General features: G+C 38.4%; 1 protein-coding gene, 1 non-coding gene and 1 pseudogene across 4 annotated transcripts; all 3 read left to right on the plus strand.

Moving 5' to 3' along the window:
• Nucleotides 1-156,751: 156,751 nt before the first annotated feature.
• Nucleotides 156,752-160,693, plus strand: LOC149237974 (putative splicing factor 3A subunit 1). 3 transcript variants are annotated; one of them, XM_089372876.1, is made up of 3 exons: nucleotides 156,752-156,905; nucleotides 157,038-159,596; nucleotides 160,563-160,693. In XM_089372876.1, exon 2 carries the CDS (start codon nucleotides 157,106-157,108, stop codon nucleotides 159,545-159,547), a length of 2,442 nt encoding a protein of 813 aa, XP_089229002.1. In that variant the 5' UTR covers nucleotides 156,752-156,905; nucleotides 157,038-157,105; the 3' UTR covers nucleotides 159,548-159,596; nucleotides 160,563-160,693. The 3 variants fall into 3 exon arrangements, with proteins under 3 accessions (XP_089229002.1, XP_089229004.1, XP_089229001.1); XM_089372878.1 differs by having other exon boundaries at nucleotides 157,038-159,547; XM_089372875.1 differs by having other exon boundaries at nucleotides 157,038-160,596.
• LOC149237975 (polyubiquitin-like) lies at nucleotides 160,588-162,029 on the plus strand (annotated as a pseudogene).
• A 64,734-nt stretch (nucleotides 162,030-226,763) lies between these two features.
• Nucleotides 226,764-226,845, plus strand: TRNAS-CGA (transfer RNA serine (anticodon CGA)). The gene has a single exon. It is a non-coding gene; the product is annotated as a tRNA-Ser (tRNA).
• The last annotated feature ends 61,513 nt before the right edge of the window (nucleotides 226,846-288,358 follow it).

Raw genomic sequence — 288,358 nt, forward strand, 5'->3', positions numbered from 1 at the left:
AGTTGAAGATTGTAGGAGCTGTGCAGTCAATAGCATAAAGGAACTTCAACTTGTTAGTCTCATGTTCTGCCTGGGACCCTGCCACTCTGTTGATAGTCAACAAAATCACCCTTAGTGTCAAATCCCGCACACTGGAAATCTCTATCTTCCCACTCTTGGATTTCAGGGCCTCAAGGCAGTGTTCGGCAAGCAAGGAAGATATGCTTGCCCCGATCAGATGTGACCCATACAAGTTCATTGGCTCACCTCTGTGAGACAGTCCAGTGATGAAGTAGATATCTGAATTTTTCAACTCCAGCTCCTGGTCCCCAATGACAAAAATCTCTTGATTAATGTCCCAAAGGCTTATCAAGTATCGAAGCAACTTGGGCTGGGCCCGCATCCCTAGTGTAAGGAAGAATTTGAGGAGCCCACAAGCCCTCAAATCCTCCAGGCAATTTGGATCATTCATTGCCTGGGTGTCAACATCTTCATGCCCCCTTTCCTTCCAATCCATCATTTTCGGTGATTTTTCTCCTACAAAATCCATTAATTTGAGTCAATAATCATCCTTGGCAAATAAAATTCAAGTTTAAACAGTCAGTTTTTGAGAAAAAATGGTTTTTCCCTATCCACAGTGTTGGTGTGCCTATTTTAAAAATAGTTGCACTGATCGGCGTGGATGGTTGTGTAAATCACCCTCGGCCAGCATGATCCCGTGCCCGGAAATCGCGCCGATCGAGGGTGATTTTTTTTTTAAAAAGCTCCCTAAAAATCCAAAAAAATGGCTAAAAACATAAATGAATGGCATGAAAATGGAGTTCAAGGCTTTGGTTGTTACCTGGAACTGATGGGTCATCGATTGACCTCCTGGATCTCCTGTGATCTGCTCCAAAACAACTAGGGCAAAAGTGGGTAAAAAGTCTTCACTACAAAGGTAAAATGGTAAATGGTGAAAATATATTTACTTTCCTCCTTTTTATTCATTTTTTCATGAAAATATTAGGTTTTGTAAATATTTTTTGACCTATTTTGCCTCAAGGACTCGATAATACACTTTGCCTTACTTGTGCAGCAACAGGTGATGGATGTTCGACGATGATGATGAGTCACATTTCAGCTCTTTTCTTGACTCGTTAAACTCAGATGAAAAGATTGCCGAGTATTTTTCCCTTTTTGACTCGTTAAAGAGAATAAAAATGGGGGGTCTGCTTTCAGCGCTTTTCTGACCCTTTAAAAGCGAAAAGATGGCCGAGCCCTTGTCGTTTCAAACTTGTTAACGGATGTGAAATGTCATGCGTGTTATAGACATATTTGGGCATTGCAACCCCAATCACATATGTCCATAAACCAAGGGCTTCTAAACCCCTAAAAATGTTGTTTCATACCCTAAAGGAATAAGGTCAACTGATTACATCATTTCCCAGAAGTTCTCCCTGAAAAACTACTCAGAACTGGTCAAAACTGGACTATACAGACTACTCCATGTTGAGGGTACGTAAAAAGCCCTTCCATAGGGTGCGATAAGCGAGAGCAGACAAATGGCAGAGGCAGTTTTCTAGGTGGAAACCTAGAGAATCTTCTAGCAACTGCTCATTTGACACTTGCCTCTCTGAATTCGCCCAGGGATGAGTAAGAGATCATGAAATCTCCAAGTGGAACCAAGAAATATTAGTGAAATGACACTAATCAAAATCCCAGAAGCTGACTCACCCACCTACAAATATCTATATATGGATCCCTCATCCTAGAGATCCAAAGGCTAGAATTTTGTAATTTGTAAGGAGGTGTTGTTGGTTTCTCTTTGAGACATTGTATTGTTGGGTGATCTAGCTTTTCATGAGGTGAAGAGGGATTTCATGCTGGGAGGATGGCACTGGATCAGACAGCCAGGTTGTAATCTTCTCTTCTACTACTTCTATCAATAAAGCTATTTGAGTTTTCCTCCATATACTTGTATATTTCTGAATCTTGTATTTGTGTATGCATTTGTATGGTTAATGTACATCTGATTCTATATTGTTTATGGTTATAGATCTCTATGCTTTGATGGTATTTTGCTGCCTTGACTCTACAGGTGTTCTTTGAAGCGGGACAAGTGAGAAAGGAGTAGTGAAAGCTCCATCAAGGGAGAGAGGAAACAAGCAAAGAGCCAAGCGAAAGACTGAGGTTGGTACTCTCTGCTTCTCTCTCATCTATCTCTCATAAAGGAAAAGACAAGTTACTTTAAATTGTTTGTTTCTAAGATAGCTACCCATCTTAGTGGGACTAATAGACACTAGTTTTCTCGATAACAAAATGGCAACTCCGCTGGGGAGTGAATAGTTTGATTGTTAGTCACTGTTGTTTTCTTTATAAACTACAGACGGAGCCTGAAGTTAAGCCAGCTAGCCTTCGAACTGCTTTTGCTATGCAACTGCAAAGTAGATCAATGCTGCTTCAGTCAATCTCCGGGTTAGTTTATGAACTGAACATCTGACTTGCAAACATCCTAAGTGCCCTGGTGGTAGCTCAAATAACCTCATTAGATCAGCCCCTATACTTTGTGTTTACTGTCTATCATTAGCTCAGCCTAAATCCCTGAACTTAGCTGCAAACTGTGAGTGAAAACCAAGCTCAGTCTCATCCCTGGACCATCGCACTATCTCTCATTGGCAACCTAGATGCATCACACCTCTCGTGTGTTGCAGGTGAGATGCATCCCTGTTTCGCTGTGTTATAGGTGTGATGATTGAATGAGACTGTTTCTACCTCCAGATTTTGGTTTTTCCTTCATTGTTTTTAGCTCTATTTAGTAGTTTTGTTGTCTATGATCAGTATATCACTGTTGAAACTCTCTTCCTTTGCATTATTCAGCTTCCATTGATAAATAATTGTGAATGTTTTTTATGTATTTTTCATCATTTGTAGTTATCCTTTGCAAACAGTATCTTAATTGAACTATCGTCTTTTGATTTGAAAGTGTCGCAAGTGTCGTTTTCAGTCAAAGAAAAGAGTGTCATAAAGTATTCCTCTTTTAGATAGTCGATTACACTTTTGCCATTGTATTTGATTTGAATCATCAATTCTTTGAAGTGTCGAAAGCAGTTTTCAAGTCGAAATTGAAAGTGTCGTCTAAATCTTCCTTTCGTTTTTGAAAAGAAATTGCTAAAGTGTCGCTTTGAGGAAAGATAGTTCAGATCTGTACTTAGTTTTCTTTTGTCATTCTCACATTAAGGAAAAAAATAATAATAAATAATTAAAAAATTAAAAAAAAAAAAAAAAAAAAAAAAATACATGCATGTGCATTTGCATTTAGACTGCATACGGAAATTAATTTAGGACAGTGCATCTTAGTGTGTGCTCTTTGCTCTATGTTGAAAGAATTTTACTCATTTTTCCTTAGTAGCTAGGATTTTCATTGCTAAAAGAAAATAAACGACTGTTTATCATCTTAGATTGCATATTTAGGAATTGTACATCTACATCACGCGGTGAACCTTGAAAGGCAAACTTCCTAAGAAAGATAAACTGTAAAATAAACCTCAATGGACATAAAAACGCTTTGGAACCTAACACACAACTTCTAGAAGTCTAGGCTAGAGACGTATTCCGGCGTCGTAAAGCCTGGTAACTATCATTTTCATCGTAGGTTGGGTGATTCCTCCTCTTTGATATGACAAGTGCTAGTACGGACTTGTGCTCCCACGTATCGTCGAGTATATATTGGGAGGCCACAATAGGCTATATCCTTTATCCTTAGGAAGTCGTGTCTGCCACCCTATCGATCGCAATGCACTGAACACAACATTCGAGAAGATTGACTGTCGTACGTAAAAAGTATTCTGCAGTTTTGCGATTGGTTTGGTAATCCCTCTGTCTAGATTTCCAGAGTAGTCATTTTCGTTCCTTTTCATACTCCTTAAAAGAAAAGGTCCATCTGAGCACTTGTCACTTCAGGCCCATTAAAAATCGAAGGCGACTAGAGTCATCTTTAGCTTTTTCTCAACTCTTAAAAATTGAAAAAGCAGGTTGTGTCAAAGCGTCATAAAATTTATTTAATTCGAAATAACATCCCTGTTCCTTGTTGGTCTTAGGTTGAGATAATTAACTCCACTAATCATGGAAACCCTCTTGATGGGAATCCTAGTCCTTTTCCTTCTTTCGGAAATATTGGTGCTCCTCATATGGCTACATTGTCCCTTCCAGGAATTACCATTGGCCTGCGAGTATGGCTATTCTCAACCTCTGTCATTCAATATACCGTGATTCCTCCGCAATCAAATCAACCTCCAGTTGATCCTAAAGTTGACCCTTTGCCTTCTACTTCGTTTTTTTCTCCCTCCCCTTCTTCCTCTTCACTTGGTGAAAGTATTGATACTAGTAACCAGGTGGCTAAGAAGAAGAAGAAGCTAATTCAGCAAGGGGGCAACCAAGCAACCATTGCTTCAAATGCAACATCTAATGAAAATCTGTCCATTAAGCCGCACAAAGTCAAATATCCATGCATAGTCTGTGCGAAAGACCATTTCCATCGAAATTGTCCTTATTTTCCTAGGATCTTGAAAGAATGGTCTTCCCGTTCGCACCATCCAGTGTCATCAACCTCTGGTGATCATGTTGGTAACACTCCATCAACTAGTAATAGTGAAGTTCAGGGACAGAAAAGAAAGGTCAAAGTTCCATGTAGGTTATGTGAAGGTATACACCCCTTTCACCTTTGTCCCTATCTAGATGAAGCCAAAAGAGTGTTGGATAACCATCCTGCTTCACCACAGCGACTTCCATCTAAACTGTCTCTAAATCCTTCACTAGTTGATGAACTGACTGACCAAAATCAACCGTCGGTCGAAACCACTCTCTCTAAAAGTGAATCCTATGACTCTATACCCGATCAAAATCAACAGGTTGAGGTAACAGTTGACCTGATTTCACCTTCAGCTAATCGGACCTTTCCCGAAGAGGGTGAAAATGATACCACTCAAGTTCTTTTTGTTACCTTAGATTCAAATGAACTTGGGGGCAATCCGCCCATTCCTTTACAACAGGAGGAAAATTCCCCAGTTCAAGAGGTTCATTCAACCGTTTATCCGGTCACCCCTCCAAGCAGTCTAGTCACTTCCTTTGATTGGAATCGACTGACAAGATCTCGCCTTCCGTCTTCTATGCCCTTCCAGATCATAGTACAAGTTTGTAATATGATCGTATCTGGCACTATTATAGACGAAGTGCATCAATGAGTATCCTTTCCTCAACTGCTTGGCAAGCGCTTGGGTCACCACCGCTTGTGCTTATTACATAGAATCTGTTGGGATTTAACAAAGGAACCAGTCGACCATTAGGGATCCTTCCTCAGTTACCTATCACTTTGGGAGGAAAAACTGTTTACCTGAGCGTGATGGTAATCCCAGGACCTTTAGATTACAATTTACTTCTTGGGCGTGACTATGGTTATCGCATTGGAGCTATTGTTTCAACACTCTTTTGAGTGATTTGTTTCTCGCATGAAGGCAGGATTGTCACCGTTGACCAGCTTTCATTTCCTGGTCCAAATATGGCTCCTAGTCAACAATCTTCCTCAAATGGTCCTTTTGTAATGATGGTATCATCCCCGCCACAAATTAATTATGTGGCAACCAGTTCCATACCTACATCAACTGACGATCAATTCAGCGATGTTGTACACCATGTACTGGGGGCATTGGAACCAGAGTTCTCATTCATGACCTCTTATGGGTTGTGATCGGGGAACATGAGGATAGTTCTTTTACTGTGTCAACCTCATTAAAAAATGAAACAACTCCCTTTCCAAATTGAGTCTTTGATTACGATCTCGTAAAATCCAAGTCGAGTCTTTCAAAGATCTTGAAGGTAAACCTTCATTCCAACCACCGCGTTGAATGCAATGAAGCTTGGGGGGCATGCACCTCGATTTGCGTCATTATGTTAGGGGCATGCAAACTTATAACAAGCATAGTTTTTCGTTTTAAGCTTGTTTAAACATGAAACCGAATACAAGCAGGTTTACGCGAAGTTCAAGCTCGTTAAAAAATAAACCTAGCAATGAGCATATGTTCCCCCAAAGTTCAATATCATTAAAAAATGAACCCACCTTCGGTAAATAACCTTTGTGATCGCATTACTATCAGCTTTTGAGCCTTGGTTGTGTTCTTACCATCACCTCCACTTTTTAGCCGATCATACACCTCCACTTGATTGTTTACCCTTTTGAGGAACAGCTGCGACGAGTGATTCTGTTAGCCACCTTCTTTACACTGCTGTGATTGAAAAGTTCCAAACCTTACCTGGAACCAGCTGCTACCCGAAAATATCACTTGTTCCTCAAAGACAAGTCTCTTTTAAGCTCTTTTTAGACTCGTAAAATATAAAAAGATTGTCGAGCAATTGGCCTCTCCAGCTCATTAAAGTGATTGGAAGTGCCATCCCTTCTCTAGATTTTAATCTTTTTGGACCTGAGGGATCATTACACAAAAAGATCGAGCGCTTGTATTTTTCGGCTTGTTAAAGTGATCGGAAAAGTCATCCCTTTGGTATTATTTTATACTTTTTCGGACTTAAGGGATTATATTACGAAAAAGGATTACTAGAGTTTCCTTTCCATCTCTTTCTAGACTCTCTAAAACTGAAAGGACCAAGTTATCTTTGTCGTTAACCTCGTTAAAAACAATAGCGACAAACTTGTCCATTACAGACAAGAGAGAGTTTCACTGTCGCTAGGCTCGCTAAAACATAGCGACAAGTTTGCCCAAAGGGCAAATTATAGAACAAGCATATGTTATCCTCCTCAAGCTTGACAAAAATAAAGAGGTACTGGTCAACAATGACTGGGGAAAAGTTGGGAAGAAAACTTGAAGAACTTCATTGGTAGCAGGTCGCTCTTGAACATGACACTTTCACTCCATCACCATGATTGAGTTGGGTTGGGTTATTCCGTTCACCGGTCATATCACCATTGGTCCTCTGTACCATCCATTTTTTGGGTTAACGCTACCGGTCCATTTTCAGTGTCGCCGATATGTTAAAGAGAAGTCGCTCAGAGAATTCACCAACCTAGCTTACGCCTCATCCACTGCAATACCTTCACTCTCCATTTTTCATTACCGCCACCCTGAACCTTATATCATCAGATCATTTTCACCTCCACAAAATCATTTGCTCCATTCCGTGTCATAGATGTGGTATTCATTAAGGCCCTCCTATGACGGGTCACTTCTTGTCGACATCAGCTCATTATCCAAGAAGTCGACTTAGGAACAACCCTTTCAGTACTTTGAAGCTTGCATGCCTCAATGGCAAGTTTCTCACTTTTGGCAACATGTTTACATCAATGGCCTTCGACCGAAAGATTTTATGTGGTGTTCGACATCAACTCATGTATTCACACCACGTGAATTGTACCGCAGTACCTTGAGGGTCATTATCATTATCGGTGATTCCTCTCGTGCCTGTTAACAGCTTACATCATTGGCTGGTAATCAGGCGATGTTTTTCCATGTTCGACACCAGAACATCTTTTCACATGGATCAACTTGTACTCCGGGCGAAGATTGAACGAGTTTGAAGACCCCGGATCTAGTTTCATCCATCCGGGCTGTGATATATTCAGGAAAATAAAGACATAAAATGTACATCATAGTTGCACAGACAATCATCCAAGCCAAGGGATGATGGCTCTACCAGAATCATCAGTTTGCCACATAGACGGTTGTTTGTCCTATGTACATGAAAATGAATTTATAAAGCTGAGCATGGGAATGCCTGCCTCAGCTAGATCATGAAAATATTATGAAGATAATGTATTGTATTGTATCTTATTACAGGTCACCTTCCAGTTCGAAAAATCTCGGATCCTCATGATAAAGCATTTCACCCAACATCATAAGATTTATGACCTCATGCTTTAGGGGACAACTGTTATAGACATATTTGGGCACTGCAACCCTAATCACATATCTCCATAAACCAAGGGCTTCTAAACCCCTAAAAGTGTTGTTTCATACCCTAAAGGAACAAGGTCAACTGATTACATCATTTCCCAGAAGTTCTCCCTGAAAAATTGCTCATAACTGGTCAAAACTGGACCATACAGACTGCTCCATGTTGAGGGTGTGATGCATCTCACCTGTCACATGCAAAGGGTGCGATGCATACTGAAAATACCTTCTGTAGGGTGCGATGAGTGAGAGCAAACAAATGGCAGAGGCAGTTTGCTAGGTGGAAACCTAGAGAATCTTCTAGAAACTGCTCATTTGACACTTGCCTCTCTGAATTCGCCCAGGGATGACTAAGAGATCATGAAATCTCCTAGTGGAACCAAGAACTATCAGTGAAATGACACTAATCAAAATCCCAGAAGCTAACCCACCCACCTACAAATATCTATATATGGATCCCTCATCCTAGAGATCTAAAGGTTGGAATTTTGTAATTTGTAAGGAGGTGTTGTTGGTCTCTCTTTGAGACATTGTATTGTTGGGTGATATAGCTTTTCATGAGGTGAAGAGGGCTTTCATGCTGGGAGGATGGCACTGGATCAGACAGCTGGGTTGTAATCCTCTCTTCTACTACTTCTATCAATAAAGCTATTTGAGTTTTCCTCCATATACTTGTATATTTCTGAATCTTTTATTTGTGTATGCATTTGTATGGTTAATGTACATCTAATTCTATATTGTTTATGGCTATAGATCTCTATGCTTTGATGGTATTTCGCTGCCTTGACTCTACTGGTGTTCTTTGAAGCGGGACAAGTGAGAAAGGAGTAGCGAAAGCTCCATCAAGGGAGAGATGAAACAAGCAAAGAGCCAAGTGAAAGACTGAGGTTGGTACTCTTTGCTTCTCTCTCATCTATATCTCATAAAGGAAAACACAAGTTACTTTAAATTGTTTGTTTCTAAGATAGCTACCCGTCTTAGTGGGACTAGCATATCTGAATAGACACTAGTTTTCCCGATAACAATGCGCCCAGTATAAGTTTATCCCTTTTTCAGGCTAGGATGCACTATTTACGAAAAAGGTACTCCTTGACTAAAATGGTCAAGCGGTTCTCTCAAGTATTTTTTTCTACCTTTTCGGGCTTGAGAGACACAAATGTACAAAAAGGGACTATGCGGATTTTTCTTTTACATGTCTTTTTCAAACTCTCTAAACATGAAAAAGATATCGAGTTACACCTTTGTCGGACTCATTAAATTATTAAATGACATCGGATTCGTCATCATGACGAACATGAGCTTCTCCTTCCTAGGGCTCGTTAAACTTACTAGGTCGGATTCATCCAAAGGATGAACTTACAGTGGGAAAAATTTGGAAATTTATCAGTCGTCTCGGCAGCTCACTCTTGAACATGACACTCTTTGCTTTGTGTCGGGTTGGGACATCCTCCTTTGTATCGTTGACCTTCCTAGGTTTGGGCTATTCATTTTTGCCTTCCATCTGATCTCTGCCACGTCGTCATGACCACCGATCCTATGGATCCAAAAGCTGCCAAACTTCCATTTGTGTCACTGATATGTTCAAGAGTTGTCCTTCTGTAGTTACACTTACCTCTGATTCTATATATCATCCAAAATCATTTTGCATCCTCTCGTCTCGCATTGATGATGTGGGATTCATTATGGCCCTCCTTCGACACGGTTGCTTTCCATCGACTTCAATTCATTATCCGGGAAGTTGACCGAGAGACTCCCTTCCAATACCTTAAAGCTTGCATGCCCTAATGGAAAGTTCTTCGCACTCAACGACAAGTTCACATCGTTGGCTTTCGATCAAGTGATTTCACGAGTGTTCGACTTTAGTTCCTGTATTCACATTCCGTGAATTATGTTGATAGTAACTTGAGGGCCATCGTCATTATTGGTGGTTTCTCTCGCACTTGTTAACAGTTTACATCATTGACTGGTAATCAAGCAAATTTATAGCATGCTCGACGTCAACACCTGCATTCGCACGCTAGGATATGTACTTTGATCAGGTCGTGTTGGAGCACAAGACCCTGGGCTCGGATCACACAAGTCCAGGTTGCGAAGTGGTGTGACATGATTGTGATGATATGCATGTCTCTTCCAGATGGCTGGTTGCGACCAGACCATAAGTTATCATATGTGATCCTTCTTATTATTGGATGGCTACAACCATACGTTGGTTTCATTATGATCCTCTTTGATGGATGGTTGTGCCCATACCTATATCTGTTTACATGATCATTCTCTGGATGGTTGCGTCCATGCCACGATTCATGTATCATTTGACAAAGATCTCAGTTTATGTATATGTATCGGTACTTGCTTGCAGGTTTTCCGACGGCACACTGGTTCCCCACACTGATTTATAAAGCATTTAATCCCTCACTCGAGCTCGGCCTTCACGCTTTAGGGGGCATCTATTACACAGCATTTTGTCACTATCCCTTACTCCCCGTTCCTTGATCCTGGAGGACCTCTATAGTGAACCCTGCATGCTTTGACTTCATGGAGAAACTCCCATTATGTCCCTATTCATGAGCAGAACATTTCCCATTTGCACCATTTCCCCTGAAACTTCTGTTTTGCCCATTTTACAAGACCGGTGCTAATGGCCTTTGTCTCCCCCGCGCCGATGTGCAGAGATTAGCACTACTCCTCACGCTGACCGGAGCGACTGAGTTGTGTTTCAGTTGATCGGTCCTGTTATGGAATTTTTTTTAAATTAGAGCTGAAGCTTCCAGCTCTAGAAGCTCCGTAACGGAAGTCTGGTAAATGGTTTGGTCGGATGGGGTCGAGGATGACAGTTTGGGCTCCTTTCCCCTATAATGATGGAACTACCTCAAGGGATAAGTCCTTCTCCCATAAGAATAGGATCCATCTCCCATCCATATTTCCTATATAAACCTCCCTTCTTCCCAAGCACAAACTAGTGTGAATGTTATAGTCACAGTTGATAGTTTTGGCAGAGTTATTGTTGAGTGTTGATACTATTTTGGAGTAGACAAGCAAGCTATTACTAGTTGTAGCTACCTATTTGTGTGAGGGAGAAGTGTGTTTTGGTTTGGAGTGAAGCCCAAAGGGAAGAGCCTTTAAACTATTGTTGTTTGAAGCCATCATGGAATGCTAGCAGAAGTGTGTGGGAACCTGGTCTTGTCAGAGGAAGACTGCGACGTCAAGACAAATGGTTGTAATCTCTCTTTGATATTAATATATGCAACTATCGATTGATTTCCTACATGTTTTGTAATATTATATATCCATTTCTTAATGCTTCTTGACTCGTTAAGTAGGTTGAATTGCAATTTGTCTATTATTATGTTTGTGTCTTGTTGTGGTTTACGTGTTTCAGGAACTTGAAGAAGGAAGCGAGAGATTGTTGGAGAAAGTAAGCGAATACTTCATCAAACAAGATAAGCGACCAAGAGGTAGGCCCTCTTGATTTATTCTAACCTAAGGAAATTTTCCATAGAATGTATCTGTTGTGGCTAGACCCATTATCGGGCTAGAGGAATTCGTTCATGTCCGCATTTATAATTTTACTTCACCACAATGGGCCATCTTCAATTTCTATTAACATGATTGAAAATTCACATTTAGAAGATGTGCATGCTAATCAGGATGAAATCACTTCAACCATGTATGATAAATTCCTTCAACTCGTTCATACTTCCTATAATGTTGGTGAAGATTGTGATGTTCTTTCTCATGATGCAAGTCAACAATCATAAAGCTTGGAATCACTTGATGATCAACTTGAAGAAGACATGGTCAATAAAATTGAATAATCAACTATTACTTAATATGAAAATCAACATGTAATAAAATTAGAAAATGGGCAAGCATTGGAACCAATTGAAGCTTTCAACGAAGTGCAAGTTGTTACAAAAATTTATGGATTTTTCAATGTTGATCAACCACAAAATCTAAGGCAGTCAAGCATCAATCATCAAGAAAGTATGATCAGCCACAAAAATGATTATGACTATGAAATTTTCATTGGAAAGAATGTATAAGAGCATGCAGACAAAGAAATTTTCAGGTTCATTTCTTTCAATTCTCATTTCTCTCTCTGCCCTGATCTTTTTGTTGATAGAAACTCATTTCTTATTTAAATTAATACTATTCCAAAAAAATAGGGGCTTATATAAATACTGTAAATGATGAATTGTCAATTATTTTTTATCAGGGCAAAGAAACTTTCAATGATCATTCTTTCGACAATACTAAAAATGTGTTCATTCATTCTTCTTGTTTTGATACATCGTATGGAAAGGAAGGGAATACTAATAAATCATTTATGATGATTATTTATAGTTAGAGGACAGTGAATCATTTCAATCCTTATCAATTCCTCTCACTCTTGATAACACTTATATATTTCAAAATGAGGATTCTCCTTTTTCTGATATTACTAATGCAGAGTTTCATTTTGAAATCTAATTCAATCATAATGATTTTTCCTTTCTTGTTTATGATTCTGACAATATTCATGTTTTCATTCCTAATTATAATTTTGATCCTCTCTCTTACTCCCAAGTTAATGCCCGTAATTGTTCCAATTGCATTATTATGGCTAATTCTTGTAAAGAGAAAATCACTTCAAATAAGTCCTAATTGACTTGTAACATTAGTTGTAACGCTAGTGTAAATAATGATCAAATCTTGTTATTTTTGCTTAATTTCTTATGGTCATTTTTAGATTTGTTTACTTCTTTCATTTTTCAATTGTTGGATATTCTTTGTTGGCATATTGAAAAATTAATTTCTAATCACTTGCAAAATTCATTACATGAAGAGTGTAAAGATGAAATTCAAAGCCTTAATCTTGAACACCAAGAGCTATTATTTTTCCAATTTCATTTGATGTTCATGTCTTATCACCTCTCCCTTTCTTCTATAATGCATTTTCCACAGGAATCATCACATATGAGTGCATTAATACAATGTGACCAGCCATTTAATCCAATTAAATATCTTTTGATGGATTCATTAAATTTACATCCGCACTTCATTGATCCATTTGTAAGTCACTTAGAAGATTGTATTCAACAGAAGATCGTTAACAATTTGTCTTATGTACATAATACTAATGAGTGCCCATATATTCTACCATTTGACCTCTTCTAGTTTCTAATGAATACTCATCCATATTTTTATGATCTAATAGAGATTTCGTAGGAGGAAAATATTCAAGAGGAACTAATTGTGAATAAGTTTCTTTTTGTAAATAAGCTAGCAATAGATGTACATATTGCATTCAGTTTTACTCTTGTTGGCTTAATTATATTCATGTTTTTATTATTGATGTTTGATCTGTACATATGTGTAGAAAACAAAATTATCAAATGGTTACATTGAAAGCATGACTATACCTAGTCATATCTTCCCTCATGCAGTTAGGATAGGAGTAGAATCAATTTAGTTAGCTTTCTTTTCTGTTTATTTCTATTTTAATAATGCAGGTAGAAGAATAAAGTGAATAGTTAGTCCTTTCCAGGTCATAACATGTTCAAGGAATTATTTATTTTATCATCAGAATACCTACTTTTTTGGTTTATATAGGTACTTTTCTTTATACTTTCTTTTCTTTCCAGATGTGTGAGATGAGTCATGATCATTTTTCGCTTCTTATTGATTCAATTGAAATAAAATGATTGGCTCCTTCTTCATTAAAATTGTTGCGGGCTTCTAGCTCCTCAAATTTTAAATGAAAAATTTATGAAGGAACTGAAAGCGAAGGAAAATCATAAAGAATCTGGCATCAGTTGTAAAAACATTCCTCTCCATGGCTATTCCTCTGCCCTTTCTAGGATTTTGCATTTCCTAACGCTATGTTAAATCTTTTGTTCTTCCCATGTATCCTTCTTTGCTTGAGTTCTTTTACAAATCTCGGGATGACTAATTATCCATTCTACATGTTGTGTGCACATGGGTCACTATTGTTGGGCATTCATTCCTTCATCCTGAAGCCACAATTGTTCTTTGAAGCATATCTTTTATTTTCCCCTAGGTGACGAGTATAGGTATGCCCCTTTACCTTCATTCCATCCGTGCGTATTCATTATTTCTTTTCATGCTACCTGGGTACCCAAAAGCTTGGAAGTTCATAATTCCTTAAATCCTTATTCCAAAAGCTTGTTGGCACAAGGGGCTCCGAGCTCCACATCATCGTGTGTTTTGATTTACATGCATTAATGGCTTGACCTCCACTCGTGCATATTATTGCACTATCTTATGAGAAATGGCCACCACTCCAATTTAATAGCCTATGAACTTGGAAGCTCGTAACCTTTTACCAATTCATAATTTCTTCCAGGCATCTAGGATCCAGTTTCTCCTCTTTCCATTCTATGCACCCCGTGCCTCTCATGCTCATAACCGTTTTCTAATTGTATTTGGGTTCCCCTTCCGGGCTACTACTTTCACTCTCTCTTTTACTCCTAGGAAGCCCAAAATCTCTACTCATTAATAAAATTGTGGTGCAAGTTTCTTTTGGGAATTATAAGGTTATAATACATAATGGGTCTCGCCATGCACTAGTGATATGACTAGTCTTTTTGAGCCCGAAAAGATCGCTAATTCACCTTTATGAATAAGTCAGGAATGAATTCCTCTGGACCATTGTAGTTCGATCCCTCTAATAAGCTTGCTTTACCTCCTGGTCCCCAACCTTCTGAGCTATCATAACTTGTGGCTTACTTTTGTTTTTGTCCTTGCTTTATTACTATATGCCCATCCCTTTTCTCCTTTTCTCTCCATATTGGATCTCATCATCTCAATCATCTTTTTAATGTGCACCATTCATCTTTCGGAACACCCCTGAGCGGCTACTATGTTAATGTGGAAAATTAGTAAGCAAACAAGGAATATTTAAAGGTAATGGATCATGGTCAATTTTGATTATCAATTTTTTTCCTTTTGGTTTGCCATATATCGCTCCATTTTTAATGATCACATAACAAACAAGTCTTCTCTCTATATTTATATGAATCATTATATGGGTTGGATATTTAGCTTGATTTCATGCGATTTTATGAAAATTTGAGGCTTATATAAAATTAGAAAAGGCAAAGAGAAACAATTGTTGCTGCAATTCATAACCAAGCATAGTTTCATTTTCATTTTTGATGATTTTTGTTTACTTTTAATTCTTTGAACATGAGTCATTATTCTTCCAACTTAGCACTCACTCTATTTTATATTCAATAAGTGATGATTGTTGGGAAAACTTCATAGGATGCATCTTCTTCATACTTTAATCCCAATCAAAAGAAGAAGGTACCTTTTTTTTTGGAGAAAAATGGTATATTGTAGGTACAATTCAACGAAATTCTTCAATGGTAAGGCTCATATGCTCATTTTCATCTATTTCCATTTTATTTGCACTTTGTTTCAGCTTGGTTTTTAGTTTTTTCTGATCTAAAGCTCTGTTTTTGCAAGTCTTCAAGGATCACTTTGAAAACTTTGCACCCATGCTTAATCAGATTTGGAACTTTCTCTCCTCGTTTTACTTTCTTTCGAGCTTTGGAAAATCATTTATGATTTTGATCAAATTCAATGGCCCAATAAGGCATTCTTTGAATGAATTCGCAACAACAAAAGTTTCAGCCAACCAAATTTTCCAAAATAAATTTAGAAATTGGTTTTTTGGTGCAAATTGGGAGCTCTATTTTCTGCTAATTTTTAGGCATATTTAATGACCAAATTTGGTCATGTAACCACTCCCAAAATATTCTTCATTGTCTTATCTTTCAAAAGAGCCATCATGGACCTCATTTGGTCAAGTAGAACTCAAAATATAGCCCTCCAAAGTTGAAGTTTCAAAATTGCTAGTGTTTTGGAAGTTAGCATGCCTAGGAAAAATTTTGATATATTTTTATTAATATGTACAAATTAAATAAAATTATGATTATAAACCTTTTTTTTAATCATTTTTTCTATTAATTGCCAAAAAATATTACATACAGTACCAAAAAACTAGTGGTCTCACCCCGACCGACTTTGTTGACCATCGATAATTGACCATTACAAAACATCCAAAATAAACTAAGGCATGTTGCCCAAATATGATAAGGCCAGAGACACCAAAAAACTTGCAAAATACATAGCACCCCAGTCACCATGGCTAACCGTCGAAAATGATGGACTCTAGATTGTCAAGCCCTATCCCTGGGGGGGGGAGGGCGATACAAGCAGTGTACATGATACTCCAGATGAGTCATCCATGCTTCCAATTTGTCTAGCTATCTGACATTATATTCTGGCCATGCCACACCACAACCACACGCTCATGAAGGTGGCAATGGAAGTATTGCAGCCACTGAAGTGTTGCCATCACAATCTCATGTTCCTCTCAACGAGTCTTATTCTGAGCCTCCAATATTGCCTGAACAGAGTGCACTGATGTGATAGATAATAAAGTAATTTCAATTAAAAAAAACATGTACAAATTAAAATTTGAGTTATAAATTAATCAAATTAAAAATATATACAAATTAATTAAATTCAATAAAATAATTAAATTACAAAAACATATTAAATAATTTAAAATAAATTATGATAAAATATTGAATTTTGGGCATCCATTAAAGAGAGCTCGAGAGCCCGAGAGTATTCATTGAGAGGGAAGGTGGAGTTATAAGGTGAAGAGGGAGTGGAGAGGAGAGGTGGGAAATGAGTGGGTCAGCCCAAGAGTTATAAGGGGAGGAGCCCCAGAAGAGATAAGGACGACGAGAGGAAATGAAGGAGCCTAGAGCCCAGAAGTAAGGTAATTCCGTAAGTGAATTAAAAAAGGAGTCGGGAATGGTAGTAGGAGAGGAGAGGAGGGCCACGTGGGAGTGGGACCCTCTCTCCAATATTATATGCATAAGTTCAAGTTGTATCGGGGACAAAATCAGTTATAATTAAGTTCAAATTTATTTTATTTTTATTTATTTAATTGCATTTTAGTTGGAGAGTTTGTTTTCCCAAATTTTGGCACTTTGATTTTTATGTGCAAAATTAATTATTTTATTTTATTTTTGATTGGTTTTTGTAGGAGATCTATTGGAGAGGATGAAGTTAAATCATCTTGGAACATTGTTATTGCACTAGGAAAGGAAAGGAAAGGAAGAGGATTTGCAACTCCAAAATAAATGGATTCAAAACTTCTTCAACAACCCTCCGTTTTGGGGATTACTTTGGAAAATTATAAATAATGTTTTGGAAATGAGGAAAGGGTTCCTTTTCTCTACAAATTAAACCCTCCAGGCACTTTTGTAAGGGGTTTTTAGCTGTAGGGGTTAGCGAAATAATTAGATCTAAGGCTATTGGGGGTTTTCTTTACAGAACTCTCTCTGTTAATGGGGCAGAACTAACACTTTTGTATTTCTACCTTCTACTAGCAGAGTTGATCATTTTGAGGAGATTTTTGGAGATCCATTTGTGAAACAGAGCAAACGAATCTAGGTTCATCAATTTGTATTTGAATACTTTTATTTATAATGCAAATTTTATTTATGTAATGGCATATCTATGTAAATTACTTCATATTATGCACTCTTGTTAAATATGAATGTATGTCTTATCGATAAGATTTATAATCTATTGGTCTCATAGATCTGTTATTGATTTTTCGTTTTTATCATGTGCGGAAATTCAATTTCTAAATAACTATTTACTCAGAAATTCGCTATCTTAATTTGATTTAATTGTCATTGGCACTAAGTAAACTATTTCCTAGTGTTAATGGTTAATCATTCATTGTTTTAAGTCTCCAAACATAACATGTTTTGTCATCATAATATCAACTATTAGAACTATTTCATTAGCCAGATAATCATCATAAAAGAAAAATGTGAAATCCCTTATCATTTTAATTACTATGCTCTTAGTTGGATTAGATCTGTATCTTCTCAATCAAGATAGGCCTCGGATTTATTTTCTTCTACTTGCATCTTAGAGTAGATTTGTATTTAGATTGTATTAGTGCACTTTAGAAGTCTCCTTACCCAGGGGTAAAATTTATGTGTGGCTTGGCTGAGCCCTAAAGTCATCTTAAGGGTTGTCTTTCTTACAAGCGCTTTGTAAGAGGCTAAATACGATTTATTTATTTATGTTGATGATGTGATTATTGGCTAACACCTGAGGGTTTTGGCCTAACGGAAATCATGATTCGCGTCGGGATGGCCTTCCCAAATGTTGATGAGGTCATTTTTGGCCACCAACAAGTGGCCAGGCCAATCTACAGGCCACTAGAAATGGTCCACAAAATCTGGGTGCTAGCTCTGCACAAGACCCAATTTTTAGTGAACCTTTCCTTGGTATGATGCGAAGATAAACATGTTCCCCCAATTGGAACTAGTTATGCATTCTCTTCTAATATGCATAACCCTTTTTCCTATTTTTAGGTGTTTTAAATTATCCCTAATAGCAGTTATTTCCTGTTCCATTTCCTTCAACAACTCAAGTCCAAGAAACACCATGTTTACTAGGTCAATCTAGTTGATGAGTGGGTTACATTTCCTGCCATATAGAGCCATAAAAGGACTCATTTACAATGATTCTTGGTAACCATTGTTGTAGGAAAATTCTACCAAAGGAAGAGACTCTTCTTACTATTGACAGTGTTGGACCTGTCAACATTCAGGGGATCTCCCCAATATGAAGTCCTAACTGAACCTTACACCGTTCGGAGTAGGAATCCTAGCAGTGGGTGGTAATGTTATGCCTTGACTATGAAAACGCGCAGAGTGAAGTATGGTAACTTTGGGTGAGAGAAACTGTGTGACCCTACGAAGAGTCAAGTGCAATGCATGAAGGTTCCAACACGCGAAGGGAGAAGGAATTGTGCCCCTTGGAAGCATTTAATAGTACACAAATTGAAAGGAGCACATGAGCGTAATGACATCACAAGCTAAGATGCAGAATAGTCCACAACTTAAAGTGTAGTCCACAAGTTAACGTGATGAATTAACACAACAACACACATTAAACAAGATTCATACAAATGCAAACAAAATATTCCATAAGGATAAGTGTAAGTTAAATAGCATACATTGCAAATACAACATAAATAGTCCTACTATATTCACAACATATGCATGAAAGCGTGTTCGCTCTAATTTTATTTTTATAAGTGAAAGTTCCATTCATACATACACCATTAATGGACCACTAGCCCCAATAGTGAGCATTAAATTTAAGAACACCTTCTCCTCCAAATAAGTATACTCACTCTATGCTATGGAGAAGCCAAGTCTCTTCACAATACTCCCAAGCTCCTTTTAAGCCTAAGCATAGCCAAAATATTGGCTCCCAAAAGCCCATTGCATGAGTTATGAGGTTTTATTTATAAAAAGAGGGGGTGACTCTTCAACTCCCCTTTGTGACGTTTGGACTACCCGTGTGACTTTTCAACTTCTTTACAAAATGACTCATTACATTATATCATGACTCTTCATATTCCAATATTGACAATTGGAATTTCACTACAACATAATTACAAATAATATTACAATTTACACTTGTACCCATGTAAGACAAAATAGGGTAGAGACAACTTGACAACCTAACAAGACAAAACAATATGGTGCTTGAGTTTGGGGAAACTCTAGCTCAGCAACTTCCACTTGATGCTTCTTGGTCACATATTGGTGCCACGCTCGGTACTGTGTGATGACATCCCCGAATTGCATAATGGTTTTTGGAAGGAAGCAGACTCTTTCCTCCATGTCATTCGGTACAATGATTTGGAACCAATTTCAACCTCCTTTTGAATCATGAGCAACCTTGTTCTAATTTGGATAGGACCACCAATGTAGTTATGCATGTTTTGGTTGTTCACTTCTGAATCTTCCTTGGTGGAAATTTGTCTCAGCGATTCCAAGTACTCTTTGATCTCTTGCTTGACCTGGTTCCTGGGTTTAGCTTCGGTGAGTGAAGCAACTGATGGGATCTTGTGTGCATTCCCAAAGACATCCAAATTGTTGTATAACTGTACATATGAGGCTTGAATATTACTAATGAAAGAGGCGAGCTAGTTGTTATTCTGAATCAACATTCGAACCTTCACTTTCTCTAGCTTGTGGCTTCATTTTATTTACCAAGTTAAGCGGTGTTCATTTGTATCGCATTTTCCATTTGTGCACGGATGCGATGGCATCTTGTATATTCCTAAGAGTTTTTACGAATTCTTTGTACTACTGTTGCAATCCATGCAAGTGAACAATTGCCTTATGTATGGTTATGAGCTCCTCATAGAGCTCCTACATGGTCTCTCCAAGTGTTGATACTTCACCCAGTATCACTACTCTCATTTCCTCCAAGTAGACCTGTGTGGAGACTATGTTTTGTGTTGTTGTGCGAAGCTATTCTATCTCTTGTTGGGAAGCATGTAATTTCTATGCCAGTTTCTTATTCTTGGCCCAAATACTAAGTATTTGATCTTGTTTCACCTGCAACGACCAAGCTGGCTTCGGCAATGGCATTTAGATTCTTTCTAGTCTCTACCAATATCACCCTCTCTCTAGTGAATGCAGGTGATACATGATCATCAGGAAAATGGTATCTTCATGCTAGCACAATTTTCTTCTGGAATTCATCATAAGATAGAGTGTACAAGTCCATTACCAGATCATAATCAAGAGGAACAACATTCCCTTCTTTTCTAGGATCCAATTCTGCTACTGGAGGTGATGGAGACTAAATGGTGACCTCTGGTGCACTTGGCATCAAGTAAACATCCTCATTCTACGGTTCCAATTCCAACTCCATATCGGCAACTTCAATTAAGTCTTCAATTTGCTGAGCAAGCTCCCAATCCTGCATCTGTTCACCCTCCTCCTTTGTTGCTGGTTGATTTTGTTCTTGCTCTTCAACCTGTACTGGCGATGTTTCTTTTGTTATGGTGCCTTTCCTTTCATATTCTTCCTACTTATGCTTCTCCTCTTGTTCTTTCCTCCTCAGCTCTCGTTCTTCCTTCAGTTCTTGTTCTTCTTACTTCAATCTTGATTTTTCTTCCTACAAACTATTCTTTTCTCTCTTCCTTCACTCTACTCTCAGTATCCTCTGATTCCTCTTCACTTCTACTACTAAAGATTCTTTCATAAAGATTGGATTCACTTTCATCTTGCATATTTTTTCTCCCCCTGGACTATCAACAACCTTTCTCTTTCCCTTATCATGTATGAGATTGTTTCTTTCTACTAGTGTTGCTTCCGAAGTTGTCCTCTAGATTGGCCTCAAAGTTGTTTTCCAAAAGAGCTTCATTAACTTCTTTCCATGTTAGTGTTGAATCCTTTTCTATAAACAATTGAGTGTCCGCATATACTGGCAAGTATACTGGTGTCTTCTCAACTACCTCCCTAGTACTGATTTCAGTGGTCTCTTTTGAAGAAGCTCTCTATGGTGCCATGGCAACAATGACTACTTGGAGAAAGTGCTTCACAAGTGTGGTATCTGTGGGAAAAAAAAGGAAACTCATGTAAAGCAAGCATTAGCTTCAATAAATCTACCTTCAAAGCATGATCAAGCAGCAAACGAGGCAACTAGAGAGAAGGATTGTGCAATTTTTATCATTAAGGGAGACTGGCTAACTGTGGAAACTACACATTGCAAAGCCCCAACAACCAAGGAGGAAGCCTGAGGCTTGGGACTACACAATGTGCAGTCCTATCCTCGGAAGAGACTGTGCAATGTGTAGTCCCAAAATTGGCAGATATTGGGAGAGACTACGCATTGCGCATTCTCAGTGGCCAAGGTCACAGGTTGAGCCTTGTAACTGCATACTATGCAATTGGAGCTATCTTATACTACACACTCTGCAGTTACAAAGGCCAAGCTTGTGGCTTGAGCCTTAGGATTGCATAGTGCCCAACTGGGCAAGGGAATATCTGGCCAACGAAAGTACAGATCTTCCCCATGGAAGTGTGAAAAATGTGAAGAATTGAATGATGATGTGAGCTTGAGTGAAAAATTTGACTAAATATGAGTGAATCAATGCATATCAAGTGCAGAAACTAATCAAACATAAGGGAAATAAAATATGTGAGGAGAGCAACCACAATGACGACCATCAGTGCAAAAACAGGAAAAATGATGCGACACTTGTGAAAGGCAAACAAAAACTTAGAAAAATGCATCTACAAGTTAAAATAAGTTGAAACACTAGAAACCATGAAAATAAATAAGCAAAACAACGCTCACACAAGAGAAACGACAAAAAGCAATAGAAAAAGTGGCAAAAGACTGACAAAAGTGAAACTCACCCAGAAAAATGATGACGACCTCACCAAAGTTTCCTTGATCTCCTCGAGAATGTTAAAGCTCCAATATCATATGTAAAATGATCTCTGGAGGCATCGATTAACTAGATTTTAGTGAATGAGGGTTTATGACACGCATGCCTAAAATCAAGGAAAAGCGACACTTGGCGAAAGATTCTAAAAATAGAAATGTGATACCTTCAGGAAACTAATAATAGATCCCTGTTGCCTAGGGATGATTTTTTCTCTTTAGTTTTCTTGCTTTTCCAGGGAAACTTGCCTTGCATGTTGCCTAGAAAGATTACACATTTCTGGGGAACTGGGCAACTTTTTGGCTCAGCGCACTGTGCAGTTTCTGAGCTCAGTGATGGATGGCACAATTTTTGGGCTCAGTGTTGGGATTCCTTCCATGAATGTGTATTTCCTGACTGAACTGCGCAATTCCAATCATCAAGGTTGACTACCTTCAAGGATCACAATTTCTGGAAGCAAGCCCAAAAATATTGTGTGACCAAGTCAAGAGGTTAGCTTGTGACTTAGAAATATCATCTAAGTGTAAAAATGAGCAAACACAAGCACAAATGAAAAAGATAAGTCTCAGTGGAATCAAAAGTAATTGAAAACAGCATAAGATAAGTCGTTGTGGATAGTAAGAAAGGCTCCAAAATCAAAGCATATGAAAAATTTTGGAGGGTGGTTGTAGTCTCTACAACACTGGCGACACACTGGTAGACCTCCAGCTCTCTGTATGGATCTTGTCTAATTCACAATAGGTCTAACTCTTCTGGAAGTATTGTTCAATTCATTGATTGTCGCAGCTTCTTCACTTAGCTTGATTTAAAGATATAGTTCCTAAGATTCTCTTTATCAGAATCACACATACCAAGACAAGTCAAACTAAGTTGTTTCGATTGGGGATGAGGAGTATATAAATGCACAAGAAAAATAAATTGTCAAAGTCCTAGTTTTCATCTCTGGTGTTTCTTCGCTGCTAGGAGGCCTGAACAGTACCCTGACAGAGTCACTTCAAGAACACAATCATTGCTCCTCTTCCAGTGAGCCTGAACAATACCCCGACAAGGTTGCTTGCTTCACCTCCCTGTGCAGGAATCTTTTCTCTTATTTTGCCCTTTATTTCATTTTTTCAATTTTTTTTCATATTTATTTGTTCAAAGAACTGTGCATAGGCACTTGTTTATTTCATGGGGGTGGAAGAGGGATCCCGACTTATTGAAAGAATAAGAGGTTGTCCCTTTAGAGAAGGATATTTATATACACCTCTGACATACTTGTTCAGGTTTTCCTCCCCTCCTTACTCAACTCGACTTAGTTGGAAAGGATTAACCAAAAATAGAAGACTGACTAGAGTAGGTGGTACTAGTTAAAAGTGCAAGCATCGTGATTTCACTGTGACTTTGTCCGAAAGGAACATATTTTCCATTAGAGTATCATCGATTAAAATAAACGAAAGATTTTGATAAAGAGAGGGAATAGATAGATAACCAAGCATTAATAGTAGTACAACTTCCTCTTGGACTTCACCTTGCTTGTATGAGAAGCCAAACACGGTCTCATGCGGAATGTATCTTATGACTGAAAAGAAAAAGAAAAAAACAAAAGGAAAGAAGCAGAGCAAAAGTAAAATAAAGAAATTCAAAGAAACAAACAAGAAAATAAAAAAACTACTCCTACTCCTAACCTAACAGTGAATAGTCAAGACTCACGTGAAGTGATACTTCCAATGTAGCGACCATCGCATTAGCTGGCCTATGAATGCGATGGAACGCATGTGAAGAAAGATATATAAGCATAACAACAAACAGGAAAGATAAGACAATACAAATTAGAACGTTCAAAGTTTGAATGAACACGCAGAAAAGTAAAAATGAAAAGTGCATGAAAGACATTTTGCGGTCTTACCATGCCATTTAAACACAATGTGAGTCAAAGACATGTAGGAACAAACTCTCGAACTGCGAAGATGAGTGAATATAAAGAAGAAGAAAATTTCCATTTTTTGACAGTGCTCATCATGTACGAATCCTCCAATGATTGAGAAATAGGAACGTGTGATACATATGGAGGATGTGAAAATTGTAAAATAGATGGATTTTCAATGTGTACAACGGAGCGATGAGGAGTCTGGAAAGATTCAACACATTTTTAATCAGAAGTGGAACTAAACTCAAGAGTACGAGACCTGAGATAACCATCAGCTCAGGTTGAAGTTCCCTGACAACTTACAGAAGTTCCAATTCACCAGAATATTTATTATCAAAGATCGGTGGCTTAGAAATAAGTGCAAAAATTAGAATCGTGATCAATAATCAATCTAAAGATCATGACAACCAAGATAAAAAAAAATCTCAAGATTACAAACAAAGGCATCCTCATGATTTAATGAATCCTAAATAGGGGATGATGGAAAACGAGAAATGTCACCCTCTATATTTTTAGAAAGATAAGATGAGAGATTAGAAGGAATTGCACGTGTTTTGAGAATGATTGAAAGTATTAACATTAATAGAAACTAAATTTTCACAAGATTCAATAGGAATGATAGAATCATGGAAAATGTCAAGATAATGTGGAAGAGGCATGGGAAGAAGGAGGTCATCCTTCATCACAGATTCTTGTTCAAATTTAGACTCCCACACATACTCATCGAAAAGTATGTCGTAGGTTTCCTGTTCAAAACCAAATCCATCCATAAATTGATCCTCGTGAACATCACAAGAGAGATTCGAAACATGTGAACACAACACATCACAATTCAGAGGATCAAAGGGACCAAAGGATGGAGGATGAGGAGATAACACTTCGTTACAAACATGAGACTCATAGTCTAAACCTGCGCTAAAATTATGAGTATGTGAGGTAGGAGAAGATGGTGTTATATCAATGGATGAATTCTCAACTTCTCCCACTTCAACCTACGAAACTAGATTTGTTTGATGAGAAGGGGACGAAGGGTTACTTGTAACAGCAACCTCATCCATCATAGATTTAGGAGCTCTAATACCGAGGTATGTTGGGAGAGGTTCGAACGATTCAAGCTCATGTGGATTTTTCGAAATGTGAACAAGTTATTTAAATCTCCTTGACAAGAAATGCCAATCAAATTCATCTTTAAGAAATTCAAAAAAAAAAATGCATGAAACGATTTTGAAAATGATCCAGTGATTCATTAGGTGATTTCACAATTGCATAATTTTCTTGCACAAACATTTACGATCATACATATCAAAAGCACAAAACAGTTATGTGACAAGATGTTTGAAAGAGTGTATGGAGGCATCAGGCAATGTGCGACACCATTGCTTTACACGCCCTTCAAATGTGATAATGAACAATCTACAACCGATATCCTCACAGTGGATGTTGTGTTTTGTGCAGAATTCAACAAAATGAGTAGTATGCTCAAATAAGGTTGTTTCACCTTCGCCATCAAATTTTAGAGTTGACAAGTCATCAATGATACTCGCCAACACTTGCATACTTACATTTCAAGAAAAACATGTCGGGGTTATGATTGTGGAAGAATTCATTAGATGAGTGCAAAAATTAAAAATAGACTTCAAGGGCTCAGTTGTCATCTGGCCCTCCTTCTAGCACCGGAAATATTGAGGGTATTGGACCCGCCAACATTTAGGGGATCTCCTTGATATGAAGTCCCAACTAGAGCTCACACCGTTTGGAGTAGGAGTACTAACAGTGGATGATAATGTTATGCCTTGATTGTGAAAACGCACAAATTGAAGTATGGTAACTTTGTGTGATAGCAAGTGTGTGACCCTGCAGAGAGTCAAGTTTGATGCATGAAGGTTCCAACAAAAGAAGGGAGAAGGAAGTGCACCCATTAGAAGCCTGTAATATTACACAACTTGAAAGGAGAACACGAGCATAATGAAACCACAAGATAAGATGTGGAATAGTTCACAATTTAAAGTGATGAATTAACACAACAACACTCATTCAACAAAATTCATATAAATGCAAACGAAATATTTCATAAGCATAAGCGTAAGTTAAATAACATACATGGAAAATACAACAATAATATTCCTACAATATTCACAACATATGCATGAAAGCATGTTAGCTCTAATTTTATTATTATAAGTGAAAGTTCCATTTGTACATACACCATTGATGGGCCACGAGCCCCAATAGTGGAACATTAAAGTCAAGAACACCTGCTCCTCCAAAGAAGTATACTCTCTCTATAGCTTTGGAGAAGCCAAGGCTCTTCATAATACTCCCAAGATGCTTCTAAGCCTAAGCCTAGCCAAAAACTTGGATCCCAAAATATCGTTGCATGAGTTATGAGGTTCTATTTATAACAAGAGGGGGTGACTCTTCAACTCCCCTTTGTGACCTTTGGACTACCCTCATCACTCTCAACTTCTTTACAAAATGACTTATTACATTATATCATGAATCTTCATATTCTAATTTTGACACTTGGAATTTCACTTACAAAGTAATTACAAATAATATTACAATTTACACTTGTACCCATGTAAGACAAAATAGGGTAGAGACAACTTGACAACCTAACAAGACAAAACACTATGATGCTTGATTTTGGGGAAACTCTAGCTCAGCAACTTCCACTTGATGCTTCTTGGTCACATATTAGTGCCATCCTCGGTATTGTGTGATGACATCCCCAAACTGTATAATGGTTTCTGGTTGGAAGCAGACTCTTTCCTCCATGGCATCTGGGTACAATGATTTGGAACCAGTTTCAACCTCCCTATGAAGCATGAGAAACCTTGTTCTAATTTTGACAGGACCATCGATGTATTTATGCATGTTTTGTCTGTTCAACTCTAAATCTTCCTCGATGGAAATATGTCTTAGCTACTCCAAGTACTCTTCGATTTCTTTCCTAACCTAGTTCCTGGGTTTAACTTCAAAGAATAGACCAAATAATGGGATCTTGTGTGCATTCACCAAGACATCCAAACTCTTGTATTTCATACATATGAGGCCTGGATACTACCATGAAATAGGAGAGCTTCCTGTTGTTCTGAATCAACATTCAAACCTTCGCTTTCTCCATCTCTACCTATGGCTTCATTTTCTTTCCCAAGTTAAGTGGTGTCCCTTTGTATCACATTGTCCATTCATGCATGAATGTGATCGTAGCTTGTATATTCCTAAGAGTTTTGACGAATTATTTGCACTGCTATTACAAACCATGCAAGTGAAAATTTTCCTTATCTATGGTTATGATATCCTCATAGAGGTATCGCATGGTCTCTTCAAGTGTTGATACTTCACCCTGTATCGCTACTCTCATTTCCTCCAATTAGTCTTGTTTGGAGATTGCATTTTGTGCTGCTACATAGAGTTGTTCTATCTCTTGTCGAGAAGCCTGTAAGTTCTGTGCCAATTTCTTATTTTTGGTCATCAAATATTGATTGTTTTATCTTGCTGCACTTGTAATGCCCAATTTGGCTTCAGAAATGGCATTTGGATTCTTGTTGGTGTCTACCACCTTCACCCTCTCTCTAGTGAATGTAGGTGATGCATGACCATCCAAAAAATGCTTTCTCTGTGCTTGTACAATTTTCTTTTGGAATTCATCATAAGATAGATTGTACAAGTCCATTACTGGATCATCATCAAGAGGAACAACATCCCCTTCTTTGCTCAAAGCTAACTCTACTGCTGGAGGTAATGAAGAATAAACAATGACCTATGGTGTACTTGGCATTAGGTGAACATCCTCATTCCACAGCTCCAATTCCAACTCCATATTTGAAACTTCAATTAATTCTTTAATCTATTGAGCAAGATCCTTATACTGCATCTGTTCACCCTCCTCATTTGCTGTTGGTTGGTTATGTTATTACTCTTCCATCTTTATTGGCATTTTTCTTCTATTATGGTGCCTTGCATTTCTTCTTCTTCCTGCTTCTGCTTCTCTTCTTGTTCTTTCCTCCTCATCTCTTGCTCTTCCTTCAGTTCTTGTTCTCCTTACTTCAATCTTCATTCTGCTTCCGGCAAGCTCTTGTTTTCTCTCTTCCTCCACTCTGTTGTCTGTATCATCTTCTTCCTCTTCACTTCTGCTGCTAAAGCTTCTTTCATAAGGATTGGATCCACTTTCAGCTTGCAACTTTGTTCTCTCCCTGGACTATCAACAAATTTTCTCACTTCCTTATCCTATATGGGATTGTTTCTTTTTGAAGGTGTTGCTTCCGAGTTGTCCTATAGATCTCCCTCAAGGTTGTTTGCCAAAATAGCTTCATTAACTTGTTGCCATGTTAGTGTTGGCTCGTTTTCTATAAACAGTTGAGAGTCTGTATATACTGGAAATTCTACTGGTGTTTGCTCAACTTCCTCCCTTGTACTGCTTTCAGTGGTCTCTTTTGAAGAATATCTCTTTGGTGCCATGGTAACAATGACTACTGGGAAAATGTGCTTCACAAGTGTGGTACCTGTGGGACAAAAAGGACACTCATGGAAATAAAACATTAGCTTCATCAAATCTACCTTTAAAGCATGATCAAGCAACAAACCGGGCAACTGGAGAGAAGAATTGTGCATTTTTTATCAACAAGGGAGACTAGCTGACTATGGGAACTATGCATTGCACAGTCCCAGCAGCCAAGGATGAAGCCTGAGACTTGAGACTACACAATGCGCAGTCCCAACCTGGGCAGAGACTAGGAGAGACTTTGCATTGTGCAACCTTAGTGGCCAAGGTGTCAGGTTGAGTCTTGGAACTGTGCACTGCATAGTTGGAGCCATCATGTACTATGCACTATGTAGTTCCAAAGGCCAATATTTTGACTTGAGCCTTAGGATTTCACAGTGCCCTGCTGGGCAAGGCAAGATCTGGCTAAGGAAAGTGCATATGTGCCCAGTGGATGTGTGAAAAACGAGAAGAAGTGAAGGATGATGTAAACCTGAGCGGAAAACTGACTAAGTATGATTGAGTCAATGCAGATCAAGTGTAGAAACTAATCAAACAAAATGGAAATCAAATATGTGAGGAGAGTTGCCGCAACGACGACCATCGATGCAAAAACAAGAAAACTAATGTGACACTTGTGAAACGCAAATAAAAGCTTAGAAAAATGCTTCTACAAGTTAAAATAAGTTGAAATTCCAGTAACCATGAAGATAAATAAGAAAAAAAACACTCACACAAGAGAAATGACAAAAGGCGACAAAAAAAGCAACAAAAGATGACAAAAGTGAAACTCACCTGAAAAAGCGACGATGACCACACTGGAGGTTCCTTGATCTTCTCGGCAATGCTAGATCTCCAATATCATATGTGAAAATGATATCTATAGGCATTGATTAACTAGATTTGAGCGAATGAGGGTTTGTGACTCGCATGCCTAAAATCAAGGAAAAGCGACACTTGGCGTAAATTTCTTAAAATAGCAATGTTCCACCTGCAAGAAGCTAATAATAGATCCTTGTTTCCTAGGGATGCTTTTTTATCCTTAGTTTTATTGCTTTTCTGGGGAAACTTACCATGCACGCTGCCTGGAAAGATTGCACAATTCTAGGGAACTCGGCAACTTTCCGGCTCAGTACATTGCACATTTTCTAAGCTCAGTGAGGGATTGTGCAGTTTCTAGGCTCATTGTTTCAATGCCTTCCATGACTGTGAAATTTCTGAGAAAGGATGATTACTAGTATAAACTGTGTAATTCCAATCATCAAGGCTGACTGCCTTCAAGGATTGCGCAGATTCTGGAGTGAAGCCCAGAATTGATGTGAGACCAAGTCAGGAGGTTAGCTTGTGACTTATAAATATCATCTAAGTGTAAAAACGAGCAAACACAAGAACATATGAAAAAGATAAGTCTTATTGAAATCACAAGTATTTGAAAAAAGTACAACCGTAAGCTCCTGTGGATAGGAAGGAAGGCTCCAAAATTGAAGCATAGGCAAAATTTTGGAGGGTGGTTGTAGCCACTACAACATTGGCGACACACTAGTAGAACTCCAGCTCTCTTTATGGATCTTGTCTCATGCAAAATAGGTCTAACTCTTGTGGAAGTATTGTTTAGTTCATTGATTGTCGTAGATTCTTCACTTAGCTTGATTCAAAGATATAGTCCCTACCATTCTCTTTATCAACAGCACACATACCAATCCAAGTCATACTGAGTTGCTTCGATTGGGGATGAGGAGTATATAAATGCACAAGCAAAATAAATTGTCAGGGTCTTAGTTTTCATCTCTGGTCTTTCTCCGCTGCCAGCATGCCTATACATTACCCGACGGAGTCACTTTAGGAACATAAGCATTGCTCTGCTGCCAGCGAGCCTAGACAGTACCGTGGTAGAGTTGCTTTCTTCACCTCCCTATGTAGGAAGCCTTTCTCTTCTTTTGCCCTTTATTTCATTTTTTCAATTTTTTTCATTTTTATTTGTTCAAAGAACTATGCATAGGCACTTATTTATTTCATTCGGGTGGTAGCGGTATCCCGACTTATTGAGAGTGGAAGAGGTTGTCCCTTCAGAGAAGGATATTTATATACACCTCGGACATACTTGTTAAGGTTTCCCTCCCCTCCTTACTCTACTTGACTTAGTTGACAAGCATTAACCAAAACTAGAAGAACGATTAGAGTAGGAGGTACTAGTTAACAGTGCAAGCATCATTATTTCACTATGAATTTATCCAAAAGGAATGTATTTTCCATCATAGTATCATCCACTAAAAGAAATGAAATATTCTCGTAAAGAGAGGGAATAGAAATATTACCAAGCATTAATAGAAGTAGAACTTCCTCTTGGACTTCACCTTTCTTGTTTGAGAAGCCAAACATGGTCTCATGTGGAAGTTATCCTATGACTGAAAATAAAACATACAAACAAAAGGAAAGAAGCAGAGCGAAAGTAAAAGAATGAAATTCAAAGAAACAAACAAGAAAAACAAACATCTACTCCTACTCCTAACCTAACAGTGAATAGGACAAACTCATGTGAAGTGATACTTCCAATGCAGCCATCGATGCATTGGCTAGCCTATGAACACGAGGGAATGCATGTCAAGAAATATATACAAGCATAACAACAAACAAGAAAGATAAGACAATACAAACCAAAATGTTCAAAGTTTGAATGAACACACAGAAAAGTAAAATGAAAAGTGCATGAAATACATTCTATTGACGTACCATGGCATTTAAACACACTATGAGTCAAAGACATGCAGGCAAAAACTCTTGAACTACAAAGACGAGCAAACATAAAGAAAGAACAAAATTTATGTTTTGCAATAATGCTCACCACGTATGACTCCTCCAATGACTGAACGATAGGATCATGTGATACACATGGAGGATGTGAAAATTGTAAAACATATGGATTTTCAATGTGTACAACAGAGTGATGAGGAGCCTAGAAAGATTCAACACATTTCTAATTAGAAGTGGAATTGATCTCAAGACTACGAGAAACTAACATAACCATCAGCTCAGGCTGAAATGCCTCAATAGCTTGGAGAAGTTCCAATTCACCATAAGATGGATCATCAAATATGGGTGGCTTAGAAAGGTCGGCAATGGAAAAGTCATAATCATGATCAAATGAATCAATGAAAATATCATGACAACCACAATCATAAATCTCAAGACTACAAACAAAGGCATCCTCATGATTCGATGAATCGTAAAGAGTGGATGATGGAAAACGAGAAATTTTTCCCTCTATATGTTTAGAAAGATAAGATGAGAAATCGTGAAGATTAGGAAAAAAAGATTTGTCATCTTCGCATTCAGATGAAAAATTGGCATTCTACGTGTTCTGAGAATGATTGAAAGTAGTAACATCAACAAAAACTGAATTTTCACAAGATTCAACAAGAATGACAAAATCGTGGAAAATGACAGGATAATGCAGAAGAGGTGTGGGAGGAAGGAGGTCATCCTTCATCGCAAATTCTTGTTCATATTTATACTCCCACACATACTCATCGAAAATGATGTTGTAGGTTGGATTTTCAACACCAACTCCATCCAAAACTTGATCCTCATGAGCATTACAAGAGAGATTTGAAATGGGTGAAAACAACACATCACAATCTGGAGGATCAGAGGGACCAAATGATGGAGGACAAGGAGATAACACTTCGTTACAACCATTAGATTCACGGTCTAAACCTGCACTAAAATTCTGAGTATGTGAGGTAGGAGAAGATGGTGGTACATCAACGGATGAATTCTCAGCTTCTCCTACCTCAACCTGCAGAACTAGACTTGTTTTATGAGAAGGGGACAAAGGGTTACTTGGAAGAACAACCTCATTTGGCGGAAATTTAGGAGCTTTAATACCGAGGTATGTTGGGAGAGGTTTAAAAGATTCAACCTCAAGTGGATTTTCCGAAATGTGAAAAAGATATTGAAATATCCCTAACAAGAAAGGCCAATCAAATTCATCTTTAGGAAATTCAAAACAAAAATGCATGAAATGATTGTGAAAATGATGCAGTAATTCATCAGGTGATTTTCGCAATTGCAAAATTTTCTTGCACAGACGTTTATGTTGGAAATAATACTGGGGGGGGGGGGTGAATCAGTATTATCAAGTCAATAAAACTTTTTCATTTCCAAACTCTGATTCATATATTCTACTTTCACAACTTCTTATGATTAAGTTAATTGATCTTTAATGAGTGCATTAGAACATTATCAACCATATTATCAGTTAACAGGTGCAGTAACATAGAGTAGATCATCACACATAAGGCACACACATGAACACCATGATATAAGGTGGAAACCCAATGCGGGAGAAAACCACCTGCTGCAAGTCATCTCAATCTTCTTCTTAATAAGAAAATCCTTTTACAATATTTTGTACTGGTGCAGTCTTATACCAGTACGGGAGCTACAACCCCCTTTGCTCTTGTACTAGCCGATCCATTTACTAGTACGCAGGCTGCTACCTGCTACAATGCTCCAAAGATTTCCTTTAGCTCTTGTACTAGCTTAGATACTAGTACGTAGGTGCTGACCTACAATCTTCTCTCCTCCAGGTACCACATTTCATCAATTTTCAGACTGGATACACTGAAGCACAACACATAATCTGAAAGGCCACATTTCATTCAATTTTCATACTGGTCCCAACAACAACATTAAAGCTCATAATCAAACAACCTTCTGAATCACCCAATCACCAGATCAATACATATACAATGAGAGTTATCAACCAGATCTAGTCCACCAGATCATATAAGGATAAGTCATTATGAACCTGATCCATTCATCTATCAATACTGAAGCTAATCATAATCATTCAATCAATCACTGCTGTTATCAGAACATAATACCAGACATCACTTCAAAACCCAGAACACAACAATGGTAAACAGGGGCAGCTAAATAGATTTCATGAAAAGTCCGTAGCTTCACCCATAGAACACCTGCGTACATCCGCATTGTTTCCAACTACTTTCCTGCGCACCCACGCACTGTGTCTCACGGACTTCCTGCGCACCTCCGCTCTGTGTCCAATGGAATGCCTGCGCCCCTCCGCATCTTCTGCAATTCTGGGCCTGCGAACCTGCGCACCTGCAGCGCTTCTGCGCCTGCGTATCTGCGCACCTGCAACGCTTCTGCGCCTGCGTATCTCCGCACTTTTCTTTCACTACACTTGCGGTCCTGCAGGTATAGACAATTTTCAGACTTCAAGGATAACCCAGACTATCAGATCTACAGATCTGATCATGCGCCGAGGAGATATCAACCCATTAGTAGATCCGACTTGTAATTCTCATGTTTCTCCTTGATATTGATTCGACTCTCTCTCACAAACCAATTACAAGAATTTCAGATCTAGCTTCTCTTAAGATCTTCACATTTCACAAGTGTCTAGCCAAATGATCTCCTTTGCTTTATATAGGCAAGCTCTTGCTAAAACCATGAGTCAATACCATAGATAACCAATACAAGGGGCCCCAAAAACATGGGGCTCAATAATAATAATAATAATATAAAACAATACCACTGACCAAACCATAGTATCAAATACGTCGAGCTAAATACTATGGTCCACCATTGGATTCCCACGTGAGAATACTTTTTCACTGCATGAAAGTGCGTGAACTAGGGTCCGCACCTTTTACATGGTGTACCTGCGGGTATGTACGCACTTTATCTATGATATTCCTGCGGGTCTGTGCCTTTTGTACTGCGTACCTGTGTACCTCTTATTTTCTTCATTATTTGTGAGCTAATCATCAATCTCTGCTACTGACCTGTTGTACTGTGATCCATCACCTGTATGAGTTGCCATCAAGGACAACACTTTAGCCATAATGCCAACAATCTCCCCCTTTGGACTTGATGGCAACAACACCACATTACTCTCCCCCTTTGACATCAAGGGCAAAGGGTTATGCTCCCCCTAAGAACATGCTCCTCTTGATTATAAACCAGATCTGCTGAAATCTCTGAATGAGCCCCCCTTTGTATATGCCATGGTGCACCAATCTAATCATGCTCTTTCTGAGAACAAGCTGAAATGTCTGCTCTGCTATATAGTGTTGATTATGCTCAAGTTTCCCCTGACTGTAAGCAAGGTCGGCAAAAAGATGTTCTATAAGAAGAACATGACTCTATATATCATAAATGACCTTCCTATCACCAAAAGACTCAATACATACATCCATCACCCAACCAAGTGGGGATACATCAGGAACTAAATACATTACATCTTCATCCCAGGCATAGTGGGGAAACCAACATAGGTCGTTACATGACCTGAAGAGATGACTACAATAGATAGTATTACATCATGAGTCTTGATATGACCTTTACAGAGACCAATCACCTAAGATAAACATCAGCAACAACACTGTATGATCTGCTCCATAACATCTTTTATCATAAGGAGAAACACCAAAGCCATCTAGATCATCATTTGGGAATATCTGCATCAATCAACATATGTACGAAACAACCTATCATCATATAGGTAAGAGCTCATCATCATCATGTCTCCAACAATGCAACTTTGAATAATCACCCATGTATCCAGCTAATAATCCTCATATGTGCCAAGAACAATACGAATCTTGCATCATAATTCTTCTTATCCTTATGAAGATCACCATGTAAGCACCAGATATGTAGCATCAGAGAATCAACCATAAATCTGATCTGAAAATCAACTATGTAAATCCAAGAATCATATGAGATGGACAACTCATAACCACATCATAGCAAGATATATCATTTAGCCATATAATCTTCATCACCAAGGACTATTAACCATAATGCCAACAATGCATTAAAAACATATGCTCCCCCTAAACTGGTGCCATCTGTCAGATCTTATCAGTAAGAAAAGTCAGCCAATAAATGCCTCAAGACAGATCCGTGGTTTCTCATTATATGGCCTGCGTGGCTCCGCACTTCACCTTCTGCTCCTCTGCGTATCCACGCACTTGACTTTCTGTGATTCTGCGTATTCCCGCAGAGATCCTTCTACTACAGCGCGTACCCACGCACTGTTTCTTCAATCACGCCGCGTACTACTACTGTGGCCACGCACCCTCAGATGTGATCGCGCCGCGTACTTTCACTGTGCTTCCGCACCTGAACCTCTGCCACGCCGCGTACCTCCGCACTGGGACTGTGCCTTTGCTGCGTATCCTCGCACTTTCACTGTGTGTCACCTGCGTTCCTCCGCACAGGAACTTTCGCTCTGCTGCGTGCACCCGCACTTTCACTGAAAAATCATCTGCGTACCTCTAATTAGAACCCAATTAACAGTCCTCCTCTGTGCTACTGACAGTCAGATTCCCAGATCTGATCTTGTGCTCGAGAGATCATACTTCATAGATTCACTTCCAACTTCACTTTCCCTACTGCCTTTCTTCAAACAATCATATACGCGATTGTGCAGTATCCAACTCGCGTATATACGCGACTTTCCTTTATGGAGTTTGCATATGAGATTCAGGACACTGAAGTTTTGTACTTTCAGCTCCCTCTGATTCTGGTATGTCTGTACGTTGTGCTGTGCCGCCTTTTTCTGACTGTACTTCCTTTTTCCTCCATATCTTCAAGCGTGATGATGACATTTTCTCCTTTTGATATGGTGCCCACACTTTGTTCCTGCATTCCTTAGCTATATGTCCAAGCTTGTTACATGCATAACATCTTACATGTTTCATATTCCTCCTGTAACAGTTAGCAGCTTTATGACCATACATATTGCAAGCAAAGCAATATCCATTAAAGTACCTTGAATGTGATGATCTTTCTGCATAATGGTCTTGAACCCTTCTTCTTCTACATCTAGCTGCAACATGTCCAAGATTATGACATACATAACATTCAACATTATTCATAGGAGGAGTAAAGGATTTTCTTTGAGGAATCTCTTTCCTTGGTTGATGATGAGATTGATCTTTCATTTCTTCGTTGATCACTTTAGGTTTCTCTTTAGAGTTCCTTGCCTCACCTTGTGAACTAGATTCACCTTCAACAGATTCATGGAAACCAAGACCAGTCTTTATAGAAGGAGACCTTTGACTACTAAGAATATCATCCAAGACTTTAGAGCTATCTTGAAATCGTAAAAGCTTATCCTTTTCTTCTAATTTACCTTTCAAGATATTTACCTCAACCTGAAGTTGTTCTTCCTTTTCAAGAGATTGCTTTTTCAAATCTTCTTCAGCTTTCCTTCCTTCTTCCATTTGTTCCCTTAGTTTGAGAATCTCCTTTTCTTGTTCTTCATTCAGATCCTGCTGCATTTGACGAACTCGGAAGGCACATTCCAGCTGAGATTTTAAGCTGATGACTTCGTTGTCTTGTTTTTCAATTGCTTGATGTAGATCTTCATTCTGCTTCTTTGATTCTTCAAGATCTCCTTTTAGTGAGAGGATTGTAGCTTCAAGATTTTCATAGTAGTTGGATCTATCTTTGAGTTTCTTGATGGTTGTGCTTCTTTCATTGACTTCTTTTCTTAATGATGTCACTTCATGCTGCGATTTTTGACATTGGTCTTCCTTGTCCTTGAGTAGTTTTCTTACCTTGTTTCCTTCTTCTAGTTGGGCCTTTAGTTTGGTAGCTTCTTCTTTGAAGTCACGTTCCCTTTTGTTCAATAGATCTTGTTGATCTCTAATTTTGTCTGTCAGCCTTTTAAATTCTGCCTCTATTTGATATCTTTCTTGTTCACCCATAAGAGCAAATTCAGTAGTTTCGCTATCACTTTCATCTCTTCCAAAAGGAAAGATAGCTGGAACATCAGAGGATAATATATTCATACCTGATAATGATTCTGAATCTGATTTTGAATCTGAAGAGCTTCTTATACCTAATCCCCAATCGATTCTCCCACTGTCATAGTTCTTCTGAGATGACTTCTTTTTCTTAGGTGCTTTCTTCTTAAGCTTCTTTCCCATTTTTCCACGGATCTCCTTCAAGCGATCAAGCTTCTATCAAAGGACCTGCTCTGATACCAATTGTTGGAAATAATACTGAGAGGGGGGGTGAATTAGTATTATCAAGTCAATAAAACTTTTTCATTTCCAAACTCTGATTCATATATTCTACTTTCACAACTTCTTATGATTAAGTTAATTGATCTTTAATGAGTGCATTAGAACATTATCAACCATATTATCAGTTAACAGATGCAGTAACATAGAGTAGATCATCACACATAAGGCACACACATGAACACCATGATATAAGGTGGAAACCCAATGCGGGAGAAAACCACCTGCTGCAAGTCATCTCAATCTTCTTCTTAATAAGAAAATCCTTTTACAATATTTTGTATTGGTGCAGTCTTATACTAGTACGGGAGCTACAACCCCCTTTGCTCTTGTACTAGGCGATCCATTTACTAGTACGCAGGCTGCTACCTGCTACAATGCTCTAAAGATTTCCTTTAGCTCTTGTACTAGCTTAGATACTAGTACGTAGGTGCTGACCTACAATCTTCTCTCCTCCAGGTACCATGTTTCATCAATTTTCAGACTGGATACACTGAAGCACAACACATAATCTGAAAGGCCACATTTCATCCAATTTTCATACTGGTCCCAACAACAACATTGAAGCTCATAATCAAACAACCTTCTGAATCACCCAATCACCAGATCAATACATATACAATGAGAGTTATCAACCAGATCTAGTCCACCAGATCATATAAGGATAAGTCATTATGAACCTGATCCATTCATCTATCAATACTGAAGCTAATCATAATCATTCAATCAATCACTGCTGTTATCAGAACATAATACCAAACATCACTTCAAAATCCAAAACACAACAATGGTAAACAGGGGTAGCTAAATAGATTTCATGAAAAGTCCGCAGCTTCACCCATAGAACACCTGCGTACATCCGCACTGTTTCCAACTGCTTTCCTGCGCACCCACGCACTGTGTCTCACGGACTTCCTGCGCACCTCCGCTCTGTGTCCAATGGAATGCCTGCGCCCCTCCGCATCTTCTGCAATTCTGGGCCTGCGAACCTGCGCACCTGCAGTGCTTCTGCGCCTGCGTATCTGCGCACCTGCAACGCTTCTGCGCCTGCGTATCTCCGCACTTTTCTTTCACTGCACTTGCGGTCCTGCGGGTATAGACAATTTTCAGACTTCAAGGATAACCCAGACTATCAGATCTACAGATCTGATCATGCGCCGAGGAGATATCAACCCATTAGTAGATCCGACTTGTAATTCTCATGTTTCTCCTTGATATTGATTCAACTCTCTCTCACAAACCGATTACAAGAATTTCAGATCTAGCTTCTCTTAAGATCTTCTAATTTCACAAGTGTCTAGCCAAATGATCTCCTTTGCTTTATATAGGCAAGCTCTTGCTAAAACCATGAGTCAATACCATAGATAACCAATACAAGGGGCCCAAAAACATGGGGCTCAATAATAATAATAATAATATAAAACAATACCACTGACCAAACCATAGGATCAAATACGTCGGGCTAAATACTATGGTCCACCATTGGATTCCCACGTGAGAATACTTTTTCACTGCATGAAAGTGCGTGAACTAGGGTCCGCACCTTTTACATGGTGTACCTGCGGGTATGTACGCACTTTATCTATGATATTCCTGCGGGTCCGCGCCTTTTGTACTGCGTACCTCTTATTTTCTTCATTATTTGTGAGCTAATCATCAATCTCTGCTACTGACCTGTTGTACTGTGATCCATCACCTGTATGAGTTGCCATCAAGGACAACACTTTAGCCATAATGCCAACAGTTTATGATCATACATATCACAAGTGTGAAATAGTTTTGTGGAAATATGTTTGAAAGAGAATATGGAGGCATTAGGCATGTGTGACACCATTCCCTTATGTACCCTTTGAATGTGAGAATGAACAACCTACAACCAACATCCTCATAGTGGATGTTGTGTTTGTGCAGAATTCAATAAAATGAGAAATATGCTCAAATAAGGTTGTTTCACCCTCGCCATCAAATTTTAGAGTTGACAAGTCATCTATGATACTCGTCGGCACTTGCAGACTTACATTTCTAGAAAAACATGACGGGGTTATGATTGTGGAAGAAGTCATTAGATGAGTGCCGAAATTCAAAACAGACTTCAAGGGCTCAACTTGTCATCTGGTCCTCCTTCTAACACTGGAAATATTGATGGTGTTGGACCTGCCAACATTCAGGAGATCTTCCCGATATGAAGTCCCAACTAGACCTCACACCGTTTGGAGGAGGAGTCCCAATAGTGGGTGGTAATGTTAGGCCTTGACTGCGAAAATGCGCAGAGTGAAGTATGGTAACTTCAGGTGAGAGTAAGTGTGTGACCCTGCAGAGAGTCAAGCGCGATGCATGAAGGTTCCAACATACGAAGGGAGAAGGAAGTGTGCCCCTTGGAAGCTTGTAATAGTACGTAGCTTGAAAGGATCAAATGAGCATAATGATATCACAAGATAAGATGTGGAATAGTCCACAAGTTAAAGTGATGAATTAACACAACAACACGCATTCAACAAGAATCATACAAATGCAAACAAAATAGTTCATAAGCATAAGTGTAAGTTCAATAACATACATTGCAAATACAACAATAATAGTCCTACTATATTCACAACATATTCATGAAAGTGTGTTTCCTCTGATTTTATTATTATAAGTGAAAGTTCCATTCATACATACACCATTGATGGACCACTAGCCCCAATAGTGGAACATTAAAGTCAAGAACACCTTCTCCTCTAAAGAAGTATACTCACTCTATGTTACAGAGAAGCTAAGGCTTTTGACAGTACTCCCAAGCTGGTGATAGACCACTATGGTTTCTCAAACCAACCTTCTATTGATTCAGAAGAAGCTTGATCACCAGTGAGGAAAAGGGAAATTTGCACTAATTGAAATCGTGTCTACTGTAGTAAGGAAAAGCTAAGATTAAATGCTTAAACACACCATTCATCTAACTACTGCTAAGAGGCTTTGCTTCAAAAGAATGTTAAGTTAACATGTGTGTAATCCTACTGTCCTAGGTATGCAATCTGAAATAACCAAACATTCTACTGTTGTGCATGTAAATGAACACAATAACTCTTTTTTCTTCACATCTACTTGTGTATACAACACTGTCACCTCGAAGTTTGTACGAATGCTGGGTTGATAAAGTAAAGTTGGTAGCCCTAGGGGTTGCAACATTCTTGTTGCAATACTGGTGCTCATCACTTTTTGACGTCGTTGTCAGGGAGGTGCTTGAGTAAGATGTGATTTCTGCTTTCTTTCTTCCATTTCTCATCTCTGACATTTTGCTATTAGCTTCATTTCTGCAAAATTAATTGTAAGTTATTTTTCTTTAATTTCCATTCTGCAAGTGAGATTTCATTCAATCAGTTAGTTTCCATTTAGTTTGTGATTTCAATTCTGCAATTAGTCTCAAAGATTTAAAAAAAAACACAAAACAAAACAAGAACACTTCTTTCATGCCTCATAGGAATAGGGATAACTTAGGAAAATTTCTACCAAATACCCCCACCACTTCAAACGGCCAACCTTCCATCTTCTTCTGTGGGTGTGAATTGGAGGACCCCTTAGGCGATCAACTAGAGATATTTAAAGAGCCTACAAGGGGAGAAGATGAAGGAGAACCCATTCCAACTGACCTAATGGTTGAAAATAGAAATGACAGAGGAGATAGAGAAAGAATTGAGTGTGCCTTTCCCATCAGGGAGACTAATGGGGATACCAAGATGAAAAACATAAGCCCCTCTGCTCTTCCTCATTTCCATGGCCTGACCTCAGAAGATCTAGACACTTTCTTGTTTGAGTTTGATGTCATATGCAGAACTTATGATTACACCACTGATGAGCAGAAGTTGAAACTATTCCCATCCACTCTCAAGGATGCAACTCTGCACTGGTTCATGGGTTTACCTGGGGATAGCATCACAACCTGGGCTCAAATGCAGCAAGCCTTCAACAACAAGTATCGAGACTACTATAGGTCCAAAGACACTAAAGAGGAAATTTTTAGGATGACCTTGGGGCATGATGAATCCCTAGAGGATTATGAAGAAAGATTCCATCTTAGCTACAAAAGGGCCAAGTGCACACTTGATCCTGAGTCACTGAAGCTAGTCCTACTCCGAGGGGTAAGGGAAGATCTTCTGGATACCCTAAACTTGCTAGCAGGAGGGGACATCTACCAACTACCCTATGAAGATATCAAGACTATCTTTAGGAATCATTCTAGGGCATCTAGGAAAAAGGGTAGGGGTAGTCAACCAATGGCCAGCCCATCCTCTTCCAACACATCCATAAAAGGTGAAATTGGAAATATGTTGGAAGATTTCAAGAGTGAAATGTTGCAAACCCTTTCCCTACAAATGGACATTATGCACATAAAGAGAAAGCAGGAGAAGGTAGAGAGAGCGTTAGCCATTTTCTGCCCTATATGCACAAGGAGGTACCCTAGGAATGAATGTCCATTAAATCTGATCAAAATCTACTTGGTTTGTGAAGAAAACCACTCCACAGACAAGTGCCCTTCTCTACCTGGACTAAAAGTCGTGTATCATGGAACTGAATGGGTGACTGAACAACTCTGCTACATAAATCAAAGGAGACCTCATGGGCCTCGACCATACCAACAGGGCATGTAAGGGTCATCCCATGCATATTACAACCCTAACCAAAACACATCCATTCCCTCTTGGGGACCCCCTGCTCATCCCTCCTGGTCTACACCTCCTCCTTGGTCTTTTACACCTCAGTACCATTCCCAACCGACCAGCCAGTCATTTCAGCCATATACTCCACCACAGCCTCAGTGGAATGCACCACCCCAGGGGTGGAGGCCCCCATAGAACAATGCTCCAGCTTTATTGCCTTCACCTCCTACTCAACCACAACTTTTACACCCTGCTCCACCTAAACAACCTTAGATGCTTGCCCAACCAAATCTGAACCCGAACAACAGACATGCACAACATGTGTACAGGGAGAGACATCGTATCCTGCTTATGTTGTGGAGATTCAGGAAATCAACCTATCTGGGAGATTACTTCCAGACAACCAACCTCCACCTCCACCTAGGGAGAGTGAGGAGGAAAGAGAGGAAAGAATGCCTAGAGTGAATCCACCACCCTTTCCTGAGAGATTAACTCATCCAATCCAGCCTACACAAGAAGAGAATGAACTTCTGGGTGAATTGAAAAATCTATGTCAAAATTCCACTTCTCCAAGCCATCAAGGATGTACCTATTTACAACTAGTTGATTGATCCAGGAGGATTTCATTGATTCAGTTACACATTGATTAGTTCATACCAGCATCATCTTCAGTATCCAATGTGGTCAGTAAAATCATGGGTAAAGGTTCAGTTATGGTTGTGAAGTGAATGGTGTCATGAATTGGTAAGGTACCTTAAAACTAGAATTTATCTTAAACATGCTAAAAAACCTAAACTAAAGGGAAAACAAAACCTAAACCTAATCCTAAATACCAAAAATATGCTAAAACCTAAGTTTGATCGCATTCAAACCATGAGATTAAACCCTAAACCTATTACAATACCTAAGAACTATGTTCTAACACATAAAACCCTAAAACCTAAAGTCTCAGCTAATATATTAAACCACAAAATACCATACACAGTATTAAACTGTTGGCCTAACCGCATCAGAGCCTGACCGCAACGGGTGCATGTGAACAGACGAAGGTAGCGGTTATGGTGGCAGGTTGTCGGAGTTGCAATTAACTACAATGGGAACTGCGTGGAGAAGTCGATGACATGTGAACAGTGCAGTTAACTAGCAGTCACGAGTTTTCTCCGTGGTTTTGTGGACGGTCACGGTCAGGTGCGTAGCCGTTGAATGTGAGCACCGAAAAACCGCATCCACCAACCGTTAGCAAGTGAGACCCCGAAACCGTCGGAGCTCTAACCGCGTGGTTGGCATCTATTCACATCTGTTGTCTCCTTCCTCCACTCAATTAGTTGACAGCTAACGGTCGGCGGGCTATTCCAAGGTTCTAAAGTGGGTTTTGTTACATATTTTTAAATTAAATGGTGAATGTCACTATGTGACATTAAAAACTTATCCATAAACCCTAAAATCATACCTTCAAGTCAGCTGATGCATGCCAAATTGAGAAATAGTGCTTATGATGCATCTAACCACTGTATAAATGAGCATTTGCAGACTTGTGAAGAGTTGGTGAGGTTTTTGAGTGTTTTTTTGGAGCTTGTCATTCAGAGGCTAAGACAAAGAGGCGGTGGGTGTTTTTATCATATCTTGGGCATCCGAATTCGTTTTTGGAAAACGTAAGAAGAGTTGGAAATTTGGTTCAGAGAGCTTCCTGGTTATAGAGGTCAAAATTTCCTGTGTGCAAGTTCACTGTGACTAAATCACTATGTAATCAACTCCTTTCTTTTCATTCCTAATAAAAATGGTCGCCCATCTTGAAAGTGGACCTAGAGATGTAGTCCATCGGGGACGAACTCGGTCATCAATCTTGTTGTCTGGTATAATTGTGTTTTTACTATTTTCACTTCTGTTATGCATCTTTATTGTGTTTAAACAACTGTCGTAAAGTATTCTTCTCAAGCAGTTTTCCTCGATTTCTGTGCTTTGAGCTAACATTCAAATCATTAATGGCTAATAACTTCTACATCAATTTTAGTTTATGATCATTTCAAATAATATAATTTGGTATCAGAGCAGGCTGCATTTGTATAATTTGCCATTGAATGTTAACCAGGTCAAAGTCACAACGAGGAGAAGGAATCCTTGAGCAGATCGATCTAGAGATTGGAAATTGATGAGTCAATCATAAATCGACCATGTCAAGACCTAATGCAAGTGAAAACACTAAAACTAAGATGAGTGAAGAACAGTTTCAGCAAGAATTCTTGACTATGCAGTAGATGTTGGGAGAATTGTACGAAGACAAGAAGGCGAGAGATGCAACTTCTTCTTCAAAGGCATCGAAGAAGGACAAAGGTAAAGGGAATATTGATAAACCACCTTCACCTCCATCATCTCCATCACCCTCTTCTTATTCTTCTTCTTCCAATGCAAAATCTGAAACAGAAAAGAAACCTAAGAAAACATCTTTTTTGAAACTTGATGTTAAATTTGAGTTATGATGGCGAAATGAATCCTAAAAATTTAGATAAATGGATTAAGAAATTAGAAGTGTATTGTCACATTCATAACATTTCTAGCGATAAAACTAAAATTCAGTTAGCTACACATAGAATGGGGGGAACAGATTTATTCTGGTGGGAAAGTAAAACTCAGATAGATGTAAAGCATAAAGTAAAAGTCATCTCTTCATGGTCTAAGTTTTTAAAAGCTCTTAAGAAACAGTTCTATCCCTTAGGATACATGCAGCAAGTTGTTATTGATTGGTAGCATTTGAGGCAAGGTAAAGGTTAGAGTGTTCAGGAGTTTACTCAGGAGTTCAGAAAGAAAGCATTGGCGCTTGGTATTTCATTGGATACAAATGAAACTTTGTTAAAATACATCGACAGTTTACATTCATATTTGCAGCATACTTTATTGATGTTTAATCATGATGATTTTGATGAGGTGTGTGTTCAGGCCATACATATTGAATCGGGTGGAAGACTATTCAAGTTTTCATCGCAATCATCCAAAGAGTTGGAAACCAAAGATTCCAATGACAGTAAGGGGAAGAACAATTCGAAGAGAAAGACATCAGTGATCATTCAGAAGGAAAGACCTACTTGTTCTCATTGCTAGAGAATCGGTCATGATGAATCAAAGTCCTGGAAAATTCATCCAGAACTTTAGCCCAAAAAGTTCCTTAAGGCGAAGGATGAAAAGAAGGCCATTGCAGCAGTTCAGCAGGATCTAGGTTTAGATTCAGGTGATGAAAGAAGGATAACTGCCATGGTTACGACAGGTAAAACTTTTGACACTGGTTCAAGTTCGAAAACTATTGCATCTTCTTCAAACATAAATTCTTCACATGAGGATAAAAGAGTTGAACTCTTCCACATAAGGATAAATTCTAAGCATACAAAGTTTGACATAATGATTGACAGTGGATCACAAGCAAATTTAATATCTGAACATATAGTTAATCAATTGGGATTGGAGGCACAGAATCATCCAAGACCATACCCATTAGGTTGGATTAATAAATCAACTCAGATACATGTCACAAAGTAGTGTCTGTTAAAATTTGCAATTACATCTAAGTACATTGATGAAGTGGAGTCAGATGTGGTCCCAGTAGACATAAGTGGAGTTGTCTTAGGAAGTCCTTATCTTTATGATAGAGATGCAGTGTTTTACAAAAGAGAACATAAATATCACGTAAAGTAAGAAGGGGTTGAATTTATTTTTAGGGCACATAAAGTCAAATCAAACTTGGATTTAATTGTTACAAATCAAGTTAAGCAGTTAAAAAGTTCAAGTAAATATGTACTCATGTTTAGTAAGGAACAACATAAGGATGATTGTTTGGAATGTGAGATTCAGTTTATAGATCAATTGGTCAAGGTGGTTAATTCTTTTCCAAGAAATCTTATTCATAAACAAGCTAAGCAACATGAGATACATTTGATGTCCTATGAACATCTTCTTAAAGATAGAATGACTCTCAACTCATTCATTCAACTAAATTCTATAAAATATCATCATCAGCAGTGTATTGCAGGGAATGGTACATGTGAGTCTAATTAGAGACTTGTTTCAAATCGTATGTTTATTTTTAGTTTCAAGGGTGCAAGTCAATATTGGGGAAAGTCAATGTTCAATTTCTCTTGTATTGTGTTGCCATGTCATGTCTTGAACAGTTTTGAAACCTATTTTCAAGTGGAGAGGAAACCTCTTTGTTTTCATATCCAAGACTTTGCTAAAGCAATGTCAAAGTGTCTAATGGGAACTTATGCATCAGAGGAAAGTGCTAATCAAAGGAAACATCATTTAACAAATGAAGGAAAAGTGATTCAAACAAATCAACAGCTAATTCAATACTTTCATAATGAAACTAAGTTGTAGCAAATTTCACCTTACAATTGGATAGGTTCAGTGTAGCAAGTTCACTTAGTAAATAGAAAGCAGGAAAGTATGTTTAATTAAGTAGTTGGTTTGATGTCAAAAGTATCTTTGATTGTCTCTTTCATTCCGCAAAATAGATTGTTTATACATGTTGATGGTATTAAACAACATTCAGTAGAGACTGTTTTCAAAGATTGTGAATCACTATCTCATGGTTCTTCGTGGAAAGAATTCAATTGCCATGTTTATAGCAAGTTTTTTGCCCATCATCGCAAGTTGTTCATACTACAGATGGATGAAACAGGTCACCGAATCAAAAAGTGTCATGGTCAGCATCATCAGGGTCATCAATTGCAAGTGATTGATCAAATGTATTAGTGCATCGTCATGCCAAGGTGGAAAGAGAGGGAGTTCTACCGTCATCGACTAATTGTTTACTCAAAATTTTGTGGTCCAAAATCTTTCAAGTGGAGAGGAATGATCCAGGAGGATTTTGTTGATTCAAGGACACATTGATCAGTTCGTACTAGCATCATCTTCAGTATCCAATGTGGTCAGTAAAATCATGGGTAAAGGTTCAGTTATGGTTGTGAAGTGAATGGTGTCATGAATTGGTAAGGTACCTTAAAACTAGACTTTAGCTTAAACATGCTAAAAAACCTAAGCTAAAAGGAAAACAAAACCTGAACCTAATCCTAAACACCAAAACTATGCTAAAACCTAAGTTTGATCGCATTCAAACCATGAGATTAAACCCTAAACCTATTATAATAGCTAAGAACTATGTTCTAACACATAAAAACCTAAAACCTAAAGTCTCGACCAATATATTAAACCACAAAATACCATACATAGTATTAAACCGCTAGCCTGACCACATCGGAGCCTGACCGCAACGGGCGCATGTGAACAAACGAAGGTAGTGGATACAGTGGCAGGCTGTCGGAGTTGCAGTTAACCGCAATGGGAACCGCATGGAGAAGCCGATGAAATTTGAACAGTGCAATTAACTAGCAGTTGGGGGTTAGCTCCGTGGTTTGTGGATGGTCATGGTCAGGTGGGTAGCCGTTGAATGTGAGCGCCATAAAAACCGCATCCACCAACCGTTAGCAGGTGAGACCCCAGAACGCCAGATCTCTAACCATGGGGTTGGCATCTATTCACATCCACTATCTCCATCCTCCACTTGGTTAGTTGACAGCTAATGGTCAGCGGGCTATTCCAAGTTTCTAAAGTGGGTTTTGTTACAGATTTTTAAATTAAATGGTGAAAGTCATTAAGTGACATTAAAAACTTATCCATAAACCCTAAAATCATACCTTCAAGTCAACTGATGCATGTCAAATTGAGCAACAGTGGTTATGATGCATCTAACCACTGTATAAATGAGAATTTGCATACTTGTGAAGAGTTAGTAAGGTTTTTGAGTGTTTTTTTGGAGCTTGTCATTCAGAGGCTGAGATAGAGAGGTGGCCGGTGTTTTTATCATATCTTGGGCATCCGGAGTCGGTTTTGGAAACCGTAAGAAGTGTTGGAAAGTTGGTTCAAAGAGCTTCCTGCTTACAAAGGTCAAAATTTCCTGTGTGCAAGTTCAGTCTGACTAAATCACTGTGTAATCGACTCCTTTCTTTTCATTCCTAATAAAAACGGTTGCCCATCTTGAAAGCGGACACGGAGATGTAGTCCATTAGGGATGAAATCTGTCATCAATCTTGTTGTTTGGTATAATTGTGTTTTTACTATTTTTACTTCTGTTATGCATCTTTCTTGTGTTTAAACAACTTTCGTAAAGTATTCTTCTCAAGCAGTTTTCCTCGATTTTCATGCTTTGAGCTAACATTCAAATCATTAATGGCTAATCACTTCTACATTAGTTTTAGTTTATGATCATTTCAGATCATTGATTAAAGAGAAGAGTTTCAAACATCCAGGGAGGTGAAAAAGAGACACCCCTACCATTAATGTCATTGGACAACTGTCCAACTTAATGCTGGGGTAGGTAATTTGCCCAAAATATTTGGACCCTAGAAGCCCTGTAGTAGATGTGCACGTTAATGGCACAATTGTCCCACACACTTTGATTGATCTTGGGGCTTCCATTAATGTAATGACTAAGGACACCATGCTCAAGCTCAATCTCCAGGGTTCATTAAGAAATACCACAACAATTTTGCAACTTGCAAATCATTCCACAGTAACCCCTGAGGGGATTGTTGAGGATGTCATGGTCTCCATTGAGTCTTGAGAGTACCCTGCAGACTTCCTAGTTCTCTAGCCTAAGGCCAAGCTTATTAGTTATCCTCTCATACTTGAGAGGCCTTGGTTAGCCCCTGTCGATGCCTACATCAGCTGTAGGGTTGGAAATATGACTATAAAAAATGGGCCTTTGTCCAAGTAGTTAGTCTTGTACCCTCCTGCTCAACCATCTCTAGAACATGACTTACCTTTGTGGCTAGAATAGGAGGAAGAAGATGAAATCTACTCATCCCAACTCTATACCTTAGAAACAACCATGGGAGGAGGACAACTGGATGAACATGATTTGATTGAACACATACTCCAAAGTCCAACTCCCAACACCTTGTCCTTAGAGGAAGTAGTAAAGGAAACCAAGAGCAACCATCAGATTGATCTATGCTTAGTTGATTCAAACCCTACCCGTGTCAAAACAATGGAATTCATCCCTCAAAGAAAAATGGGAAGTGGAGGATTTGTGTTGATTACAGAGAGTTAAACAAAGCAACAAAGAAGGACCATCTCCCTCTACCTTTCATTGACCAAGTGATAGATGTCCTGCTAGGGAAAAAGTTTTTCTCTTTCCTAGTTGGGTTCAATAGGTACAATCAAATCTAGATTAGTCCAGAAGACCAAGATAAAACCACCTTCACTTGTCCTTGGGGTACTTTTGCTTATAGGGTCCTTCCTTTTGGCCTATGCAATGCCCCTGCCACTTTTCAGAGGGCAGTCCTGAGTATCTTTGTCGAGCTAGTCCATGATGCAGTAGAAATTTATATGGATGATTTTACACCCTATGGGTGTGATTTCCAGGAGGCTCTATCCAACTTGGGTAAGGTACTAAAAAAATGCATTGAAATGAATTTGTCTCTTAGTCACGAAAAATGTGAGTTCTTAATGACTAAAAGGACTGTTCTAGGTCATTCAATATCCTAGAAAGGACTACAGGTGGACCCAAATAAGATAGCCATCATCCAAAGGGTCCCACCTCCACAAAAGCAGAGGGATGTCAGAAGTTTTCTAGGTTTAGTTGGATACTATCAGAGATTTATAAAAGACTTCAGCAAGTTAGCTTCTCCTTTATTTGGGTTATTGGCCAAAGACTCTGAATTTTTATGGTCAAAAAGTTGTCAAGAGGCCCTAGACACCCTGAAGGACAAGTTGACCATTGCACCTATTCTTCAAGGCCCAAATTGGGCCCTTCCTTTCCATATACATGCTGATGCCTCTCACAAAGCCATAGGAGCAGCTCTAGGCTAGATGGATGACAAGTTACCTTATGCCATTTACTTCATCAGTAAGAATCTGTCAAAGGCCAAACTGAACTATACAATGACTGAAAAGGAGATCCTAGCTATTGTGCATTCATTGAACAAATTTAGGCATTACATTACAAGTTACCAAACATTTGTACATATTGACCATGCTGTAATTAAATACTTGATGAATAAACCTAATGTGAATGCTCGAATTATTAGATGGTTACTTTTACTACAATAGTTTGATCTAACTATTATTGATAAGCCTGACAAGGAGAATGTTGTTGCAGATTTTTTATCCAGGTTAACTTTTCCTGTAGGGGAGGAAGGAATGGTTGATGATCAGTTACCGGATGAACACTTATTCGCCATTTCAGTTCTCTCTCCATGGTTTGTTGACATAGAAAATTACTTGGTGTCTGCACAGTTTCCACTAAACTTGCCCTCCAAAGAGGAAAGAAACATTGTGAGGAAGAGCACCCCATTCACTTGGATTGGGGGCAACCTCTTCAAACTAGGCCCGAATCAAATTCTAAGAAGATGTGTCAGGGAGGAGGAAGTCTTTGATATCCTTCTGACTTGTCATGATGGGCCTTGTGGAGGTCACTTTGCAGCCAAGAGGACAAAATTCAAGGTGCTACAAGCTGGTTATTACTAGTCCACTCTTCACCAGGACGTGAGGAGGTCTAGTCAATGTGATTGGTGCTAAAGGATGGGAAAACCTACCCCAAGGGATGAAATGCCTCTGCAACCTCAAGTGACTTTCGAGCCATTTGAAAAGTGGGGCATGGATTTCATTGGACCCATTGACCCTCCATCCAGGAAAAAATAGTACATCATTGTGTGCACTGACTATTTAACCAAGTGGGTTGAAGCCAAAGCCATCAAAGCAGCAACAGAGGAGAAATTGGTTGAGTTCTTAAGGGAAATTGTATTTTATAAGTTTGGGTACCCTAAAGAACTAGTCATTGATCAAGGTAGCCAGTTTATGTCTCACATGATTGAAACTTTGTTAAGCTAGCACAAGATCAAGCATAGAACATCCACTCCTTACCACCCATAAGTTAATGGGCAAGTGGAGGTGACCAACAAAGGGCATTCTAACCAAAGTGATTAGCAGCAGCAGAAAGGACTAGGAAATAGATTTGTTGAAGCCACTTGGGCCTACAATACCACCTGGAAGACCACCACTGGATTCACTCCTTATGAGTTGGTCTATGGGAAGAAGGCCTTACTGTCCATTCAATTTGAATACAACACCTTAAGAAAGGTAGCACAACTAGATCTAGATCTCACCAGGGCACAACAAGAGAGATTGCTCCAGCTGAATGGGTTAGATGAGTTTAGAATACAGGCCTTCCTGCACACAGAGGTGACTTAAGTTCAAAGGAATATCTGGAATGACAAGAACATAAAATACAAACAATTTCAAGAAGGTGATTGGGCTCTATTGTATGATTCCAGATACAAGGATTTTAAAGGTAAATCAAGGACTAGATGGTTAGGGCCTTATGTCATAGAAAAATGTCATGATAATGGTTTAGTACAGGTAAGAACCATTAATGCATAGGCCATTCCTTTACTTATCAATGGGCATAGATTGAAGGTCTCCAAGAAGCCCTTGTCAAAGCAAGATAGTGTTGGTGGTGGAGCAAGTCTCAGCTTCTACCCCATCAAGTCCCTAAGAAAAAAAAACCCTATTGAGGCGGCCCAATGGTGTCAAAAAAAGAGAAAAATAAAAAAATAAAAAGATCTCTGGGTGAAAACCTCTTTTGAGGCACCCAGAGCAAGCAGCAAGGATGAAAACCTCTTGGAGGCAGACTAGTTGTTTTTAATATATATATATATAGAGAGAGAGAGAGAGAAGAAAAACTTTGAAAATATGTTTGCAGGTCAGCATGAGGAGGATCAGAGTAATAAGAGAGGAGCATAAGGACCTATAAAATTCATGTTTTCATTGCTCCATCCCATATTATTCATCATCCCATCATTCCCTCCATTTATGAACTCATCTAGATCAGTTTAAACGGGATCTGTGTTTTCTACAGGATTCCCTGTAAACCTACAAGAATCCATGAAAACCTACAGGATGATCCTGTAGGAATTACAATGGCTTGGGAATCCCAAGGAAAGTGACCCTAGAGGAAGGGGATGACCAGCCTATGTCAAAAAATAAAATTTTACTCCACCATTTCACCACCATGATTACCCCTGCATTCATCCAATAAGTCAGTTCCAAAATTATTATAGTTTTCAGAGAGAAAAAAACACACATAGAAGAAGGTGAGAACAGAGGAAAAGGGGATAATACCTTAAGACTATACCTCTCACCTACCAATCATTAGACCCCTTCTCTACCCATGACCACAATCCTCATGCTCCAGAAGTGAAGAAAATAATAAAAGTTTAAGGGAGAGGCAAGTATAGGGCATCGTGTAGGTTTCCTGTAGGAAATCTTGTAGCAGCTTATCCCACACAAAAAAAAAAAAAATCACAAGTTGTTGTCATCTTCAACATAGAGATCCTATTGTCAAGGAAGCTCTTCCAGAGCTTAGTAGCAGTAGCGGGATCATCAGCATCACCCTCCAGTACCTGCACATCAAAGGAAACAAGCATCAAAGGAGGCCAATATAAAAAAAAAAACATATGCAACAAATACACAACACAGGGGCATCATTCTCCAACAAGTTGCATCATCAAGGCATCTTACCCACATGTATGTCATCTCGCTTAAGCTCTCTCGTTAGCATAATATGATAAAAATTGTAGGATTGTGTAAGAGTTGGTTTTATAATCAAAGGTGGCCAGTTAACTTGGCCACCTTTGGCCAGTCGACAAGGAGAATACAGTTAGATCACTACACACATGGTAGCAGTCAAATCAGAAGAAGAAAGAGATGAGTCCAAAAATTGTTAAGTTACAGATGACCGAAGTGGGAGATGATTACGAGGTAAGGAGGAATGATGAAGTGGTAGTGGAACCAACGGTCCAAAAGTGGGTGCTCGCACTTCGGTAGCCAGTAAAACATCCCACACAATCACCCATATGAGGAAATAAAACATTGATTCCCATGCAAAGGAGGCATTCACAATCTCAAGGATTCATCGAAGCAAGGTTGCTGTCAACTCTTGAAGCAGTGTCTACAGGAAAGACAGTGAGCAGTTTTCAGTGCAGGAGCACCTACACGAAAACCTATAGGATCCTACACGAGGTCCTACAGGATACATAGTAGTCAGCTACTAGATTAGTAGTGGGCATTTAGACAGGAAAAAGCAAAGGTTGGATTCATCAGGAAATAACCAGGAAGTAGGAGCTATACCTTCCCACCTTTTCCAAGTTAAAAAATATAGAAAAACCTTCCATTTGGCTAAGGAAATTGCAGTCTAGGGGAATTATATACAGAGTTGTCATTTAAAATATCTTACCCATTAGAATTTGGAATTAGACCCATACAAGTCTCCATAATTATCAAAGAAAAATGACAGGGGGATTTAACAAGAGGGAACCCACAAACAGAATGAAAATTCATTAGCACCCTCCTGTAGTAGAAATATTCACAGGGCACAATTGGATGGGTTTCTTTGAAAAAATTGAGGGGATACGATGATGAGGTGGCCAAAGACTTTTCTCTCTCACTCATACCACTAACTAGGACCCATGCCACTGTTGTGGTGAAAGGTATATTAGTAGAAATCACCCCTCAAATCATAGGCAGAATCACCACACTTCCTTTAGGGTTGCCTTGGAGAAAGGAAGATAAGGGTAACAACCAACTTGCAAATAATAAATTCCTTTTGGAAGGAGAAGAGGCAATGGAGGACAAAAATGGGGTTAGAAGAGAAAGCCTTCCATACCCTTGGAATTAAATTATCTACCACCTCATTAAATATATATCATGTGAAGGGAGATACAATGTGATATACGGATCATTTCAGGCTTCTCCAAGAACTAAGATTTGGAGCAGACACACCTCCTAAAAGCAGACTAAGCATACCCTACTTTCTTCTTTAATTAGTGATAGATATGAGCATCAAAGTGCAGGAAGGAAAATATCAACAACTAGCCCATCATGGGTTAATCAAACTTATCTTAAAAGATTCCCTCCAAAACCTAAGACTCCCTATTACATGGAAAAATTTTAGAGACATGCAAGCAGAGGGGGAAATAAAAGCTCTTGAATATGACAAAAGCCCCACTACTAGTGAGAGGGATGAAGAGGAAATAGAGGAGGAAGAAGGGGAAGAAAAGGAGGAAAATGAAGAAGAGATAGAAGAAGATGCAAAAGAAGAAATTGATGAATAGAGTGAGGAAGAAGAGAAAGAGAAAGACAAGGATGAGAGAGAGAATGGAAAAGAGGAAGCAAAAGGAAAGGAATAACAGAGTTCTATAGTTCAAGGCAAAGAAGGGGAAGAATCACCAAGGGTATCTCCATAATCCACTCAGAAAGAGGTAGTAGCTGCTCTCACTGCCCTAAGTACACCTATCAAGCAAAAAGGGAATAGACAAAGACAAAGCCCATTGTACTTTAGGACAAGAAAAAGTACAAGGATAGGGCAAGGAAGACCTCAAACACCCACCAAAATTCCTATTGTCATTGAAGTCTCACCAAAGCAGCAAGAAAAGATAGCTCCTCTTATGAAAAACCAAGAAGAAGGATCATCAAGACAAGCCTCTCCCAAATCTCCCATCACTTATGTTGGGAGGCCTGTCACTAGGCCTACCTCATCAAAGGGAAAAGGTCTCCTACAGGAGACACAGAAGGACCTACAGGAAGCAGAGACCATCCTACAAGAAACTCTGATAAACCTACAGGAAACTCAAAAAATGGACTAAGAAGGTATCACTCAGCAAGAAACAAAGAAGGAAGATCCAGAATTGAGGGAACCTAGTCCTCAATCCAACCTTGACTCTTACTACAAGTTCATTGAAGGGGGTAGGGTCATTCCACAAAAATTTTCCATCCCCTTATTCTCTCAGCTTGAAAAAGAAAGGGCAAGAACACATAGGTGGATGCAAATTGCCCAATCTAAAGGAGTGGAGGATATAGGCCACATGGAGGAGAAAGTAAAGGAGATGGGTAGAGAACTAAGTAGCATAAGGGACAGAGACGCAATGATGAAAGCTCAGTTGGAGGTAGAAAATGTATGGGTAAGGAGACAATTACAAGAGAGAGAAAGTCAGTTGGCGTCCATGGCCAGTTTATCCTTAGAGGAACTCTAGTGCAGGATGCCAGCAAAGTCTTATGCATTGTATCTTAAGTAACAGTGGCTACAATTCCAAATTAAGACTTTAGAACAAAGAAGCACTATGCCCTTCTAGGACTATAGACAATTCATTGATCTCTGTGATCAAAGTGCCTTGGAGGATAGAGCTAAAATGTCTAAGTTTTACCTACACAACCTAGCCTTAACAGATCTGAATGTGTGAGACCCAAATTCAAAACTAGGGGACTTGCAATTGATGGCTTTGGCATCATGGATGAATAATGAGGAGGAAAGACTTGCAGAGATGAAGAAAGTAATGGCAAGAGAAGAGACAGAACCCCTCATGATAAGAGCTGAGCAATCAAATCCAATGGCTGTTATCAGCACCCACAACCTGATTGCAAATGAACCTAAGCTTGCACCTAGGTACCTTACTGCCCAAGAGAAAGCAATCACACACTTTGAAAACATGTTCAGGTTGTTAGGGGATGACATCATGCAAGCTTTCCAAAGGAGATGGAATACTTGCCCTACGGCCTGAAAATCAGAGAGTACCATTCTCTCCAGAGAATGAGAGAAGCACTAAATAGAAAACCCATGTACAAGCAAGCTCTACAAAGACTCAAAGTCAAATGGATTGGCTTGAGACTCAGTCCACCACTGCTCTTAGGAATTTTGGAAGGAAGGAAGGAAGAGGAAGAAAGAAAGTAGTGGGAAGATATAGAGAGGAAGGCAAGATTATATTCACAGGAGGAAGAAAATACGACAGAAACATGGGATCTCAGGGAGGCCACTAGAGCAATGAAGGACATAGATATAGATTGAGTTGCTTAGAGGATGAGCAACACTTTCAGTAGGGAGGTGATGATGAGCCTCATCATTGGGTAACTTTATGGACCTTGATACACCTCCAAGCTTATTTAAATCAAATATTCTCATAATTACTTACATATTTTGATTATATTTTGCTTAATGAGATGAGTAAAAGTGAGATGTTATGTCTAGTGGACTAATGTGCATTGATTGCATGTTTTGAGAGAAAATCATGGCAATTTTGACTAATTAAGGGCAGAAAATTGAATAAGACAAGAAGGAGAGATTATAGGAGATAGATCCTCCTCATTTAATCCTCACTCATTTGAATATTCCTCCATCAAATCACACTAGCTCGGAGTTGCAAGCAACCGAGTCATGAAGATCAAAAGGCAGTCGAGCTAGTGACAGTTAAAGAGCTAGTTCATCTTGAGTTTGGGATCCGAGCCTCCCTAAATTTAAGGAAGTCATTGGAGACTTCAGTTGTATAAATAAAGAGGCCTAGAGCCTCATTAGGATTTAGATTTTTGATGTAAAATCACTAGGCATTTTCGAGTTCAAGACTTGTGGAAGACATTGTTATGTAATTTTCTGATATGATAATAAGAATGAGCATTTCCTTGATCCAGCACTGAGTTGACTCAGAGGGTTGAAGCTCTTGGGTTAGGTCCCAACCCTAGTAACAAGGGCTCCTCTTCTTTTATTTATATGCTTAGTTGATTTCATAGATTAATGGTTGAATTGTTCTTAGCATTATTTCATTGCAAGCAGTTCTGGATTTGATTAGTTTGCTTCAATTTGTACATTGCTTCAGCAATATATTTGGAAGATAAAGGAATATCAAAAAGCTGATAGTAGGTATTTTTGGCCTCAATCCTCCCTTCAAGGGTCATGGTTTGAGGAAAGAACTCCTATGCAGCCCCAAAAAGACAGAATTCTAATTTCTCATGGAATTTAGGGTTTCCTGATACTTAGGCAAGCATTTTATCAATTTTCAAGAATAGGATTTAATTGTCATTTCTGATATCTTCAGCCTTGTATTATATCGCATAGTGTTTCACATTATTCTGCAAGTTTTTCCATGCATGAACTAGGCAACTAGGTAATGAAATTCTGTTTTCTTTGGTTGATTGAAAACCTTTCTTATTTGACATGATTTGTGGATAAATGCCAGTGATTGATGCAGTGCAGGAGTTTCAACATTGTAAGGGGAGTTCATGACCAACAACCCCATCCTAACCTCATCCATCCATGATTATCACTTTTTCCACTAAGTCCCTCACCAAATTCATCATTTCATAAGAACACTCCTCCAAGTTTGTTGAGCAAATCCAACCATCTCACAAACTCTGTTTTGAGCTCTGAAGGAGTCTTAGCCACTCCCTTGCCTCATTTCTCCCACCATTCACGTTCCCTAAGTGCTACACCACCTTCCAAATCACTCTTATTTCTCTCAGCCGAATCTTGTAGGCGCATTAGGACATCCTGTAGGACGACCTATAGTGGCCTGTTTTGAGGCCGAATTGTGGTAGAAGTACATAGGAAGATAGAAGAAGACCCTTACTTTCCCCCAAGCCATATGCTCATTCACCATCATCCCTAATCCACCTACCACATCACTAAGAGGATTTAGCATTCACATTTTCACACAAAAAAAATAAAAAAATAAAAAAGAGTTATTGTGTTCATTTACATGCGCAACAGTAGAATGTTTGGTTATTTCAAATTGCATGCCTAGGACAGTAGGATAACACATATGTTAACTTAGCATTCTTTTGAAGCAAAGCCTCTTAGCAGTAGTTAGATGAATGATGTGTTTAAGCATTTAATCTCAGCGTTCCTTACTATAGTAGACAAGATTTCAGTTAGTGTAAATTTCCCTTTTCCTCATTGGTAATCAAGCTTCTTCTGAATCAATAGAAGGTTGGTTTGAGAAACCATAGTGGTCTATCGCCAACTTAGTAGTGACAAAGAGCGGACGCATCACATCTACTTGTGTATACAACACTGTCACCTCCAAGTTTGTATGAACCCCGGGTTGATAAAGTAAAGTTAGTAGCCCTAGGAGTTGCAACATTCTTGCAACAATACTAGTGCTCATCAGTCTTCTTTTTCATATTTTCTTGTTTTTCTTTTAACTTTTTTTTTGTAGTGAAGTTTTTATTTTTTGGCATAGTTAAAAAGAAGGTCGATATTTTAAAGTTTTGATATTCTACATATTTATATATTGTTAATTAATTTTTCAATGCACATCAAATAATTGTCTCTAAAAAACAATAATTTTTAACAATTGACATAAAAATAAACATTTTGAACATTAAAAAAAAAATTACACATTTTGATAATTTTTTTCTAGAAATGACATGTTAAAATCACAATTTTTATAGAAAAAATTTTAACAAAAAATGATTAAATAATAGTTTTTTTAAAATGAATTTCATGTCAAAAAATAATAATAATCACAGTTTTTTTCAAAAAAAAAATGATTCACATAAAAATTAAAGCAAAAATCACATAATACAAATATTGAACATATAACAACATTAACTAAATACTTATTCTTCTCATAAAATGTCAAAGTCAAAACATTACAAGTATAACTAATTAATAGTTACAAAAAATGAGTTTGATTTCCAAGCATAACTTAAATTTAATCAATAATATCATGTAATCCAAACTCTTCATCATCTAGAGTTTCATCATTGTCTTCTTCCACAATATTTTCTGCTTTATTTTGCTTATTTTCCTCTTCTAATGGATCTTTGATGTATGGGAATCTCCCAATGTATGCATTTCCAAACATTCCATCTAATGGTGGTTGAGGTTCTTTTGCCTTTTTTGCCACACGTGATTCATTAAAATCTCCTTTCCTCAACTCAATTTCTTGCATTGCATCTAGAAGAAATTGAAAAGCATTAATTCTTTGTTGAATAAATTTGCACTGCACTGGGTCTTTTTCAATGACAATGCAATTTCTTCCTTTTTGTAGGCAACATGCTAGTGTTGTACCTAATTATCAAGCACAAAAGAAATAATGAAGTAAATTAGTATAATGACATATAAATTAAAAAAGAAGATATTGAAATTCAATTCTATATAATAAAACTTACCTGAGACTGAAAATAAATCCAAAACCCAATCTCCTTCATTTGAACATAAGTCTATAAGATAGGTAATCAATGACTATGGTTTTTGATAAATGTTAACTATATTTCATTTTGCTTCTTTATCTTCATATGTTAGTTTTTTCACAACAACGTCATAAACTAGTACTTGGCTATGACTCTTTCCATCTACCCAATAAATAAGCATATACTTATAGCTATCATCTTTTGACCAACTATCAATATGGATGAACTCACAGTCATTTATAATTGGTTGATCTTCACAGTTAAGAATATTTGACTTTTACCTGTAACATGAAATAGTAAAAGTTTAATTAACTTGTACATAAATGAACTATTTAACATTAATCAAACATACAATTGCAATGTCTTACCATGTAAGTTGCATCCTTGAGTTTGTTTTCCCCTTGAAGCTTGTCAATAACATTGCCAATTGTGTGTTTGAATAAAATGTCACAAATCTCCATAATGGTGATGATGTGACTTCTACAAATCCTGCAACCCCTTTACTAAGAGCTTGATAAGTATAAGGGTCACTATCATAGTCAATGTTTGGGATATTGAAACCAGGGGAATATCTGCAATAACTAGGGAATAATTCCTTTTAGGTATGAGTTTAGTAATGTCTTCATAGTCACCTTGTATTACTTGATATTGAATAGTGTCAAGCCCATTCCAAATGAAATGAGTAAGAGTTGGATCAAGTTCAACATTCTTAAGACGTTGCTTTCTCAATCTTTCGATCTTAAATTTTTCAATAAAGATTTTGAAACTATTTGGTGCTCCATTTGCATCCTTCCTCATCTTTAATAAACTAAACAAATATATGTATGAGTTATAAAATAAAAATAGTATAGAGATGAATAAAAATGATTTTATAAATCAACATGCCTTTTTAAATGCAAGATAAAAATCTTTTAGTGTTGATGTAGAACATGAATCTGGGTAGTCGCGTACAACATCATCCCAACTATCTTCATTCAACAATTTAACCATTTGCTTTTGTATTTTCATGTAAACTTTGTGACTGAATAGATAAAGTAAAAAAAGTTAATAGAATGATATGTATAACAAATACTACCAAGAAAAATAAGTTATATTTAAAAGAAAATTATAATATAAAAATAAGTAAAAATAATCCAACAAACTTACATTTGAAATTCCTCACACATTTCGTGCATTGATAATTACCCTGACTTCATATGAGATAATATTGTTTTAACAAGTTTTTCATCCTTCACTCCTTGCAATGCTCTCCAAGGTTTGATAGTCATATCTTCTGGAAGCTACTTCATTTCAAGACCTGATTTACTGTTGCTACATATCAATGGTTTGGACTTTTTGACTTTATGATTCTTAATGACAATGTTCATCAATCAACTCCCATATCTCTTGAGTTCTAACTGCCAACTAGAATATGTTATCAATACTTCTAAATATATCATAATGTACTTTGCCGCCTTTTGAATTGATTTTTTTCTCAATTTGATAGCCTATTTCCATAGAACATTCCATCCAAATTCTAGACTAACATTTATCTTATCCCCATCACATTTTTCTTCAAATTCATTATGAATAAATCTAACCCTTTGGATGGAAGTCATATACATCCTATATTCATTATCTGTATTATGATCCCATGCCAATAACTTTGCTTATGTATCTGATAAACCAACATAAATGATACATTTCATTGTTTCAAAATGTAGGTTATTAGGATATTCCTCTGTTAATTGCCTTTGAGCTTCTACAAAATGGTTCCCCCCAAGCACATAATAATTGTATTCAAAACATTTTGACTTATCAAATGCTTCTTTGTTGGGAACTTGAACTGGATCAACAAGAAGCACATAATCAACCACATGAGCATATGGATTGTACCTCATCAATGTCTTCAAGTTGTGAACATGCAGGTGGTGTGGCTTTTTGATTTGATATTTAAATTGTCCTTCACTTGGCTTATAGATTTATCTGACATTAAGCTGAAATGTATGACCACCCTCAATTAAGTTTGTCTTTGTCAAGTTATGTCGAATGGCATTTTGTTTTGTTTTAATAATGCCATCCTCTAAATCAGCTCCTGGTGTAATGATTTCCCTACTTTCTTTTGAATTTTCACTAGAATCTTCACTATTGGCCTTGACTATTTGAGAATGACCAACTTTTATTTTCTTCCTCCTCTTTTCTTCTAGTTCAGTAACATTCGCATCATCAACTAGAACAAATACATTCTTGGCATTTTTACTTTTGGTTTTTTAAGGCTCTTCTCCTTTCTAACATCAGTTCTAATCTCATCCTCAATAATGGCAACATATTCTTCAACGTCAGTTTCAACTTCCTCATCTTCAAAAGTAACATGTCTACCTTTGCTAGATTTATCCACTATAGGCAGTCTTTGCTGATCCCTTGGATGTAGTTTTGTAGAATCATGAATTACCATGTTTTGCTTGTTTTTTGTATCTTCTTGTGTCCCTGAGTAGAAACTGCTAACAACATTCATAATATCTTGCTCTATGAAATAAATGCCTCCCAACATAATTGAAAGATTTTCAATAAAATTATATCAAACAAAATATCATATGTCAATAAAAACTAAGTTATAAAAATATAATGATACAGTTACAATAACATAAAACACATAAATATAAATATAAATACTTATGATATCTTGCGCAATCTCATTTATGATTTGTTTACTCATCTTTGTATATTCATCTATTGTGTCATACATTGACAATGCAAACTGATATTTAATCTTCTCGTGTGACTTTGGCGATTTTGTAAGTACATAAACAACTTCAGTGTCTGGTATCAAACAAATGTCTAGTACTTTTCCCAGCACCTCATAACTTCCACTATCGTTAGGGATATCAACATATAGATATATCTGCAGATGTTGTTTGCCTTCTCTATCTTTCACATACCATACCTGTTCTATATGCTTCACTTCTTGTGATTTCTTCCAGTAAGAAATCATCTTCTTATCCTTTGAGGCACTTGATTGATTTGTAGTTATTATCTCAGGTTTGGTTCGTTCAGCAATATTTTTTGAGGATCCACCTTTAATTTTAGCAGTCTTTGGTCCAAAAAGATTCACATAAATCTTCCTTGATGCCATTTTCCTACAAAAAATATACACATATATATAAATCATTAAATTACAAAAAAAACGATAGCTTAATTAAACAAACAAAACAAAAAAAAATCTTAAAACGAAAAAAGACCAGAAACATGCACATCAACCCCCATGAGAAGTTGGATGTTAGGTTCATATAGGAAACAAAACAAAAAAAAAATCCTTAGAAGAAAAAAAATTATTTTTTCATTTGTCCCCGATCCCTTGGCAGGCCATGGGTCGATTCTGAGAGCGGCCCCCTTGTAGGCTAGGGAGCTTGTTCTCGAAATCGCCCCCCTGGTCTACCCAGGGGTCATTCTGCCATGGGCGGGAAAGCCCACGGCTGAGTGTGCCCACCCATAAGGACTGGGCACACCCATTGGTGGCACCCACCCTCATGCCCTGCCCGCCAAGTGTGAGGGTCGATTCTCAAAATCGAGCCTCCACCCCCACGAGCCTATTGGGATGCAAGAGTGGAGGCCGGATTTTGTGCAGCGCCCTCCCACCCCACCCTCGTGGCCCAACAGGCCCATGGGGCTGGAGGCCCGATTCTGAGAATCAACCCGTGGGGGTTGGAGGCTCGATTTTGAGAATCGACCCTCACCCTTGACAAGCTAGGCCGTGGGGGTGGGTGTTGCCATCAAGTGCACTCGAGCCCTGTGGGCGGGCCCGCTTGGTAGTGGGCTTGCCTGTCCGCAGTAGAAAGGCCCCCATGTAGGCCAGGGGGGCGATTCCGTGAATCAACTCCCTAGCCTACAAGGGGGCCGCTCTGCCCCAGGCATGACATGCTCATAACAAGGAAGCCCATGACTGAGCCCACTATGCCCACTGCTGACGTAGTGGCCTCCTGCTTGCCAAGGGGCTGTCAGGTAAGCCTAGCTCATCTAAATTTTTAATTTCTAAAAGAAATCTAAATTTCATTAATAAAAAGTTAAATATTATTTTACTGGAATATGTTTTTTTTCTGGTATTTTACATGAAGATAACAACCCAACTGACACATAACTAATAGTAAACCTATAGGAGTTTAAGACTTTCACACAAAAAAAGGGAAACTAACCTTTCAAATGCGATAATCTTCCATTGAATATGTTGTCGATAACAAGGTAGCTACTCGAAAAAATTGCTCCAAGTATTTTAACGAACCTTGAAAAGCCTTGATGTAATGTGAGGAATAGTGATAATGAAATTTATGATATAACAAAAATTACAAAATTGTTTTTCACATGGTGAATGTAGTATTAATTTGTTTTTGTAAAAACTTTAACATATAAATCTTGTTATGGGGATATAGTAATTTATGATAAAGCGAACATTATGGAATTGTTTTACCGCATGGTGAATGTGGTATTAATTTTTTATTTTTTTATAAGAAATTAACATATAAATCGTGTTATGGTGACATAGTAATTTATTTTAAATGTGTGATAGAAGATATAATAAAAATTAAAAGAAATATTCAATTGTCTAGTAAAAAATAATTTAGGTAAAAGATTTAGTTTATAATTTTTAAAGATTTAGTTTAAATATTAATTTCATAAGAAAATTTTAGTTAAAATTTTTCAATAAATTGTAGAAGAAAATTTTGGAGGGAAATACATGAAACAAAATTTTTAGAAGGAAAATTTTCGACAAAATTTTTTAGAGGGAAACTTTGGAGGGAAATTTTCATTCTTTAAGCTATATGTTATCATTATGAGAGAGTGCATTTGTATCATTCAACCTCTTTTGTTTGAAAGACATGGATTCTTCTGATAGTGAAGTTTCGCTTTGTGAAGCATTAACATCTTCGTCGTGTAACAACTCTATTCATATTGATGAATATAAAGGAAATTATTTCATATGAATAGAAAATCAAATCTTCCACTTAGTCCTAATCTTAAGGACTATGAGAACAACATTGATGAAGGGTGGGATGAAGAATTTCAAATAAATAAAGAGTCACGGTTTCCACTTAGTCCTAATCCTATGGACTATGAGAGCAGCAGTGATGAAGAATTCCAAATAAATAAAGAGTCGCAGTTTCCACTTAGTCCTAATCCTATGGACTATGAGAGCAGCAGTGATGAAGAGAATTATGAATAATTTCAAATGAATAGAGAGTAATGGTTTCCACTTAGTCTTAATCCTATGGACTATGAGAGCAGCAGTGATGAAGAGCATGATGAAGAATTTCAAGTGAATAGAGAGTCACAATTTCCATTTAGTCCTAATCCTATGGACTATGATAGCAACAGTGAAGAAGTCCAGGATGAAGAATTTCCAATAAATCGAGAGTCACAGTTTCCACTTAGTCCTAATCCTATGGACTATGAGAGTAGTACTGACGAAGGCCAGGATGAAGAATTTCCAATAAATCAAGAGTCAAATTCTCCACCTAGTCCTAATCTTAAGGACTATGAGAGCAATAGTGACAAAGGGAATGATGACGAATTTCCAGTAAATAGAGAGTCATATTTTCCACCTAGTCCTAATCCTAAGAACTATGAGAGAAGTAGTGACAAAGGGAAGGATGAAGCACTTAGTCCTAATCCTAAGGACTATGAGAGCAGCAGTGACGAAGGGTAGGATGAAGCACTTTGTCCTAATCCCAAGGACTATGAGAGTAGTAGTGACGAAGGGCAAGATGAAGCACTTAGTCCTAATCCTAAGGACTATGAGAGAAGAAGTGACGAAGGGCAGGATGAAGAATTTCCAGTAAGTAAAGAGTCACATTTTCCACCTAGTCCTAATCCTATGGACTATGAGAACAGCACTGAAAATACACATGATAAATAATATCCAATAAACATAGAGTCAAATTTTCCATTTAATATTAATTCTAAGGACTATGAGGGTAGCAATAAAGAAGGGAAAGATGAAGAATATCCTCTAAGTCAGTATTTCAAAAGCACAGATGATCATAGTGAGGATAATATTCCTCATAATGATGATGAAAATTCTTATACATATGATGATTCAATGATGGAGATGTTGCCAACAAATATTGTATCAAGGAGTAGGAGCACACCTTTTTGTATCAATCCAAGATGTTATAGTTATACAAGGGGTAGAGCAGAATATCTCACAAGAATAAGTTCTATCAGTGCTCTTATTTCAAGTGAATGTTGTCAAAATGATTGCTTGAAACATATGGATTTCAAGTTTGCATTGGAGAAAAGGAAGAGATATTTGTCAATGAATAAAAGCATGCAAAAATCATATTTAGTGGGGTGCATGAAATCTACATTGTCAGATTATGATTATCATATTGGGTCTTTATTTATCTGTAGAAAGGCTTTCAAAATGTTTCATTCAATTGGTAATTTCCATCTGTCAAGAATCCAAGAAAATGTGGAAAAGCATCCCACATTTTATTCAGAAGTACGTCATAAACAACAGTGTCGGCCATTATCAAATACTACAATGTCATGGATGAAAGACTTATTTTAAAAGCATGGAGAGTGTATGCCAAATAGAGAGACAATACATATTCCAGATAATTTCTCAAGACGAGAAATCTACAACTTATACAAAGAATATGTAGAAGGTGCTAAAGGAATTGGTTGATTTATTACATATCAATATTTTGTGAAGATATGGAAGAAAGAATTCAACAATGTTTGTATTCCTAAGAAGACAAGGATGGGGATTTGTAGTACATGTGCTTCTCTTAAATAAAAAAGGGATAAATGTGAAGGGGCAGAAAGAGGTATGCATTCATAATATTAATTTTTAAAATTTTATAGTCGTCAACTATGAAAACGTATTTATTAATGACTATCTTTAATGTTGTGTAGATTCTATTGTCAAAGCGCTTCAAGAGCATCGCAAACAATAAACAAGTGAAAGTAAAAAGTTGTACAAGCATCGAAAGAAGTGTTATGATAATCCAAATAAATATTTGGGTTTGATAATTGATGGTATGGACCAAAAGAAAACATTTGTTCGCACACCCAAAAAATTACAAGAGGAAAATTTTATTCAATATCACTTGTTCGATTGTATGGTCTTCAATGGGAAACTGTTGCCAAGGGTAAACTTCACAGCTCCAAATATTCATAATGATGCAAATCTAATAATAACCATAATTCATGATGTGCTTTCTCATTAGTCTAGTAATATTCCTGAAGTTTTGTATCTACAATTGGACAACACTTGTCGTGAAAACAAAAATCGGATTGTTTTTGGATATCTAAACATGCTTGTTGAATTGAGAATTTTTCATAAGGTAAAAGTTGGTTTCCTTCTTTTTGGGCACACTCATGACCATATTGATTAGAAGTTCAGTCATTTTTCAGTCACACTGACGAGGAAGGATGTTGGGAGCTTGGCATAATTAATTGAATGTATTAAGAAATCATACATGCCAGAGCCTATTTTTGATGTGTTGGAAGAAACTGTTGACATGCGAAAGTTTATTCTAGGATTGAATGGTGAGGAGAAACGAATTGAACAACTTAATGACATTAGCTTCCAACATCAATTTCATATCAAAAAAATTGATGGAAAAACACTAATATGGAGCAAGAAGTATTCAACCACTGTAGAATGGGTGTCATCATCAAGTTTGGAATTTTTGAAGTTCATTCCAGATCATCCAATATTTGCATCAAATATATTGTTATTACAATCCATTTTTTAAGTTCATAATGCATGCATGGGAGAATAGAGATATAAATTATTCTAATTTCCTGAAAGAAGTTAAAAAATGTATTAGATATACATATGAATACTTTCATATTGTTGATTCAGTTTGGTGGGAGTCTTTATTCAATAATCAAAGTGATATCATTTCAAGAACAACAAATGAAGATATGCCTTTGAAAACTCTAGTTATTTGGCAACAAAATGTGTCAAATGAACACGAGGAAAGAAACATTGTTGAACAACAATAATCTCAACGTATTATTAATTCTTCATAGATAGAGGAAAGAGAAATGTATATTGGTTCCAGAAGATCTCATACACAACGTGAAGCCATGGAAGACCTTTACAGGGGTTTAGTACAAGATATTAATGATGGTTGCATGATCATAGTGCTAGCAGATGGAGATCCCAATGGCAATCCAGTCATGGTTGCTAAGGTTATAAAGGTCATTACAAAAAATGAAGATGTTGCAAGTGTTTAAGTACATTGGTATGCCACAAATAAACACCCATTCAATGGTGTGTACAAGCCAGAGATGGTAGTTGATAAAAAAAATTGGGGGAAAGAGAGAAAGAAAGGGTACAAATATAAATCATCGACACACAAACCTCTTAAAATTGGAGGATGTTGACATACTTGTTATAACTTCAATTTAACAAAGAGAGGAACTCTTTAAGACGATAGAGATTTTGAAGAGGTTGTTACCAAAAGAAACAATGTTGAGATGGGAGTCTGTTGAAACCAGTTGTAGATCCATAAAAAAATTGAAACTTGAAATGGTGGCCATGCATGTGGATTCAGATGGGGCACTAGTTGATGGAAGAGAAGAATATGGAACATGTTCATCTACATCCATTCATTCATCTAAAGATGTGAATTTTGATGGTGTGCAAGAAAATATGAGTGATTTTGAATAATTTTCTAAGACAATTTATATAACTGATGTTTGCATCGTATCTTGAAATAAAAAATTTGATTTCCATATGATGTTAAATGAAGTCATGAGTCATTTTTATGTTTGTTGGATTATATGTTTTAATTATCATGAGTTTTATTGTTTAGAATGTCTACAATGCAACAACAACTTAGAGATATAATTTATGTTTCATTCAATCTACAAGTATTAACATTTTGATTAATTTAGTCATGTAATTTGTTAATAATGTCATGGTTTAAATGTGTTGAAACTTAAAGTTTTTTTTTTTTTTTTTTTTCAAAAACAATTAGAATTTCAGCGATCTTTAGTGCCATTTTATTATATGTTTAACAACATGGATGAAAATTGATGGAATTTTAATGTGTTTCGGATCTCATTATTTTATCTTTATCGTCATTACTAAAAAAATGTTGAAATTATAAACGGGAAAGAAAAATGTTATTCTACCAAAAACATTAGTGTGTTTTTTTCCTCAAAAAAATTGTTTTTTGCACAAAAAAATTGGTTTTACTCCCATTTTTTAAATATATTGAAAATTAACCCTAAAAAAAACATCGTTCCAATATACACACTTTTCGTTTTTAGCACTATTTCTCATGCTTTTTTGGTGTTTTTTGGCTAGAGTTCTCGTTTTGAGTTTATAGTTCCCATTTCAAAGTTTACATTATTTTGTATCTTAGTCCCATATGATCTCCTTTATTGGCTACTAGATTTAGGAGTGCCACTGTGAGAAATCTCAATTTTGGTTGCGTGGTCCTACTTCCTGAAACCACATATATCACACCCATATGCTCATTATGACCTATTTTCACATGTTTCCATCCAAGTCCACATTTGTCCATTGGGTCCACACGGAGTTAGAATCTGCCTCCCCTTTGTCCACAGTTTGGATGGGCTTGGAACGATGTCTCGGAGGTTGATGCAGCTAAAAAGAAAGTAAAAATGATAATTTTTCGACTCTCAACAGGAAATTTACCATGGGTTTCTAATCTGAATTTGGAGTATTAGATTTCTATGCTAAGATCCTCATCAAAATACAAAAATGTGCTTGAGGTTTGTACTCCAAAATAGCAAGTAAAAACATGAGTTTTTATGTGTGTTTTCTTAAGTAAATTTCATGAAAAACTTTAAACATGAAATCAAAACACTGAATGGAAGTATACATCAGTCAGTAATACACCAGCCATTGTTAAAAGAGTTCACCCATCTTGGGCTACATCTCCTTGGATCAGCTCTAAAGGCATGACCCCTTCTCATTATGCTCAATGTCTAGAAAATAAGAGTACATAAACTGCTGAAATGGAATGGCTAGTTTCTCCTTCAAAGAAACAACTTCTACAAGAGTTCTCACTCCATACACGTTTTAACCTACAGTCAAACATGTAAACCTTCAGCAAGCATAGGCATCTTACACCAAGACCCCATACTCCAACTTCAAAGAGCATAAACAGTACCACAATCCACTTGAAGTGCATAAACAAGTCTCTTCTCCAAAACACATATAGAGAAAAGAGGAATAAAAGCTATAGGACTAATGTAATGATTTGTTGCAGAAAGCACATGGAGGTTGGAAGACCCCTGCAAGGTTTTCTCCATCTTCAAACTGCTCCATAAACTAAATCAACACTCTAGTTGACCATGGCACCCATAGGCTTCAATTTGCAAAAAGCCTATCTGATGTACTCCTTTGATCTTGAGACCTACTCCAGTGAGTCCAGAATGTCCAAAAATGGCTATCTAACCTATTTTTTCACCCAATTTGGTCGAAAAATGGAGAAGTTGTGACCTCTCCTAGTTTCTCCACAAATTGCACAAAATCTGGCACTGATACTACAATTTGGTCCCATTTTGCGCAAACAGAGCAACAAATTCCCCAGATTTCAGGTGGATTTGTAGGAATGTTAATTTTTCCATTGAGGCCTTAGAATCAAAATCTGGGTCATATGGGGACCATGCGCCCAGGGGCTAGCCCCTGACGTTGGCCCCCTCCCTCCGACGGTCACGGTAAATGCTAGTGGATTAGCTTGGCGCGTTCACATGGGAGCCGGTGGCGGTGACTATCAGTGGTCACAACAAATAGTTAACGATTTGAGGCAAGAGTGTTCACATGGGAGCTTGGATCGACGGTTAGGCTAGCAGTCAGTGGTGCGGTTATATCAAACGATCAGGTGAGCGATTGTGTGTTCACATGGGGGGGTGATTAAGTCTACATGCCCCCTAACCTTTGCGGCATTCAATGTTAACAATAAACTGAAACCATAGTAGGTTAAGACATAACCTGTAGGAGGAGTGATAAGGCTTGGCGTTGTGTTGTGGGAGGTCGTAGGGTAGAGCCCAACCTCCAACCTGTTTTCCATACAAAATTTTACAATGCCATTAGGAGGACACGTGGCAGCCACCGGCTTAGCCATGTGTCACCTCGTGATTGGCCCAAACCCAACACACATGGACCATTAGGACAATGACATCAAAATAGAATATTTTAAGAATATTCCAAGAATATTCCCCTTGCCACCTAGGTGGTATGGATGCCTAGTCAGCATCCCTATCAGCCACCTGTAAAATTTTTTACCTATTTGATAAAGTGAACAGATTGTGTTTTTGGGAACATACGGTGTTCGTTTTGCGTGAAATGAGTTGCGTCAAATTCAGGATGACGAGATCTACACGGTCGTTCAGCTTCCACACCATTCTGACAACTTTGATTTTTAGGCAAATTTTGAGCTCCTGATCACTCTTCCCCATTGAAAAACTTTTGGTCTCCAAAAGTTCACTTTCAATTGTTCAACATTTGAAGGTACAGTTCCTTCATTTTTCCAAACTCAATCCAATCGATGTTTGTAGTGCCTTGACTTGTACTTGTCTTGGCTCTTTCTCAAGCTGAACTTGAAATATAACTTGACCAAAGAATTCAAGTTCGATGTTCTTCTCAGCTTGTCCATGTCACTATGGCCATCCATAGCAACATCCTTCCCAAGAATAATTCCAAGGTGCTCATCTGCAAAATCCTTATCGAGGATAAGATCTCAAAAGACTTTGACAAATGAACCAAAACAAGTTTCACATAGTGAATACTTATATATCTTGAGTGCTTAACACATTTGTAATGTGTTGAACTTGTTGCAACTACTCATGCAATAGTTTTAAAATGCTTTCTTAAACTACAAATAGAAATTCATTTTACAAGATGGAATAAACTTGACTCCCAAATTTTCCATTCAAATTGTCTATCAACAAGCCAAACTAGCATAATAATGGCCAAAGAAAACATTGTTGCATATAAGTGTTTTATTTATGAACATCACTTTTACAAAGTACCCAACTATGAGGATATGAAACTAGTGCAAAAAAAAAGATTTAAAAACTTCAATTGGACAAATAGTCCACCCATTTCTTACCCAACCAAGTAAATGAACCCTCTATTCAGACATTTTCTTCTTCTGAAGTTGTTTAAGGGATGGTCGCATCTTGTGCCACTTTTTCTTTTATCACTTCCTCTTCTGGTGCTTGCATTATTTGCTTGCCCTTGCGAGGATGAAGTTGTGGAAAAAATTTCCAACGCTTCTCAACCCAATGCCCATTGATATTGCAGTGAGTGAAAAAGTTATTTTGAGCTTCTTTTGGCTCACATGTATTTAACCTTGGATGAGATTTTCCCTTTTTGGTCTTAATTCCATTAGACATGAACATCTTCTTGATGATTGCTTTCCTTTTATCACACTTATCTACACAATGATTAGATGAAAGGAAAAAGGTGCATGGAAATACATTCCTCAACATGTTATTCAAATCAGCATGTTGTTTTCCATTATAAAAAACATTTGACTTAACAAGACGATTATACCTCTTTTTGTTGTCATTTGGATTACGCTTCTTGTGTGAGGAACTTGCATGGAAATAAGAACTTGGCTTCATTTCCTCTTCAACTTGTTCATCTCTCTTTGGAGATGTTTTTCACTTCAAGTCCTCCTTATTCTTGAGGAACCAAGTAGGTACCAATTCTGGATGCAAATCCCAACATCTTACCTTTTCATGTCCTCTCTTATGGCAAAAGGAACACGATACCCATGAGTTGTCGCTAGAAGACTATTCTTCTTTTGAAACATAGCCTAAGCCTTCATATTTAGGCCTCTCCTTTGCCTCAATTGTATTTTTAATGCCTTAATGGTTCACTCCAAGGCCTCCTCCCTTGTAATCCATCTTGGTCAAGAGCTTGGATCCAACGGCTTTACTATGTTTTTCAAAGGCTGCAAATGAATTTACATCAACACTTTCATGTAAAGAAGAAGCATGTAAATGCTTACAATTTGCCTCATCTTTTGATTGACATACAAATATGTTTTCAAACTCCCTTTTGATTATGGATGTGTCCTCTTGGACTCTTTGGCTCTCTTCTTTCAACTCCTTGAATTTGGGTGTTGATTGTTAGCTCTGCTACATGTTGCTGATTTTCTAAGGTCAGAGACAGGCTCGATCTCTTTGGTTGTGCGCAGCAGGATTCTTCGTCAGTCGCTATCCCCTTTCTTCCCCTATCTTGCTTATCTTCCTTCAGCTTGTTTTCCTCTTTAACCTTGCAAAAGCCCCTTTTCTTAGGCCACGGGCGCTTAAACTCCATAAGACCGCTTCCACACAACCCCGTGTTTCTGTGACCCGTCACCATCCTTCGATCACAGCCGTTGATCATCCTGATCTAATCGTCCCCGCTGCCAAAACCTTTTTCCCCGCGCATTAAACCTTGTTTATTTCCCCGCCGTCCAATCACCTCCGCCACGATCGGACGGCATTCGCACCTCTCGACCCCGCGTACTACCTGCGCATTAACTCGCGGGGAAAGCGATTTTCCACTGGTCCCATCTGCCACGCGTCGCCCACTAACTCGTATCACGAGCCCGTGTTCGATTACCGCCCACCCTTCGAAAGCGGTGCGAGGAATACCGCTTACCGCCCGTCTCACCCGTCCCCCGCTCGTTATCGTCCGCGTATCTTCCGCACCCGACGATCGTTAGATCTGCCCGTATGAGATCCGACGGCCCTCGTTCATCCCGCTCGCATGCCTCCTGATACTCCTTATCAAGCGCTCTCCACTGTTCACCTGCTAGATCCAACGGCTGATATTTTTTCCCGTCTTGCCCATGCCTCCGCCATACTATCCATGTCACCCTTGATTGTTCTGTGCTGCCGAAGAACGAAGGCGATCATCTACCAGCACTCTGAGCAGTTAATATTCAACCACCGAATTCAACAAACAGCATGGCCGGGAAGGAAAGGACATGCCTCAAGCAGATCACTGCATTAATTAGTTGTGGAGCTTGTTTCATATTACACTCCACCTGTTCAGGAAGGACTGCCGAGCAGCAGAAAGATTAAATTCATTCATTAAAGCAGTCAGATTGCAGCAGAGACTCGATCAGAGAGTTAAAAGCGGTTGGTGGTCCATTTTGACCCCTCCACGCATAGCACAGCAGCATATCTTTGTAATCAAACTCTATATATACCCAGAACACAAATGTAATCGGGTTGATGGTTGTTGCTTTGATGTAAGGTTCAACTTCTGGAGACTGTAACTACTGTGATACTTGCAGTGTCTAGTCTTCATTTTCAGCTAATACAAGCTTCTTTCAGCTAATACAAGCTTCTAGTATTCATGTGCTCTTGATATTTAGCATTAGAGGGGTTGTCACCCCACCTCTGTGTTGAAGTCTAGTATGTATCATTGAATGTGTTATGCAGGTTTCTGTTTACTTAGTGCCAGAGAGCTGTCATCATGTCTGTGCATTAGGAAATAGATTTGCAAACCTCTTTACTGGTTGCAACTGGCCATCACATGGTCTTGTGCATCTGCTGGTGTGGTCAGTATTCTCCATGTTCACTTGATCCTCAAATTGTGAGTAATTGGTGGTCTAAAGCCTTGTAGTCTGGGGGTGTTCACCCATGTCTAGAGTTAAACATAGTAGAAGTGGTTATCTGGCTTGAATATGCATCATTCCTTCCATTCATCCATTTCCAACATTTTGTTGAGTTTGTAATGTTCCCGAGCATCTCTGAAATACAACCTAGGAGAGTTTCTTGGGGTGATAACATTAATTGGCGCTATTGCCGGGGAGAGGAGATTGAAGCTCAGCTTCCCTGGGAGAATGACACAGTTCCATATTTTGATGATAGACAAAGTCTGGGCACATTTCTGGTTGTAATCATCTATCTGGCGACTCCACTAGAGGAAGACCATTCTTTGGCGACTCCACATCACAGTCCTGGCTCAGTTTGTGAGACATGCTTGAAGAAATCCTCAGAAATCACCAGCTGAACCAGTGCCTGACCCTGAGAAGATCATTAAGCAGAAGAAAACATTGCAGAAAGGAGCATCAAGATCAGGTAAGCCCAAAAAATCCCATGTATCTCTGCTAGTGAAGAAGTCACCTTTAGAGATTCACAAAGCTCCTGTTCATTCATTCCCCTTTCGGATTTCAGTCCAAAGAAAGCATCCCATGCTGTCCATCATATTCCTCTGTCTCTGCTATTCATTTCATTGATCCATATCACTCAGTCTACCAGTATCATTCCACCCACCTCAGTCATGGCAGGTCAGCAAGCTCTTACAAAGATAGAAAGAATCGTTGCTGCTAGGTATGGACCCTTGGTCTTGCCTGCCCCTTTGAATGCCATGCTTGCAGGAGATTATTGAGAATTTATGCCTAAGTTTATTGGTGTAGGAATTTTGAATAATTTAACACATATTCACAGATATTATCCTGATTATACACTTATAAGCGGAAAATGCATAATACATAACCTCCTCTACATTGATCATCAATTTACAGAAGCAGAAACATTCACAGGCGCACATAGAAGCATCAATCAAACTCATTAACACAGTATGTATCCCGGGGAAAGAATCTCACTAAAAACCCCATACTATCTGTATATTATATTGATTGAATCATGTAACATTACAAAGTAAAATGCTTATCACAAGCAATCCAGTACCAGCTCCACCTGTTACACACAATACAGCTCAGATCTGATCTCCAAATCTATTCCACTGCTTGCCTGCCTCTCCAGCTCAATACCTGCTCAAGAACTGATGAGAATGGCTTACCAAACTCGTATTTGACCTGCAAATAATCACTCACACTCTGTTGGACGTGAGCACAGGCTACAATTCTTGATATTGGCCAATTCATTGGCATACTCAATCCCTCTGATTGTGCAAATCATCATGCATAGCTATAGTCACAAGTGATAGCAATCTAATCCTCTAACACCTGTCCCTGCTGAACTGAACATGCACTGACATGCAACTGAGTTAACTGATGTATTCTATAGTTGCATTATGAGTTAATAACTTGTGAATTAATTAATAACTAATTCACCCAACTCATCTCTAGTCTATTGATCAGTTAGACTAAATACAACTAGTTTAACAAGGCTAAACTGAACACAACTCCATCAACTACACCTCCAGTCCACTAAACTCAACTCACTTGAGTTCTAACTGAAGTCCTGCATGCAAATATTATTCATCCCATAGGTAACCACATATTTCCCTCTGGGATCTGCATGTACCACATCCGTAGCTCATCCTGAAGTGCTCCAAGAGAATAAGATCAAGTTTATCGTCTAAATATTATTATGAGACAATAATATTTGACTTTTCTATTTTTGACAGCCAGTCTAAAAATAGACTTTGATCACTCACACTGTGATCACTCACACTGTGGTCACCCACACTGTGATCACTCATACTGTGATCACCCACACTGTGATCATCCACACTGTGATCAAAAATAGAACTTGCGCCATAATTTGCCTGCGGGCCCACTTAGTGAAGGCGACTCTTTTCACTAAGCTCCATCATCTTGTTGCATTCTCAACAAGCATTTCTTGTTGCACACTTTTCAACACTCCCTCTCAACAAGAAAGGCTTCCTCTCAAACCCGATCCTGAAACTCTGGAATGTTATCCATGCAACACATCTAGCCAGTCCACTTGCTCTGTCATCAAAGTCTCTGACTGCTATTGCCTCTGTCGACTGAAAACTCTGCATCTTAGTGCTCTTCAGGAATCTGACTGCTCTAGCCTCTATCACTTTGATCTCTGACTGCATCTGTGCTGCTGCTAGTTCTATCTCCCAGCATTGCATCTGCACTGCACCTCCCAACTGACGTCCCTGTTGGGCTAGAAACACCCTCTAATGCTGAAGCTCTACCTGCTGCTGACAAGTGCTCCCTCTCTGAAATCTGCACTACTGCAACATCTCCATGCATCTTGCACCATTGCACACCTCTCTGTTCCACCTAGCACTGTGCAAAACACTTGTGCCTCTCGCATTGCTGCAGCCTGCTAGCTATGCGCCGTCCTGGGATTCCCTGCACTGTCGCTCTCTCTGCCGCTCCATCCGCATCTATCTCTACCCAATCAGTCAGTTCCTGCTACTACACATTGGGGCTCCCGTAGCAAGGTCTCATCCAAGAGGTTGGGTACCTCAAGGATCCTAGCTCCTTGGGACGATCAATCCACATCACCCCACCTCCTACCTGGAGGTATGGCTGCATGCGATCCCTCAGCCCACCTGGCTCGAAGTTTCCCCCTACTGGAGGTCTCTGGATGAGTAGATGTCTCTACTCGATCTCCTCTCATCTTCCCCTGTTGTGGCTGCTCCACAACCTCCTGAAGCTGCGGCACCAATCGTGGCTCCTCCACAATCGTCTGAGACTTCTTCTAGCTCTACATGTTGAGAGGTAATATACCCTCCCTCTCAACCACCAAGTCTCCATTAGTTGCCTCGCTGCTCAAGGCTTTGCATGCATCTTGAACCTCAAGAGCATACAGGTTTCTGACCCGTAAACCAATCTCATGACAACGAAAGGATCTCACCTTCGACTTGTCAACCTTCTTCCCATCACTGGAAGAACTGGATTCGAAAAGAGAAACCTTCCCCTTCCCCTCCTTCGCCTTACTCGCTAAGGCACAGTTCTCCTCATCATGCATAGATGAAGAACTGTCTCTAGTGCTCCGTCTGATCTCCTCCTGCATCAAATCCGACCATGGTCATTCCCAATTTTGCAGTTTCTCCCTTCCATTCACCGAGTCCTGGTAGCTATGCCAACTCTTAGGAAGGTCAAGGAGTGCTAGACTCACCATATTCTCATCCGACAATCACTCCCACACTTCCCAGTTCATCCTGGCATTGGGTGAACTTCATGAGATACTAGGGCATACTGTCTCCATTCTCACACTGAATGTTTCTGAATTTTATCTCTTGCTTTGGAATTAAATTCAAATTCCACCAGCTCAAAACTCAACCGCTTCTGATCTAGAATTCGTGAGAACAAAGTATTTCTTGTACAGAGATTGACTGTCTGGGCATTCACCAGATATCTCACCTTCCAAAAGAAGGATGAATCCGGAGGCTACCTGGCTCGATTACAGACTTTGCCTGAAGAAATAGAATGTAAACACTTACTGAATAGTAGATCTGATGATCAACCAGCTTCTGATATCATGTAGAACTTCTTCTACAAATCAACCTGCTCCGATACCATGTAGAAATTTTGAATAATTTAACACATATTCATAGAGATTATCCTGATTATGCACTTATAAGCGGAACATGCATAATACATAACCTCCTCTACGTTGATCATCAATTTATAGAAGCATAAACATTCACAGGCGCACATAGAAGCATCAATCAAACTCATTAACATAGTATGTATCTCGGGGAAAGCATCTCGCTAAAAACCCCACACTATCTGTATATTATATTGATTGAATCATGTAACATTACAAAGTACAATGCTTATCACAAGCAATCCAGTACCAGCGCCACCTGTTACACACAATACAGCTCAGATTTGATCTCCAAATCTATTCCACTGCTTGCCTGCCTCTCCAGCTCAATACCTGCTCAAGAACTGACGAGAATGGCTTACCAAACTCGTATTTGACCTGCAAATAATCACTCACACTCTGTTGTACGTGAGCATAGGCTACAATTCTTGATATTGGCCAATTCATTGGCATACTCAATCCCTCTGATTGTGCAAATCATCATGCACAGCTATAGTCACAACTGATAGAAATCTGATCCTCTAACACCTGTACCTGCTGAACTGAACATGCATTGACATGCAACTGAGTTAACTGATGTATTCTATAGTTGCATTATGAGTTAAAAACTTGTGAATTAATTAATAACTAATTCACCCAACTCATCTCTAGTCTATTGATCAGTTAGACTAAATACAACTAGTTTAACAAGGCTAAACTGAACACAACTCCATCAACTGCACCTCCAGTCCACTAAACTCAACTCACTTGAGTTCTAACTGAAGTCCTGCATGCAAATATTAGTCATCCCATAGGTAACCACGTATTTCCCTCTGGGATCTGCATGTACCACATCCGTAGCTCATCCTGAAGTGCTCCAAGAGAATAAGATCAAGTTTATAGTCTAAATATTATTATGAGACAATAATATTTGACTTTTCTATTTTTGACAGCCAGTCTAAAAATAGACTTTGATCACTCACACTGTGATCACTCACACTGTGGTCACCCACACTGTGATCACTCATACTATGATCAACCACACTGTGATCATCCACACTGTGATCAAAAATAGAACTTGCTCCATAATTTGCCTGCGGGCCCACTTAGTGAAGGCGACTCTTTTCACTAAGCTCCATCATCTTGTTGCATTCTCAACAAGCATTTCTTGTTGCACACTTTTCAACAACTGGTGCAGAGGGAGTATCAGCTGAAGAGCATCTAGAGTCCTTTTACAGCTATGCTGATAATCTAGCTATTAATGAAGAGGATGTGTGGATGAGGGTTTTTGTCCAAAGCCGAGATGGGGAGGCTAGAAAATGGTTCAAAGAATTACCCCCTAGATCTATTGCAGGCATTGAGGCTTTAGATGATGTGTTCCTAAAGCATTAGGGGGATAAGAAGGATCTGCTCTATTATCATACTGAATTTGGGAACTTGCAGAGGGAGAATGGTGAGCTGTTGTCTGATTTCAACATCAGATTCAACCATATGTACAGCAGAATACCATATGAAGTGAAACCCACCCCTACTTCTGCTATGATCACTTATGCCCATGCCTTCGATTCTCAGTTCTGCCTGCTGTTAAGAGAAAGAAGATGTGCTTCCTTGGCTGATATGCAAGATGCAGCCTTTGAAGTAGAATCAAACATCATGGCTGCAGAAAGACTCGAAGGTGATGCTGAAAGGAGAAGACAGGGGGGTGAGTCCTCATCATCCTCAGATCTTAAGATCAATAAAATGGCCAGGATGATAGAGTTATTAGCCTCTGAAGTTTCCAAATTAAAAGCTGAGCAGTATTCTGAGGAAGCAGGAGCTCCTAATACCTTTACTCTTTCAATTTCAAATCCATATAAAGGAGCAAAGGAACAGTTGCAGATTTTGCAGAGAAGCAAAAATGCAAACAAAGATCAAAGGGTGAAAACCCTTTTTTAGAGTATAGTCATGGAGGAAGAGCAGTCTGAAGAAGAGGAGGAGGTCCACGGTTTGGAAGATAAGGGTAGTGCCCCTTTCTTAACAAAAGCCACATATGAAGAAGCATTATCCAAAGGCACTGCTCGTGAGTTTGTTGTACCTGCAGAACAACAAGCTTATCAGCAGAAGCAGTCAGCAACAGGTCCCACCATCCTCAAAGAATCTGAGCCTAAAGCTAGCCCATCTTCTAATGGCTATGCAGATCTGCAAATTGAGCAACCTACAGTTATCCCTAGTCCAGTGATCAAAAGGGGTGAAGTTAATTGCCCATCATCTTATGCTTCTCTGTCTGTTCAAGAGACAATCCCTCATTGTGGCCCCCTAGACACTGAGGCAGGCCATAACTCAATGCCCAAGGCTAATACTGATCATCTCAGTCTTGATATTCTGATGCTTGCCCAAGTGGCTTCCACACAGCTTGAAAGGGCAGCTTGCCAAATGACAGAGGAAGAAGGTGCACAGTTTTGGGACACCTCCTTGGATGTGGACTGCTCTAAGAAAAATGAAGGAGCAAATGATGTCTCTATGTCCCCCGCACAAGAATACATTGGTTCACCATTCATATTAATCGTGCAGGCCACAGATGACACAGACAAGTACACAACAACCGTTGTTATTCAGCAGGTGTACAAAGGCTCCCATGAAGAACATCCGAGGATGAGAGTATACAGAAAGGGGATGAAATTTGATCCATATCTACCAGATAAGGTCAAATTCCCTAAACTCTTTGAGGTAGAGGATCAAATCAACCCAATTTTGCAGATCTATGATGAACAGGCAGAGAGGCGAGGAAACAATTTTGGTGGCCCAATAGATGGCTAGTTTTGGATGATTTATGTTTAAGGATTCTGAGCCTTAACAATCATAAGCATGTTCTTTTGCAGGTTTTAGCGTATACTTAATTAGACTCCATGCCCAATGGAATACTAGGCACTGTTTTTTCAGTTGGTTTTGTATGAAGGCATTGGTCTGCAGTTCTTGAGACCTCGCAGGGAGGATCTCATACCCAAAAGGAGCCAATGTTAGCTTTGCTACATGTTGCTGATTTTATAAGGTCAGAGACAGGCTCGATCTCCTTGGTTGTGAGCAGGATTCTTCGTCAGTCGCTATCCCCTTTCTTCCCCTATCCTGCTTATCTTCCTTCAGCTTGGTTTCCTCTATTTTCCTCTTTAACCTTGCATAAGCCCCTTCTCTTAGGCCACGAGCGCTTAAACTCCATAAGACCGCTTCCAGATGACCCCGTGTTTCTGTGACCTGTCACCATCCTTCGACCGCAGCCGTTGATTGTCCTGATCCAACGATCCCCGCCGCCAAAACCTTTTTCCCCGCGCATTAAACCCTGTTTATTTCCCTGTCGTTCGATCACCTCCACCACGATCGGACAGCATTCGCACCTCCTGACCCCGCGTACTGCTCGTGCGTTAACTCACGAGGAAAGCGGTTTTCCACCAGTCCCATCTGCCATGCATTGCCCGCTGACTCGTATCGTGAGCCCGCGTACGATTACCGCCCACCCTCTGAAAGCGGTGTGGGGAATACCACTTACTGCCCGTCTCGCCTTTCCCCCGCTCGTTATCATCCACGTATCTTCCGCCCCCGACAATCGTTAGATTTGCCCGTATAAGATCCAACGACCCTCATTCATCCCGCTTGCATACCTCCCGATACTCCTTATCAAGCGCTCTTCGTCGTTCACCTGCTAGATCCAACGGCTGATATTTGTTCCCATCTTGCCCATGCCTCCACCATACTGTCTATGTCACCCTTGACTGTTCTGTGCTGCCGAAGGACGAAGGCGATCATCTACCAGCACTCTGCGCAGTTAATCTTCAACCACCGCATTCAACAAACAGCATGGCCGGGAAGGAAAGGACATGCCTCGAGCAAATCACCGCATTTATCAGTTGTGGAGCTTGTTTCATATTACACTCCACCTGTTCAGGAAGGATTGTCGAGTAGCAGAAAGATTAAATTCATTCATTAAAGCAGTCAGATTGTAGCAGAGACTCGATCAGATAGTTAAAAGCGGTTGGTGGTCCATTATGACCCCTCCACGCATAGCATAGCAACATATCTTTGTAATCAAACTCTATATATACCCAGAACACAGATGTAATCGGGTTGATGGTTGTTGCTTTGATGTAAGGTTCAACTTCTGGAGACTGTAACTACTATGATACTTGCAGCGTCTGGTCTTCATTTTCAGCTAATACAAGCTTCTTTTGTTGTTAGTTGCTCACTTTCCATTTCTGCTCTGTTCTAGGTTGTGCCTGTTATGCATGTGTTCATGTGCTCTTGATATTTAGCATTAAAGGGGCTGTCATCCCACCTCTGTGTTGAAGTCTAGTATGTATCATTGAATGTGTTATGCAGGTTTCTGTTTACTTAGTGCCAGAGAGCTGTCATCCTGTCTGTTCATTAGGAAATAGATTTGCATACCTCTTTACTGGTTGCAGCCGGCCATCACATGGTCTTGTGCATCTACTGGTGTGGTCAGTATTCTCCATGTTCACTTAATCCTCAAACTGTGAGTAATTGGTGGTCTAAAGCCTTGTAGTTTGGGGGAGTTCACCCATGTCTGGGGTTAAGCATAGTAGAAGTGGTTATCTGGCTTGAATATGCATCATTCCTTCCATTCATCCATTTCCAACATTTTTTTGAGTTTGTAATGTTCTCGAGCATCTCCGAGATACAACCTAGGAGAGTTTTGTAGAGCTATAAAAAGGGTCTCTTTCACCTCTAATTACCTCACATTAATATGTCAATCCGGGAGCATTTGGTTATTTCAAAGAGTGACCCAATCTGAGGCTATTTGTCAGAGTAATGCTAGTAGTACAGCGTTCTACAAAAATACAAGAGTAAACTGATGCTTGTCTATGACTAAGTTACTTCAAATGACTAAAGCACACACTCTTAAAGCTAGGCAACTTTATCAGTCAAGGGTTCGACAGCAATAGCCCATCCCTTTGGAAACTGATGGAAAGGAAATTAGAGCATGGACCACGGGTCTAGGAGCGAGGCAGTAAATGCCGAGGCTCACTACAGCCACAGATCGTCTCTCACACCAAATGCGAGTAAATGAAACAGTAGATAAAAATGGAACGACAAATAGGAAATTGAACAGCAAATCTAGAATGGAACAGCAATGCTTAAAATGGAACAACAATTCTGAAATGGAACAGCAATCGTATAACTAAACCTCGCGAGCAATAATCAAACTTTATCCTGTCAACTCAAATGCACTTCAATCTTTCATTCTCCAAGAAAATCACACAATCAACTAATGGAACAGCATTAATTACTAATTATGGAACATCATGTGGAAATCATACACACACAATACTCTGGAAAAGTAATCTGATTTAACACCAATCATCAACCGGAATTACAACTGTGTTTCAAAATGGAACAGCATGAATCCTAAATCATAAAGAACACATCTTTCAGATAATTTCCTTAATACAAATACATAGCATAAAAGCTCCGTAACCAAATGATAACAATGTTCAATTAAGTCTAATAATATTGAATCAACTCTGAAAGTATTGATGATATAATGTATAGTCAATATAAAGAACCTTAACGAACGAATCTTAACAGAGCATATGATATAACTTATAAAGCATATCAGATTACCAACTATTGATGATAAGTAAACCACGCAGAAATCAAATCGTAGTGATACAGAAGCAAATGTTCTCCGGGGCCGGGCCCTTAGCCTCAAGGGTACACCACTTTAAGTTAATCCAGACGCAGAGATAAGATAATCACCAAGTTTATATTAATGCATGAAACAGAAAGTACAATGAGCCAAGTTCAACGAGACTCGATGATCAAGGTTCAATCTTTAACAAAAAGTTACATAAAAACATCGTCCCCAAGACTAACAGTGTCGTCCCTTTATATAAGGGTAACGGCGGAGATGTCTAAGCGATAAGATAAATAAAGCAGCGATCCCTCAGGATCAAAGATCCTGAGGGATTCGCCAAACTGTTAATCCTTAATCACTTCTTTTCTCCTCCGCCGAGCTAGTGCCTTCTCCTCCTTTTCTGGACTGGTTTGCTTCAACCTGCTTAGCCTCGTTTGCACTCGGTCCTTCGTAAAAGGGACAGCAATTACCCTGTTCTTGTCTTTTTCTTTGGAACAGCAGCTCCTCATTTTTACCCTTTCCTGCATAGGAGAATGACAACTATCAGCGGTTAAGTCTTGCATACTAATTCCACATATTTTATCATAATTCTCTATTGTTTCCCACATTCATGATGTAAAAGATTCACAAGTCCCACTGAAAATCCATTGAAATGATCATTAAAAACATACATTTTAGTACTCCACACACCCCCCTGCTTACCCTGTTTCATGCCCTCATGAAAACGTTGTAGTTGACATGCAAAGCAGTGAGAGAATAGGCTGGAGAAGGAATCTCATGCGGAGGCCTACAGCCATGGTGAGTGACTAGGTAGTCAAAGAACTGGCCTGTTTGACCCTCAGGAATCTCATATAGGGCTTGCTATCCGGGTGTAGGGTGCCAGATAATTGGACTGCGGAATCTATATCCTAACCAGGATGGCCCTGCCCTCAAAATGCTTTCGCCATAGAGGTTCAAACGGTTAGCAGCTAATTGAAAATTCTCATACCTAAATGGCTCCCTGAGCTGGATGTTTGGATTAGAGATTCGATACCGGAATTTGGCTGCATCAATGGCGAGGTCTTTGATAGAAAGAAAATATTCTAAACTTTGTCGAATGAGTGCCTCATGCATGGGTCCTAACGTTTCGATGACACCCGGAGTTCTCATAAGGTTTCTATGTGCTTTCCATAACCGTACTGGGTCCCTAGGCTCAGCCCTTACCCACAAGTCTAGGCCATTTTCCTGTCTCTGGAAAGTGTTATAGGCTTTGAGCCATTTAATCTGATTAACCCTGAATGAGATGAATGCTTGCAATTGAATGTCCCCAAAAAAAGGGTCGGGGTTCAACTCAGTCTCCTGATCTAGCACGAGGTTATGCAAATAAAATTCACATAGCAATCTCTGGACCTTCACCCCATAATGTTTACAACAATCTATAAAATCATTGACAGTGTTAATTTGTATCGGGGCGCCTGCTTTAACAGCCTTTATTTTTAATTGTAAGTATCGTTCCAATAAAAACAGAGCATAGTTTTTGGCAGGGGCCCTACATGCTAAAACGTCATTGTATAAAGAACACAAGGTATCCATCTGTTTGATAACAGTATCTAGCCTACGGGTTACCTTTGCAACTTTCTCTTGTTCCTTTTGCCACCCTTCAAAGGCCTGGCTTTCGGATTGGTTGACGTTCCTTAGTTGCTGTTGGAGTTCTTCATACTTCTCACGAGGGACTGTTTGCTCTCTAAGCCTCTCCATTTCTTGCTGAGCCTGTTTCAATCCCTTGTGCAAGGTCCTCGTCTTTGGATCTCTTTTCCATGCATCAGTGGAGGCCGGGAGTTTTACCTGAACTTTCTTATTGCGTTGTTTCGAGTTCAGAGACCTTATCAGCCCTGAGGGTGGTGCCTCTGTTTGAATTTCCTTGTTGTCCCTTTCTTTTTTAACACGAATACCAGCTTGCAGCTATTCCTTTTCAAATGGAACAGCAGTTTGTCCCTCAGCATCATTTGGAACAACAGCTGGACCTTCAGCTTCATTTGGAACAGCAGTTGGGTCATCAGCGTCATTTGGAACAGCAGTTGGATCTTCAGCAGGTTTTGATCAGCAGGGTGATTTTTGGTCCTCCGCCTTTTTATCCTGCGGATTCTTACTGAAGTGGTCATCTTTTTCTTCCCGGCAGTCTTCCTTATCCTCTGCCTCGCTTTCAGGATCCTGATCTGCTGGTGGAGCTAGGCTATTATGCTCAATAACCTCCGCTTTTCCTTTCATAATTCTCTAATTTCCAATGTTTTATTAGAAGGAACAACAAGCTTTCCGCTGCGTTCTGGGCCGTGACTAGTCCCTGGATCTTTCTCCTGGGGTGCTTCTTCACTGTTTTGTGCTGGCTGTTCTGGGGTAGGAACCCTAACTAGTTCCGTGGCTTCGTTTTCTATCCCTACTTCCTCTGGAATTTCCTCTGGTGCCGTGGGAACAGATTGTTCCCGTTCAATGTCTCCTATCTCCGTTTCATTATGCATAAGCAGATTTCTTTCTTCTGCCTCTCCTGCATGTGGTTTTTTGGGTGTATCTTCTTCCTGGGGTTTGTCGCGAAGGTATGATGGAGTGGAAGGTTGGCCATACTCACCCATATTGGCCAAGAATGCGGCCAATTCCTCTTCTCCCACTGGGTCCTGTGGTGGGCTACCTACCTGCTGTCCCATTTCCTCCTCCTGCCTGGATTGTCCAGCTTCTGCCTCAGGATGCTCAGCTTCCATTTCAGGATGCTCAGCTTCTGTTTCAGGAGGCTCAGCTTCTGTCTCAGGAGGCTCAGCTTCTGTCTCAGGAGGCTCAGCTTCTGTTTTCGAATGCTCAGCTGCTTCATCATTTTCCTCTTCGGATTACTCAGCCTCCTTGGCCTCTCCTTCCTTTTCTCCTTCGACTTGTTCTTCTTCTACTTCTGGCCGTGAGGGTTGCTCATCCTCAATTACCACTGGTTGGTTGGTGCTTTCCTGGAGTTTTGCCAGCCTTCCTCTTATTCGGGCTAACCGGACTGATTTTCTGCATTTCTCTGGCTGTTCCGGTGTATCAGTGTCATGCTTACGCTTTGCTGATTCCTGGCGTGTTTCTGGTCGTTCATATGTGCTCGCAACATGTTTTTGTTTTCTTAATTCTCTGCATTTTTCCGAACGTTCTGGTGTGCTTGTAGTATGTTTACGTTTTGGGGAAGGTGTTGTCGCTCTCCCCTCAATTATTGCAATTAATTCTTCCCAGCTGCTTTGCTGTTGGGTGAGGCTATGACTAACTATTAGTCGGATTAATCCATGGTCGCTGACAACTGACTCTACATGCTGTGCCTTTTTCAGGCTTCATGCGACGTCATGAAGTAAAGAATTCAAAAGTGCAAGAAGATTTACAGAGCATTTCTGCTTTAGAACAGCTAAGTGTTTAAGATGTTGTGGCCTTACCATGTCTTTTCTTCCCTCGCAGGTGATGTAGCTTTGAACTGTTCTTGCTAATTATGCCCAGGGTTCTCCTAGCGTTTCCGGCAGAACTCCCTTCCCTTTAATCAGTAAGCTCTGGCCTTCGTCCTGGAAAATTTCCATGATCTTCTGGAGTCTTTCCTTCTTTAATGTCCATACAGGTCCGGTGGCTGGTAGTCCCGAGGCTTCCCCCTCACTGTGGAGTGATCCTCCTGCAGGTTCTGCAGAAATTCCATCACCACTGTTTCATTGGACTCCTGCAGGTGACTGAGATAAGTCAGCCATCCTGCTCTTTCCAGGATCTCCCGGGCAGCAGCGGAGACTGTCAACTCCTGTGGTTCACTTCGAATTGCCCTGCCTCCCATGGTTTCACTGTGGATTCTCAATGGAACAGCAACTGCTTGTGCTGTTTGAAACACAGAGAGGGTGGTAATCGTCGGATTTAGAAAAAAACACAGAGTATGCAACAAAAATGACTTATGAACAGCAACTTGTGTAGAAAAAATAGAAATAACATGTCGTTAAACCGTGCCATTTCCTGGTACACTATCTTTCCTGAATAGTGAGCTGACACATAACCCAGGGAATAATGAGGTTAACCTCCCCCCCCACAATGCGATAGGTTGCCCCAGCCGTCAAAGAAAGGAGCGGCACCCGATCTGTAACCAAGTCATAAAGGAACAGCGTATGAAAATATGCCATGTTTAGAAAAACAACGGATTGCCGAAATCGAGGCATAAAGTTGGATCGCGTATTACGTAAGAGGCTGTTGTGATATGATGCGAGGCCGGGGGATAGGACGTCTATCGTACTTGCCAAATCTCAAGTGGTCATTGTCACCTCCTTTGCCATGATTGGTGTAATAAATGTTCATGCAATATATAAGTCGGGAAATAATGTATGATTAGTGCCTAGGATATAAAAAACAAGAGAGTATTAGTATCCTACCTATTGGTGTAATTAATGTGACTTCGATACCATTAACAGTGCTCTGCTGCCGACAGGTGTCCATAACCTTGGCAGAGTTGTTTATTTCACCCCTGGAACCATGATCCTTTATGTGCATATTAAGGAATGTGATGTCAAAGTGTAGGCCATTATGCTGGCTTGGTAACCAGTTAGCCATAATGCCATTCACGAGGAGGGGGCGAAGAGTGGGCAGGCCGACTCGTGATGAGACCTCCTTTTCCAAGGTTTGTTTATTTGATATACCTTTTGGACCATATCCCTAGTGTGGTGGCCATAGTGGGAATGCCACTTCACTTCCATCCTCATGATCATGGTAGGCTGGCTCTTGATGAGACCCCCTATCCTGCATTTGACAATTTATAATTCATTTGCTTTTTTTACTTTCTTTTTTTTCATAAAGCACTTTTCCTTATATATCCACAAAGGGTGGTTCAACACTCCTTAAGAGTAGGAATGGTGGAAGAAGTCTTATCATCTCAATAGGAGGATATAAACCCTTTGCTCTTATTCCTAAACAAAAATCAAAGGGAATTAAAAAGAATGGCATGATAAAGATAACCAATCAGGGCAAAATTAGTAAGACAATGTCAACAAAAGATAAGTATGTCCTTCCTTCTGTCCTCTTACCAATACATAGCCTTATAAAGATAGCGATTTATAATTTCCTGATTTTAGTATGTTGTGATTTTGTATTCATTGCATAAGTGCATAGCTGTCTCTAAAAGACTTTGAAAGAATAGGGGCAAGAAGCATCCTCAAACTTGGACCAGCAAAAGGGATAAGCTGTTTCACAAAGAGAGAAAAAGTATGCTAGAACAATAAAGGAGCATAGGTCTCAAAAGTGCAAATGTCGTTCCTTTTGAAAAAGGAACAGCAGAACACAGCAAATGTCATTCCTTTTGAAAAAGGAACAGCAAAACACACCAATGCCATTCCTTTTGAAAAAGGAACAGCAGAACACACCAATGCCGTTCCTTTTGAAAAAGGAACAACAGAACACACCAATGTCGTTCCTTTTGAGAAAGGAACAGCAAAAATCAAAATGTTGTTCCTTTTAGAAAAAGGAACAGCGAGACAAGCGAACGTCGTTCTTTTGAAAAAGGAACAGCAAAAATCAAGAGTGTTGTTCCTTTTGAAAAGGAATAGCAGAAAAATCAAAAGTGTTGTTCCTTTTGAAAAGGAATAACAAAAAAATCAAAAGTGTTGTTCCTTTTGAAAAGGAACAGCAAAAAAATCAAAAGTGTTGTTCCCTTTTGAAAAGGAACAGCAGAAAAATCAAAAGTGCTGTTCCTTTTGAAAAGGAACAGCAGAAAAATCGAAAGTGCTGTTCCTTTTGAAAAGGAACAGCAGAAAAATCGAAAGTGTTGTTCCTTTTGAAAAGGAACAACAAAAAAATCGAGAAATCAAAAATGTTGTTCCTTTTGAAAAGGAACAGCAGAAACATGCAAATGCCATTCGTTTCAGGAACGGCAAAAATTGAAATCTTTGAGCAAAAGAACACATTTAGTTCAAACATATGTACACAAACGAGTTTGAAGAAAAGAAATTATGTACAAATTGTGAAAAGAAATGAATTCCTTAATTACTTACAAGTGAGGAAGACTTCTCTTCCTCTCCTAAAATCTCCATATCAGTGTCTCTGCGTAGCTGTTGGCAGAAGGATTCCCGAGTGAGTGGTTTACAATAGAGACGAACTCGGTGGCCATTCACTTTGAAGGTATATCCAGAACCGTCAATGGTGATTAAAGTGATGGTCCCATTGTCATGTACCTTTTGGATTTCGTATGGTCCCAACCAACGAGTCTGGAGTTTCCTAGGGAAGTCCTGAAACCAAGAGTCATATAACAGAGCCCAGTCCCCCTCGTGGAAGACTTTGTTTTTGATGAAGGCATCATGCCATTTAGCTCGCTGCTGTTGAATCAATGTTGTACTTTGTAGTGCAGAGAGCCTAATTTCGTCCAATTCATTGATCTGTTGTAGTCAATTAATCTGCGCCTTGGTTAGATCTAAGCCAACTTCCTGTGCTGTTCGTAATGTTTGGATTTCAAATTCTATAGGAAAAATGGGTTGTTTTCCAAACACTAATTGATAAGGTGAGTAACCAGTGGTGCTTCTCCATGTTGTTCTATAAACCCAGAGTGCTTCAGGTAGTCGGGCAGCCCAATCACGCCTATGTGACGCAATGGTTTTCGTTAGGATTGATTCTATTACCTTATTGCTGCTTTCTACTTGTCCATTCGCCTGTGGGTGATATGGAATAGTGATTTTGTGCTGGACATGATAATTATTAAGTGTTGCAGCTAATCTATTGCCAGCAAATTGTGGTCCTCCGTCTGTAATTATTTTCCTTGGAAGGCCATAACGTACAAATAGATGGAATAGGAACTGTATGACAGAGTCCTCTGTGGCTCTTGGCAATGCTTCTGCTTCAACCCACTTGGTGACATATTCTGTTGCCACCAAGATATATGTTCTCTGATTTGATGAGGGGTTGATGGGTCCAACGAAATCAAGAGCCCATCGCTCGAACGGTTCGATGACTAACTGTGGTTTGAGAGGCATCTCGTGAGCTTGACTAGGACGTCCTGCTCGCTGGCAGCTGTCACAAGCTTGGACAAATTTCTTTGCATCTTTGAAAATCGTGGGCCAATAATATCCTGTTTGTAATACTTTGTGTCCAGTTCTATGCTCAGCGAAGTGTCCCCCACATGGTCCATCGTGACAAGCTTTTAGGATGTCAAAGATTTCATCTTCTCGAACACATCTCCTGATATGCATGTTTGCCCCTGTGTGAAACAAATAGCCCCCAATCCAGGAGAATCGATTACTCTTTTGAACAATCTGTTTTCGCTCATTAGGGGTTAAGTGTTTTGGTAGTTTACCTACTGCAAGGTAATTGGCAACATCAGCATACCAGGGTGTTCGAATGGCAACAGCAAACAGATGTTCGTCCGGAAATTGATCTTCAACTGCTGCTGCATCAATTGGCTTTGGCATTCTCGAGAGAAAATCGGCTACAGGATTCTCTTTGCCAGGCCGGTCCTTGATTGTGATATCAAATTCCTGCAATAAGATCAACCATCTAGTTATTCTGGCATTTGTGACAGGCTTATTTGCTAAATATTTTATGGCGGAATGATCCGTATACAAAATAACAGGATAGCCTGTAATATAATGTCTAAATTTATTGACAGCATGTATTACAGCTAGGAATTCTTTTTCAGTAACAGTGTAATTTAATTCAGCAGGGGATAAATTTTTGCTGATGTAATAGATAGCATATGGTTTTTTATCCTCTTCCTGCCCAAGGACTGCGCCAATGGCTGTATCTGAGGCATCAGCTGATATCTGAAATGGCAGATCCCAGTTTGGTCCTCGCAGGACTGGGGCTGTGGATACAAGCTTCTTTAAATCCTTGAAAGCATGTTCACATTTTTCTGTCCAAAGAAAATCAACGTTACCAGTTAGTGCATATAAAGGTGCAGCAATGTGTGAATAATGTTCTATAAATCGTCTATAATATCCAGAAAATCCAAGAAAGCTGCATACCTCTGTTTGAGTAGTAGGAGTGGGAATAAGCAAAAGTATTTGGATTTTGGCTGGGTCTACCTGAATGCTAGCTGCTGAAACATAGTGTCCTAGAATAAGTCCTTCAGTCATCATCATATAACATTTTTCGTGGCTTAAGCAAAGCCTGGTAGCTATGCAACGTTGTAGGACTTTTTCTAGGGTATTTAGTGCTGGATCAAAATCATCTCCATAGGGTGTAAAGTCATCCATATATACTTCAAGTCCATCATTTATTAAATCCGCAAAAATGCTAAGGATAGCCCTTTGGAATGTGACGGGAGCATTACATAGGCCAAAAGGTAGAACTCGGTAGGCAAATGTTCCCCAAGGACAAGTGAAAGTTGTTTTGTCCTGGTCTTCAGGGGCAATCTGAATCTGATTGTATCCACTGAAGCCATCCAGGAAGGAAAAGAATTATTTTCCTACCAAAGTATCTAACACTTGGTTTATGAATGGGAGAGGAAAGTGGTCTTTTTGTGTTGCTTTATTGAGTTCCCTGTAATCCACACAAATTCTCCATTTCCCATTCTTTTTTGGTACCACCACAAGCGGAGAGACCCATTTACTGTCAGAAATAGGATAAATAAAATTGACATATAAAAGTTTCTAAAGTTCCGCTTTCACCACATCCTTTAGATGAGGATTAAGTCTTCTTTGCGGTTGACGGACAGGTCTAGCATCTTTTTCTATATAAATGTGATGTGTACAATTGTGGGTCGATTCCTTTCATATCAGGGTAATCCCATGCAAATGCTTGTTGATATTTTCTTAACAGATGGATGAGCTTAGTTTCTTGTTCAGATGTGAGGTTGGCATTGATATTTAAAGTTTTTCCCGGTTCAATTTCCACAATTTTACTATTGGCGACAGAAGTAACAGGTATTATTGATCATGTGTGTCTTTCAAAGGATCTTCTTCTAATTCATTATCAAATGTTGCTTCTATCATGTGACATTGTGTGCAGGATCCGGCTTCAATTTGACTAATGAAATTGTTAATGGCGTCATCTTCTGTTTGATCTTTAAAATCAAGTGCCTCTTGTATAGTCAATGGAGATCTAATGTTATCAGTGGGGTATGATACAGGATACTTGTTAGTTTTAATTATTGTGAGACTTGGCTGCGCTGGAGGGTATAGAACCAGATTCTTGATATCAGGTCCTTTGGTTATGGTCATATTTCCTTGCCGGCAACCAATGTAAGCATCGGCGGTGGCAAGCCAAGGCCTACCTAGGATTAGCGGGTGTCCATCAAGTCGGGTTTTTGGATTAATTATCAGAAAATCGGTCGGATATTCCAAGGAATCTATAGAGACCATGACATCGTGTAGAGTACCTTCTGGTCTAACCACAGATCGGTCAGCCAATTCTAACAAAGTAGAGGTAGGTTCAACAAATGTAATGCCGAGTTTTTGACAGGTGGTGGTTATTAAAATATTGATTGCAGCTCCTAGATCAACTAAGGCATTAGACAAGGTCTGACCGTAAATTTGAACAGTTACAATTGGATTTCCTGGGTCTTCATATTTAATGGGTGTTTCTTTCCCATATAATAGATCAGATAAAGTACCAACTACTTGGACTCTTGGATTAGTTGTTATATTCCTCCTTGGTTTCTTTATGCACAATTCTTTAATAGTTTTTGCGTATATAGGAATATCTTGAATGGCTTGGAGGAACGGGATTTTTATATACAAATTTTGTAATTCCCCCAGAATGTCAAAGTCAAGATACTGTAAAGGTCGAGGTATGACTAATCGTTCTGGGAACGGGGGAGAGGATGTGGTTGCTTGATTATGAGACTGCTACTTATTTACATCCTCTTGTTGCAACTGATGTTCTCTTACTAACTGATCTTCAATATGAACTGTTTTATCTCCCTCATTTTCAATGATACGTCCAGATCATAATTGAAGATCGTTACATTCCCACAGGTCGGGTCCTATTTCTGGTGATTCTATGATTTGAAGAGATTGGACCGGTCTGTTATTTGGATTGGGGTTGGGTTGGGCTGGGAGTTGCAGTCTCAGATTAGACTGGGGATTTTGTTGTAGAGTTGGCAGAGTAGGTTGAGGGAGCGGAATAGTTCCTACTGGCTATTGCATCGGTCTTTGCCAGTTTGTCTGCCAGGGTGAACCTTGTGAAGTAGGGGGAGTCCATTGCGGAGGATATGGGCTATTTTGCCAATATGGTGGAGTATAAGGGAAATTCGGCCAACCAGATTGGTTTGGCTGATTCAGCCACGGGTTTGAAGAAGGAAACGATGGTGGTGACCAGTTTGAAAATGGGGGTGGGGGCTGATTTTGCCACATATTATATTGTTGAGCATTATATTGTGGAGGCTGAAAAGAAGAGGTTGGGTCTGAAAACATACCAGATTGTCTTGGCTGCCACTGGCGGCGCTGGTTGATCAAGTACACCGATTCTGGTTCTTCCTCTACTTCCTTGTATATTGCTTTTAATCCAGGAAGTGAGGGGCAGCTTTCCGTAAGATGATCGTTTGTACAGATGGCACATGTTTGGACTGTATCCAGTGGACACTCCTTGTGACTATGTTTTTTCTGCATCGGGGGCAGAAGATTGCCAAATTCTGTTCTGCCTCCATCTGCTTCTGTTTGGCCTGCATAATATCAAGTTGTGTAGTTAGTGTCCCTAGAATATCAGTTTTAAAATTTTCTAATAAATTTCCAATCTCCACACGCGTTACTCCTTCTGTTGATATTTTATTGTCTCTTGCAAACCGATCATATTCTGTCGGTTTTATTCTTGTGCTGCCTCTCGAACTCCTGATGCATAAATCAATAATGTCAGCAAAATTCTCTTGATAAATATCCCCTTTTCCCATGATGTTTAATGTTTCAATCCACTGTTCCTTCATGCCCCTTATCAATGCAGTTTTTAACACATTATCAGGTAAAGGTAGTGATGCATAAGGAGATCTTTGTAAATTGTATTGAAAACATTCCACATATTCTTCTAATGTTTCGTTCGGTTTGGCTGTCATTTGGAATATTTCGTCTTTCAATTCTCTAGACCTACAATAATCCTGATATTTTTTTAAGAATGATTCTTTCATTTGATCCCAATTGTTGATGACCCCACCACCTAGTCCCATAAACCATCTTAAAGCAGCCCCCTTTAATGTAGAGGGGAATAATTTTAATTTCTGGGGATCGGTGGTGTAATCATATCCCCTGCATAACACATCAAATTCGAATAAGAATGCATCCGGATCTTCTGATGTGAGACCGTGAAATGTAGGGATATGTTGAAGAGGGATAGCTTTCATGGGCGCATTCGCTGCAGAATCTACTATAGGATATTGTAATGTAGAGGTTTGAGTATTTGGCTGGTTCTGAGCCACAGGATTGAATATATGCCAATAACCTTCTGGGATATCTAGGAGGGTATTCCTAGGTTGAGAGGGAACGATTTTAGCAGGGATAGTTTTTATGGCACTTCCTTTATCTGAGATAAGAGGAATACCTGATGTTTGAGGAGATTGGATCCCCTCAACAATGATTTTCGCAGCGCTCCCCTTATCTGGGCTATTTAATGGCTGATCTGTTCCAATGGGAGATTCTGGTTCCTCGGTTTCCCCTATTTCTCCTTCTCCTTCACAAAAGTTGCTGAAATTCCCTTCCTGCAATAGTTCTGGAGTAGAATTTTCAATTTTCTGAAAGTCCTGCTCTTCAGTTTGACTATGCACCTCAGCAAAGGCTACAGATGGTGATCCTGTGGCCTGAAGGGAACTAGTAGGTTGTTTAGAAATGATTTTCCTGGGACCTACTGATGGCTGAGATTCTGTTTTCTTATAGATTTCGTCTATGAAAGTTGTTCGGCCAAGGGTCACCGGCCCCTTAACTTTTTCGGGTTTGGATGGAAGCTCAATATTCTTTTCTATTTTTTTCTGCTTAGTCATACACTCAAATGAACTACTAAATTCTATTCAAACAAAGCAAGAGCAAATCTGTTAGGAAAGTGGAGAGTGGAGCAGGGCTTTTACATGCTCCATACGCAGGTTCTTACCTTTCGTTTTTAAGATCCAACTCTTCCCTAGCAGGTTCGTACACTACTCTTAAAAAGACAAATTGGTACAATCTTTCCCCGGCAACGGCGCCAAAATGTAGAGCTATAAAAGGGTCTCTTTCACCTCTAATTACCTCACATTAATATGTCAATCCGGGAGCATTTGGTTATTTCAAAGAGTGACTCAATCTGAGGCTATTTGTCAGAGTAATGCTAGTAGTACAACGTTATACAAAAATACAAGAGTAAACTGATGCTTGTCTATGACTAAGTTGCTTCAAATGACTAAAGCACACACTCTTAAAGCTAGGCAACTTTATCAGTCAAGGGTTCGACAGCAATAGCCCATCCCTTTGGAAACTGATGGAAAGGAAATTAGAGCATGGACCATGGGTCTGGGAGCGAGGCAGTAAATGCCGAGGCTCACTACAGCCACAGATTGTCTCTCACACCAAATGCGAGTAAATGAAACAACAGATAAAAATGGAATGGCAAATAGGAAATTGAACAGCAAATCTAGAATGGAACAACAATGCTTAAAATGGAACAGCAATTCTGAAATGAAACAGTAATCGTATAACTAAACCTCGCGAGCAATAATCAAACTTTATCCTGTCAACTCAAATGCACTCCAATCTTTCATTCTCCAAGCAAATCACGCAATCAACTAATGGAACAGCATTAATTACTAATTATGGAACAGCATGTGGAAATCATACACACACAATACTCTGGAAAAGTAATCTGATTTAACACCAATCATCAACCAGAATTACAACTGTGTTTCAAAATGGAACAGCATGAATCCTGAATCATAAAGAACACATCTTTCAGATAATTTCCTTAATACAAATACACAGCATAAAAGCTCCGTAACCAAATGATAACAATGTTCAATTAAGTCTAATAATATTGAATCAACTCTGAAAGTATTGATGATATAATGCAGAGTCAATATAAAGAACCTTAATGAACGAATATTAACAGAGCATATGATATAACTTATAAAGCATATCAGATTACCAACTATTGATGATAAGCAAACCACGCAGAAATCAAATCGTAGTGATACAGAAGCAAGTGTCCTCCGGGGCCGGGCCCTTAGCCTCAAGGGTACACCGCTTTAAGTTAATCCAGATGCAGAGATAAGATAATCACCAAGTTTATATTAATGCATGAAATAGAAAGTACAATGAGCCAAGTTCAACGAGACTCGATGATCAAAGTTCAATCTTTAACAAAAAGTTACATAAAAACATTGTCCCCAAGACTAACAGTGCCGTCCCTTTATATAAGGGTAACGGCGGAGATGTCTAAGCGATAAGATAAATAAAGCAGCGATCCCTCAGGATCGAAGATCCTGAGGGATTCGCCAAACTGTTAATCCTTAATCACTTCTTTTCTCCTCCGCCGAGCTGGTGCCTTCTCCTCCTTTTCCGGACTGGTTTGCTTCAACCTGCTTAGCCTCGTTTGCACTCGGTCCTTCGTCAAAGGGACAACAGTTACCCTGTTCTTGTCTTTTTCTTTGGAACAGCAGCTCCTTGTTTTTACCCTTTCCTGCACAGGAGAATGACAACTATCAGCGGTTAAGTCTTGCATACTAATTCCACATATTTTATCATAATTCTCTATTGTTTTCCACATTCATGATGTAAAAGATTCACAAGTCCCACTGAAAATCCATTGAAATGATCATTAAAAACATACCTTTTTAGTACTCCACAAGTTTCTTGGGGTGATAACACTGATAAAACCTCATCCTCCACATCATGTGGACAAAAGGTACAAACTTGTCCATCTTCCTTCTCTAAGGGACTTTCTACACTAGAATTTTGCATAAGAGTTGTATAGAAACATGAATATTTTGGAGAAAATGGTGGTTTATCACCATTCTTGTTACCTTCTTCCCTTTGAGAACATTGTCCTCTTAGAGCTCTAGAGCTTTCACCTTGCAATTTGGTATTCCTCTCTTCATAGAGGACTTTCACCATTTATGCCATGTCTAAGAAAGCCTTTCTAAAATCCTTCACATCCTCTAACATTCTTGCAGGCTCTCCTCCTTGGGACATGCTTTTCTTGAAGCTTCTTTTGCAACTTGAGGTAGAACTGGTGGTAGAGATTGCAACAATCTTCCTCTCCTTTCCAAACCCTTCTCCTCACTTGAGCTTTAAAAGACATTCACTTGCAAACAACAGTCAATTCCTCCTTGCACAAAGAAAATCGGTGCTCTAATACCAACTTGATATGAATTTGGAATATTAGATTTCTATGCTAAGATCCTCATCAGAATATAAAAATGTGCTTGAGGTTTGTTCTCCAAAATAGCAAGTAAAAACATGAGTTTTTATGTGTGTTTTCTTAAGTAAATTTCATGAAAAACTTTAAACATGGAATCAAAACATTGAATGGAAGCATACATCAATTAGTATACACCAACCATTGTTAAAGGAGTTTACCCATCCTGGGCTACATCTCCTTGGATTAGCTCTAAAGGCATCACCCCTTCTCATTATGCTCAATGTCTAGAAAATAAGAGTACATAAACTATTGAAATGGAATGGTTGGTTTCTCCTTCAAAGAAACAACTTATGCAAGAGTTCTCACTCCATACACATGTTAACCTATTGTAAAACATATAAATATTCAGCAAACATAGGCATCTTATACCAAGACCCCATACTCCAACTTCAAAGAGCATAAACAGTACCATAATCCACTTGAAGTACATAAACAAGTCTCTTCTCCAAAACACATATAGATAAAACAGGAATAAAAGCTACATCACTGATGTAATGGATTGTTGCAAAAATCACATGGAGGCTGGAAGACCCCTACAAGGTCATCTCCATCTTCAAACTCCTCCATAAACTAAATCATCACTCTAGTTGACCATGGCATCCATAGGCTTCAATTTGAAAAAGTCTATCCAGAAGTGCTCCTTTGATCTTAAGGCCTGCTCCAATGAGTCCATAATGTCCAAAAATGGCTACCTAGCCTCTTTTTACACCCAATTTGGTCAAAAACTGGAGAATTTATGACATTTCCTAGTATCTCCACTATTCACTCCACATATTGCACAAAATCCAGCACCGATCCTACAATTTCGCCCCATTTTTCGCTAACAGAGAAATAAATTCCCCGGATTCAGGTGGATTTTTAGGACTGATAATTTTTCCACCGAGGCCTTAGAACCAAAATTTGGGTCATATGGGGACCATGCGCCCAAGGGCTAGCCCCCAACACTGCCCCCCTCCCTCCGGCAATCACGGTAAATGCTAGCAGCTTAGCTTGGCGCGTTCACATGGGAGCCAATGGCAGTGACTGTCAGCGGTCACAACAAACAGTTAACAGTTTGAGGCAAGATTGTTCACATGGGAGCTTGGACCAGTGGTTAGGTTAGTAGTCGGCAGTGTGATTACATCAAACGGTCAGGTGAGCGATTATGTGTTCACATGGGGGGGTGGTTAAGTCCGCCCGCCCCCCAACCTTTGTAGCATTCAACGTTATAGTAGTTTAAGACATAACCTATAAGTGGAGTGGTAAGGCTTGGCGTTATGTTGTGGGAGGTCGCGGGGTCAAGCCCGACCTCTGACCTGTCTTCCATACAAAATTATACATCACCATTAGGAGGACATGTGGCAGCGTTCAGCTTAGCCACGTGTCACCCCCTGATTGGCCCAAACACAACACATATGGACCAATAGGACACTGCCACAAAAACAAAATATTCCAAGAATATTCTAGGAATATTCCAAGAGTATTCCCCTTGCCACCTAGGCGGTATGGATGCCCAGTCAACATCCCTGTCAGCCACCTACAATTTTTTTACTTGTTTGACAAAGTGAACAAATCACGTTTCTGGGAGCATATGGTGTCCGTTTTCTGTGAAACGAGTTGCGCTAGATTCAAGACCACAAGATCTACACGATTGTTCAGGTTTCACACCATTATGATAACTTTGACTTTTAGGAAAATTTTGAGCTCCTGATCAGTTTCATGCTTGGGTCATCATGGTATAGGTGAAAGTCCCCATTGATGACTTATATGTTTTATATCATTTCATTAGAGTCGTTATCCATTTAATGAGACCCTTATGGGCTTTTGAATCATGTAAAAAGAATTATTATTGAGTAAAATAATTCATTTGTCACATCCACACCAAGTCAGCCCTTACCTGATCAAGTCGGCCTACATAAGGGTAATTCGACCCATAGAAAAGGGTGTATATAGAAGTGTAGGTTGATTCATTTGGAGCATCCACTCACAAGTTCGATAAACAAGCATAAGAAGCAAAAAAAGTGCAAAATTCCAAGAGAAGAAGGAGAAATTTCAAAAAAGGATAAAAGTCGAAATTTTGGGCTATCTTTCTCTCTCATTCATCTGAAGTTATTGGGTTACTATTGGGGTTGAAGATTTGTTGCTGGAGAGGTCAAAGTTTCTGCTACTACTAGGTTGAAGATCTATTCCTGCATCTAGGTCAAAGTGTTTGCTAGAAGGTTATCATCTACAGAAGAAGGGACGGGTTGACTTGGTGGCTGGAGGAAGTTTGTGTCTAGGTCAAGGAATCTTGGATCATCTTGTGAAACTATTGAAGGAAGAGTTTTTCACTGGGTTTTCCCTTAGATAGGGGTTTTTCCCTAGCTGCCCGCCTACATCTGGTGTCTTTGATCTTCATGTTATGGTTTTGGTAATTGCTTGATGAACTAAGATAAAAAAAGAACACAAGAAAGTTAATAAGAACATAAGAATATCATAAGTAATTATCAATATAATGAAAATCTTTCAGCGTTTCAGATTTTTCAACAGTATGGGATAGAATGTGGTGGTGACAGGGGGTTTAGGGTTGGATGTTAGGAGCAAGGTGCATATGGTTTATGTGCCCGGGTTCTTAGAGATGATAGGTTGAAAGATTGCCATTAGTAGGCCTGGTGCTAATAGTAAAGATAAAAAAAAGATGTATTAACATACTCCGTGTTTATAGGGGGAACTTGTTGAAAATAACAACAAGAAATGCTAAAAATAGCATTGCTATAGATAGCATTTCGGGATACATTCCAATTTTAATTAGTCCCTAAATTAAAATTGAGAATTAAAATTCGAATTTGATCTCAGCAGTTGTTTGTAAAATAATTAATTAATTCATCTTGAGTTAATTAGTTGGAGAAAATCAAACATGAAGTCTATGTGAAGACATGCAACAGTTATCCCTTTGATTGAGGAAGTTATCCCTTAATTAAGGAGATCAGGATGAGTTGTACTTTGAGTTGTAATTAGTTAGCTTAGTTAACTAAGTTAAGTCCAGTTAGATTAGTTCCAACAGTTTGTGGAACTGATTGTGAATTCAATTAGTCAATGCATGCATGCATGCAACTAGTGTACTTCAGGTAACTAAATATTCTCTCATAAATAAGTCATGCATGTCATTTCAAACAGAGACCCAGTTGAGATCAAAGGATGGGACAATGTACTATCAGTTGCAGGAATATTCTCATGAGGATATCTCTTGCATGCAGAAGGAATTCTTTCCTTGAGGATTGCGTAATTATTTCAGAGGTTAGTGAGCAGTGTCTGAGGTAATTACACACAGGTGGCAGCTTGAGGACCCAGGAAAAATTGCGCAAGGAAATAGGAGGCTTGGAGGACTGAAGGAAGGCATATGTATTGTCTATTTTGTCTATGAGCAGCATTGAGGGATTGTACTGAGAGCTGGATAGAGTGTGAGCTAAATCTTTGTGTAATCCTAAGATATTTCCACTTGTATGATAATACAGATAGTGGGGTTTTTAGCTGAGGCTTTCTCGAGAGTATTCTTCTATGTTTCATGTGTGATTGAAACTTCTTCTTTGTTATATGTGTTCTGTTTGAGCTTGCTCAAAATCAATTAAGCTTCCGCAAGTTTGTTTGTAGAAGTAGATCATTGCATTATTAGGTGATCTACGGTGAAATTTTTACATGGTATCAGAGCAAAGGTGATCAAAACAAAGAACAATATACAAAGAAGGGAGAAGTTTGAAGTTTTGAAGTTCTTGATTGTAGGTACAGAATCGATTTCTTATCACATCTCAAAATTCACCAATGGCATTCAATGGCTTGAGACTCCAGTATGCCTTAGATGGTAGCTCAAATTACATTGCATGGAAGGATCGCATGGAAGCAGTATTAGAGGAAAATGGGTTGAATGACTTCATTGATCAAGAAGTCCCTAAGCTAGTAGCAGCTAATGCCCAAGAATTGGCGGAATGGAAGAAATGTGTGGCAAGAGCGAGGAGGATTCCTCTAGAGGGAGTTCGAGACCATATTGTCTCGAGTCTCCATGGGAAGGAGACACCATTTCCAGTGTGGAAGACATTGAAGGATCTATATCAAAACAGCAGCGATCAGAGGAAGCTGGCATTGAAAGACAAGCTTCGGAAAAAATAAAGTGTGAAAAGGGCGACACGATCTCTACATATATGAACAAGCTCACCACCTTCAGAGATGAGCTTGGAAGTATAGGGATCACGACAACCGATGATGACATGGTGAGTCTTGCTCTCCTTGGTCTTCTTAAGAGCTGACATAGCTACCAAGACTCAGTGAATGGAAGAGAGGAAATGTCAGATTGGGAATGACTGTGGTCGGATCTAATGCATGAGGAGATCAGGAGAAGCACTAGAGATGGTTCTTCATCAAAGCATGATGATGAAGAAAATCTAGCCTTAGCAAGTAAGGCGAGGAAAGGGAAAGGGAAGGCTTCCCATTCCAAATCGGGTTCTTCCATGGTGGGAAGAAGATTGACAAATCTAAAGTGTGATGCTTTAATTGTCATGAGGTGGGCCATTATGTAACAAATTGTCCACAAAAGAAATCCAAGAAGGGATCCTCGAAAGGATCAGATGGTGAGGCACTGGCCTCACAGTTCGAATTGGATTTTACCCTCATCGCATGCATGGTTGATGGTGGTTTGTGTTTGGTACCTGGATAGTGGAGCCTCATTCCACATGACCGGCGACAAGAGTTTATTCAGTACCTTGGAGGAGAAGGAGCTCCAGATGGGCATAGAGATGGGCGATGATGGAAAGTACCATGTTTCAGGTGAAGGTATGGTTGTGTTTCAGAAGGAGCATGGAGCTCCTCTCGCCCTGATTGATGTAAAGTATGTGCCTAGACTGAAGAAGAACCTGGTATTCGTCGCAATGTTGGGAGACAAAGGCTATGATGTAGTCTTAAGTAAAGGAAAGGCGTTCTTGAGACACATCGCCACAGGTCAGACCAAGAGGATTGGGATTCGAGTGAAGAATCTCTACAAGCTAGAGGTAGATGACTGTGCTGCATTGAGTTCCAAAGCCAAGTTGGTGCAAAGCCAAGATATTGGTGAGCTATGACATAGAATATTGGGCCACTTGCACCATGGGGCCTTGAAGATCATGCAAAAGATTTCTACAAAACTTCCCAAGGGTAAACTTGAGCAAGTGGATACATGCAAAGGTTGTACCTTGGGTAAGTATGCAAAATCTTCCTTTTAGGATCGAGACAGTTGAGCTGAAGCAATCTTGGAGCGAGTTCATACAGATGTGTGTGGACCATTCTCGAGAGCCTCCACCGCTAAACAAAGGTACTATGTTATTTTCATTGATGATTTTTCTCGTAGATGATGGATCTATTTCATGCAGAAGAAGGATAAAACCTTCTCAAGGTTTTGTGAGCTCAAAGCCTTGGTTGAGAAAGAATCAGGAAATAATATTAGGGCCTTGCAAAGTGAAAATGGTGGAGAGTATGTCTCTCAAGAGTTTAAGGACTTCTGTGCAGCAGAAGGAATTAAATGGGAGTTGACGACACCCCATAACCCACAGCAGAATGGAGTGGCTGAGAGGAAGAACAAAACGATTCTGGGAGCATCTCGGGTGATGCTGCATGACTAAGGCCTACCATTTCACTTATGGGTTAAGGCATGCAATACATCAGTATACTTGTAGAATAGAAGCCTGCATCGCATAATTGGGATGAAGACACTAGAGGAGGCTTTCTCCGGAGAGAGACCAGATGTGGGTCACTTCAGGATCTTTGGCTCATCGGTTTATTGTCATGTGACCAAGGATGCCCGAAAGAAGCTAGAGCCAACAACAGAGTTGGGGATACTTGTGGGGTACATTGATACTCCCCACAACTATCGGGTGTATTTTCCTACCAGTCAGAGGATAGTGGTTCACAGAGATCTTAAGTTCGATGAGCTGAAGGCCATGCGAGTTTCCCTTGAGAGGGAGCTCAAGTTGCATGCAGAGGAGGAACTTTTGGTTCCTAAGGAGGAGGAGCCTCAGACTGATGCGGAGCAGCTGCATGCATAGGATCCAGTAGTGGAGACATCCACTCATGCATAGTTTTCTAGAGATGGGCAGAAATGCTCAAGGGAAGCTGACAGATTGTTGATGGATGTGAGAGATAATGTGGGAGAGCCATCTTCTCAACACAGACAGAGGAGGTCACCTAAGCGGGACATTGGTTACATGGCCCTTGTTGGGGAATGCATAGAGACCAAACCATCTTCCTTCGAGGAAGCAGTGCAACAACCAGTTTGGGTTGATGCTATGGTGGAGGAGTATGACTCCATAGTTCAGAATAGTGTTTGGGATGTTGTTCCAAGACCAGAGAACAAGTCAGTGGTGAGTTCCTGTTGGCTTTACAAGGTAAAGCAAGCAGATGATGGTAGTGTGGAGAAACATAAGGCAAGTTTTGTTGCCCATGGTTTCTCACAAGTCAAGGGGATCGACTATGATGATACTTTTGCTCCTGTAGCAAGGTACTCATCTATCAGATCGATGTTGGCAATATCATCACAGATGTGTTGGAAGATCCATCAGATGGATGTAAAGACTACATTCCTCAATAGCAAGATTGAGGAAGAGGTGTACATAGAGTAGCTAGAAGGATTTGAGACCTTTGATCATGAGTTGCATGTGTGCTGACTCAAGAGAGCTTTGTACGAGCAGAAGCAAGCACCTCGTGCTTGGTACACCAAGATCGACAACTACTTCACTGGGTTGGGCTTCACAAAGAGTGAAGCAAATGCGAACTTATACCACATCATGGTGGAAGGTAAGAAGTTAATCATTGTTCTTTATGTTGACGATCTAATATTGACAAGTTGTTATGAAACCAGCTCAAGAAAAGATAGATCAACGCCTTAGAATTCAGCCTCTTCGAGGGGGCAACCTCCTTTACATTACATAAATGAACAATTCTTGGATGATACAAATGACAAAACCTCCTTTCTATATATAGGAGTCTAAGGAGTCACAATATAATCCAGCCGACCTAATAATAATAATATAAAGCCACAAAAATAACAATAGAGGGATTCTATGGGGCACAGAAATAACAATATGGGGTAATAGGGGCACAACAATATAAATAAGGGGTATAACTACAATAGTAATGGGGTAATCACTAGTATTATAGGGACCCAACATGCCCCTCTCCTTCAAAAAAGTGTTGTCCTCAACGCTTGAGTAGTTCTGGATACTTCTGCATAAAATTCTCATCCTCCCATGTGGAATCTTCAGCGGATAAGTTCTTCCACTTGATAAGATACTCTGAAATTGATCGATTTCGTAGCTGTCGAGTTCTTGTTTCTGTGACTGCTTCCGGTTCCAATATAATTTTTCCTTCCTCGTCAAGTTCTGGCAATATTGTTTGAATTGGGAGCTTGTCACCTATAACCTTCTTTAAACATGAAACATGGAAAACTGGGTGCAATCGAGAAGCTGCAGGAAGCTCCAATTTGTATGCCATAGTACCAATCTTTTGCAACACCTTGTACGGACCATAATACTTTGGTGATAATTTATTATCCTTCTTAGCTTGCTTTAGGGACATTTGCTTATATGGTTGTAGCCGTAGGAATACCCAATCACCTACATCAAAACTTCTTTCACTGCGATGTTGATCTGCCTGTTGTTTCATTCTATTTTGTGCCAACACGAGGTTATCCTTTAAGAGTTGGAGGACTTGTTGTTGATGTTCGATGTGATGTTCCACTGCCTGAACCTTAGAATTTTCTCTTAAATATGATGTGATGGATGGTGGTTGATACCCATAAAGTGCCATAAATGGGGTCATTTTTGTTGCTGTATGGAAGGAAGTGTTATACCACCATTCAGCCAGAGGCAACCATTTGACCCATTGTGTCTGTTTATCAGATACAAAGCAACGAAGATATCCTTCCAAACATTTGTTTACTATCTCAGTTTGCCCATCAGATTGAGGATGATAAGATGAGCTATGAGCTAACTGAGTACCAAGACAAGAAAATAATTCTGTCCAAAAATTTCCAGTGAAAATGGGATCTCTGTCACTTACAATAATCTTTGGGTTTCCATGTAGCTTTTGAACTGTTTCCATAAATGCAGTAGAAACTGTACTGGCTTTAAATGGATGTGATAATGCACAAAAGTGTGCATACTTGGTAAGTCTGTCAACTACCACCATGATGACACTCTTTCCCTCAGACTTGGGTAAACCTGTGATAAAATCCATTGAAACCTCCTCCCAACGTTGGCTTGGAATGGATAAAGGTTGTAATAGACCCGGTGTCTTAATTGTTTCAACTTTATTTTGTTGGCAAACCAAACATTCCGCCACAAACTTTTGAATATCTGATTTAAGGCCATCCCAAAAAAATTCCTTCTTAACCCTGTGGTAAGTTTTTAAAAATCCTGAGTGCCCTCCTAAGGGAGAAGTGTGCAATTCCATAAGAATCTTTTGTTTTAGCTGGGAATTCTTACAGAGGTATAAGCGATCTTTGTACCATAACGAATCATTTTGCCAGCTAAATGTATCAGAAGTACTGGAATCTTGTTGTAGCTTTCGAATAAGTGCCCACACTTCTTCGTCATTCTTCCATTCCTCCCTTGCTTCGTTTATCCAATCTGGTTGGATAATAGAAATGGCACACAACAATGCTTCCACATCCTCATCCTTTCTTGAGAGTGCATCTGCCACCACATTTTGCTTCCCTTTTTTGTAGATGATTTCAAAGTCATAACCCAACATCTTTGTGACCCACTTTTGTTGCTCTTCAGAGGATAATCTTTGTTCTAAAAAGTATTTAAGGCTATCATGATCCGTTTTTACCTTGAAGTGTCTTCCCATTAGGTAGGGTCGCCATTTCTTAAGTGCATGGAGTATTGCCAACATTTCCTTCTCATAAATAGCTTTGCTTAAAAACTTTCCCTTGATTGGACGACTTTCAAAAGCAATGGGTCTTTCATCTTGCATTAGAACAGCACCAATTCCATTTCCTGAAGCATCACATTCCACAATAAAGGTTTTTGTGAAGTCCGGTGTAGCTAAGACCGGTGCTTGGCACATTGCCTCTTTAAGATGTTCAAAGGCCTTTGTTGCTTCCGGAGTCCATGAAAATGAATCTTTCTTCAATAATGTTGTTAGAGGTGCTGCTATTCTCCCATAATTCTTAACAAACTTGCGATAATACCCTGTCAACCCAAGAAATCCTCGCAGATGCTTTATGGATGTGGGGATTTTCCATTCCTTAATGGCTTTAATTTTGCTAGGGTCTACCTTAACTCCTTCATGAGATACAATATGACCCAAATATTCCACCTCCTGGACTCCAAAGAAACATTTGGATCTTTTTGCATATAATTGTTTCTCCTCCAATAGTTGTAGCACCCTGTCAACATGTTCAACATGATCCTTCCAAGACTTGCTGTAGATTAGTATATCATCAAAAAATACTAACACAAATTTTCTAAGGAATGGTTTGAAAATTGAATTCATCAAACCTTGAAATGTTGAAGGTGCATTGGTAAGGCCAAAAGGCATGACCAAAAATTCATAATGACCCTCATGAGTTCTAAATGTTGTTTTCGGAATGTCTTCAATCTTCATTCTGATTTGATGATATCCTGAACGAAGATCCAACTTGGTGAAGTAAATTGATCCATGCAATTCATCCAGTAATTCATCAATAACAGGAATGGGGAACTTATCTTTAATAGTGAGCTTGTTGAGCTCCCTATAATCCGGACACATGCGCCATGATCCATCCTTCTTGTGCACCAATACTACTGGAGCTGAGAAAGAACTTTGACTCGGTTGAATTATACCAGCCTCTAGCATTTCTGCAACCATACGTTCAATTTCACTTTTTTGGACATAGGGATATCTGTACGGCCTGATGTTTGGAGGAACACTTCCTGGAATCAGATGAATAGCATGATCATGATCACGCATAGGTGGGAGACCTTTTGGAGTCTCAAATACCTTGGAATGATTGTCCAGGACTTTTTGGAGATCTGGAGAAATAGATGATTCCAATGTGGAAACATCTAGCGAACATAATTGTGCAATTACACCTCTTTGCTCCTTTTTTAGAAGCTTTGTCATGCCATTAGAGCTGATTATCTTTCCTGGTTTCCCTGCAATACCCCTTAATTCAACTTCCTTTCCTTCCGTAGAAAATTTGATGAAAAGTTCTTGAAAATTAAAAGCTATTGTACCCAAGGATTGTAGCCATTGGACTCCTAGTACAACATCAACACCTCCCATTGGAATGGAAAGCATTGGGCTAGTCAATACATATTCTCCCATGGATAGCTTGATATTATGGCACTTTCCAGAGCAATTTATTGTTCCTCCATTTGCAATCATCACTTGACACTCTGGTGCTGGATATAGGAAGCAATTCAATTCTTTTGCTACCCTACAATGAATAAAATTGTGGGTGCTTCCTGAATCAATCAACACTATTACCTTTTTCTTCTTGATTTGTCCTTCTATCTTGATGGTTTGAGGAGTGGTAATTCCTGCCAATGCATTACAAGATATGGTCGGATTTATTTGTTCTTCATCTAGGCTTTGTTCCTGGAGTATATCTTCTTCTTTTGACCTTTCTTGCTCCTTTTCTTCTTCCTCTTCACAATCTATGTAGAATAATTTCTTCTCAGCACACTTATGACCTTTAGTGTATTTGCTATCACAACTGTAACAAAGCCCTTTTGCTCTTTTTTCTTCCAATTGTTGTGGTGTCAACCTTATAGGTTGTGGAAGACTAGGGGCAACAACACTTCCGTCTTTATAGTTGTGAGTGGTATGCTTCCTGGTTGCCATAATTTTGCTTTCCATTTTTCTTGCTAACCTGAATGCCTTCTCTAATGAATCAGGTTCCCAAAGGCGAACATCATGTTGGATATTATCCTTTAAAGACCCTATGAACACATCAATCCTATGCTCCTCTGGAATATCTTTTACCCTTATGTTCAATTTTTGGAACTCCTCAATGTGCTCCATTACTGAACCCTTTTGTTTGAGACTTATCAATTGGCTAAAAAAAGTGTTGCTTTTTGTATCTTCATAATGTGCTATCAATTCTTCCGTAAAAATTGCCCAAGTGATAAATTGTTTACGAGAGCAAAGCCATTGATACCATACAAACTGATTTGGTTCCAAATATACAGTTGCCATACGTACCTTTTGTGCGTTTTGCACATTATTGAGATCGAAGAATTGCTCCATCTGTAATATCCATGTGGCGGGATCCTTGCCATCAAACTTCCTCATATCGATTTTTGGAATATGGTGATTCTTCGATCCAACATTAGCGTCTATGGAATCATGATTAACATTTCTTTTGTTCTCATCATGAGTTTCCTTTACTACCTTTTCACCATTAGTGACCCTTTCTTGTAGCAACTTCTTCAATTCTTCCATGTCTGTCTTCAAATCTATCTTCAAATTTGCCATGTCTCTCTTCAAATCTATCTTCGAATCATCCATCTTAGCTTCCATGCCCTTTATCTTAGATTCCACGCCACTTATCTTAGCTTCTGTTAGCTTTTGTGAGCGTGACATTTGTTGCACTTGTTCTTGTAATTTTGATATATCATGTAGCATTTCTTCCTCTTCTTCATGAGTCATGCTAGAGCTTTCAGGTTCCTTACTAGGTGTTTGCATTTTCTTTCCTCGGGGCATCAGTTACCGATAATAATGCTTTACTATGCCCTTTGAATTCCATTAAACCAAGCTTACACAAAAATTTAAAAAAAAACTACACACCTTTTTTCACTTTATAGAAGCCTGATATTGAATCTGATGTATCTCTATAATTTCAGATCATCTAGTTCTGAAATTGCTACCTATAGTAGCCTTCTGCGTCCTCTTTCCAATGCCACAAGTCTGAGCCAAATTGGATTCTCCAAGGAAGAGTTATGTGAAATCTCCCACAGTGACTTGCTTTTAGACTGGTTAAGTAGAGTGAACTTGTACGACGTGCCACGAGTCACTGTTTCAACCTTTGAATCTGAAACACAGACACAAGAAACTAAAGTCTGTCCTCTTTCTGTACCTTCTTACGAAATTTCAATCCGATCCCCAGAGAGAAAGTTATGACGATTTTCCCCAGGTCACCTGTTTTGAATGTAATTCAGGAGTCTGCAAAAAGACCAACTTCCTCAGATCATATCTCCGCAAATATCGCGCGAAAAGCTCTGAAATTCGAACCCAAGGTTCAGCTCGATTTCTTCTCAAATGGGTTTTTTTTGTGACTTCTGAAACGTCACAGAAAAAAAAGTTATAGCGAAAATGCCACGATGACCTGTTTGGAGCAGCGAAACCCTAGAATCCAAAGCTCTGATACCAAATGTTATGAAACCAACTCAAGAAAAGATAGATCAACGCCTTAGAATTCAGCCTCTTCGAGGGGGCAACCTCCTTTACATTACATAAATGAACAATTCTTGGATGATACAAATGACAAAACCTCCTTTCTATATATAGGAGTCTAAGGAATCACAATATAATCCAACCGACCTAACAATAATAATATAAAGCCACAAAAATAACAATAGAGGGATTCTATGGGGCACAGAAATAACAATATGGGGGTAATAGGGGCACAACAATATAAATAAGGGGTATAACTACAATAGTAATGGGGTAATCACTAGTATTATAGGGACCCAACACAAGTGATGATTAGTTGATCATGTCTTGCAAGGAGGACCTTGCAAGAGAGTTTGAGATGAAAGACATGGGTCTCATGCACTACTTTCTGGGCATGGAAGTGTGGCAAAAGGATGGGGAAGTGTTTGTGTCTCAAGGCAAGTATGTCAATGAGATACTCAAGAGATTCCACATGGAGAAGTGCAAGCCCATGAAGACTCCTCTAGCAGGTAACTGGAGGAAGGAGGATGTTACTTCAGGTGAGGTAGTAGCTGCTACTATGTATCAACAACTTATGGGTTCATTGATATATTTAGTGAACACACAACCAGATTTGTGCTTTGCGGTGAATCAGATGAGTCAAGCTATGGTTCAGCCTACCAAGCTGTTTTGGAAGGCAGCGAAGCATGTGCTGAGATACCTCAGAGGCACATATCAGTATGGATTATGGTACAGACGGATAGAGGGAGTGAAGCTTCAGGGCTTCACAGATGCAGATTGGGAAGGGAGTCCATCAGATCGAAAGAGCACTTCAAGAGGAATTTTAAACCTTGGTTCAACTACAGTTTCTTGGTACAACAGGAAACAGATGTCAGTTGCACTTAGCTCAGCAGAGTCTGAATACATGGCTGCAAGCCAGGCAGCATGTGAGGCCATTTGGATGCGGAAAATTCTAGTTGGGTTGTTTGATCAAAGGATGGATCCAACTGTGATCTATTGTGATAATTAGAGTTGTATCAAACTCTCTAAGAATCCAGTATTTCATGATAGGTCCAAGCACATCGATATCTGGTATCATCATCTTTGAGACTGTGTGGTGAAGAGGATCATGTTGTTGCAGTATGTTTCGACCAAGGAGCAGGATGCAGACATTTTGACTAAGGCATTTTCAAAGTGAAAATTCGAGTTCCACATAGACAGGATCAGGTTGACAGATAATCCCTTTCTTGTTGAGAGGGAGTGTTGAAAATAGCAACAAGAAATGCTAAAAATAGCATTGTTATAGATAGCATTTCGGGATACATTCCAATTTTAATTAGTCCCTAAATTAAAATTGAGAATTAAAAATCGAATTTGATCTCAGCAACTATTTGTAAATAATTAATAAATTCATCTTGATTTAATTAGTTGGAGAAAATCAAACATGAAGTCTATGTGAAGACATGCAACAGTTATCCCTTTGATTGAGGAAATTATCCCTTAATTAAGGAGATCAGGATGAGTTGTACTTTGAGTTGTAATTTGTTAGCTCAATTAACTAAGTTAAGTCCAGTTAAATTAGTTCCAATAATTTGTGGAACTGATTGTGAGTTTAGTTAGTCAATGCATGCATGCATGCAACTAGTGTACTTCAAATAACTGAATATTCTCTCATAAATAACTCATGCTTGTCAATTCAGACAGAGACCCAGTTGAGATCAAAGGATGAGACAGTGTACTATCAGTTGCAGGAATATGCTCATGAGGATATCTCTTGCATGCAGAAGGAATTCTTTCCTTGAGGATTGCGTAGTTATTTTAGAGGTTAGTGAGCAGTGTGTGAGGTAATTACACACAGGTGGCAGCCTGAGGACCTAGGAAAAACTGCGCAAGGAATTAGGAGGCTTGGATGACTGAAGGAAGGCATATGTTTTGTCTATTCTGTCTATGAGCAGCAATGAGGGATTTCACTGAGAGCTGGATAGCTTGTGAGCTAAAGCTTTGTGTAATCCTGAGATATTTCCACTTGTATGGTAATACAGATAGCGGGGTTTTTAGCTGAGGCTTTCCCCAGAGTATTCTTCTGTGTTTCATGTGTGATTGAATCTTCTTCTTTGTTATATGTGTTATGTTTGATCTTGCTCAAAATCGATTAAGCTTCCGCAAGTTTGTTTGTAGAAGTAGATCAAGTATTCTGCTTTAGTATATTGCATTATTAGGTGATATACGATGAAATTTTTACAGAACTACGAGTGCTTCATTTGTAGTGTCCGTAATATACTAGATTATGAAGTCTACTTCCATTTCTGCCTCAACACCAAGAAGATTTCTGGATGGAGGAATGTCTAAGATGATGGCTAAGGTTTAGGTTGTTCAGGGTGATGAATTGCACAATATTTGGGATAAAGTGGATGTGGACAATGGGTTTTCCTCAGTGATTGGTGTGCTGATATGGGATTGTGGTTCCTCGTTGGTGAGATCAACCACTTGAGTAGAGGTAACTTTATTCATTTTCTTTGAAATTTATGGTGGTCTAGTGACAAGCAGGTGAGTGTTTCAAATGGTGGGTTTAGTATGAGAATGATGGATCGTGGAGAGAATTGAAGCAATGGTCGAGCTGCAAGTCAAGGCAATAATTGGAGTAACATGATAAATTCAAAAAATAAAGGGAAAGGAGTTAATAATGCCTCGAGATCCTCCAGAGTATTACGAAAGGAAATCATCATTTTCTCGAGCTTATTCAAGAATAGATTGAGTGTTTCCTCTGCCATTCGCTTCTGGGAGGTGGAAGGGGCTTCACTAGGCAGTGGCTTAGGTAACATCCTTTCGAAAGAGTATTTGTTCTTGCCATCCCAAAATTCTCCAACAACTCTAGGACAGGACATGACTTCAGTATGGAATGCCTCCTCTAAGAGAACAAAGGGTCGAGTGCGCATCTATAATGTGTATGGGTTGACACACTTAGGAAAAATCCAAGTGTTTCCATGGTTTACACCGAACCATATTTCCTATGAATATTCATCTAGGAGCAATAATGGGATCTTTGGCCTGGCTTTGGTGACAACTAGCATCTTTTCATACCATCCAATGAAAGAAGCCTCATTAATTTCCTTGTTGCTGGGGTCCCCTAAAGTCCACCATGGTAAGTATCTGAGTGCAAGGGGTTGATCCTCAGCAACCGGTGCTATCTCTCTACCTTCCAGTGGGCACCACTTCATCATAGCTAAGGAAACAACAAGATATCCATATATAAAATATGTTTCCCTCTTGTACACATCTTCAGAAACTTCAAAGAGCTCATGCAATAAATAATTTCACCAATTTAATAGTGCACCTCAATCACAATATTCCGCTACTAAAATGGTGTCCAAGGTGCACTCGCCCCTTGAGTAATGGCACATTAGTTTTCCAACAATTGTATAGTAGGTGAATTTGATGGTATGCTTGTTAATTGGTTCAATAAGGGCTCCCTTACCACCACGTTGAGTATCATACTTGTTGTAGTAGTTGTTGTCACTCGTCTTCTTTCCCCGCTTGGAAGTATTCTGGAATGCAGACAACATTGTGGCTTCTATAGTAGATAGTTATGTTAGTCACTAAAAGTCACTGGCATGTATGGGGTATTCCTTGTCAATCCAAAGAGAACCCCCATACATTCAACTAAAGAGGAATTTAGTACATCGCATTGTTGCTCCTAAAGTGCCGAATATTGATAAACTTTGCAAATTTAGCAGCATTGACATCTTGAGGCATATAGAATTCTCTTTGATTCTAGATGACTAGCTTCCATCTGACTTGGCTACAAATTCTGTAAAAACTTCGCACTTGAGCATGGGGAATTGGAAAGAGTCTGAGAGGTCATTCTCCACAGGCGCGGCCTTGTCATACTTGCCATAGGGAGGCTCAGTTTCAGTGACTTGAGGAGTCAGATTCAGGTGTGGGAATAAAGATTATGGCGGCCTTAGTCATGGTTTCAATTCAATGATTATACACAATAGACAGAGGGGGTTTGAATTTGGGCTGAGGACCGAAGAAATTTGACACAGAATCCGTTCTGGGAAATTCGACCACCTACGTTTTTCTATTGAAGAGATTATCATTGCCATGCAAACTAAATATAAAAACCTGACATGAAGTTTATTAGACTATTTAATAAATTAATACAACAACTTTCTATACTCAATTCAAATTGTGGCAATAATGGTGACTATTACCTGGACCTAACCCTAATGACGCGAAAATTGAAAAGGAGGGTAGGAGTGATGGTTAATTATCATGATATGATGGAAGGTTCCTAGAATTTGATGACCATATCATGCCAGGGATATTACGGGAGAGATTTAGCCCATATTTGAAATGACGTGGGGAATTATTACTAATTATTATGGATAATTCAATTGCCATGTGTGACTCCTTGACCACAAGCAGTTGCAGAGGGAGGAATTTGACTAATGCAACTAAAATTGTTGACATAGCTTTAGCGGTATCTGATGCAGCTAAAATAGTAAACGAAAATTTGTTCGTAATTGACTGTTATAGGGAAAACTAGTGTCTTTTTGATTTGCTAGTCCCACTAAGATTGGTAGTTATCTTAGAAACAAACAATCAAAGTAATTTGCAATTTCCCTTATGTATGATAGATAAGAGAGAAGCAAAGGGACCAACCTGGATCTTCTACTTGACTCCTTGCTTGATTTCTCTCTCCCTTGATAGAGCTTGCAACTCCTCTCCTACTTGTCCCACTTAGAGAATACCTGTAGAGACAAAGTAACAAAACACCATCAAAGCATCTCGATCTATAATATCATAAACAATGCAGAATCAGAAATACATTGAACATACAATTGCATTCACAAATACACGATTGTATGGAGGAAAACTCAAAGAACTTTATTAGAAGTAGAAGGGAGAATGACAACCTAGTTGTCTGATCCAGCATCATCCTCCCAGCATGAAAGCCCTCTTCACCTCATGAAAAGCAAGATCACCCAACAATACAATTCTTCTTCTCAAAGACAAACTAACAACACTTCTTTACAAATTACAAAGTTCCAGCCCCCAGATCTCTCAGATGAGGGATCCATTTATAGATGTTTGTAGAGGTGTGAGTCATCTTTGGGTTTTTGATTAGTGTCATTCCACTTGTATTTCTTAGTTCCACTTGGAGATTTCATTGATCTCTTACTCATCCCTGGGCGAATTCAGAGAGGCAAGTGTCATAGAGGAAGTTTCTAGAAGATTCCATGAGCATCCACTTAGCAAACTGCCTCAGACATTTGTCCATTCTCACTCATCGCACCCCATAGAAGGCCTTTTCAATATGCATCACACCTGGCTAGTGTAGGAGCTAGTATGCATCGCACCTTGACCAAGGAGCAGTCAGTATGGTCCAGTTTTTCCCAGTTCTGAGTGGTTTTTCAGGTGGAACTTTTGGGAAATGATGTAATCAGTTGACCATGATCCTTTAGGGTATGAAACAACACTTTTAGGGGTTAAAGAGCCCTTGGTTTATCGACATATATGATTGGGGTTGAAGTGCCCAAATATGTCTATAACAGTTTCCCCTAAAGCATGAGGTTGTAAATCTTCTAATGTCGGGTGAAATGCTTTATCATGAGGATCTGAGGTATTTGAACTAGAAAGTGACCTGTATAAGATACAATACAATAAATTACATCATCATCATATTATTTTCATGATCTAGCTGAGGCAGGCATTCCCATGCTCAGCTTTATAAATTCATTTTCATGTACATAGGACAGATAGTCGTCTGCAGTTGCAAACTGGTGATTCTTTGTATGTAGAGTCATCGTCCCTTAGCTTGGATGATCATCTGTGCAGCTTCTGTGTACATTTGATGTCTTTATATTCTTGAATATATCACAACCTGGATGTATGAAACTAGATCCAGGGTCTTCAAACTCGTTCAATCTTTGCCCGATGTACAAGTCGATCCATGTGAAAAGATGTTCTGAAGTCGAACATGGAAATACATCTCCTGATTACCAGCCAATAATGTAAGCTATTAACAAACACGAGAGGAATCACCGATAATGATAATGACCCTCAAGGTACTACAGTACAATTTACATGGTGTGAATGTATGAGTTGGTATCGAACACCATGCAAAATCTCTCGGTCGAAGGCCATTGATGTAAACCTGTCGCCAGAAGTGAGAAACTTGCCATTGAGGCATGCAAGCTTCAAAGTACTGAAAGGGTTGTTTCTAAGTCAACTTCTTAGATAATGAGCTGATGTCAACAAGAAGTGACCCATCGTAGGAGGGCCTTGATGTATCCCACATCTACGACACGAAACAAAGCAAATGATTTTCTGGAGGTGAAAACGATCTGATGATATGAGGTTCAGGAATGGCGGTCATGAAAAATGGAGGGTGAAGGTATCGCAGTGGATGAGGTGTTAGTTGGATGGTAAATTCTCTGAATGACTTCTCTTGAACATGTCGACGACACTGAGATGGATTAGTAGCGTTAAGCCCAAAATATGGATGGTACAGAGGACCAATGGTGATATGATCGGTGAACGGAATAACCCAACCCGACTTAATCATGGTGATGGAGCGAAAGTGTCATGTTCAAGAGCAAACTGCTACCAATAAAGTTCTTTAAGTTTTCTTCCCTTTTTCCCTAATCATTGCTGACCAGTACCTCTTTATTTTTGTCAAGCTTGAGGAGGATAACATATGCTTGTTCTATAATTTGCCCTTCGGGCAAACCTGTCGCTATGTTTTAGCGAGCCTAGCGACAGTGAAACTCGTTCTTGTCCGGGTGGACAAGTTTGACGCTATTGTTTTAACAAGTTTAACGACAAAGATAACTCAATCCTTTTCATGTTTAGAGAGTTTGAAAAAGGACAAAAAGGAAACTCTAGCAGTCCTTTTTCGTGGCATAATCCCTTAAGTCCGAAAAAGTATAAAATAATATGAAAGGGATGACTTTTCGATAGCTTTAGCGAGCCGAAAAAGACAAGCGCTCGATCTTTTTTGTGGGATAATCCCTCAGGTCCAAAAAGATTAAAATGTACAGGAGGGATGGCGCTTCCCTTTACTTTAACGAGCTGGAAAGGCCAGTAGCTCGGCAATCTTTTCATATTTAACGAGTCTAAAAAGAGCTTAAAAGAGACTCGTTTTTTAGGAACGAGTGATGTTTTCGGGTAGCAACTGGTTCCAGGTAAGTTTGGAACTTCTCAAAACATGGCAGTGTGAAGAGGGTGGCTAACAGAATCACTCGTCGCAGTTGTTCCTCAAAAGGGTAAACAATCAAGTGGAAGCGTATGATCGGCCAAAAGAATGGAGGTGATGGTAGGAACACAACCAAGGCTTAAAAGGCTGATAGCATGGCAATCACAGAGGTCATTTACTGAAGGCGGGTTTATTTTTTAATGAGCTTGAACCTTGCGTTAACATATGCTCAGTGGCGGGTTTATTTTTTAACGAGCTTGAACCTTGCGGAAACATTGCTCATAACGGGTTTATTTTTTAACGAGCTTGAACCTTGCGGAAACATTGCTCATACCAGTAGTCTAAATATGTCTCTCATTGGTAGGTTTATTTTTTAGTGAGCTTGAACTCTACGATAACATATGCTCATTGCCCTTTTTATGTAGGCTAGAAACGACCAAACTACAAAGCTAACTACACTAAAAGCTAAGGAACTACTGAGGTTAGGTAGGATAGTTTTGTCTTCCGTTTAGACAAGACCCTTCCTTTGGTCCGTCTGTTGTGCAGACATTTCTGGACCAACTGCCTAACCTAAGAAGTTAAAATAAAAGCTAAAAAAATCTAAAAAGCTAAGAAATGAAATTGGTCGTTTTTCGCTTGCATAAAAAGGTTTGCATGCCCCCAGGCATTGAGAAAAAGAGAGTCTTCAGGTAACCATATGGAAGTCACTGCAGTTAAGCAGGATTGTTTTTGTCTCGGGTCAAACAAAAACATTTCCTTGGCTTTATCTCCCAATTAGACAAAGGTGAGTGGTGTGTCACACCAATCACTTAACTCACAGGGAAATTCATATGGTAGGATGGCTTTGTCAGTGGTTAGATAAAGCACTTCCTTGGCTTCGTCCACAGAGTGGACAAAAGTGAATGGTGTGGGTCGGCACTTCCAATCACATAACCTACAAGGAAATGTATCTTTTCATTTGAGTTCGCCTTCCGAAGCAGACCAAGGTGCATGCCCCCTAAGCTTCGTTACATTCACTTGATTACTCGTTGTAATCAAGTGGATGGAATGAAGGTTGAAGAGACATTCTTGACGCAAAGAGACCATTTAGGGGTGATGTTTGACTTGTAGTTGTGTTTGAATCGGGAAATGAAAGCTGGTCGATAAGTTGTACCATTTTGCCTTCATACGGAAAACACATCACTCGAAAGAGTGTGGAAACAATAGCTTCCATGCTATATATACAGTCATGTCCAAGGAGTAGATTGTAATCTAATGGCCCTTGGACTACCATCACGTTCAAGTGAACGGTTTTCCTTTTCAAAGTTATCGGCAACTTCGGAAGGATCCCTAATGGTCGATTGGTTCCTTTGTTAAAGCCTAACAAATTTTGAGTCTCAAGCATAAGCGATGGCGAACCAAGCGCTTTCCAAGTAGTTGAGGAAAGGATACTCACTGAAGACCCTTCATCTATGATAGTGCCAGACACGATCATTTTGTAAACTTGTACTATGATCCGGAATGGTACATTAGACAGAAGGCGGGGTCTTGCTAGTTGATTCCAATCGAAGGAAACGACTAGACTGCTCGGATGGGGTACCGGATAAACAGTTGGATGAACCACTTGAACTGGGGAATTTTCCTCCTATTGTAAAGGAACGGGTGGATTGCCCCCAAGTTCATCAGACTTTGTATTAACAAAAAGAATTTGAATAGTATTGTTCTCATTCTCTTTGGAGATTGTATCATCTGAAGGTGGACCTTCTGAAGGCAAGACTGGGTCGACTGCCATCTCAACCTGTTGACTTTGGTCTGGTATGGACTCAGAAGGTTCACTTTCAACGATAGGTGTTTTGGCCGATGATTGAGTTACGTCAGTCGGGTTTTCAACCAGCGAAGGACTTGATGAGAGTTTCTTGTATCTAGGTGGAAGTCGCTGCGGTGAAGCAGGAAGGTTATCCAAGACACTTTTGGCTTCGTCCAAAAAAGGACAACGGTGAAGAGCATGATTATCTTCACATAACCTACATGGAAATTTGACCTTTCCTTCTGTCCATTGACTTCATTTTCACTAGTTGATGGTGTGTTGTCAACCTGATCACTAGAGGTTGATGACACCTGATGGTGATAACGGGGAGACCATTCTCTTAAGATCCGAGGGATGCACGGACATTCTCGATGGAGGTGGTCCCCTTTGCAAATTATGCATGGAGATCTGGGTTTGGAAAGTTTGGTGTGTGGATTTTCACCAGATGATTCATGGTTGCCCCCTTGCTTAGTTGACTTCTTCTTCTTCTTCTCCTTCCCTTTCTTCTTCTTCTCAGCCACTTGGTTTTTAGTATCACTAGTTTCACCAAGCGAAGAGGAAGAAGGGGAGGGAGAAACAAACGAAGTAGAAGGTGAAGGGGCAACTTCAGTATCATCTAGTTGCTGATTCGATTGCTGAGGAATCACAGTATTTTGAACGACAAAGGTTGAGAATAGCCATACTGGCAGGCCAATTGTGATTCCTAGAAGGGACAATGTAGCCATATATGGAGCACCGATATCTCCCCAAGAAGAGAAAGGACTAGGATTCCCCCCAAGAGGGATTCCTTGATTGGTGGACTTCATTACCTCAACCTAAGATCAACGAAAGAACAGGGATGTTATTCCAAATTAAATTAATTTTAACGACGCTTTGACACAACTTTGCTTTTTCAATTTTTAAGAGTCGAGAAAAACCTAAAGATGACTCTAGTTGCCTTCGATTTTTAATGAGCCTGAAGTGACAAGTGCTCAGATGGACCTTTTCTTTTAAGGAGTCGAAAAGGAACGAAAGTGACTTCTGTGGAAATCTAGACAGAGGGATTACCAAACCAATCGCAAAACTGCAATATACACCTTGGTGGTAAATTAAAGAGAAATTACCAAGGACTTTTGTACGGCAGTCAATCTTCCCGAATGTTGTGTTCAGTGCATTGCGATCGATAGGGCGGCAGACACGGCTTCCTACGGATAAAGGATTTAAGCCTATTGTGGTCTCCCAATATATACTCGACGGTGCAGGGAGCACAAGTCCGTACTAGCACTTGTCGTATGAAAGAGGAGGAATCACCCAACCTTCGATGAAAACGATAGTTACCAAGTTTTACGACGCTGGAACACGTCTCTAGCCTAGACTTCTAGATGTGTTGCGTTAGGTTCCAAAGCATTGTTAAGTTAATTGAAATTTATTTTAGAGTTGATCTTGCTTAGAATTTTGCCTTTCAAGGTTCACCGCATGATGTAGATGTAAAATTTCTAAATATGCAATCTAAAATGATAAACAATCATTGTTTTCTTTTAGCAATGAAAATCCTAGCTACTAAGGAAATAAGATAACGATTCTTTCAACAGAGAGCAAAGAGCACATAGTAAATGCACTTTTCCTAAATCATTTTCGCACACAGTCTAAATGAAAATGCAAATGCATGTATTTTTTTTTCGTTCCCTTTAATGTGAGAATGCCAAAAAAGAAAACTAAGTACAAATCTGAACTATTTTCTTCAAAGCGACATTTCGACAATTTCTTTTCAAAATGAAAGGAAGACTAAAACGACACTTTTCGCTTTCGAATAGAAAATTGCTTTCGACACTTCAAATATTAACAATTCAAATCAAATACAATGGAAAAAGTATAATCGACTATCTAGAGGAGGAAGACTTTACGACACTCTTCTTTTTTACTCAAAATGACAGTTACGACACTTTTGCATCAAAAACGACAGTTCGATTTAAGCTACTTTTGACGAAGGACTGTAAATGATGGACAAATACATAAAAACATTTACTAATCCTAATCAATGGAGGCTGAACAATGTAAAGGAAGGAGGCTTCAGCAATGAGATACTGATCATAAGCAGCAAAACAACTAAATAGAGCTGAAAATAAGGAGGAAAAACCCAAATTTCAGAGAGAGAAATAGGATTACTCAGTCATCGCACCTGTCCTTAACAAAAATAGGGATGCATCTCACCTGCTACACATGGGAGGTGTGATGCATACTGGTTTCCAGTTACAGACAGTGCGATGGGCCAGGGAGCGAAACTGAGTTGGGTTTTTGCTCAAAATTTGCAGCTAAGTTCAGTGATTTAAGTTGAGCTATGATGGACAGTAAAAACAAAGTATAGGGGTATGATCTTAGGAGGTTATTGAGCTACCACAAGGGCGTTTAGAATGCTTGTAAGTCAGATGTTCAGTTCATAAACCAACCCAGAGATTGACTGAAGCAGCATTCATCTACTTTGCAATTGCATAGCAAGAGCAGTTCGAAGGCTATTTGGCTAACTTCAGGCTCCGTCTGTACTTTATAAAGAAAACAACAATAACAAACAAACAAACTATTCACTCCCCAGCAGAGTTGCCATGTTGTTACAGGGAAAACTAGTGTCTTTTCGATCTGCTAGTCCCACTAAGATTGGTAGCTATCTTAGAAACAAACAATCAAAGTAATTTGTGATTTCCCTTATGTATGATAGATAAGAGAGAAGCAAAGGGACCAACCTGTATCTTCCGCTTGACCCCTTGCTTGATTTCTCTCTCCCTTGATAGAGCTTGCAACTCCTCTCCTACTTGTCCCGCTTAGAGAATACCTGTAGAGACAAAGTAACAAAACACCATCAAAGCATCTCGATCTATAATAGCATAAACAATGTAGAATCAAAAATACATTGAACATACAATTGCATTCACAAATAACAAGATTCACAAATACATGATTGTATGGAGGAAAACTCAGAGAACTTTATTAGAAGTAGAAGGGTGAATTACAACCCAGCTGTCTGATCCAGCATCATCCTCCCAGCATGAAAGCCCTCTTCACCTCATGAAGAGCAAGATCACCCAACAATACAATGCTTCTTCTCAAAGACAAACTAACAACACTTCTTTACAAATTACAAAGTTCTAGCCCCCAGATCTCTCAGATGAGGGATCCATTTAAATATTTTTGTAGAGGTGTGAGTCATCTCTGGGTTTTTGATTAGTGTCATTCCACTTGTTTTTCGTAGTTCCACTTGGAGATTTCATTGACCTCTTATTCATCCCTGGGCGAATTCAGAGAGGCAAGTGTCATAGAGGAAGTTTCTAGAAGATTCCATGAACATCCACTTAGCAAACTGCCTCAGACATTTGTCCATTCTCGCTCATCGCACCCCACAGAAGGCCTTTTTAGTATGCATCGCACCTGGCTAGTGTAGGAGCTAGTATGCATCGCACCTTGACCAAGGAGCAGTCAGTATGGTCCAGTTTTGGCCAGTTCTGAGTGGTTTTTCAGGTGGAACTTCTGGGAATTGAAGTAATCAGTTGACCATGATCCTTTAGGGTATGAAAGAACACTTTTAGGGGTTAAAGAGCCCTTGGTTTATCGACATATATGATTGGGGTTGAAGTGCCCAAATATGTCTATAACATTGAGGCGACTGAAATAATTGGCAAACTAAAAGAATTGATGCAATTGAAGAGAATGACGCGACTAAAATAACTGACTGACTCTACTTAGACCTAACTACGATCCCCTTTTGGAGATCAAATCAGTTTGATGTGGAACTAGTTGTGCCATGAAAGGGCTTCAGGCGTGCTCCATTTATCCATCCTGGCAATAGAACTCCATCCAGTTTCACGCATTTGACAACTCTCAATTCTTTTACTTTTGCAACAATGAATGGTCCTAACCAATGCATTCTCAACTTTCCAGGATGTTTTAGGAACTTACTATCGTATAAGAGAACCTAGTCTTCCAATGCAAAGGATTTCCACTTTATGTCGGTCATGTCATGCTTTCTACCTTTCCTTCTTGACAATTTGTTGGAAATCCTCTAGGAATTTGGCTTCATCCAACTCTTAGAGCTTGTCCAACCACTTTATAATTGATTCATATTCTGACATGTGAGTTGCTTGTGCAATGAAAAGGTTGGGGATGATGAACTCAGTGGGTACTATGACTTCTCGTCCATAAACAAGATGGAAGGGTGTATACTTGTGTAGGTGCTTGACACTTGTACAATAGGCCCATAATGTGGTTGGCACCCACTCATCCCAGTCGTATCATTTAGCAGAGCATATCTTGGTGAGGCCTCTCTCTAGGATTTTGTTAAAAGCTTCCACAGTGCCATTTGCCTGAGGCTGGTATGGGCTGCTCTTATGGTGCTAAATCATAAATTTCTACAGTAACAAGGTGACAATCTAATTAATGAAGTGGGTCCCCTAGTACCTTCTGAGGCTTTAGGGGCATCCAAACCGAGTGATAATATTTTCGATGTTGAACTTGGTAGCGGTGTCTATAGTGCAATATTTAACTGGTGTAGCTTTAGCCCATTTGGTAAGGTAATATGTGGCAATGATAATGTACCTAGCATGGGAGTGATGCGCGATGGATTAATGGGTCCCACAAATTCTACTGCCCATTTCTTGAATGCTTGAAGTGCTTGTACCAGCTGTAAGGGAATTTCATCCTGGTGTGATGGATTTCCCATGCATTGGAAAACATCGCATTTTTGGATGTATTGCTTTACATCTCAAAAAAGTGTGGGCCACTAAAGTCTTGCCTATAGAACTTTTCTCACGGTGGACTTTCCACTCATATGTCCACCCGTAATTCCTGAATGACATTCCCATACTACATCGTATTTCTCCTGGTTAAGAACACATCATCGCAATATCTAGTCAAGGCCCATCTTGTATAACTTTCTTGTGATCAATTGGTAGTTTGCAGCTTGAACTACCATGTGCCTTCATTGTGTCATTATGTACTCCTCCAAGCATTTTCCTGTGGCTAGGAATAATGCAATTTCCTCCAAGTAGTTTGGTATGGCCTCAACTAGGAACATGTCAGCATCTGGTAGTTGATCATCCACTGGCCCCCTAGCTTCACCCAACTCTGGCTGAGAAAGATGATACGAACCCACATTCAAACTTCATGGCTTGACGATCACTTCGAATGTGAACTCCTGGAACAATAGAAGCCATATAAAAATCCTTGTACAAGCTTATTCACTAAGTACTTTAGGACAAAGTGATTAGTAAAAAACTTGAACGGGCCCCCCAGAAGATAGTACCAGAAATTCTATAGCAAGTACACAATTGCAAGCACTTCACACTCAGTTTTGGTATAGTTACTTTCCACTGTGGACAATTTTCTACTAGAAAAGTAGATTGGGCAATCGAGGTTGCCATCTCTGGGATGAGCCAAAAAAACTCCCAAAGTAATTCCTGATGCATCGATATGGACATGGAATATCTTGTTCCAATCTAGATATATTAGGATTGGTTCCCTTGCTAGATTTTTCTTTAATATATTGAAAGCAACTTCACATTCATCAGACCATGTAAACCTTTCAAATTTCTTCAACAACTTTTCCAGTGGTGTAGAGATCAAGGCATAGTTGCGGTTGAACCTTTGGTAATATCCTTTGTGACTGAGGGTAGATCTCAACTAGTTAAGACTTGTTGGTAGGGCATATTCAAGATTACCACAACCTTAGCAGGATCGACACATACTCCCTCTTTACAAACTATATGCTCTAGAAGTATTCTGAAAGGGACAACAAAAATGCACTTTTTAAAGTTTAATGATATGTGTAGCTATCTACTCGGTCAAACATCACTTAGAGAAAATTGGGGTGTCTTTTTAATAAATTGTAGATTGTCCAATCATCCATGTAAACCTCTGGAATCCTATGAATATAGTCCCAAAAGGCAGTGATTAAAATCCTCAAAAACATGGTCGACACATTCTTACATCTAAAAGGGCATGACATGGTAGGCATAAGACCCCCATTTGGTCATGAATGTGGTTTTCTTCTTATCCTCCTCTACAATATGGACTTGGTGGTAACCAAAGAATCCATCTATGAAAGAGTAGGCCTTGTTACCTGCCACATTGTCTAGGATTTCATCGCTGAAGGGAGTAGGGAAAGAGTAACGAACACAACCATTGTTTAGACTCCTATAATCCACATAGGCTTGAATTTCTTCAAAGTCTTTTTTGTCTGGTATGACAATTGGACTAACCCACTCAACCTCGTCGAATGGGAAAATAAGCCTGACTACCAACATTTTGTAAATTTCCCTTTTCACCTTCTCCTTAACCCTTGGGTTCAATCTATATGGTCAGTGTTTCACTGGCCTCACATCTGGCTTAAGTACAATATTCATCTCACCTAGCTCCCCTTAGTCCCTTTAAGCTCTGCAATAGATGAAGGAAACAAGTCTTCGTATTCCCTTAGGAGATCAAAGATTTCTTTAGTAGTCTACTCATCCCAATAGTCTCCGTTCAAATCTAATTTTGGCTTCAACTTACTACCAATATTGTGTTTTCATAACTTCAAAGGTAGTAGTTGCATACCAACGGTTACAGGCCCATATTCGACAATCTGCTCCCCTTCAGATTCCTTAAATGTTAAGTGCCTTAATTCATCTAAATCATCTCCCATTAGGTTCCAGGTTTATCTTTCCGCAATACACAGATTCATATATGTGATCGAAGGCATTCTAGTCCAGGTAGCCCTCAGTAACCTGATCTACCGAGAGCAAGACCCTTTTGACGGCTTGCAAAGCAACTATTATCCTCTCGTCGTCATCGGGAAAGGAAAAATCACTGATAAACTGAGTTTCCATATGGTCCCATTCACCGATTTGTATTCTTATTTCCTCCACGTACCAAGCATGCATAAATGTCCCCAAAGTTTGGACTAAGTTATTCACCCACAAGTTTTCTAGAAGTCCTTCCCTGATTCTTCTGGCTTTACAGTCTTGTAGGTGTTATGGAGGGTCAGTACTCCATCGATACTTAGTGAAATTGGGTGGGCAGTCCTCTAAATATCCGAATCTGGCCACCAATGCTGTGTTAACCTCCTGCCACTCTCTCAAATGGTTGCGATGAGAGCCCCACCACTTTTCTAGCTTCGCTTGGTAAACGACATCTAGTAAGGGCACTTTGTGTGTTTCTGAGATGGTTGAATCAACTTCATTAATAAAATCAATAACATAACCCATACTATTAAAAATATGAAATTCTCATACCTTGGTACCAACCAAGTGGATACGGTGGATCATGGTGTAGCGCCTAGTGTTGATTTCATGTCCTCCCTACTGCCAATCATCCCATGTAGCCTCAGATCCAAATTCAGAGCTTTAAACACTTCTCCAGCTGATCGACCCTCCTATTATCACCCCAAGAAACTCACCTAGGTTGTAAATCGGTGATGCTCAGGAACATTAAAAATTCAACAGTTTTGTTGGATAAAATGCTGGATCAATGGAAGATATGCAGCACCTTTAAGCCAGATAACCACTCCTACTATGATTTACCCCAGACATGGGTGAAGACCCCCAAACTACAAGGCTTTCAACCACCAACTACTCACGGTTTAAGGTAAAAGTGACAATGGAGAAGACTGATTGCACCAGCAGATACACAGAGCTCTGTGATGGCCAGCTGCAACCAGTTAGAGGATCTGCAATACTATTATTCAATGGACAGTGAGGATGACAGCTCCCTGATACCGAACAATAGCAATCTGCAAGCAATTTTCAGTGAACCACTAAACTTTAACATAGAGGTGGGATGACAGCCCCTCTGATATTAAAAATCCATAGCACATCAAATAAATGCAAGCAGGCACAACCTAGAACATAGAAGAAGAAGTGGAAAGTGAGCAGGTGACAGCAAAAGAAGCTTATATTAATGGAAATCAAGACCAGAAGCTGCAGGTCTCATGGTATTAACAGTCTCCAGAAGTTAAAATGTTACATAAGCTCTCATTCATCAAACACTCCTCCCCCATTACATCTGAGTTCTAAGTATATATAGTGTTACAATACAAAATATCTCTGCTACACATGCGTGGAGGAGCCCATAATGGATCACCAACCGCTCTGACTGCTTAGCATGGGTCTCTGCTATAGTGTGATTGTGTCAGTAAACAAAATTGATCTTCTCTGATATTCTATTGTCCTTCTGTGGCAGCTGGAGCATTAACTGAAAGATGCCCCATGACTGATAAATGCAGTGATCTGCTCGAGGCTGTCCTTTTCAATCTTCGGCCACTCTCTTAGTTGAATTCGGTTACCTGTACTGTTTTAAACAGCTCCCCGCGACTGAAAAATACCGCCCCTCTTGCCATTTTTAAACATGAATGGTCCATACATGCATAACTTCTCTATCGGGTTGCCTTTCGGGTCGCAATCGCACATGATAGCCGGCCAATCCTCTGTTTGAAAACACATTGAAAAATGCTGCAAAACACGGGAAATTTGCCTTTGGCAGACTTGAAAACATATATATAATTTGGTTCCCGGACCCCATCGAGTCTGGGCTTCATCGCTATCGGCACCCACCAGGCATCCTTTGTATTTTCTTTATACAAAGAAAATACATGAAAAACATTTAAAAACGCGAAGGGCGCGAACCTGAAATATTATGAAATGGAGTGTTGTACTCTCGTCGGGTCCGGCCCATCGGGTCGCAACATAACTCATGGTAAAGCCCGCCCCCTTTGTTATCGCCGATAGCGATATCGACGATCGCTCATCGCAAACATAAAAGCCCCGATTTCTTTGATAATGCCGATGCAATATTGCTGTGGACCCGAAATAATATAAAACGGAATGTTGAAGGGCCATCGGGTCCGGCCCATCGCATCGGCACATAACTTATGTTAAAGCCTGCCCCTTGTAATTGCCAATAGCGAAATGCTGACACGATCTGGACCGTTGATCGGCCAGATCCAACGGCAGATATGATTTTGGACCCTTAAGTCTGCAACTTTGGTTTTTCGCATGATTTCAATGCGCTTGTGCCTCCCGATAGAGTGTTCCCGCCTTCTCAAGGTCTTTCCTCTTGCAACTTTTTCATTCGGTGGAGGCCTTAAGAGGATTTTTGAAGGCTTTTGGGGCACTTTGCATCCATTTTTGGGCATCCTTCTGTGCGCAAATAACCCAATCAGGACTACATTTGATCCTCAAATGTTGGATTATGTAGCAGAGCTAACACTGGCTCCTTCTGGGGATGAGATCCTCCCTGTGAGGTCTCAAGAACCTGCAGACCAATGCCTTCATACAAAAACAGCTATAAAAACACTTGCCTAGTGTCCATTGGGCATGGAGTCAACTAAGCATACAACATAAAAACTGAACAAGAAACTATTTACAAACATAAAAGCCTGAAAATTTAAACTTCAAAATTTGCCCATTTGCTAGGCCACCAAAATTGTTTCTCCTGTTCTCAACCTGGTTCATCATATATCAGCAGGACATGATTTATTTGATCATCCACTTCAAACAGTTTAGGACACTTGAGCTTAATAGGTAGAGACGATCGGTGCTTCATTCCATTTCTGTGTGTTTTCCTCCTTGGACGTTTTTCAGAGGAGTCTTTGTACAGCTGCTGGATAATCATGGCTGCAGCGTACGAGTCTGTGTCTTTTGCAGCCTGCTCCACTAATATAAAAGATGCACCATTGTATCCTTGTGCAGGGGACACAGAGACATTTTCTGCTTGTTCATCTTGCTTAGAACAATCCTCATCCAAGGAGGAATCCCAAAACTGTACACCCTCTTCCTCTGTTAATTGATAAGCTGCCTTTTCAGTCTGTGTGGAGGCCATCTGAGCAGGTTTCATAATATCAAGACTGAGATGATCAGCTTCAGCCTCGATCATTGAACTATTTCCTGCCTCAGTGTTTAAGGGGCAACTAGGAGGGATTTTCACTTGAGCAGACAGAGAAGCAAAAGATGATGGGGAGCTTTCCTCCCCGTTTTTAATCACTGAACTGGGGACAATAGCAGGCTGGAAAATTTGCAGATCTGCATAGCCATGTAAAGATGAGCTGGCTTCAGGCACAAATTCTTCGAGGGGGAAGGGATCTGCTGCTGGCTGCCACTGCTGGTCAACTTGTTCTTCTGCAGTTACGACAAATTGTTGAACAGTGACTTTGGATATTGCTTCCTCATAAGCAGCCCTTGTTAAGAAAGGAGCACCTTCCAAAACATGGACCTCCTCCTCTTCGGGATGCTCTTCTTCCATGACTATATTTTGACAAAGGGTTTTCACCCTTTGATCTTCGTTTACCTCTCTGCTTCTCTGCAAAATCTGCGCATGCTCATGTGTTCGTCTACATGGATCTGGAGTTGGAAAAGAAATAGAACAATGAGCTCCTGCTTCTTCAAAATGCTGCTCAGCTCTCAACTTGGAAACTTCAGAGGTCAAAAGCTTGATCATCCTAGCTAATTTATCAATCTCAAGCTCTGAGGATGATGAGGATTCACCTCCCTGACTTCTGCATTCATCATCACCTTCAAGTCTTCCTGCAGCCATAATATTGGCTTCTACTTCAAAGGCTGCAGCTTGCATATCAGCCAAAGAAGTACATCTTCGTTCTCTTAACAACAGGCAGAACTGAGAATCGAAGGCATTGGCATATGTGAGCATGGCAGAAGAAGGGGTAGGTTTTATTTCTACTGGCATTCTCTTGTACAAATGATTAAATCTGATATTGAAATCAGACAACAGCTCACCATCTTCTCTCTGCAAGTTCCCAAATTCATCATGATAGAAGAGCAGATCTTTATTATTTCCCCAGTGCTTTAAAAATACATCATCTAAAGCATCAATGTCTGCAATGGACCTAGGGGGTAAATCTCTAAACCATTTTCTAGCCTCCCCATCTAGGCTTTGAACAAAAACCCTCATCCAAACATCCTCTTCATTGATATCTAAATTGTCAGCATAACTATAAAAATCTTCAAGATGTTCTTCTGCTGTCACTCCCTCAGTTCCAGTAAATCTAGGCATATATTCCATATAATCTCCTACAGGTATGGCATTCAAAGGGGTAGGCAAGACCAAAGGTGCATACCTAGCAGCAACTATTCGTTCTATCTTTGAAAGGGCTTGCTGGCCTGCCATGACCGAGGTAAGGTAAAAAGATACTGGTAAACTGAGTGATATGAATCAATAAAGAGGATAGGAGAGACAGAGGAAAACGATAGACAGCATGGATGCTTCTTTCAACTGAGGTCCGAAAGGGAAATGAATGGGGGAAGGAGCTGAATGAATCTCTGAAGGAAATACTTCAATCAGCAAAGATACATAAACTTCTTTAAGGCTTACCTGACCCTGATGCTCCTTCTACAATATTTTCTTCGATTAACGATCTTCTCAGGATCAGGCACTGGCCAGCTAGTGATTTCTGAAGATTTCTCCGAGCAAGCTTCACGAACTGCGCCAGAACTTCAATGTGGAGTCGCCAAAGGATGGCCTTCCTCCAGTGGAGTCGCCAGACAGATGATTACAACCAAAATCTGTGTTCAAGCCTTGTCTGTCATCAAAGCTTGAAGCTGTGTCATCTCCCAGGGAAGATGAGCTTCGATTCTCCTCTCCCCGGCAACGGCGCCAATTAATGTTATCACCCCAAGAAACTCACCTAGGTTGTAAATCGGTGATGCTCAGGAACATTAAAAATTCAACAGTTTTGTTGGATAAAATGCTGGATCAATGGAAGATATGCAGCACCTTTAAGCCAGATAACCACTCCTACTATGATTTACCCCAGACATGGGTGAAGACCCCCAAACTACAAGGCTTTCAACCACCAACTACTCACGGTTTAAGGTAAAAGTGACAATGGAGAAGACTGATTGCACCAGCAGATACACAGAGCTCTGTCATGGCCAGCTGCAACCAGTTAGAGGATATGCAATACTATTATTCAATGGACAGTGAGGATGACAGCTCCCTGATACCGAACAATAGCAATCTGCAAGCAATTTTCAGTGAACCACGAAACTTTAACATAGAGGTGGGATGACAGCCCCTCTGATATTAAAAATCCATAGCACATCAAATAAATGCAAGCAGGCACAACCTAGAACATAGAAGAAGAAGTGGAAAGTGAGCAGGTGACAGCAAAAGAAGCTTATATTAATGGAAATCAAGACCAGAAGCTGCAGGTCTCATGGTATTAACAGTCTCCAGAAGTTAAAATGTTACATAAGCTCTCATTCATCAAACACTCCTCCCCCATTACATCTGAGTTCTAAGTATATATAGTGTTACAATACAAAATATCTCTGCTACACATGCGTGGAGGAGCCCATAATGGATCACCAACCGCTCTGACTGCTTAGCATGGGTCTCTGCTATAGTGTGATTGTGTCAGTAAACAAAATTGATCTTCTCTGATATTCTATTGTCCTTCTGTGGCAGCTGGAGCATTAACTGAAAGACGCCCCATGACTGATAAATGCAGTGATCTGCTCGAGGCTGTCCTTTTCAATCTTCGGCCACTCTCTTAGTTGAATGCGGTTACCTGTACTGTTTTAAACAGCTCCCCGCCACTGAAAAATACCGCCCCTCTTGCCATTTTTAAACATGAATGGTCCATACATGCATAACTTCTCTATCGGGTTGCCTTTCGGGTCGCAATCGCACATGATAGCCGGCCAATCCTCTGTTTGAAAACACATTGAAAAATGTTGGAAAACATGGGAAATTTGCCTTTGGCAGACTTGAAAACATATATATACTTTGCTTCCCGGACCCCATCGGGTCCGGGCTTCATCGCTATCGGCACCCGCCAGGCATCCTTTGTATTTTCTTTATACAAAGAAAATACATGAAAAACATTTAAAAACGCGAAGGGCGCGGACCTGAAATATTATGAAATGGAGTGTTGTACTGTCATCGGGTCCGACCCATCGGGTCGCAACATAACTCATGGTAAAGCCCGCCCCCTTTGTTATCGCCGATAGCGATATCAACGATCGCTCATCACAAACATAAAAGCCCCGATTTCTTTGATAATACCGATGCAATATTGCTGTGGACCCGAAATAATATAAAACAGAATGTTGAAGGGCCATCGGGTCCGGCCCATCGCATCGGCACATAACTTATGTTAAAGCCTGCCCCTTGTAATTGCCAATAGCGAAATGCTGACGCGATCTGGACCGTTGATCGGCCAGATCCAACGGCAGATATGATTTTGGACCCTTAAGTCTGCAACTTTGGTTTTTTGCATGATTTCAACGCGCTTGTGCCTCCCGATAGAGTGTTCCCGCCTTCTCAAGGGCTTTCCTCTTGCAACTTTTTCATTCGGTGGAGGCCTTAAGAGGATTTTTGAAGGCTTTTGGGGCACTTTGCATCCATTTTTGGGCATCCTTCTGTGCGCAAACAACCCAATCAGGACTACATTTGATCCTCAAATGTTGGATTATGTAGCAGAGCTAACACCTCCTGCCATAGGATTAATGTAGCCTTACTTTTTTCCCATCATCAGCCTATATAACTGATCCAACAACTCAGGTTCTTCTTTGTCATCTGCTAGCTTGGTAAACCTTGGCCCTTGATAGGGGTCCAGGGGATGGATCACCCTAACTCCTTCCACTTCAAAGGTCATTGTTTCTCTCTTCATATTAATTACAAGATAGTTTTCAAAGGCCCAGTCTATTCCTAGCAATGCTAGATAGGGGTCTTTGTCTCCCATAATATTTATTACCTTGAAGTCAACATAAGTCTTTACCACTGCTATGTCGACTTTTACATCCTCCAGATGTTCAACTGAGAGGATAAAATATTGATTCGTCATGCATAACTGAATCAGAGAGAATGCCAACTTAGGTCTTCCCAAGGCTTCCCAGGTTTTCCTCGGTAGGATATTCACATCTGAACCCAAGTCTAACATTGTATCCTTGATTTGGAATCCCGTACTTTGGGCATCAATTCAAAATTCCCTCCTTGTCCTTTTCTTGTTCCTACACACCTGTCTGGAGTGTATTTCAGGTAAATTGGTGGAAATGAGTCCTTCCCCAGCTGCCCCATCTTTAACAACAGTCTTGAAATTTTCTCACTATTGTCTAAGAATTTTCTCATCCTTCACAATTTTTAGAAACAAACTAAACCATTATACTATAGGTTGGGAGTCAAATTGTGATAATTTCAGGCTTCTGGCATTTGAAGGCTCTGGTTGTTCTCCTTGGGGCTCAACAGTTGGAGTCAATTTGTTAAAAATCTCCGCAACTTCTTTATAGTACTACTTCTGCTAGCGGGAGTCATATGAGTGCTTAGGTGAGGCCAACTTTATGATTCTTGGTTGTTCAACAACTCCAAAGTCAGATCCAGTCTTCTTCTCTCCCAGGGTGACTATATTAATGTTTGAAAGGGGAGTTTTCATGGGTTCCCTTGGTTTGAAATTAATTAAATTTGCTCCCCGTTGGCGGTTGGAATCTTCCCATCTGGAAATTAACTCTGGACAATCTTTTGTTGCATGCGTGTTGACCCTGCACTGAGAGCACCGGGGTCTTCTAAGCAATGAACAATCTCTTGCAACATGTCCCTTTTGAACGCAATTGTAACAATGGATAGTACCTCTTACTCCTATTCTTCCCCCCCTTGTTCCTCCACCTCCTCGTCCTCGAGGATCTTCATTGATCCTGTAAGAGGAATGACCCAGCTGATTAGCTAGGGCATCTAATGCTCTACACTAATCAATGTGGTGAGTAGGTGAACCACAAAACTCATAGAAAACATTGTTTGGGACATTTGAATACTTTTGTAAAATTGGACAAAGGCGAGGGAGATGCCCATAGGTCCTGCAGATTTCACAATATTTGGTAGGAGTTGCAATATTCTGGTTAGGAAAGGCGTGGAATTATGTGCACCCCGTATACAACCCTTGCATACCAACCTGCTCAACTCTGGCGGTGTGTAAAGATGTGGAGGGCCCCACTAGTACAGAGGAAGTGCTTGGGCCTCTCAGTCTTGGGCACTCTATGGTGTGATGCCCCTCAATATGGGAGTTGGTACACCATATGTGTGATCTTGAAGGTCACACTGGCTGCATGTCCCTTAGATTCTCTATCATATCAACAATTTGATGTTGTAATTCATATGAGAGTGGGATCGTGGGAGACCATCCCTCCTCAATGTTCATGCGGATATCACGCCATGGCCTCTATTCAGGTTTCATGTTCAAGGGTGTCTTGCAGAGTATCAATCTTTTGTTGAGTGAACAACGTGCGGGTAAGTGGAAATAACACTTTGATGAACCAATCTCGTTGATGATTGGCATCGATAGGGTATCTTATCTTTCCAATAGCATCCTTAAATCTTTACATCATCTCCTAGGTAGTTTATCCTTCCCTCTGTTTCATTTCCCATAGTTCTGATAGCCCTTTGCTGGTTAGTCTGAGGGAGTTTAAACTCTTGAATGAACTCCCATCATACTTAATTTATCGTCGGGTTCTGTTGTAATGCGAACCACTTGATGAACCATCTCAGTGCCATGTCTTGAAGAGTGGTCTAAAATTAAATAAGCTTCATGGCATCTGGAATTTTACGAGCTCTCCAGATGGCCTCGCATAGGTACCAATGTTGTTCAACATCTTCATTCCCTTTCCTAGAGAATTCAAGATATCGAGTAAAGGATCCCACCATGGCCATACACTATTGAACTAGCGGAACAAATATGAATCCTTGGGAGCCTAGTTGTGACGATCCTTGGGGACCCAAACTATAATTACTATTTCTACCACTAGAGGAACCAACCTTGTAGGTAGTGTGTACATTGTGGACCTTTATAACTTTAACCAGCTTAGATAAAAATTAACTAGGGTTGTGATAAAGTATCAGGGAAGGTTGGGGAGGTACTACTTGAGTTGTTGGGAAATGAATTGCTACCTTCGGGAGACACATCCTTCTCGGAAAACAATATTCTCATAGTGAAGTGAATTTCATCATCTGGGGCTTCCTTAAAACCTGTAGGGCCCGATTCATCTAATGTTCCCATCTATGTTGGCAAATCGAAATCTCTACTACTTCTCTCAACCTTTGTCACTCCAGGGGTCTCAACCTCTCCTATTGGACCAGTTTTCACTCAAGCATCATCCCAATCTCTCTAAAAATTTAACCAACTTCTTTCTCCTCCTCATATTTCTAAACTACTTAACACCACTCCTGCTTGGTGTAGCTTTTTTTTCCATCTATAGATCTCTTGCAAAGATTTCTCTTGCCATTCTACAACAATCTGTGCTCATATTTGTGCTCTCAGGTCTGTAGCCTTCTGAAAGTCATCCACATCCATTTCTCCAATATTTTCATAGCTCCCATCCATGTAGCATTCCTCCCCTTAGGCTGTTCCCTCAATACTAGGGATTTAAGTTGCCATGGGTGGGCCCTGGAACACAATTAAGTTCTCTTCTACCATTAAAACTTTAATCCACAACGAGACTTCCTTCAACAATCTCCCTCACATCCCTAACTTGAATATTGCATCAACCTTATAGAAGGATTGGTGGCCGTCCACAACAAACTCGATAATATACCCCTCTAGAGTGGTTTTCACCTAGAAGTTGATAACTCGAGTCAAATCCGTGTCGAGACGATGTAATTCAACAAGATCAACTTGGGTCTAGGTACAAGGAGATTGGCTTTGACTATCGATATCTTATTTTATCTACAACCCTAGCAACCAATTGTAGAGGTCATCTGGGAACTTGCAGCAGAATATCTCGCATTGATCACTTGCAAGCTCCGCGTACATAATTTCTTCCTTCAGTCACTTTGCAATTTGGTGACAGAGTTGTGTTTGTTGGGATGAAAACCGCTCTACTTGATCATGCCACCAATCTTGCAGATCCTTCTTAAATATTCTCAACACCATATTCCAGATTCCTATGGAAAATTTCAGGCCCCAACAATGGAACCATTTGTTGGTGGAAAAATGATGGACAGGTAAAGACCCTATTTTTGGGCACAAGGGCCAACAAAGAGTCTGTCATAGTCTAGCATAGCGTAGAAATTTTCACCTTAGTCAAGAATAATAAGGTGTCTCACCTGAGGTGTACCATGACCTTACTTAGTTAAGGGATTGGAACTAGATATCGAGAGGAATCACACAAAGGCTACCAATACTCTTCAAACTTAGAACTATGGCATCAAACATGTAATCATTATAGAAGACAACAGCTAAAGCATCCAAAAGAACATATAATACACACATGCATTCATAATAAAATTTTAAAGGGGGTCACATAAAACCAACACAAGTAGGCCATCAAACATCCCTGCAACTTTCTCTTCCATTAATTTCAACCAACATTACATCATTACATTCAGGCTCAGATGCCTTCTCCATAGAACAAGAACTAGGAATATGATCTAATATGAGGCCAGGTGATTACAGAGTCATGCGAGCCCAATAGGCTCCATGACAACATTCAGTACACTCCTCTCTCCCTTGTTTTGGCTTTTCCTTCGACCTTTAAGCAGTCTGCTCACTTGGACTGCTGCTTTCTTCCTGGGATGCTCTGCCCTTTCCTTTTCGGTTACTTCTATTGCTCAGTTATGACTGCTTCCTCTATTGTTAATGAACGTTTTGGCTCGGTTGCAACTACATGTGCCCTGATTTCCCTGGTTGATCTTCCCTAACTACCAGACTTTAGCGGATTCCTTCTCCTTCCTCAACTACCTTCTCCATGAATTTCCATCGGTCACGTTTGGTTAAAATATGGTCAAAACGTCAAACATGACAAAACTTTGTCCCCAAAATGAAGGACGCAATACCTACTAACCCTACCTAGCAATACCAAGCTAAGGAGGGGGACCTACCACCTTATATGAGGTACTGTAAAATCTTAATCACGCGATCGTAAGATAAACATTGAACAAATGGAACATAGGAATTTTTCTATTACAACAAACAACAAATTGCACAACAATAAATAATAATTTCTTAATTTTTCCTCCTCTTTGGGCTTTCAAGAAAGCCAAGTATTTATCCAAAGTGTCAATATATAAACTAAGTGAGAGGTTTGAAAAGTAGCTTGAGTGAATCAAGTGGCTCATCCTGTTACAACAATACATTCATAATTTGGTATGATTTTGGTAAAGGCTTACTCAGATCAACTAGGTGTTGTTGTCAATTGAGTTTTCCTTCTTGATTGGTCACCCAATTTTCTTTGTCGCCTTCCATCGTGAGAAACACATATTGGTCACACATTTGGAGCATTGACCGTCAAGCGGGCGTAATGTGCCAGAGTTGTAATAACGAGAGTTGTAGTGACACAAATTTCGGGCACTCATGGGTTGTAGCAACTTTGTTGGTCCTAGGCGAGTTGTAGCATTCCATTCAATGATCATGATAGAGTTTTAGCGTTGTAGAGAAGTTGTAATGGCGGGATGGAAGAGAGTCACAACAGTTTTCCTATCGTGGCTCGTGGAGATGAAACACTTATTGTGGAGTTACAACCAGTGTTGCAACAACATGGAGGAGTTGCAACCACTACCTTTTTGCTCCCGCCTAACAATATTATTATGAAAGATGACAATCTTGCAACATAATGCATAAGAATAAGTATAAAAGTGGTGAAAAAGAGATTAGTCATACCTACACCAGAAATGGGATAATAATGGATGATAAGTGCATAGGTAGGTGATGGAAATTGGAAGAATGATATCAAAAGGTTGCAGATGGGTGTTGAAACTATGCTAATTTGGACACCCATCAATTACTTCTTAGAAATTCAACTTATTTTGGGAAAAGAGAGAAAATAAGAAGAAGGATGAATATCGATTTAAATTATTATGATTAATCTCATGAAGACCATATGCTTGTGATACAAGTGATATGACAATCTATCCAAGAAGGATACATGATAATCGTTACAAAGTGATATCAAAGTAGTGCAACGGGAGCATGGTGAAGCTAAGAATCCTAGGGACAAGATCATTCTGGTGACGTAGAACCCAATGTATTAGGTCTATTCAAGAAAACAATGAGTTTATTTTTTCCTTATGGATGCCTTGTGAAGCAATGGGAAATTAGGCAGGAATGTGTTGAATTGTCAGATGGTATAGAGGTGAATAAACCATTGAATTACAAATGACATTGCTTGAAATGACAACTAAGGATATGGAAAATGTCACTAATGTAAGAGTTGTAACTATAAAGATCAATTTTTTTATTTTGATCTCTATTTATAGAGCACCAAGGATGATGTTCCTTTAAGGGGGTGGGGTTTGTAACATCCCTCACTTTACCCCTATTTTTGTAATACAAAATTATAAACTGAAACACCAACATGGAGGCTATGGCTAGCTAAGGCAACATGTTGTAAACACACATAAAATTAATTATTTAATTATTTAACTATTGACTAAAGGAAGGACTACCTTACAAATCAAATATCTGAGGGAAGCTTTCTCGCTTGTTTGAAAATCCATAACCCATTCAAATTATATTTTTGAGCCACCATTTGTGGGGAAATTGCACTGCTTGACAAATTTTGGAAAGTGGCGTGATCAAAGAGAAGCCACTACCTGATATGCATTCAATAGATTGGATTGGGGTGGTGAGGGGCACAAGACAATGCTCATTCCTCATCATGAATCAAGGTGACAATGAAATAAAGAGGGTAGTTCCAAATTCCTAGAGGAGATCGAAGAGGCAAAGGAGTGCTTTCTCAAAAACATGAAGGGATGTAGAGGAAGGAATATATATCCACAGTGGGTGGCAAGTTCTTGCACGAATATGTAGGCTTAGATTTAGCCAAGGCCAGATGCACTGACATTGCAATGAAGGGCTTTATCGACCTTGCGTAGTGTTGTCATGGAAATGCCATGTGGGCCAAGCAGGGGCCACGTGGATGTCATGTGGAAGCATAATGATGATGTAACCTAACTTAATGGGCCAAACTTCCAATGGGTATAATTTTCAATTTGGGAGTCAAATACAGATGAAATTTATATCATTAGAAAGCTCTTGACGAGTTGAAAGCAATGGTGGTATCATAATTAAATTCCATAGACTTTGAGAAAAATAGGTTATGTAATCCCATCTTCATAATAGACCTTGAAGGTTAGGTTAGAGCACATAGGTAACACCTTCGACAACCTGGTATTGATCAAGGGTGTGGGATGGTGGTTATAAGTTTGTTAACTTTGAATTGGTAGTAAAGTTATGATTAAGAAAGGTAAAACCGGTACCCCATGCCACATCATCAATTCATGTACACGAAGTTGTCATGATCTAGCAAAACCACTTGGTAAATGAAACTCATCTTTGGATGATTTTGTATAGTAATATCATTGAATACTCATCTTTGGATGATTTTATATAGTCATATCACTGACTCATCTTTTGATAATTTTGTGCCTAATGTGATACATGGTGTATCACACCCTTTTTTCTCAATTTAAAGAAAAATTTCCCTTCCTTCATTGCATGACACGTCTTTTCCTTCTTGTGATGTTTCACATGATTTTTTTTCTTGCAATACATTGCACCACAAGAAATATTTTTTGCGCAATTATTTTTTGGTACAATGTGACATCTTTCATACATTTTTATTATTTTATTTGTTTCAAGTGCAATTTGTTGCATCACATGAAAACTTATTTCTACGCCTTGCGGCATATTGCACGGGAAAAAAAAGTCATGTGAAATGTCACACCACACATGAAAAAATTAATCCAGTGTGATGTTTTAAACAATTTTTTTCTTGTGAAATGTCTCGTTGCACAATTTATTTATTTTTATGTCGAGCGATGTTATGAAATATTTTTCCTGTAATACGTCATATCACACAATTATTATTGTGTAGTGCGACATTTTTTCGCCCTAGGAAAAGTCGTAATTTTCATTAATAAAATAGTGAAAATTACATGTAGTAAATGTTGTGAAGCATATCAAAAAATTAGACTGTTGATCACCCAACAATCATCTGTGTAGAACTAACTGTCCAAATATTATCTGGTATATCATATTTGCTAGAGATAAATATATACAATCAATATCATTCATCTAAAAAGTTCAATCATATGTCATCAAGTATCAAAAATAAAATCACTTTAAAGTGTATGCAGTAATGTCATAAAAATATCAATTATTCCATAACATTCCCTATGTTGTGGTCGATAAACAGACAATGATAATACTGATAGTGCTATGGTCCATTGTGTTTAATAATCAACCAAGTACCACGATCATGTTGCATGCCCTCTTTGGATAACTGGTTGGAAAGTGAATTCCTTTCCCTGTAAATGTGGAGGCAAGAAATATTGACAAATTGAGCTTTTATCATCAAAGTTTCATCCAATGAATTTTTTAGCGTGTGCGAGTGACAAATAGACATCTGATTGAACCAATTGATGATTACTTTGGAGTCACTGAAGACCTACAACTGTCGACACCCTTTTTCTAAAGCAAAGAGGAGGAGTAACTTCAAACTGAATAATTCTGCAAAATTATTTGTGCCATGGCCTAAACTAGTCATCATCTTAAAGAAATGTGAATTGTTTAGGCAGAGAACAACACCCCCATCACACCTACCATTCTGAGCTAATCTGTCAAAGTAGGCCCATGACTTGGATTGATCAATGATTTATGAGGATATAATACGAGGAGAGGTATGTTGATTTGCATAAGGAAGAAGGTCATAAATAGTCATAATCTATGCACCAATGTGATATGGTATGAATAAACTATCCTATTTTTTTTTTTCCTATTCCTTTCGATCCAAATACCCCAACAAATAAGTACCGAGATATTCTACAATTTCTTTGGATTGACCCCATGCCACCAATTTTTCCATGCTTCATTTAAATATGTACCCTGCCACCTAAGACAGATGTTTAGGTCTTGATAAATCAAGTGCCATATATGAGAAGCAACAAGACACAACATGAAAAAATGATGAACCGATTCCTCACCATTGTTGCATAATGCACACCATGAAGGGCCTTGAAATGATCTTTTTTTAAGATTTTCTCCTATGGGAATTTTGTTTATGAGGATGCACCATAATAATAACTTGGCTTTTGGTGGGAATTTCAATTTCCAAAGGAACTTCCACCACCATATCAATTCTTTAGGTTCTCTAGAAGCATAAGAAAATAAATAACCTTCTTTAGGATTATAAGTTCCCTTTTTCGATGAACCCATACAAGTTCATCTTCTTGATCCAGAATCCTGACATGTGAATTTGTTAAAGCATTTATGTAGTCATTCCAAATTTGGTACCAATGAACTGATAAGTTTAATAATTGTGGAGATAACCTCCTTTGATCCCAAATGATAGTGTTTTCTGGATTTGATATCTGATTTAGATTTTTCTTACCTTGTTCTGACAAGAAAGTCACTAATTTAGGTGGGAGAATGTGCATGTCACCACAACCATACCATGGGTCGATCCCTATCTGCACCCACTCACCTAAACCATTTTTCCATGCAAGTATGGATTCAATGATGTTGAAAGAAGCTACCATTTCTTTCTAAATTGAAGATATATTTGTTTTGCTCTTATTTTGCAAACACATCCACTCTTCCACCTTTGTGCAAAGACTCTTAGTAGTAATTAGCCTCCAACCAACCTTGGCTACAAGAGCTTGTGAGAAACAAAATAAATTCTTAATGCCCCACCCACCCCATCTCTTAGGCAAAGCAATCTGATCCCATCTAACCCATGCGAAAATTCTGCCTTCTTTTAATCCTCTCCATAAATATCCACAACAACTTTTCTGGATGAGATTTAAAATATCTTTGGGGATCCATGATAAGGCCATCCAAAAGACATGAATGGCTTCAAGAACATATTTTTATAAGGATTAGCCTTCCAGAACGAGATAACCACCTGTAGCTCTAGACTTTAAGTCTCTTTTCTATTTTTGCTATCAACCACATCCAATTTTCTTTTCTATAATCATTCGACTTCAGGTGGAAACCCATATATTTAATCCCGTCATCAAAATTTATTAATTGAAAAGGGAAATGTCTGAGAGAAAATGCCAACTCATCCCTAGAACAACCTATGGTAGAAAGAGTGGATTTATATTGATTTGTTTCCATACATGTAGCTTTTCCAAAAAGATTGATAACTTGTTTGAAAGATGCAATTTCTCAGCGTAATCCATCAAGAAATATGAGACATCATCTACAAACAATAAGTGAGTCAGATAAATGTCTTCTACCATTGAAGCTCCCTTCAATATTACCCTTCTCTTTGCCTCATCAATCAATTCGCTAAGGCCTTCCATGATAAGTAAAAAAAGTAAAGGGGACAGGGGACAACCCTGCCGAAACTCCCTCTCAACATGAAAAAAGTCTGATGTTGAACCATTAATTAGGACAAAAAAAGATGTGGAGGAGATGCAATACATTATCCAATTTATGAAACTAATGTGAAAGCCCAAATGTGTAAGCAACATTCTAATATAAAGCCAACTGGCTCTATCATATGCTTTTGATAAATCAATTTTGAGAATCATACCTTTCATTTTCCTGGTCTTAATACTGTGCAACTCCTCTTGTGTGTTTTTGATGGCTTCGTGGATTTGACGATCCTCCAGGAAGGCGAATTGTTCTTTTGAGATATGTCGAAAGAATATCAACCTGATCCTATTAGCAATTATTTTTTATATGATCTTGTAAATAAAATTACAAAGAGATATAGGGTGATAATAATAAAATGACTTTGGATCATCGAATTTAGGAATGAGAGTTATAAAAGTGGAATTAAAAGCCCCATACATCCTATCTGACAATCCACATTCTTCAATAACCATTAATAAATCATTCCCTATAAGCTCATAAAATTTGAGGAAGAACTCAACTGACCAACCATCTAGGTCCGAACTCTTATCCTTTTTGAACCAATGCAGGACTGATTCCACTTCGCCAATAGTTATCGGGGATATCAGTTCCATATTAGCATCATCATCTACGAATTTGGGAAATAGTTGTGCTTTTTGAATAATCTCAGGGAGGTATACTTCCCTAGGGGCTTCAAAAAGAGATCGAAAATGTTGACCTCCCATCCTAGCAAGATCTCTGAAATTTGAGGCCCTATCTCCATGCTCGTTTTCCAAAGACCATATGGTGTTAATGGCTCTTCTATCTTTTGCAAATTGCTGAAAAAAATTTGATATTATCATCCCCTACTTGTAACCATATAGCCCTACTTTTGAGTCTCCAAGTTGCTTCTCTTTCCTTAAGCAACCTTTTTTTTTCTCAGATTCCATTTGAATAATGTGCCATTTTGCTTCATTAGAATCGTATCCCCCCCCCACCTGGCTGCTCCAATTCATCCTCGATGTTTTCCAAGGCCTCCTCATCTCTTTTTTTTCTTGACTTTCACCCAATCAATAGTATTTTGTTTAATATTTTTCAAATTATCCGCAAATTGCCTAGCAATAGAAACATGCTCCTCAACAGAACAATGTCTCCATGTATCTCAAATAATATTTTTGAACTCTTCTTCCCTCATCCAAGAAACATTAAATTTGAAGGGAGCTTTTGGCTTCCTAAAATTCCGAGGCAATTCCAAATATATGGGGAAATGATAATAAATCCCCCTATTCCCAACCCACTATTTAAGAAGGGGAATTTTTTCCAACACGACCTCACAAATCAAATATCTATCCAATCTCTGGGAGATCATATGATTGCTAACCCTTCTATTTCTCCATGTTGATTTGATTTTTTCCATATCAACATCAATCAACTTGTTTGACTCGAGCACATGAGAAAAGAAATATGATAGAGAATCGGCATGAGCGTGTACCCCCCAACTTTCTGACATACACATGGAAAAATTTAAGTTGCCTCTTATAATCAAGTCATCTACCTTCATAAAATATCGAGACATAAATCTATTCCAAAAATCCATCCTACCCTGGCATGGCCCATATACATTAACCAGTGTGATTTCCATACCAATCTCCTCAGAAAATATATCAGCAACAATCACTCCTTCACACCCCCATATATTAAGAAGCCTCACAAATCTACAATTTACTCGCAATGTTAAACCCCCAGATCTCCCTCGAGCGTCGATAGCAACAAATTCCCAACCATTAAACATACCTTCCAGAGTTTTGACAATGTCTTCACTAGACCATAATGTCCCCTGTAAGAAAATGATGTTGATTTTGTCCACAGAAATCAGATGCCTCAAAGGTAGTTTCTTGGAGGGACTAGCTAACCCTCTATAGTTGAAAGAAAACCATTTCATTTGGGAACAAATTCCGAGGTTTGTATTGCTCTAAGAACCCCATCTAAGGAAAGTCGACAATTAGCCACAATGTCATGACTAGCCTGGATGATAGATTTGGAAATATGTGATTGACGACCACAGGGAATTCTAGGGATTTGGAGGGGGATAGAGGACCAAGACCCCTCCCAAGATCATGCTGTGAGGAAACCTTAGAAGATGGTCTAGACCGTGAATGAATGTTGTATTTGGATTTCTCAATGATTTCAGATGAATCTTCATCCGATGCCGAGAAATATGGGATAGGAGTCGGACAACAAATAGGGATTGGATCAATCGGAAAAGATAACACCCCTAAATACATTAAAGCATTACCCCCCGTAACAAATGAACATGCCGACACAGGAAAATGCAATGAAATAAGAGAGTTATTGAGACAAGGATTTGGTGAAGAAAGGGAAAAAATACCCAAAGAAGAAGTGGTTGAAACATGTCCTTGCCACTGATCCATGGCATCCACTCCCTCCATTTGGGAAGAACTCATATCAGAGGCTCTGCTAGTCGGCCTGACCTGTCTTAGAGATGTCCCATGCTGCTAATGAGATACACTTGCAGGTGTCCCACAACCATCTCTATTTGTTTGTAAACCATCCTCCCTGCCAATATCCTGTCCCCAACTAGATTTTTGGATCAATAGACACTCTCTCTATATATGGCCAACTTCATGACACCGTCGATAGAAAAAGAGCACACCTTCATAATTCAACTTTTGGTTGTTAATATACTCCTTGTAATGAAGAATCAAATTAGCCACCAGCCCTTCCCTGGTGTCTAGATGAACCAATACCATAGCATATGACATTTTACTAGTTTCAAGGTATGACCAGTCATAGTCCAGATACTTTTCCAAATTGTCCCCATTTTGTTGGAAGATATCCTTTGTCCATAGATGAACTAAAAAACCAGGAAGCCTAAGCCAAATCAGACTAGCACCCAACTTCTCTCTCTCCGGGTTGAATAGAGGGGTCCATCTCTTTAGAAGAATCAAAGTTTGTTCAATGCTTCAATGGCTAGAGAGCACCCAACACGCATGTTCTGCCTTAAAAAACTTGAGAGAAAACAATCCTCTGGAGAGAGAACATATTTCTGGTAAGGCATCCAAAGCACACCCCCAAGCTTCTTGTGCCCATTTCTTTATTCATACAGGTGAATAATTCCAACCCTGAACTCTCCCAACGGGAACCTTTTCTGTTGTAATCATTATGTCATCAAATCCGACGCCATCCTCAAGAACCAATGCCATATCCCTTTCTTTCACCTTAGTACATTTAGACTTCTTACCCTTTCTCTTCAGTCCTCCGCCAGCTATGGATCCTTCAATGAGAGGTTTCGATGAAGAAATCATGATGTCAGACAAAATCCCTACCATTTGCAATTCTTGGTTGCGAGTGAAGTGTATAGGCGCAAATACATCCCCAATACACTGTGAATAATCCAAATTTTGTAGCGGAATTGATATTTCAGGTGCAAAACTAAACCCTAGATGGCCACCATTCATCACAAAAATATGTTCACCTGAGCCGAATGTAGATGCCGCCACAGATCCATTAAATGGCAAGGTTTCAGAGCCCCCACATGCCCCCTAAGCAAGAAACCCTTATGTTGTGACAAACCATTCTTGATTCTAATAAGGAGGGTCTATACAATTTTCTGCAAAAACTTAAAGCCTCTAAGGAAACACTGACTACACTAATGATTGCTTCAAATGGAAACAACCATACTTTCCTGATTGCCTTTGAATATTTCACAACACCCAAATAAGCTTGGTTTGTAGTCACTACCTCAGGACCTTGATTAGTGTAAAATTGAGAAACCTCAAATAAATTAGGGAGAGATGTATAATACCCCGATTCCGAGGAGCCATGTGTCATGCCCATGTTTGCTTCATGATGCTGATGTGGAGACTCCTTCCAGATGGAGATATCTTCATATGGGTCTATTGAATAGTCAACAAATTCTTCCTCCATGTTGACGAATATCTCGACTGTCATTGAAAAAAATCCTTCCAAAACCTCGAGATGTCTGTGGAGACATGGATACCACCACAAGTTGACCTCCAACAATAACCTTCAGACCGATACAAACCGTCAGCTTAAACAAGCATACCTCCTGCGACAACCTAATCTAGCGCTAAATGAAACCCTCTTTAGTGATGAAACCTCCCATTGTAATAACCCTAACCTATCGAGTAAAAATCATACCAACTCTTCACATGCGAGAAACATTACCCGAGTTCTTGTGGTGGCATTAACAACGAAATAACGAACTATAGAGCCATTTTTCAACCCATAGTGCAACATAATGCATGACACTTTTTTTCTTTTTCTTATTTGCTAGGTTATGTGGGTCCTGAGATGACTAGCACACCTAACCTATGGCTTGAGTAGTTATGACCCAGGGGCATTCAATTCATCAAATTCACACGGGGATCACACCTAGCCTGGGCTACACAAGCCCTTAGGATGATTGGATTTTTTCCCATCTAGTTTTGAACTGGTGACCTTTACACCACGTAGTGCCTTAACAGAACACCCTGTCACTGTCTATTCTACGCCCTGTGGGTTGCATGACACTTTTTTTCATACAATATGTTGCAAGGAATTGTTGCATAATGTGTAGACTTATACAAGCATATAATGTGTTGGTGTATATGGAATGTCACATTGCAACACAATCCTTTAAGAACATCACAATGCAACATAACCAATCATGAATATAACCTTATCTTAAATGTGATGAAACTGAGATGTGTATAAATTTTATAATGCAACAATTCATGGTGAAATTATATTTGTGACACTATGACATTACACAAATACATAATTTACACATATATTTTAACAACTTACTTTTACATCTTTAAAAATAATTATTAATAATATAATTAAATTTAAATATGTTCTTTTTATTAATATTTTAATTGAGTTGTTGTGCCCAAAGGCTCATTCTACAATCCACTATGATGTGTAACATTGTCCGTCCGTCATCATAAAAAAATTTACACCTGAAGAAATTAGATCCCTCTCAGGTCATGTTAAATCCATATCTAAGATGGATATATACTCATAATTAAAAATCCATATTTACAACTTAAAAATATCTCATAAAAATGGGTTGAAATGAAAACCACTTTGAAAAATTAAACTATTCTTTAAACTATTCCAAAAGACATCCAAACTTATGAAATTTTACACAATCTTCATAATAACATTCCATTAAAAATTGCTAATTAATTTTCTATCCAATAAATAAACTAACTCCAACCTAAATTGGAAAAAAAAAAAAAAAAAAACACCAAAACCTAATCTCATAACAACTCTATAATTGCAACTTTAGTCTTTTGGTTATTTAGTTAATTGTTCACACTATTTTTTATTTTTAATTATTCATTTCCGCGAGTAAAATTATGCAAATACGGATAGGGGAGGGACGCCATTACCTGTGCGCCCTCCCCTCCACCTGGCGGACAAGCACGTGGACGGCACGCTCTCTCGTATGACATGCGTCCAGCTTGGAGAGCCACCTGTTCTGCAGCGTGTCAAGGGTTAAAACTTCACCTGCCGACCACCCGCCCGCTCATTTCCGCCTTTATGCCGCGAGGTGTGGTTTGCCTGTGGGTTTTCTGTTCGGGTTCGGTGTTTGTTCGAAGCCCTCCGCCGATGATGGCGCGGGAGGGCTCCATTACCTGTGCATGATGTCCGCCATGGTTGAGCTCATGTCCGCCAATTGCTGTTCAGTCTGGACCGCCGGTGGTTTAGGGTTTCCTGGGTGGTTGTTTAATTCGCGCTATTTGCCCGCCAATTGCTGTTTAGTCTGGACCGTCGGTGGTTTAGGGTTTCCTGGGTGGTTGTTTAATTCGTGCTATTCGCTGTTTGGGGAGGAGCCAGTACCAATTTACAGGTAATTGCATATTTTGGTGGTATTTGTGTGGTTTTTTGGGTTTTTTTTTCTACATTTGCTCATTTGCTAATTTTTTCCAATTGTTGCAGCTGTGGCAGGTCCGACGAGCGCTGGAGAAGGTCCGCCGAATGTGTGGCGAGCTCTGGACTTATGGCTTTAGCGAGCTCTGGACTGATGGCTTCTATCCGGTAGGATTTTTATCCTACCAGCCATTTTCTGAAGTGTTTTTCAACACCTCTCACCGTGTGTTTCTCAACACCTCACCTCGCTTATTGGAAGTTTTGTTAAATTTGGAGACAGGTTTTACCTTGCGTATTGAATTTAAGTGCTTTATAAATCTCTATTCCCATCTCTATTATAGCAGCCCTTTGGTTTTGTCTGGCAGCTTTGAGTAGTAGCCCTTTGGTTTTGTTGAAGGTATAATTTATTAGCTGCTTTGAGTACCACTCTTCAGAGCAGTTATGTTGTAACCTTCCTGCCATTATGTTGTAACCTTTCCGGCATTTTGTTTTTGGAGTTACCCTTGGGGTTTTTTATAACAAAATAACTCAATTATTGCTGATGTTTCTTTCCTTTTTAACTTTTTTGAGCTACATATTATGGTGTATGGACACCATTTAATGCTAGCTGAGAGCCTTGGCTTTGGTGTGACAAGAAGTTTAAAATTAAGAAAATTGGATTCTAATGGCAGCTTGGTTTTGGTTTCCATCTCCAAAGCTTGCAGCTAGTGTGAGGCTCGGAACATACGGAAATGATGTTGTAGCTTTTCGGTGTTAAGGTCTTGTGCTTTTTTCTGATATAATGGTGCTAAATGTTACTTCGTAGCAGCCCTTTGGTTTTGTCGAAGATATAATTTATTGGCAGCTTTGAGTAGTGGCCCTTTGGTTTTGTTGAAGGTATAATTTATTGGCTGCTTTGAGTACCACTCTTCAGAGCAGTTATGTTGTAACCTTTCTGCCATTATGTTGTAACCTTTCCGGCATTTTGTTTTGGGAAGTTACCCTTGGGGTTTTTTATAACAGAAATAACTCAATTATTACTGATGTTTCTTTCCTTTTTAACTTTTTTGAGCTACATATTATGGTGTATGGACACCATTTAATGCTAGCTGAGAGCCTTGGCTTTGGTGTGACAAAAAGTTTAAAATTAAGAAAATTGGATTCTAATGGCAGCTTGGTTTTGGTTGCCATCTCCAAAGCTTGCAGCTAGTGTGAGACTCGGAACATACGGAAATGATGTTGTAGCTTTTCGGTGTTAAGGTCTTGTGCTTTTTTCTGATATAATGGTGCTAAATGTTAATTCGTAGCAGCCCTTTGGTTTTGTCGAAGATATAATTTATTGGCAGCTTTGAGTAGTAGCCCTCTGGTTTTGTTGAAGGTATAATTTATTGGCTGACATGCTCTGCAAAGGGTTGATCCTGAAAGGCCAAATCGTCCAACAAGAAGTTGAACACTCGAAACCTCTAACCTTAGTGCTAAAAATTAGATATTATTCACCAAGAAACTAGAACCAAACCGTCTCTAAAATCAGTGAGGACAAAATTTCTACAAAAACCAGTAGCAAATGTGGAAAATGTAGTTAAAGTACTCACCTCATGTGTATATTTCTTAATAGGAATTGTAAATGCTCTTCTGAGGCCAAGATATGCTATTTTTACTACACCTCTTCGCTTATCCACCAGGAGATTGTGAGGCTTCAGGTCCCTGCCATATTATAGGCTGCCTTTCAATATTGGAGCATGAACAGAGAATGTTTTAATGACATCCTATTCCTCCTTGGATATCCTTTGCATTTATGGGAATTTTCTTGTGTAACCAAATTCCTCCATGATAGGTTTGCAATAGTAACAACCTTACACTCTTTATCATCATCAAAGAGTTTCCAAAACATGGGATAGGCAAGAGGATGGTAATATTGGATTTGAATAATCGATTGAATGACATGAAAATATTGGTCTTCACATCCTTCAATTTAAGTGCTTCGGATTTTGAGTTTAGATTTGCCCAAAGAGATTATTTTATGTTCAAACTCATGTAATTTGACAAATCTGGCCCTATTGACTTATCTTTTATTGTTTCAACTGCCTTTCGAGCTTCTGTACCATTCCATATAATTTATTAGTGCTTGCAGTAGTTTGGGTTAGGTTCCTAAAGACTATCTCCCATGTTTGCCTATGCCATTCAATTTTGTCTATCACATGCATTTTGTTCGTTTCCTTGGAACAATTCTTAGCTCAATTATTTTAGAACTATATATGACTACATATTTGATTATATTAAAATCAGATTTGTTGGATTTATTTACTTATTTATGGTTGAGAATTTATTTGCAGCTCTGTGTCTTATTATCTCAGTGTTTCAGGTTTTATTCAACAAATTTAAATAATAATTACTTCAAAAATGAAGAAAATGACTTCAAAGAGTCCACTAGTTCCAATTGTAACTCTTTATGATCTTTGTGGAGTACATATGTTGTGTAGGCTTTAAGTTTAGTTCAGTTTTGGTTTTGAGCTATTGTTGTGTATTAACTTCTTTCTGTATTCAATAGAAGATGGATGTGTTTGAGAGTTAGGATATTTTACAGAAGTATGTGCTTGTAGGTAAGCTTACTTAGATCTAGGTTATTCTTTCAAAGTTGAAAAACTGCTTACAGTGGCCTGCTTTCTATGATACTTGTTGACTGCAATGAATAATTAGATCTAAAGCATATTGCTACGGTGACTGCATAAATACCATAAGACAATAATAATAAGCCCAAGACCACTGCACATTGACCATAAGAGGCTAATAAAGTCATATGTTTTTCTGTTGGTGACTTTCCAAGTGTTTTTCTAAGGTCTGGTATATGTTTTCTGATATCTGAAATATGCTTTTCGAGATCTGGTGTACTTGTTTTAGTAAGAAGAAATCAATTTGCTAAGGTTTAATATCCATAAGAAATCACTTATCAGTGTTGGGAGCATCATTTTGAAGCTAATGGTGAAGTATTAAGTGATTTATTTTGTGAAATATTGTTCATCTTTGCAGTGGAAAAAGATGCCCCAAGACATAATATGAATTGACATAACAATTTCAAAAGGGGAATAAGTATCTAAGTTATCATTGTAGCGTCTTTTGTGGACTGATATCATTTGTGCTTAACTCGCAAATAAAACTGCTTTACAACCAACCAAGCTGCTGTTGGCTTTTCAATGTAGTGAATGCATAGCACCATAATGTTGTTAGTGTTTCAAAGCAATAAAACAACCTAGGTTGTAAGCCAGAATGTTTTTGTGACAAGAAAAAGACACAATCCATCCAAAATCCACATCATAATGTGGTTACAAACAAAAACATATGACACCCCTATTCTTTATGGCCCTGAGAATCTTGAGTGCCAAAACTCCCCGAGTTACCTTCTTGAGCCAAGTAGGTTGGCCTACCCATCAAGGGTTGATTAGGAAATGGTTGATTGATGCCATATGATTGACTCCAATTTGCAGCTTCCAACCATGGAGGTATTGAGCACCCATACCTCACATTTGCACTACTAACCCCTGCATTAAGTGGAGGTGTGTAATGAGCATACATAGAATTGGCACCAACTCTGGTAGGAATAAGGCAAGTGGGTAAACCCTCAGTTTGATAGTGAGGCACTTGAATGTTTATGAGATCTTGGAATAATGGTGTATTATCTGCAATGGAGTCCAATGAGTTTGAAATAATTCTGGTTTCATTAGCTATTCTTGTATCATTGTCAACCATATTGATCATCCCTTGTTCCTTTTCAAGCATTTGTTGTGCCTTTCGTTTTTCCTTTTCCTGTCTTGCCATTTGCTTTTGTTGGTCCTTAATTTGCCTTGCTTTATCTCTTTCAATCTTTTCATCTGCTCGATGTTGTGTTGCAACAATCCTTGCTGCCTTCTTCTCCTTGACTAGATCCTTCTTTTTCTGTTTTAATTCTTGCATTTCAAATTTCTTTTTTTTTCAGACTCAACTAACAGGTTTATATAGTCCTCTGAGGTGAGTAACTGTGAGCTTCGGCCCAGACGAAGACTACCCGGTGCACCTTGCTTTTTTTTCATTGATACTCTCTGTACTGGTAGCTTTAGGAATCGTCCAAGTGTCTTCTCCACCCCTCCCACCTGCATGTCATTGCTTGGTACTTCCCTTCCAGTTTCTGTTGGAACTGATTGAACTATATCATTATCTTCATTTGATGCCTCATTATGTCCTTCATCTTCTTCCATTGATATATTGTCCACAAAAAAATGAACAATTTCACTGTTCAATTCTGCTGGTTGTGAGGGCATGTTCATGCTTTCTTCATTGGTTGCTGAGACACTATGTGCATTCATATTGATCATTGCTTCTGCTAGCCATGAAGGTGGGGTTACTTGGCTTGGCAATGTCAATTGGTCATTGTCAACTGTATGTTCAGCAATAACATTAACAATATCAACAACAGGAATTTCATGTTCTTGAGTTGGTGGAACAATCTCCATGTTACTGCGAATTTGTTCATTGTTATATTGTGTTTCACATACAGTTTCATCATCTTCAGCATATAAGTGTCCTTGAGACAAGAAAATCATATTACCAGCTGCAACAACATCATCTTGGTCATCTACTTCTTGCACTTCAACACCTGTTTGGGCATTCCCTTCTTCCTGACCATCCACATGAAACGCTTGGCTACAACCAGTATCATGCATAAGAGCATCATAGTTCAGTGGCCAGATTCCTGTCCTCCTAAAGCCAGCCTTGATATTTGATGGTGTCAAAGCCCTTTTAAAAGCTTTACTTGCAAGCTCTGCTAGCTCAAACCTTTTCACCTCAACCCTTGGATTCTTTGCCATCCATGCAGCGCGTTCCGACCTGAAATAGTTCTTGAAAGGGCCAAACACACTAACATCAAGGGGTTGCAGTCTATGAGTGGTATGAGCTGGCAATGTCAATAGGTCGATGCCTAAATTGTTTGCTTCCTCAATTGTTTGTACATCCATGTGGCTCCCATGGCCATCTAATATCAAAAGGTGTCTGTTATTAGGCGAGACGCCACCTGGTACCGATGCAGCAAAGTGAAAAAGCCAACTTAGAAACAGTTCTTTAGTCATCCATGCATGGGGATGTGCAGCGATGCATGCACCTGGTTCACAGTTCTATATATAGTTTTTCAGTTGATTTTTACCTTTGAATAGATAAAATCCTGGGATTGAAGTACCAATTGCATTAACACAACATAAAATAGTTATCCACTCCCTACTCTTGGGCAAAATCTTTGGCACATTTCGGCTCCCTCTCTTGGCAATTACCCGCATGCCACAATTCCTCCCTGCCTGTAAACTTGTTTCATCACAGTTCCATATATGGTCTGCTCCATAAGAATGTTTATCATAAGCACTAGAAAGTGTGTCATAGAATTTTTGCACAACTGCAGGGCGCAAATTTAATGCTCTGTCTCTGTCAAGGCCCTCAGCAGTACGCAATACAAGTTCTGGATGCCTTTTTTTAAACCCAAACCACCATGATTTACCAGGAAACCCATCTTTGAATGGGTTTGGCCTCCCTTGACAGATTTGAGCAACTGTTGATTTGAGTTGTATCAACTCTAGCCCATGTCCCAGTTGGGTCATCTCTTTACACCACTCAACCACCTCGGCCTCCTCATCCTCAGTCATAACTGTAAGAGGCCCTCTACGTTTTGTACGAGTCAGTCCATTTATCCAATAATGTATTGATGAGGGAGGAATACCATGTTTTTTTGCAGATGCCCGAACTGAGTATCCATTAAACTCTATGTCGTCAATTGCAACTAACATTTGTTCTTTTGTCCATCCTCTTATAGCACTGATCTTTTTAGTTGAGCTTGCCCCTTGGACTGTTGTTGATGGTGGTTCTGTGGCTGATGGTGTGTTAACATCAGCGGCTGTCACATGGTCATCTTCAACAATGTTCCCTGGTGCATTGCTGGCATCGACATCAGCTGGCCTGTCATCATCAGACGAAGTGCATCGCAGCTGCGCACCCCTTGTCACTCTCCTGCCACTTCTCCTTGTACGAGCAGAGTAACTTCCTTTTGCCATAGATGCAACAACCTGTAAAATTATTGCATGCATTTAGACATTAGAATATATGTTAAATTATGCTTTATTACTTCTGCAAAAATTACTTTTCCTCTATTACAGGAAATTATCAACATGTATGTTGCATTTAGACATTAGAATATATGTCAAATTATGCGTTTTTAATTCTGCAAAAATACTTTTCCTCTATTACAGGAAATTGTCAACATGTATGTCACTGTTTTCATAATGAGAGCAAATGTTTCACTTTCATAGGGAAGTGTCAGGATATGCGTATACATTAGGATACAGAGCTTGTTACATTAGGATATGCGTATACAGTGATTACAGTCTATCCATATGTATTACATTAGGATATGCGTGTACAGTGATTACAGTGTATCCATATGTATTGATTATGTATTACATTAGGATATGCGTATACAGTGATTACAGTCTATTCATATGTATTGATTATGTATTACATTAGGATATGCGTATACAGTGATTACAGTCTATCCATATGTATTGATTATGGAGAGAACGATAGTCTATATACCAATAAGAAAAAAGGTATTTATATAATAGGAATGACTAAGAGTGAGAACCCCGGGATATCATGTTGTATATTGATTAACTTGTCACCTTTGTATCTTATCTAAGCTTATGACAAGCTATGCAATTAGAACACAGTAGTTACACATGACTCTTTCTAACCATGCTTGTTTACCTAATCACTTGCTTGTCTCATTCTCATTACACTCGGCATAAGTAATAGCACAGATATTTTACAAGTAACATCATCTAAAGGTTGAACTATCAGTGCTAACCTAAGAAATACATGTATAGATATGATAAAGTACCTGTATCACAGGTTGGTTATCTCCCTAATAGACTGGATTCAGCGTTAATATACATATAACATATGTAATTATACAGAGCTTTGTTCTAGCTCACTCATAGATAAGGGTGAACTGAAACCATGCTTTGTTCTAGCTTTGTTCTAGCTCACTCTAGCTCAACGAGGTGAAAAGATATGAAGGCCAATAAGACGGTCATCTGCTATGTTACTTATAATTGTGTTTTCTCATTATCTAAAATCTTACAGTCATCTAATCCAATAAAGAGAAATGGTCATCCGCTCGGGCTTCCATTCTAAGAAACCATTCCTCAGTTCTATGGTCCATTCACCAGTAGTAGAAATTCACTTATTTGCACTCTTTCGACTCAATATCAAAATTTTTGCTTTCTCAATAGCTTCATGCTTTTGAAAATACATGTCTTTCGATTATGTTTCAATGTGATGTCTCAATGATGATTGTCAAGGTCTGAAAATATGTGAAAAATTACTAAGTTTATCAGAGTCATTAAAGTTACAATTCGTTTTTGTTCTATGTTTTAACTCATTCTGCATAGAACCCAAGCCATAATAATCGCTCAATTCCTGTAAGCTAAGGTTCAAGGTTCAATTCCTATTAGGTAAACAAGCTATGACTACAGTACTAGCACGACATACGTAACATTTGGACATACGTAACATTTGTGATATGTAAGTTGTAATCCCTATGAAGCTGATGATCGAATAATTCCTGTAAGCTAACCTTCAATTCCTGTAAGGTAAGCAACCTGTGACGTTGATTAGATGGATACGACTGTATTCAATAGGTTAACTGTATAAGCTAGAACACATACATAAACTCTGTATAAAAAAGGTTAACTGTAACTGTATAGGTTAACTGTCACCACCCTATGGACAGAACTGTAATGTAAGAAATCTGATAAATGAATGGACAGAACTGTAATGTAAGAAATCTGATAAATGAAAACAATGAAAACAGAACTGTAAGAAGAATGAGTTGTAATTCATATAACTAACTTGAATATATTGGCCACTGTTTTGTGATGTTGTCTTCAAGTTTGCTGAATAGTTTGAAAGCATAAGATGCAACTTCAACAGTGGGTGGACTTCTTTTATAGTTTTGGGGACTTGATTTTAATTGGTGGACATGGATGCACATGGATTGCAATGGCTTCATTTTGAATGTGTGGTATGGATTTAATTTGCTGTGATCTAATGGTTGGGAATTGTTTATTTGTTGATCCATGTGCTTTGATCTGTTTTAATGAGAAATAGAATGAGTTGGGTGTCATTTATTGCAGTTATTGGGTCTGGGTGTCATTTATTGAACAAAGTGGATTTAATTGTTATTGGGTTGGGTGTCATTTATTGAACAAATTGGATTTAATTGTTATTGGGTTGGGTGTCATTTATTGAACATAGGGTGTTTAGCTGTTGAACAACACAACAGTTATGGCTGACATACATTCCTTTTGTTATGTGCAGGTAGGCATATTTATTTGGGATGCAAAGTTGCAGTTCTGATGAGTGGGGGTTGAAGTGACTGCTGTTTTGTACTTCTGGAATAGACCAGTTTGGAAACCTTTATGGCTCTAGCGGTTTTCTACTTAGGTCAATATGTTTTGCAATATTAAGTAGTAAAATACTATTTATGGACAGTTGTGGGCCCAGTCAATGTATGGGTGATTTTTGGACATAATTTAAAACTTATTTATACAGAATGTTATTTATTTCTGTTTAAATTTTGGTTTCAAAAGTCTTAATCACTGGTGGTTTGGTGGGACCAATATTATATCAACCACTGGTCCTGCACAATATTAGGAATCTCTCCCCTACTTTTTAATTTTATTTTTTTTCCTCATAATTAACTTAGAAACCTCGAAATTTCTCGATTTTGTTCCGCCCTAAAGTTTCGACTCACGACTTCCATCCTTACTCACCTCTCAACTATAAATTGAACCCGGTCTTCCGTTTTACATCAAATGTGCGTTTGCGTATTGTTATCTCATTGATAAAGTTCAGATCACAATTCTCACAATTCTTGTAACAGGTATGGATTTCTGAACATTTTTATTTACAGGCGCTTTTGCTTTGAAGCATTTTTCATGGCTTCTGGATAAAATTTGAGTGGTTTATATGTTTAATCGCTTACAATAGTCTGGCTGTGATTTGTTTTTATTAGGGTTGTGATATATATGTTCTGATTCGGAACGATCCGAGCAGTAACGGCCGAGGGTTGCAGAGGCCGAAATGCCGGGCATTTCAGAGACTTTACAATTGCCTGCGCCCGCAGGGGGAGGTGATTCTGCGGCTCCGGCCGCCGATACCAGCAAGGATATTGTTAGTGTAGATAATGGAACAATTCAGAATCTCAGCAACTTAAGTCTGTCATCAACCCCTGCGTCGGTGGCCACACACACCAAAACCATCGGAATCATCCATCCTCCGCCGGACATTCGAAATATCGTGGATAAGACGGCACAGTTCGTTGCTCGCAATGGCCCAGAGTTCGAGAAGAGGATTTTGGCAAACGAAAAGAACAACGCCAAGTTCAATTTCTTGAACCCTAGCGACCCTTATCATGCTTATTACCAGCACCGCGTTTCGGAGTTCAAAGCGCAGCTGCAAGGTCCAGTCCAGCAGCGTTCGGCAACGGCTGGTGGTGCCCCAGCAGACGGTAGTGCGCCGGAGCCGGGTGCGGCAACGCAAGCAGCCGACGGGGCGGAGCCTGTGAAGAAATTTGATGTGACCGTGAAACCCGTTGCCAAAGTTCTCCAGCCTCCCGAGGCCGAGCAGTATACCGTTAGACTGCCAGAGGGCATCACGGGCGAAGAGTTGGATATCATCAAGCTCACTGCGCAGTTTGTTGCGAGGAATGGTAAGTCCTTCTTGACAGGATTGACGAGCCGAGAGATCAATAACCCCCAGTTTCATTTCCTGAAGCCCACTCACAGCATGTTCACCTTTTTTACCTCTCTTACGGATTCTTACTCCAAGGTTCTGATGCCTCCCAAGAGTTTGGTTGAGAAACTCAGGAAAGATACGGCGGACATGACAACCGTGCTCGAACGGTGCTTACATCGGCTCGAGTGGGAGCGGTCGCAGGAACAGGCGAGACAGAAGGCAGAGGATGAAATTGAGCAGGAGAGGATGCAGATGGCTATGATTGATTGGCATGATTTCGTTGTGGTGGAGACTATTGAGTTTGCTGATGACGAGGATGAGGAATTGCCACAGCCGATGACCCTGGAGGAAGTTATCAGGAGAAGCAAGGCATTGGCGATGGACGAGGAAGAGGAGATTGCAGAGTCCGGGAAAGAAGTAGAGATGGAGATGGATGAAGAAGAGGTCCATCTGGTCGAAGAGAGCTTGAAGACATCGACTGGGGATGAAAATGCTGCCAAAGCACAAGCGCCCCCTCCGCCAATCGAGGAAACAGAGGCACCTATAAGGATTGTAAAGAACTGGAAGAGACCAGAAGAAAGGCTCCCAGCTGAAAAGGATCCAACCAAGTTTGTTGTCTCTCCGATCACTGGGGAACTGATTCCCATTAACGAGATGGCTGAACATATGCGGATTTCACTTATAGATCCAAAATATAAAGAACAGAAGGAAAGGATGATGGCTAAGCTTCGGGAGACAACCCTTGCCCCCGATGATGAAATCTCTCGAAACATCGTGGGACTTGCTCGAACTCGGCCCGATATTTTCGGTACAACAGAAGAGGAAGTCTCTAATGCAGTTAAGGCTGAAATAGAAAAGAAAAAAGAGGAGCCAAAGCAAGTCATTTGGGATGGTCATACTGGAAGCATTGGTCGCACTGCAAACCAGGCCATGTCCCAGAATGCTGGTGATGAACAGATGGATTTAAATAATAATGATGGGAGGACTCTTCCTGGTCCTGCTCCTCCTCCCAAAGCACCTCTTCCTCCCATCAGACCCCTTCCTCCTCCTCCTGGTCTGGCATTGAATATTCCTCGACCACCTCCAAATGCAATCCAGTATTCTGCTCCAGGGACATCTGTTCCTCCGATGGCACCTCCTCCGAGGCCTGCTATTCTACCTACTCCCCCACTTCGACCACCTCCACCTCCTGTTAGTATGCCTCCTGCTCCACCTCAGCTTGTGAACAGGCCACCACCACCCCCTCCCCCAGCATCAATGCCACCTTCAATGGTTACGCCACCGCCACCGGGTTCACAATTCCCCCCTATGCCGCCTCCTAGACCATTTGCACCACCACCACCAGTTCCTCCACCATCTATGCCTATGATGCCACCACCTCCTCCTCCTCAAGGAATGCCTCCCCCACCACCACCAGAAGAGGCTCCACCACCACTTCCTGAAGAACCGGAGCCAAAGAGGCAAAAGATAGATGATATCCAACTCATTCCAGAAGACCAATTCTTGGCACAACATCCGGGATCTGTTCGCATATCTGTTTCTGTCCCCAATCTCGAAGAAGGAAATCTGAACGGGCAGATGTTGGAAGTTACAATACAGTCTCTATCTGAAACTATATCCAGTCTTAAGGAGAAGATTGCAGCAGAGGTTGCCTTACCTGCAAACAAACAAAAACTTAGTGGACGGGCAGGTTTTCTCAAGGACAACCTATCACTTGCATATTATAACATAGGGCCTGGAGAAACATTGACGTTGGCCCTGAGAGAACGTGGTGGTAGAAAACGATAGGCATGTAATTGACCACTGACATGATAGAATAAAATCGATGATCGTGTCCGTAAGTTCTTTCGTTTATGTTTATAATGTCCTGTAGGAAGCTTTATCTCTGGGCTTATTGAAAGCTTATGTTCTTTTTGACAAATTATGGAGAATATCTGCGAAGGTATCTTTAGTGAATGTTTTGTAATCATATCCCTTTACCTTTATAATGTCGTATAGAAAGCTTTGATTCTCTGGGCTCATTGAAGGCGTACTTGCTTTTTGATAAATTATGGAGAATATTTGCTAAGATATATGTTCCGCAGGTTTACTTTTATTAGGGTTTCTGATTTTTTTGTCTCGTTCCTTCCCTTTTACATATTTGGATTCGGAGAAATGTAGAGCCTTTTACCTGAGAAGAATAAATAGTCGTTTCGTTTCAAGAAATTTTATAATCCACTACAATCTAGATAATTTAGATGTTTTGTAGTTTTTGTAGGTGTAAAATTTTTGCGAAGTATGAGATTTATTGTTTTTCTTCTTTCCTTCGTGTTTATTGTTAAAGGCTTTTCTCTGTAAACTCGTAATGGCCTCCAGTCTTTTACCGGGTGTGAAGACGTGTCCGTTAAATTTATGGCTATTGTGGTATGGCTGTAGAGACTTGTACCTGGCGAAATGTCAATTTTATGGCCTTCATTGTTGCTGTCAATTTTTTGGAGTTCCATATTAGGAAGTATAGTTAATGTCCCCAAAAGTTTGATAGGTGCTTACGATAGTGCTTTCCCTAAAGGATTAATTTTTTGTAGCTTTTTGGTGCCTTATAATTTGAGTTGGAGGTTTGATTTTCTTTCAATGCCTTAGTGCCTGTATTTTAGACTTACTGGGATTTCTGATTTAGACAGCTATTCTTCAATTCATGTGAGGGTTACCAAATTTTGTTGATGTCTTATCGTTTCTATCTTTCTCTATTTTTGCTTTCATGGTCACTTTATTATTCCTGCTAGCTCTGGGAATCGTTATTAAAATGATATCTACTGATTGGCAGGTTTTAGGTTAATTTAGATTTCAACATGCAGATATTTGTCAAGACCCTAACTGGCAAGACAATCACTCTCGAGGTCGAGAGCTCTGATACCGTTGACAATGTAAAGGCAAAGATCCAGGATAAGGAGGGTATTCCTCCTGACCAGCAGCGTCTTATCTTTGCCGGAAAACAGCTCGAAGATGGTCGAACCCTTGCCGATTACAATATTCAGAAGGAATCTACCCTTCACCTCGTTCTTCGTCTTAGGGGTGGCATGCAGATATTTGTCAAAACTCTCACTGGCAAGACTATTACTTTGGAAGTTGAGAGCTCTGACACCATTGAAAATGTGAAGGCCAAGATCCAGGACAAGGAGGGTATCCCTCCTGACCAGCAGCGTCTTATCTTTGCCGGAAAGCAATTGGAAGATGGGCGAACACTCGCAGACTACAATATCCAGAAGGAATCCACACTTCACCTCGTTCTTCGTCTTAGGGGTGGCATGCAGATATTTGTCAAAACTCTCACTGGCAAGACTATTACTTTGGAAGTTGAGAGCTCTGACACCATTGACAATGTGAAGGCCAAGATCCAGGACAAGGAGGGTATCCCTCCTGACCAGCAGCGTCTTATCTTTGCCGGAAAGCAATTGGAAGATGGGCGAGCACTCGCAGACTACAATATCCAGAAGGAATCCACACTTCACCTCGTCCTGCGTCTTTGTCAAAACCCTCACTGGCAAAACGATTACTTTAGAAGAAGTTGAGAGCTCAGACACCATTGATAATGTAAAGTGGAAGATTCAGGACAAGGAAGGTATCCCCCCAGATCAGCAGAGGCTCATTTTCGCTGGTAAGCAGTTGGAGGATGGCAGGACATTGGCTGATTACAACATTCAGAAGGAATCCACACTGCACCTCGTCCTTTGTCTGAGGGGCAGTATGCAGATCTTTGTCAAAACTCTAACTGGCAAGACAATCACTCTGGAAGTTGAGAGCTCGGACACCATTGATAATGTGAAGGCAAAGATCCAGGATAAGGAAGGTATTCCACTAGATCAGCAGAGGCTAATCTTTGCTGGTAAGCAGTTGGAGGATGGCCGGACGTTGGCCGATTACAACATTCAGAAGGAATTAACCCTGCACCTTGTGCTTCGACTGAGAGGTGGCATGCAGATTTTTGTGAAAACCCTTACCGGGAAAACCATTACACTGGAGGTGGAGAGCTCGGATACCATTGATGATGTAAAGGCCAAGATCCAGGACAAGGAGGGCATCCCACCTGATCAACAAAGGCTGATATTCGCTGGAAAGCAGCTCGAAGACGGACGTACTTTGGCTGATTGTAACATTCAGAAGGAGTCAACTCTGCACCTGGTACTCAGTCTTCGTGGTGGTAGTTTTTAGATTTAAAGGCTAGGCAGGTCCTTTGGAATTGCCATGTAGGCTATCAGTAAAACATGTTTCTATATGTATTTGTCAGTTTTTATTGTGTACTGTGTGAATTCTGTTGTAGTTTCGACTTGTGGATGTTTGTCAGTTTTAATTATGTACTGTGTGAAGTCTGTTGTTTCATTTTGTGGATGTGCTGTCAGTGAAGCCAAAAGGGTGTGTCTTTTGGCTAATTCTATTAATAAAAGGAAAATATAGTTACATGGAGGTCAAGACCTCAGAGGAAGCCAAAGCTGTCCAACAGAACTGACAAACTATACCCGGGTTGAGATAACCAGATACAAAAGACCCAGAAGCCATACATACAAAAACACTGGCCATAATGGTAAACAACAGTACAGGTCAAAGGAGAGCTGTAGCCATACTTTCTGTGCTGCCCAGATAACCATATGCAAAACTGAAAGACCAAAGGCCTGATAAACTTGCCGAGCCAAGACCTGATATAAAACATATTGACAGAAGATCTGATAAACTTGCCGAGCCAAGACCTGATACAAAACACACTAACCAAAGCCAGAATAACACAACACATTGGATAAAAGAACCAGAAGGGAAAGTGCGACATCAGACGAGGTCCCGGAGGCATCAAGCATCTGTCTGAGGGTCCTGAGCATACTTCTCCACCCGGCAAGGATTGCCCATCCACGAGTCATCAACATTGTCCTCAGCACCTGTACCGCTGCCACCTGGAGGAGCTGCCAAGCGCTGATTGCCATCGGGGGGTTCGCTGGATTAACAAAAGCCGAGATATCCTGAGTATTGTCTTCTGGAGGCTTGAGGACATCAGGGACACTCTCCTCAGCCTGCAACTCACCACAATTGAACACAATGCCCACATCTTCTCCCTGGAGCTTGCTATCATCCTGAGAGTGTGAAGTTGAGGTATGCACAGAGACACTAGGCCGAGCTTCTTCTTCTGCCAAAATTACAGTGATGTTGGCCGAGAGAACCGGTCTGTTGAGATGACTGTGGAATTTGAAGCGGGTGGTTTGGAACGAATTGTGCGGGAAAGGCTTGCCATTATCAGAGGATGGGGAAGCCGAAGCCAGAGGGATAATATTCTGGGGAGCAGGCTGAGAACGCCCACGGTTTCCACTACTGCCTCCACGGCGAGAGCAACCACGGCGACGCACCATTGTCAAGGGAACGAAGTAACCTGAAGGAGATGAAGAGCAAGGCCAGACAGAGCAGGTTCGAAGGTAAGAAAGCCAAATAAAGGTCTTACACCAGACATGCAACCAAGCTATCAGAGCGATACGAGGATGCAGGGATAGAGACAAGCTGATGAAGGGAGACCCGATGGGAATGACAGCTGATAAAACCAACGAAGCCATAAATAAAACAACCTGCGAAGAGTCTCGAACAGGGAGCGCATTCAATTCCGAATGCTTGATGATCTGCAGGTACCACATATAATCCATTTTCATCCGCGGGAGGATTTTGGAGGCTGTGCGGATTTGCCAGCTGCAGGTCCAGATGCCGGCTTGACATAAACCTTCATTGATTATGACATTAAAGCACCCGCATCCGGGTAAGCCAAAAGGGCGTGTCTTATTATTATGTAACTGATCCATTCTTTATGAATATATAGACTATTATCTTTTCCTGAGAGAAGATTGATATTGTGTATGTTATGCGGTGCTGTTTCCTTGAATGAGGCAGAAATTTTAAGAAGTAATTTATTATTCATCCTCACTTTGCCAATTTTTTAACTTGCGGGTTTGTAGAACATATTTTTTTTAGGAGCTTTCACTTCGGATCTTGTCATTTTGTTTTGATTTTTGTTACTAGCATACTTGATTGATCAACCATGTAAGTATTGTATCAAGCTTGAGAATTTCATGTATTTTTGTTTCTATATTCCTCTACTGTAAGTAATTAAGTTATATTTTGAGGTTGGATTGTGGATTTTAAGGCAAGCATGAAAAAGTTATAAAAGTTTATTTAAGATGGTGATGTCTAACAAGGCCATAACAAGGCCACAATTTTGCCCAGATGGTTACTAGAATCTGGTTAGGATTTTTTCAAAAAATCCAATCTTCGGAGTCTTTTGTTTTCTGAAATGGATTCAGCACTATCAACAACCCCAGGGCACCCAAAATCCTAAAACTTGATAATTGTAATCAAGATTTTAAAAACATTTCTACTAGAATTTCCATTATTTTCTAGGTGAAATTGTGGCCTTCGTTAGAATACTACATTTATTCCTACTTCCAGCTGTTAATTTTGTTTTATCCGTACATGATTTGTTGTTGGACTTCGTCAAATGAATGTGCCAACCGACCTTATTTAAATGGATCTTCAGTTAAATTTTAATTAGAGATGTTTATTTTACTTGCAAAGTTGTCAAACCAAACGACAATCTTGTTACTAGGATCTCGATGCGGGATTTTCTTTAAGTTTGTTTGACCTGTTTTGCTCTATATTTGTGGAACCTGTGTTCGTTGATAGACTAATCCATATCCACATAAAATTACGATGATTTTTGCTAGAAAATTGGCAAATTGATTATTTTATGTACTTTTGTTTTTGTTTTTTCTTTTTTATTATGGTAGTGCAGTGTATATTGTAATTCATATATTTCAATTTATTTATTTTTTAGTTAATTTGTTGGTTAAATTTTATAAATTAAAAAAAAATGTTTGACAAATACTTGGTTATTCATTATTCTCTAGGTTAGAAGAGCACAGGGCTTATATTTCATTATGTTTTGATTGCTTGGAGTCAAGAAGGATTGAGAGTGCTTTTACTAGGTTGATAAAGATGGTTGTTTTAAGTAAATAAATGTTAAGTTTGCATAGAGCGGAGAAGGATTGAGAATGCTTTTACTAGCTAGATAAAGATTGTTTGTTGTTTTACTTAAATAAATAAACATTGTTTGTTATTTTACTTAAATAAATGTTAAGTTTGCCTAAATTTGAGAAGGATTGAGAATGCTTTTACTAGCCAGATAAAGATTGTTGTTTTAAGTAAATAAATGCTTTTATAGACGGTATGTTCATTTGCGGTATGAGAAGGTTGTTAGATTTGGATTAAGATGTCTTGCAAACATGGCAATTTTGGATGATGGAATTGTTATCAATTGGATGCTTGTCAATCACAACAAAGATTAATGAAGTAGATGCTCCTCACATGTTTCTGGTATTTTTGTGAGGTTAATTTTATCCATAATTTTGCATATCGTCATGGATGGTATCGACCCTCTATCATTTTCAAGTGCAAAATAGCTATGGATGAGGAGTTATACAGGGGGGATAAAACATGGATGAAATAAAACAAAAAGAAAGTGGTCGAGTAAGAGTATCAACTTGCATGAATGTCCTAATTCCAAAGAAGAAATAACAACTTTTATGTTTGAAAAAATTACGATTGCCATGTGGACTAATCACAGTGGGCGTAAAAATGCATATTACATCAAAGAGTTTAACCCAACTTGTGACCATAGTGAGAGAACATATTTAGGGGCAAATATTAAAGGAAAAACAAGGTTGTTAGTTGCAACACTGAGGATGGGATCACATCATCTTAGATGCGAGACCAATAGGTGGAGGGTAGCTAAGGAAGTTTGGAAAAAGAGAACTTGCATCTTTTGCAATAAGGTGTGGTGGAGATGGAATGACACTTTGTCATGAAATGTGCAACTTATGAGGATATTTGGATTCAGTATGAAAACAATTTAAGGTGACAACATGCACCATCTATTTGACTAGGATAAAATTAACCGAATTGCTAGTCCTTCTAGTCAAGATCCATAACAGAAGATTTAACATTGAAAAAAGTGTGAAGATGAACTATAGTTGTTATTCTCCTAGTTCCTTAGCTTGTTTAGCCTCGTGGACATTATTAAAGTCAATCAATCATTCAATGCTTACAACCTCAATCTCTACTATAAAAGGCATTTGTTCATGGATAGAGTGGTGTTGCCCACCTGCACAATCAACTCCAACACTTACTCATTGTCATTCTACATTTATTGCATTTCTCTTGATCCCACTTGCAAGATAATCACTTTCAACCTTCCTTGAAACTCGACATTCCTCATTGTTTCACACAGGACAATTTTCTCCATCTCTAGTGAAATATCCACAATAGAAATCCTAAGAACATGGAAACAATGTTCTATTATTTTGATTCACTTTTGCTAGATTTGCAGTTCCAACTATTTCCGAGCAAGTGGATTAGATTATAATTGTTAGTCACAGTGAGATTGCTCAGTTTGGTAGTGATTATCTTTGCTTTGTAGTTGCCATTGCAATATGAAAATGGGCTGTTAAAACTTCATGATATTTGTGTAGGATATTTTTCTCTTGCCATATTGGACACTGAATCTTTTGGGGGTGATGCATATATTGTAGGAGGCACATAAAAAATGGGTGGGAGGCTCGCTTCAAAGTCATCTGTGAGCATCTGACTAAATGGATTTTTATGGGTTATTGAATTTCCCACCTCTCATTTTTCCGTAAAGAAAATTCATAATTTCATAAGAGAAATTACATGCTGTGGATGTCTAAAGGCATATGTTGTAAACGTGGCTTTTTGTCCACTGTCAAGAAACAAATATATACAAAGAAACCCAAAGGGTGTACTGTTCTGGTGCAAATAACCGCTATGTATAAAACCAAAAATCACTCACGCAGGGGTTGACATCCGTATTCACTATTCTGTTATATACAGAGCAAAAATCTATAAAGTTCAGTATCAAAAAGCTGTGAAATTAGAGGCTGTTGCCCCTCTGTAGTCCCTCATCTATATATGGCCTGTGGAAATACTGATAGATCCCTGCAGGTGTATGTTCGGCAATCATCCACTCTCCTAGAGGATGATGCGTCGCTTCTTTCGATAGCCTGTCAGCAGTTTCATTTCTTTCCTTGTAGATGTGAGAAACATAAATCTGATCAAAGAATGTTTTGAAAAAAACAATTTCTTCCATTATAGTTCTCAAAGAGTAAGCAGAGCAAATAGCTGTATTGTTAAACCAATCAGTCACTATCTTTGAATCTCCATAAATTTGTATATTTCGGCATTGTTTTAGAATAGCAAAGTATAGCAGATGGCGAAGTGTTATCAATTCAGCATGATTGTTGGTGCCGGGTCCCAGTCCCATACAAATATGGAAGTAGTGTGCTTCAGATAAGTGGAAGCAAATGCCACCCCCACAGCGATGCTGTTGGGCAACACTGTCATAATAGCCCCACGGGATAGATCTGTTTATCTGTTCCTATTGTATAATTCTAGTTCTCTTTTCACTGTCATCGTTTGGGAGTTCTTCATATGTAGCACAAATTTGTGGGGGCAGAAGATTCCAGTTTACCAATTTATCTTCGAAGATTTTGTTATTTCTCTTGAGCCAAATGTACCATGAGATGAGGAGTGGAAGGTTCCTTGATTTTGCCACAGCCGATGAACTCCACCATGTTTCCCAAGCCGTTGTAATATCGACCCCCTGCCAGTTCATAGTCAAATTTAGTGATAGTAGCACTTGTGACCATATACTCTTGATGGTCGGGCAATTAAGGAAAAGATGTTGGGTCGATTCTTCATCTTGGAGGCATAGTACACACCGGGTAGGACCCAAAAATGCCCTTTTTTTCAAATAGGATCCAGTGGGGATCTTATCTTCTAAAATGTTCCACATCAACAGTGTAGTACATGGAGGAGCTTTTAATTTCCATAAGGTATCCCACTAGCGTCTTAAGACCTCCGGTTTTTTGTCTGCTATTATTATATCATACCCCTGTTTCAATGTGTATTGCCCAACTTTTGAGTGGGCCCAAATAAGTTCATCCTCTACATTCTATAGTCTGAGATGTGATTCTGTAAGTGCCTGAAGGTAGATTTGCCAACTTCTACTGCATTCATTTGGTATGTGCCAGTGCGGTTTAGTCAGCCAGGCTTGTGTATGGAATGTAGTATTCTGCTGATCCCCAATTTGTCCCAGAAACTTTATGCCCCTGTTGTGTAGGTGCTGTATCAGTGCAACTGGTAGTAGATGGGAGTTTCCACTGCCTGTCCAAGGATCAATGCTAATTCAGACTGAGGCTCCATTGCCAATTTTCCATAGTAAGCCATCCTTGATGATAGAAATAGAATTGAGTATGGCCCTCCAAATCACCAAAATTCCCTTCCTATTCCAAGTTGGGCTTCTGATCCAGTCTATGATAGTCAACGGCTAGATGTATTTATGAAGAATAACCTTAGCCCAAAGACTATTTTGTTTTTTTAAAAGCCAGCTCTGTTTGGCTACCAAGGCTTGAGCGAACGCTGGAAGTAATTTAAGTCCCCATCCTCCCCACTTCTTAGGAGTAGCAATTTTGGTCCATTTTACCCAGGAAAAGGGTTTGCCCTCCTTTCTTCCATTCCATAGGAATTTACAACAGATTTGTTGAATTCTGTGGAGGATCCCTCTTGGAATCCAGGCGAGTGACATCCAGTACACTGGGGTGGCTTCGAGGACTGATTTGATAAGAATAAGTCTGCTGGCTTTAGAGAGGAACCTATGATACCAGCAACTTATTCTCTTCTCCACTTTTGTGATGAGCCAGGTCCAGTGAGCAATCTTATAACCATCTGGTTTTAGTCCGAAGCCCAAATATTTTAGTCCCCCCATCAAATCAGTGGCTTGAAAGGGAAAATTTTGAGTGGCTAACTGAGTTTCCTTGTAGGGTACATTCAGATAGAGAGATGGTGGATTTTTCTTTGTTTATCTCCATTCCCGTGGCTTTGCAGAAAAGGATCAGAATCTCATTCAATGAAGTCGTGTCCTGGACACTCCCATTCAAGAAGATCAATATGTCATCTACAAATAGTAGATGTGTCAGATAGTATTGTTCCATAATTTTTAAACCTTGAAGGCCCCCTCTTCTTTTTTCTGTAGCTATGAGTCTGCTCAACCCTTCCATGACTAATAAGAAAAGAAGTGGTGATAAAGGGCATCCCTGCCTTATCCCTCTATCAATATTGAAAGTGGGCGATGCTGAACCATTAATGAGAATGGCAAAAGAAACAGAGGAGATGCATCCCATGATCCAGTTGATGAGAGCAGGGGGAAATCCCAAGTGAGTGATAATCATCTTGATGTAAAGCCAATTCACTTTGTCAAAGGCCTTTGACAGATCAATTTTGAGAGTGAGTCCCTTGAGATTTTTGTGTTTGATGGAGTGGAGGGCTTCTTGCGCTGTGCCAATGGCATCTTGTATGCGTCTATGGTGGAGGAAAGCAAATTGCTCCTGAGAAATGTGGTTAGATAATATAGGCTTGATGCGGTTGGCGATGATCTTAGAAATGATTTTGTATAGACAGTTGCAAAGGGATATAGGCCTGAAGTCATTAAAAGAGGCTGGTGAATCTGTCTTAGGAATCAAGGTCAAGTAAGTGAAGTTAATGGGGGGATGGATGTGTCCAGTGGTTCTGCTTTCTTCAATGACCACTAGTAGATCCCGTGTTAGGCCCCTATACTACTAGTGTAACACCTTATTGTTATTAGTATAACCCACTTATTATATTGATGTACCCATGTAGTGCCCATATTGTTACTATTGTGCCCCATAGAAGCCCACTATTGTTATTATCGTGCCCTTACATTATTATTGTTATGTCGGCTCTGATTATGTTATGACCCCTTAGACTCCTATATATAGAAAGGAGGTCTTTTCATTTGTATGATCCAAGAATTGTTCATTTATGTAATGTAAAGGAGGTTGCCCCCTCGAAGAGGTTGAATTCTAAGGCGTTGATCTATCTTTTCTCTCTTTTCTTGAGCTGGTTTCATAACATTTGGTATCAGAGCTTTGGATTCTAGGGTTTCGCTGCTCCAAACAGGTCATCGTGGCATTTTCGCTATAACTTTTTTTCTGTGACGTTTCAGAAGTCGCAAAAAAAAAACCCATTTGAGAAGAAATCGCGCTGAACCTTGGGTCCGAATTTCAGAGCTTTTCGCGTGATATTCCCGGAGATATGATCTGAGGAAGTTGGTCTTTTTCCAGACTCTTGAATTACATTCAAAACAGGTGACCTGGGGAAAATCATCATAAATTTCTCTCTGGGGATCGGATTGAAATTTCGTAAGAAGGTACAGAAAGAGGACGGAATGTAGTTTCTGTTATGCATTTTTTAGATCCAAAGGTTGAAACAGTGACTCGTGGCACGTCGTACAAGTTCGCTCTACTGAACTAGTCTATAATCAGGTCATCTTGGGAGATTGTGCATAACTCTTTCTTGGAGAATCCAATTCGGATCAAACTGGTGGCATTGGAAAGAGGACACAGAGGGCTACTACAGGTCACAATTTCAAAACTTAAAGATCCGAAAGTACAGAGTTACAGTCGTTTCAAGGTAGAGCTCCTAAAATCAAGAAAAAGTAAGATGAGGAAGTTTGATGGCAAGGATCCGGTAAATTGGATACTTCAGATGGAACAATATTTTGATATACATGGTGTACAACTGTTACAAAAGGTATGTATTGTATCTTCATATTTAGAACCAGATCAATTTTTATGGTACAAAGGGCTTTGTTCTCGTAAACAACTTGTTACCTGGTCAATTTTCACGGAGGAAATGATAGCACATTATGAGGATACAAAGAGCAACACCTTCTTTAGAGCAACACCACAACAATTGGAAAGAGTAAAAGGGCTTTGTGACATATTGGAAAGAAAAATTATGGAAACCAGGAAGTGTACCCCTCACAACTATAAAGATGGAAGTGTTGTTTCTCCTAGCCTTCCACAACCTACAAGGGTTACACCACAACAATTGGAAGAAAAAAGAGAAAAAAAGCTTTGTTACAATTGTGATAGAAAATGCACTAAAGGTCATAAGTGTGCTGAGAAGAAATTATTTTACATAGAATATGAAGAGGAGGAAGAAAAGGATCAAGAAACAACAAAAGAAGAAGATATACGCCAGGACCCCACCCCAGAGAAAGAAGAAATGAATCCAACCATATCTTGTAATTCATTGTTCGAAATTACCACTCCTCAAACTATCAAGATAGAAGGACATATAAAGAAGAAAAATGTTCAAGAAGTGAAAGATCACATCGAGCATCAAGAAATAAATCCGACCATATCTTGTAAAGGATTGGAAGAAGTTACCACTCCTCAAACTCTAGAGATAGAAGGACATATCAAGAAGAAAAAGGTTCAAGCAGTGAAAGATCACATCGAGCATCAACAACAAGTTCTCCAACTTTTAAAGGATAATGCCACTTCAGTGCAAAATCAAACGAAACAACATGCACTTAAAAAATGGCGACCTTACCGAATGGGAAGACTCTTCAAGGATGAGGATGTGGAAGCATTGTTTTGTGCTATCCAACCAGATTGGATAAATGAAGCAAGGGATGAATGGAAGAAGGACGAAGAAGTATGGCCACTTATTCAAAAGTTGCAAAAGATCCCAATTCAAACAATATTTCCAGAAATTAAAGAGGAAGGAAAAATCATATTGGAACCTGGAGTAGTCACAGAAACAAGAACCCGACAGCTACGAAATCGATCAATTTCAGAGTATCTCATCAAGTGGAAGAACTTACCCGCTGAATATTCCACATGGGAGGACAAGAATTTTATACAGAAGCATCAAGAACTACTCAAGTGTTGAGGACAACGCTTTTTGAAGGAGAGGGGCATGTTAGGCCCCTATACTACTAGTGTAACACCTTATTGTTAGTAGTATAACCCACTTATTATATTGATGTACCCATGTAGTGCTCATATTGTTACTATTGTGCCCCATAGAAGCCCACTATTGTTATTATTGTGCCCTTACATTATTATTGTTATGTCGGCTCTGATTATGTTATGACCCCTTAGACTCCTATATATAGAAGGGAGGTCTTTTCATTTGTATGATCCAAGAATTGTTCATTTATGTAATGTAAAGGAGATTGCCCCTTCGAAGAGGTTGAATTCTAAGGCGTTGATCTATCTTTTCTCTCTTTTCTTGAGCTGGTTTCATAACATCCCGTCCCAGTAACTCCAGGAAAGCCAAATAGAACTCCACTGGCCAGCCATCCGGGCCAGGACTCTTATCTTTCTTGAACCACTTGAGAGTTCCTTCCAATTCCTCCATGGTGACCGGTTGAATTAAATCCTCTGCAGCACTCTGTTCCACAAACCTTGGAAAATGGCCAGCCAAGTTTATGATGTCCGGGAGATTGATGGCTGCCGGTGCTGTAAATTGTCTTTTGAAATGTGTAATCCCCAACCTGGCTAATTGCGGGTGAGTAGAGGCCCAACCATCAGGTTCACAAGGCATTTGCCAGATAGTGTTGGTGGCCTTTCTTCCATTAGCATAATTGTGGAAGAATTTGGTATTACCATCACCCGCTTGAAGCCAAATGGCTTTACTTTTCAACCTCCATTGTTCTTCCTTCTCTAGTAGTATCTTAATCTTTTGGTTCTCCAGAGTAACCAGATGTATTTTAGTCTCCTCCGATAAGAAACCAAGCCCTTGTTCATCGGTTAGCTGTGCAATCTGTAATTCTATGTCAAAAAGATGTTCATCTCTCAACTTCTTCCTCTTTGACCATTCCTCTGTCAATGTCCTGAGATTATTAAGTCGAATACAGAAGTCCGCAGCCAACCTCTGTTCCCTCAGAGGGGGTTGAGCTCTCCAGAACTCAGTCACCAGGTTGATGTAGTCAGGATCTTTTAGGTGTCCAGTAAAGAATTTGTAGGGGAGAGCGACTTTTTTGATGGTCCGGTGATTTGAAGAAAAATGGGGAGATGATCAGATGATCCCCCAGTACCCACCCATTGTCGATATAGGGGGATGTAATGGAGGAGATCTTCATGTATCAAGAACCAGTCCAATCTTCGACCCAGGACAACATCCCTCGTCCGCCTATTATGCCAGGTGGGCAGTTTCTTGTTCATAGGAACATCAACTAATTTGCAGGTATCCAGTAGAGTACTCATCTGATCCGAAATAGGGTCAATTTGAGCATGATGTCCCCAGGATTCTTCCATGCCCAAAGAAAAGTTTAAATCCCCTCCAATAATGGTGGTATTTGAAACAAGATTATGTTCCAACAAATTGTGCCAAAATTCCAATCTGTTCTGATTAGGGGCATAAATGTTGATCACTTTTAACTGAAGTCCCAGCTCCCCTACAAATATGTCCATACCAATGAAACCCAAACCGCCCCAGGTGGATATATGCTTGACAGCTTTAGGATTGATGCCAATTGCAAGACCACCAGATCTGCCTATGGCATCCATGCCCTGGAATACCCAACCCGGTAGGATAGAGTGTAGGGTTTTGGTAATGATGTCGGATGTGCCAAGGGTTTCCTGTAGAAAGAGGATGTCACAACAGGTATCCTTTAACAGCGTTTTGAGAGCCAATCTCTTTTTGGGGTTGGCTAATCCCCTGCGGTTGTAGGAGAGCCAAATCATGGGGAAACATGGGCAGTGGGCTCAAATGCTCTAAGCGCCCTCTCAATGGTGAATTGTTGGCCCCTCGCAACGTCTGCCACCGCTGACTTGATGGCAATTTTGATCTTGGATGGGTGCCCTCTGGCTGGTTTATATAGCTTGGTCCTTCTTGGGGAGCGGCCCAATCCAAGAAACGGGGATTTAGGTCGAACTTTGGAACGGAGGTTGTAGGGATGGGATCCCGGCCTAGACGGGGAGGAAGTGTGAGAAAGGGGGGTGGAAAATTCCCTAAGGGAAGTAGGAGGGGTGGAGAATGTGGGCGGGGGAGGAAATAAGGAACAGGGGATGGAAGGAATAGTGCAATGTGCAGATGAGGGGGGATGTAAAGATGTATGCAGAGCATTTAACATAACATCTGAAAAAAGAGCAGCGGTTATGGGGAAAGACTCATTACCCGGAATAGAAGTTGCTTTCGCTGCTGATTTGGAGTGAGTCCGAGGAGGTGAGTAAGGAGCTTTTTGCCGGTTTCCAGCCTTCTTTGTAGCGCCCACTGTAGCTTCAGTTGGTGTCACTCCTTGTATCTGTTCTCCCTTGTTTTTCTCTTTAGAGGTGTGTTGCTTTGTCCCCTTCGAGTTTTCCGTGGTCACCGAATAAAGCAGTGGGCAGCCCTTGTATAGGTGACCCACTTTGTGGCACCTCTTGCAGCAAAAAGGGACTCCTTCATAGTCCAGAAGTTGTTTGCGTGAGAAGTGCCTCCTGTGTAGAGTAATTTTTTCCTCAAGCCCTGCCCTGGTGTCAAGGTGTACCAGTATCGTTGCTGTAGTCATGATTCATGTTTTCTCGTAGGACTTATCATGCTAAAGGTAAGTCCCTAGTGCATCTCCAATACGCTTGAACACCTGAGGGGTCCAAAACGGCATAGGTAATCCAGGTAGTCTGACCCAGATAGGTCCTGCTCCGAGTTGTTTACGCTCCGGATCAAAAAGAGGATCCCATCGCTTCAACAGAACTGGTGCGAGCTCAATATGCCAGTAGCGCGATACTATCCATTCCGTATACTCCTCCCTATGAAAGCGGAGGGCAAACCATCCTCTGGCCAACACCCTAATCATAGGAAGTTCTTTCAGCAGGGAATCCCATATCTCCACTGTCCATTGACGTAGTCTCTCCACCGTGTAGTTCCTTCCTCTAACACGGCCAACAAGTACTTTCCTCGCCGTGTCCATAGCATCCGCCATATGAACGTCTTCTCCAAAGGTCAGGTTGATATTAGTGTCCACAGCTCTGAGACACCGACCCTTTTTCAGCTTATCCGAGCGCCGTCCCGTAAGGTAATCTTTAAGAAGGTTCCTGCACGGTTCCGAGGAGCTATGCTGCGCCAAATGAGTAGTTCGAGGATTTGGAATAGGAGAGCTGAAACAACCAGAGCGAATCAGGGAATGCGGGTTGAAATTGCATGAGCCCGGTTGAATGTAGGATTGTGCAAGGCGCGGGGGGTTGGACGGGCCAGCCTGTGCTAGGGAGATGGAGGGAGGGTTCAAAGGCAGGGAATGCTGTGGGGCAAGAGTTGGGGGATGCTATAGGAGATATGGCAAGGGGGAGTTGAAGGTGGGAGATGCCTGAAGACTGGAGCCGAGAAGATTCAGAGTGGCTGGAGAGAGGGGAGGAAATTCCAAACCGGGAAGGTCCTCAACATTGACAGTAGGGTGCTGGTGTTTTCCAGAAATGGGCGAGTGTAGCGGCGTCTAGACAGCAGCTGTCGTCTGAACCTGTTTATTCTGCCAGGGGCCCTCAACCTATGTAGATTGGTGCACCCAAATCCGCTGTTTTGGCATGGGGTCCTCCTCGTAATCCATGAGGTCTTCTTCCACCATTGTAGCCGATAGTGATACCTAACCTTCGTATGACCAGGGGAGGGCAAGCTATAATGTATGAACGAAGTTGTGGCCAAATATGACGAGCATTACCACGCATCAGACAAAAGAAATCCATCGACAGGCCCGATTGTAGAGGTCAGTAACCATCAATTGCACACCTCTCCTATATGAGGGCACTTGGGATTTTAAAAAACTTACCATAGGGTCAAGAAAGATTTTTTTTGGATTGACTTAAATATGATTTCAGAAGTTTGTGGCAGAATGTTTGGTTTTCCAACAAAATAAAGTTAAGACAATTAAGACCCTAGGTCTTTTGCAACAATTATCCATTCCAAGTCAATGTTGGGAAGAGGTCTCAATGGATTTTATCACAGGTTTACCCAAGTCTAAAGGAAAAAGTGTTATCATGGTGGTAGTTGATAGACTTACCAAGTATGCACACTTTGGTGCACTATCTCATTCTTTTAAAGTCAATACAGTTGTTACTGCATTTGTGGAAACAGTTCAAAAGCTACATGAAAACCCAAATATTATTGTAAGTGAGAGATCCCATTTTCATTGGAAATTTTTGGACAAAATTATTTTCTTGTCTTGGTACTTAATTAGCTCGTAGTTCATCTTATCATCGTGATGGGCAAACTGAGATAGTGAACAAATGTTTGGAAGGATATCTTCTTTGCTTTGTATTTGATAAAAACACAATGGATCAAGTGGTTACCCATGTGGCAAAATGGTGGTATAACACTTTGTTGCATACTGCAGCAAAAATGACCCCATTTTATGATGCTTTATGGATATCATCCACCATCTATCACATTGTCTTTAAGAGACAATTCTAAGGTTCAAGCAGTGGAAAATCACATTGATCATCAATGACAAGTTCTTCGACACTCGAAGGATAACCTAACTCTAGCACAAAATAAAATGAAACAACATGCATATCAACATCATAGTGAAAGAAGTTTTGATGTGGGATATTGGGTATTTTTACGACTACAACCACACAAACAAATGTCCCTCAAGCAAGCTAAGAAGGATTATATGTTATCACCCAAGTACTGTGGCCCTTATAAGGCGCTGCAAAAGATTGATACTATGACATACAAATTCGAGTTGCCTTCATATTCGCAATACACCCAGTCTTCCATGTTTCATGCTTAAATAAGGTTATAAGTGATAAGCTTCCAGCTCAAACTATATCGCTGAAACTTGACGAGGAAGGAAATATCATATTGGAGCTTGAAACAATCACAGAAACAAGAATCTGATAGATACATAACAAATCAACTTCATAGTATCTCGTTAAGTGGAAGAACTTACTTGTTGAAGACTCCACATGAGAGAATGAGTATTTTATTCGGAAACATCCAAAACTACTCGAACGTTGAGGACAACACCTTTTTGAAGAAGAGGGGCATGTTAGATCCATATAATACTAGTGTAGCCCCCATATTGTTATTGTTTTTTTTCATCAGAAAAGACCAACAATATTATATTAAATATAACAAACTGTTTACATAATTCATAATATATGTCACACATTCACCCATATCCTAATGAAAGTGAAATCTTTACATCAAATATAAAACCTCCAATGATAATGAAAGTATCCCATAACATATGGAGAAATACCCTGTTCAATCACCCAGTTTAGTGTACAAGTCTAGATTTAGCCCAAAAATAAATTATTTTTATATATATTCAATTATTGTACCCAAAAAAGAAGCCCCCAAAAAAGAACTTGACATAACTATTTCTTTTCAACTGAAGAAATCACTCTTGGAGTAGCTCTCAGGCGTACATAGTCCTGCCTAAGATTGGACCACGTGACCTATGGGGACCAAACCTCTCCACTTTACCGTTAGACCACCCCATAAAAGCCCACTATTGTTATTGTTGTGCCCTTACATTATTATTGTTATGTAGGCTCTAATTATATTTTGACCCTTTAGACTCCTACCAATAAGGTCTTGTAATTTGAATCATCCAAGAATTATTCATTTATGTGATGTGAAGGGAGGTTGCCCCATTGAAGTGGTTTATTATCTAGTCATTGATCTATCTTTCTTATGTTTATGTGCTATTTTTCATATGGATATATAACAACACCAAACTACCTATTAAAACTCATGCTATGCACTCTAGCCATTTATTCTTGTGGTCATTGTTAGATCTGCCAAAAGATGCACATTGTTTAGCCCATGATTAAATGGTGTGCAAGTTTAGACGCCCAAAACCATCAATTGTCTAGTTAGTGGTAGATCCACCCGCAACATGTGCATTGTTTAACCATGTTAAACTTCATGCATTTTTAGTCATCATCCATCGTGGATTTGATTAATGAGCCATGGATCCACTAAGAAGTTGCACACTATTTAATAAATTTGATGTTAGGGGGCTTTGGCCCTCAACTAATGCTGATTTTAAAATGGCCATAACTTCATCTGGGAGGAATTTTTTAGAGTGTGATATACCACTAGAATAGTCTCGCCGAGGACTATCTAATAATGTTATCCATAAGCTCATTTGAGCATCACAACTTTGTGAAAAATTCAATAAAATTCACACCTCTTTTGAGTTCACGTGATGAGTGTATGCAAGAGATCTAATTGCCATGCTACTTCCTTTGATTCATGAATGATATTCCTACTTCCTTATACATCCCCTTTGAAATCAATGACACATGTTGTCATCAATGAAAACATCATGTGCAACAATATCAACACTGGAATATGTATTCCTGTGTTGGAAATACTAGGTGAATCAATATTTCTTACTATTTTTTCAATTAGTTAGTTTATTTTCAAAACATTCAGATAAACAATCATCACATGAAGTAGACAGTGCACATGAATTGACTTTAATAAAAGCTCTGTTATGTATGAATGTACATACAACAGTTTACCATATGATTCTGGAAGGAAGTGCAAGACTCCCCAAGGTATTTTACCAGCGAAGCTAGAAGGAAGCAGAAGCTCCCTGAAAAGTTGGGCTCCCATACCAGAGAAAATGGCCCAAATACAATAAGACAATCAACTGCTGCCACCGCAGCCACTGCTCGTACTACTTGCTATCACTGATCCACTGCTGGCCCATCTGTTGCTTCCCATACATCTATTGTTGTTGTTATACGTTATACCTGTTGCTATCACTGTCTGTTGCTCGTTGTTACTGATATCATCACTGTTGTTGTTGCTACTACTGTTGTCTACACAATGTTCCAACTTCCACTATTCCTCACTTTGCTGCTGCACCAAGTCTACTAGTGTTATCTCTTATGCTGTATCAAGTCCACTTCAACTGTTGTTCACTGCTACACCAGTTCATTGTCATTGACTCACAATGTTGTTGCTGCCATAGCTGGAATACTGTCATGAATATCATTGTCTCTTTCGTGGTCTGTCATATATATATATGTCAGGTTGTTGTCCACAAAGTCTCCCATACATCAAGCCCTACATGTTGTTGTTCAATGTTAACCACCTCTGGTCATTGAAGCTATACAACATGGTTATATTCACTGTCAAACAAGGTTTTACCAAGGTGTGATTAACGTCAGACTATCTTCAACCTTCTGCTACATCAAACTTTATTTGCACACAACAACTCTGCCTCAGAATTCAGTACTACAGGCCATATCACCATATTTCTTAATAATAATAATAATAATAATATCCATTTTTAAGGTCACAGCCAAGCTAGACACCAAATTGGTGTATGAGAACCCCTTGTTTGTGAGACAAGGGACCCACCTCCGTGCAGCGATTTTGACTGCTAAGTCTACGAAGGCATACATACTCTACCCCCTTCTGGTTTTGAACCTGTGACCTCTTAGGAGGAAAAACATGCTCTTAACCATTAAGCCCACTCAAGCTGTTATACACACATCAGGTTCTAATAACAATGATTTTGGTACATAGTATCAGCAAACTCATTCAAAAAAATTCCACAAGATAGTCCAAACATGCATCAATGCTTGGAGATAGGTCTCAACTGATCAAGCTGCCATAAATATGATACTTCAGAGAGCGAGGGTAGAAGCCTACTTTAGAATCTGACTTAAATGTCATCATCAAGCATTGCTTTTGATATGAACTGGATCTCTGCAGTTAGACTTCCGCGACAAAAGAAAGTGTTTGCACTGATTATATAATGTTGTATTGTTAGCTCAATCACCAGGTCACTATATCATCATTATCACTGTCTTCACTTATAACTCAATGTTGCCTTAGTGCTTCATCAATCCCTGACACAAATTATGGGGAGAGTTTTGCTTAATGCATCTTTGTCAAATCCTTGCCGTTACATTGGAAATTCATCATTAACCTTCAATCATCAAAGCTACTGTTACAAGTTACAACTATCACCAAAGCTTCACCTATCAACCATCATGCAACACATAGAGCCAACTGGAGCGTATACAAGTGATGAGGATTTGTTGTCATTTCAAGCAGCTTATATTGTCAACAAGTACACTGTTAAGAGGATACTTATGTATCACTGCACAGGATATTCAAATCAACTGTCTCTGTCATTCCCTCATGCCCAACAAACAAATTTTCAGAAGTGATGCATCAATGTTCAACCATTCTACATGTGTCAACTTTCATCAATTCAAGGATAAATTCCAGTTTTCCTCTATGGTACAAAACCTTCAATACAACAAGACCTTTCAGACCACCATATGTCTAACTTTTTCTCAGGTCCTCACTTCATCTAGAGGTATACTTCAGTACCATATAAATGGTTGACATGAAGCATAACCAACCGTTAATTATAAGCTTTATAAGCTTTATGAGACATTATACTTCATTGTCATTGTTAGGTCCGCTCAATTTCACCTGAGGACTCATGTAGAAATTCATACTTGTTCTGTCCATGTCAGCGAGTTGTGACTAGATTGAAAACTCCAGGTCAGATAGACCACATTCGGGACGCACTCACTATATGTTAAACTTACTGTTTTAATAATATTTGGTGCTTTTCAGAAGTCGGGCATGATAAACTTGTGCCAATAAAACTTTATAGTTCTCAGGGTTTATTTTAGGCTATAGAGGAATTTCATTTCAAGACGATATTAAAGGTTTTGTCTTCAATGTGTTTCAAGGAGCTGAAAATATAAAAGAAATCAAAATCCAACAGAACCAAGCCCTAAATGAATACAAGTCCCATGCTTCAGATTAGATGATATCTCTAGGCTTTACAGGAATCAGATACAGGAATGGTAGTCACTCCAATGATCAACCTTATAAAACCACAGATTTTCGGACCCTCCTTGGTAACATCTGATTTGGACAGATTTTGAAAAGAAGACTACAAAGGTCTAAATGCAATCTGAGCTAGAGATGATGGTGTGTTAAGTCTTTTATGCTTGTTGTCAATGCGTTTTTGTGCATAAAATAGAGGCCACACGTGTTTTGCAAGTTCGGTTGCACTTAGGGTTTATATATATATATCCGCTGGTCTGGGGCTTAATTCACCGTGGTTTCACTTGCAAGAGAACATTTCCAACGAATCCCAATACCCAAAATTAAAACAACCTAGAAACCCAGTAGTTCGATTATTATGTCCACAACAAAATACGGACACAAACTACTGCCCTAGATATAGTATAACTGCTACTAGAAGCTTTGACCTTCTTCAAAAGGGCAGGGAAAATGGTCTAGGAGCACATAACTTAAGCCTTCCTATTCAAAACAAAAACAAATTTCTGCAATGAGACTTGTAGCTTCACAGAAATACAATTTCTTCAATAATTTTGGTTGCCAAGAACTTCAGAGAACAAACCCAAATCATTCGATGCATTTGAGAGAGCCAAAGGTGCTTTATATAGTTTTCATAAGGCATTTGAGGCTCACATAAGGATCTGAAAATAATTCGAATTATTTGGCCAACATGAGGCTTTTGAAATAATTCGAATTATTTGAATTTTATAATTCCTTAATATTAGGTCCTCTCCACTCTAATGAGAGAGGAAAAAAAAAATATTTTAATTCACAACTTTTAACTTTCAAACAACTTTGAACCTTTATCTTCAAAAAAATATTTTTAAATCCCTTTATCATTCTTTTTAATAAAGGTCCCATGTGTGCCATAGTGTGCTACCATAATGATAATAAGTTAAACCTTTAACCTTTATCTTCAAAAAACATTTTTAAATCCCCTTATCATTATTTTTAATAAAGGTCCCATGTGTGCCATAGTGTGCTACCACAATGATAATAATCACTACCATATCGTTTATGCTTTATGGTACCATCTCATCAAGCCTTTGAGGTTTTGGTCCAAAAGATGGGTCACAAACTTCTGATGAGACATATCTCACAAACAGGGAAGGCCTATGAGACGCTCCACATACAGTGATAATTAGCACAATGAGGAGAATCTGATGACGAGGGTCACAATGACAAACACACTAATTTGCTACTTCAAAATTGCCAACAAAAGCGGGGTATGTCCATCGTACAATAATCCAAACCCTAGGGATAGGGTTTCTTCACTACATCCTGAGTCTCACTGCATTGTCCCCTGCATACCTATTACTACTATGACATCAATGATGTGCTGCACACTTACTCGACATCCTACAACTGCTCCCACTTTGACATCAATGATAACCTGCTCAACATCCTATGTATTTGAAATAAGGTGGTTGTATGATTATTCTCATGGCGTGAGGGACTTGTAGATCCCTATAGTTGTTGATATGTTCCTATATTTTAGAGCTATTTTTATGAGTCTGTATGGTTGCTTGATGTACTTAGTTAACTTCTACATTGTGTAAATTTCATTGTTTTTGCATGCCATGGATATTATAGATCTGAGAATGTTAAGGCTATTGATTACTTAATGTGTTGGTGGTAAGCATTGATCGACACTGAGAAAGGCTTCGTAAAACCATCAAAACCCTTAATAATTCTATGTTTGCTCATCGCAGAGCAACAAGATCGTATTCGGGCTAAATAAGCCTTGTTAGATTTGTAAAAGCAATTGAAAAAATAATGAAGACAAAGGTATTAACTTAATCACCATGATTTACCACTAATCCTATGAGTTATCACATAATTGTTGGTGATTAGTGTTAATCTGCAATGCATTGGGTTTTCTAGAAGGCATTTATGGAGATTGGTGCAGAGTTGATGGAAAGCGTGGAATGAGAAAATTCTCATTATCTAACATGGGCTTTCATGTCGCATCACACCATGTTTTCCGTAAGGCATCTATGGAGATTGGCATGGTCAACGAAAGGTGCAAGATGGGAATATGCTTGTCACCTGTGTCAAGATTTCCTGTTGTGATGTGAAGTTGTTATAGTGGTTACTTCCTGTGTGTGAGTGCATTGGCACTTTTTATGGAGGGCGTGACGAAAATCCCTTTCTATAAATGGAAAAGCATGAAATTACATAAAGGGTTAAGTCCTATGGGACCTTCGCCAAAGCTGAGGTGGCAGAAGCCATGTAGGCCAAGTAAGACTACATGGACGCCACATGAGAATCCAAATGATGTGGATCAGTGGCGTGGTAAGACTACTAACATGGCACATTGTCAACATGACGTGGTTGCAAAAATGGCCTTTTTGGATGGCCAAGGGGGATGGTTTCCGACAAAACATGGCACCTTTTGAGGATTCCACGTGGTGGGGTGACATCACCCTAATGTCAGTGTGACATTAGCAAGCCATAGTGGAGACGGGTGACATGGAGTTGGACGATGTGGACTCTATGTGGTTTGTGTGTGTCTAGGTGGTGCCACATGTTACATAATGTCATCTCAAAATCATGCTTATGAGAGGACCCTTGTGGTTGGGCGTGGACTAATAAAGTGTGCGACATCAAATTTGGCATCCATAAATGGAGAAGTCTCTGTAGCACCTTTTATTTAGCGCCAAGTTCATTGTGGTGCATCTAAGGTGTGGACGCATAATAACATATAGCACCAGATGGAGAATTGTCCATCAACTATATACAAGAGACATATTACAATTCCCCCCTCTTGCTAACTATTGGGAAGGCATGGCAACTCACAATTAACTTAGGCTGTCCATCTAGCGAGGTGGCCACATGGAGAAAATAGAGAAGGGGGAACCTGCAGGGGGTTTAGTCACATAAGTGAAAAATAACAAATCCAACGCCCCGTTAACTATCAGAAGGGGGTGCGGCGGGGGGGGTGCACATAATGAATTTAGGTCGTTGATCAAAACCAAATGGTTGTGTCATGGCCTTGAGCTTGAGCTTCAAGGTGTTTAACGATTTTCCATGTGAGTGCCACGTGGAACTATCCAAATTTTCGATCTGCAAGAGGGAATCTCTCTCGATCTAGAGGTCGAATTGAGAAAACAATTATATAGTAGGAAATATCTTGATGAGTTGGATCTAATGGAAATATCCAAAGTTAATTCCACTAACTTTGGTGAAGAAGAAAATTTGTAACCCCATTTCCATAATGAGACCATGCAAGTTGGGTTAGTTCAAAGTAACACCTCCCATTTACCCTAGATTAATCCAAAGGGGTGGGAAGGAGCATCATAGTAGGTAAATTTTTGAATCAACCTTTGCATGACACCCCTCTTATCTTTATTGATGTTGAAGGCACCTTTCCCTCACATTGGATCAAAGTAATTTCTCAAGGTCAACCAAAAACCCCTAACATTACTATCCTCTCTCATCCTACGATGGTTTGCATCACAACTTCCTCAAGTCCCTCCTCTTCTTCCTTTGTCTGGGTCCTCTCTTCTCACTCTTCCCCAAGGTCATTTATAGATGTCCTTATGGCATGCCCTAACCAAATTGACCTCATAATTGAATCCCTCTTTGAGTTCTCCCCAAACCTTTCCCAGGCACATGCCCTATTCCTTTCATTTAACCTTCCAAAAATCCCCTTTGTCAATAAATGAAAGGTCAACATAGTGAATGTGTTCTTTATTCAACTCCACTGCAATGAATTCCTGATAAAATGAGTCATTGCATATCTCAGTTATACCTTTAACATCATAACAAATCATGCATCGCATGGCCTTGGTAGGATGCACTTTTATCCCACTCCTTCGATCCTATAAAGTTTCAAAAAATCTAAGATTAGACTGCTCAAAGTCATTGAAATCCCCTAATTCCTTGCCCCTAGGATAATGAATACCCATTTCTAATTTCCCCACCAGAGTTGAACTACTACATCCTCCTTGCCCACTCTTGTTTGGATGTGTTGATGTATATTCCTTATACCTTCAAGGGAGAGATCGTCTTCTTCCATGAAGACAAGATTTTTTTTGAAAGTATTCCACTCCATTCTCCCACCTTCCAAAGGTTGCTCCTAAGGTTCATATCTTGGTCTCCTCAATTTAGTATCTGGGATTCTTCAATGTTGCGTCCTCTCCTTATCACTCAAGGGCACCCTGCATCGAATTCCCATTTTGACACATCTGCATTATTCTCAACTCGCTTGGGGGATTTCTAATTCCCCTTATCATCCAAACACTAGATGTAGGTCTCTCCCTTATCCTCAATATTCCACCAATGACCTGTTGCAATTATTCTTAGCTTCAAGGATTTCCCATAAGTAGTGACAATTCAAATTAAACCTTGACATGAATAAGACTTGTCTAGAGCCAACATGGACCTCTAGTCTCCAGTAATGGCTATTTTAAGCATTGATTGCACTCCACTCTACCTTTGCTTCCTTTCTCACCCTTCCTTCACAACTCAAGCTTACTAAAGGTAGTCTTTTTTCCTTCCATATCTCCCTCTCAATTTTTCCACTTTGGTCATTTGGTTGGTCTCCTCATGTATCATTATTTCAAGTAGGACCCATATTGAGAAGATGTCATCTTAATAAGAGTCAAAAACCATGTTTCTCTACTCTTTTTGCCTCACTAAGTGCAACCAAAAATTTCCACCTCTCTTCTCTTTCACTCACCAAGACCACCCTAGTGTTACCACCTCCCTTCTCTTACTCTCACTAGGTCCAACTTAGCATCCTCACCTCCTTCATCCTTTCCTTGAGAGTGGGTATTTCTATCCCTACCCCAACCATGATAAGTTGCTAACCTCTATGATGTAAAGATCTAGCTTGTATTAACATGCACCTAAACCTACCAATCTTGCCTATGGTTAATTGCAAATAATAATCAATAATCCCCACTCTCTCTAATGACTTTATAGTCTATTTTCTATTATTATTACTAGCCACAATCATACTTTATTTTCACACTCTAGTTCCAAGTCCACTAATATGGTAATTGAACTTATTTGGATCTACATTCATAATGTAGCAACTATATTGATTACATTATAGTTATATTTATTGTTCAAGCTCTCGTCATATACAATTTATAGTTTAATTTTTAATCTTCCTTACATGGTATTTAAGCTTGCTTATTCTCCTACCATATAATCCTTGCTTGCCATGCATCTCTCACTTGCTTATTTTCCTTTCTACTTTTTATTATGCTTGCTTGCTATCATGTTAATCCATGGGACACCTTTGTGTCTTACTTTTGCATCAATGCTCTAGACATGTGGACCTTCAAAAATACCACAAAATATATAGGTCAGGATAGCGAAGGATTACTTTGTGACATCAAAAAATTGACATACCCTACAAAATCCTTGGATTACTCTTTATGCACTTACTTGTTTCTCTCCTTCCTTACAAATTTATATTATTCTCATCTCATTGATAATATCTCCTACAATAGGGTAAGATGTAGCATATGAAATTCACACTTAGCTACTCATATGCACCTACCTAACATAGGGAGTGGTTCAACCCCATATTGGTTCATGCCTAACTTGCTTAATGACAATATGATACTTTTGAATCATTGGTGTAATGTGATGAACACTTCCTTGTAGAACCCTTCACCTTATCATAGATGTGAGACCTCACTAGGATGTTTAACTCTTAGGTGGAGTCCTTGGATTCCTTCTAGACCTTGTTCACCAAGTTTTACTCATTTCGACATTATGAACACCCACTTGGGTAATTCCTAAGTTTATGGATCTAATTACAAGTGAAACCCCCTTTAGGTCCATAATTACTTAGAGTAACTCATTTTGTGGCCATGGAAACCCAAATTTGTATGGAATTGCTATTTATGGGGTCACAGTGAGTCAAACCTCCTTAATTGTGTTGATCTCTAAGAAAGTAGTGTAGCGTGAACTCCTTAGAGGTGTCATGCTTGTAATTAATGGAATGCACAATAGAGGATCATTTTGGGACTATCAATTTGCAACACAATTTTACAAACCTACGCCATCAAGTCAACATAATGGTACAATAATTCAATATGACTTGGTCCCTCCAATGGTTAACCCAACATACACCTACAAATATAGATTATTCCATTTCTTATTTATAACATTCAATGCCTTTTTGAAAAGCCTTTTGGATGCTTCCAACATATTGTATCTTAAAAAAAACTAATTCATAGGGACACATTTTGAATAACCATTCCTCAATCTCCACCTCTTTCAAGCCCCTGGGGTAGTTGACACCTGTCATCTGCAACACCCCCATAGGGACACCTTTAGCTAGATTGGATCCAATCTTGCATGTTAATTAATTCATCCTATATAATATTTGATTGCATAGTTTCACTCATAGCTTGGAAGTTTCAACCCTACAACCTTAAGGGAGGTTCCATTATAGCTACATCAAGAGAGTTATCATCTCCTTTGTGGGCACAAGTTTTTTGTACTCAAAATTTTACATTAGATACCTTTACAATATTATATTTAATTTTAATTGGTGTACAAAATATATATCTTTGTATTGGGGATAGGGGCAATTTTTTTCTTGATAAAATTTGGAGTCAAGTGTGTAAGCCAATCCAAGGTGTGCATCACTCTTAGAACACTATCACAATTCTCCACTTTAGCTCAAAGGAGTTTAATTTTCCAAAGTGAAAAATTCCAAGTGAATGCTTTCCATTATTCTATTTGTGTTGCTTTAAGGTTTATCGTGAACTAAAGGAAGTGTTAACTAATTAACCATTTTTGGTCAAATTTCCTTTGTTAATATACTTGTAAAACCTAATACATGCTCTATGTTATGTACGTTATTGATATGTAATCATAGTCAATGTTAGTTAAATCTTAAGATCCTAATTAACCTAATGGTTTTCCTTATCTTTCTCACTCTCCTTTGTCTTTCCATAGGGTTTCTACCTAAGAAGTAAACCAAGTGCCAACTTCACTCTCCTCTTTCCCCCTTGTAGTAGTGTGTGTGCACCTAAATGGTTTGTATCCATGTATTCATAGTACAAGTAGTCACATGAATACATCCATTCACTATAAATTATAATAGTCTAGACACTACCCTTTGCAAATTATAAGTAAACTAGATTGATACTCATTCTAGGGCATATTGTGATTACAATGGATTGTTCCCCTGGCTATCATATTTGGCTAAGATAACAAAGCTAGTAGTGCACACTAGCAAAATGGGAAGCACCTATATCCTATTGCTACTTGTTTTTTATTTAGGACATGTGCTTTGTTGATGGAAATAAATTCAAATGTATTAATAAGGAAATTTTTGAGGAAAAATAAAAAGGTAGTGGTTTGTTGGGTTGAATGGCTTACAGTGGAGGGTGAGAAACAAATGACCTTGTTGCGAAGTGTTATTACAATTTTTTTTTTATTTGGTTAAAGTTATGTCATAGACCATATCATATCTAGACACAAGTTATCCATTTCTCTCCTAATACAATGTGAAATGCACATTACTTTGCTATGTATAAAATATAACAAAATATGACTAAAAAAAATGACTATCTATTTTATAGCAATATTAATTATAAAAGAGATTCATCAAAACATATAAAACTTGACCCACTATTTCTAACTCTTTAATTGAAAGGTAACTTACTATCATATTAACATATTCACAACTATAATTTACTCTTTGAAACTTGGGTTGATTGGGAAAATCTCATCTATCGACTGCTTAGGTTGAGCCCAAAATTTTAAAATCTAAAATCATTGCTAAAGTAATTTTCCCATACTAACACACACAACCGCTTCACTTTTTGAGCCAAATAGTATGTCTAACACAACCGCTTCACTTTTTGATCCAAATAGTAAGTCTATAAAAGCTAGCATCTAAGGAGAGTATGGTTGTAATCATTATTTTTTTCTCATAAAAAAAATCAGTAAATGTCCATATTTTTCATCCATTTGTTGACCCTCTCTAGCCAAATTCCATGCATATGTGACCAACTTGGAACTGCAGGGTGACTCTTTAATGGAAAAAGAGCCAATCATGCTACACCTCTACTTTCAATATTGCAATTGGGAGCCTTTGAAACAATAGGAAAACGCCCACAATGAACACTGAATTAGTCCCACATGCATCACAACCCCATATTTGGAGTTTTTATAAATCTTAAAGATGAACAATTTAATAAAAAATCAATTAATTGAAAAAAGTGAAAAGAAAACAACACTACTACACGACAACAAACTCATTGCCCGACAACAGAAACATATCCAACAATAACACCTAACAAATCCATTCCTGCTTCCACGTATCGACAATCTACAAATTAGTGCCACTTTGCAAAAAATACCAACAATCAAGCATTCAAAATATACGACATCATTAAAAAAAATTTCACTCCAAAGTTGTGGGCTCTAATGGCGGCATATCAATGGCCCATATCGAGCGCCTTGGTGGTGCCAAATCGTTAACGAAAATTTTCACTCCAAAATTGTGGGCTCTAATGGCGACAAATCAATGGCCCATATCGAGCGCCCTGGTGGTGCCAAGGGGCGGTAGATCCAAGTGGCAATAGATCCGTGGCCCAGATTGAGCGCCTTAGTGGTGCCAAGTGGTAGTAGATATGTGACCGAATTTCTACCAAGAAGCACATGATGAGTGGCCAGATCTAGGCGAACGAATTTATGCCAAGTGGCACAAATAGAGTGGCCATATCTAGGTCAATGAATTTATGCTACATAACGTCAGTTAAGTGGTTAGATATGGGCCAAAAAAATTTCGCCAAGTGGTGCTTACTTAGTGGCCAAATCTGGGCCAACCGATATCCGCCAAGTCGTGTCAATTGAGTGGTCACATCTCGACAAATGGATTTCTACTAAGTGGCACCCACTAAGTGGCCAAATATCAGCGAAAGGATTTCCACCAAGTGGTATCCGCTCAGTGACCAGAATAGGGCAAATGGATTTCCACCAAGTGGTGAACAATGAGTGGCCATCTCTAGGCCAACATAATTTTTCCAAGTGGCACTTGTTGAGTGGAAAAATCTCGACGAACAGATTTCCACCAAGTGGTGTCTACATAGTGGACAAATCTAGGCCAATAAAATTCCACCAAGCGGCGCTTGCTAAGTGGCTAAATCCAGGCCAATGAATTTACGCCATGAGGCACCTACTCAGTTTCCACCCATTGAGTGACCAGATCTAGGCCAATGGATTTACACCAAGTGGCGTTTGCTAATGGCCAAATCTTAGTTAATGGATTTCCACCAAGTGACACTCACTGAGTGACCAGATCTAGGCCAATGGATTTACACCAAGTGGCGTCCACTAATGGCCAGATCTGGGCCAATGGATTTCCACCAAGTGGCTCTCATTGAGTGGCCATATTTTGACCAATGGATTAGGGGCCCAAATCTAGTACTCAGTGGTGCCAAGTGGTGGCAGATAAAAGGCTCTTATCAAGCACTCTGTTGAGGCCAAGTGATGACATATTTGTGGCCTAGATCGAGCACCCTGGTGATGCAAAGTGGCAGTAGATCTGTGGTCCAGATCGAGCGCCTTAGTGGTGCCACGTGGCAAAAAATCTGTGGCCCAGATCAAGCATCTTGGTGGTGCTAAGTGGCAGTGGATCTATGGTCGTATTTTTTCCAAGTGGTACATGTTGAGTGGACAACTTTGGGCCAATGGATTTCCTCCAAGTGTTGCCAATTGAGTGGCTAGATCTGGGCCAAAAACATTCTTCCAAGTGGCACACACTGAGTGGCCATATCTAGGCCATCGAATTTATGCCAAGTGGCGCACGTTGAGTGGTGAGCTCTAGGCAAGAAATTTCTACCAAGTGGCGCCAGCTGAGTGGCCAGATCTGGGCCAACAAATTTCTTCCAAATAACACATGCGAAGTGGCCAGATCTAGGCCAATATGTTTTTGTCAAGTTGTTCTAGTTGAGTGGCAAGATCTGGGCCAACTATTTCCACCAAGTGGCGCTTGCTGAGTGGTCAAATATGGCCAATGGATTTCCACCAAGTGGTGCCCACTGAGTGGCTAGATCTCGGCTAATATACTTCCACCAATTGGCACCCATTCAGCGGTTAGATTTGGGGTAATGGATTTTCACCAAGTGGACCCAATGAGTGGTCAAATCCTGAATAACAGATTTTTTCTAAGTTACACTCAATAAGTGGCCAAATCTGGGCCGACGAATTCCTACTAAGTTGCGCCCACTTAATGTCTAGATTCGGGCCAAAGAATTTCCACCAAATGGAACTCGCTTAGTGGCTAGATATAGGCCAAAGGATTTCTACCAAGTGTCACCTGTTGCGTGTGCAGAACTGGGTCGATGGATTTCTACTAAGTTGCACCATCTAAGTGGCCAAATCTTGGCCAATGGATTTCCACCAAGTGGTGCCCACTCAGTGGTAAGATTTGGGCCAATGGATTTCCGCTAAGTGTTGCCCATTTATTGGCTAGATATAGGCCAACAAATTTCCCCTAAGTGGTGAATTCTAAGTGGCTAGATCTAGGCCAACATATTTCGACAAAATGCTGCCCGCTGAGTGGTCAGATCTTGACTAATGGATTTATGCCAAGTGGCACACGCCCAATGGCTAGATTTGGGACAATGGATTTATTTCAAGTGGCACCCACTTAGTGGCCAAATTTTGGCCAATGAATTTCTACCAAGCGGTGCCTGCTAAGTGGCTAGATTTGGTTCAACGGGTTTCTGCCAAGTGTCACCCGCTCAGTGGCTAGATCTCAACCAATGGATTTCCACCAAGTGCAACCCACTTAGTGACTAGATTGGGTCCAATGAATGGATGCCAAGTGGCACCCGCTTAGTGGCCTGATTTGGGCCAACATATTTATGCTAAGTGGTGCCCACGAAGTGGCAAGATCTGGGCCAATATATTTCCACCAAGTGGTGCCCAATGTGTGGCTAGATTTGGGCCAACGAATTTCCACCAAGTGGTTCCTGTTGAGTTTCTAGATCTCAATCAATGGATTTCCGCCAAGTGGATCCCATTTAATTGCTAGATCTCAACCATCCACCATGTGGTTCCTGTTGAGTTTCCGGATCTCAATCAACGGATTTCCGCCAAGTGGAGCCCATTCATTGGCTAGATATCAGTGAATGGTTGGATTCCAAGTGGTCAGATCTTAGCCAACCAATTTATGCCAAGTGGCTTTGCATGAGTGGATAGATCTTGACCAATGATTATACCAAGTGGTGCTATAAGAGTGGCCAAATCTAACCCATTGAATCTATGCCAAGTGGTGCTACAGAAGTGGTCAGATATTGGCCAACCAATTTTTGCGAAGTGGCAAGATCTGGCCCAATGGATGAATGTCAAGTGATTCCTGCTGAATCACCAAATCTAGCCCAAGGATGGATGCCAAGTTGGCACTTTACGAGAGGATCTCAATATAGCAAATGATTTCGATGATATGTAGTACCAATTATTTGTTGTATCATGAATTTTTTTGGACTATACAGACTATTTAGGGCCTCTAATGTATTTTTGGTTTAGAGATGGATTGCATTTGCAATCAATGCTATTTTAGTTATATGCATTACTTGTGCATTGAATTTGTATCATCATCATCTAAATGTTTTATATATTTCATATTTAATGCGTAATTCAATAAATTTTTGTATATTTAAATATATAATATATAACGTGACCTTCGTATCCTCTCCTAGGAGGTCATCGTGTCACGTGTCAGATACTCATATTTTCGTGTCCTACATGTCTCATGTCCTCGTGCCAAGTGACTTAGCTTTAAAGATATTACAACAAAAAAAATATCATAAAAATAAGAGCGTTTGTCTCTGTTGTCTTTGTTTTTCTATATAATATTTTTAAATGTTTGTATCATTTTAATATTTGTTATATATACCAATATTAGTTGTTTGTTTGTAATTATAAAGGAATGACCCCCTAGGGAACTGCCTGTGGAGGAAGATGTGGTTGTACAAGTGCCTATTGAGGAACAAGGAGAGAATATTGAAAATCAAGTTAATGATCCTATGGAAGAAGATGACGATGCTAATAACATATGTTGAATAAGATGAGATAAATATATTGATCTAGGAGACATTTAGTAATGTTGGAATGGATGACAATGACAACAATCTTGATGGTGTTTTTTATATACATCTATGTGAGAAGGCAACACAACCTCTTTATGAAGGCTCCAAAACAAGTATTTTCTCTATTATATTGATGTTGGTTGCTATATTGTTGTTGGTGAACTTAAAGGTTATGAATGGTTTGCACCCAACTCTTAAGCTATGCAATTTATTTTGTCACATTTAGTACATGATGATAAATGTTTTCTTTTTTCCTCTATTTTTATTGTTATTTGATTATTTGTATAATAATTTGGATGCAATATGTATGATTGATATTATTTATATTAAGCAATATATATATATATATATATATATTATGTTGTAGATTGTTAGGTTAATTTTTCTTACCAACATCAAATGTTTTTCCTCACACATATTAATATTTACATGCCATTATGAAAGATATTGGAATGGAATATCAAACTATTCATGCATGTCCTAATGATCATATTTTGTATTATGGATAACATGTGTTGAAAGAAGAATTCTCAAAATGTTAAATTAGTAGATATCAAATGGATCAAGTAACAACAAAGGTGCCTGACAAGGTTCTTTGTTATATTCCCATAATTCCATGTTTGTGGCGATTGTTCAGGTATAAAAACATAGCATAGTTTATGGATTACCATGCAAAGGCGATAAATAAAGATGGTGTTCTTTGAATGCCTGCAATTGGATCTAACTTTAAGAAGATAGAGGAAATGTGACCACATTTTAAAGATGAACCTCGTAATCTTAGGTTTTCATTGGCAATTAACAATGTCAATCCATTTGGAGAGCTCAAATCTACTTACTCGGTGTGGCCTATTTTTGTTATCAACAATAACATTCCTACATGGATGTGAACAAAGAGGGAGTACATAATGTTGGCAATGATTGTTCCAGGTATTTATTTAGAATAATTTTTTTAACACAATAACATCTTATTTGTTTTGTTTGTTTCATAATTACGTCTTATATTTTTTTGTTTAGTCAGATATGTTCAATTATATCTTATAATTGTGTTTGATATTTTTTTATTTACCCATATATGTATTAATTATGTATTGCATGTTCAAACAATTAGCTAAGTACCAAGTGAAAGATATGAATGTATATATCATGCTTTTTTTTTTTTCCACTTACTGGTTCACGGATACCCGGGTCAGTGGGTAGCTGCTACGTCCAGGGTTTTAAACACTGAGTGGACGCCACCCGAAGGGCATCAACACCCCTCGGCCTATTTACTGACCTAACCCCAAGAGCTTTCGGGATTCGACCCTGTGACCTCCCATTGGCGAGGCACTTGATTTGACCGATTGAGCTAACTCTTGGGGCTTATATATCATGCTTCTTATCGACAAGTTACTAGAATTATGGGAGGGCATCACTATGTATGATATCTCAAGACCAATAGGTCCATAAAGGAAATTTCAATTCCATTCAATGCTTGTATGGATAATTCACGATGCCCCAAGGCTAACACATTAATGTGGTATTTTATAATATTACAGTACTGCACTTTAATTATGTTTAATTTTATGAAGTTTATATCATGCATTTTTAAAAAACAATCCATTCATTATACATATTAATTCAAATAATTGGTATAAAATTTAATCCATATATTTTAGGTCTTCAAACAAAGGGTAAATTTGCATGTCTAGTTTGTGTTCCTAAGATGAAATCTCGTTGTTCAAAAAGTCTAGGAAAGGAGGTGTTTGATGAGTATATGTGCTTTCTCTCTAATAACCATAAGTATCAAAGAACCGGAAAACGTATTTTAAATGGGAGAGAAGAGACTTGATTAAAACTACGAAGAATGACACTTCATCTATGACAGTTGGAATATAATAGAAATCTTCAAGGTATGGATCAAATCATTTATGTATATCATACATGAAATGTTTGGAATATTTTATATTTTTATTTCATTTCGTTCATTGTACTAAATTGTCAAGTATTGTTGTAATATATTTAATTATGCTTGACCTTGAAGGGCATCATGAAGGCTTTAATAATGGGGCACTTCCACGAGGAATGAAAAGTTATCCTTTAGAGTTTTGTAGGCTCCCTTACTATGAACACCTAGAAATTGTTCATTTGTTTTATATAATGCATATCAAGAAGGATGTAACAAAAACGTTATGGCGAATCTTAGATTGAAGGAGTGAATTTTTTTTTTTGTCAAGATTTGTACTGACATGAAGGAGCAATCATGCAATGCAAAGTGTGATTCATTCAAATAGCTATGGAGACCAAAATATAAGTGTCTTTCCATGGTTATTGACAGAGCAACATAGCAAGGATGTAAAATATGTTATTGTAAAAATTAAATTCCCATTGGATTTTCTTCAAACATAAAGAATATCCTAACAAAGCAATGTGAGTTAAGTGGCGTGAAAACTCATGATTTGCATACCTTGATTAAGGTAATTATTTTGGTGTATATATTTGTATAATAGTGAAATATCTTGTTAGTATTTTTTTCTACTAATTTGGGAATAAATAATGATTCATTTTTTTGTTATAGTATGTTCTACCCTTATCTCTCCAAACAAATTTGACAACAAGGTCGAACAAGTTATATATGATCTTAGAAAATACATGTGGTAAGTGGCAATTTATATGCAAAGTGTAATTTGTTTAATTCATTGTACAACTTATATTTCACTGCATGTGTTTTACTTGCAATGTAATATATACTTTTTTGTTGAAACTTGTGATTTGCTTACATCATTTGTAGATGGTTGTCATCTAAAGAAATCGATAAAGAAGATATAAATTGTTGGAGGAGACAAATTCCTCATCTAATGTGTGGAATGAAAAAGTATCTACCTTCAAAATTACCTCATACAACAAAATTACCTCATACACCAAATTGAGGAGACTGAAAAGTGTGGACCTATAAACACAAAGTCAATGTGGATGGATAAGAGGCACTTGAAATCATTGAAGGCTTTGGTTAGACAAAGAGCACATCCTAGGGGTTCTATTTTAGAGTGATATATGGTATAACAAACCATGGTTTATATTACTCAATATTTTCCTAAAATATCTACAAGTATCAATGTGGGTTGCATTTGGGATGCCAACTACATCAACAAATTTGAAGGGGAGAACCTATTGGGGAAAGGTAAAATGAGGAAAAAATGTAAGTAGATGGTGGAGATTTATAACACATTTGACCTTTTGCTTTTATGTATATTGTACTTATTTAATTGTTAGTCTTCTTGCATAATCCATTATTATGAATGTATACCATGGAAACTAGTTATACATGAATTGATTTATTTTAATACAACTGGTCGATAGCGGAATGCAATACATTTATACATTGCAAAGAATCTTTGATTGAATGAAGGTATGGATTGAACAATGTTTACAATCTAGTAATGGTAGGTTATCATGGGATGGTGTGTCTACATTGGTAAAAAAAGCTTAACACTAAGGAGATCTGAATCTTACACAAAGGGAAATTGATTTGGCATATGGTTTAAAAGATAAACAAGCAAGCATATTGACCCATATTGTTTAGTTTATTTGACTATTATATTGATGTATATGGAACAATTTTTTTCTTATTTTGCATAATTAACAAGTATAAATATGTTTATTAATTGACAATGCATTTTTTACATGTTTGGCATACTGCAGTTGAAATACCACAAGGCTATGTGTTGCAATGGCCACAAATTTCACGTCAAAAAGTTAGATGAAAAGATGATAAATTTTGATTGTGGAATAACTGCAATGTCTTGGGACACTAATGTTTCCTCTAGAAGTGATAGACATCCAAAAGTCTCTGAAATTCGACATAATGGGTATTTGGAAGAAATACTTGAGTGTGATTTTAAATCCTTCAAATTAGTTTTGTTCGACGTCAAATGGTACAAGTTACAAATGAATGAATGTGATCCTTATAGAACTATTATTCAACATGCTAACGAAATCACCATGGTTAATACAAGGAATATTGAACCAGGATCAAAGCCCTATGTTATTCCAAGCTAATACGAACATGTATTTTACTCATAGGCTCCAGGTAGAAGGGGTTGGTCATATGTTGTTAGATATGATTCAAGAGGAAGGTAGGTAAAGCATAATGTTGCAGAATAAGATGATATTGAAGAAGAAGATGACATAGGACTAGTTAGTTCATGTGTCAAACGAAGACGTTGAAGAAGTTCAAGGAAATGTTCTAAACCATGTTCTGGATGAAGAGGATATCGATGATGTGTCAGATGAAGAACTTGAATAAGTTGAACCAAATGTAGGATACAATGTTCTTGATGATGATATGGACAATGATATGATTGGAAATTATGACACTGATGATGATGTCGATATGGCCAATCCTTTCAACATCAATTATGAACTTGATCATGATGCAAATGTTGAGTTGCATGAAGAAGAATATTAATGATATCAAAATGTTGAAATCTATTAGGTATGTGTTTATATGTTTTCAGTTGGTTTGTTCTCTTTCATTTACCTTAAATTTTTGTTCTCTCAGTTTCTATGCTTGTTTCTTACTATATTGCTTTCAAATACTTATTTTATTTATTTATTTTAATTTATAAAAATATTTTAAAAATATTAATTCGTTTTTTCAAAACATATTTCTTTTAATAAAAAGGGAGTTAGAAGCATATTGTTCAATTGATTAATATAAAATTTTAGAATTTAAATTTATTTTAAATTTTTTACATTTTTTCAAAATTTTAACAAAATTAATCCCTTTCATTTTTATCCTTAAAGTTTTGGCTTTAGAGATGAATTAATGAGTTTGTATATAGCTCTTAATAATGTTGTCTTCTTAAGAAAACTAATTTTCAAAGTATTACAAATTTAAAAAAAATTGCATCCATAAAATTATGAATGTTCTTCTCGATTCCATGTTTTGACGAAAAATCGATTAAGATTTGATTCCTTGCTTGCTTGATGCCTCCCTATACAATGTATTCTTTCATACCTACTATTTTGTTCATTTGATATGATATAACAAATAACAATGGAACCAAACCTCAAAGATCCTACGTATAGGTGAAGGATTCCCTACACATGATTTATGTGGTTGTTCAAGGAATACAATATGAAGTTGAATATTGCGAATATTCAAATAGGGCCACAACATGTTATGTTCCTTCCACAACCATGCTTATGTGATGAAAATGAAATAGGGGGTCTATCATTTCAAGTTTTATTATGGTCCCAATGCTAGGAGTTGTGGATTATAAGCCCACAAACTCAACTCATCCTCACTTCCATTATGAATTGAAGAACCCTTTGCTATATCATCTATTGGAACCTTGGTTGGCCAAATCTTGATTCTAATGGCTGCCTCTTTTCAATGCCCAAAGGCTACAATTTATAGAGTAAATTACAATAGTGTGGATCATTTCAATATCATGGATTATCTCAAGATCCATGATCTTCTCCATAAAGCTCTCAACATGATCCTCTCCACAAAGTGCTCAACATGATCTTCTCCACAAATCCCTCAACGAATTCCTAAGATCCCTCACAAATCTGATTTTTCATGTTTTTAATCCTTTACATAATAGATATTACCCCGCCTTTTGACAGTTGTGCCTTTTAGAACTCATTCTTGCTGATTTTTCGGAGGATGGGTCGATGCTTCTACATCAAACTCCCAAGGTACAAAAATTTATGACCTCCTGGTCATATGCATCTAGTATTCTCATAACAAATTCAATTCATGAGTTGCAACATGCCTCTGTAGTAACAAGTCTCAACCTTGCTACACGACACAACACCAAACATTCTCCTGAGTTTGGGCATTTGGCATCTTCCTGGTTCTCTTCTCTAGAACCCTGTGAGCACTCTTTGCTCTAGGTTGTTGCAAATCTTCTCACCTTCCTCTGCTGTTACCTGCATAAAGAAAAAAAATCTTACCAAATATTCAATCAACTTGTACCTTCTTCCGCTGCTTCTCCCCCAGACTACATGCATGAATCTTTTGCACTATGATACTACTTGATGAAAATGAAACTAGGGATCTATCATTTCAAGTTTTCTTATGGTCTCGATCCTAGGACCCGTGGATTATGAGCTCACAAACTCAATTCATCCTTGCTTCCATTATGAATTGAAGAACCTTGTGCTATAATATCTATTGGCACCTTGGCTGGCCAAATCTTGATTCTAATGGCCACCTCTTTTCAATGCCCAAAGGCTACAATTTATAGAGGAAATTGCAATATTGTGGATCATTTCAATATCATGGATTATCTCAAGATCCACGATCTTCTCCATAAAACTCTTAACATGATCCTCTCCACAAAGATCTCAACGTGATCTTCTCCACAAATCCTTCAAAAAATTCCTAAGATCCCTCACAAATCTATTTTTTCATGCTTTTAATCATTTACAGAATAGATATTACCCTGCCTTTTGACAATTGTGCCTTGTAGAACCCATTCTTGCTATTTTTTCGGAGGATGGGTCGATGCTCCTGCATCATTATGGATTCAAGTCCATTACATGGTACACAAAAACCCCTAATGGTACTAAGGTATAGTTTGGAGTACTTGAAAGCAAAATATGGTACTTAGAATTTGTGAATGGTACCCATATCCCACCTGGAGACTCGAAATCCCATGGATAAGAACCCTATGGTAGTTTCAAGATTTTTTTGAGGAAATTAACTTTGAGAATATCTTTTAGTGCTTAAGGTAATTATTTTCCTCCACCATCCATGGTACGGAACCTAATAACCAATCTTATTGTGCAAACATACTAATATTTACCATATACCTATTTGAGGGGCTTGTTCATAGGAATCAAGCATGAGAAACATTTGCATAATTCCTCGTGCCTTCATTTTACTCCCTTGTCCATGGTATAAGACCTAAATTCCATATATGTTCCAAAACACTCCTAATAGTGATCACATTCCTTTATTAGTGCAAGTCTTCCTTAGAAAGGATCTATTTCAGGGACCTTGAGAAGCTTATTTTTCAAACTAAATTCTTTATTTCCCTCCCTTGGTCATGACACATGCCTTGGGAACCATTTTTACTATGTAAAACACAATAGTGAATACATATATCTCCAATATGGGCCAGATATCCCATAAAAATCTCCTGTGTGTTTTTTCATGAGGAACTAAATGAAGCTTAATCATAATATTATTAAAATGGGGTATTATTATCTTATGTTCCTTCTATAACCATGTTCAAGGCCCTTAGTTCAATATTTGATGCACAAAACCACCTAATGACATTGAATTCCAATATGGAGACCTTAAGACCCAATTATGGTGCTCAAAACTTACAATCAATGCCCATATCTCAGCAAGAGGTTGAAGATCCCTTATATATGATCTATATGGTGTTTCCAAGCCATGTCCATGGACACCAAGATTGAGAATATTTTTTTTATAGCCTTATGCATTTTCTTTCCTTCCCATGCGATGGAAGAGGTCCCATAACCCCTTCCATGTCTAAGGGAGAAAAAAATATTCATGTAGACACACACACATGTGTGCATGCACACACACACAATTCGCATTTGAATGAAGAAATACATCCAATGTATGATCACTTGTCAATGGTCACTTAGCAAGTATATGTATCAATGTTTTCCCTAATTAAGCCCAAGAAGATTCATTTTGGGCCTAAGGTACTTGCTTTCTTTTGTTGGCCATGGTATCGCTGTGAGACCCATTTTTATTGTCAAAAACCTAATAATTGCACCAAACTTCAAAGATACCCCATAGAGGATAAGGACACACTACAAAGGATTTATGTGGTTGTTCAAAGAATACTACATGAAGCCTAATATTTGGAATATCCAAATAGGGTCATAAAATGTCATGTTACTAACCCAACCATGTTTAAGGACTCAAGTGCATTACATAGTACACAAAACCCCCTAATGATACTAAGGCTCATCTTGGAGGACTTGAGAGAAAATTGTGGTACTCAAAACTTGTGAATGGTACCCATATCTCACGTAGAGACTAGAAGACACATGGATAGGAACCCTATGGTGGTTTGAAGATTTTTTCATGTCAATTATGTTGAGAATATTTTATAGTGCTTAAGATAAATGTTCTAAGGACCCTTCATTTTTCTACCTGACCAGACTTGTCGTTCAATTTTAAATTCCTCAAAACATGAGAGTACATCTAATTTATTGTTTAAGAAATAAATCCAGTTTATTGAGGAAACCATCAATAAATGTCGAGAAATACCATGCTCCTCCAAATTAAGTTATATTTTTGGTATCAATGTCATTTTGATTGAGGTCCAACAATTATAGTGCTCTCCATGTTGCTCCCTTTGATAACTGGTCGGTATTGCTGGAATTCAATGCATCATTAACAAACTGCATTGTCTCTCATAATATGTGGAAAATTGCCTCATATCCATTTATGAGGACCTACCATCTCTATTTTCTTAAGCCATAATGAACACATTATATACTTAACTAAATTAAGAAAAACTTTAAAGATGATATATTCCTTGCATATATTTGAAATTTTATATAATAAACCAAAAATAAATAGAATGGAAGATTGTAACTGTTAATTATTTTTAATAGCTATCGTCGGATATGTGACTAGCCATAATTCGATGAACTTCATCGGATGTCTGACTAAAAGCTATCGCATTATCCGACCGTTGAGTGTCAAATAGCCTACATATTAATGTCATATATTCGACTAAAATTTGTCGGACTATCTGACGAAAGAGTGTTGGATATTTGATGCAAATATGTTGAATATATAATGGATGTCCATTCGATGTTTCATCAAAGTGTTGCTGAAATTTCATTGGATATCAGATGGATGTAGATTGGATTATCTGATGAACGAGTGTCTGATATTCGACGATAACATGTTCATCTGATAGAGGAAAAAATTTCACCGACGAAACTGAGAGCCACTTTGTGTCAGATATATGATGATTAGTATCTGATGGAGGTGTGTTAGATATCTGATGAAAACATGCTCACTATATTATCTAATGAAATTTCATCGATGAAAATGGAAGCCCATGTTTCGTTAGAATACCTACGCAATTGTGTCGAAATACCGCCGAATAGCCATAAGATTTTAGTGCATTTTTTAGTAGTGGATAAATAGAAAACACTCACCATCATTAATGGTTGGAAGGGTAGGGGCACCTCGTAATTAATGTGGGTTGTTGATGCACTCTGCTTATGTTATGCTATGATGCATCAGGAAGGAAAATGGCAAGAAGTTTAACTGATATCAAATCTTAATCCTGTTGTATGAATTGAGTGTTCAATTTCATTGGGAAAAAGCCATTTATTCTCCAACAATGTCTTTGTAATTTGATCCAATAACATTCTGTTAGATAGGAATAGATTTGATAAATATTGATAACTCTCGAATAGAGTATTATAAAGAAAAGATTCATTAGATAATAACCTATTGGTTCCGAGCAATCATGGGGATTGTTGGTGGTACCACGTGGTACTATCTAACTATCTAAAATTTAAAATGAGCATAACTTTTAATTCAGGCACTGGATCAAGATAAAACTGACATTGTTGAAAAGCTCTTGATGATTTGGGCACATTTGTGTGACCCAAAATTAATTTCATTGACTTTGAGAAAGAATGAATTTTGTAACCCCATTTCCATAATGAGACCATGGAAGTTGGGTTAGTTAAAAGTAACACATCACATTTTGCTTGGACTAATCCTTTGGGGAAGGGAGGGAGCGTTACACAGTCGAATAAATATATAGTAAAGAACAAATACCCACTACCATGAATTGATGATTTATTTGAATAGCTGACAGGAGCCATAATATTTTCCAAAATAGATTTAAGATTCAACTACCACCAAGTCAAAATTAAGAATGAATATATTCATAAGACTACATTCAAGACGAGATATGGGAACTATGAGTTCATGGTGGTGCCATTTGGGCTTGCAAATTCTCAAACCACATTTATGTGTTGACAAATAGTTTTCTTAGCTAGTATCTGGAAAAAATTGAGTTGGTGTTTGTAGATGACCTCATGGTTTACTCGAAATTAAAGAAAAACATGAAGATAACTTAAAATTAGTATTACAATTGCCGAGGGAACATAAAATTTATGATAAATTCAGTAAATGTGTATTCTTTAAATCCCAATTTCAATATTTGGGGCACAAAATCTCAAAGGAAGGTGTGGTTGTGGATCCTAAAAACCTAAAATCTATAATGGAATGTCCCACTCCCAAAAATGTCACAAAGGTTATATATTTCATGGTATTATCTAGATATTACCGATGATTCATCCAGGAATTTTCAAAGATTGGGTACCAATCATATCTTTGTAGAGGAAGGGAGTTAAATTTAAGTGGACATTAGCTTTGAACAACTCAAGCATTTTCCCATGCATGCATTGATCTTGAGGATAGCTAATCCAGAAAAATATTTGTTTGTTTGTATAGATGGTTTTAAATAAAGTATAAGTGGAGTACTAATGCAAGAAGGGCATGCGATTTGTTATGAGTCAAGCAAATTAAATGAACACGAAAGGGACTCTGTCACCCATGTTAAGAAATCAAGGGGGTTGTAGATTAGGATTGATTCCTCTTACTTGATAATTACTTGTGAGATTTTGTTGGCCTTTTATTACTTTGTTATATCTTCTTCATCAAGAAATTACCAAAACATAAAATGCATGAATATCACAAGAACAAAAGGAACACAAGATATAGGCTCCAAGCCAGGGAAAAAACCCTTTAAGTGGGAAACCCAAACACATTCTTCTCTTCTTATAGAATCAGATCAAAGTGAGACATTCAAGAACCAAAGACCACAACCAGGGTCACCTCCTCAAGTAGCAGGTCAACCCTCCAACAAAGCCTTCCTCGAACAAGTCAAATTCCATAAAGTCAACTCTAGTCAAACTCCATCAAACTTGCCTAGTTCAAAATTTCGGCCTTGCAACTAAAAATTTCCGACCTTACAACTCAGATATGAAATTCAACCCTGCAGTTTTTGGGTCTTATAGTTCGTAAAATTGCCCCAGAAACTCACATGTGTGAGCAGAAATAGTAAAAAATCAGAAAATGTTTCCTTCTTACTTGGTTTTCTCTCTCTTCCTCAGCCTTCACACTTTTCTTCTATTTCTCTTGCTTGAAGATCAAACTTGCAAGTGAGTGTGTCCAAATGAGGTTGAAGACTCTTCCTTTTATAGCCTTCACGTGGTTGAATTATGCCTCTTCTAGGCCGACCTCCTTGGTAGGGCTGACTTGGTCTTGGTTGGGGTTAAATAAACCTTTTTAGACTCAAAAATAATAATTTCCTTTTATTACAAATTGTCCAAATGGGACTTTAAATAATAAAAAAATTTCTTCTTGGCTCAAATAAACCCTAGAAGAACGAAGAACATGTTTGTCTAAAATAATAATAATAATAATTTCTATTTTTATTTTTTTGCTTTTTTCACAAAATATACATTGATATAAGTACAAATAAAATTATGAAGACCGAACCTAGTTACATTCTCTAACACTCTCACTTAACTAAGTAAATATTCATAATTTCACAACAAGGTACATGAATTCTCAATTTGAAATATTCTCATAAGAAGAGTCGGATTGATAAGTCATCTTATAAACATCATAACCAACATTGTTAATCTCAAGAATATCAAGGCCTTTACTGGAAATCTCTAACTCTCCAATATATTAGAGCACAATGTCGGGAGAAATACATATGGATACCAACCCCTCATAGCACATACCTCATCAAGATGTTCACCAAGTATGTACTATTAGGACTATTCTTCTCTTGGATTCCTGATACTTAAATAATATAGGTCCTCTTTAACTACTCTTTTCTTGGATGCATTACCACATCCTCAAAGAGTATAGGTCCATGAGACTACTTCTATCTTGGATTCCCAATCCTCAAGAAGTTTTGGTCTTAGATTCTTATCCAATCCTGCATTCTCCCTCCCAGTGCTATGCATTAGACGTATGATGGTTAATCCTGGCCTAGTGCATGACGCATATGGAGAATATAGTGTTCCCTATCACTCCCTCTCAATTAGGGAGGAGATGTCTACAAGTCCAAATTTGTTTTTCACGTACTCAAGCTTCTTATTCAGAAGAGACTTCATCAAAATATCAACTACTTATTCGTTAGTGGAGATGTAGTGTAGCTTCACGACCCTATTATGCACCAATCTTCAAATATAATGATACTTATTATTAATATGATCTATCCTAGCATGAAAACCTGGGTCCTCGGTCAATCTTATACTACTATGGTTATCACAACATATAATGGTAGGGTCCAATGGTCCTTCAAACAAATATGATAACAACTTTCTCAACTAAAAAAATTCTCTTCCAGATTCACATGTTGTAATGTACTCTACTTCAACACTACTTAATGCAATAGTCTTGCTTCCTGCTCATCCATGAGATCATAGAAGATCCCAAGCTAAAACATCCACCAATATTGCTTCTCCCATTTGTCTCAGTGCCTCCCCATTCAGAATCTGTATAGCCTACTAGTTGTATTTCTTCACCAACATATCTTAGGCAGTGATGTATTGTTCCACAATGATATCTCAAAATGTGTTTAGATGTTATCCAATGATCATACCTTATCTCCATCTGAAATTGACTAAGAACATTTACTACAAATCATATATCGTACAAAGTGTTCACAAGATGCATCAAGGAGTCAATCAACTGTCAGTAGCATGTAGGATCAATATGGCTTGAACTCCTCAACTTTTTCAAATTTGTGATCATAATATTTTTCATAGGTTTATTGTCCATCATGCCAAACTTCTGCAATATATTGATCACATATTTCTCTTGACTGAGATAGATCTCAACAGGTTTTTTTCCAAACTTATAATTCCAAGTAGTAGTGCATATGCTCAAGATCCTTCATGTAAAATTCTGCTGCCAATTGCTTCTTGTATTCTTGAATATGATGCTCTACACCTATAAAAAGTAATTCATCCACATGTAATAGTATAATCATAGGCTCATTCTCGACCACTTTTATGTTGAGGTTAAGATTTGCAGAACTCTTCACAAAACCAAGTCTTAGGAGATATGCATCCATTCTAGCATATGAAGCTCTAGGGCCTTTCTTTAAGACATATATAGATTTCTTCAATCTGTAGACATGTGTTTCCCTATTGTGGAATTCAAATCCCCGTGGCTGCTCAATATAAAATTATTCATATATTGTTCCATTCAAAAAAGTTGTATTAACATCCATTTGGCGAATGTTCCATCCCAAAGTGGTAGCCCGATATATTAATGATATTATGGTTATATATCTAGCTGTATGAGAAAAGGTTTCTTCATAATTGATTCCTTCCTTTTGAGAGAATCCTCTTGCCACAAACCTTTCCTTGTATTTTTCAATGATTCCATCAACTACATGTTTAATATTGTATATCCATTTGGAAGTGACAACATATTTGTCACTAGGTCTAGGAATGATTCCCCCTACATCATTTTTCATTATAGATAGATATTATTCCTGCATAGATTTCCTCCATTCTCGATATTCAAATGCTTTCTCATAAGTGGATGGTTCTTCTTCAATAATCTTAGTTATGTAAGATGCATATCCTAAATATCTTTTAGGCTTCTTGCTTTCTCTAAAATTTCCTCTTGTTGTTGCATGTCCTTCGGCTTCTTGTAGAGTTGTTATTAACCAAGATGGCCTATTACGAGTCCTTGGAATGATGACTTGTTGCACGGGTTCACTTGGTCCTTCAACATATTCATGACTAGTTGTAGGTTCTTGATTATTTCATGTTCCAAGATTTATTCAAATATTGGTACTTCTTCATCAGAATCAATAAGAATGTACTTGGATTTATTATTTGCAATACTTTTGTCAAAGATAACATCTATGCTTACTTCAATTCATCACTTTTCCTTGATGTAGACTCTATAAGCTTTGGATGATGTATTATAACCAACAAAGATGCATCCTATACCAGTAGCGTCCAATTTCTTCCTTTTGTCTTTGGGAATGTGAATGTATAAGAGGCATCCAAATATTCAAAGATTGTCACCACTTGGCTTCTTTCTTATGAATGCTTCTTCTAGGGTAATTTAATTGAGGATTTTGTGAGGACTTCGATTATATATATATATATATATATATATATATTGTTGTTACTGTTGCTTCTCCTCATAATAACTTAGACAAGTCTTGGCCATGTAGCATGGATTTAATACATTCTTTAACCGATCGATTCTTCCTTTTGGCCACACCATTTTGTTGAGGATTGTAGGGAACTATTAACTTCCTCTTAATTCTTGCATCCTTACAAAAAACCACAAGTCCTTTGGAAGTGTATTCTCCACCATTATCTGATCTTAGGATTTTTATCTTTCTTTCTGTCAAAATTTCCACTTCTGCCTTGAACTCTTGAAATTTCTCAAAAACTTCATCCTTATAGTTGAGAATATATGTTTTTCGAGAGTGATCATCAATGAATTCCACATAATATTGATGGCCTGCAAGAGAATTTTCTATCATAGGTCCACAAGCATTGGAATGTATGAGATCCAAAATTTCATTAGATCTAGTATCACTGCTTGCAAATGGTTTCTTTATATTCTTGCTGAGAAAATATCCCTTACACACTTCTTCATTCTCTTCTTTTAGTTCAGGGATGCTAGTAACCATATGATTTAGAGATGGAAATGTCCTATAATGAAGATGGTCATGCATTATGTGCCAAAGCTCACAAGGATTTATTTCTAAATGCACTACAACTTGAGGAAGAGTTGTTAGAAGCCTATACAACCTCCCCTCACGAATCCAAATAGTCTTAGCATCTTCAATACTAGATCCCTTACCCCATACAATGACTTTTCCGTCAACAAAAGAAACCCTATCACCTCTATCTTCTAGAAAATAAATAGAAAGAAATTTTTTCTTCAAACCTAAAACATAGGGTACATTGTTGAGATGAATGCTTCCACCAGTTTCCAGCTCCAAAGAAGTAGATCTAATTCCTTCAACTGAGTATCTCTTTCTTGTATCCAAGTTCAATAGAATGGGAAGAGATTCCTTTTGATATAGTTTGAAGTTTTCCACATTCCCCTTTCATGTGTCTAGAGGCTCCAGTACCCAAATACTATCATTTTCAAAAGTACCCATGGGTCCAGAAAATAAACTTCCATTTATGACCCTTTTAGATAGTTTGGAGATGAACTTCATCATGCAACCTTTGATAGTGGAAAATAGACTCCAAAGAGTCTTGAAACCTTTCATCATATAACTTGCCATTGAAGAGGGAGAGAGAGAATAGATGACTACTTCAAGAGTGTCTTCCAACAAGATAGCCAACAATGATGTGATCTTCAACCTTCCTTCCTTCACCTTAGCTCTGATACCATGTTGAGAAATCAAGGGGGTTGTAGATTAGGATTGATTCCTCTTACTTGATAATTAGTTGTGAGATTTTGTTGGCCTTTTGTTAATTTGTTATACATTCTTCATCAAGAAATTACCAAAACATAAAATGCATGAAGATCACAAGAACAAAAGGAACACAAGATATAGGCTCAAAGCCAGGGCAAAACGCTGCCAAGGGGAAAACCCAGAAAAAATATTCTCTTCATATAGAATCAGATCAAAGTGAGACATTCAAGACCCAAAGACCACAACCAAGACCTCCTCAAGCACCAAGTCAGCCCTCCAACAAAACCTTCCTCTATCAAGTCAAAGTCCACAAAGTCAACTCTAGTCAAACTTCATCAAAACTTGCCCAGTTCAAAATTTGGCCCTATAGTTTGTACAATTTCCCCATAAGCTCACACATGTGAGCAGAAATAGTCAAAAATCATATTTTTTTCTTTCTTGCTTGGCTTTCTCTCTCTTTCTTGGTCTTTTGCACTACTTTTCTGCTTCTCTTGCTTGAAGATCGAAGTTGTGAGTGAGTATGTCTAAATGAGGTTAAAGTATCTTCCTTTTATAACCTTTCATGTCGTCAAATTAGACCTCTTCTAGGTTGGCTTCTCCTTGGTAGGGTCGACTTGGTCATGGGGGTCAAATATAATTTTCTAGACTAAATTTTTATTTTTATTTTTTTGTTACAAATTGTCCAAATGGGACATTGACTCATGAAAAAAATTCTTCTTGGCTAAAATAAACCCTAGAAGCATGCAGAACATACTTGTCTAAAATAATAATAATAATAATAATTTTTTTTCTTTCTTTTTCTTTTTCAAAAAAGATACATTGATACAAGTACAAATACAATTTTGAAGACTGAACGTAGTTATATTTTCTAACAACCCATGAATTGGAACTCACGACAATTGTGCATGCACTAGAAATGTGGAGACATTACTTGTTGGGAATAAAATCCATGCTAATGTTAGATCATGGAGGGTTGAGATACTTATTTGACCATCCCAAGTTAAATGCTAGGCCCTTGTGATTTTGACATCAAATAAAGGATCAAGTATGTGTTACAACATGATGAACAATTTCAGCGCGTAAAAGAATCCTTACAACAAGAACGAGAAGGACCACTCAGTAAGGTCTCCAAGATAACCGAGGATGATATGTTGTTGTTTAAGGATAGATGGTATGTACCTTGTATAGGTGACTTGAAGAAGCTCATAATGGACGAGTTCCATAAAAAACCTTTCTTTGGTCATCATGGTTATTAGAAAATGATAATAGTTATGAAGAAGAAGTATTACTTTCTAGGTATAAAAAAGGAAGTCATTGAATACATTGTAAAGTCTCTAGAATCTGAACAAGTTAAAGTGGAATGCAGACTCTCAATAGGATTGTTGTAAGTCATTCCAATCCCTAAGTGGAAGTGGGAAGTCATATGCGAAAAATTCATCACAAGATTGCTAAAAACACCGAAGCAACATGATGACATCATGGTGGTAGTGCAAAAATTGAGGAAGGATGCTCACTTCATGCCTGTCAATTCTACCCACAAGGCCACTGACATAGCACAAATTTTCATGGAGGAGATATTCATATTATATGGCATACCCAAGAAGATCATCTTAGATCAAGTTTCCAAGTTCACATCAAATTTTTGGAAAACATTATTTGTTGGATTTGGGACTTAACTAGCATTTAGTACAACTTATCATCCTCAAATTGATGGACAGATTGAAAGAGTGAACATAATTATAGAGGACATGTTGAGAATGTATGTTATGCATCAAACAAGACAGTGGTAAGATTTATTTCTATTAGGAATTTGCATATAATAATGTTTATCAAGAGTCAATGAAAATGAGCTCTTTCGAGGTTTTATATGGCAGAAAGTAACACCCCCATTAACTGGGATGATCCAATAAACATAGTGGTACTTGGACATGATATATTGAAGGAAATCAAGCAGGAAATAATTAGTATTAGGTAAAAAATGAAAGCAACCCAAATAATTATGCAGACTTATAGAGAATGCATAGAGAATTTCAAGTGGGAGATCATGTATATCTCTACATTAGACCAAGGAAGAGCTCACTAAAAGTGGGATCCTGTGCTAAGTTGGCACCCAAATTTTGTGGAACCTTTCAGATTTTAGAAAGAATGGGGGCAATGGCTTATAGATTAGCCTTACCACCCATAGTGAAAGCACACAATGTATTTTACATATCCTTGCTTAAAAAGTATGTACACGACACTAATAATGTGATTGATTGGTCTGTGATACAGGTGGAATTCGAGGAAGTGTTCCAACCAAAACCACTATGCTTCCATGACTGGAGGAAAACCATGCTCTAAATCAAGTAATAGAGCAAGTCAAGGTGCAATGGAAACAATTTGGACTAGATGAAACAACTTGGGAACATGCTGATCAAATGAGGTTGTTGTACCTGTTAGCACTCCAGGAAACTCTCCTAGGTTGTAGCTCGAAGATGCCTGGTAACATATAAATATTCAACATCATTCTTGGAACTATTGGAATGGATGATGGTTTGGATCAAGTCGGATGACTGTTTCAACTTTGTTTTCACTCAAGACATGCATGAACACCCTCAGCTTGACCAGGCTTTAGACCACTAATGCTCAATAGTTTATAGATTCAATGGATAGATGGAGAATCTTGACTGTACCAGCAGATACATACATAAACACATATGAATGGCTAAACTAATGAGAATTAGTGGTCTAAAGCCTTGTCAAGCTGAGGGTGTTCATGCATGTCTTGAGTGAAAACAGAGTTGAAACAGTCATCCGACTTGATCCAAACCATCATCCATTCCAATAGTTCCGAGAATGATATTGAAGATTTATATGTTACCAGGCATCTCCGAGCTACAACCTAGGAGAGTTTCTTGGAGTGCTAACATAATTGGCATCGTTGCCAGGGAGAGGAGACTGAAGCTCAACTTCCTTGGGGGACGACACAGATCCAACTTTGATGATAGACAAAGTCTGGACACTATTTGGGTTGTAATCATCTATCTGGAGACTTTACTGGAGGATAAACCTTTTGGCGACTCCACTCCATAGTTCTGGCTCAGTTTGTGGGGCATACTTGGAGAAATCCTCAGAAGCCACGAGCTGACCCAGTGCCTGACCCTGAAAAAATCATCAAAGAAAGAAAGGCGTTGTAGAAAGGAGCATCAGGTTTAGGTAGCTCTAAACAATATTCTATATCTCTTCAAGAAAATCTTGTAATAGAACAAATACATGTTGAGAGTATAGCATCTAATACTAGCAGTGAAGAAAAAATCTCAGAGATTCATAGAGCTGCTTATTCTTTAGGTTCTACTTTCATTGTAAACCCAAAGGAGGCCTCTCCTATCCATCATACTCTTTTAGCCCTATTAGTCACTCCTCAACCGTTTGTCATTCAGACTTCCAATACCCTTATAGCCACCATAGCTATGGCAACACCTACCAAAATGGAAAGAATCGTAGCTGCCAGGCATGGACCTTTAGTATTGCCCACTCCTTTGCATGCCATGCCTATTGGAGAATATCATAAGTATATGCCTCAGTTCACTGGGATTGAAGGTGTTACAGTTGAGGAACATCTTGAATCATTCTATAGCTATGCTAATAACCTGGACATTAGTGAAGATGATGTATGGATGAGAGTCTTTGTCCAAAGTCTAGATGGAGAGGCTAGAAAATGGTTCAAAGAACTAACCCCAAGGTCTATAACAGATATTGAGGCTTTAGATGATGCATTTCTAAAGCATTGGGGGAATAAGGAGGGTCTACTCTACTACCACACCGAGTTTGGGAACTTAAAGAGGGAAAATGGTCAGTTGTTGTATGATTTTAATAAGAGGTTTAAGCGCATGTACAACAAGATACTAGCTGAAGTAAAACTTACCACTACCTCTGCTAAACTCATATATGCTAGTGCCTTTGATTCTGAATTTCGTCTACTGTTAAGGGAAAGATGATGTGCTACCTTGGCTAATATGCAGGATGCAGCCTTGGAAGTAGAATCAAACATCATGGCTGCAGAGAAGCTCAAGGGGAACGTTGATAGAAGGAGACAGAGGGGCGAATATTCATTATCTTCAGATCCGAGGATAGATAAAATGACCAAGATGATAAAGTCATTAGCCTTTGAAATATCCAAATTAAATGTTGAGCAGCACCCTTGGAAAGGAAGAGTTCCTAATACCTTTGCTCCTAGAAATCCAAATCCATGAGAAGAGTTAATGAGCAGTTGCAGATTTTGTAAAGAAGCAAAGAGGCCAATGAAGACCAAAGGGTGAAGACCCCTTTCCAGAATGTAGTCATGGAAGAAGAGCAGTTTGAAGAAGATGATGAGATCCACTGTCTGGAAGATAAAGGCAGTGCCTCCATTTTGACCTCATCTGCCTATGAAAAGTCATTATTCAATGACCAGATCAGCCAAGAGTGGGATGGTGAAGCTGTTTTGCAAACCGATGATCAAAATAGATATGATTTGAGGTCGAAGATGAATAATGCCAAGGAAAATCCTGTTTAGAGAGCTATTGTTCCTGCAATACAACAAGCTAAAAAGTAGAAACGACTGACAGTTGATCCCATCATCCTCAAAGCTCTAGCTCATGAGGTAAGAGGCCTTGACGAGTCTCCTTCTCCTTTTAGTTTTAAATCAGAAATTCAAAAGCTAAGCATACCTATACCTCTGATTGAACTAGTGAAGCATGAGTCCTTCAAGAGATCTATCCTCGAGGCCCTTGAGCCTAAAGCCATCCAAACCTCCACTGACTATGTAAATCTGCAAGATGACAAACTAGCTGTTGCTCTCAACCCAATGATTGAAAATTGTGATGAAAACTCCCCATCATTCTATGTCTCTTTGACTATTCATGACAAAATCCTTCACAACTGTCTTCTGGACATAGGAGCAAGCCATAATATAATTCCCAAGGCTGTCATGGATGAGTTGGGTCTTGATATTACCAAGCCTTATCATGACCTGTTTTCTTTTGACTCTAGAAAAGTGAAATGTTTGGGATTAATCAAAGACCTAGCCATCACCTTGTCTCAACTGCCCATGAAGAGCATGATGATGGATATTATGGTAGCAGATGTACCCCAAGTTTGGCATGTTGCTTTCGGGAGGTTGGATCAAGAGATTAGGGGGAACATTGAAAAATGATCTGTCCTATGCTACTGTCCCAGTTTTGGAGGTGAGAGTAGGAGATTATACAGAGAAGCTCAATTGGCTTATATCATCAGTGATGAAAGGAGTCCCACTAATCATCCCATCTATGTTGTCGACACTAATTTTGGAGCATGTATTCTTCAGATTGAAGAATCCCAGTTGACCTCCATGCAGCTTAGGAAACCGGTTTGCCAGATCACAGGGGAAGAAGGCCCACGAATTTGGGACATGTTCTTTGATGGAGCTTTCTCTAAGGAAGCTGCAGGGGTAGGTGTAGTCCTTATGTCCCCCACACAAGAATGCATTCAGTTATCTTTCAAGTTAACTTTTCAAGTCACAAATAACATAGCAGAATATGAAGCCTTGATATTGGGCTTAAACGCTGCTAAAGAAATGGGTATCAAAGGTCTGAAGGTGTTTGGAGATGTAGACCTTATCATTCAATAGGTCAAAAAAACTTTCCAAGCAAAGCATCCAAGGCTGAAAGCATACAAAGATGAGGTATGGAAGATCAAGGGTTCTTTTAATAGTTTCAGCATTTCTTACATCCCTAGAAAGAAGAAACAACTTGCTGATTCCCTTGCTGTGTCTGCTAGCATGTTTATTCCTCCTTTGACTACTAAATTGACTTGTGAAGTTCAGGTGAAATATAGACCATCTCTGCCTAACAATGTCAAATACTGGAAATCTTTTGAAGATGATGATGAAATTAATATGTTCTTACAAGTCATTGATGAATTTTTTGAAATTCACATTGACCAAGAAAACGAAACCATTGAAGAATGCAACCAGTCCAAGCTAAAGGACGAAATTGGTCAGGATAACATTGTTCAGCTACCTAGTAATCATATACCCAAAGGATTGGTGCCCCTAGAGAAGCTCTTTGATCATAATGATGTACCTTATAAGCCTGCCAAAAAAGAAAATGAGTCTGCAGTTCATAAACATAATGTAGGGAGTCCAGCCCATCCAAAGTACATAAATCTGTCCACTCACTTGTCTTCTGCCCAAAGTTCCGAGTATTGCACCCTGATGAAACAATTTGCTGATATTTTTGCTTGGGAGTACAGTGATCTTAAGACCTATGACACCAACATCATTCAACATAAGATTCCACTGCAGAGGAACACCATCCCTTTTAAGCAGAAATTAAGACCTATCAGCCCTCTTTTATTGCCTTTGATTGAAAACGAAATCAAGAAACTGTTGGATGCCAGGATCATAGTTCCCCTAAGGTATTCAAAGTGGATAGCTAACCTTGTTGTAGTAAGAAAGAAGAATGGAAAAATCAGGGTTCGTGTTGACTTCAAGAATATGAACAAATGCTCTAAAAAAGACAACTACCCCCTGCCTGATCCAGGTGGATGTTGGTGGTCACCCACCAACCCATTTGGACCCCCACAACTGTCTCTTTCAGTCTTTTCAGTTTCCTAAATTGTAGCACAGTTTACTATTTTTAGCAGTTTTTCGGGTCCTGAACTTCCGGAGCCGTTTTGAGGCCCTAAACGACTTTTTTTTGGGATTCTAGGGCAACATGGGTCCATGGACCGATGTTGCCTCCCAAAGTGGTAGTACTCGGATAGATCTTTCTAACGAGCTATCGTACGCGTCAAACGGAGATCGTATGCCAAAGTTACGACCCCGGGAAATTGATGTACCAATTTACCCAAACGGGGCCCACAATTTGGCGTTTCATCTTCTAGGGTTAGGTTTCGGGATGTGAAGGGTTTTCCATTGTTTCTCAACAATAAATAGGCCTTCGAGCCTCATTGTAATACAGTTCGGAACAGTTCAGAGGCATGTAGCCGCACATCTCTTCTTAGAGATAAGCTACCATCGCCCTAGCTGGTTTATTTCCATTTCTGGTTGTAAGCATATTTCAGTATTTTCCATTAATGAAATGAAGCATTATTTCCGCTGCATCTCTGTGTTTATGGTTATTGCATCTCTATATTTATGGTTATCTCTGTAATCTATTGCATTCCCATCTAAATCCGGATCAGTGGTATCAGAGCGGTCTACTTTTTCTCTGTTTTTCTTTACATGTCCCCAACGAGGTCGGGATATAAGGAGTTAGGGCTTGAACTGGTCGAACCTTTGTAAGACCAGCCTCGCAAATCCCGACGGCCTCCCATGGCGGATGAGAAGAAAGACGAGGGGGCAGGAGATCCTATCAAAATCTTGCTCGAAGAAGCGCTCGAGCGGAAAAGGAACGCGATGATGGATAGCTTTGCGCAGATCCTTCAGCGGCTACCCAGAGGCGACGCATCGGCTTCCAACAACGACTCTGGAAACGCCACACTGTTTAAGGTACAAGTTAATTTTGAAATCCCCATCTTCGAGGGACAAATAGACGCAGATGCCATAGATAAATGGTTAAATCTGCTAGATGGGTATTTTTCTGTTCATGAATTTTCAAGTCGGGAAAAGATTGTTTTCGCTCTTCTCAAAGCAGCCCCCCACGTCAAGGACTGGTGGGAAACCTACTGCGAGCAGAAGGATGAAATTACAGGCTCACTATTTTCAGCCGCACCCACTTGGAATGAATTCCGGGATGCCATCAAGGAGCAGTATTACCCTGTCAGAATCTATGAGGAAAAATACATCAAATGGACCACACTGCGGCAGGGACGAGACCAAGGTGTGCCGGAGTTCACAAACATTTTTCATACCCTTCGCACACAGTTGGGTATCAAAGATACTGAGCTGCATCTGGTACTCAAATACCGTGGCTGCCTACACAGATACATCTAGGAAGAGATGGGATTCTTGAACATCTCCTCACTCGGCACAGCATACCGATATGCTGTCAAAATCGAGCAAAAGTTCAAACAGAGGAAGCGAGACTTTGGATCTGCAAATCCAAAGCCCAAAGGACAAAGCCAAGGCGGGGTGACCCAAAACAACTCGTCGAAGCCGCAAGAAAATAACAACACCACGAAGCCGAAGAAGGACACAGGGAAGTGGTGTGAGTTCCACAAAAGTCCCACTCATAACACAAGTGAGTGTCGGACCAAGCAGTCGCTGGTGGCTGAGTTGAAGGCTTCCGAATCAGATGCATGTTCTGACCCTGAGCCAGAACCCGACAAGGGGAATGGTAAAGGGAAGCAGATCATCGATGCGGATCCCAGCGCCACTGTTGCCACCACCAAGATCCAGAAAAATGAGCCGAAAAATCCAGAGGAAGGGGAGCGTCTTTTCCACTCACAGATGTGGGTGAAGGGTTCGCTGCTACAATTCATTGTCGACAGTGGCAGCCAAAAGAACCTCGTTTCAGCAGAGGTCGTGAAGCGATTGGGCTTACCGACTACACCACACCCACATCCGTACAGTATCGGGTGGCTTCATGAAGGACGAGATCTGAAAGTTCGCCAGCAGTGCCGCCTTCCCTACAACATCAAACCCTTCACAGACGAGGTATTATGTGATGTTACACCTCTGGATGTTTGTGATGTATTATTAGGCCAGCCATATTTGTGGAGGCGACATGCTGTATATGAGTCAAGGCCTCGTGCTGTCATTATTTCTTTGAATAATTCATTATACATGATACCAGAGGTAGCCCCACCTACCGCCACATCTTTGATCACCGCTAAGAAAGGCATCAAGCTCATCTCCCAGACCAGGAAATTCATCTGTCTGGTTCACTCCCAAAGTAAGGGGAAGATCATTGCTACATCCATGACCCCCGCAAAGGGTTCCTCCACGCAGCAGCAGCAACAAAGGGATACAGTCATGGTAGAACACAGGAACAACTTCTCCTCACCCACAGGGGTACCACATAAGTTTCAGGTGGGCAACAAAGTCTGGTTGCATCGACAGAGAGAACGCCTTACCAGAACCCATCAGAAACTCAGACCACTCCGACATGGTCCTTACACCAGTACCAAGGCTATGGGCAACAATGCTTTGAAGCACAACATTCCTCCATTCCTTCGCCTGCACCAAGTGTTCAATATGGACCATCGTCGACCATGCTTCTCACCATTACTGGACACATCAGAGATTGCAGGACAAGTTCAACAGATGGAGGAACTCAACGCAATGGGGACCATTGCTTCCTAATGGGGGAGGAATGATCCAGGTGGATGTTGGTGGCCACCCACCAACCCATTTGGACCCCCACAACTGTCTCTTTCAGTCTTTTCAGTTTCCTAAATTGTAGCACAGTTTACTATTTTTAGCAGTTTTTCGGGTCCTGAACTTCCGGAGCCGTTTTGAGGCCCTAAACGACGTTTTTTTGGGATTCTGGGGGACCCATGTTACCTCCCAAAGTGGTAGTACTCGGATAGATCTTTCTAACGAGCTATCGTACGCGTCAAACGGAGATCGTATGCCAAAGTTACGACCCCGGGAAATTGATGTACCAATTTACCCAAACGGGGCCCACAATTTGGCGTTTCATCTTCTAGGGTTAGGTTTCGGGATGTGAAGGGTTTTCCATTGTTTCTCAACAATAAATAGGCCTTCGAGCCTCATTGTAATACAGTTCGGAACAGTTCAGAGGCATGTAGCCGCACATCTCTTCTTAGAGATAAGCTACCATCGCCCTAGCTGGTTTATTTCCATTTCTGGTTGTAAGCATATTTCAGTATTTTCCATTAATGAAATGAAGCATTATTTCCGCTGCATCTCTGTGTTTATGGTTATTGCATCTCTATATTTATGGTTATCTCTGTAATCTATTGCGTTCCCATCTAAATCTGGATCACTGCCTAAGATGGAACACTCGCTGCAAAAAGTTTCAGGGGCTAGAGTCATGTCTTTCTTAGATGGATTTTCGAGTTACAATCAGATTGTTGTACATCTAGAAGATTAGGAAAAGACCACCTTCACTACTCCTTGGGGCACTTTCATGTACTCCAAGATGCCTTTTAGACTGATGAATGCTCGGGCTACTTTTTAGAGGGCCATGGACATAGCCTTTGTGGGAGAGAAGGAAAAGTTTGTCCTTATTTACCTTGATGACATAACAGTCTTTTCCAGCAGTCACAAGGACCATTTGTAGCATTTGAAGAAGGTGTTTCTAAAATGCAGACAGTTTGGAATTTCTGGGAACCCAAAGAAGTCACAACTTTCTCTAGAAGAAGGCAAACTTTTGGAACATATTGTTTCTGCTGAAGGTGTGAAGATCGATCCAACAAGAATTCATCAGAAAAAGATAAAAAAAACCTTTGATAGAAGGGCAAAAATGGACAGTTTTCAAGTCGGTGACTGGGTTCTCAAATGGGATGCATTGAAGGAAAAGAAGGGAAACCATGGTAAATTTGATTTTTATGGATGGGACTGTTTGTCATTGCTCAAGTTCAAACAAACAATACTTTCATTTTGCACAGTTTGGAGGGGGAAGGTGTTTTTGATGGCCCAGCCAATGGGCGGTTTTTGAAACTTTACTTCATATGAGGCTTTGAGGCCTTAATATTGTAATAGGTTTTTGTTCAATTTTTGTTTTCTATGCAAATAAACTCCATGCCCAATGGAACACTAGGAGATAAGTTTGTTTTGGTTGTTACTCGAAAGGCAGTTGTCTGTAGTTCTTGAAACCTCACAGGGAGGCTTTCATCCCCAGAAGGAGCCAGTGTTAGCCCTGAGGTGCACTGTTGCTATTTTAATGGAAATGTCCCCTGTTTCAGCTCCGATGGTTCACGTCTCCTCTCGCTCCACTTTGGCCATAAGTCGTGTTAGCCCTGAGGTGCTGATCTGGATGGATCCAAGAACCCTCTAAGTATTTAAAAATTGTTTAAAAGATCAAAATAATCGCAAGAGAAAACCCTCCAAAAGGCGGAAACACTATCGGGAAACGAAAACATAGAGAAAACAGTGAAAAACAGAGCAATGGAGGCTTGAACAATGAATGCACAGTAGTCGTCAAATCTGGCCAATCAACGGTCCAGATTTGATCGGAAAATCGTAATCGACATAGGAAAATGGAGGATATTAGTGCATATCATATATGAGTTGCGATGGTAATCGGTGGAGTCAACGACGATCCTCGTTGACTCTGCCGATCACCATTGCAACTCATATATGATATGCGCCGATATCCTCCGTTTGCCTGTGCCAATTGTGATTTTCTGATCAAATCTGGACCGTTGATCGGCCAGATTTGACGTCTGCTGTGCATTCATTGTTCAAGCCTCTGTTGCTCTATTTTTCACTGTTTTCTCTATGTTTTTGTTTCCTGATAGTGTTTTTCCACCTTTTAGAGGGTTTTCTCTTCCGATTATTTTGATCTTTTAAATGATTTTTAAAGTCTTAGAGAGTTCTTGGATCCATTTGGATCAACACCTTAGGGCTAACATGGCTTATGGCCAAAGCGAAGCGAGAGGAGACGTGGACCATCGGAGCTGAAACAGGGGACATTTCCATTAAAATAATAGCAGTGCACCTCAGGGCTAACATTGACCCGATGGGAATATAAACACTATTGTAAAGGATTTGAGATCCGCCAAATAACATTTTTTTAATATATTTTCATATATTTCGTTATTTAACGAAATACAAAGGAAAAATGCCGATGCGATAAAACCCGGACCCAAAGAGGTTTGGGAACAAAAATGTATATTGTTTCAAGTATGGAGGAAGCAATTTTTACATTATTTTCAATGTTTTAAACTTATTTCTAAAATACAAAGGGAAGCCTTGGAACAAGGCCGAAGCGACTTGCGATAACGATTGAGGATGGATCCGATAGGAGAATAGACCAGATTTAAGGACTTTTGAAGTCTGGATGAACAATGTTTGTGGCAGATTTTCACAGTTTGAATGCATTTCTCTGTGTTAATAGAAAGCAGTCGTTTCAGGGATTTCAAAGGCATGATGCACTCATCCATGGCATAATAGGTGGCCACCTCCCCTTAAGGCGTTATGCAATGATTATTTAATGCTAGAAGAGGGATTCGAGTGGACAGAGGCCGAGAGATAGATGGCCGGAAAAGGAAAAAGCCACAACACGATGCAGCCGAACCAACAAAAGTGATCATGGAGCATCGCTGGCACAAGCGAGCCACCTGATAGCACGGGGAATTTACTAGAATTTGGTTACTATTTTGTTAGAAAAAGAGACCTCTGAGCTCATGTGTGTCGAGTTATGGCATCAAGTAGTTTAAAAGACAGAGGGGATAGATTAAGACATCTCGAGCCTCAGAGGGTTCGAGAGAATTGTAAAAAGCCTATAAATGGTTGAAAGTTCGAAGTATCAAGGATTCAACTTTTGGAGACTGTGGATACTCTGTTCCTCCCAGCATCTCATCTTCATTCCAGTAATACAAGCTTCTTTTGCTGTTACATGTTCAATCACCATCTTCTCCTCTATTCCAAGCTTGCACTTGAATAGGTTATTCATGTTTTCTTCTATGTATAATGCTAGATAGCTATCATCTTATCTCTGCGTTGATAAATTAGATTAGCAAGCTTCATTTACTTTCTGTAGCTAGCCATTCATATGTGTTTATGTATGTATCTGCTGGTACAATCAGAATTCTCCAGCTATCCATTGAATATATAAACTATTGAGCATTAGTGGTCTAAAGCCTTGTCAAGTTGAGGGTGTTCATGCATGTCTTGAGTGAAAACAGAGTTGAAACAGTTATCTGACTTGATCCAAACCACCGTCCATTCCAATAGTTCCGAGAACGATATTGAAGATTTATATGTTACCAGGCATCTTCGAACTACAACCTAGGAGAGTTTCCTGGGGTGCTAACAATACCCATTTTTGTTTAATTTGTAAATGGATGTAAAGCGATGTAACTATAAATCTCAATTTTAGTTGTTGTTCTCTGTTTATAGAACATCGAGGACGATGTTCATTTAAGGTAGTGGGATTTGTAACATCCCTTTTTCTGACCCCTACTTTCGTAACATCAAATGTGACTATGACTCTAGCATGGGGAAACTATAGTTAGTTGAACTCTATTTTATCAGTTATTAATTATTTATTATGTTTAATTAAACTCATTAGAGGAAGAGACAATTAATGGATAAGAGTCACGAGGGATATTTCTTATTTTGCTTCACACTTTGAATAACCATAACCTACTAAATTAAACGTTGGAACCAACCCCAATTGAGAAAAACCATTCACTGACATATTTTAACGTGACGTGACTAGCGCTGAACTAGAGGTGGCAGTGTTTTCAACTTCTCATTTATGAAGAGAAAAATTAGAATGGACAATGGCATCCTCATTCTCATCTATCATAATTCAAGGAGACAACCTAGAAAAGGAGGGCATTGAAGGGGCGAGGTGATGCACTTGCAGATGCATCAAGAGATGCAAGTGAAGTCCTATATAAATGCATAGCATAAGTGAATTGAGGATTAAATGTGTGTTCTTACAATTAGACAAACAAATCACTTAGTGCTTCTAAGTGCTTTCTAATTGGTTGATGTACCACTCTCATAGTGGATTCAATCCTCATAAACTAAGAACCACACCTAATCCTTGAATTTTTGGTGTTACCCTATGTTTAAATCTTGGAGAGTAAGTAGGTCACTAAGGTGCTTACTACTGGAGAGTAATTGACGAATCACCTTGAAAGTGAGCTCTATCTCTTGAGTGTTTGACCCATCCATTGATGTGAATTTATCCCTGTGCAAGTGTTCTCTCAGAATCTGGATCTTTCTTAGGGGTGGTCAGTTGTAACAAAGACTGCAATGTAGTTAGCCTATGTTTGGGTGGAGAGTGGAGGTCCCTTATCGAGTTGCCAGCTAATTTAACTTACTTAGGTAAGTATCATGGTTTATATAAATTTTATTTATGCATGATGATTTATGTCTAATGTGATAGTAAGCAGATGTATGCTTCTGTATGAATCATGAATGAGTGCCTGAGAGTACTGTATATACAAGAATTTAAGTTTCTATGTGTTTTTATGGTTACATGAACATTTAGTGGTGTTAATCCTTCTATAGAGATCATAGATTATAGACTATGTCATACGTGAGGATTACTTGAATGTCTAGTTACTGTTGAGAATGCTTAATCTCTGAATTGTTGAGATGGTTTTGAAAGATCATGCATACATATATATATTTTTGTATGTTTTATGATTTACTATTCTGGTCGATCTGTAATCTTCTTGTATATTAAGCATGCAATAGACATGTTTCCTTGATAAGGATTGTGGATTCCTATCTCACTAAAGGAATTTTCTACTTTATAATAAATAGTCAAGCTAGAATGCCTGAACTGATGTAGTTTTGTACTTTGGAGCTAGTTCTTTCCTTTGCTTAGAATTTATGGCAAGTTAAAAAAATTTAGTGACTTTGGACTCTTTTGGATACATCATAGTATCTTTGACGGTTTTAATTTAGGACTTGTCCATTGCCTAGGGAACTTAGTGTTTTAACATAAGTACTGGTGTTCTAGGAAGTTCTAGAAAAATACATTAAGTTTCTTTTTCTATAGTTTTAGCAAAAATCCAAGATGATCTAGGGCCAAATAGTCATTTTTATGGAATTATATTGGGGACAAATGTTGTTAGATAGCCCAAGTGCTGGTGTATCTGCTGATATCTAGGACCGGATGTTCCCCTTAAACTTGCTTTATATCTAGATATCAAGGAGGGGATTTTTTTTAGTTTTATGCTTGGGTGCATTTGGCAATCCGAGCATCTGGATGTACAAGGCACATCCACTTTGGAAAACCATTAATCAGATATAAATCAGTTTGGATTGATTGATGTGTTAGTAATCTGAGGTAGGGCCCATGACTTTAGTTCATATATGTGGGCTCAGAGTTATATATGCTTAAGAAGTTCAAGTGTATTCGAGATTCAGGGTTGACGCATGGTATACACACTAGTGAAGCCTAGATTTCCACTAAGCAAAATTTTACTTCATTGGAGTCAAGCAATCAAGAGATCCAGGAGTCAAGACATGTCCATAATGGACAAGGGTGTGAATCCCTGGATTTCTTTCAAACCATATATAAAATATTAACATAAAATGGTCGGTTTAGTGGAATTCACATGCATGTGTCAACATGGTAGCGCCACGTGGTCCTAATAGGATATCATAATCAAATGAGTGTTTTAAGTAGTGTGATCATGGGGGAAGGCTCAAATTAATGACCCACAATCACCCCAGGGCTCCCTTGGTCTATTGTGGGTTAAATAGAGGGGGGGTCTAACATGAGGATTCCTATTGTGGGTCTCCCATTTAATTGGAAGCCACTACCAGATGGTTAGGTTGGGCACAAAATTTATCAACGTTCCCTGTGCATCTAGGGGTTCTCTAGTCTATCGAGAATTAACAAGAGGGGGGGAGGTCTTAAACTGGATAATTCCAATGGTAAAGACCACTCAAATTTGATTGGTGGTTTCACCATGGATACCACATGGTATCATGTAATTGGTATAACATCAGCTGGACATAAATTTCAATTCAAGAGAGATTGAGATGAAATCTATGTCACTAGAAAGCTCTTGAAAAACTAGTCATAATGGTGGCATCATAAATTAATTTCACAAACTTTGGAAATGAAGGATTTTTGGTGGCCCCATCTTCATAAAGAATTTTGGAGATTGGTTTAAGTAATAAGTAACACCTTCCACAACTCAAGATGGTACAAGGGGGTGGGAGGGGATGTTACATAGAACCCCATTCAAGTTGCAACCATAAACTTTAACCCTTCTGCTTAGTCTTATGCTACGATCCTTACTCTGTTTTTTCATTTCATAGTTTATCTTAATGGCCAGTTTGGTCTATTTTTCAATATATGTATAATCCTTTCAATTTGTTTGAACATTATGCCATCTTATGCCTCTCTGCGAAGACTTCATTTTTGGTTATACACTAATCTTCCTAGTGAAAGACTAGACTAAGATATCTAGTATCCATGTAAACTCTTGTTTAGAAGGAAATGCAATATTTACCCCACAAAATAATAATAATAATAATAAAATTTAAAATAAAGTTATATGATATCTTAAAATAAGTGTTTTGATCCTATCTACATCTACCAGTCATTTATTTTATATGGCTTTATTGGTAATTAAATTAAATTTCTAGAAGACCTATTTTGAAATAGATAGCATAACAAGTTAATAATGGGATATATATATATATATATATATATATATATATATATATATATATATATATTATTAATAATAATAATTGCTCAGAGAGGCGCTATCCAACCCAGTATGGTAGAAATATTGTAATGTAATGTCCTATTTAACATTTTGACTTGGTCAAATTAAAAAAATAAAAATAAAAATAAAATTATTAATAATTATAATTAATTATTAAAACCAACCTAGATCTCCATCTTAACTTAAGATCTACCAAGCAAACCTCTTTTAGAGTGAAAAAGATATTTGATCCCTCTAGTAGATCCGAAGTTAAAATGGATCTAAGCTTATTTAACATAAAGTTATAATTTAGTCAATTATTATGATTTTTTCTAATTATGACAACATGAGATGTATTATGAGGTAAGTCTTTTTATGCCTATCCATGTTTACCAGTGGTATAATTTATACACTTAATCTAACAAACGAAATGGCCTTTTTTCAAGGGATTTTTTCTAGTTAATTTAAACCAACATTTGGAAGAGATTTTTAAAAACTTGAGTTTAAGTTGTTTAATCTGTAAAATTCAAGTACCCTACGGATTTTTGAGGGTGTTGAATCCATTTATGCATTGAAAAATATATTTTAAACAACAAAAATCACAATCTTGCTTGAAATTTTATCGTGGGATTCTCGTGAAAAAAATCATTTCATCTATAAGTTACACTGTGCTACTTTATATGAGTGCATTAGTTTATTATAATTCGGCTGTCAAAAACATTAATTTTTTCTTCAATATTTTTTAAACTCATATTTCAAAATAAAAAAAAGTATTAAATGATTTATTAAAATTTAAATACCAACTTAGATCACTGATTTACCAAGCATTGAGAGAGATCAAATCTCTTTCACTTCAAAAGAAGTTTGCATTTCAAAAGATTTGATCCCTCTTGACTCTTGGTAGATTCAAAGTTAAAATGGGTCTAAGCTAGTTTAATTACAATTAATTTTAATTGTTAATTTTCTATTTTATATTGTTTTTGTATTTTTTATGTAATTTGATCGAGTTAAAATGTTTTATTATTATTTTGATCAAGCAAAATGTTAAACATTACAACATCTGTACCTTACCCATTTGGAGAGCACCCTTCCACCCAAAGATCCTAAGTTAAGATGTATCTAGGTTGGTTTAATTATTGAGTATAATTATAGTTATTAATTTTATGTTTTTAATTGGATTTAATGGTTTAATTTTTATCCATTTGTGAACTGAAGCATTTGTAATTAGAGTTGTTTAGAGATATTATTTCTTCCGGATCCATGGCCTGTATAATACTTGATAACGTGGATCCAATTAGAATGTTTTATTGATAATTATAATTATTAATATATTTTTTGACTTTGACTTTTATTTTTATTTTATTTTTATCTAGTCAAAATGTTAAACATAACAACATTTCTACCATACTGAACTGGAGAGCACCTCTCAACACCATAAAAAATTTACAATCTAAAAATTGAAATAGAAATAGAAATCAAAATAAAATGTATTATTTACTTTAATATCAAAAGAAAGAAAATATTTTAATGTCCACGAGGCTAAAGATAGTCTATAGGATAGATTGCTTTTTCATTTGCTTTAGATATTTATATTAAATCCGAGATGGAGTAAATAGAAAATAGAGAATACTTTAATATAAAAAGAAAGAAATATTTTAATGTCTATCAGACTAAAGATAACCTATAAGACAGATTGCTTCTTTATCTGCTTTAGATATTTATATTAAATCTCAGATAGAGTAAATGAAAAGTAGGAAAACCCTAAGAGATCCGTATCAAAATCTAACTTGCAAAACGACTGAAAAATATACTTGTAAGGTGGTGAGATGTACCATAATGATACAGAGGGTGTGGAAACGATGAACCCACCAATGAATTTTAAGAAGAATGACAAGTGGAAAGGAAATTCTTATAGCCCTTAGCGTTTCAGGTGTAGAGGAACCTCCTAGAGCACCGTAGACGGTTGAAGGTTGGGGTGGAAAACCCGTAGTGGAACGAAATCACCTAGAGGAATCAGAGACATCACATTCACAGATACTCTGCATGGTAGGGGTATTGGTAGGGGGTATGGGTAGGGTGTTTGGCTGGACTTTAGAATGCATTTTTTCATGATAATTTTTTTTTGGGTGAGTATTGAGCTAAAAGGGAATTCTTCAAAATAATTAATAAATTAAAATTGAAAATGATTTGATTAAAATAGAAATTTATCTTTTTATAAATTATTATATTTTAAATAATTAAATTTATTTCCAAATCCCATGGTAAAATCTTGATTCGTGAAATAATAAAACGGATATTTACTGAAGTTAAAAACACATTCAGCGTTAGCTGGAGGTGAAAATTTCGTTGTGATTCGATACGCGCAATAAAAGAGGAAGGCAACCAAATTAATTCGCTTTTTTAGTTTGTCCTTTGTGTTTAGCATAGAATTAACGCATCGTCAACATGTCCGAGTGGTTAAGGAGACAGACTCGAAATCTGTTGGGCTCTGCCTGCGCAGGTTCGAATTAACGCATCGTCAACATGTCCGAGTGGTTAAGGAGACAGACTCGAAATCTGTTGGGCTCTGCCTGCGCAGGTTCGAATCCTGCTGTTGACGATCCTTGCCTTTGCCGACATATTGGTATTTTGTCACTTCCACTGGGAAAATGAATTAACGAATATTTATTTTAGAATCACTAAAGAATGGCATTTCTGTAAATTATTTAAATTTCAATTAGATTTGGATCAAAATTGATTTTTATATATTATTTATTTATTTATACATTAATATGTTTATTTGAATTTTATATGTTAAATTATTTAAATTTCAATTAGATTTTGATCAAAATTGATTTTTATATATTATTTATTTATTTTAGAATCACTAAAGAATGCCATTTTTGTTGTTTAAAATGCATTAAACATATTGGTGTTTTGTCACTTTCACGGGGAAAATGAATTAACGAATATTTATTTTAGAATCACTAAAGAATGCCATTTCTGTGGTTTAAAATGCATTAATATATTTATTTGAATTTTATATGTTAAATTATTTAAATTTCAATTAGATTTTGATTAAAATTGATTTTTATATATTATATTATATTATTTATTTATTTTAGAATCACTAAAGAATGCCATTTTTGTTGTTTAAAATGCATTAATATATTTATTTGAATTGTATATATTAAATTATTTAGATTTTGATTAAAATTAATTTAAAATTGAATTATATATATATATATATATATATATATATATATATGATAATGATGATGGTTAACCCTGAGACCAAACAATGGTCTATCGGACCTAAAGAAACAAATTATTTATTTTGATTTAAGATTTTATTCCTATGCTCAAAAAGCTTGGAGAGAAGCCTCCCGAGCTCACTATAATTTTGACATTGTAAAAGGCTAGGAAGGTCAGTATTGTAACAAAGATTGTGAAACTGAGATCTAATGTGGTTATACGCAGGGCATTCTAAGAGGAAGTGATTTTCATCCTCGATGTTCCTATTCTCACATATATGGCAGAGCCTTTCCATCCATGGTGTTTTAGGAACTGCCCAACGACCTGTTTCACTATGGAGCTCATGAGAATTCGTTCTAATCTTTGCTATATTATTTTTCTTCTTTGAGCTAGTTAAAATAGAGAGATACTTTTGATCTTCTAGGGTGGGGTTGATGACCTTCTTATAATAACTTAATTTTCTTTTAGCCGCTAAATCTTTCTCACACCACATTTTTTCTTTGAACTTAGAGGTAACGATATCTTTAATGTTATTTATGTTTTGCAATGCATCATTTTCGTTGATCTCCCAATAGTTTAACCAGGACCTTGTGTCTTTATGCCACCCTCGATTAAGCCTTAGGTGGTTTTGGCTAGAATTTAAAGCTAGCTTAGGAAGTCTATGATCGTCTATGTTACTGATTTTGTGCTTGTACAACAGAAACCTAAGCATAGCTAGGCTCTCAATAGGGGAAAGACCTGCTTCTATAAGGAGAATAGGATAGGGTGTATTTTAATTTTTAGGTTATAAGTTATAAAACGCTTCTGGATTTGCTCAATCTTTCTCCATGATTCTCTGGAGATGCTGCAACCCCAAACCTCACAGCCATATAAAATAACAGGAGTGACTAAAGTTTCAGAGAGGAACTTCTTTTTATCCCACATTACGAGGTTTGCTATTTTACAATTATTTTCAAGACCAAAATAAGCTTTCCACCCCCCATTAATCCTTTTCTCAATGCTATGGTTCCAGTTGAGCTTGTGATGAATATCAATTCCTAGGTACTTGCAAGAATACACTTCCTCCAAGTTATTATTGTCATACATAAAATTAGCGTAAGTGTCCTTCTTGAATTTGATAATCATAACTTTTGTTTTGTCAGTGTTAACAGTCATACCCATGGTAGAGCAGAAATCCTTAAGAAGCTTGAGTTGCTTATTAAGATCAGATGGACACCTTGCCAAAGGAACAATATCGTCAGCATAAAGAAGAAGGATGACGACTATCCCAGCTAAGATCGTGCCATCACATCCTGCTTCCCCTAAATAGCCTTCGAGCTTATCGATGTAAATGCCAAATAGGGTAGGGGAGAGGGGGCAACCTTGTTTAACTCCGATGTTACACTTAATATCTTTCGACCACCCCTCATTGCTCTTTAGCTTGGCAATTACATTCTCGTATAACCTTATAGCGGCAACTCTCAACTCAAGAGGAACCTTTAGCTCTTCTAATCTATTCCAAAGGTTGTATCTAGGAACCATATCGAAAGCCTTTCTAAAGTCCACAAAGCAACAAAATAAATTGGATTTATCATTACGACATTCCTCCGCAATGATCCTAAGCGTAACAAGGTGGTCTATTGTTGAGTGATGCCTTCTGAAACCTGCTTGGCCTTTAGCCCGCTTACCTTCATTTTCAAGCCATATGCTTAACTTCTTTTCCAAAATACTACCATATAACTTGGCTAAGAGAGGGCTGATCATAATTGTTCGATAATTAGAGGGGTTATTTGTATCCCCACTTTTAAAAATGGGGATAATGAGGCTCTCAGTCCAAGGTTTAGGGAACCCTTGCTTGACTGCTTGATTGAAAAGCTTGTGGATGTGGGGGATGAGGACAGGACCTCCAATTTTTAAGATTTCCGCTTGGTAACCTTCAATGTCCTTAGCGTTCCCATTAGCGAGGTGATTAACCCCAAACTTAATGTCTTCTAAAGAGAAAACTTCTTTCGTTGTGAGAAGAGTTTCCAAATTATCCATGACAATTGGAGATTCATAAAGCTTTTTAAGATAGGAATTCCAATCGTGAAGAACAATTTTATTATTATCCTTAGTCTTCCTAGTTAGAATCTGCCTCTAAAATTTCTTAGGATCTACCTTAGAGAGGTGTAAGAGATTCTCCTGCCTTTGACGAATGTACTGCCTCTTTTTCCTTTTAGTTAGGGCTTTGTATATTTTTATCTTATCCATTTTAAGAGATTCATCAACATCTTCCTTAATTGCGAATATATATATATATATATATATATATTATAAATTAATTAAATATTTTTAAATGAAAAAGTCATTTTATCTATAAATTAAACTAAATTTATATTTCTATATTTTTAATTAAATAAATTAAATTTCAACATTATTCATCGCATTCTTTGTTATTACTTGTAATTAAAATAAACTAAACATTAATACTGTAAGTATTATTTTATAATATATTTAAAATATTGTTGGAGATATGTGGAAGAGAACAAGTTTGTGAGTGAAAGAAGGTTGGGAGTTCTCTTTTTTTTTTAATAGGAAAGAGCCGGTAGCCGTTAGAGAGTAAACAACCTCAATAATGACAACTTAATAAAATAAAAATAAAAATATAACCAATAATAATAATAATTGAATGCGTTTTGACTAAATTAATATTTAAATAATTGAGGGATTAAATCAAATGATAGATAAAGATTGAATTTGTCCAAATTCACACATGCTAATAACTAAATATTCAAAATTATGAGATTATAATTAATTATAAATAATTTAAGGAAAAATTATTGATTAAATAATCAAACTATATTTTGACTTAAATGATATGGATCTGAGACTTTCGTGATTCATAATGTAGATAAATGTTTTTCGGATTAATCATATTTTTTGGATCGACGTTTCGAACCAACTAATGTGGTTTATCCTGAGTAGAAGAGATACGTCCGAAAACATTTATCTATATGATATTTAAGTATTTAAAATATTAAAATAGATATATAAGCTAGAATTATGACCAAATTTATAAATGAGAACTAATTAAAATATTTATTTTTGATAATGTCTTTCAGTTTAATCACATCATAATTTGTTGGCCAATGTTACGAACCATTTAATCTGTCATCTTGTTTAAGTAGAAGAGATGCATCCAGTTCCAGAAATAGTCGTTAGGAAAATAAAATATTTTAATTAAAAGTTAAAAGTTGGGTTAGAGAATAAGTCAATATATTATTATATTATAATTTAAATATTATTATTATTATTTTAATAAATTGAATAGATCCATATATAATATAATATTATAAGAAATCCAAAAAATCATTTAAAAAATCAAATAATTAGATAAAGAAACTAATTAATTTATTATAAAATAAGAATTATATTATTTTATTATAAATTCAGTGTAAATATCATCAAAGTAATATGTATTATTATTATTATATAATATTAAAATAATTAAATCAGGTTAAAAAAGAGAGAAGAAAGACTGTAGATAAGTTGTATAATATTAAAAAATAAACTACAATAAAATAAAAATAAAAAAATAAAATGAAAATAGATAAATTAAAATTAAAATAAATAAATAAATAAATAATTTAATAAATTTAAAAATAATAACAATAATAATAATCTCCGATCGGGGTCCATAGTGTCTTGGATAAATAGTGATCGAGTGTTCTGTTAAGGCTCTCCTTGATGTGAAGTCACCAGTTCAATTTCCCGCCCAATTGGGGTGATATATTGGACATGATAAAGATATAGTCCCACTAAGCATACAAAAAAAAATTGTCCACGGGACCTTGAATAGATGGTGATCAGGTGCTCTGTTAAAAGACTCCTTGATGTGAAGTCATCGATTCATTTCCCACCCTGATCGGGGTAATATGTTGTACGTGATGAAGATGTAGTCTTGCCAAGCTTACATAAAAAAAATCATGATCGGGCTGTGTGCCGATAGATTGGAGCCTTTGGGATCTCGGCCATGAGTAAATGTTAAAGCAGTAAGGGCTAGAGGACGACTTCACTATAACCCTCGCACATTTGGTGGGTATGGCAATGGGGCATCGCGCATGCAACCAGTGAATGCAGTACGGGCTGGTTGGAGCAAAACCTTATCGTGGACGTTTGGTGATGGCCATCCCTCATTCTCAGGCGATAGTTACCTTGTTTTGGGTTTTGGTACCACTTTAGTGTCCTTGGGTTGCTCGAGGTTGTTTGAGAGGTAGGCTTTCACGGTTTGTCACCCTGGTGTTCCTGGTTCCTCTCGCTACATGTCTAAAGTCATCGAGTATCTTATTTCTCTTTGCCCTTCTTATCATTCACTTCCCACGACCTATACTCCTTTGTCAATTCGATGGGGAAGTTTATATAATTTGGAGCCTGTAAGCAAATGGAAACTCTATCGAGAATTCTAGAAAGAACACTCTGGGTTTTATTATGAGTTGTCTGCTTACTATCTAATTGTTTCTGTTTTCTTTGGAATATTACTATCTCACATGGGGATGTATTGGATTTCTCTAGCATGGAGCTTTTTATATGTCACATGTATGGACATTTGTGCTTGTAGTTTGGTCCATTTTCTATCTCTGAAAGTTTTTAAGATTCATGGTTTCTTGTGTCTGGTTTCTCTCCTTTTACTTTTGTGTCTGGTCTTAAGAGGGCTTAGGGAGCATGGGTTTGTTGTTTCTGACCTCTGGAGGCATACCCATCTCATTCTTAGGTCAATTGCTGTGTTCAGACCTAATGCTCAGTATTATATGCCTTTATGTTGTGATAACTTGCCAGGTATTCAATTACAGTGTGGTTGTCAGGACCTCAAGCTGTCTAATTGCTTCAAGCTCGAGGTCTGGGCAGTCTATTACAAGGTTTTTCATTCCTATACTGGTTTTTCGAGTGGCAAAATGGTTTGTCCTTCCTTTGGTTCAAGATCCTCTATGAGAGGCGATTAAGGTTGTGGAAGAAATGCCGAGAAGTGAGGTGAAAATAGTCAAGCCGAACCTCGCCATGCGAGGGTAAGGGGCCGCAAATATGCCTCAAGGCTAATCCATGACTCTGCCCAATCCTATCAGATAGAAACTCCATTGCAGGTCCATCAGCTTGTCTCAAATCAGGAGACAAAACTTAACCATTAGGTGAATGCTGAGATTCAATTGGAAGATTGGAGAGACCTGGTTCCAGACCCTGGCCACTCTAGAGGTCGTACTTCTCAATACAAGCATACTGTTCACCTCTACTAGTTAATGAAGAACATTGTGGCCAAAGCCATAATGAACCCTCCAATTGGCTCATCCAAGTCTGATCATGGTCTTCAGGAAATTCAAAAGGAATTTCAACTTATTCAGTTTCAAATCTAGCAGTAGAATGTTTATCTCAACTGCATTGGGAAACACATTCCTTGTCTTCCCCAGTTTGAATTACTTGGGTCGAGTGCGAAATATCCATCTCCCATGGATTCCTCCGATGAATAATAAAATGCTTGGCTTTGTTTCTGTTTTAAAATTTTGTTAATACTATATGGAAAATCCGTCAACTATGATATTTTGTTTTAGATACTTAGATCTTAGAAGGTTTCAAGACATTAAGTCATACAAGGCACCGTTAGACATACTTAAACTTTTATGGTTTTAGATGTCTTATAATGTTGTTTTGTGGCCAAAAAACCTAGTTTCCCTCTGCATAGGGTGAGGCCATTAAACCACTTGAATTATGGTTGTAACTTGTTTTTCGAAGAATATGAATGAAAAGGTCCTGCCAAGCTTACAAAATAATAATAATAATAAAAATAAAAGAAAGAAATTAATAAAAAAAGGGGGGGATTCCCTACATTGAGGACATTGGTCACTCTATTAATAAAAGAATTCAAGAGCATGCATAAGATATTAAGCACAATCATACTCGTTGTTCAACTATAGTTGGACAAGCTGAAAACACCAAACACCATGTCTGCATTGAGAATTCCAAGGTCATCACCAGGATTGATCACTTCCACCATAGGAAGTTCAGGGAGGCCATCGAGATTGAGAAACATGGTTGGAAATTAAGTAGGAGTTGGATTCCCGCTGTCTCTTGTGGAGTGTCTCTTATCCCCATTTTTCTATTAATTTCTTTCTTATTATTATTAAATTATTTACTTATTTATTTTATTTTAGGGTAGTTTATTTGTTAATATTATACAACTTTTTATACCTATCAAAGGCATGGTATTACACATTCAGTTGTGCTTTGACTACATATTAGTTTATCAGAGGCATAGTATTACACATTCAGTTGTGCTTTGACTACATATTAGTTTGTCTTTGACCAAAAATTCATGCAGCTTATCCATAATTTAACATTGGGAATTCAAATTTTGTTATTTTTTATATTTATTTGAATTTATTTATTTGTAAGGTGATTGGTTGAGGTTTTATTATGGCTTGTTTAGTAATTTCCATTTCTATTAGTTACTATTTTTTGTTTTTAGTTTAATTTCCTTTTATTTAACATTTTTGTTTTCTATTTCCTTTTTCTTTTATTTCCATTTTCATGAGTTATAATTTTTTGTCCATATTTTCAATTATATATATATTAAAGTGTATACATGTTTTTTTGTCAAATTTTATGTGTTCCTCTAGGGCTTTACCAGTGGCTTCAAAAACCACGGCCCAGAGGCATCTAAGCTGTCAAAGTCACCCAGAGATCACACCTAACTTGGCCATACGAACCCTAAGATGACTAGATTTTAGCATGTTTCCTCCCCCTAGCACGCGCGCAACAACCTCCGTGATGTTTGATTCTTGGGGGCCCATGGACTTGACTAAAATGTATATATGTTAATATAAAAATATTAGTTAATCATGTTTCTTTATTTTTGGTGATGACATTCAACAATACAATATTTTATTAATTGTGTTATTTTTGTGATGAAATCTTTGTCTTTATTATTTTTTAGTTTAATTGAACCATGTTTAAGCTAAGGTACTAACTACTATGTAGCCCTTGTTATCAATAGTCTTATTTATTTATTTACCTCATTTATATGCATAATTATTTTAATATTATATAATAATAATAATACATATTACTTTAATAATATTTAGACCGATTTTATAAGAGAACAAGGGCTACATAGTCGCTAGTACCAACTTAGCTTAAGGTGTATATAGAACAATATCATAACGTAACCTAAGAGGTCTTACAATTGGTATAGTGTAATTAAATTAAAAAGCAATAAACACAAAAAATCAAGAAATATGATTAACTAATATTGTTTATATTAACATATATCCACTTTAATATATATATATATATATATATATATATATATATATATATATATATTAAAGTGGATATATATACAACTTGAGTGGGCCTAATAGTTAAGGGTAGGTGTTTTATCCTAAGAGGTCACAGGTTCAAAACCAGAGGGGTTAGAGTAGGTATGCCTTCCTAGATTTAACAGTCAAAGGTGGGCCCCTTGTCCAACAAATAAGGGGGTCTCAAACACCAATTTGGTGTCTGCCTTGGCCTTGACCTTAAAATTGAATAATAATATATATGTGTTTTTATTTTTTATTAATATATATAATTATTTATAATTAGATTTATTAAAATATGTTTTTAATATAATAACAAGTCACCTTAAATTGATAATATGGAGAAAAAACTATAAGTCATGAAAATGGAAATAATAAACAAAAAGTTAAATAAATAAAATAAGAAAGTTAAATGAAAAGGAAATGAAAATGAAAATGAAAAATTAGTAACTAAAATAAGTGGAAGTTACTAAACAATTCATAATAAGACCTCAGTCAATCATTTTACAAATAAATAAATTTAAATAATAATAAAAAATAACAAAAAAACAATCTCAATGTTAAACTGTGGATAACCCACATAAACTTTTAGTTTGTAATATACATGGATAATAATATAATATAATAATAATATAATTCTTATTTTATAATAAATTAATTTAATTCTACCTTAGTCAAAGGTGGGCCCCTTGTCCCACAAATAAGGGGGGTCTCAATGGCCGTAACCTTAAAATTGAATAATAATATCTATGTGTTTTATTTTTTATTAATATATATAATTCTTTATAATTAGATTTATTAAAATATGTTTTTAATATAATAACAAGTCACCTTAAATTGAAAATATGGAGAAAAAACTATAAGCCATGAATATGGAAATAATAAAAAAAAGGTTAAATAAATAAAAATAAGAAAGTTAAATGAAAAAGAAATGAAAATGAAAATGAAAAATTAGTAACTAAAATAAATGGAAGTTACTAAACAATTCATAATAAGACCTCAACCAATCACTTTAGATTTTTAAGTATGGGGGATTTACACAGTGCATTATATTAGATATCATTTTTGGGATTCAACTGCGTTAAGTAAGTCATTCAAACGTATGACCATTTCCATGAGAGGTAGTCATAACTGGCTAATTTCTCATGATTTTTTGAATAGTTCACTTAGCACTCATTGCATCGGGTGATGCTCACAGGGGTGAAGAAGTGGGATTGAAACTAGTGAAATGTGGAGAACAAATCACATAGCATCAATCATCACTTCCGGGGCTTGCACCCGGTAACCAGGACTTCCCAGGAGGTCACTAATTGTTTGATTTTTTGATGATTTTTATAATATAATATTATACATTGACCTATTCATTGTAAGCTTGGTAGGACTACATCTTCATCATGTCCAACTTCTCACCCCGATAGTGGGGCATAACACAAGATTTGAACCCAAGACTTGTGGTTCAGTGAGACTTCATTTCCATGGTCATTGCCAATTGAGCTACCCCAAGCAAATGACCTATTCAAATAATAATAATAATAATTGACCTATTGTGAACTGGATTGTTATTTAAATAATATGACACATTGGGTTTTTCACTTTTTTTCCTGAGGATGAACCACATTAGATGGTTAAACAAGATGACATACCATTGAAATTGTTAACATAACAACCTAGATCTATTTTAACCCGAGATTTCAGAGGGATTAAATCCCTTTTCACTCTAAAAGTGATTCGCATCTCAAGAGATTTGATCCCTCTCGACCCTTAGTAGATCTGCAGTTAATATGGATAAAGACTGACTTAATTATTAATTATAATTATAACTATTAATTTTATGTTTTTTTTTTATATGTTTTATTGATAATTATAACTATTATTTATTTTATTTTATCTTATTTGTATTTTTATATAATTTGAGTAAAGTTAAAATGTTAAACATGACATTAAATTACAACATCTCTACCATACTGGGATGGAGAGGGTTTTGGGGGCAATAAATAGGGTTTGTTACAATACTTTTTAATATTTTTACATGGATATCATGTATTTTTGGAATATGGTTTTAGAATTCTAATTAGATTATCTATAATTATTAGGTGGAAGGTAAGGATTTAACCTCCTAATTATAGTCACAAATTAAAGGTTGAGATTATTTCCACAGTTGCCATTTTTTCCTTTTTAATAAAATTGATTAATAAAAAAAATGTCATATGGATAAGTGTTACATAAAATGAATTATGGTTCTTTGGACATGTGGTATTGAAGCCATGGTATTGACCCATCATATTGTAACAAATTCTAGTTATGAGTTAATAATCTCTATGTTGAAGTGAGGTTGAATCTTCATGGTTAAGCATGTTGTTACATATTCTTTTAAATGCACATATGTTTAAGGTGTTGTCAAATAGATGAAATTATCTTTTTCACTAGAACAAGATTGTGATTTTGTGTTGTTTAAACTACATTTTCGAATCCATATATGGATTCAACGTCATGTAAACCTGGGGCACCCACCTTTTTCATAGAATAATTATTTTTATAACTCCATGGTTAAGAATCTTGCTACATGTTTTTCTAAATGCATATAATAATTCTTTTTGTAATTAATAATACTAATAATAATAATTTAAAATAAAGTTTTGCGAATATCATTTTTTGGATATTTTACTCTGTGAATATTTATAGTTGTTTAATGTTTCAAGTGGACTCTCAACTCATCATCAGGTACAAAATCAAAATAAAGTTATAATTGTTCACTCTTGTTAAATTGGCAACTAGGGCCAAACTCCATGTGGGTTAGCTTATTTATGGCAGCTGATATTTTTATTGGATCCCTCTCGTCGAGAGGTGTAGGATTGATCCAAAGATCATCCAATTCCGATAAGTATTTATGGAGATTTGAATTTATTTTGTTTATATAATTATTATCAAGCCGACCAGCTCTTACGTATGCTCAAGAAGCCCAAACGTCGTGTCTATTCATCATCTACACATTAGTATAAATAGAAGAGGATTTGAAGTCATTTGGCAACTCACCTCAAGTGATCTCCTCTCCACGTCTTGGGTTTTTGGAGAAGGAGATACACTATGGATTACGCTGGCCTAGTATACTAATACGCTGTCCATACAAGTCACAAAAGGTGGCCGCAGTAACATGAAGGGTAGCCGCAGTAATATGGTGAAGCCGCAGTTGAAAGAGCCCTACTAAATTACGCTGTAATGAAGACCTAGATCCACGCAGACATCCACGCAGCAGATGAAGGCATATCCACGCAAGCAATAAGGATGATCCATGTAAATGTTCAAAAGTCCTATACGCAGGCACGCAGGCCCTAATCTACGTGTTAGTAGATCCACGCAGGCAATGAGGATGATCCACATAGATACGCAGGCACGCAGGCCCTAATCTATGCTGTTAGTAGAGACTCCTTCAACGCAGTCATGGTTATAGCCGCAGTGATGTAAACGCAGTCATGGTTGTAAACGCTGGTTTGTACGCTAGTTTGTAAACGTTGGACAGTCACTAGATGGTAAATGATGGACAGTCATTGTAAATGCTGGACAATCACTAGATTGTAAATGTTGGACAGTTATTGGATTGTAAACGCTGGACAGTCAACACAGTTAGGGTTGTAAACATTGGACAAACACTGGTTTGTAATCGCTGGACAAACACTGGTTTGTAAACGATGGACAATCAACGCAGTCTCATAAGTTGGGATAGTTGTCACATATATATATTGAAACGCAGGTATTATATGTGAACGCACTCACTCAAGCACATATGTATACGCAGTCACTCTGGAATATATATATACATGAATATATATGCAGGTATTATGTGAACGCAGTCACTCAAGCACATATGTATACGCAGTCACTCTGGAATATATATATACATGAATATATATGCAGGTATTATGTGAACGCACTCACTCAAGCACATATGTATACGCAGTCACTCTGGAATATATATATACATGAATATATATGCAGGTATTATGTGAACGCACTCACTCAAGCACATATGTATACGCAGTCACTCTAGGAATATATATGAACAGCATCTTGTCAACCTGCAAGTGTTTTCATCAAACAAATGAAGCTGAAGGATCTGTCCTATTGTTGGAGAGGTAAATCCCCTCTGCGGACAGAGGCGATCCCACTAGATCAAAATGGATCTAGCAACAATCAATTCACGCTACCATGCAAGTTCCTAGTTGCAAATCGAAAGTGGATTATGAGGACCAACCTGGAGTTCAACGCGAATGTCGAAGACGAGTTGATACTCCCGTTCCCTTGCTCCGGCAGGTCACAATCCTTGCGATCCCCGCGAATGGATACCTGCACATGCAAAGAGCAAAGCGAATACAAGCATAAAATCCACTAAATACAACTATATTTCAGTCAGAAAGGAAATAGATCAAACATTATCATGATGAACAATAAGATCGGAACCATAATAGTAGTCGTTTATTAATAAATAATCAACAGAGAAAGATACGACCAAAGTTCTGACGTTGAACCTCTCCTCTGGCTGGGCGAGCAGCTATACATGTCTTGCAATGGACCTTCTCTCTCTCAGACTTCCGGCAGCATAACCTCCCTATGCTTCAAGACTCTTACTATCACTCAAGACAAGCGTTATCACAACTAGCATTACTCCAAAACTAGCTTGTCTAATGCATGAGGACAGACTTTTATAGATGGAAGAGGGGAGGAAGATACAATGCACCAGGACACCCATTATGGATTGGCATTATCTCCAAAAAGCCACTGTGGATAGATGTCAAGGATAGATGATGACTCTCGACATCTAGAAGATGAGCTTTATCCTCAAAAGACTTCATGACTTGAAGGGAAAAAACATCTAGGCGCGCGTTTGTCAAAAATCTTTACCAAACTTGGTTGGCGCGGGTGTTGTTCTAAGACAGAGCGCCAATGGTCGCACCCTCTTTTGAGGATCTCATTGATTGGCGCGGGTAGGACATTGTGGACCCGCGCTAATGGAAAAAGGGCACTTTTCAGGGATATTTTGCAGGAGGTGTCTTCAGAGAACATGAAGTACATACTTAAGGGAACATAATGCAAGTGTTTTTAGGTTATGTCACTGCTCACAAGTCCCGGAATGAGTCCTCCAAAGTACGGGAAAGGGGTAACAGGGACGGTGACCAATGGTGACAAATTACTGTGTAACAGATGCCCCCTAAAGCATGAGGCCCGAGAGAGAGAGAGGGGTGAAATGCTTTACAAGAACACATGTAGCTGTCGCCGAGAATCTGCATTGAGAGATACGAATGATAGCTCAAGTACATGATATAAGTGGTATGGTCACAGCCATCCATAAGAGAGTACATAATAATCTAGATCCATAGTATGGACGCAGCCATCTGGTTAGGATCAATGAATCGACTCAGGTATGGTCACAGCCATCCAGTGAATGAGTCATGTATCAAGAATCGCGCCTGGATTACAACAGACAAAATCCAGGGTCTTGCGCTCCATCTTGACCCGAACAAAAGTACAAGTTCAAGCATGCGAATATATGAGCTGAAGTCGAACATGCATGAACATCGTCTGATTACTAGTCAATAATGAAAACTGTTAACAGACGCGAGAGGTACCACCAATAATGACAATGGCCCTCAAGGTACTATAGGTACAATCTACGGCGTGCGAATTAGTGATCTGGCGTCGAACACCCGTAGAATCATTCGATCGGAGGCCAATGATGAAAACCTCACGTCGAACACGAAGAACCTGCCATTGAGGCATGCAGGCTCCAAGGCACCTGAAGGGAGTCTCTAGATCAGCTTCCTGGATAATGAGCTAAAGTCGACAGGAAGTGACCTTGATCGAAGGTGGGCCATAATGTTTCCCACATCATCGACACGAGACAGAGAGATAATGTTGTGAATCAAGATTATGTGAGCTATCAGGGGGAGGTTGTTTCTTTGCAAAAGTCAACTTCTCTTGAACATATCGGCGGCACGATAGTGGAATTGGCAGTATTTGACATCAATGGATTAGAGGTCATGGTGACGAGGCAATGAGCAGATGGGAGGTCAAACAGGATTACCCAAGTCCACGGAGGCAAGTGAAAAAACGAGATGAGATATCCCCACCCAGACACGAAAGCAGAGAAGTGCCATGTTCAAGAGCGACATACTGCCGACACGACAATAATTATGGTTCCTTTTTCCCTCGCCATTTCTGGCGAGTACCCCAATTATTTTTAACAAGCTTGATGGGGATAACATATGCTTGTGGTGCGTCATTTTGACAAAATTCGATGTCATCAGGTTTTAACGAGTCTGACAAAGGAAGAACTCGACGTCTTTTCATGTTTAGAGAGTTTGAAAAGACAGCAGAAAAGGGAACTCCAAGGGTGTCCTTTTTCGTAAAGTTGTGTCTCTCGAGCCCGAAAAAGTATAAAACAATGCTCGAAAGAACCGTCTGACCATTACGATCGAGGAGTACTTTTCATAAATAGTGATTTCGACCTGAAAAAGTAAAAAAACGATCAAAACCACGTCGTTTCGTAACCATTAACGAGTTTGAAACGACAAAAACCCGGTAATCTTTTTATGTTTTAACGGTCGACAAAAAGAACTTAAAACGACCGCCCCTTATTAACGTTTAACGAGTCAAGAGGAGTAACTCGGCAATCTTTTCGTCTTTAAACGGTCAGAAAAGAGCTGAAAGCGAACCTCCATTTTTATTCTCTTTAACGAGTCAAAAAGGGAAACTTACTCAGCAATATTTTCATCTTTTACGAGTCTGAAAAGAGCTTAAAGGAGACTCATCCTAGAGGAACGAGTGGTATAAACGGTAGCAACTGGTTCCGGTAATGGTGGAACTACTCAAAACATATAATGGTCAAGAGGCTGGCTAATAAAACCACTCATCGCTGCGGTTCCTCAGGAAAGGATAAACAACCAAGTGAAATCATATGATCAGCCAAAGAGACGGTAGCAATGGAATGAAACAACCAAGGCTCATCTAACAGAATTTAGCAGATAAAAGTCAATCACGAGATGTAAATCAGGTATGGGTTCATTTTTTCACAAGCTTGAACCATGGAGAACTCTACTTAGATTCGGTTTCATGTTTACACAAGCTTGAAACGAAAACTATGCTTGTTATCAGTTCGCATGCCCCCAACATAATAACGCAAATTGAGGTACATGCCCCCCAAGCTTCATTGCATTCAACAAAGTGGATGGAATGAAGGTTCACTCTCGAGATCTATGAAAGACTCGACTTGTATTTTACGAGATCTTAATCCAAAGACTCGATTTGGAAAGGGAGTTGTTTCATTTTTTAAGGAGCTTGACACAGGAAAAGAACTATGCTCCGACCAGTAGCAGTTTCATTTTTTAAGGAGCTTGACACAGGAAAATGAACTATGCTCCGCCTGAACTTCATCATAATGAACAGGAAGTCGGGGCTTCCGAGAGTGTCACTCCCGATGGAAGGGAAACATCTTGGAAGTCAGGGCCCAATGCCCCCAGGACACTATGCACAACGACGACATCACTGGATACAGGCACGGGATAGGTGGCCACATAGTTGATCTGTGCTGGGGCAGATGCAACTGGTGGATGAAAACCAGGAGGGGATGACGACTGCGCAGGAGGGACCCGTGGACGAACGAACGATAATTGATCGATAGTCACAATTCTTCCATCGTGTGGAAAGCAAACCACACGGAAAAGTGAAGAGACAAGGGCCCCCATGGCATAAACATAGTCACGGCCAAGGAGAAGACTGAAATCTAAAGCACCTTGGGTAACCGATACGTCTATATAGATGGTTTTGCCTCCCAAAGTAATAGGGAACTTTGGAAGGATCCCTAATGGTTGACTAGTTCCTCCATCAAAAGCCGTCAGATTCGGCGCGACTGGCACAAGCTGTGGGGAACCCAAAGCTTGCCAAGTAGTGGCAGGCATAAGACTGACAGATGCACCCTCATCCAAAACAGTGCCAGGTATCGCCTTATTATAGGCGTGTACCGTAACCCAGAAAGGCACATGGGATGGAAGGCGGGAGGTAGTCAAACGACTCCAGTCGAAGGAAACAACTGAACTACTTGGTGGGGGAATCGTATGATTGCCCCCCTGCTCTAAAGGGACCGAAGTAGGACTCTCGGGAGCAGCTGGGATAGGAGAGTCATTTCCGGACTCATGAGAATCTGAGGAGACGAGAAGAACATGGGAATGATGCTCTTCCGAAACAGAGTGATCAAGTGGTGAACTCGAGTCGACACTCTTTCCGACCAATGGTTGGTCTGGAACAGGCTTGGCAAAGCCAGGTTCAGGAAGAGGAGGCTGGACAAGAGAGGAATCTTGGTTGATCTCTTTGTCAGTAGGGGAACGATCTGCGGCTGCAAAGAGACGTTGATAACCAACGGGAAGTTGAGGTGAGGGAGCTGTAAGACTTTCCAAGATAACAAAGGCTTTATCCATGAGCGGACAAAGGTGAAGGGGATGATTGCCTTCACAAAGTCTACAGGGGATTCGAATCTTCCCTTTTTCCTTAACATTTCCAGCTGATAGCGTAGCATCGCCGTGAGCGTCAGAGGACGATGAGGGGCAGACCGGATCACGAGACCATACTTCTAAGACCTTGGGAATGCCAGGACAATCGCGAAGAAGATGGTCCTCCTTGCACAACCTACAAGGAAATTTGACCTTCCGCGGTGGAGCAGAAGGTGGCTCGACTTGAGTTGTACTTTTAACCTCTCGCTTAGGAGTCTTCTTCTTCTTCGTCTTCTTCTTCTTCTTCTTATCCACCTGGTTACTTGAATCCAGACTTTTGCCAGGCGAAGTAGAAGATGAGGACGCAGAAATAGGCGAAGAAGGGGAGAGGTCCACCTTGGAATCAACATGATGTTGTTCGGGTGGAGGAGACGGTGGAATAGGAGTCATCATACTCGGGACCACCGAGGTTGAAAACAACCATACGGGAAAACCGATGGTTAACCCAGGCAAAGACAAAGTTGCCATATACGGAGCACCGGCATTTCCAAAAGAAGGAAATGGACTAGGGTTTCCATCCGGGGGAACATCTTGGCCGGTAAACTCGGGGAAGGTTGCCATTGAAAACGAGAAAGAACCCTACTCAAGCTAACGCAAACAAGATCTAACTGGGTAAATGTTATCGTAGCCGTATAAATTTTAATACGCAAAGACACAACTTGACCTTTTCATGTTTTAAGAGTCGAGAAAAGGACAAAAGATGACTCTAGTATCCTTCGAATGTTTAATGAGCACGAAGTGACAAGACGCTCACTGGCACCTTTTCTTTTAAGGAGTCCGAAAAGGATCAAAAGTGACTACTCTGGAGACTCTAGGCAAAGGGTTTACCAAACAATTCGTAAAACTGCTTATACACCTTGGCAATCAGATGAAAACCAAGGACTTCCCGTACGGCAGTCAATCTTCCCGAATGCTGTGTTCAGTGCATTACGGCTTGTAAGGCGGCAGACACGGCTTCCTATGGATAAAGGATGATAACCTAGTGGGGTCTCCCTTATATACGCGACGGTACGTGGGAGCTCAGTCCGTGCTAGACCACTATCGAGTCACAAGAGGAGGAATCACCCAACCGTAATGTGAAACAATAGTGACTAGGTTTAATGATGTCGGAACACGTCTCTAGCCTAGACCTCTAGAATGTATGCATTAAGTTCCAATGCGTTGTTAGATTCATTTAGTTCATTTTACAGTTGATCTTTGATTAGGTTTCTATTTTCAGGCCTTACCGTATGTAATATCTCAAAATTTCCTAGATGCAAACTATATGCCAAAATATATCATTTCATTCGATGAATGCTAACTACGAGAGAGTTGAGATCTTTCAATCAAACAAAATGATCATAAAACAAACAATGATAACTCTAATGCAGCTAATGGCAATAAAAGAAACTTTTCTTTAAAGTCATTAATCACTAACAACAATGAAAAACTTTAACTTCCATTAACTAATATAACGCAAAAGAGATTGTTCGTTTTTCTTTTATTGGCAAAATGCACTAAGTAAATTTTGAGAGATACGATAACAAAGAGCAAAAAATCAAATTTCACTCAATGGACACAATCAAGTCTTTGAAAAGAAAGGCAATCCTTCAAACCAAGAAAAACTCCAAAATCGCAATGAGCCATGTGATCTAGGCTCAAAACGAAGCCATATGGAAATCAAGCAAAAAGAACTAAATTGCTCGAATAACCCAAAAACAAGCTTCAAAAACCACCAAACAGATGCAAAAGAGTATCCAAAAATTTGACTGGATCAAGAGAAGACCGAAACAGAAACTGGCAAACACCCAAAGTATGCAAATGTAATCTATGCACACTTTTCATTCATATCCTGAAAATGAGAATTCTAATTATGCAAGTGTGATCTATGCAAGAGAATTCTCAAATACACGATGATTCTAATGTAATCTAAGAACCAATCAAGTGCAAACCAAGAAAAATGGGTGAGAGTTCTAAAGATCATAAACTAAAAACACTCAAAGGCGATTAACACTCATACACAATTTAGCCCCCCCCCCCCCCCCCCCCCGGCGAATGAGGGGGAATTTTTTTTGCAAAAACAAAAGCAAAAAGATGCAAAATTGTGAAAAGATCGAGACAAACCTCCAAGTAATGATCAAAGGAAATCAAATTAATAATTTGCCAGAAAAAGACTCAAAACCAGTCAAAAAAGACTCTGATACATTCAGATGATTGAACAAAACAAGAAACCCAAGCTTAGGAGGCTGTAATCAAGCAAAATGAACAAGTTCACAGGGTGGGCGCGACTGTCAGGAAGAAAACTGCGCTAATTAAGGATTGGCGCGGTCTGTCAATGTGCAACCTGCGCCAACTGGCGCGACTGTCAGGCCTAAAAACGCGCTAATCAAATTTGCCGACTAAAAAAATAAAAACCAACAGTTCACGGCTTGACCAACAGTCCACGGCTTGACTAACAGAAACCAGACAGATCAAATATACAGACAGGCAGACCAAGCATAAAAATCCAGCTCAGAAAACTCATCTAAGCAAGCAAACAAGAGAGATCAAGGTGCATGACAAACTCCAAGCTGTTTGGTTCGTAAACCAACCCGGAGATTGACTGAAGCGGCGTTGATCTACTCCGCTAATGCAAAGCAATAGCGTTTCGAAGGCTGCCTGGCCGTACTTCAGGCTCCGTCCAAGGTTTATGAATCAAACAACAAATAGCTGTCCCCAGCGGAGTCGCCAAATTGTTGGAGAGGTAAATCCCCTCTGCGGACAGAGGCGATCCCACTAGATCAAAATGGATCTAGCAACAATCAATTCACGCTACCATGCAAGTTCCTAGTTGCAAATCGAAAGTGGATTATGAGGACCAACCTGGAGTCCAACGCGAATGTCGAAGACGAGTTGATACTCCCGTTCCCTTGCTCCGGCAGGTCACAATCCTTGCAATCCCCGCGAATGGATACCTGCACATGCAAAGAGCAAAGCGAATACAAGCATAAAATCCACTAAATACAACTATATTTCAGTCAGAAAGGAAATAGATCAAACATTATCATGATGAACAATAAGATCGGAACCATAATAGTAGTCGTTTATTAATAAATAATCAACAGAGAAAGATACGACCAAAGTTCTGACGTTGAACCTCTCCTCTGGCTGGGCGAGCAGCTATACATGTCTTGCAATGGACCTTCTCTCTCTCAGACTTCCGGCAGCATAACCTCCCTATGCTTCAAGACTCTTACTATCACTCAAGACAAGCGTTATCACAACTAGCATTACTCCCAAACTAGCTTGTCTAATGCATGAGGACAGACTTTTATAGATGGAAGAGGGGAGGAAGATACAATGCACCAGGACACCCATTATGGATTGGCATTATCTCCAAAAAGCCACTGTGGATAGATGTCAAGGATAGATGATGACTCTCGACATCTAGAAGATGAGCTTTATCCTCAAAAGACTTCATGACTTGAAGGGAAAAAACATCTAGGCGCGCGTTTGTCAAAAATCTTTACCAAACTTGGTTGGCGCGGGTGTTGTTCTAAGACAGAGCGCCAATGGTCGCACCCTCTTTTGAGGATCTCATTGATTGGTGCGGGTAGGACATTGTGGACCCGCGCTAATGGAAAAAGGACACTTTTCAGGGATATTTTGCAGGAGGTGTCTTCAGAGAACATGAAGTACATACTTAAGGGAACATAATGCAAGTGTTTTTAGGTTATGTCACTGCTCACAAGTCCCGGAATGAGTCCTCCAAAGTACGGGAAAGGGGTAACAGGGACGGTGACCAATGGTGACAAATTACTGTGTAACACCTATGATCAAGGATCTCAGCATATAATTTATATTAACCTGCATACCTCAGTGTGAACTGTAATTTGATGGGTATTCGAGATAAAGTTCCACGGTTGCAATTACAGTTTAGACACACATGGAGATCTAACCTTCAGGTAGACTTCATGGATATGATAAAGAAGCAACAGTGAGGGTCTTCATGATGATGTAATAATGGTGCAGCAATGAGGACAACCTCAGTCTCAGCGCTGGAAGTCTGGGCATAATTACATTCATAGCAAGGTCAAGATCTCTATGAAGCAGTGATGAATGATGATGAAAAATGTGACACTGTGGGCGAAGTAATCATGGGCAGCATGATGTATGGGCAACATGATGAAGATCATAGGCAGCACAGTAATGTATGAGAGCATGAGCAGCATGATGATCATGTGTAGCATGATGGTGCTACACAGTAAGGTGCAGCAAATGGACGAGATGCAGCACGATGATAGGTGAAGGAGTCACCTTGAGAATCAGTTGAAGCAGAATGTCTTCAACTGATCTCATCATTCGAAATGATCTATGCTAGATCCAGATAAGTCAAAGTGTTGACTTCTGTTGTAAATGTAATCTCTCTCTCTCTCTCTGCTGAACTTTGAAGATAAAAGAAGATTTGATCAAAGGGTTTCCCCACACACTGTGGGGTTTGTCCCTGGCTCGCGCCATATCTTGTGTCCTCTTGCCTCGGCTTGTCTTCTGCGATTTATATTTATGTTCTATCTGCAGTTTATCTTAATGTTGATGTGATTGTTAACTATGAAAATTTAAATAAATTGCTCTAGCATAGAACATACCTAATCTTAACATGGTATCAGAGCTGAGGTGAAGACAATGCCCAAGCAGGAGTGAAAGAGCAATCACCGAAGACAGTTGGGACAAGACAGAAGGATCAATGGGTTCCTCATAATTCACCTAGGATGAAGTCAAAGCAGAGAATGTTATCAAAATGGCACAGCGGAAGATTCTGATGGTCCATCTTAAGATCACTTCATTGGGAAGTTCGGATCTAAGGGTGGAAGGAAAGGCGGATGCCTTATTGAAATAAGTTCGGCCGTTATGCGAAAGAGTGTCCGAATGGCAGAGACACATCTCTTGATGAAGATAACAATCATTCCTGGGACATCTTCAAGGATCAAAAGAATGACTAATGCAGGTCATCAAGGAAATGGTTGAGTCTTCCACGAAAGCAAGGAACCCCAAAATATCTTTTATGTACCTGATCGAACCTGATGTCCATCTCGGAAATGGAAGTCAAAGGTTTTAGGGTGGCACTTATCGATGGAAAGGTACGTGTTTTAAAATAGATCTTTTAAAGATGTTTTTAAGTTCAGGGTTGTATCAAGTTGCAGGAAGTCCACTGGGGACCATGTCCATTGACTCAGCACCGGAGGTCTATGAGTCAGATAGTGACTTGGATGCCTGAATTCAAAAAGAAGCATGAAGGTACATATCTGAAAAGTACCGAAGGAAAATATTATAAGGGGACCATTCCCTCATGCAGCAGGTTCACAGGTTTGGAACAACGCGAGGAGTTTGAGAATCATGATCAAGGAATCTCATGTATACAGGTGGAAGAAAGCCCTCTATGGCTTGAAGGAAAACACCTCGGGCATAGTATGAGAGGATTGATAGCTATCTAATGCAGCTGAGATTCACTAGGAGTGAAACCGATCCAAACCATTACTCGAAGGTTGTGGATGATAAACCTCTCGTACCGGCACCTATGTCTGACAGGTGCAGACCCTCTCATTTATAGAAGACAAAGGGAGTTGGATTCTGAATGTGAGAAGATAAGCTGCAAGCTTGTGACTGCCTCGAGTATCTTAACTTTTAGAAGTTATATGGTAATGATGTCGGACCAGATTTGGGAAATGCCTCTGAGTTTCATAAACTCATTCGCGTTGATGTTCTTGGAGAACCTCCGTTTGGACATCTGTGTTGCAGTTAGCATGGTGAGCTCATATTTGGTTGAGCCTCACTAGATTGGTGCCAAGGATCTTCTAAGATATCTTCAGGGCACGATATCTCATGAATTGAGATACACTTCCAGAAATATGAAACCACATGATTATTCAAATGATGAGTGGGCAGGAAGTATGGAGGATCACTAGAGCACTTCTCAGTGCTGTTTGGAATCTGCCTTGATATCCTGGATGAGCAGGAAGCAGAAGTCGGTGACTCTGAGCACCACCAAGGCAGAATACATTGCTGATAGTATGGCCTTCTGTGAGGCAGTCTGGTTGCTGAAGCTCTTCAGTGAGCTGTTTGTACACATGATGAATATCACTGTGAATCTCTGTGACAACCAGAGATGGGATTTGATTATTGAGGAATCCCGTATTTGACAATTGCTCCAGAAGATAGACATCAATTACTGCCTTATCTGGGATATGGTGAGTCGATGATCAAGGAGGCTCCATCGCACTGAGATGATGTACAGGACAGAGCCCTGAGGAAAGATCAAATTTGTGATTTTCCTTAACGACTTGGAGTTGTCGAGAGACCTTTGTAAAAGGGTCCTGCATGCTGCATACATTGAGCTCTAGGAGCTTTGGGGGGCTTGCAGTTATATTGGAGCAACATACGACCACAGGGTGACTCACCCTCCCCTAGTGGTGCGCACTGAAACAAGATGATTCGCTCTCTTGTGTAGCAGGAGGATTAGTTCTCCTGTGAGGCCTGGATTGATGTGTTCTCCATGGCAATTGTAGCAGGATTGATGTGTTCTCCTGTGAGGCCTGGATTGATGTGTTGTCCATGGCGATGGTAGCAGGATTGATGTGTTCTCCTGTGAGGCCTGGATTGATGTGTTCTCCATGGCAGCCTGGATTGATGTGTTCTCCATGGCGATTGTAGCAGGATTGATGTGTTCTCCTGTGAGGACAGGATTGATTAAGTTCTCCTGTCGAGGCATCCTATCCATGCAGTCTGGGACTCATGGGAAGTACCTCTCATCTGATCAATGAGCAGGGAAATGAAGTTAGGGACCATAGTAGTACCGATGGACGCATCGTTGTATCTACCGTACTCCCTACGCTAGGATGTCCTCCATTGATCTGGAATCAATGATACTGGTCTGGGACCAGTAGTAGGAGTTGTACATACTATGACGCTGACTTCGGGTCAGCTGAGACTGGTCTGGGACCAGTGGTACATACTCCGAGACTGACTTCGTGTCAGTGCAGTACTGGTCTGGGACCAGTGAGAGTGGTACATACTATGACGCTGACTTCAGGTTGGTTGAGACTGGTCTGGGACTAGTGGTACACTCTCTGAGACTGCGATACTGGTCTGGGACCAGTGGTAGGAGTGGTACTTACTATGAAGCTGACTTCGGGTCAGTTGAGACTGGTCTGGGACTAGTGGTATGCACTCTGAGACTGACTTCAGGTCAGTGGAGAATGATATGACTCATTCTCGATCAATTCTTCTTCTTCATTGTTTAGCAGAGATGAGCAAAGCTAGCAGAGCTGAGCTGAGCAGAGCAGAGCCAGTAGCGCTGAGCAGAGCATAGCTAGCAGAGCCAGCAGCGCTGAGCAGGGCAGAGCAGAGCCGAGCCAGCAGAGCTGAGCAGAGCAGAGCAAAGCCAGCAGAGCTGAGTAGAGCCAGCAGAGCTAGGCAGAGCAGTGCAAGGCACTAGTGACCGAGATAGTACAGTTGGACATATGGATCACCGAATGGAGTTCTCCCTAGTTGAGAGGGAGTGTTAAATTGGCAACTAGGGCCAAACTCCATGTGGGTTAGCTTATTTATGGCAGCTGATATTTTTATTGGATCCCTCTCGTCGAGAGGTGTTGGATTGATCCAAAGATCATCCAATTCTGATAAGTATTTATGGAGATATGAATTTATTTTGTTTATATAATTATTATCAAGCCGACCAGCTCTTACGTATGCTCAAGAAGCCCAAATGTCGTGTCTATTCATCATCTACACATTAGTATAAATAGAAGAGGATTTGAAGTCATTTGGAAACTCACCTCAAGTGATCTCCTCTCCACCTCTTGGGTTTTTGGAGAAGGAGATACACTATGGATTACGCTGGCCTAGTATACTAATACGTTGTCCATACAAGTCACAAAAGGTGGCCGCAATAACATGAAGGGTAGCCGCAGTAATATGGTGAAGCCGTAGTTGAAAGAGCCCTACTAAATTACGCTATAATGAAGACCTAGATCCACGTAGCAGATGAAGGCATATCCACGCAAGCAATAAGGATGATCCATGTAAATGTTCAAAAGTCCTATACGCAGGCACGCAGGCCCTAATCTACGTGTTAGTAGATCCACGCAGGCAATGAGGATGATCCACATAGATACGCAGGCACGCAAGCCCTAATCTATGCTGTTAGTAGAGACTCCTTCAACGCAGTCATGGTTATAGCCGCAGTGATGTAAACGCAGTCATGGTTGTAAATGCTGGTTTGTACGCTAGTTTGTAAACGCTAGACAGTCACTAGATGGTAAACGATGGACAGTCATTGTAAATGCTGGACAGTCACTAGATTGTAAATGTTGGACAGTTATTGGATTGTAAACGCTGGACAGTCAACACAGTTAGGGTTGTAAACACGTGACAGACAATGGTTTGTAATCGCTGGACAAACACTGGTTTGTAAACGATGGACAATCAACGCAGTCTCATAAGTTGGGATAGTTGTCACATATATATATTGAAACGCAGGTATTATATGTGAACGCACTCACTCAAACACATATGTATACACAGTCACTCTGGAATATATATATATACATGAATATATATGCAGGTATTATGTGAACGCACTCACTCAAGCACATATGTATACACAGTCACTCTGGAATATATATATACATGAATATATATGCAGGTATTATGTGAACGCACTCACTCAAGCACATATGTATACGCAGTCACTCTGGAATATATATATATACATGAATATATATGCATGTATTATGTGAACGCACTCACTCAAGCACATATGTATACGCAGTCACTCTAGGAATATATATGAACAACATCTTGTCAACCTGCAAGTGTTTTCATCAAACAGATGAAGCTGAAGGATCTGTCCTATGATCAAGGATCTCAGCATATAATTTATATTAACCTGCATACCTCAGTGTGAACTGTAATTTGATGGGTATTCAAGATAAAGTTCCACGGTTGCAATTACAGTTTAGACACACATGGAGATCTAACCTTCAGGTAGACTTCATGGATATGATAAAGAAGCAACAGTGAGGGTCTTCATGATGATGTAATAATGGTGCAGCAATGAGGACAACCTCAGTCTCAACGCTGGAAGTCTGGGCATAATTACATTCATAGCAAGGTCAAGATCTCTATGAAGCAGTGATGAATGATGATGAAAAATGTGACACTGTGGGCGAAGTAATCATGGGCAGCATGATGTATGGGCAACATGATGAAGATCATAGGCAGCACAGTAATGTATGAGAGCATGAGCAGCATGATGATCATGAGTAGCATGATGGTGCTACACAGTAAGGTGCAACAAATGGACGAGATGCAGCACGATGATAGGTGAAGGAGTCACCTTGAGAATCAGTTGAAGCAGAATATCTTCAACTGATCTCATCATTCGAAATGATCTATGCTAGATCCAAATAAGTCAAAGTGTTGACTTCTATTGTAAATGTAATCTCTCTCTCTCTCTCTGCTGAACTTTGAAGATAAAAGAAGATTTGATCAAAGGGTTTCCCCACACACTATGGGGTTTGTCCCTGGCTCGCGCCATATCTTGTGTCCTCTTGCCTTGGCTTGTTTTCTGCAATTTATATTTATGTTCTATTTGCAGTTTATCTTAATGTTGATGTGATTGCTAACTATGAAAATTTAAATAAATTGCTCTAGCATAGAACATACCTAATCTTAACAACTCTCCAACCCAATATGGTAGACGTTAAACACTCACGAATGATAGACAAGATTAAGATAAACATGAGATGCTTTCTATTCACAAAGATTTAAATATTAATACATTGCCTTATGACACTTGGTTTTCATACGCCAAACGATTTTTTGGAGTCCAATGATTGTTCACATTCCACACCATAAACCTTACTAGATTAGGTGTCCAACATTCCCCCCCTTAATTCGAAGGGGTGTATGAGTCCAAGAGGAGTTTTAATATAAAAATGAAAAACTACATGCCAAAATTTGGTTGAATGTGCTCTTGAAATGATGGTATAAGGTGGGGGAACTCAAGGTCTCAACCGATGGTGGTTTAAGGATGACCACCAATAGTGGAACGCTTGGTGCAATTCCTAGAACATTTCCAAATATGGCTAGAGGTTGAAGTCTTCTGCTAGTGGAAGTGCTCCATAACTTTTGGAAAAGGGAGAACATTGAGGTCCCAACCTAAAACATTTGATGTAGTTACTAAAACAATTTTGGATTGGCTAGAAGTTGAGGTCTTCTACTAGTGGAAGTTCTCCCTAATGATTTGAAAAGGGATACCATTGAGGTCTCAAACATCTGTGGTTTAAGAAGCGTCACCAAGCAAAGGCATGTTCATGGGGCATTGTTATGTCTCTAGCTACAACTCTAAATCCATGTATGGCTGACTCTAGCTCTAGGCTCAAGTAGTAGGTTCAAGTTGTGGTTCAGGATCGCTTGATGTATCATTGAAGCTTTTAGATGACTATCAATTCCCCCCTTGTCACATACATGGTGAGAAGATGAAGAAATATCAACTACAAGATGTGTTAATACTGGAGAAAAGAAATTGTGGTATGATCGAAATATCTTCTTGGCTATTGAAGCCCATTGCCAAGAAGCGATCCATTCAAGGTAAATATTTGTTCTTATAGGAGGCTTGTTTCTAAAACATCTGTTTGAATGATGAACATTTTTATGACAATTCTCACACAAGGAAGATCAAAACAATGATATTTCACATGACCAACTCTATTACAAGGTTGGAATTTGTCATTATTGTTGGGCTAATTTATTAACACAAATTAACACCAATATTTAATTATCAATCCGGGTTTGTAAAACTTGGAGGCAAGTCCACAGTATATGGATATCAGATGTAGTCAAGCTTAGAAGATAAACTTTGAAGAGTTAAGGAAGTACATATTACAAATATAAACCTATTTTAACAATTTTTAATTCACTTATGTAATATGTGAGGGATGAGGCTCCTAACTTAGGAGAACCAGGTTGTCCTTCCCTGCAATACTACTTTCATGAAGAGAAATCTAAGAGCACTTAATTAAAATGGTTTATGATGCAGAAGATGTAAGAGAAGAGGCTCCTAACTAAGGATGGCCAGATTTTCATTCTTCACGATTCTATTCTATCATAACCACCATTGCTTCAAACCAGAAATGCATAAATAACTTCAAATAAGAAAAGGAGAACGAAATTCAGTTTTAGTTCAAGATCAAATAGAAGGGGAATTTAACTTAAATTCCCGTGTGTCCCTTCATATGTACATTAGAATTAAACCAATATCCATTCAACAATCATCACACATTAATTCAAATAAGCAAATCTGAAACAAAACAATTAAACAAATCTAAAGCAACTAGTTCATGAAAAGCTAGTTTAACAATGAAGTGTATTTAGCTTGGAGTCGGGGCCCTCCACCATTGCCTTGCACACTTGAGGCTACTATCAAATGCTGAAACCTCAAGCACTCATCCACGCTAATGAACAAAAAAATGAAAGTAGAACAAGTTCTTCTAATTAATCTCTAATATTCAAATGTCTCAGCATAAAGTTATATAAAAATTACATATCATAAGCCTTCAAAGTCTTGGCTTAAATATAAGTTTATAAAACAAATTGATCTAAAGTCTCTCTAACAATCATATCTATTCATATCCATCTATCTAAGTCGAATTAATTCAATCCATCCCAAGAAATATGGACAATCCCATGAAATCACAAAACTGTCCTATTTCCTAGGGATTTTCTGGGTGACTAGTCATGTTTGACCAGCCTTGATCAGGCCTAATAAAGCTTGTTTTGACCGAACCAAGTGGAATTAGTTCAGTCCTAGTTCCTAAGCTTTCCATTCATGCATCCAGCTCGAGCCCAAGTGTCCTGCAAATATGTCATCCACATAGCTATTACGAGAATTTCTGATTCTGTCCAAAATTGCACTTGAAACTCATTTTTCATAAAAACTTCTAGAAATTGCAAAATTAAAATTAAATACCTGAATATGCATAAAATACATCAAAATGAGATGGATGTGATGGAAAATGGATGGAAAATATAAGAATTAAGTAAGTTTCCTTAAGCAAAAATGGACCAAAACTGAGGGCCAACATCTCCCCCTTGCTAATCTTTAAGCATGTCCTCATGCTTGTTTATTCCTTTTGATATTTTACTTCTATATGCTAACTGCCTGCTGATGTACCTATGGCTCTGACCCTTGAAGATGAAGTTTTCTCTTGAGCTACCTGTAAAAGGATATCTATGCCTTCAACTTTTAAAATCAAAACCATACTTGTTTCAAAAATTGAATTTTAACCCTCTCTGCTTTTAATTAACACCATACTTGCAAATAAAATCTTATTCTGCCTTTAGAGATCCTTAAATTCTAAAATAAACAATGCCTTTTTTTTTTTTTTTTACTGCTCTTTATTCTTCAAAATTGATTTTTTAAAAATGAATCTCTGTTCTCAAAATCAATTTTAGAAATATAAAATTCTTTGTCTTTAAAATTGATTTTGAAGGATTTTTTAACCAACTCTTCTCTGAGAAAAACATTCTCAAGTCAATATTCTTTAATTCTGGACTCTAACCCACTGAAACAATGAATCAACGGACTTCGAAAAATCATTATGATTCATCAAAGAGAGAAGTTGCTGCTTAATGACTAGAGTCCCTCCTTTTCACAGAATGCCATATATTGATCTACATCCAACAATGATTCCATGTTTGCAGCATTATTCATGAGTAATTTTTTCTATCCATCCACCATCATATGGTCTTCCATTAACCAAATCAGGAAAGCCATTAAGCTCATAATTGACTTCAACAATTTTCCCACGCAATTTACAAAATAGGGGTTGAAAGAACCATAAAAATATCCCAAATAGAAATGAATTTAAGAACACTGCTCGCCTGGAGCATAATTAGGCTCATTCCAAAGAAAACCCATGTTTCCGTTTTTCAAATTCCATTTTCTTTTGCTGTGAAAAAGAAACAAAAATAGTGGCCTTTAAAAATCGAAATGCATTTCCGGGACTGAATAAAATTTCATGATCATCAAATTTGAAATCAATTTCTCTCTTCAAATGCTCCTTCAATATCCTGCTTACCTCTTTCCGATGCTCTTTAAAAACAATTGAATTGCAAGATTGTTTAATTTCTGTCTTTCTACAACAATAAGTCACTGCATTTTTTTAAATCATTACCCTTTGTAGAAAATAAATGAACATTTTTCTTATTCTCTGATTCAAAAACCAATTTTTGTTATGTTCATGCAATCAAACATTCTTCTTTATACGCCTTGTAAAAAACCCTGAGCTCTGTTTTGAAATAGAAATATATGAAGAAAACAAAAATCATGTTACAATTTTTGTTTTTCTTAATATAATCTCAGAATTTTGTTTTTTACTGAGTTTAAATTGAGGCTCTATGTATATTTCAATATGCAATACTTCTCTGCCTAATAACCAATATACAATTCTACTTAATAACCAATCTTCAGCATATCCAATCGACATATGACTCTTCATTGCTCAATGACCAATTTAAAACACTGAATCAACATATGATAGTTCACTACCCAATGACCAATATAAAACACTGCATAAACATATGACAGTTCACTGCCCAATGACCAGTATAAACCATTGCATTGTTTATACAATGAACATATGACAATCAATGTAATTTTGGCTCTGTGCACTCAAATATAAACCCAAATCTTCAAACATAAGCCCAATACTCTATTTTTATTAACCCATTCTTTCATGCATCGAACTGAAACTCGGTTTTTTATCATACTGTTTGTTCATAAAAACACATGTACAGATGTAGCTTTTAGGCTTGGCGACTATGCGTTTTTACAACTACATGCTTTCAAAACTTCACTCAAAACTTCTCATTCATTATTTCAACATGCAGTCAACCATAATAAACACTCTGTTTCGTGGAGAACCGAGATCTGTCAGTCATGATTTATTTTGATTTTCTCCACCTTTTAGCTAACAACTCATTCATTAACCTGAAGCTATATCACCATGCATTATTTGTGCAATCAATCCACTGTGCAATTAATCTGAAGATATGTCATCGTGCAAGCAATCAACCTCACTATGCAAATACTTTGTTTCATTTAATAAACTCAACGATTTCATGGAGAAGTTAAATCGATTTACCTGATGTGTTGAAGAAGTGTCGAGATCTCTTTGAGTGTGGCCTAATTATCTGCATTTTAACACCTCCATTTGTTGACTGGTGGCATAAACAAACTTTAAACAAATCACAGACTATCCATAATCTCGATGAAAAATCCTGATTTTTCCTCTAAATTGTCCATTGCATTAAAGAAAATAGATCGGGTTTCTTTCTTACCTTGGATCTTCACGGGATTTTGGTAACTACCTCCTTCTTCTCCGTTAATCTTCCCAACTCACCCTACTTATCTCTCCAATTCCTCGATGTTATATCTCTTTCTCCTTCCTCAGTTTGTTTCTTCTATTAAACCGGTTTTTTTACTTCCTTTGACCATATGCTAATGGCTTACAACTTCTACCGTTCTCGCTGAGCCTCCAATGGCTTATGATGGCATGAGGTTTGAGGTCTGTGGCAATGGTGGAGCTCTTTAGTGATAAACACACAGGGTTTTCTCTATTGGTTTGAATGCATATTTGACTGTTTTATTTTTTAGTTGCTGTCCTTTTGATTGGATACCGTGCATAACCATCGAACTGCTGAATGGAACTGTGTATAATTATTTTCACCGTGTTGTCGACACCATCTAGTCTATTGTTTACATTCATGACTTTAGCTCAGGTTATGTTTGATTTATTTGAAGCCGTCCTTCAATTCTATTGTGGGTGTCCTACAACCAACCCGCAATACCATATAACATATATACTATGACTAGCATATATTCTATGTTTTGATTTCCACATTGGTTGCATGAATCATGGTTTTGTTTTTTACTTTTTCCATTACCTACGGCTGTTTGCATTCATCATTCATCACTTTGCATTATATTTCTACCATATGAAGATTATGATTACACCCATCGAATTGTATTACCATTATATTAAATTACCAATAGTATTACTTCTTATGCAACATGATAGGTTTAATCATTTCGATTTTGTTTGCTTGATGTTCCATATGTATTTCAATATATCTCTTAATTTTAAAATGACCATTTAGGTCATGTTTAAAATTATCTCCATAGTACTAATGTTTGATTTGTTTGTGCAGGTTCAAATTTTTGCATCCTTTTTAATCCCTTTTGCTTGGAGGAAAAGTACTTAAGATTATAAAATTAGGGTTAGGGTTATGAAATGAATATGGAATGTAAAAATTAAATATAGGATGTACATAGGTAAATATAGAATAATATTTAGGGTTATGAAATGTTAAGGTTATGGAATGAATATGGAATGTAGGAATTAAATATAGGATGTACATAGGTAAATGTAAAATGATACTTAGGATAATGGGTATAAAATAATAGGTATAGGATGAGGGTAATGTAATGAATATAAAATATGCATTCAGGTATTAACTTAATTTTAACAAGATCAAAAAATTTCTAAATTTTTTTGAATTTGCAAGAGCAAAATTTCGTACTCACAATACTTGTACTTCCTTGACAATATTGGATGATGTATTCTGCTCCTTGAAAATACTGGATGATATCCTCCGATCAAATATCTTAGATATATTGAAATATAGAATTTATTTCTGCCTTCTGTTCTAGCATCCTTCATTGATTCTAGTCCATTGATTGTCGATGTCGTTCAGGTTCCTCTGCAATTGATTCATAATAACTCAGGTCCCTTCTGTCATGTACATTTTTATGCAATATATACATGTTTTCTTCTAACATTTCAGGTCCCAACTGCTATTGATTTCAAAAATATTTCAGGTCCCAACTGCCAACAATACAAGTTCCATTGTCAATTCAGCGGCACAATTAAGTTTCTTTTGCGACTTTCCCCTTGCTGATGGGAAGACTTGTCCTCAAGTCTTGTTTATTTTGGAGGATGATTTCTGGAAAATCAATCTAAAGAAATGGTAAAACAAAATAGAGAATTCATATTGGCCAAACAAGTTGGTTTTCCTATATGAATTCGAGTTTGTATTGTGCCACTTTCGTGGATTTTCACAACCAAACTTCTTTATTATTTTTGATCTTTTTATATTTTTTTGTTTTCTTTTCTGGATGAAGGTGGGGTGTAATGGAGTAGGGAAGTATGAAAAGCTTATGAAAATAGGTTATATTGAAGTCATGATTTAGTAGTAAATGGATAGATAATAAGTCTGGACTTCAACATGCATGGTTCCAGAGTTTAACATACAATATGGATGATGGATGAAATCATGAACAATATGGCTTATGAAAGGCTTCTTTGGAGATTGATGTGACTTGACATGGTAAAAAAAAAAACTTGACTTCTTCTTCTAATGATTAGTTTTATGTATTTTTGCCTCGATCTCGATTCATGTTGTAGGGTTTGTTGATGTTGTTGGTCAACATCTAAGAACAAGCTTCAAGAGTTTGAGTTTCAATGGATGAACTCAATATTAGGTGAATTTTCGCTTTGCTTTGACTTGAACATTTTTATTCATATTCTTAAATGTGAATTTAAAATTGACTTTGAAAAGTACTTCATCCATGGAGTTCACTCCTTCATTCTTCCTATGACCTGCAAAAACATAGCACTTGCCTGCAATACAATAATAGATGATGGAGGAAGAGAGGTGTATAGTCTCTCTTCTTCCAAGAAATATGTAAATCATTACAAGCATTGTTTAGAAAACAAGTCCAAATATGATATACAAACAAAATGCATTTATTTACCCCTTGAGGAATGGTGGCCAGCCTAGACCTCCTAGCGGTATTTTGTTTACAAAATATTTGTTTTATATCCAATTAGAGTGATTACAAAGCCAAGTTGAAGTGAATTCATATGGATACCTCCATTACAAGCAGGTTTTCAAAATGGTTTAAAATGATATGGTAAAAATTATAAGGAGTGCCATGTTTGATAGTGATGCTTGTTAATTTTAACTAGACCAACAATCACTATTTGAAGTGTAACTTCTTCGATAAAGATTGGATCAATATGATTCCACTTGGAGATTAAAGTAGATTTATTTTATCTTTCCAGTAGAAACATGTTCTAAAAATTCTTAGGCTTGATATCACAAAATTGGTGATGAACAAGCCTAGGAGGTAAAGTTTTACTATGCTGGTTTGAAGACATGCTGTCATTAAATGTGGCATATCTTTTTCATTTCACCTCCAAATGGGATGATTCAAATTATGTCTTAAACTAGACTTGAATATATATCTCCCATATAAATAGGTTTTGAAAAGAAGATTATTTGGTATGTTAAATATGCCAATGAACAATCATGACCTAGAATTGTCACCATGTAGATTTTTCGAGAAACAGTTAGTATTTCAAGAATAAATTTTTCATATGATACCTGATTGAAGTGATTCAAATTGATTTGGAAACTAGATTCCAAGGGCTATCTTCCCTATGCATTTTAAATAAAAATGTTTCCGTTAGACACCTCAAATATAGGTTGTACTAACTCTGTCCTCAACATTTCACTTGAGACCTAGTTTTGATTTTGATCACATTTTTATTTGTGATATAAATTGAAAACTTCAAAATGGATTCCAAAACTAGATTTCAAGAGACAAGTAAAAAAAACCATGATTTCAAAATGATCCTATATGGTTACCCAAAACAGTATTTTGCTTACTGCATTTTGTCGTGTAGTCCTTTCAAATGAATAGTGAACAATGATTTGAAGAAATATTCATGATAGTTTGAAACAAATTTATTATGGAAGTCTTATTGTGAATTCATTCAGCTTGTTTATTTATTCTATCCTATCCTATTCTATTTTAGAAAAATAATTCATTCTCTCAAGTATAAGAGAATTTCCAATGCATCCATTTTCATAACAAGATCATGAGTAAACTCACATTCAAATTTGAAAAATATACTTTAATGAATTTTTGGACATGAAAATTTATTTGATCATAAAGCTTTGATGAGAAAGAATGTTGAAGAATGGAGTAGTGTTGTAACCTATTCTTTAACATCAATTTTTTGATCTTGTCTTGCAAATGGATTTTGTAGTTATTTTTTTATTTTATTTTTTTGTTGGGGGTTTTGTTTTGGGAATCTACTTTTAGGATCTCTATTTCTAGGCATAAAGAAACATAACTAAGAGAAATGTATACTAACTAAATTTTTAGTGTTTTTGTTTATCTTCTATTTGACTATGCTGATAATTGCCTCCCCGGCAACGGCGCCAAAATGTTGGGCTAATTTATTAACACAAATTAACACAAGTATTTAATTATCAATCTGGGTTTGTAAAACTTGGAGGCAAGTCCACAATATATGGATATCATATGTAGCCAAGCTTAGAAGATAAAATTTGAAGAGTTAAGGAAGTACATATTACAAATATAAACCTATTTTAACAACTTCTAATTCACTTATGTAATATGTGAGGGATCAGGCTCCTAACTTAGGAGAACCAGGCTGTCCTTCCCTGCAATACTACTTTCATGAAGAGAAATCTAAGATCACTTAATTAACAATGGTTTATGATGCAAAAGATGTAAGAGAAGAGGCTCCTAACTAAGGAGGACCAGATTGTCTTTCTTCATAATTATACTCTATCATAACCACCATTGCTTCAAACCAGAAATGCATAAATGACTTCAAATAAGAAAAGGAGAACGAAATTCAGTTTTAGTTCAAGATCAAATAGAAGGGGAATTTAACTTAAATTCTCGTGTGTCCCTTCATATGTACATTAGAATTAAACCAATATCCATTCAACAATCATCACACATTAATTCAAATAAGCAAATCTGAAACAAAACAAGTAAACACATCTAAAGCAACTAGTTCATGAAAATTAAGCTAGTTTAACAATGAAGTGTACTTAGCTTGGAGTGGGGGCCCTCCACCCTTGCCTTGCACACTTGAGGCTACTATCAAATTCTGAAACTTCAAACACTCATCCACACTAATGAACAACAAAATGAAAGTAGAACAAGTTCTTCTAGTTAATCTCTAATATTCAAATGTCTCAGCATAAAGTTATATAACAATTACATATCATAAGCCTTCAAAGTCTTGGCTTAAATAGAAGTTTATGACACAAATTGATCTAAAGTCTTTCTAACAATAATATCTATTCATATGCATCTATCTAAGTCAAATTCATTCAATCCATCCCAAGAAATATGGACAATCCCATGAAATCACAAAACTGCCCTATTTCCTAAGGATTTTCTGGGTGACTAGCCATGTTTGACCAGCCTTGACTGAGCCTAATAAAGCTTGTTTTGACTGAACCAAGTTGAATTAGTTTAGTCCTAGTTCCCAAGCTTTCCATTCATGCATCCAGCTCGAGCCCAAGTGTTCTGCAAATATGTCATCCATATAGCTATTATGGGAATTTGTGATTTGTCCAAAATTGCACTTGAAACTCAATTTCATAAAAACTTCTAGAAATTGCAAAATTAAAATGAAATACCTGAATATGCATAAAATACATTAAAATGAGATGGATGTGAGGGAAAATGGATGGAAAATATAAGGATTAAGTAAGTTTCCTTAAGCAAAAATGGACCAAAACTGAGGGCCAACAATTATTATGGAAGAGGAGCAGAATTTGAAAGAGGTGAAGATAATATGCCATGAAGAAACCCAAAGCTTTGAAATTGTATGTGTTTATAATAGTCCATAATATGAAAGGATACATCCTTGTCATATCCAAGACCAGTTTTATGTTTCTTTCTAACAAGCTCTTCCTAAGGTCCGATGATGAGCTTGGGAAGTGCAACCTAAACTTTTGCATCTTTATGAAAAAATGCTCCTGAAATGGGCACTTCATGTTAATCAACCTCAATCTCACTGATATGAGAAACAAAAATGAATGATAAGTGTGAATTACTTTATTATTCTCAAAGATGTTATGTATAAATACATTGTGTGACATTTCGATTCATCTTCCAATGTCTCTTGGACTCCCTTTGATGATTCACCTTCCACACCATAACCCTTAACAGATTAGGTGTCCAACATCCTCACCTCCCTAATCTGCAAGGGGTATATATGATTCCAACAAGAGAGATGAAATACAAAAGTGGCAACCAATGGCTAAATGTGCTTTCTGAAAAAGGTATAAGATTGGAGAAATCGAGTTCTCAATTGGTACTGGTTTAAGGATGACCACCAACATTAGAACACTTAGTGAATTTCCTTAAGAAATTCCAAATCTGACTAGAATATGAAATCTTCTGCTAGGGGAAATTCTCCCTATTTTCTAAAAAATGAGACCATTGAGGTCTCAACCTGGAACACTTGATGCAATTCTTGGAACAATTCCAAATCTAGCTAGAAGTTGAAGTCTTCTGCTAGAGGAAGTGCTCCCTAATTTTCTAAAGAGGGAGATCATTGAGGTCTCAACTAACGATGGTTTAAGGCTAACCACCAACTTTAATGCTTAGTGAAGTTCTTGGAATAGTTATGAATCTGGCTAGAAGTTGAAGACTGTTGCTAGTGGAAGTGTTCCTAATATTGGTTTGAATATGACCATAAATTGAATCATGCTCATAAATTTGACTCTAGTTACAAATTTGATTATGGTTTAGGATTGAGGCTCTCGCTTTAGCTGTTATTTAGGCTCTTCGAAACTAGTAGATAATCAACAATCCCCCCTATCAGATAGAGGGTGAGAAGATGATATCAATGTTACTCAAGCTCACTTACATGCTTGATTGATAGGGCTTCAAAACTAGAAGCCTCACTGTCAATCCCCTCTTATCCTATAACAAATGAGAGGATGAATATGTTTATAAAATGTTCACATGGTGAAGATACAAAAAACAATGATCCTCCATGCACAAAACTCAAGAAGGGTGTTGGTTTCCACAAAAAATGCAACCATTTACCATGCAATTTCACTGGTAAACTTACAAAAAATAAACCCCATTTGCAAGTTACTGTTGTTTTTAATTTGAATGCCCAAGAAGTATAATGCTTCTAAAATTGAAAGAAGAATCCTCAGAGCCAATAAACAACCCAAACTCATGGATGTAATATTCCCATAACAGCTCATATATATCGTCACAATACAAAGATAAAACACAATCCCTTGTTTCATTACCTGTAAGTGACTCCCTCTCTTTTTACGACTTCCTACCAACCAATTATCTTCCACTAAATTTTTCTTCATCTATTTGGATGAGAATAGTTGAATGAAAGTAAATCCAAATATATACTGGAAGAAATTTGGCATGCATAGGCAGGCGATTGAAATTATTAAGATAAGGTAAATTTTTAATATATTAACCTCTCTGAAGAAGAGCAAGGGCCAAAGCCTGTAATACTCCTCCAACTTCTCCATTTTCTTCTAGATTTTCACATATTGGAGGACCTCCATTTGTAACGAATAATTATCGCTAGGAAACCTGTAAAACTTGTAGTCTGTGTCATTAGTGAAACCATAGGGGTTCTCCTTCTTGACACAAGAGAAGAGAGAGCTATAAGGTGAAATTATTTGCTAACATGGTAGGGAGAGGTGTGTAGGGAACTGATGTGGATGCCTACTGTAACACGAAAAATACATGGCATGATAATTCGGGGAGGTCAATGTTAATTGAATGACATGAGACTTGCCAGTTGTGCTTACATAATTGCCAGTTTTATGAAAATTCGCAACTTATTGCTTCAAGGTGTAAATGTGCACAACACATCCATAGATGAGATCTTGGACTTGATACTGTGCCTCATATGATATGGTAAAAACTGCCTCATGATGCTCGGGCATGGGGATATCCCTTAAAATCTTAGATACATTGCTTTCCCCAAAGCATTAAATTTCAAGAGAAAAAAACACAATCACATGGAGCCGCTCTCTGGAGTCCCTCAACCATTAAGAGATCAAATATGGAATATGTAGGGGTTTGGCTCACATTCCAAGAATAATAAAAATGAAATGACACTTAGAGCTTCCATAGGCTAACAGAAGGGCATTTAGAGCACCAAGAGTTTTAGACATATTTTTGGTGGGCTAATGGTTAAGGATTTTAGGACTGCTCAGAGTCACAAATATGAAAATTGAGAGAGGGAGATTTGATAGGTTTCTAAGCAAGACCTTCTCTGATACCACTATCGAAATGAGCAACCGAAATGAATGATAAGTGTGAATTACTTTATTATTCTAAAATATGTTACATATAAATACATTGTGTGACTGTTGGATCCATCTTCCAAGGTCTTGGGCTTCCCTTGATGATTCACCTTCCACACCATAACCCTTAACGAATTAGGTGTCCAACAATGGAGATGTTGTAATGTTTAACATTTGACTTGGTCAAAATAAAATAAAATAAAATAAAATTAATAATTATAATTATAACTATAATTATCAATAAAACATTTTAACTCATTCAAACTACATAAAACTATAACTAAAAATAAAATAAAATAAAAAACATAAAATTAATAATTAATTTTTAATTAGAATTATAATTAATTATGCCCACAGGGTGTAGAATAAACAATGACCGGGTGTTTTGTTAAGGCACTTAGTGGTGAAAAGGTTAATGGTTCAAAACCCTGTGGGCAAAAATTCAGCCAAGCTATGGACTATTGTGGCCCAAATTGGGTGTGATTCCTAGGTGATTTTGATAGATTAGATGTCCCTGGGTCACAATTACTCAACCCATAGTTAGGCATGCCAGTCATCTCAAGACTTACATTACTTGAAAAAAAAACAAAAAAAACATAATTAATTATAATTAATAATTAAACTAGCCTACATCCATCTTAAATCTAAATTAAACCAAGCGTCAAGAGGGATCAAATCTCTTGAGATGCAAACCTCTTTTACTGTAAAAGAGATTTGATCCCTCTCAGTGCTTGGTAGATACTAGGAGGTATGTGTTTTCATGCATATCATGGATTGATTCCTATCTATGTTTCCCAACCATTTAATTTAGATGGCTATGCTAGTTTTAATTAAATTGAAAAGCAAAAAGGGCATAACTATTTTGTAGATAAATCTCTAGAGGTGTAGTTTAAAAGATGAACAAGACATATGGTGAGGAAAAATTTCCATAAACAGGGGGAATATTTCAACTTCGTTTAACTTCCTAAGTTAAAAATAATTGTAATCATGCGCAGACCCTGCAGGACTTATAAAAATGCATAGGTTAATGATTATCTTGAGAGATGGAAGTCGAACAGTACGGGGAATATTGAAAGAGCTTTGCATATGAATTGTATAACATTTGGGTTGCCTTGCCTTGGGAATAGCTCGAGATACTAAGGCAATCATAATGTTTTAGCTCAGCACTTGAAAATAAGTTATTTATAATGAGAAAAGATTTGTTTTTTCATTCCATAATAATTTTTAATAAGTGAATTTCTAAACATCCATTAATTTTCGATAATTTCCTTATCCAAATTTTTAATTTATTTTTTTTTTTAATTATTATTATTATGCATATATTTATTTTATTTTTATTTTACATATATTTATTTATTAATTATTTTATTTATTTATTTATTTATTTTCGAAAATGAAAATCAATATGTGATATAATGTTTGAGGTAATGGTTGTTAATAGCACAACCAACCTCCTCTCCTTCAAAGGTTTTTTAAGAAAAATAATTTTCACCCTCCACCTTATCAATAATGAAAGGACCTAGCCAGAGATTGTCAAATTTTCCATGTTTGCCCGACTCTTCTCTTCTCTTATCCCATTTTAGGACCCAATCCCCATGGAGAAAGTTTTATTCCTAGCCCACTTGTCAAACTCTTTTTAAACTTTAGCTTGATGCTAGTTGGTCCTTTGGAAATTGACTCTCTTTCCTACTGAAGCTGGATCATTTGATTTATCCGTCTATGGAGGTCGTTGGGTTCCTCATTTAAAACCTATAGGATTTTCATGACCTTTCTACCCAAGTATAAATGAAACACGACATCTAAACCATAAATCAACTGAAATGGTGAGGTGTCGATTGATATTTTGGTGCTTATCTGATCTGCCCAAACAACATATTTGAGACCTACATGCCAGTTCTGTTTCTTAGAGTGTAAGGACTTTTTAAGAATCTTTACGATATTTTTGTTAGTCGATTCAATGAGCCCATTGCCCTGCGGGTAATAAGTTCTTAAATGTCTTAGCTTTACTTCGAAATTGTGGCAGAAATTTCAAAAAGCGACAGAACATAAAGGATTAGCGTTATTCGCTATAATCTTTCTAGGGTAGCCGAAGTAGGAGAAAATTTTTTCAGATAAAAATCCCATTACAACCTGATCATTGATTTTTCTTAAAGGCACAGCCTTAACCCACTTGGTAAAATAGTCAGTGGCAGTGATAATCCAGCGGTGTTGACCACTGGATGGGGGGTGCGTCTCTCTAATAAAATCTAGCCCCCACTACTGAAAAGGTGCCTCAACTATTATAGGTTTGAGCGGTATAGCAGCCAATTTTTTCTTCCCAGCAAAAATCTGGCATTGGTGGCAAGCCCTTACCTTTCTATTAACATCACTAAAAAGGGTTGGCCAATAAAGGCCACTTCTCAAAATCTTGTGGGTCGTAGCGTGCTAGGCATAGTGGCCACCACATATGCCATCATGGTGAAGGGTAATCATATAATCTATTTGTGAGGGGAGGACACAATTTAGAAGAACACCTACTGGATCTTTCCAGTACAAAATTCCATTTATAATAAATAAGTAACTTCTTTTAACTTAATAGAACATTTAGCGGATTTGCTCAAGGAGCTCGGTAGCTTCATCATTTGGAGGTAACTAATGATGTCCCTATACCATTCTATCGATAGAAAGTCAAGGTTAATGGTAGCGGGATCCGAGGAAGGTAGAAACAACCTTGACTACTTATCCTATTGAGCTCCATCTTCTGCTACTGAGCTTTCAAGAGCAAGTAAATTGATGCCAAGTGCGTCAAAATTAGCTTCAATTAATAGTTTAGCTAACCCCTGCCCTTTGATGATTTTAATTGGTTTCAGCTCCAAATCATACTCATGTATCTTGGTAATCCACTTTCCCCTTCGTCCCTCTGTATCGTGCTGGAGGAGTATATCTCTCATAGCGGGGTGAGGTATATATACTATTGACTTTGCAAGTAAAATATATTCCCCAAAGGCTTTAAGCATTTTAACCAAGGCATACGCCTACTTATCTACTATATTATACTTTAATTCAGAGTTTTGAAGCAATTTGCTAAAAAAGGCGATGGGTTGCTCGTACCTGTCTTGGTTTTTCTGCAATAATACTACAACAATGGTATGTTTAGAAGCGAAAGGGAAAATGATAAAAAATTTAGTATAATCAAGACTAATTAGGACGGGGCTTCCATTATGTCCTTCTTAATTCATTCAAAGGAATATCTAGACTCTTCATCCCATGTAACCTCGTTTCCCTTTTTAAGTATGCGAGTAATATTCTTAACTATTTCATCGAAATTACGGATAAATCTTGTTAAGAAAATTATTTTTCCTAGCAATGCATGTACTTCCTCCTTAGACGTGGAAGGGAGATAATTTGGATTGCCTATACTCTTTCGGGATCAATCCTGACACTGTGATGGGATACTATGTGCCCCAACAACTTCCCTTCAATCATCGCAAAGAAGGATTTATTTGGATTCAGGAAAAGGCCAAATTGCCGATATTTCTGGAAAATAACTTCCAAATGATTGAGATGTTGTTCCTCACTCGCAGGAAAGATGGTCAGGTCATCTAAATATATGACTATAAATCTATCTTTTTCATTCATGAAGGCAATATCCATGACCCTTTGAAAAGTGGCATCGACATTCATCTAACCGAAAGGCATTTTATGGTACATGAATGTACCCCATGGAGTAGTAAAAACAATTTTGTACATATCATCCTTATGAACGGCTATCTAGTTGTAACTGGCAAACACATTAATCATGGAGATGTGATTTGCACCGACTACTCACTGCAGTATGGTATCAATCTTCGAAAGGGGGTAATTGTCCTTCAAGGATGCCCTATTTAAATTTCTAAAGTCCACGCATAGCTGAATTTCTTCGTTTTTCTTCCTGACATGCATTCAATTAGCCACCCAAGTAAAGTATCATAGGGAACGATTATTTTTGCATATAGGAGCTTTTTATTCTCTTTCTCAATAGAGGGAAGCAGGAGATGATTAATTTGTCTGAGTTTTTGCTTAAAGGGTTTGACTCCCTCCTTTAAAGGGATGTGATTCTCTATGATATTTTGGTTGTAAGCCTTGAGGTCATTATATGACCAAGAAAAAATGTCAGTATACTTGGAGAGGAGTTGTACATATTTACCTTTTGTATATTGTGAAATGGAGTTGGAAAAATTAATTAACTTTTGTTTAGAAGTAGTAAAAATGTCAACTGCATCCACCTCAACATTAGGAGATTATTGGGATATTTAAGGGTCGGAGTGGCGACAGCGTCATTGTGATCAAAAATATTTTCCAAGGGGATTAATCCTCTAGGAATATGATTATTTTTCAATTGGATTACACCATCTTCACCAATTTTTGGCTTAAAAGGAGGAACTTTGGTTTGTGCCACATCGACATCCTTGCCTTCGTCAATAAATTGGTCTAAGTATTCTCCAATCAATTGGATGAACCTCTTAATCTCTTGCTCATCTTCAAATACCTGCCAATGCTTGATGTTGTCAGGTATTGAAGGTCTATAGAGAACCTCTATTTCGAACTTGATTTTGAGTCTAGTAGGAGGAGAAAAACTGGTTGTTGTGACATCCAAAGCATCAGCTAACTGATTTTGTTCACAGGAACAGTCGTGAAATTAATAGCTGAGAAATAGTTATCAATCACATCCGAAACATGGTTTCTATAAGCACATAAATGGGAGTGTTTAGCATGGCACTTGTTAGTTACTTGTTTGATCACCAGCTCGGAGTCACCATATATGGATAAATTCTTAATATTTAGTTTGTGTGTGGTTTCTAACCCAAGGATGAGTGCTTCGTACTCAGTGATATTATTTGTTGTTTCAAAGTTTAATTTTAAGGAAAATGATGAGTTTTTCTAAGAAGGAGGGATTAAGACGATACCTGCTCCAGATCTAGCTCTGAAGGAAGCACCATCGAAGTACATTTTCCACTCTACGTTGGTATCTAAAGGGAAAGTTAGGAGACTATCATTTTCAGCAAGAGAAGCCCTTTCCTTATCTGAAAGGGAGAACACAAAATTTTCCCTTATTTTCTTCAATGGTATAAACCGAAGAATTTTCGGGATTCTGCTTTGAGCTAATAGTGTAAGTCAGTCTAGATTCTCTATAAACTCATCAAGTAACTCCTCCAAACACGGGGATCGTTGCATATCAAAAGGTCTAACTGGAGTGAACCACCAAGCTTGGCACCCCATATCCTTGACAGTAGCATCCCATAGTTAGGGGGAACATCGGCTACTACTATATCCATAACCAGACTTTTAACAGGGACTTGAACCAGAACAACTACTAGGTATTTAATAAACCCTAAACATTTAACCTACGAGATTCGAAAGAGTAAAGGTCATGGTATTCTTGGGTTATTCTCAATCCGATATTTTCCATAATCTCTTTAGGCATGAGATTATGTGCTGCTCCAGAGTCAAGCATACATTTGTGAAGATTCCAATCATGAATCTTCAAACTGACATAGAAAGGAGTGATAATATTACCACTTTTGGGTTCAGCAGGTCCTAAGGAGATCTTAGGAGCATCGTCCTGTGCACTGATAACATTTGTGAATCCTATTTCCTGGGGAGACTCTTATGACCCTTTTAGGAAGGAATGGATTTCTTGTTTATATTTTGAAAGTTTCACAACTTATGCTAGTGGCATATTAATTCGGATTTTATTCATATCATTTTGCAAGCTAAACATTTTGGTAGGGGAGAGTCTAAATCAGCAAGAATAGGTTGAAATGGTATGGACTTTCCAGTGACTTGCTCTTCTTTAACAAGGGATTCTAGAGGAGGCTCTCGATTCTTCCTAGGCCTTAAATTATACTTCTGTTGAAACTAGGCTTCTAATTGATCTGTGAATCTCTATAACTGGGGGTCCCAGAAATCCTGCTCCAGATATTCGTGGAAAATGGAGAAGGTATATCAAAATAATTTATAGAGTCGACATTTGGATAATCACCTTCATCTGGGTTTCTGAGCTGACTAGCAATGTCATCATCATATTCATCTACCAGGTTAGCATTATTCCTTAAAGGAGGCTAAATAGGTGGTTCATCAACTTTCTTCCCTCATTGCAATAGTTGTTGTTGTTGAGGATGATTTAAAGGGGGAGGATTCCTGGGAGGAAAATTTGGATTATGATTTTGTGGGTTAGCAGAATGAAGGAGAGCTGGTATGTTCCCTACTTCCAAACGTTGTATCTTATTCATTAAGGACTTGATGATTTTAGACATTTCCTCAATATTTTGGTCTTATGAAGAAGAGGAAGTAAGAAGTTGATGAAAAACATTAGCGATTTTTTTCTTCCCAACAGACTTAACGTCCCAAGAAACCCTCTTTCATGTGGCAATGAGGTTTCCCTCACAGGAACAAGCCTTAGCTTTTCCATCAACCAACATCGCAGGTTCCCTCTCCCATAGAGCATAGGAAATGTCATCATCAAGAGAGGAAGTACAGGCCACGATAACATAATTCAGTGGCCAAAGCTAATTATTTTTCTTCACACTATATTATTGAGTGAAAAGCTCGATAAGTTTGTCCATAGTATTGATGGTGTTGGGAGCCAATGACATGAACCATTTGCAGGGTTCTCCTTCAAGGATCTATACAAATAACCTCATACAGATATCATTGTATTTAAATCCTATATTTTCACAGTAATCTTGGAACTTAATTGCATGCTCCTCGGTGGTCCAATCTCCTTCATTATCGAATCGAGGGATATTTTTCTCGTATTTAGGAGAGAAATTGTGTAAGGGCCCATGTATATCGAGGGGACGGTATTGGGCATTTACCCATGCATTCATGGGTGGAAGGATCAGAGGTGAAGGAGGAGAAGTGGGTGACGAGGAGGAATATTGGCAAGGAGAAGTCAATGGATTATTAGGACGAGTAGAGGGATGGAGGTAGGCTGAGTAAAGTTGTGCTTGAGAGTTAAAACCAAGTGAGCTGGAGGATTCAACTACCCGAGGGGTTGGCGAGAATGGGTGGTTTTGTATGAAATTATCAAGCCTTATTCTCCTATTTTCTATAGTTACAAGCACTTCTGGGTCTTCTAAAGGAGAATAACTAACCTCTGAGGTAGACCTGGTTATCCTTCTAGGGGTATCTAGGTTTTAAAGAGGTAACTATATAAAATGAAAAAAGAAAGAATTTCTATAAATACAAAACTATCAAAAGTAGATAATGATTAAATCGATATAAAGAAATAGTACAATATGAACTTACACAGTACCTAAGCCTCAATGGACGTTCACTTCCATAGCAAACTTCAGGCTCTGAAAGTTTTTCATCGTCCGGGAGCATTAGGGTTCGGCTGAGCGCATTTGTCTTCCTATGCTAGACTTACCAAATGTGGCGTAATTCCTAATGTGTTTGGGAAACCTGCAGTGACAATTCATATAAACTGTTAAGCACATTGCATTGATCGGCCAAACCAAATAAAATATGTGGCTGAACAGGGTTAGAATTAGTCATCCACAGATTAAACTAATAACTCCCCGGCAATGGCACCAAAAGAATGTTGGTGCACAGATTGTTCCCACATATAAACAATTGAGCACACATTCACTGAGGATTATATATTCCTCCCGCTCTAGGCGTAACTTTTGGTCCTCAAGACACCACAAGGGGTAACCCTATAATATATTTGTCATATTTTCAATAAGAAAATAATATAAGACCATATATGAGTATTTAAGTCATAGTAGGTGATAGTGGCATTCATAGGAGGAAAGAAATCATTTGACGATATATAATTCTGAAGCCAGATTCCCAACGAGCAAGATAACAATAATAAAATATGGTGATAATGAAAAAGAGAAGATTAGGAAAGTGAAAATATAAAGCAAGAGAAAAATGAAAACATCAATTTTAAAACAAGGTTGCACTCTAGTTATATGAGAACACGTGTAGCAAGTACATGCATGCTCATTCTATTCTCTACTAAATAACAGTTAATATTATATATCGGGACTGATAATCACGCAAGAATAGAACGAAGATATTTTAGAGAACAACGTACACTATAAGAAAGGTGGGAAAATATCAGCATAACAACAAAACATCAAAAGTTGCAATCACTGTAAAGCATTAATTTTATTAACGAAAGACTAACGGTCAATCACAAATAACCCAAGACAACTAATTTAATAATTGTGTTGATAATATCAATATCAAAACACAAAACTAAAGAATTAAAGCATAAACAAGATCAAGCCTTAGATTTAATTGACTGTAATTGCAATTTTGAATAACATATGAAACATAAACTAACAAAATGAAAATCGCCAGGAATAGTCTTCAAAATTAATAATGAAAGTTGTGTATCAAGTACAGGGAGTTTTCAATATCTATAAAAGTCTCTTCCAGACTGTCAAAAACCCCCCAATGACAGGAAACAGGGTTCTTAAATAGTGAATGTTATAATAACTATTTAATAATTGATTTCGACAGTAGACATGGAAATAATAAAATAAGACATGATAAATAAATTATTTAAATGTGATTCTACCTTCGCAGCTTTGATGACTTGGACTTTTTGGTCGGCCCCGAGGAAGATAGTGTGTTTTATTCGTGCACTTGGCCAGTTGGTTCTTGAGTGGTAATGGGAGGTATCTCGTTCCAATCTTCTAGTTGATCTGTAACTGATTTCATGGATGGGACTGATTTGGCTACTTGAGACAAAGAGGCAAGTTGTTGCACTATCATGTTGTGCCTAAAACGACTCTTCACCTTAATTAATTAACCCCAATTAGCAGCAGACATCTAGGGAATGCTCTTGTATTTAGTAATTGCCACCACCAGTCGAGATCTAATTTGTTATTTAGTGGCAGGGAGGCTCTGTTTGATTTTGTTAACTACAGCCAATATAGTAAAATCTTTGTAGAGTTCATTAACAATAGTGGTAGAGGAAACTGATTCCTCTCCTAACATGGCCAAACAACCTAGATCCTGCTCTATTGTCTTCAATTGATCAAAGAATCTTTGTCGGGAAATTTCCTAGTTCTCTTCATTCCAAAATGAAGACACTCCAAATCTTCCCAAATAATTCCACTATTTTCTAAAAAAATTTATTTTATTGATCACTTTATTGAACTTTTCTCGCATGGCCTGCATGGAAACTTGCTTCTCTTTTAGCATATATAAAGAGAAAATACAGTCATCCCTAGGTGGCAATTCGAAATCTGTGAATGCTGGTTCCTCCAAAGTGTTGACTAGATCAATAATACCATCGAGATCCTCCATCCTCTTCTCTAGCACCTCAGTTATAGACCTTGCTTCTAAGTTGGCATTCTGTATAAGTCCCTTTTCACATTGAGCAAGAATTTGCACGTATGCATCAACTGCAGTGATCTCTTGCCATACTTGTTTCCAGATTTCTTCCTTCGCTTCTATCAGTGCTTTCTTCCCAGTGACTGTGACACGAGAAACTTCCTCGAGATTTTTTATCTGATTGGTTTTGTCTCTAAGTGTAGCCTGGATCTACTCAATCTCTTGGTTCTTCCACCCTACGGCTACCTCTGTCCTATTCTTAGCTCTGGCGATTTCTTCTTTGGCCGTCTACAACTCTTGTTCTAACTGAGTGATTTTAATATGTAATAATTTAGGATCTTCTGATTCAGTCCTCTAGGTGGAGTCAAGATATTTATTGATCAAGGCCTTATATTGCTCAAGGAGTTTCAAGTATCGTTCTTCCTTTTCCTTTAATTCTGCTATGACTACTTGTAGCTGTTTGAAAGCCTTTTTGCGTTCTTATTCCTTAAGCCACATGGAAACTTCCATTTCTCAATGACAATGCTTTAATTCTTCTCTTATTTCGAATGCTTTTTTAAGAATGTGGGGATCATGGACTGGGATCTTCAAGACTCCCATAAGAGCTTTTAATTTTTTATCCTTTTCTTCAAGTAACTTCTTCAGGGGAGCAGTATCTTTAGGATGCCTAGATTATCGAATGACAATCTCTTCCAATTCCTTAATTCGATTGGTTTTAGTATGTAGGGCCATACAAGCTATATTTAATTGTTCAAAAACATTTTCCAACATACCTTGCATCTTCATGTTCTGTGCTGTAGAGTCGAGGAATCTGCGAGACACTATCTCAACCGCTTGTCGGTGTAGGTTAATCACATCCATGTCCAACACTTTGCCCAATTTTATGGCCAGAGAAGATGTTCTAGATCCAACCACTTATTGGTTTTCTCCTGTCTCAGGTTGCAACAACGTGAGGTTCAAGGTGTTCCTCTCAAAATCAGCCATTGATATGAAACAAGGCCCACTCATAGGTAGCATCTCCTGGAGCATTGAGGTTTCCACTGATGGGGACTGTTCGGGAACTTTAGTAATTTCTTTGCCAGATGTTCTTCGTTTCTTCTACTTAGTAAATGTGTGTTGGATATCTAGGGCTTGAGCTATGGAATCTTTTGGTTATGTCTCCGTCAAGGTTTCTCTGATCTCCATGTCTAGTTTCTTGATCTACTGATCAAAATCATATGTTTCCACATTAGCCTCTTTTGGTTTGGCACGCCGAATGAACTTTAATTGAGTTAATTCATCAGATTTTCACTTGCTTAAGGGGGTAATAACGTATGAAACTGAAGTTTCCGCTTTTTCTATGGGTTCCTTGTTATGAAACCAGCTCACAAAAAGATAGAAAATATAGTTGAACGCCTTAGAATTCAGCCTCTTCGAGAGGGCAACCTCCTTTACATTACACAAATGAATAATTCTTGGATGATTCAAATGACAAAACCTCCTTTCTATATATAGGAGTCTAAGGGGTCACAATATAACCAAGCCGAACTAACAATAATAATATAAAGGCACAAAAATAACAATAGAGAGATTCTATGGGGCACAATAATAACAATATGGGGACACTAGGGGCACAACAATATTAATAAGGGATACAACTACAATATTAATGGGGGCATCACTAGTATTATAGGGACCTAACATGCCCCTCTCCGTCAAAAAAGTGTTTTCCTCAATGCTTGAGTAGTTTTGGATGCTTCTGTATAAAATTCTCATCCTCCCATGTGGAATCTTCAACGGATAAGTTCTTCCACTTGACGAGATACTCTGAAATGGATCGATTTCGTAGTTGTCGAGTTCTTGTTTCTATGACTGCTTCCGGTTCCAATATAATTTTTCCTTCCTCATCAAGTTTTGGCAATATTTTTTGAACTGGGAGCTTGTCGCCTATAACCTTCTTTAAACATGGAACATGGAAAACTGGGTGCACTCGAGAAGCTGCAGGAAGCTCCAATTTGTATCCCATAGTACCAATCTTTTGCAACACCTTGTACGACCATAATACTTTGGTGACAATTTGTTATCCTTCTTAGCTTACTTGAAGGACATTTTTTTATATGGTTGTAGTCGTAGGAATACCCAATCACCTACATCAAAACTTCTTTCACTGTGATGTTGATCTGCCTGTTGTTTCATTCTATTCTGCACCAACACGAGGTTATCCTTTAATAGTTGGAGAACTTGTTGTTGATGCTCAATGTGATGTTCCACTGCTTGAACCTTAGAATTTTCTCTTAAATATGATGTGATGTTAGGTGGCTGATATCCATAAAGTTCCATAAATGGGGTCATTTTTGTTGCAGTATGGAAGGAAGTGTTATACCACCATTCAGCCAGAGGCAACCATTTGACCCATTGTGTCTATTTATCAGATACAAAGCAACGAAGATATCCTTCCAAACATCTATTTACTATCTCTGTTTGCCCATCAGATTGCGGATGATAATATGAGCTATGAGCTAATTGAGTACCAAGACAAGAAAATAATTTTGTCCAAAAATTTCCTGTAAAAATGGGATCTCTGTCACTTACAATAATCCTTGGGTTTCCATGTAGCTTTTGAATTGTTTCCATAAATGCCGTAGAAACTGTATTGGCTTTAAATGGATGTGATAATGCACAAAAGTGTGCATACTTGGTAAGTCTGTCAACTACCACCATGATGACACTCTTTCCCTCAGACTTGGGTAAACCTGTGATAAAATCCATTGAAACCTCCTCCCAACGTTGGCTTGGAATGGATAAAGGTTGTAATAGACCTGGTGTCTTAATTGTTTCAGCTTTATTTTGTTGGCATACCAAAAATTCTGCCACAAACTTTTGAATATCCGATTTAAGGCCATCCCAAAAAAATTCCTTCTTAACCATGTGGTAAGTTTTTAAAAATCCTGAGTGCCCTCCTAAGGGAGAAGCATGCAATTCCAGAAGAATCTTTTGTTTGAGTTGGGAATTCTTACAGAGGTATAAGCGATCTTTGTACCATAACGAATCATTTTTCCAGCTAAATGTATCAGATGTACTGGAATCTTGTTGTAACTTTCGAATAAGTTCCCACACTTCTTCGTCATTCTTCCATTCCTCCCTTGCTTCGTTTATCCAATCTGGTTGGATAATAGAAATGGCGCACAACAATGCTTCCACATCCTCATCATTTCTTGAGAGTGCATCTGCCACAACATTTTGCTTCTCTTTTTTGTATATGATTTCAAAGTCATAACCCAACATCTTTGTGACCCATTTTTGTTGTTCTTCAGAGGATAATCTTTGTTCTAAAAAGTATTTAAGGCTATCATGATCCTTTTTTACCTTGAAGTGTTTTCCCATTAGGTAGGGTCGTCATTTCTTAAGTGCATGTAGTATTGCCAACATTTCCTTCTCATAAATAGCTTTGTGTAAATACTTTCCCTTGATTGGACGACTTTTGAAAGCAATGGGTCTTTCATCTTGCATTAAAACAACACCAATTCCATTTCCGGAAGCATCACATTCCACAATAAAGGTTTTTGCTAAGTCTGGTGTAGCTAAGACCGGTGCTTGGCACATTGCCTCTTTAAGATATTCGAAGGCCTTTGTTGCTTCTGGAGTCCATGAAAATGCATCTTTCTTCAACAATGTTGTTAGAGGTGCTGCTATTTTCCCATAATTCTTAACAAACTTGCGATAATACCCTGTCAACCCAAGAAATCCTCGCAAATGCTTTATGGATATGGGGATTTCCCATTCCTTAATGGATTTAATTTTGCTAGGGTCTACCTTAACTTCTTCATGAGATATAATATGACCCAGATATTCCACCTCTTGTACTCCAAAGAAACATTTGGATCTTTTTGCATATAATTGTTTCTCCTCCAATAGTTGTAGCACCCTGTCAACGTGTTCAACATGATCCTTCCAAGACTTGCTGTAGATTAGTATATCATCAAAAAATACTAACACAAATTTTCTAAGGAAGGGTTTGAAAATGGAATTCATCAAACCTTGAAATGTAGAAGGTGCATTGGTAAGGCCAAAAGGCATGACCAAAAACTCATAGTGACCCTCATGAGTTCTAAATGCTATTTTCGAAATGTCTTGAGTCTTCATTCTGATTTGATGATATCCTGAACGAAGATCTAACTTGGTGAAGTAAATTGATCCATGCAATTCATCCAATAATTCATCAATAACAGGAATGGGAAACTTATCTTTAATAGTGAGCTTGTTGAGCTCCTATAATCTGGACACATGCGCCATGATCCATCCTTCTTGTGCACCAATACTACTGGAGCAGAGAAAGAACTTTGGCTAGGTTGAATTATACCAGCCTCAAGCATTTCTGCAACCATACGTTCAATTTCACTCTTTTGGGCATAGGGATATCTGTACGGCCTGATGTTTGGAAGAACACTTCCTGGAATCAAATGAATAGCATGATCATGATCACGAATAGGTGGGAGACCTTTGGGAGTCTCAAATACCTTGGAATGATTGTCCAAGACTTTTTGGAGATCTGGAGAAATAGATGATTTCGATGTGGAAACATCTAGCGAACATAATTGTGCAATTACACCTCGTTGTTCCTTTTTTAGAAGCTTTGTCATACCGTTAGAGCTTATTATCTTTCCCGGTTTCCCTGCAATACCCCTTAATTCAACTTCCTTTCCTTCGGCATAAAATTTCATGAAAATTTCTTGAAAGTTAAAAGCTATTGTACCCAAGGATTGTAGCCATTGGACTCCCAGTACAACATCAGCACCTCCCATTGGAATGGAAAGCATTGGGCTTTTCAATACATATTCTCCCATGGATAGCTTGATATTATGGCACTTTCCAGAGCAATTTATCGTTCCTCCATTTGCAACCATCACTTGACACTCTGGTGCTGGATATAGGAAGCAATTCAATTCTTTTGCTATCTTACAATGAATAAAATTGTGGATACTTCTTGAATCAATCAACACTATTACCTTTTTCTTCTTGATTTGTCCTTCTATTTTGATGGTTTGAGGAGTGGTAATTCCAGCCAATGCATTACAAGATATGGTCGGATTCATTTCTTCTTTATCTATTCTTTGTTCTTGGAGTATATCTTCTTCTTTTGACCTTTCTTTCTCCTTTTCTTCTTCCTCTTCACAATCTATGTAGAATAATTTCTTCTCAGCACACTTATGACCTTTAGTGTATTTTCTATCACAACTGTAACAAAGCCCTTTTGCTCTTTTTTCTTCCAATTGTTGTGGTGTCAACCTTATAGGTTGTGGAAGGCTAGGGGCAACAACACTTCCATATTTATAGTTGTGAGTGGTATGCTTCCTGGTTGCCATAATTTTGCTTTCCATTTTTCTTGCTAACCTGAATGCCTTCTCTAATGAATTAGGTTCCCAAAGGCGAACATCATGTTGGATATTATCCTTTAAATTCCCTATGAACACATCAATCCTATGCTCCTCTGGAATATTTTTTACCCTTATGTTCAATTTTTGGAACTCCTCAATGTGCTCCATTATTGAACCCTTTTGTTTGAGACTTATCAATTAGCTAAAAAAGTGTTGCTTTTTGTATCCTCATAATGTGTTGTCAATTCTTCCGTAAAAATTGCCCAAGTGATAATTTGTTTACGAGAGCAAAGCCATTGATACCATACAAACTGATTTGGTTCCAAATATAAAGTTGCAATACGTACCTTTTGTGTGTTTTTCACATTATTGAGATCGAAAAATTGCTCCATCTGTAATATCCATGTTGTGGGATCCTTGCCATCAAACTTTCTCATATCGATTTTTGGAATATGGTGGGTCTTCGATCCAAAATTAGAGTCTATGGAATCATGATTAACATTTATTTTGTTCTCATCATGAGTTTCCTTTACTACCCTTTCACCATTAGTGACCATTACTTGTAGCAACTTATTCAAATTTATCTTCAATTCTTCCATCTTATCATCCATGCCATCCATTTTAGTGTCCATGCCATTCATCTTAGCTTCCATGCCTTTCTTTAAACCATCCATCTTAGCTTTTATGCTTCAGTAGATAGATTTATTATGCTTCAGTCTAGCTTTCTGTTTTGCATGTTCATATAAAGACATTCAATGATAATTAATGCATTATCTGTTAATTGTTTCATTGTCTTTTTCATTGTTTCACATGTAGAAATAATCTATGATTCAATACATTGCATGTGAACTATGGAAAAATATATATAGAGGGACATTTCTGAGTTGAGTTGCTTGTGTCATGATAAAAAAAATTTCATAATTGCATTATTGTTGTATGTTTTCCAATTCTAGGCATTTGGGAACGGTTTTACAATATGATTGTAGATTAAATATTTTCTTTTGGGTTCACCTTGTGCAAAGCAGTGTAACTTATCCTTCTTTGTTGACACTTCGACACATGTTTTAATTGTGCATATAGTCCTAAACCACATTTAGTTGTGCATGTGTTATCTATTTGATGTATATGAATCACATTTAGTAATATAGTCATGATTATAATGCTAAACGAAACTTAATATTATCAATTTGATGTATGTAATATAGTCACAATTGTAATGATAAGGACAAATCGATAATATAGATTCAAATTTTGCTTTTAGACTCACCTTGTACGAAGTAGTGAAACTTTCCCTTCTATGTGTGCACTTTTGCATGCAAGTCTTTGGTGTGAATAGATTTCATTTTGGAATGTCTTTTTTTCCTATAGACTAACCGCGCATAAAAATTTGATATAAATTTGAAAATTAATATCTTAAACTATTCTCTTTTTCATGATTGCATTATTGTTTTGTGTTTCTAACTCTAGCTATATATGGGGTATTTTACAATATGGTTGTAAATTCAATATTTGGTTTTGGGTTCACCTTCTCGGGAGCAGTGGAGCTTGCCCTTCCATCTCCACACTTTCGCGCATGTTTTAGTTCACGTTGTTTGAATGCATGAATGATAGTAACTTGAAACAAATATTTGATTTATTTTTTTCATTATTGCATTATTATCGTATGCTTTCCAAGTGTAAGTAGATTCAATATTTTGTTTTGGGTTCACCTTGTGCGGAGTAGTGGAAATTGTCCTTTTATGTCTGTGCTTCTGCACATGTTTTGGTTCACTTTGTGCCAATGCATGAGTGAAAATAACTTGAAACTAATATTAGGTTTCCTGTGTATTTATAAACATGAATGTGCTTCTCCTATGTCACTAACTTCGTTTGTCATTCAATGGTACTGATATTGAGGATGTTAAATAGAATGAACCTTGGAATTAAATGGACATAATGGATTTAAAACATTGAGGATTATTGCTTGTATGTAGTCTAAATGGTGGCGTTAATCTATTAAGTTTCTATTTATTAGCATGTCACATCCATGTAAAGTCACACTTGTGAGTGATAGGTTATAATTATACAACATTAGAATTATTTGCAGTTTCTTGAGAGTAAGACAAGGGGAGGCATTTGACAGGAAGTCAAAGACAACAAAGTCTCAAGGTAACAGAAATTTTGATGTACATTGTGCATGTTGACTGTTGTAGGCTGAATTTTTTTGGAATTTTTTCTAAATATTTACGAAGATGAACACACAAAGGATAAGGTAGCGTAAAAGTGAAGTATCCAATGCACATTAGTAGAGGCAGACATAAAAGGAAGGGGCACGACATAGGGAGGAACCATGCGGGAAGGAGATAGCAACTTCTAACGAGTGGGGACATGTGCAGATAAATATGATAGTTAGTATTTTGTAGATGGTGGCAAAGGAGAGGAGGGATGTCATGGTAAAAGAGGTTGACGATATTTACAGAAGGGAGGAAGCCGTTGAAGTGGTAAAGAGTAGTAGGAGATATTTCCAACAAATGGTTAAAGTGGCATGGGATAGATACGGAAGGGATGTTAGAAAATATCCAACGGTTGGCCAACAAGAAGGATAACTAGAAGAGTGGAGAAGCAGGCTGAAGGATATCGAGAAGCTACAAGGAACCAATATAAGGACATATCGAGATACATCGAGGGTTAGATGATTATACCATGTGTTGTAGAAGAAGAAGAAGAAGAAAGAATTGCTGCAAATGTGTCCTTTTGTTACAGTAGTTTCAAATGCTAGTGCTTGTGTTTGTAGTTGCCTTGCAACATAAGTGTAAAGGAAATAGCATATGGTGGATTTTGTAGGGTTTTGTATTATATATATTATCCTATTGTACTATAAGTAATTAATGAAAGCTAGTGAGTCGAGTTATACATGGTCTATGTTGTAGCGCCTTATGTCTATGTTTATTTTATGATGAAATAATACTAAGAACAATGGGTTGCCTCTTTTATACTTATGAATGCATGTGCATTTTTATGTTAATATGGTCCATTTGTTTAACAGCTTCTGAAAAATCTCGTAGCGATTTGAATATCTATGAGTGGTTCTAATGGTTGAGTGAACTGATGATATTTTGATAATTTGATATGTTGAAGCATTCTAGTATGAACAACATGTCACTTTGGCTAACGCCGAAAAGAGTGACAAGAGGAATAATATATCTTAGCCATAGTTGTTTTGTCAATCATGAGTTTCACACAAATCAATGAGTGCAAGAGCCACTGAAGTTATGCTTAGTGTATAGTCTCAGAATGATTTTTATGTGTTTGTCTGATAAGTGTCTGAGTCTTGTGTTGTAATTTAAGGTTCTAGTGTTCCAGGGTTCTAACAATCCCATTTCACAGCAAAAACCTAGTTCTAACAGTCCCCCATTAGTATCTCGGGTGAGACTTCATCCACTTTGTGGTTGATGCCGAAAGGGTTGATACTAAGAAATTTTGTTGGTTGACTGTGTAGCAAATCCCAAGTCTAGTAGAATCACGCGAACCAATAAATGGTTATGTTGTTGGGACAAGGGGCATTGCATGACGGGATTATTTTATGGTAGACATGTGGAAACCATGGAACCCCACCAAGGATGAGATTACTCGGTGGTTTAAGAGGAAGGATCATGAGTTTACAAAAAAATAATTGGGGATAAAAAATAGAGCACAAAGAAATGGTTGCAAAAGTACATCTTTACTGGACTTTATGAAACCTTCTTTGGAAAAATTTTGAATATTCTAAAGAAGTGGATCCATCGACTAAAGTACAATAAAATTACCTACCACCATGATGGACCGAGGAAGTGGACTTTGGATGAGATACCACAATTGCAAGCGGTGAGTAACAAAGTTTCACATGTTGTAGATTTTTGGTTTGAAAGTGTGTTGGAAGGATATGTTTTTGAATTTTAAATAGAAGTGACAATATCTTATAGTGTAACACAAAGGAAGTTTTTGAAAATACCACAAGGTTGATTTATACGGTCACTGCCATTATCCATTAATATGTTATTGTGTGGCCATGGAGTTTTTCCCTTGGATTCAAACAACATGAGCGGCTAAACTGATCGCATACTTGGGGAGATGGGGCAGAACTAGGAGGTAGTCTAAGAGGAGAGAAAGGAGAAAAGGTGGAAGGACTGTAGTGGAGGTTGATGGCGAGTAAAAGACTACATAGAGGAAGGTGAGGAGATATTATGGAGATAGAAACATTTGAGGGTGGCACCTTGAGGAGTGGATGGAGGTTTCGATGGGGTAAGGTGGGAGTAGGCCAATTACTATTGATGCCTACTGAGAGGAGAAGCCCAGGGAGACGAGTAAGAAAAACCTACTAAATGGAAAGGAGTAGCATGAGTGATAAGAGTTATGAGGGAACGTATTTTGGTACCCTGTGCATTAAGGTAGAGGAAGAAGAGAATCTGATCCATGTAGCACGAAGTCCTTGCATCCTGGAAAATAGAATCAGACGTGCTTGGTGTCAAACCCACAAACTTACGTGCTTCTACAAATTTAGAGGTAAGTACTCAGCATATTGTCATGAATATTGTAGATGGTAATTATTGTCAAGGGGGTAGAGGTACTAGTAATAGTAACATTTCCCAAGTAGTAAGAGGAGCGTCACAGGGTGCTCATGTTTAGTTTGGTGCTTAGACTAGTTTAGTGATTTCAAGTGGTTCAGCAGGTGCAATCAGAGGTACTTCATCAGGAAGTATTGCGTTGAGCTCAATGGTGGGTGTAGATTTAAGAATGACTATGTTCCATGGTATTAGGAATGAACACCCAAAGCAACATCTATTTCTTTGCGAAGCCATTTGGAAAACTAAACAAGTCCAAGACAAGGTGACAAATATTTCCCAGTTGGAAGCGACCTTCAAAGACTCTGCATTAACATGGTATATACAATTTAAGAGTGCGACCCAACTGGGTAGAATATAACATTGAATGAGATTAAGCAGACTTTAGTCAGAGAGTTTTAGAAGTTGAACTCTGAATCTTAGTGCATTGTCGAGCTAAGGGAGATCAAGAAAGGCTCAAGCAAGACCAACATTTTAAGATATTGAAGGACAAGATGATGTTCAAAATTCTAGACGTGTAGCATAAGGAATGGCTCATAGTTGGGCTATTACCCCACATTAGGTATATCATTGATGCAACAACAAATTGGTTCATAGTCAGAGGCATTTCAGCTCCCACTGAAGTTGGAAGCCTCACTAGCAGGAAGTGGAGAGAGAAATGGAATGGTTCAAGTATAGTCACAAGTTGATGCGCTAACTCTGCAACTCCAATGTTTCACAAAAGGGAAATAAAAGTAGGAGGAAGTGTGGTGCACCATCTATCAGATAGAGGGTTACCACATAAATGAGTGCAAGTTGTAGATAGAATACATGGAAATCAAGTGCAGTGAATCCTGATGAGGCTCATCAATGGGTAAAAAATATGGAACTTAATGCACCTCCAGCTTACTAAAATTAACTCTTCTCATAATTCTTTACATGTTTTAATTATATTTTTCTTAATGAGATGAGTAAAAGTAAGATGTCATGTCTAGTGGTCTAATGTCCATTGGTTGTAGGTTTTTGGAGCAAATTATGGTTAATTAGGGTGCAGGAACTCGAATGAGACAAGAAGGAGAGATCATAGGAGATAGGATCTCCCTCATTAACTCCTCACTCACTCGAAGATCCCTCAATCAAATCACACCAGCTCAGAGTTGCAGGCAGGCAAGTCATGAGGATCATTGGCAGCCAAGCCAGTGATACTTAAGAACAGGTTAATCTCAGATTAGGAGCCAAGCCTCCATAGATTTAAGGAAGATGTTGGAAACTTCAGTTGTATAAATAAAGAGGCTTAGAGCCTCATTAGGATTTGGATTTTTTATGCAAGATAGCTAAGCATTTTTCGAGTTGAAGGATTGTGACAAAACACTATTATGTATTTTTTGATATGTTAATGAAAATGAGCAGCATCCCCTTGATCCAGCACTGAGTTGACTCAGAGGGTTGAAGCTCTTGGGTTAGGGCCCAACCCTAGTAGCAGATGTTCCTCTTACTGTACGTGTATGTTTTGGTTATCTCATGGTTAGTTGTTAACTTGATTTTGGTGTTGTTAAATTGCAAGTATTGGTAGATTTGATTAGTTTGCTTCCATTTGTGAATAGCTCTAACAATATCATTCTAGAGATAAGAAAATATTCAAAAAAGGCTGATAATATGTGGATCTTACCTCATTCCTCCCTTCCTGGGACCATGGCTTGAGGAACAATTCCCATTCAACCCAAAAAGACAGAATTCTGATTTTTATGAAATTTAGAGTTTTTTTGCTAATTAGGTCACCATATTTAAGTTTTAGAAGATATGTTGCATTTGTCATTTTTGATATCTTAAGTCTTGCATTATATCTCATGTAGCTATCATAATAGGTTTCAAGAATTCCCATGCATAAACTTGGCAAATAAATGATGCAAATTCTATTTTCTTATATTTTTGTAAACCCTTCTTGTTTAGGGATGATTTATGGATAAATGCCAACACTAATGTATACGTTGCAGGAGTTCCTACATTGCAAGAATACCTTATTTCCTCAGCCACAGCCAAATCATATCCACCCATGATCGCCAAAAGCCACTAAGTGATCAATTCGAGTTATGATTTTAAAGGAAAACTTGACATGTTTATTGAGCAAATCCAACCATCATAAAGCTTGGTTTGAGTTTTGAGTGAGTGCCTACCACTCCCTTGCCTTATTTCCACCTTACTCACCTTCCCTAAGCTCCATACCACCTTCCAAACCACTCCCTATGCTTTCAGCCTGTTCCTGTAGGAAAACAGGGGATCTTGTAGGTGAACTAGGACATCCAGTAGGAAAACCTGTAGGGGCTTGTTTTAAGCCCGAATTATGAAAAAAGCATCACTAAAGCTATGAGTAGACCCCTTCTTGCCTCCCAAGCCATCTGAACCATTGCACTCATCTCCCTCCACACCTATCTCACCTGCCATGCAACCAAGAAGGATTAGCATTCACATTTTTACAAAAATATAAAAAGAAAAAATCTTTATATTCATTCATGCACACAACAGTTAAGTGCTTGTTTAGATCAGATTTCATTCTTAGGTTAGTTAAGAGTTCACTCTGTTAAAGTAGAATTCTTTTGAATGCAAGGTATATTAAAAAATAGCTAGATGAGTTATGTGTTTTGTAGGCATCTATTTCAGTCTTTCATTACTGCAGTAAGTAGCATTTCAATTCTCTCAATTAGGGTAAAATTCTCCTCTCTCAATTGGTAATCAAACTTCTTCTAAATCAATAGAAGGTTGGTTTGAGAAGCCCTAGTGGTCTATCACCCCAGCTCAGCAGTGATAAAGAGTGGACCCATTACATCTATTTGTGTATACAACACTGTCACCTCCAAGTTTCTACGAACTACGGGTTAATGAAGTAAAGTTGGTAGCCCTAGGAGTTGCAGCATTTTTGCTGCAATAATGGTGCCCATCACTTTTTGGCGTCGTTGTCAGGGAGGTGTTTGAGTAGATTTGGTTTCTGCTTTCTTTCTTCCATTTCTTATCTCTTTCATTCTGTTATTAGCTCCATTTTCCAAAGTAGTTATAAGTTGGTTTGCTTTCCTTTCCATTCTACAATTGATTCCATTCAGCAGTTAGTTTCAATTCAATGTGTCTTTTCAATTCTGCAATCAATCTTGAATCTTGAAAAACAAAACAAAAACACTCCTTTCATGCCTCCTAGGAATAGGGATAACTTAGGAAAATTTCTACCAAATACCCCCACCACTTTAAACACCCAACCTTCCCTCTTCTTCAGTGGCTATGAATTAGAGGAACCTTTATGCGAACAACCGGAAATTTTTGAAGAGCTTATAGGGGAAGAAGAAGAAGAAACCATTCCAACTAACATAATGGCTGAAAATAGAAATGAAAGGGGATAAAGAGAAAGAATATAGGGTGCTTTTCCCATCAGATAAACCAATGGGGATGCCAAGATGAAAAATATAAGCCCCTCTGCTCTTCCTCACTTCCATGGCCTCACCTCAAAAGATCCAGATACTTTTCGATTCGAATTTGTTGTCATATGTAGAAATTATAATTACACCTTTGATGATCAGAAGTTGAAATTATTCCCACCCACTCTCAAAGGAT

The sequence above is a fragment of the Pinus tabuliformis genome, chromosome 8 (genome assembly GCF_031772625.1).
Source record: "Pinus tabuliformis cultivar Carrire ecotype Pingquan chromosome 8, CPIR1, whole genome shotgun sequence".
In the NCBI taxonomy this organism is placed as follows: Eukaryota; Viridiplantae; Streptophyta; class Pinopsida; order Pinales; family Pinaceae; genus Pinus; species Pinus tabuliformis.

Excerpts from the sequence above, each read along its gene's own strand:
- LOC149237974 (XM_089372876.1), top strand. The coding sequence starts at position 157,106 with ATGCCGGGCATTTCAGAGACTTTACAATTGCCTGCGCCCGCAGGGGGA.